General features: G+C 45.5%; 2 protein-coding genes and 1 long non-coding RNA gene across 5 annotated transcripts; 2 read left to right on the forward strand and 1 right to left on the reverse strand.

Moving 5' to 3' along the window:
• Nucleotides 1-23,169: 23,169 nt before the first annotated feature.
• Nucleotides 23,170-88,559, forward strand: GFRA4 (GDNF family receptor alpha 4). Of its 2 annotated transcripts, none has more exons than XM_084516813.1 (8): nucleotides 23,170-23,706; nucleotides 76,198-76,485; nucleotides 79,597-79,677; nucleotides 82,536-82,881; nucleotides 85,495-85,604; nucleotides 86,352-86,486; nucleotides 86,745-86,902; nucleotides 88,331-88,559. In XM_084516813.1, the coding sequence occupies exons 1-8, from the start codon at nucleotides 23,667-23,669 to the stop codon at nucleotides 88,475-88,477; spliced, it is 1,305 nt and encodes a 434-aa protein (XP_084372939.1). In that variant the 5' UTR covers nucleotides 23,170-23,666; the 3' UTR covers nucleotides 88,478-88,559. The 2 variants fall into 2 exon arrangements, with proteins under 2 accessions (XP_084372939.1, XP_084372940.1); XM_084516814.1 differs by having other exon boundaries at nucleotides 23,171-23,706; nucleotides 76,198-76,476.
• An 8,985-nt stretch (nucleotides 88,560-97,544) lies between these two features.
• On the reverse strand, nucleotides 97,545-241,589 carry ATRN (attractin). 2 transcript variants are annotated; one of them, XM_084517162.1, is made up of 29 exons: nucleotides 241,213-241,588; nucleotides 211,434-211,517; nucleotides 207,688-207,801; nucleotides 198,201-198,329; nucleotides 195,942-196,147; nucleotides 193,642-193,810; nucleotides 192,231-192,321; nucleotides 190,259-190,502; nucleotides 188,771-188,954; nucleotides 186,639-186,793; nucleotides 182,538-182,622; nucleotides 180,630-180,850; nucleotides 179,553-179,674; nucleotides 178,885-179,023; nucleotides 177,343-177,524; nucleotides 174,926-175,142; nucleotides 173,475-173,660; nucleotides 170,993-171,226; nucleotides 170,125-170,262; nucleotides 164,392-164,485; nucleotides 163,453-163,505; nucleotides 161,741-161,835; nucleotides 161,109-161,187; nucleotides 160,551-160,708; nucleotides 137,834-137,895; nucleotides 127,234-127,312; nucleotides 114,780-114,887; nucleotides 102,524-102,638; nucleotides 97,545-101,494 (listed from the first exon to the last, which is right to left on the reverse strand). In XM_084517162.1, the coding sequence occupies exons 1-29, from the start codon at nucleotides 241,530-241,532 to the stop codon at nucleotides 101,370-101,372; spliced, it is 4,188 nt and encodes a 1,395-aa protein (XP_084373288.1). In that variant the 5' UTR covers nucleotides 241,533-241,588; the 3' UTR covers nucleotides 97,545-101,369. The 2 variants fall into 2 exon arrangements, with proteins under 2 accessions (XP_084373288.1, XP_084373289.1); XM_084517163.1 differs by lacking the exons at nucleotides 97,545-101,494; nucleotides 102,524-102,638; nucleotides 114,780-114,887 and adding an exon at nucleotides 121,129-126,283 and having other exon boundaries at nucleotides 241,213-241,589.
• Nucleotides 241,590-250,936: 9,347 nt separating this feature from the next.
• On the forward strand, nucleotides 250,937-253,532 carry LOC311436412. The gene is made up of 3 exons (XR_014692826.1): nucleotides 250,937-250,993; nucleotides 251,115-251,264; nucleotides 253,286-253,532. It is a non-coding gene; the product is annotated as an uncharacterized lncRNA (long non-coding RNA).
• Nucleotides 253,533-275,278: the final 21,746 nt, after the last annotated feature.

The following is a 275,278-nucleotide window of genomic DNA, read 5'->3' on the forward strand; positions in this document are numbered from 1 at the left end:
CTGTGATTGAGATATAGGTCCCTGGGGATGGCAACAGTTGAAGTCTTTCCAATTAGCACGCTGGATCGAAGTCAAGAACTGTCAGGGTTTTAATTTACTAACCTGTGTCCCTCTCCCTATATATCCATGTGACAGCTTGTTCGTTTAAAGTTGATAGAGTGTGTGGTTGGCCTCTAACTGATCTCCCATCCATCTCCTTCCCCCCCTCTCAGTTTGCTTCCCCAACCTCAAGAACATTTTGTAAAGGAGAAATCTCCATGGCTTGTGGATGCCCAGGCATATTTATGCCAAATAGTTTATTCCTACTGAGAAACAACAGCTCAAGCCTCTCTCAGCCAATTTGATGTCCAGAGGTGGGAATGTTTGGATGGTGTCCATCACCATTGAGAGGAGACAATATTTTTCTGGATTCTTCATTGATCAATCTTTTATGGAGCTGGTTGGACACTAGCAGAACATAGGAGCACCATTGTTCCTTCTTGTGTAAAGTCAAAATATGGGTTAATAAAATGGCAGCCTGGTGGCTGTGTTCCCTGGCAGGACCTGACACTCTGGCCCAAATGACAAACTTCTTTGGAAGCATGTTCACCATCCATCTGCTTTGTTCAGAGGAGGCCCCCACCTGCCTCCATTAGCCATCATCTCACTCCGACATCGATACTGAATCACTGCTGGGATGACCATGAACACCCTTCCTTAATTTTTCCAGCAAGTGTTAAATGTCACCATCCTGAGCCTGGCACGAGCAGTAAATACGGCTCAAGGTTCAAGAATACACCCAAATGTGAGTCCCCAAATATGTTGCAGCTAGTCCCTTTGGGCTCCCTTTGTAACCAGTGGGGCAAAACAGGATACAAGCCATCTGGTGTATTTCAGAAATTTCCTTAGGAGGCGATGAGTCATTCCTAGAAGTACCCATTTTGCTCCCTTGATTACGGATGGAGGGTGGGCAGCTAATTCGGATGGAGATGTGTATACTGATTTAAAGTCTTAGGGATTTAAAGTCTAAAGACTTCAAATGATGTGAATCCAAATGACCATAATTACAGCGTAAATAGGAAGGAAAGACACTCCAGCATCATTATGATGCTTGTGAAATAAGGAGCAAGAATAAAAATACAGAGCCAAGACCACGTGTTCTGCTAAAAAACAGGCATCATAGGTTAGCTTGCCAGCTGGTGGAAACCCGCTACCTCTGCTAACTTCTGTAGTCCTTGGCTGATGAACCCGAGTACCAAAAAGTAGCTTGGAAGAGGCAGAACGAGAGCAACGTGAGGATTAGTCTGAAGATCAACCCAAGATCCCCTGGTTTCTCAGTGTTGGTGAGATTTCAAGGGCACAAAGACACCTGTGCTTCAGCGGAGACTGACAGGAAGCAAATCCCTTACGGTTCTTTGTCTTTGAATCTTTCCTATTCATCTGTATTACAATAAAAAACTACTGTAAACTGAGAGCTGGGAGGGGGAGCGGGGATCAGAAAGCAGTGAGAAAGATCAGTCTTGTTAGTTGTTGGAATGACAAGAATAATGGAAAGGAGGAGGAGAGGGCATGAGAGAACGCAAGAGCATTAGGCAGAAATTCTGTAAAGCTTATGCAACCTAAAATAAAATGTGATTTGCACGCAGTGCCGTTTAACCTTACGCTCCTGTGACTAATGAATTTTCAATGCTGGGGGATAGAGAAAAAACAAAACACCACCACAACAGCAGCAAAAAAAAAAGCTGCAGCAACCCACAATTAGCTGACAAGCAGCAGAAGAATGGTGTTTTCCCCTGTCTACTTTGCAAAGGTTTTTCAGCAATGTATCTTAGGGGGCATCAGTGGGAGACGGACAGGCTCAGCACAGGACTTCAATTCTCAGGCACTGCCTGACTGATAAAGATTTTAATTGGAGTGTTTATGTTTCCAGTCCTCCAGCAACACAGATCTGCTCTGATAATGTGCTTGAAGGGACCAGAGGTAACATTTGGAAGATAAATATGGCATCAGCTGTCCACTGGGTTACACAGACACGGCCCACTGAGGATTCATTATCCATTGTATTTTGAGGGGTTTTAATGAGTTTTCCAGGCATCCACCTCTGGTTTTATGGAACTTTGTCTCTTCGCTCTGCTGTTAGACACCAGACTAGATTATCACCTGATGTAAATCAAGGCCCTTTCCTTGGCTAAGTTACATTGGTTATCAGGAAGGATCCTGAGCAGCAGAGTGCCCGTGAAGACAGGATACTGTGCTAACATGTCCCTGAAGCACCCAGCCATGATAATTTGGGGAAGGGTGCAGGACCATGCAATGAATCTGGCCTTACAGAGGGGCAGAAGCATTGTTCCCTCCCTGGTAAGCATGAGTTCACAGGCTACGTCCCCCAGCATTTGTCTTCACTGTCTCCAGTGACTTGGTGAGCATGAGAAAGTTGTTCTGATAGAGATTTATTTATTTTAAGTGAATTTGGGACAAGTTCCAACGTGCCACATTGACAGCCTGGGAAAGCGTGGTCCTGCATTTACCCTCCAAAAAAGGAGAGAAAAGGGCCATACGGGCTTCCTATTTCTCTGCCCACCATCTTTAACGAGGAGCGACTAGTTTGGAAGATGCACCTCCAGGTAGAATAGTAACATCCCTCACTTAAAGCCAGTTTGCAGCTGATTCTTAGCAGCTTGCTGGGACACCTCGTCTCTGGACAGATCAATTCAGACGAGCAAGAAGCTCCTGTGGGTCTTTAACAGCTGGATTTTAACATCAAGTCCACATTCATCTAAAAGAGGAAGAGAAACAAAAGGAATATTTTCCCTTCAGAGGTGATAGGAGGTAGATGATTTTTTATTTATTTTTTTTTTCTGAGATTCCAGGTCTTTTCTGGTTGTTTCCCTACAGCTCACCAGAGCTGTTGGACTCATTTGAGCTTGGGAACATGGGGCCATGAAATATTTAGAGTTGGCTCTGGCTTTGTTTTCAGTCTTCCAAAGGCAGTCCAAAAGGCAAAATCAGACTTTGAAGACTTACATGCTCTTTGAATAAGCACTGAACAGAGCTTTTAATTGATCACCGTTCATATTTTAAACAAGGGTTGAGCAAAACTGGGACTATTGCGGGGTCAGAGCTACCAAAGATACACTTCCACGTGCCCTTGGAAATCCCAGCGTCATGGCCAAGATCTTCTCCTCCTGGAAAATTGTTCCTCTTAGCAATATACCTCATTCCCTTAGAGAGAACTGTGTTGGGACACAGCACATGTGCAAACTCATGGGGTGGATGCCATGTATCACAGAGCGATGTCTTTTTGTTCTCTTGGTGGCTGGACCTAATGAATGCATTGCCCTCTCTCTCCTCAATGCAATTATAGCAAGGTGTGTGTAAGGAGCAAGAAACCCAGGAAAATAATGGCCCGTTTGCAACAAGAGGAAGATTTACTTCCAGCCAGATCATTATCCAATTTTAACTGCAGCCTGTGAAAGTGCTGGCTGAAGAGGGATGTTAAGAAGAGCAATTTCACAAAGAAAAAAAAAAAAGAGGTTCTCCATTACTGCCTACCCCTGAGAGAGCCCTTGGGGGAACTCGCTGTCCCCTTTTTCACAGGCAAAGAGCCAGGGTGGACGGTGATGGCTCTACACTTGTGTTTGCTGCTGGTCTGATCCCATACACAAGCACTGCTGTGTACGGGTCAAACATACCTCTGATGATGGGGTGAGCAGAGGAGTCCTCCTGGGGTCATTGTCTTGGGCTTTCACTCCAGAAAGATTCTTCTGATGTTTCTCCCTTCTTTTTCCACTATTCCCCACAGGGAAAGGGAGTGAGCTCTTCTCTTCTCCCCCTTAGGTTGGGCTGTGGTCACCAAAACACCTCTGTCCTTGCTGTTGCTGGATGATGGGCAAACTCCAAAGAGAGTGGCAAAGAAAAGCCATTGACTGGCTTGGACTAAATGTTGAGTAGAGTTGGGTGAGTCATTTTTCACAAATAATTAAATGAATGAAAAATGGAGGGCCGGGGCACTGGATTATTTATGGAAGTAAATAAAATAATAAAATAAATTATTATGGATACGGGTTGAGTGTCGATGATGGCTTCCACTGAAAATAGAGTAACGGGGATGATGGAAGGGAAATGTCAAAATGTTTCATTTCAACCTGTCTTACATTTCGCATCAGAAACACCAGGGCAATTTCAAAGCAAAACTTTTCAACTTCTATTTGTCATTTCTGAGTAAAACTTCTTTCAGAATGGAACTGTTTATTTTTAATAACTTAGAAATTAAGGGAAAAAAATAATAATTAAATGGTCAAGGGAAATTGAAGAGGTTGATCCTAAAGGCCCCTTTTGTGGGCTTCTATTTTTTAAATTTCTTTGAAAATGATGAAGGAGAGATACTTAGGCTTGATTGACACCAATTGTTTTTTTATTGATTTTCCAGTAAAATCAGGGGTGTCAAAAAGAAGACTCCTGAGCTTTGAACTGTGCTGCATCTCTTGATAGTGTAGGCGGAGTACCTTCTCCTGCTTATAAATAGTCTGTTCTTATAGGCAGCAAGTGAAAATACAAAGATTTCAGGGGAAAAAAAAAAAGTGAGAAAAATAAAAGTGTTCTTAACTTCTCACCAGCTACCTGCATGTTGGCAGTCCTTACCTCTGCTGGGGTTTTAGCTGGAGGCACGTCAGTCCTTAGAGGCTGGGCAAGGCTGCAGATGATGCTGGGGCAATGAGCCTGCCATGGAAAAGGAAATTTTCCATGAGCTGGGGGCCTCGAGATCCCTTTAATGAGTGTGACAGTTTGCCATGGCCAGCTTGATCTCTTCCCATGGCAGAAGGAGCATCAGGACAAAAAAGCTCAGCTATATTAGCTCCCCGTGGAGAGCACCTCGTCCAACCCCATTCTCCTGTTATTTCTCTCCTGGGAATGGGGCAGTGAGCACAGAAAAAAAAAAAAAAACTTGTGCTAACGGTGCCCAATTCCTTCCAGGATTGCAGTTTAAATATGCTCACAACAGCATATTGATTTATCTATGCTTCCTACTGAGACCTGCAGGATGACCTGCGGTGTCTGGCCCAGAACGTGGTGGGCAGACGACATCCAAAAATTGCTACAGAAAAAGCAGCACAAATGTCTGAATTCTGGTCCCGTGTCAACTGCAAATATGGCTCATCTTCCCTACAGATTTTCTGAGATTTTCAGTGATTCCATGTTGTTCACCCCAGACTGCAGCAGCCAGATATATCCACAGCCGTTTTCTTAAAGTTCTGGGATTATTTTTGTCTATTTCTAGGTCTTTCCTTCTCTCTCCTCCGTGTCTTCCTCACAGCAACTTCTAAATACATTTATTAGTTTCAAACAATTTCAAAGCAGAAGGAGAGGTCTCAGAGCTAACAAAGTTTTGGAAAAGCAGCAGCAATGTGGGGGATGGAGACCCATAACCTCAGAAGGGATGGCTGAATCACAGGCTTATTATAGGATAACAAACAACAGAGAAGCCACAGCAGGCAAAAGCCATTAAATATATTCCAAAGGTAGAAAAAAATCAGTTGGCCATGGGAAAGAAACTGGGAAATGCCCATGGACAAAGATCCTGATATTCACAGTTGTCAGTATAGAGAAGGTTTTGCTCTGAAAGACGGGGATTTTGTTGCAGAGTGTTGTGGTTGACTGGAGAAAGTCGTTCGCACCTCATGACCTGGAGCTTCTGTACTTTCCTGCTTGTACAACTGAACAGTACCCAGCCAAGTTTTCGGTCATTTAGGACGTGTTTTGGGATCCTCCCCAAAGGACAATGTTGTATTTTGGGGCTTTTTTTGGCCCTGGACTTTGCCTTGTCCTTGCCCTGTACATGCCAGCACAGGACAGATTTCAGTGCTGACCTCCAGAGCCCCACACTTAGCATCTGGTCAGGACCCAGGGAGCCTGAGGATGTCTGTGCTGCCCTGCTGACACTGGCTGTGGGCTTTGGGGCAGCTCCAAAGCAGGATCTGGCATGCTGCTGTGAGGACAAAGGTGTAAATGCTTCTCCCATCACACAAAGAGGCAGCCGGTGGCTCTCAGCAGCAGTGGTGGTGGGAAAGTGGAAGGAGAAGATTTCCAGCCTCCCCAGCCCAAATCTCCTCTGTAAATCTCCCCTGAAGACTCAGCCACATGCTGGGGCCATTAGCACTGAAATTCAGAAAACCTGGGATTTCCTTTCCTGACACTTTTGTAGTCTCCTGAGAGAGGTCTCTGCTCTGTGTCCTGTCAATTCAGCCAGGAATCTATGCTCAGCACTCCGCCCTTTGCACTCACACCAGCTTTATGTATATAAAATGAAAAACAGAAAGAAAAAAAAAAAAAAAAAAAAAAGAATAAAAAACAGACAACAGAACAGAGCTTTTTCTGCAGCCCCAGAAAGAAGCACAGACAAAGAGTGATTTTCAGAGGCAGAAGCCCAACTAAGCAGCCCAAATTTCCTTGCACTGAAGCTGTGAGTTGCAAAGTTTCCCACCCTTGCTCTCAACCTGATTTCTGGGCAGCTGTGCCACAAATAAAGCTTGCAAACTAATCAAGCCATACTTTTTGCTGCTTCTAGAGAGCACTTTGGCAAAATTGCTCTTCTGAAATGTCTACTGGGAAAAAAAAATGAAAAAAGAAAGAAAAAAAGGTTACATACTTTTTTAAAAGGTGTACTTTATTTTACAACATGACAGAGATGACCAAAATGGACTGGGGAGGAAGGGTGTTGAAGCTAACCACAAGTGCATGTCGACTCCAGTGGTGCTGGTAGATATCCATTAATTTATGCCGGTGAGAAATGAGTCTTGGTGTTCTCATTACAGAGAGCACTGAACCTTGATTTACCTTCCCCCAGGAATGAAGGAAGGAAGCTGGAGGGTCAGGCAGAATAACATTAAGATAAATAGGAAAAGAGATGGATTCCTAGGAAAAAAAATAAGTAGGTTTATTATTTTCTAGATAAAAGGGAGTGAAGACAAAGACATCTTCCTGTATTCTCCAGCATGATTAAAAATATATATAAATAAATAAAAATAAAAGCAACAATAAAACAGAAATTTTAGTGCATCTGTCTTCTTAGACAGCAATATCAGTTGACCATGAGCTATGACTGCATGGGAAACCAGATATTTATTCCTGGAGCAAAGCTTGGGAAGTGCACATTGACACACAGCTCCAGGCTGGGCCCTCAGGAAATGCTACCCTATGATTTGTGGAAATCATAAACCATGGAAAGGAGAGGGTCTGATATTGACCCAGGGATTATGCATGTCAGATGGACAACCAAAGTTCATAGACCACACGACTTTGGGTAGGCTTTTTTTTATTGTAGATTGTGTCTGGAAACGTTGAACTGGTGCTGGGGTGAGGGAGCATAGAGGGATCGCCTGGCTTTGTCATCTTGACAGTGCAACTTGGCAAGGTTGGAAAACTGATGACAAAAATTTAGCAGAAGGAAGACCCCTGTCATGGGAAGCAGGGATATTGAAGAAAACCACAATTACTCGAAAGAACAGAGCTGGAGAATCAGCTCTCCAAAAAGGGGAGATGCATGAGGACCAAGGGAGACCCACATGCCTTCCCCTTTGAACTGCACAAGGATCTTCAGGAGCACAAGGGAGGAAAAACAACTCTTGCAGAGCTCCTGCTGACATCCTTCTCTGCTTCTGTTTGGCTTCCTGGAGTAGGTAGAAAATTATCATAGCTGATGAAACTCTGGGGCAGGAAGCTGCTCCTCTGTGCTCCTATCCTCCAGCCCAGGGGGGAGATGAACTACAAGGGGATATATTATAATTGTGATTGGAGGCAAAGAATATCCTCAAATGCTTCCCTGGAGGAAAGTCATAATAGCACCTAATTTTAAAAGCTGCGAGAGAAGAAGTGGGAGAATTCAGGCCTTTAAGATAATGCTTTCCCTCTATATTGTAGTGGTTATTGGAAACACTAATGGGAGAGCACAGGGTAAGATCTAGGATGTCATTATGCTTGAAAAAGAAGAAAAAAGAGAAAGAAAAAAAAAAAAACCACACACATACAAAACAACTTCCTGGTTAATGAAATGGAAGATTCCCATCCAATAAACTGGAAAGCACTCTCCGAAGCAGTAGCACCATGAGTCAGCCTCCAGGAGGTGTCACGCAGCGGAGGGGCTGAGCCCAGCTCGCAGGAGGGAAGCCAGCACAGGAGCAATTATCCAGGCACTGGCCCTGCAGAAAGCACGGAGTGCCAAAGGGAACGATCATGGCATGCGATGCTGTGAGCTACCTCAGTGTGAATAGAAATAGATATGACACCCATCAATCACTTGGTCCAGGATGAAGAAGTCCAGACAGTAAGGATTTTAGGAAAGCAGAGGTTGGCAGGATTTCTTCTAGAAAGTGATTCAATACGTGAAAACGTAGCATTTCATCCAGAGGTTAGCTGTCAAAATGATTCCAATTACACCATTTTTAAGAATGATTTGAGAGGAGTGAAACAATTGTATTTTATTTATTTGTGTGTGTGTGGTAAGTGTCTGCTTCCTTTGAAAATACTCACATTTCTCATCGAAGACTGAACTCAGGGAAGCTTTTTTGCCAAAACCTCAGAAAACACTAAGTTCAGTGAAAGGTTGATTATCTTTTTTTTTTTTGTCCTTGAAGAACAGAAGCTTTTTTACTTTGATTTTGTCTCTGTTTTCAGGAAAGAACAAAACATTTGCCAGCCAAATTCACCTTAAAAGTTGGTAAGGTCGAAGGCCTGGAATATCTCAGAAGGCTTGAAAGGGGTCTCAAAAGTTTCAGTTCAAACTTGCCTCTGGGCTGTACTTACATCATTTGACATAATGAATCAATGAATGATACTAACATCGAGACCCGAAAGACTCGTGAAAAAAAGGCTTTGAAACCATTGCCAGCTTCTGGCTCTGAATTCTCCAAATTGCGGAGACAGCTGCCAAGGGCAGATCCAAATTCCCCCTAATCCAAGACAAGATCTGAGCGCTTTGAAATGTAACTTGATTCGAAGCTCGGATGTGAATTCTGCTGGAAACACCTCCCTCCTACCCAGCAGTGCCTTCAAAGAGCATCAGAGGCACCAGAACATCCAATCGGAACAAATCCAGCAGAGCAGGAGTTTCTATTTTTCATTGCTGCTTAGCAAAAGGGAGGACAAGACGGATGAGGAGCAGCATCCACAAGCAGGTTGCCTGCTCCACGGCGATCTTTCTGGTTTGCTCTAGCAGCTCTCTGTTGCAGCCACCAGGACAGTCAGACTGCAATGGGTGAGCCCTTTTCTAACCCCAGGAAAATGGTCAGATTGGGAACCAGCAGTGTGTTTATCCATGGTGAGTGCCAAGAGATGAAGGGTGCCACCAAATCATGGCCAAAGCCTGCATCCCTGGAGTAGATAAGTCCAGCAGACTGTCCCTTTGCACACTTAAGGGCCTTTGAAACCACTCACCTGGAGATTTCCTTCCCCATAAAAATGCTCCTGAGCACAGGGAAGGGATAGGATTGCAACTGGATTAAATTTACAGCTGTCTGCAGGCAGCACTGGGCACATCCAAATGCAACACCATGGCCTCATCCCTGCACAACCCTCCTGATACTTTCCAGGGAGCTCAAAACCAACCCCCAGTAGCTGAGTGCACCAACAGCAAAACCTTTTCACAAGCAGATTTATGTCCAGCATTTCTGCAGGATGAGAACACAGCTGCAGTCCCACCAGTGGGCTGCTGGCTGCACGGAGGACCTGGTTGGATCCTTCCCCACCACCCCATGCCCAATTGCTCCTCCATCCTCAATAAATCCATCTCTTTGCTGACCTCCGAGTGCATTTCTAGCAATTGCCTGGCCCCGGGATGAGATGAAAGGAGAGCAGTCACAGGAGGGCCTTGGAGATTTGCACCTCCTTCGCCAGCATCCTGAGAGAGCGGTGCCTTCGCAGACACAACACTCCATTATTCACGCCTGAAAGATGGAAAATAGGGCACATTATGATATCAAAACCCAGCACCTAAAATCACTCGCTTTGTAGTCTGCAACCAAAAGCATATATCTGCCCATATCAGCACGGAGAAGTTTCTTTTCCCAGGGAAACCTCTCCATCCCACTGCTGCACTCGCAGTCAAAGGCAATCTCTATTTACACAGTGGCAACTGAAAGTAATCTGCTCTGCAGTTTTTTGGGAGGGGGGTGTCTATATATATTTATAAGGGTGCTGAAAATCAGCACCAGTGGAGCCTTGGCTTTGCATAGTCCTCCAGTGTCATGCCTGAGGGAAGTTTTGTGGTGGGACTTGTCTGGCAGGACAGGGACAAACAGCCCTGAGCATCAAATATACATACTGCTGACATCTTGTTATATGGATTCACAGTCCTTTGGAATTGAGTTTCAATTAGTCTGGAGCCCAGCTGTCGTTACAGACCATGGGGATGAGATTCAAGCCCTCAGCCTTCAGACGTTCAGAAGAGCTGCCCCCTAAAAGTTCCTGTTTTTCCCCCCGATGTCTCCAGCCATCAGCCTTCCAAGTATTTTCAGCTCCAGCATTGTGTTCCCTGTTTACCAGGGAAGACACACTGCCAAGCACGCCCCTGCGATGTCAGGACAAGACCGAGGAATGTCGGAAAAAGGAAGGGTCCTGGCGAAGAGGAGCCTTGCTGCCAGCTGGCTCATCATCTGCAGGCACTGCCAGACCTGCCTCTGTGCAAACATCCGCAGGTGCTGACAGCAGGGAAACGCAAAGGGAAGATCTCCGATGACTCCTAGGGGAACACGTGGGCTCAAAACAATGGGACAGTTGTACGGGACACGTGTTTGTCTTAATGCAAGAGTACGTTTCACGTAATGGCTTCCTGCCTTTGGGTAATTCTTAAGTCCCGTGCACCTCTCCCAGGCATTCCTGATTTTTTTTTAGAGTTGTGGAAACAGGCAGATTGTGACAGCTCCAAGGACATTAAATGCTGGTGGCAAAGCTAAGGGATGAATGGCCGAAAGCTTCATTCAGTGCTGTGAGCATTACCAAATCTACCCCCCTGGATGTGATACTGCTCCCCCTCCATCCTGGGCAGGAGAATGACACCAGTTATAAGGGGAAAGGAAAAAGGAAGAATATTAAAGGACAGAACCAAAATCTTGCCCCATATGCTATCTTTTACACCACCATTTCCCACTACAGGATCCCAACCATCCATTAAGGCAGCTTTTAGGACCAGTCCCTTTTTTGCCTGACAGGTAAAACCAGAAGCCCAAACTCCAGCAGTGGCACCAGCAGTAAAACAAACTCAGCCGGCAGGTCCACCTCCTGAACCTGGCAGCAGCATGAGGCCACCTTAGCAAAGTCATCACAGGACCATCCATCATCTGACGAAATTGCTGCTGCTCTAATTAAAGCGAGACCATAACGATTTGGATTTATTTATCAAATATTGGAAAGCAAATGCACTCACTTACTGCCAAAGTGATTAAAGGCTTCGTTGCTATTCATAAGCAGGAGTTTCACTTGGTAAGCATCGGTGATGGATGATGGAGGGTTGTTTCTCCTCAGGAGCAGAGGGGCCCCATCCTGGGTGGACTGGAGCAAGGAAGGGATTTTACTTTGTTATCCTTTTACTTTGGTAGTTCATTTGTAGAGCCAAGAGCTTGTGGGAAGGGATGCCCCTTCCCCACGTAGCCGTGATGTGAAACAGACCCTGAATATGCCTTTTCATGTGAAAAAAAAGGGATTCAGGGCTGTCTTGATTCACTACCTTTTCCTGTTAACATCTCCATTTTCTCAGTCCCTGCTACTGCTTCAGCAGCTTTTGCAGTGTGTGTCTCAGAATCAGAAACCTGAATGAGTTCTCAGGCAATCCCGATGCAAATTCACATGCATCAGAGTTTGGGGTGAGCAATGGTCTCCTTCCCAAACTTCCCCTCTGCTGACAAATCAGCTGCTTAGGTTCTGGTTTATGGAGGTTCTGGGTCAGAGAGGAAATCACAGAAGTAGGAATGAAAAATGTGGGTTATTTTTTCCTTTTTTACTGGGCAGGTTTTCACCAGGAAAAAATGACTGTGGGAAAAGTGTTCATGTTTCATCATCAAAACTGAAAGCATCCTTCACTCCTCAGTGGCAACCTCTGCTGGCTTTCAGCAAATCCGAGGTGTGGAGGGGGTTTGGTACTTTCAGCGATGTCCCTATTATTCCACCTTGTAATCGGAAACACCTCCCTGGCATCCTCCCCCGCTGCCACCCTCACCCAGACACTTTCTCCATCCCAGCCTTTATTTTCCTGCCATTTTTTGCAGTTGCCATTTTTTTTCCATGTCTGGAGGGAGTTTGGGGAGCTCTTTTCCAGAATTTTTTTCATGTTGGCAAATGTGCTATCCAGTTCCTTGTGGAGAAATCAGTGGAGCATTTCCATTTCACTGCTCGGGACTGGAAGTTACCGAGTGCAGATGCCCTTGAAGCTGTGTGCTTCCCCCTAATTTAATATAGAGCCTTTATGTGAAGTTAAGGACAAATACTTTGCCTTACAGAACCACTCCCTGTGACAGCCTCTCTAATTAGTTGTTATTAACAGTGATAACAGAGCTATCAGATTTAATAGGCAGCAGATTATGGCAATTATGGGGAACTCAGCGGCTATGGGAAACTGAAGGTCCAGCTCTGGGGACACAGGGGCAGATCTGCTCGGGGAGGACACGTGGGGCAGAGTGGCTGTGGGGAAGGGCAGCCCTGCAGCCAGGAGATCGGGGCTGCAGTGGCCAGTGGGATGTGGGGTGAGGGAGGTGGTATAAAACTGTAGGAAAATGGGCAAATTGGAAAGTATGGGTTTGGAAAAAAGAGAAAGAGGAAAAGGAAAAGGAAAAGGAAAAGGAAAAGGAAAAGACAAAAAAGAAAAAGATAATCTGCATTCTTTCAGACTTATATTTTTCTTCTTTCCTCTCTCTCTTCCTTACTTTGTGCACTCATTCCTTCCTGTCACGTTGCCCTCTCCTCACCCTTCCTTCCTTCCTTCCTTCCTTCCTTCCTTCCTTCCTTCCTTCCTTCCTTCCTTCCTTCCTTCCTTCCTTCCTTCCTTCCTTCCTTCCTTCTTTCTTCTCTCTCTCTCTCTTTTCTCCCTTTCTACCTTTTTCTCTATTTCACTCTCTTCCACTCTTTCTTCTTTTTTTTCCTTGTTTTCCTTTCTTTCTTACCTTTTTCTCTCACACCCTTGCTCTGCTTTCCACTCTATCTTTGCTCCTCTTGCTGTTCACTTCCTCCAGGAGTAAACAGTGGAAAAAAGATGAGAAAATTAGACAAAACACCAACATGTTGTTGCCTCTCCCTGTTCCTGCCCAAGCTGTGTCTGATGTGTGCGAGCTGTTTTTGCTTGCTCCCCTGGGTGGTCGTGGAGAGCAAGTCCACAGAGAGCCAATCTGAGGCTGAATCTCTTTGTAAATGTGGTGAAAAGGGGTCTGAGGTCCCAGGACCACCTGTCTGGAGGAGCAGCAGTGAATCCCAGAGGTCTCACAGTGATTTTGGCAGGTCCACCTGTCCGGTTAAGCGGAGACGTGGAACATGTGTGAGGACAACCCCGTGGAGCCGGAGAGGCTTTTCCCTCCGTGTGTGCATTCCCCTTCTGCCTGCTGAACTTTTCTTCATTAAATCAGCCCTTGAGAGCAGAAACAAATACACCACACTGACACAGCAGCCCATCACTCCTTGGGAATGCATTTACCAGAGGCAGCCCCGGCTGCTCTGTTTTCCCCATTACCATCGAGGCTGACAAAGACATCCCCCTCTGGTTTCTGTTCCACAAATCCCCGACCCCTCACACCTCCTCCTCATTCACCCCTCAAGCAAACAGCTTCCCTGGGAAGCTGATACACCACCAGAGCTGTGGTTGCAGTGATAGCCCCCCAGGGGCTGCCCCCTGCTCCTAAGGGCTGGTACCTGAGCACACACTAGGGGGGAAGGCAAGGGGCTGGGGGCATACACAACAGGATCACTCCACGCTTCTCCTTTGCACTTGTTTTCTTCATCCTGTTCTGGGAGTTTCTAGAGACCACCACTGAGATCAAAGCCTTTTTAGATGCATAGTTGGAAAACCAGGTAGAGCCTCCCCCAAAGAGCTACTGATTTGAGTGGGGAAAGGGATAAGGGAAGGGGGGCTGCAGATGCAAATCGCCTTGCCCTGGATCTGGGTTACAGCCAGGAGTGCATCTCCCATCTCTTCTGAATCGTCTCCCTTATCACATGGTTTCACCCGAGGCATATGTGAATTTTAATGGCAAACAGGAGCTGTCAGAAAGAGTTTTACAAGCTGTGCTATGGAGAAACCATATCCATCGCCCCGTATCCCTCGCGCACCTCCCGTGAGATGCTGGGTGGCTTGCAGGACTTGGGCTTGAATTAATGTTGTAATGCAGGGACTGCTGGGGCTGGAGCTGTGCGAGCCGACGTGTCAGACTGTGCTATAAAGAGTGCATCAGCTGCTAACACAGTCCCACGAAGGGTGACGGAGCTGTGCTGAGTAAGTGGCGTCCCCAGACCTGAGAAGGGATGGAAGGAGGGATGTGGAGAATTGCAGACCTCCCAGTGATTATTTCATACAGCAGTGTGCTGGGCTATGTCAGTACAGGATTCTGCTAAGATCTTATGTCTTCCACACAAATTTACGGGGTCCCTTCTCTGCTCCTCTCCCACCTGCACTCTACCTTCTTAATATGACCCCAGCTCATCTAACGCTTGCCCTCTTACCATGGATTGGTTAAACATGGCTCTGAGGAAAAGAAAAATCATTTTGGGATATCCGTAGTGGTGCAGAGTTGATATTCGTGAGGGATTTGGGTTCAAAGTGGCTCAAACAGAAGAGGTGCAAGTACTGATAAATGATTCTCTTCTTTTTCTTTTACTTTTTTTTTTTTTTTCTCTCACAAAGTAGGAAAAAATGGCACAGACTCAATTTCTATAATGCTCTGTTTTCATCTGCAAGAAGAAAATTTTCAAGCTTAGGTGCCAAAAGCAGGGAAATTAAATCTGTATTTAGACAGTTAAATAAGAGGCTCAATTTTCAAAGGTACCAATACCCCGCGTTTCTAATTGCCACCAGAAAAGACTGGAATCTTGCTTTTCTTTTCAAAAGGTATTTTCTGGCTCCAAGAAGAAAACTGCCCATCAGGGAATGAGGGGCAGAAGTCCACTGAAACCCAACACATATATTTTTTGCTTTTGGAGTTCAACTCCTGGCAGCGGACAACAACGAAAACAATAACAACAAAAAAGCCTATTTGGCAAAATATGGAAAATATCTACTTGCTGCCTGGAGCTCTGGAGTGGCTACGCTCACAGGAGCCCAGCTGAAGTACAGACCTTTTCTCTGGATGCTTTAGTGTACATCCACACAATGAGGAGTGCAAGTCTTTGCTCACTTTCAACACCAGACTGGCCCACCAGAGACCCCAATATTGGACATCTCGTGGAGAGGGGATCCCATACAGCCCTTGGTGCCCACTCCTCTTCATGTCTCTTAGATGGATTCAGCAGCAACAAAGCCATAGCCATCAGAGGTCCCATGTCCAGCTGTTCTTCCATTCCTCTGCACTGAAGGGCTGCACCTGAGCTCCTTAAGAAGTCAGTAATGTCATTTGGGTGTGAGCTTTGGGATTTAATTTTAATTGCACCAAATTATTGAGTTAACTCTGGCACTAAGATCTTCCCATCACTTGCCCCTAAATGCCATGACCCAAGAGGGCAACTCATTGGCACTGATGGAAGTTCAGACGATCTTAGATAACTTCATGCGTGGTGGAATGGCTATGCGGTGTCCAAAAGCAAAAGAACATACAACCCGAAATTCTGCAGGAAAACGGAGATTTGTCACGAACTGCTGAAAAGCAGCCTGGTGCTGGAATGAAGAATAACAGTGTCTGGAGAAGAGCTGTCATCTAGAGGTGAGTGAACTTCATCCCCTCGTCTTTGTGTGCAAACTTTGAGGCATGCTAGGAAAGCCGTGTGGGAAACACTTCCAGTGTCCTCCCTCTATGCCCGTGGATAAACAGAGGGCTTTGGTCCCCAAGGGCTGTCCGTTAGCTTTGACGCCATTTCACCAGCCCCATGATTTACTGAAGGAAAAACAAAAGTGGAAAATAAATGCACAAACTTTCCAAGAGGGACTCCAGCCACAAGGAAGAAGATTTATTTTATTTATTTATTTTTGCCCCAGGATATATTTTATGCTGTGTTTATGCTCATGCCAAATGGGAGAGGGGAGCCTCAACATACACAATATTGTACAAACACAGAATGAGAGAAATTCCTGTCTTGGAAAAGATGAATTGAGTGCAGCAAACCAACTTTCTAGGGTGAAAGTTATTCAGGCAGTCCTTACTTCTGGAAATGCAATCCAATGGGTGCTAGTATTAGTAGTTTTCATGGAATCGTAGTTTCTGGTACCTCTAAAACCTTCATGGGATGAACCAGCTAAAGACTCATTCAGCATGTAGAATATTAAAGGGATGAAGATGGCATTCAGGACATCTGGATTTGGTGGTTTTCCTCCAAAGATCCTCTTGTGTTACACAAGTCATAACAAGCATAACTCAGTTACAAAACATGGTCACCTTGATTATGCAGCAGGACACAGGCTGCCCTCCTTGTTATTAGAAAATTTTAGAAATGAACACAATATCGCCGTGTTATTAAGAAAAGGAGGAGAGAAGGGAAGCATTTCAGCAATAAAAATGTCAATCTCTGGTTTATTTAAAAAATACTAAAACAATGAGCTGAAAACTGGAAATCTAGAAAACTCCTGTGATAAATGTCAGTACTTTTAAATTAGGACAAAGGAATTAGAAAAATGGAGGCTTATGTTTAATTCACTTGAAAGCAAATTAAAGGGTTCAGCTTATGGATGAAAGAGAAAATTAGGTTATTTTTTCCCTGAGAGTTACCAAGGCTACTGCAGCCCAGAGAAAGCCACAGTTCAGCACACAGCTCCGCGAGCTGCTATTATTGACAGGGCTGTTTGCACGTCTTAAGTGGATTTAGGAGAAGTGGTTCCATCTCGGGAGTCGGGAGCTGGACCAGCCACTGTGTCGCATCCTGGCAGGGACTGCACTTGGTTGGGTCTGCCTAATCCAGGGATTTTTTCCCAAAATAGAGTCGATCCTCCCCCACGTTTTGCAGGACAGGTGATGGTTTGATGAATACGGAACCCCAGCAGCAGGCTGTTTGCTTTTTGAGATCTTTTTGAGATACTTTCTCAGGTGTTAGTCAAAGTCAGCTTCTGCATCTTGGCACGGTGCCTCCAGCATTTTCACCTGAGCTGAATGTGGGTTTCAGTCTGGTACCCAAAAATGTAGCCCCTCAGTCTGTGTTTGCATGTCCACTACTGTTTTGAACTGCCATGGCTCAACTGGGCATGATTCCCAACGGAGAATTACCTGAAATTGCCTTATTTATGGAACTCCTTGTTCTCAAGTTCGTAACTTCACATTTTATACCCTCTTATTGTGTTTCTGCTCATCCTCGAGGTCATCTCTGTGATATTCAGCTCCTCCCTACATTTCATAAATGTTTCTCAGCTTTGTTCCACCAACAGACTTTCTTAGCACTTCATTTCCACCTAGGGGGCCAAAATCATTACTGCGAACCTTAAGCAAATCAATCGCAAGACAGACCCAGGAGAAACTCTACTAATAGACCAGCTCCTGCTTCCAGCACTGCTCGATATCATTTCCCGTTAGCCACTTTCTTACCTGTCTCGTGGTTCCCTCATCAAACTCTGTCTTCTCCTACTGGACTAACAAGGTTACCCTATGGCACCCCATCAATCCCTCATTTAAAATAAAATAAAATATAAAAAAAAAAAAAAAAGAAAAAGAGAGAGAGATTTTTCACATACCCATTTTTTCCTATTAAAATTTATTTTGTTCAAGAAAATATCAACTTCACGTGTTATGTTCTCTCAGCTGTTCCCTGTATCTTTAGTGCCCCCTTCACTCCATGTTGTAATAAAGTCCAGTGAAGTTTTGAGAACAGACAAGAGCTCTGCCATCTTTTGGATTACCTCTCTCTTTCAGCTATAAGCCCTGCTTTTTGCTGCCCCCCAGCCCAGAAACTGCACCTTGACTCAAGAGTTTTCTTCTGAGTTATTGCCTCCAGATCAGAAGTTGTCCATGCCGGTCCTTGTAGACCTGGTGATGGAGAGTTATCTCCATCTAGGTGTTCTGATTTGAGAGCTTTGGGGATAGAGTTTCCCTCTAGTTCTCATTTCTAAATTTCCATATATTTCCATGACCCACTTTGCTTTTTGCGACCCTATTCAATGGTCCATCTTAACTGACAGCAAAGATGGAGTATTTACTTTTTCCCAAGATATCATACCTCCATTACAACAAAGCACATATCTGGAGGTCAACCATAATCTCACCTCTCATTTCACTGTGTAATGTCTGTCTGGGGTTTTCTCTCAAGGTATCCCATAATTGGATATACAAAGAATACAGAAGGAATGGGGTTATTATCACTCAGGATATCACTCAGATTCCCTTTTCCTTTGGCTCACCTCAACCTAATTGCAAAGTGTGGCAGATAAATCCTGCTCTATCTCACCCGGGGCTGGCTGCACTCCAGCGGTCATGGGAGAGGAGAACAATTTGCTGTGTTTATTGCTGGTGTAACTCTGCAAGGCAGCGTGGTGCCCCAACTGACTTGTCTGTGAGCTCAGGATCTCAGCAGAGGAGCTCAGCTCCAGATCCTTTCAGACTTCACAAAATGCACAAGGATTCCCAAAGTCTTTGCAGTTTTCTGTAAAGTAACACCTGTTTGGCAATGGGTTTAAACACCCTCCAGGAGCTAAGACACTCTGGGGTCTTTGGAAAAGCACTCCTAGAGCATTCTTCCTAGAAAGTTTTTAATATTTTTTATTATTGTTGTTGTTATTTGCTCCAAAATAGTAGGAAACAACTTTCCTACAGCCCAGTCAGCCCAGTTCAGTAGGTTTACATGGCAGTCACACAGAGGGTCAGTGATCAGAGTCCCAAACCAACTCAGGTGCAAGGAATAGAGAGGAGGTGGAGGAAGACTTCCAAAATTGACAAAACTCACACTTCAAATTCACAGCTCTTACACTCTCATGAACAGCTGAAAAGACAGAACCGAGACCTTCTCCTGCCCTCTTTGTCTTAAAACCAGCAGAGACAACACCTGACTAAAGAGGTGGCACAGACATTGCAGGCAGGTGCCTGAGCACAGCAGACAAGGATGAGCATAAGAGCAGCTTTGCCAGATCAGGAGAAGGTTAATTTATTTCTGACAGTGGCCAGGCTGAAGTCCTTCCATCTGCAAAGCTTATCCATGTCTTGGATCATATGGCATGCATGAAGTGAGTGAGAACAACCTTAGACCTAACTCTGTAGGTGGAAATGTCTTTTGAAGGATGTTATTCAAGAGAGATGTAGCAGCTTCAAAATCCTACGGGAAAATGTGCTATCAATTTCACTGAAAACTGCTACTGCTCCATGGCAAAGATGGGTTTCTCTTTTGGTCCTATGAATGACAATCACGTAAGGGTCCTACAGATGTACATGTAGGGTGGCAGCAGAGATCCTGCCCAGTAACACCCCACTGGTGTTATGGATGGATGGATGGATGGATGGATGGATGGATGGATGGATGGATGGATGGATGGATGGATGGATGGATGGATGTCCTGGGAAGGTCCTGGCTGTTTTCCAACATTAAATTGCATGTATCACTTAACATCTTTATCATCACTTCTCCATTCATGAAAAGGGATGGCCACTGTTCCTTTGCCTTTTTTTAATTTTTAAGTTTTAATTTTTTTTGTGTGTGTGTAGCTACATTTTGAATCTTCTATGGTGTGCAAAGCATGGGAGAGGCATCCACAGCAATCTTACTCCAGGAAGACAGACAAAAAGTTGCGTTCCAGCTTCCAGCGCAACCAGTTTCACTTCTCTAAGTGCACTTCTTTTAATCAACATACTCTGTGTGCCTCTCCTGCCCAGCAGTTTCTCCCTGGACCTACCCAAACAATTCTTCCTTTCATAGGCATCGCTACATCTGTTGTCCGGAGCTCTGGGGAGTGGCTCTTTGGGGCAGGTCTCACATGAGCAACAATGGCATTTTTGGACCTGACTTATCGACACCTTTATTCCTTTGTAAGGAAAGGTAAGAGGTAATTTTAGGAGGGGTGTGTATATGAGCATGGAAGGAGTGTTTTTAATTAACTCCCTTCATCTCAGCATCCACCCAGTGATTAGGAGGAAGCTCCGATCTGATAAATAAGGCAGCAAAGAACAATGATGCCTCTTTCTTCACGGGATCTGCAGCAATTCTCTTCTGGGTGGCTTTTCCCAGGGCGTGGGTCCCCCCTGCATGCATGTCGTTACAGACAAGGCAGGAAATGCCTCTTTGTTGGGATAAACAGTGGGGGCTGGCTGTGCATGGACTTTCCCCCCTTCCCAAAAAAAAATTCCGGTGCTTTTTTTTCTTTTTCTTTTTTTCCCAAATTTAAGAAGAAATGTTGCTTTCATCTCACTGATACCTTGGCAGTGTAGACAGGAGAGGCTGTAGCATGTCCTTAGCCTTAGAGGGGACACAAGGATGCCTTCACATCTCCCCTGGCTCCAGCTATGGGGACGGAGCAGGTTGCTGCCACCTCCCTGCCCTGGCTAGAAGGAAAGTTTCCTGGCAGCTCAGGCACAGCAAGGGGACACGATGTAGCACCAGGCAGAGTAAATCCCCACATCCCTGCTCTCAACACTGGGGTGGGTGGTGGGACACCAAACTGAGCCCGTCCCTTCTTTAATGGATGAGCTGATGGGGCTTGGGTCACCTCCTTCAGTCCAGCAGCATCACCCTACCTCATTCCTGAGCAAAGAGTGGGTGTTTTCCAAGGAAAACATTTTTTTTGTTTGTTAAAATAACACAAAAGCTCACATATGGTCCAGTATTATTATTTTTTTTTTTTTTCTGGGAAAATAGTTACTTCAAAAATGGCACGCTAAAAAAGAATCTGCAAAATAATTAAAAATAATAATAAGCAGAAAAATCCAATCATTTCCCCAGTTTACCAGTGAGATGTTTCAATTGCATCTCATTGCAATTTCATTTTGAAATTTGCTTAAGCATAATCATACTCTTAAAAAAAAAAAAAAAGTCAAAAAAAAACTAGCTCAAGAGTAATGCTTTTTCCTCCAAATGAGGTTTTATTAACACTTTATTTTTCCCCACAGAGCAACTCAGGAAATGCTCATTTTAGATGTGAAATACAGTTATTAAAGACATTCATTTAGTTACAGCTTTCCAATTCAGACAGAGGACTCAAAAGCTGGCTAATTGAGCAGCTCCAGGCTGGAACACGGCGGAGACTTTCCAAAGGGGAGGCAGACCAGGGAGCACCCCTTCCTCCTGATTTGCCAAGGGGGAAAAAAAGCAAAAAGTATTTTCTCAACTTCTTTATCCCTCATATATATAAGTCCTACAACTGTGGCTGTGTGAGTTATTTCCCTTCTCTGTTTTTCTCATGAAAAACAAAAAGGTGCAGTTCCTCTGGTTTTCCGTGAGAACTTGCTGGAGGATTAATGAGGTGAAGTCACGAGGAAAAGCGAGTTAAGAACCCTGAACAGCTCCAGCAAAAAAAACACCTTCCAAGAGCTTTTAAATACCTGTTTAGTCAAAATACCTGACCCAGCACTTGAGAAAAGCTCTCGCTGCAAATGTTCAAAAGCATTCCCTGAGTTTTCAGGGCGGAAAAAGTGCCCAGTCCTCCTCTTCATCCCCTGAGGAGCCTCTGTGTGAGAATGGGAGAGGAAAAAGGGAAGGGAAGGGAAGGGAAGGGAAGGGAAGGGAAGGGAAGGGAAGGGAAGGGAAGGGAAGGGAAGGGAAGGGAAGGGAAGGGAAGGGAAGGGAAGGGAAGGGAAGGGAAGGGAAGGGAAGGGAAGGGAAGGGAAGGGAAGGGAAGGGAAGGGAAGGGAAGGGAAGGGAAGGGAAGGGAAGGGAAGGGAAGGGAAGGGAAGGGAAGGGAAGGGAAGGGAAGGGAAACCCCTGCCAGGAAAGAAGAGAAGAGAAGAGAAGAGAAGAGAAGAGAAGAGAAGAGAAGAGAAGAGAAGAGAAGAGAAGAGAAGAGAAGAGAAGAGAAGAGAAGAGAAGAGAAGAGAAGAGAAGAGAAGAGAAGAGAAGAGAAGAGAAGAGAAGAGAAGAGAAGAGAAGAGAAGAGAAGAGAAGAGAAGAGAAGAGAAGAGAAGAGAAGAAAATAAATGAATAAAGGAAAAAGAAAAAAGAAAAATAGAAAAAAAAAAAAAGGAAAAAATAATAATAAAAAAAAAAAAGAAAAAAAAAAGAAAAAAGAATGAAGGACCTTTGAAAGGTCGTGGCTGTGTTCGGATGAAGAACAAGAAGAGGAGTGGCCGTGTTTACAGGGTGCTGAGCTGGGAGCGAGGCTCGGTACTCTGCTGGTCAGCTAATTACTGGGTGAACCTGAAGACATCACTTCACATTTTGTGTCGCAGCCTCTCCATGCATGAAATGGAGGTAGTGCGAAATGATGCTCACTCATCATCATAAAGATTAAGAGGTGGCTGGAGGAGCCAGGTTTTGCTGCTCGGCTTCCTAAAGGGGGGTCACCTGCGGGGACATGGGGCTGAAGGGTGTGGGGTGATGGGGGTGGGAGAAGGGCCAAGGGGCCATGGCAAAGGATCTCGTGCCAGGGCTGGATAATTTTTTGGGTATCGATGGGTCTGGATGGAGGGTTATGAGGGTGTGAGCACATAACCTGCACCCCCAGAGGTGGGGAGGAGATCCAGGTGGTCTTGTTGGAGGGGACGGACCCCAGGTGCTGTTGATTGCAGTGGGGGCAGGATTTGGCCCAGGACTTTCAGGGCTGTACCTCCAGCAGCAAGCAGCTCCAGGACACATCTCCCAAGGGGACAGAGCCGCTGCTGTCACCCCCAACAAGTGCCCGGGGGTGGGGCTGCAAAGAGATTAAGACTCGTGGAGTGCTGCGACCCCCAGGGAGGGATAAAACCCATGGGGACCGGGGGGTGCGGCAAATGCCCAAGGATGCGCAGGGGCTGTCCGGAGCCAAAAATCCACAAACTGGGGGGGAAACCCCCCCGGGGGGGACCCGGGGCGGGGGCCGGGCAGGCGGGGAGGAGGGAGGCCGGGCCTCCAAGCCCCTCCCCGCGGGGCCGCGGCCGCGGTAGAGGCGGGGGCGACGGCGGAGGCAGCCCGGGGAAGGCGGCGAGGGCTGCCCCGCCGCTCGGGCTGGAAGTTTGCTGCTAGAAGGGGAGGGAAAAAAAAAAAAAAAAGGAAAAAAAGGAAAAAAAATAATAATTACAATCACAGGGATAGGAAAAGAGTACTACTAATAAAAAATAATAATAACATAAAAATATATGATCGTAATAATAAAATAGGAGGGATAAGAAGAAGAAGAAGAGGAATAGCTCGAGGCTGCTGCCCCGGAGGGATGCGGGGGAGCGCGGCCGCCGGGAGCCCCCCGGCTGCGGGCAGGACCCGGGGCCGGCCGTGAGCGCTCGCCCCGGGAGGGCCGGGCCGGGGCCGCCTCCCGCCCTGCCCAGCCTCCGCGCATCCTCCGGCACCGCCTGCACGGGCCGAGGTGTGCCGTGCCGAGCCGTGCCGAGCCGTGCCGAGCCGTGCCGAGCTGTGCCGTGCCGTGCCGAGCCGTGCCGTGCCGTGTCGGTGTGATCTGAGCCGTGCCGAGCGGTAGGATGAGGGGCATCCTCTACTTCTGCACGCTGATCCTCCTGGGTGAGTAGGAAGCGCGGGGGGACAACTTTCTGATGGGGGGTGACTGGGGGGACACCGTGGTCGCCCCCCTCGGGCTGCCACTCGCCAGCTCCCCCCCGGTAGCATCACTCGGCTCTCTGTCGTGCCTGCTCGGGACCCAAGAGCTGGGACCTATCCTGCTGTCGCTCCGGATGGTCCTGCGTGCGCTGGTGGCTCCTGGACCCGGGGAACGAACGCACTTCGTGCCGGGGAAGAAGAGCTTGTGGGGGGCGGCATTGGGAGCTGGAGGATTTTGCACGGTGCCGGGCAATGGGGTGATGGAGAAACGGAAATGTCGAGGGGGTAGCAGCCCCAGCTGTGCTGGGTGTACTGGGTATGCTGGTTGCTCTGGGTGCTCTGTGTGAGTTGGGTGTACTGGGTGTACTGGGTGCGCTGGGTGCGCAGCGCCGAGCGCCCGGGCAGCCGCGGGTGCCCCTTTGCCGAGCCGTGTCCCCCCGAACTGCGATGCCCGCGGGGCTTTTTGCACCGGGAGCGGGCTCCCAGGACCCCAGCCGTGTCCCTCAGCCCCACGCGAGCTGTAAGGCGACCGCCGTCGCGGGTGGAAAACGCTGTCCCCCGTGGGATGCTGCTGGGGCCGCTGCGATGGGGACCGCGGATGCGCTCTGAGCATCCCGCTCCCATCCCGCTCAAATCCCACTCCTATCCCTCTCCCATCCTGGGGACAAAGCCTGGGGCTCCCCCCGGCCCCGGGACCGGTTAACCGGGCGTGAAGGGGCTGCAGCCCCCCAGCTGGTAGCCCCCCAGCAGCGGGCGGCCACGGCTGAGAGCCGCCTCGCTTTGGCTGCAACCCCGACAGCTCCCCTTTGGGTTTTTCTTTTTTTTCTTTTCCTCCCCCTTGCTCTTGTTTGAGGCGGCGAAGTCAGGGATCTGTGCTTAATTGAAGCAGGAGGCTGGGGGTAGGATGCTCAGGTCCTCCTCGGGTGGCCACTGGGGCAGGAGGAGGTCCTGAAGTGTAGGGAGGTGGCTGGGACATCCCGGCTCCGCACCGACCTCCTCCGCACCCCAGCACCGGCCCTGGTCCTGGGCAAGAGCCCCGGGAGGGATTTTATCTCAGTAGAGATGGCTTTGACAGAGCTCCAGGTAACTCCTCGTGCTCGCTCTCCCTGTCACTAGATGTCACCAGCAGCAACTCTCGCAAGTCCCGAAGGCAGAGGGGGATTGCGACCCCCCGAAGGGACCATTCTAGCCCTGGAGCTTTTCAGGAGCCCCAGGCTCCGGACAGGACCCAGGCTGGTTCAGCTCCTGCCTCGCAGCTTGGGCTGGAGCTGAGCCTGGGCTGGGGGAGGTCCCAGCCTCCTTGGGAGGCTCTCAGGGTATCTGGGTGGGAGGCCAGGTCTCTGCAGGATCCATTTTGCGAGTGGTTCGGATCGACTGAGTCAGTGATTGACTGCCTGATTGACTGCCTGGTGGGCTGATTGATTTTCTCTAGAGAAAGTGGACGGAGAGAAAAGAGCTCCTGCAAATGGCCAGCTCTCCATTGTCAGCAACGCAACTGGGATTAGTGGGGAGGATTTAAGGATACGCTCATCATCTCTCACCCCAGCCAGAGCAATGCCATCAGCTAGTAGTCGACTATCTGCTCTCAGGCTCTCCAGAAGGATCTCATCACCTCCAAACTGGCTTTAGAGCCTTGCAGGCTCAGCAGATGCCATCCAAAGCCCTCTGTTTGCTCTCCAGATGTTTCCTAGGTGTTTGGGTTATGGATGGACAAAAGCTGCTCATGTCCATGTGCAGGGATCTCCCATGGGGATCGGGTTGCTCGTGCTGGGCTGGTGCTGGCAGCCCCTGCAGCCAATACCAAAAAAACACGTGGGCTACAGCAGGGGAGCCTCGCTTTTGGTGTGTGTGTCCCCCATTTTGGGGATGACGCCGGGTGGAGGAGGCAGGGCTTGATGAAATTCAGGCTCTCCGAGGCTGTACAGGGCAGTGTCACCATCACCAGCCTGGCTGGAGAGCTCCTGCCGTCACTTCACACCCAGCTCCCTGCTGGAAGGGGCACGCAGGGGGAGCCAGACCAGGCAAAATTAAGTATTTGAACACATTTTTGTTTTTTCAGCCACTTTTCAGCCAGATCAGCTCCCTGATCTGTCTCACCTGCAGCCACAATGTACCAGTTCCAGCAGTAAGGGCAGTGTAAGACCACACAGCTAGGGACAGGGACTTGGCTTTGGGGACATTCATTGCTGCCTCGGTGTCCCCTGATATTTGTCTGTATCTGTGTTATTGGCTAGAAATCCCACCCACAGGACACTGGTCAGGTAAAGACAGAGGAAAATCAACACTCTGGATTAAAAAAGAATATAAAGAATATGAAATAATATAAATATAAAGAATATCATTAATTTTATGAGGATTCAGGACTATCCTTCTAACCAACCCCCAAAGCTTTGTCGATGTCTTGTGCAGCATTCAGAGAGCACATCAATCCCTGCAGAGACAAACTAATAATTAAAGGATGGCAATGAAAATATGTGCTGGAGACAAAGACAGAAACCTAGCAGTTTGCTGCAAAGTCCCCGTCAGACCATTTCAAACCCTTTCTGGAGCAGGGGGATGCAAGGCAGCATCCTGGAGCGGCATCTGGGCTGTCTTCTGCTGACAAGTGCTGAGTTTACCTGGCAAGTTTTACCACGCGTGGTAGTTAGCATCATTTCTGGCATATGTTTCCCACGGCCTCTTCACAGATGCAATCAAACATGAGGGATCAGCTGGCGGGTTTTCACCTGGTTCGGGAGCTCACTTCCCAGAGGGAGAGCAAAAAAAATCTCAAAAAAAAAAAATAAAAAAATGCATCTGTACGAGAGAGGGAAACGCTCCCTAAATTAGTGCCTTTGTCAGTTCTGACGGGAGCAATCCGTTATTTGCATCCATAAGAACGGGATATTTATGTCTCTTCGTACTGGCACGGAGAAGAAATAAAACTTCTCCCTCAACAGGCTGTCCCCCGACACCGTGCAAATTCCTCCGCGGGGATATTGCCACACCCAGAAAACATTATTTTCTTTTTTTTTCCAGGGCTCTGGAGCCTAAAAAAAATAATTACCCCTGGGTAAAAATTAGTACTAGTTAAGTCTAATAATTACTGTGAATTACTGAGAGCAGAGTTCATTTTGCTTTTGGAGAAAGAAATGTCTTCTCTGCTCTCCTGGCTGTTTTCACAGGCATCTATTGTGCCTGAAATTCATCATTTCTGCACAAGACTTGTTCATTTTTATAACTTTCTGCTTGGTCATTTTTAAACATGACTTTCAGTGTGGCTAAAGTTTGTCAAGTTTCTGTAAAAATAATACTTTGCTACCAAGATATTCATGATTTTTTTCCCCTCCAGTGGATTTCATTTTCCCTCTGCTTCTTTAAAGAAAAAAAGGACCCCCTTCTTCTCAGCCTAAAGGTGTAAGAGAACAAATTCAAAGGGAGTCCTACTGCTAAAAATTAAAAAATAATATAAAATAATAATAAAGAAGAATAGAAGGACACAATTTCATGTAAAAATAAAATAAAAAGTAATAAAACAAAGAAAAGCTTGTTCCCATCAATCTTCAGCTCAGTACAGTTCCATTTTTTAAAAATACATCTGTCAAAATCCCCTCTGGTAACAACTTCTGGCAGTGGACCTCCAGGCTGGATGGGCTGGTGGTGGGAGCCGCGTGATGGTGGGTACAGGAGCAGGACGTGTCCACCAGGACGTGTCCACCACCCTTCAGCTCTGCTGGCCATCACTCCTGTAAAGGCTCAAACATGGGACTTGTGGGGTTGGGTTCCTGGTGAAAGCATGCTTGGAAATCAGGGCTGGGAGGCTAGGTTTGAAAAGGTGGATGGTCCTGGAGATGGACCAGGAGAAAAACTGACTTTGGTGTGACTGTGGGTGAGTGTGCCCAGGTGTGCCCAGGAGGGGTTGTGGTGGTCAAGGTGATGGAGAGCAGGGTCCCAGGACATTTATATGGAGAGCACAGAAGATTTGCAGAAGATAAAGCCCCCTCTTGCCCTGGGTGAGGAGACTCCCTGGCCAGAGGGAAGAAAAATGGGAGTGCAGGAAGGAAAGGCAGCTTCTAAGGTCACATTGCACTGAAATCACCTGTGACTCCTCCAGGATTTCGGTCTAATAAGAAGCGATGCCACAGCTGGCACCTGCTGAGCTGAAGGGAGCTTGGCAGGTGTTGAGGCAGGCTGGTGTCTTCATGAATATTTCCAAGCACCTCCCTGCATCTTAGACAAGCTAAGCTGGTAGGAAGCTATCCCCCAGCTGCAGATCTGCCTCGAGGGGCCCAGCAGTGCCTCATTTTTCCCTGCTGCTGGGAATGGCACCCATGCAAGGCGAGGAATAGCCTCTGGGGTGTCCTGGACATCCCAAGCTTTTTCTGGTCCACTTGATGGGAGCTGGTGGGGTGGTAGCTGGGATTTAGCTGCCTACAGGAGATGGTTTGAGTGGGAGAATGATGCTTAGAGATGTAGACTGAAAAAAAAACTCTCTGGACCCCTGGCCCACCTCTTATAGGGAAAAAGTGTTTCCCTGTGTCCTGCTGGACTAGATATATATTCCCCAGCTCAGAATTGCCTTAAATGTATCCTGAAACCCTTGAGCCTTGTATCTTTTCCCCTCCCTCCATGCAAATCCCTGATGTCCCTCTGCAGGCAGCACCTCGGTGCGCATGCTCCTCTCCCTGTCCGAAGCCATCTGGGAAGCAGTTTGCCTGAAAGACGCGGTTAAAAAATAGTGGTGCTGTGGTTTTGATTTATTGGATCCAACTGGAAAAAGCTGCCTGTGATACCTGCCCTTGCTGAGTGCCTTGACAGGGTTATTAGCAGCGCTCCCCATGCTACCGCTGACATATGGGTTGGCAGGTCATTTTGACACAAGTGCGGGCAGCTGGTTTCAAGTTCATGGGTCCAGTTTATTGAGGAGAAAAGAACCAGTCAGGCTTTCTGGTGCTTCTTCCCAAAGCAGGATCAAATTGCTCATCTTTCATACGTGGCTGGGCCCAGCCATCTATTCTTGGTCCCCACGGGGGTGGCTGTCCGCTTCGGTTATGGGGTTTTAAGCAAGTCCAGATGCTAAAGGTCTGGGAGTTGACCAGAGAAACCATTGGGCTTTGCTTTCCTTTTCACTCTCCCTACTTCTTGTACAAAGAACAAAAGGCCAAGTGCATAACTCAAGTCAGGACTCAACATTAATGCTTCTGTCCAAGCTGCAGGACTTTAACCGTAAGTGGTCCGTGCTATTTGTTTGCAGGGCGCCTCACACATGCAAGCTTCATATATCTTCTCCCTTGGAGGATTTTAGCTGCTAATGGCTGGAAAACCCACCAGGAACTGGGGTGCTCATGGGAAGAGCTCAACTCCTCAGGTGGCTGCAGGGGGACTGGATTTGGGAGTCCAGGTCTGCGTGATTTGAGGTTTGGAGACTCATCTGAATAGGGTCCAGAACACGCTCATCTCCTGGGGGAACTCCAGGGTGCTTTCAGAGAGCATGAATTGAACACAATCTCTGCAAAATAATCAGGCTTTGCTTTGAGTTTTGCATCAAACGAGGCTGGCTGATGTCTGCGCAGCAGCCACCTGGGAAATCCCATCATCCTTGATTAAACACAGCAAAGGAAGCCCAGGGCAGCTACAGCCCCTGGGGAAAGGGAGCCTTCACTTGGATGATGGCTGTGAGTTTTTGGAGCAAACCTGGTGCCTGGGCCACCATTCGTACAGGGTTCATGTGGTCCTGTCCGTGAGAGTTTTACAGAAACACTCAAATCAATCTTAAAGGGGTTTGATTTTTTTTTTTTTTAATATTTTTTTTTTTCCTGTAGCAGCCTTTACTGAGTGCTTTGTTCTATTTATTTTTTTCTCTTCCTGCCCATACTGGACCCTCCAAAAATATCAGATTCACCATGATTGTACCTTGCCTTTCCTTCTGGCCATTGCTCACCAGTATCACCAGTAACTGGTGTCCAGGCCCCCCAGGTGCTGGATGGAGGCGATCCTTCAGCTTGCAACCAGCCTGCCCCCTCTTCCAGCCAAAGGGATTCAGAATTGCCTGGAGAGGGAACTCAGAGCTTCTCAGAGCTGCCTCTCCCCGTGACTTTGGGTAAACAGGTCTTAATAACAGGCTGGGTATTTCTTCTGAGATTTTAACTCCCGTGCATGTGAAGAAAAATGCATCTCCCCATGACAGCCTTCACAGCAAACTCTCAGGCGTTATTCAGCTGGCTCCGTTACCTGTAAGCTGGAAATAGGTAGCAGATGTCTCCTGCAGCACTGCATGTTTCTTCCTCCCTTGCTCCCCGAGTTTCCCTTTGATGTTCGTTCTGTACAGCAGAAGGCACCTTAAGAAGATGTCACAAAAGGCAGGAGGCGACATCAATCCACGCACGCTGAATCTTCTGTAATAAAGGCTGCAGGATAGGACGGGGTGTTTGCCGTCTCCTAATGGAGAGGAGAGCAAAGCAGCACGCTGAATTATTAGACAGGGCTTAGAATGAATCAAAGCCATTTGACCTGTTTGTGTAAAGCCCCAGACAAGGCTGAGTTTGCCTAAGTGTTTCCTCTGCACGGCAAGGAATTACGCTCCCCTTTGCAAGGGTTAGTTGATTTATGCCCTGGGTTTGACACACGAGTTATAGCAATTTCACAGCAGCTTCTTTTTTTCTTTTTTCTTTTTTTTTTTTTTTTTATTCTTTCCTTCTGATTGTTTTGTTTCTTCTTCCTTTAAGAGAGAACAACCCACTGAGGCTGCTGGAGAGCTGAACTGCATGCGTTAGTCTGTCCCAGCCACTTCTTCTTCTGGAGGGGGGCATGGGCAAAGTCTTAGGGTGGGAAGAAGTGCTTGGGGGCCATCGTGACCACAGCCCATAGGATACCCCTATGGTGATGTGAGGGAGTTGTTCTCCTCCTCCTGAGGAGCTGGGATGAGGAGGAAAGGGGAGGAAACAGAGCTGCATGGTAGGAATTGAACCAGGACCACTTCTGTCTGGTAAAGGGAGGGAGAAGAGCAGGTTCCCCTTTAGGAAGATGATGGGATCCCTTTGAGGCTTGTTGGGGTTTGTAGGCATTAAAAAATCTTACAGCCATGAACTGTGCTGTCCCAAGGAGCTCCTGAAAGGGGTTGGGTGCCCCAAAAACCTCATGTTTTCTCCAGTTCAGCATGCAAGCCTGTGCCTTTTGTGATGATTTCTCCAGTAATGGCAAGGAAAAAGTTATGGAAATGTCCTGAGCCTCACGTGAAGATCCTTCCCCAAGACCTGGTCTGTCCTTGGGGCCAACTTGCTGTTTTGGGGAAAAGAAAAAAAATTGGGAGAAAGATAAAGAATTCTATGATTCTATGAATTGTATTAATTTTGTGGCATGAGAGCTCTCCATGTGGACCAGGAGGTGTGGGGAGGGGAAAGAGGAGATGGTCCAGAGCTGGTTCTGCTCTGGAGGTGGGAAGCAGAGGAGAAAGGGCTCCTCAGGGGCTGGGCAGAGGTTGCAGATGTACCTTGAGAGGGAATCTGGGAGCTGAGAGGAAAAAGTTTAAGGTTGTAAAAGTCTGAACAAGTCTGGAGCTAGGAAAACTTTAGGAGTTGGACTCTCAGCCTGTGAGGGAGGCGATGTGAAGCGGCAGCTCCGTCAGCGCGGAGCGTGGCTATGTATGTGCTGGGTAAAGCAGCTCCTGAATTACCACCCCCACGGGAACCATGCAAGGAAATTTATCTCCCTCTCCTGATATTGCTTCATTCTTCCTCCCTGCAGACCCAGCAGGCCAGTCCTTAACGTGTGCTAGAAAGCCTGTTTGTAATTAAGTACCTGACTCAAGGGGGCCCAGGCCTCTTGTTGGGCTCCATATATACTATTGCATTACCAGAAATATGACTTATAATTGGAAATGGAGGAAAAATTATAGAGGAAAAAAAATTAAAAACCTAACCAACAAACATAAGGAAAACCAACCAAACCAAACCCCTCTAACAAACAGCAATATGGAATGCAGGGAGCTCTCCAAAATGTTCCTAATTTGCAGTCCCCCAGGATAAGGAATTAAGGCATCTGTTCCTGGGTGTCTCTCAGGTTGTGGAAAATGATGCGAACTCCCTGCATCTCAGCGTAAAACAGGGGATGTTTTTATGGTAGATGAATTACTGCGAGGCAGAGGCAGGTGACGGTGCAGTGTTTGACCCGGGATATTTGTGTGAAGCAGCTAACTACAAGCTGGGATCAAAATTGCTCATCGGTGCATCAGAAACAAGGCGACTTTCAGGAGCACCTGCTGCTCACACCAGCCACCGAGCTCTTATTTCGGTGCTCACGCAGGAACTGAATTGAAGTGCAGCCGCTGACTAATCTGCTCCGAAAATCTGCCTGCATCCCCTGCGTGGGGATCAGCAGTCCTGCTCCGTGCCGGGATTAGAGGCGCGAGCTTCTGAGGAGAAGGGGTTGGAGTCAGGGATGTGCCACGCAGACAGGGGAGAGGCCGTGGTGGGCAAAAACTAAAAGCCTCTGATGGAAGAGCAGGCTGGAAAACAGAAAAATACCGGGCTTTTGGTTCAGTTTGGCTCCCAAACAACACTGGCAAATAGGGGACAGTAAAAACTGCAATAAAAGATAGAGTGCAGAAAATAAAATGCTTGTTGAAGATAATTCCAGGGGACAAAAAACAAGGACTAGAATGAAATCTCAGGTTTTTCTGCTCTGTTTTACCAACTTTTATTAGAAAAAGAGAAACTGGTCTTCCTGGAGGGTCACTGGGCAGGAAGAAAACCTGTTTCTTACTCACTGGAGATGGTCCCAGCAGAATGCAGGTTTGGGTTTCATCCCACCTGCTTTTCACCTGAACTTTTCCTGGATTAATGTGGATTAATCTGCTGGGTCCAGAGGAACTTTTACCCTCTCTACACATCTGTATTGCCTCCAAGAATTACAAAGAGACTCAAGGTGACAATTTTAGCCCTTTCCCAGATTTGTTAGTTGTCTTTAGTTCAGTGAGATGCACTCCTTCTAAGCCACCAAGGTTTCTCCTCCCTAAGGAGCACCTGGTGATGGAGGGAACAGCCAAGGAGCCATGATTTCAGTGTAACCAACCAAAAAAAAAATAAGGAGAGCAATACTAAAACAATATTTAGTGCCTTGTTTTTCTATTTAATAACCCCATTTTTTTCTCTCAGTGAACACATTTGCCCACAGTTAAAAGAGAAGGAAAGAAATCCAATGGGAAATCCCCAGCTCTCTCGCAGACCTGACGGCTCCAGCCACAGCAGTGATTGGAAGCACCTGAAGTTGGTGACTCTGCCGAGGGTCCTGGAGGCCACCAATAAATCACACAGTGCCCAGAAGCCCTCGGAGACACTGGACTTGATTTTCAAGCCTATTAAAACACCAAATGTTCCCTGAAATGGTTTTGGCTGGGGCCAACTAGCCATCTCGTGGGCTTTGGTCAGGAGCCAGCACAAGCCAAGGACCATTAGCAGCAGGAGGCTTGCATGTGGCTGCTGTGCTTTGACAGGGAAGAGAGTTTAATAGCACAGACAAAGCAGCTCTGGGCCATTTGGACCAGCACCTTGATTTTGTTTAATTACCTAATGTAGACACAGCACGAGGCCACCCTTTCCCTCCCAGCCGCTGCCCTTTGCTCAGACCCATCCTGCAGATGCTGCTGGGCAAATGTGCCTCAGCTTAATCCCTTTCAGCCCCACACGTTCATCTTCCTTTCTGCTCTTTCCAGCTCAGAAGGCAGAACGCTGTCAGTGACACGAGATAACGTAAAATAAACGGTCGTGCTGCCTAATTTGATTGGGAGCAGATAAATCCCCGTTCCTAACGCAAGCAGGTGCATGCAGGCAGCACTGGCAAGGGGCCGGGGATGCGCACGCACTCGGTGAGCCCATCAGGAGTTTCTTGTGGGGTTTTTGCCCCAGCTGTATCAGCTCCCAAGTGTCCTCTCCAGCACCAAAGCTTTTTCTTGGCTTGCCGTTGCAGTTAGCGTGACCTCTCAGAAGATAAGACACATGAGAGAAGTCTGAAGAAGCTTGATTTATCCGGAGTTGAAAAGGGGAGAAAGACACGGGAGAGAACACGCTTGTGCTCTATAAATACCTTCAAGGTAACAGTGCAAGGGAAGGAAGAGGATTAGTCACACTTCTGTAGGGCAGGGAGGGGAGGAGGGAGAGCAACAGCGTGAAGCAAAGGAAAGAAAAGTTTTAAGCTGAGCATTAGGAGCAAAATGTCTAAGCTGTTTTCCTTTCTCACTTTTGCTGGAAAAGGAAATTGAAAGACCTCATTTTGGGTTAGGCTTGAAGCTTGATGCAACTGTTGTTTTTTTTTTTTTGGTTTTGTTTTGTTTTGCTTTGTTTTTTTGGAAAAGCCATGGGTTTTGGCCATGAGGATTAAACAATACATCCGTGTATAGGATCTCCACATCCTAAGTGCATCCATGAACAAGGGGTCATCCTCCAAGACAGTGACAGTGTCACCAGGTGCAGGGTCACCCTGTTGCCTGGCACACTTGGAAGTGTACTGAGGTTGGGCAGAGCTCCTTCATCCTCTTTTTCCCTGCACCCCACACACCCCACACTCATACTGAAGGTATCACGGAAGGATGGAGCTGCCCAGCCAAGGGACTTAGTGGTTGTTTGAGGGGAAATTTGGAAGGTGGCTCGGTGAGGGATGAGGCTGGGTCAGCCAAGAGCCTTGGCTAGCCCTGAGCTCTGTATCTTGTTAGCAGGTGATGAGGTAGTTCAGCTTCTCTCCAGCAAAACCGCCTTGGTCTCAGTGCCTCAGAGCTGGCCGCATCCTGCCCACCTCTCCCCAGCCCTCCCTGTCCCTCAGACCTGGCCCCATCCTCCCTGGAAATGGAGGTGGGGAAGGCAGGAGCTCAGGGGCAGCTCCCCGAGGGACCAGCTCCAAGTCTGGCCTGGACAATCATTCTTCTTGTCACCTTCTGTTATGCTGGGACTCAAAATTCAGCATTTTCCAAAAAATGAAAGTAGCTGCTGCCAAGACTTTTCCCTGTCTCCCCGAGCAAATGCCAAGCACTCTTTCTTCTCACAACAAATCAACTAGCCAAATATAGGAGTCCCTGGAGAAAACCCCTCAGGCTAGTAGGAACTAACGAGTTGATCCAGCTGAAGGTAAACAAGTTAATTATGCTGTTAGTCAGCCTGTAGTTTCCTAAGTAGAGCTCATAGACATGCCAGTCTGTCCACCCCGAATAACTTATGGGTCCCCCAGCAAGGTTAGATAGGTTCCATACAAGTCTCCAAAGATGCTCAGGTCCCACAGGTAGGTGTGAAAGTGGCTGTGGGAAAGGCAGAGATAGAGTAGAGTGCACGATACAGGTCTGCAGAGCTCAGAAATGGCCTCCAGGGATGGATGTGAGTGCTGGGTAAGACTGGTGGGAGCCCAAGGCCTCTTACCATAAAATTGATCCATGCAGCCTGCAAGCCTGGGTAGGAAAGGAAAAGTGAGAGCTTTACGGAGGTTCAGGACTGCTCCTGGGAGGTAAAAGCAGCTGAGCAATGCTGAAGGGGAAGGATGGACCTGTAGATGTTAACCATCACAAATGTAGACATTAAACATCACAAATGTAGACGTTAACCATCACAAAGTAGCTGTGGACATAATATGATGTGTTGTCTCTTGGGTGGTGCTCAGGACCTTGCTCCTGTGCCATTTCTATGTTCCAAGGAGGGCTGCATTTTCCAGAGAGATGGATGTTAGCATGGAAATGTGCAGGAGCTACCCCAGGATGGGTTTGCTCTCCACAGTGTCCCCTTGGACATGCCAAGGGTGCAGGGGGCAACCAGCAACTGGTGACGGTGCAGGGAGCAGGGAAAGCACAGGCTGATCTTCAGTGCAAAACCCACCAGAGCACAGAAAAGCCTCCCAAGGTGAAGGCCTCCTTGCTGGACAAAACGTGACATCAGGGAGCGCCCAGGTAGAGCGAGGCATTCTGGCAGCTCCAGGAGGCATTTGGGCACGTGCCGGGACTCTGCTGGCACCTCCCGCAGGCTGCTCGGCTCAGATGTGACCCCCCTGTTCTCCGTCATCTGACGTGGTGGGTGGCAAAGGTTAATGGCATGGCAAGTGTTGGTCGATAGCTGTCAGGCACAATAGTTATTGTGACAGCTTGAAGCAAGGAAGGGACAGGGATTAAGTGAATTGGCCGGTGCTGCCTCCCTTTCTGTGCATATGATTTGTGCGCACCCGTCCGAGCCTCACTTCTCGTGCCCATGGTCCCATGTCCTGCTGCCCTGCAAATTCGGGGCCTGATCCCCAGACACGGGGGATAAAATGCTTGCCCAAAGCGTTTTGTACAGAAATCACAAGGTAAAAGATCTAAGGGAAAAAAGGGTGAAAGAGAGGGAGGGGAAAAAAATATGTTCCTTCATGGTGCTTTTGTTTTCTAACAATGTTGACATTATGTGGAGTAACCGAGTATAAAATCTGCCTATCGTTTGGGAGCTGGTGTGCAGAAAAGATGCTATTATCTGAGCCTTTTATGCCTCTTTACCCTGTCTGGATCAGAGGAGATAAATGCGTAGATAGGAGCTCAGGCTCCTATCTTTATTTAAGCTGTCAGGTACCGCTACATTATTTTATGCTGATTGTTATAGAAAGCCTGCACAAAGAGATATATGTTTCTATATTCCCCCACATTTCCTATTTTAATCTATAATTTAATAATAAAAGAGATGTATTTCCCTATATTATTTTTATTTGTGGTGTCAGTGCTTCTCTTTCACTCTTATTTTTCAAATAAACATTCACAGACACAAAGCACTTAAAATATGCACATAATCAATCTTCTCTGTTCTCTTTTGGGCTCCCTTTTGACTATTACTGCAGTCATACTTTAATTTATGCATTAACGCAAAAGCATTTTTAGTACGAGACGGGTTCCCCATGGGGACGGCAGGCTCACAGTGAGCACATACGTGTGAATGCGTGACCCTGGTTACGTTCAGACATGCTCTCACACCACTCCCACGTCCTCCTGGCTCACACACCTGAAGTTTTGCACTTACAGGCATGAAATGGCTCCACTTTTGTAGATGTGAAATCGTCAGTTGGGCCAGAAAGTATCCCTAAGCCCTATTTTGCCATTGTCCGATCTGGTTATCTACCAGCTTGCTGGCATGGTTTTGGCTCCTCCTGACCATTCGGTGTCTCAGCACAGCTAGGAGGGTACAAAAACCCAGGACATGTGGGCAAAGGTGCCCTGTGCTGATGGGGAGCAAGGTTTACACTTGTGGGCACACACAAACCAGTGTGCTTTTTGACCCCAAAGCCAAAGACCTGGTACTGGCCGGCTTCTTTCACTGGTACCGATAAAACCCAGGGTGCCATCAGAAGCAATTTTGGACCCCAGTTTCCAAAGAAACTCTTCCCATCAGGAATTAACCATTTCTCAGCCATTTCTCTTAGTATGGGCACCCTGAGGCTCAATTACAAATGGACAAAATGCACAGGACACAGAGCTTTGCTTGGGTAAGTCCTTGTTTGATGTGTCCTGCTTCTTCACAAGCATTGATAGGGATTTTCTCTTCTGTTCTCCTGTCTGATCTGCTGTTGGTTTTACTTCTATGTCCCCCTTGCAGCCACATACCCACTAATCAATGCGTTTACACCTAGACAACCTGTTGACCTGGAGATCATTTGCACAGGTTGGCAGTGATAAGGGCAGGATGTTTTGGGATTAACCACCCCCAGACACTTGGGTTTCTATGTTCATCATGAGCCAGAGCAGCTTGTGAAAAAACAATGCAGGAGCTTCAAGAATATAAACCCAGTGCTTGAGAAAGGGTTTGTTGGAAAAACAAGTGATTGAGTCACCAAAGAATAAGGACAGGATTGGTGTCAAACACGGAAACTTTGGGGCCAGAAAGGACAATGGAAAGATATCATTTTTTTTGTAACTAACCAAAACTGCTCCATTTCACAAAGCATTTAGAGGAAATACAAATGCTTTCATGTTAGATGAGATTGTTTTCAGATGCTGGGGATGACCAGCACTAGGACTTGGACAATATCTTCCAGAATATTGAGATGTGTGTATCACATTAAGGCATTGACCTTCTCAGATGTTTCTAGGAGAGGTAGGTCCTAACAAGGAGGTACGTTCATGAACATCTATGTGTCTAGAGCCAGCTACCTACTGTATGACTGCCTACTCAGACCTTGGGTGAATTTGCTTCAGTGGAGCCTATAGCCATGATTTCCCTGTAGCTTGCTCTCTTTGAGGCTGCTGTAACCTTAGTTGGTAGAAACATCAAGGTGTCAAAGCCAAATGGTTCCAGGCAACTCTGTTGCCCATGGACAGTTGAAGCAAGTAAAGGGGCTTGTGTACTCTCTCTCTTGGTTTAAGAAAGGTGCTTGAAATCATTTCATCTTGTTTCCTTCCTCTGCAAAAACAAGTCTTTCAACTATCTGAAGCCACTTGGAGTCATTTGTCTTTTGGCAGAAAGTATCTCCTTTCTACCATAACTCTATTTTTTTTTTTTTAAGGCTTAAAAAAACATAATGGACTTTACTGACTTCAGCATTTCTAATGGGCAGAGAGCACAGCAGCGCTCGGGAATCTCTGATTGAGTGGAGGCTGTAGCTGGGCTAGGCTGTGTGACCAGCCGATATCTCCCAAGGTGTGCTAAAGTCCTGCTAAGGACCCTGGCCTTCAGGAGAGAAGGGCAGCTACAGCCCTTTGAGTAATTCCCAAGCAGCAACTTGGCAGCATTTCAGGTTTAAAATAGTGAGAGAATTAGGGGAAGTAGTTTCAATCTCAATTATTTTCCTCTTATGGCAGAAAAAAAAAGAATCCATGGAAAACTGGGACAGGTTCTTTCCAAGTGTGTTGAAATGATATCAGAAGTGGAAGGAGGAAATGAGGGAAGCCCAGCGTTGGCCCAGTACCTCCTATCCTGCACATCTGAACCCTGTGCCATCCAGCGTCCACCTCTGTTGAGAATCTTCTTGAGTACTGGCATAGCAGGAGTTATAAGAGCCACTGGCAACATTTTCACTCTATCTGGTCTAAAAACAGCCCCTAATTTCCAAGCTGTAGGAGTAACATCTTCTAGGAAAAAAAAGGAAACAAAAAAAAAAAAAGGAAAGTTGAACAGATATATAAGAGGTTCCTTCTACTCCCAAGTAAAAAGTCCTGAGATAGCCTGAAAGAAAAAAAAAAATAAAATTACAAGAAAAAGCAGTTGGGAGTCACTGAGTCTAACACAGATGTGCCTCTACCCTGCTGGAATTCTTTTTGCTTGGGTCAATATTTCCATGCTAAAACCTTATGTCGTGCTGCTGCTGTCAGGTCAACAGGGCTGCAAGATGTTTCTCAACCTCCTTCCCTCCTTGTGGCAGCAGTGGGAGGGTTGTTGGAGAAGTGCAGGAGCATGGATTCATGGAGGGACTGAGAGCACAAAGACTACCTGCTGATCCCCTCGCGTTGTGGCCAAAACAAGGAGCAGAGTTTCTCTGCATCACAGCAAAGCAAAGTTGGAAGCAAAGTCTGTTTTGTCCTCTCCCCACTCGTTCATAATTGGCACTTAGATTGGAAAGATTTACAAACCACCTTTTCCAGCACATTACCCACGTCCTACAAGAACCCTGTAGCGCAAGCTATAAACTCCTGATCCTCGCAGCCCCCCTGTGCGTGGTGCCTATTCCTGCACACGCTGCACATCTTCTGGGATATGAACTCAGCCACTTGCTCCAATGCCACGCACCCCTGCTCTGTGCCCTACAAGGATGCAGCCCCGCTGCAAAGTGAAGGACAGGCTCAGAAAGACTGAAGCATCTTCCCTGGGGACTTCGCACCAACTGTGCACACTGCTGAGATGGAAAATATAAGCACCCAGAGATGAAAATATAAGCAAAGTGGCTTCATGTCGGTCCTGAATTCAAAGCTCATGGGAAGGAATGACCCAGCTTGGTCTCACTGAATGCCCTTGTCCTCCTCCACCCTTATCCACCTCCCTTGGCAGTTCCTGAGATTATTTCTACCTGTGGCTGTGTTGCAGGCCCTGAAAAGCTGCCTGTCTCCCCACAGCCCGCTGAAGTGAACCTCAGAGATCTGGTCTAATCAGCAGGTTTGCAGGGAAAATAAGATTTATTTATTTTTTTCCTTCCTGGCTGACTTCCATCAGCAGCAGCTCCGGCTCTCCAAGGCACATCTCAATTAATTAATAGAGTCAAACTTTATTAGAGACAATCGTTGGCCAGAAATTACCCAGTCCTGGGTTCTCTGCTTTTCTCCTTGTTTCTCCCTGCTGCTTTCTTCCCTCCTGCCTGCCTCACCAGTGAAGCGTGTCCTGGCAAAGCCTGGCATGGGGAATGGGAGCTTCCTTAAGGAACGAAAGAAGAAAAGAAGGAAAGAAATGAGGAAGACAGCAGAGACAGGGGCTGGAGGGTGACTGGGCTCAGCAGAGAGCAATCATGTCCCAAACCAGGCTCATCCCCACCAAAACAGCAGCAGCAGAGGCTGCTTCACTTCTGCAGATAAATGAGAAGCATTCTCCAGGGCTGTCAGAGCAGTACTTTTCAACAGCCTCAAATTATTATTATTATTTTCTTTTAACATGAATGCAAATACGTCAGCCTTTCTAGGTGGCTTCATTAACTGCTCAGCACATCACTCAGAGCCTCGCAATTCTTGTCAAGTACCAACATCCCTGTCCCGTGCTCATTGCAGAGTCTGAATTCCTCTAATTCTATCTCATGATGGAAAACAGGTTCAGGGGAGGATTAAATACATATATATATATACCAGAGATAACAGCAATTTTGCTTCTTCCTTGCAGTCACTAAATAACAGGGCAGACACCTGCTGGAGTCACTGCAGCTTACACCCAGCGTAACTTATTGCTATATTGTGGTGATAGAGGCAAAAATTGAGTCCCATCCATGGTTTTATTAGGTTTGTGTGGAAAAGGCAAAGTGGAGCAATGTGTGAGAAGAAATTCTTATTTTGCTTCTTGACTGCACAAGGAGGAAACAAGAAAAGCATTGCAGGGTCATTATTAAAGCTGACTAAACTTAAAAAAGCAAACCTACAAACAGCAGAAAATCCTCATTACAAAAATATTTGTCTGCATATTTTTAGAAATGTATCAGACTGCTTCTTCAGACCTCAGTACATGCCATTCCATTTCCCAAGAATTTTACTAATCTTTTCCTAAAAAGCATCGTAATACAGGGGACACGCATCACTTTGCCTTGTCTCTAATGATCAGAGCCTTAGCCTGGGTGGAGTGAAGGCTCATTAATGTCTTCTGCACCATTTATTGAGTTGCCCAGTGTCTTGGTACCTTTGGTCTCCTTCAGCCTGGCCTCAGGATTCAGCATTTCTCCTTGAAAGCCTCAGCTCCAGACATCAGGTGCCTGTAGGAGCCTTTCACTTCTTTCCCCTGAGCAGCCAGCTGTCACACACGAGGAGAAATGCTAGAAAGCAGAAACCAGAAGTGGAGAAAGAGGCATCGACTGTCTTTCCGTCTCATTTGGGATGCAAAAAAAACCCCTCCCTTTTCCAGTTTCTTTCAAGGTATTTCCAGGATGACTTTGTTTCTCCAGCTGCATCTCCACAGCTGTATAAGAAGCTCCTTCTCCCCTTGGCCGCATGCCACAGAGAAGACCTCCTTCAAAGCCCTCAAAGATGGAAGAATTCAATATATTTCCTAAATACATGAAGCATGAAGAGGTGGCTTCTACGTCTCCTTTGAAGCTGGGGAGCTCAGCTGAGAGATTTTCCAGCATCCTGCAAGAAAGCACAGCTGAAGAGGCAGTCTTGAGGAAGGGAAAGCCACGAGCAGACACCCCTGGCCCTGCTTCGTTTTCAGAAAAGTCAGAGAAATGAAGTAAGGATGTGAGCAGAAGGCACAGCACTCAGACTGGCTCAAAGATGTTGAAAGAGGATCAAAACCATTGCTTCAGACATGGATGGGAAGAGCACGATGACTGATATGCAGGGAGAGGCAGTTTTAAGCATGTTTCAGCAGCTGCGTCTGTCTAAAAGGTCTGAGCCTTGATGTTCAGCTACTCAAAAAAAAGGAGATGCCAGCTGTCAAAAGTTGGGACTTTTCATTTTTAATGAAGGTTGGGTACTCCAAAGATTGCAGACTGATCTGGCAAAAGAAACGAAGGAGGTCCGAGACGCTGATTAAACCCAACTTGCTCTTTTGTTGCTAATAAATCCTCAACATCTTTAGAAAGCTCAAACCAAACTTTACATTCAGTGATGCAGTGATATTTTGCAGCTGAAGCAAATCTGGCTTTGCTGATGCATTATCAGCCTTCGCAGAGCCGTGCCTGCCTCTCAGAGGCTGCGAGCCCTCTGGACCCCTGAGGGATGGAGGTGCCAGCTCTGGTCACTCTGCTCACATCAAAGGTGCTGGTGCACAGAGGAGCTGTCGGGGTGTCTGAAAGCACAGGAGCCTTTGGAGAGGTTGAGAGCACATGTTTACAGACGAAATGTTTTTCATGAGCTGCTTGGGAGCAGACAAATGTGAAGAAGGGAACAGATTGCCAGCCTGGAAACAGCAATGCTAGGAGCCGTAAAACTGGCCGTATATGAAGAAGAAAAAAAAAAACCAACAAGTGGAAGTCACGGAGGAAGAAAGGACAGGCTCATGAGGGCTAAACTCTTTCCACTTGAACCAACACAACATCCCTTTGGTTGCAGTAGGGGAGCAAACCCCCACCAAGTCCCCCTGCTTGGATAAGGGACCTGCAACCAGACCCTGGTGGCTGTATGGGGGCTTACCTGGATGCAGATGGCACCGGGTGCTTCGCCTCCTCTCCAGCCTTGCAGAGCTGCTAATTGCTTTGTTAGGTAAATGGTGATACTGAGGTGGGAGGAGAGCTGGGATAGGACTCAGCGCAAAGCAGAGGTGTTACAGAAAGCCTTTAACTTTCCCCTGCCCACTTGCTACCAAACATAAATGTTGCTAAAAGATAACCCACAAGATTTAGGGTGGAGCAGCAATGCTTGCGCCATGGGTATCAGACCCTTCTGAAAGGAAACAAATGCTTTTTTTTTTTTTCCTTTTTAAAACATATATTTTTAAAGTTGTTAATTCTCAGGTATGCTTCTGATGTTACTAGCAAAGTAAAGACGAATTATTCTAAATCAATTAAACTGGCCGTGTAAAATTTCAGTGTAAAACTGAACAAGGTCATAAGTTTCCCTCTACAACCCATAGCTCCTCACCAAAGCCCCGAACAGCAGAGGAAACCTTGAACACTCCTGACTCACCTGGTACTCTGTGATGATAGGAACTGTATCTTTTAATGCAGGACCTGAGGCAGGAAGCCTCTCCCTTTGTGGTTTTTCTTTGCTTGTGTTCGGACCTTAGCGTGCAAATACATTATTCTCTGAGCCTGGAAGAATTTGCAATATTCCTCATATGGCCCCAAAATGCTTTGTTTGAGAAATGTTGTTTGAAATTGCTGCCATGCACAATTCCTTGCAAACTATTGCTTAAAGGAGGTTTTTATCTGCTCTGTAAGCAAAGATAGGGACTTCGGTTCGCAGAGGCAAGCCATGCAAAACCCAAGTGCTGTGTGTGCAACCCGAGCTGTAATAATGGTTATAGCTCTTCCAGGGCTGTAGCAGAAGCAGCTACTCGCTCTGGGAGGTTCGGGTTCAGCAGAGAAACAAACGAGTTGAAAGCAGGGATTTTAAGCTCAGCAGCAAAACCAAACTGAAAACCTGAGTCAAGGCAGCAGGCAGAAAATCATGGGTGGAGACGGGCATGGGCTGTGCAGAGGGACATCACGGAGACCCCATGCTTTCCACCCATTTCCTAGCATTTAGGAAAACCTCACCCCTCAGTGTAAAAAACAAAAACAAACAAACAAACAAAAAAAAAACACCAACAAACCCTCCACGTGCCTTTAATAGCCAGTAAATGCAGCAGAGAAGTCCCTGTTTTCAAGGTTATACCCAGGGGGCCTGTCAGAGTGTATTTAATGCAGATTTCCTCAGCCATCTTGAGACTAGAAACGTGATGGTTTTTGAAAGGAAAAGGAGCGTTCCTCTGCTCCAGAGAGAGGGAACCCTTTTTGATGCTGCTAGCCCCACTGCAGCAGGGACCAAGGCAGTGGTCAGCAGCTACCGGGACCCCAAGCTCGGTGGCAAGGGGTGGGACAGCAGAAGGACCCCGTCATGGAAGGTTTTTTTGTCCTTTGTATACAAACATGACCACTAGCAGCTCTTCTTGGGGCTGTCTGAGTTTGGGGTCAGGGTCTTTGGATTGTTTTCTTGTCCGTTTGAGTCCAGGTTTCACATCCCAGTGGGAAACAGAGACCACTCCAAGCAAAACTCACCTCGAATCCAAAAATATTATGCATTTTATAATATTTGTAATGTATTCCCTCCTATTTACCCTTCCACTTTCACTTTTTCCCCTAGAAGGTCTGATTTTGAGAAGAGAGGGAGAGATACTGAAAACTATACTCATGGAAATCATCCTGCAGCTCAACTCAGGGCTGTTGTTATATGGCCAGTCCAAATATCTCTCGAGTTTTTCCCCTTAAGCTCATCTTTCCACAACTTTGCAGATGAGATCCAGTAACCAAAGCCAAGCAGCTAAATCATCCAACTCTTTTTTCCCCCCCTTTTTCTCTTGTTTGCCCAGGACAAGTCTGTTGACATCACAAAGAATGTTTCCTTTTTCAGCTTTTCCATGTTTTTTTTTTTTTTTTTTCTTTATTTAAAATATTTTAAGGAGGTTTTTACAGTTACAGAACATTTGTTATGCCAAATGCCCATCAGTATTAAAAAGCTGGGGGAGCTTTTATCCTCCTGAACAACCCTTAGGAACAGCCCTGGGATAAGATGATGTTGAGTTTAATGTGCCCAACATGTTGGGTACCTGAAGCAGCAGTGGTGTAGATGAAGCTGAGCACACTTTCTGGTCATAGTCCTGTTTATATTAGTGTTTTTCCACATCATGCAATGACACATGTCCTGGTTGGGGACATTTGTCCCACAATTCTTTTTGTTTTCTTGCTTTTAGCCAGAGGCGAAGGGCACTGATAGAAGATAGCTCAGATTGCAGATACTTCTGCAGTACCTATAGGGAGGAAGGGTGAGGCTCTTGCAGCATTATTTTTGCAAGAATAACCCTGCACCTAAAAAAACTTTTTATTAAAGCCCAGGGAGAAGGTTTGCAGGCTGATAAGCCATCCCTTTGGGTGCAGGGTGGCATAGCTCTGTCAGAGGAGGAACACACTACCCGAAATCCTGCTGCCTGATTTGAATTGCAGTGTCAGACACCTGAAAGAAATCAAGGTGTAGATGGGGTTGCCCTCCTGTGTCTTTAATTGATGTTTATGCTCTTTGTTACTATTTGGAAGATCACTTTCTACATGCTTTTATGCCTTTTGGGTCTTCTGGAGTTGTACAAGATGGTCTTATACCCATGTAAGGTGGACAACCAGAGGAAAGACTCACAGCAGGGTATTGTGGATGTTTACATGGGTCTAAAGGGAAAATGAACAAGTTGCCCAAAAGAACTCCACTGAGAGCCATTGCCTCAGTAATTCTGGCTGAGGATGTCCACCAGCCAAAAGAGCTGAAGGCTGGAGGGGCATCAGAGGGCAGTGCCATGCCCTGGCCCCGTTTCCATAGGGCATGACCCCCCCAGGCATCATCTGCTGGTCACTGCTGCACACAGGCTGCTGGGTGGGGTGCACCTTTGAACGGCTGCTCCTATGTAAATCTGGGTCAGGGGAGGTTAAACGCCACTTTGTGGGGTCAGTGAGTGATTTAAGGATGTCAGAGCAAAGGTCAGCCCAGCAAGACCCTTCGCTGTGCTCCCAGCTCAGCATCAGCATCAGCTGGAAAACTTTGCAGGTCAGAGGTTGTGCCCAGACCCTTGCATTTAGTAATAGCCCCAGTGGATTGTGAAGCTTCATCCCCACCCAGGAGAGATGTCCACGATGCAGGGCTCCTGCTTTGCTGTTTGCATGCTGGGCACTTCCAGCCCAAGCTTTGGGGAGGGACAGAGCCGAGGCTGAAGTTGGGTTTGGTGACCTTGAGTAGCAAACCCCAAACCACAGCAGCTCTCCGGACTTGTACTCCCAGCACAGCCACCGCCCTGACTTTGTAAGCAATTAATTGCAAGCAGCAAAAATGCACCCACGGTGCAGGGGAGGGATGCTGGAGGAAGAGGAGCTCGGGGATGCTGGTGGGGTGAGGCTGGGCTCGAGCACAAGCACAGCCTTGTGCTGCAGCCCCACAGCGGCTTCCCAGCCCGGCAGGGAGGGAAAGCGGACGGACAACAGATGGAGAGACAAACCCAGCAGGAGAAGATGTTTTGAGAAGAGGGAGGAGGGGAAGAAGGCGAGGAAAAATGCAGACAAGGGGGAGGGTGTCAGCACATGAGAAGAAGACACAGTCTTTCAGGATTAGTCTTTAGGCGGACTGTGTTCATGCCCAGGGTGATTTCTGATGCTAATCAGGCAGGCGTGGGAAGAAGGAAGATATCAGCCTCTCTGCTAGGGTAAGAAGGGATGTGATATCTTTGCTAAGCGAGGAGAGAGAAGCAGCACAGCTACCTGAGGTCCTTGGCAGCACTCACAGCGTGGAGCCCCGAGACAACAGCTCGGGGCAGGAGGGATGGAGGGGCAATACTTAAAGAGCTCATTCATACGCCTGGAGTCAAAACACTTCTAAGTGGCTCTGATCAAAGTGAAGGGCGAGCTTTTCACCCATCCCTCCAGGGCAAAGCTAATGACCCGGCTCTGAATCCACCAGTTCCCTGCTGTCCTGATCCCCAGCCCAGCCCAGCTGCTTGGCCCCTGCCAAACTGGGCAGACTGGTCCTTGCTGTGCTGTCTCTGCTCTCTGCAAGGATGGAGGAGTCTGGCTCCGTGCCATGCTCAGGGTGGAGAGATGCCCCTGGAGCTCATAGCAGCACCAATTTTATTATTTTTTTCCCCAGTATGTATGTGCAGGGATGCTAGCAAGGGTGCTTGAATAGTTGTGACTGGGGTGGATGTAAAGGGTCTTTTATAAACTTCTCTAGGATTATTCGCTTAGAACTGATGTTGGTTTTGGTCCCAGAGAGGAGAAGATTGCTATTTTTCTCCCCCAAAAAGCCTTAATCAACTTGCCTCTGAAGCTTTTGAAATCCAACAGGGGGCAAGTGCATCAAAGCAAGCTACTCCTGGTTTCTTCTACAGAATTCAAAATGACAGAATCAAAGAATTAGAGAGCAGTTTGGGTTGGAAGGGAACTTAAAGACCATCCAGGTCCAATCCTGTGCCATGGGCAGGGACACCTCCCATCAGCCCAGGTTGCTCAAAGCCCCATGCAGCCTGATAATTCCAGGTCTTTCACAAGAGATTGAGATCCTACTCCCAGTACCTGATTTTCTCAGGACCCAAATGCTGTCTGTGTTCTCTGACTCAAACTGGGGAAATTGGAGCAACCTTGCAAGGCTCAAGCTTTGCAAAGCTGCCTTGTGGACTTGTTTTCTGTTTGACACCAAGCTTTCCTTTCCCTGAACATGTAACCCGTCTCAGGATGAGACCCTGGGCCTCAAACAGGCCAACTGAGAGAAAAGAGAATGAGGAGGGGTGAGAGGGAGAGGGAGATGATCTGGGAAGTCAAACCGAGCACAAACGAGATAAATAAAACTTCACTTTGTGCTTGTGCAAAGAGCAGCAGTGCAGGACCCACGCACACTTGGAGAGGGTGGAAGGGAGGGGCGGTTTCTGTCCTGGGATTAATTTAGTTCACAGAAATGTGAGCCCAAACAAGCCAGTTGATTTCCAGTGTCTTGGGGAAAGGGAAAAAAAAAAAAAAAAAAAAAAAAAAAAAGTGAAAAAGCACAGGAAAACAAATACACCACCCACTAAACAGAATTTAACTGAGATGTAAATAAACATAGGCATATCCAGACCAAACCCCAGACCCCCAGCTAATGTTTAGCTCGTTATCCCCATATTTATGAGGGATTTCTGCTAATTCACATCTGCTGAAGTTCCAGCTCCACACTTTCAAATGGCCAGCGTTCCTTTAAAAGATAATCGGCACCTCCAAAGGCTTTTCTTCCTCCCATCCACCTTCCCACCAGGATAAAAGATTCCCCCGCATAATAATTGGCCGAAATGGAAATTGCACACGTTTTTCCCTAAGGTATGCACAGCTGAGCATCTGTGGTCTCAGCTGGGAAGTTCGATTTTATTCAGCCATTCAGCCCAGGTGCTCAATAAAAAATGCAAGAGTGACAACAACAACGACAAAAAAAAATATAAAAAATAATCAAAGGGCAAAAGAAGGTAATACTGCTGCCAGCTAAACAGCTCCTTTTAATCTGGGCTCTGTCCTCCTCCTTTTGAGGGGGAACGGTGTCGTTATTAAAGTCAGATGAGAGGGAGAGATGGGATCCTAGGTGTGCGGGGCTGGAGTGGTTTGCGGAGATAAGATTTAATTTTCGGAGCCGGGAGCTGGAGCTTTGTTGTTGCAGGAGGGCGTGCGTGTGCTGGGGGAGGCTGTGGCGAGGGGGAGGCACGCTGAAACTTCCCCCGGCGATCAACCAGAGGCAGACCCAGCTGCTGAAAAAAAAAAAAAAGAGAATTGCTCCTGTGGTTTTTTTTGGATGGAAATTTCATTTGAAAGCTTCCTTTCTTTACTGGGAAGAGGTGGAGCTCCCGATGATGTAGTCCCTGCACCCTTTGTGGCTTGCCAAGGCATCCAAAGTGCACCGAACACCTGTGTGGGCACATGGAGCCTTCCCAGTCTCTCTACTGGTTATAATGGGGGCTGAGACAGCCGTGCTGCCTCTCAGATCTGCTCGGTGATGTTGAGCTCCATTCCTTCTTGCTTGTGGTTTCCTTCTCCTGGTCCTTGTGGCTGAAAATACCTTGTGCCAGTGCTGAAATGCTCAGTTTGGGAGGGGGCTGCAGACACAGAGCTTTGGAAGCCCAACTTCTCCAGACACAGCAGAGCAGATTGAATCCCTGGCCATAAATAAGCAGCTTGATTTGGAGGGATGCTGAACATGGACAATGTTTGGCAACTCTGGAAGGCAGACCATGAGTATGTCAGAAGTGGTTGCAGCCAGCTGCTTCCAGGATGCCAAACATTCTGGAGTTACAAGAGACCCTGTGCAGATCCTTCAGGATCCCCAACCTGTATTTTCCAACCTGTTCTGGGAAAATCTCCATTATCATTATAGATAATGTTCTGGCATTGCACAGAAATAGCTGAGGTTGGAAGGGGCCTTGGGAGATCTTCCAGTCCAACCCTCTGCTCAAGCAGAGCCACCTAGAGCTGGTTGCTCAGTACTGTGTCCTGCCAGGTTTTGCCTATCTCTAGGGATGGATGCATTAAAAAAAAAAAAGCATAGTGAATGGCGTCTCCTTTTTATTATTTTAAAGTGGCTTCAAAGTACAACACCTATCCTGATGCATGAAATCTCACTTCTTTTTGTCATTGAAATGGAGCAAAATTTCAGTGATAGCTTCAGCTTGATGAGAACTGGGTGTTTTCCCATCTACCCGCCCCCCCCCCAAAAAAAAAAAAAAAAAAAAAAGAGAAGGGAAGGGAAGAGAAAAAGGGTTAGAGAAAAAGAGGAGGATTTGTTTTATTATAAGACATTGTAAAACTGTGAATCATGATTGTTAAGGAAGAAAGACGAAGAGCATCAGCCAGACATGCTTTTTGCAAATTCCACCTGGATTTACCACTGAGCTTGCACTTGCTGTCAGTGCTTAAAGACTCAGCAGTTCAGGCATTCCCTCTGCAACCCACGCCAGATGCTGTCTAAGAAATGTGATGGTTGGGTTGTGCCCACCTGGGACCATCCAGAACCTTGTCAAAGAACCCAGCAGAGCCTGAAGTTGAAGCTACCTTGGTCTTGAAGACCTTCATGGCAGGGATCATCTCTCTTAGACAGAGAAACTGACATGGTGGGATTGATATCCTCCTGTGTTATGAAAATCATGATGCCACTGCTGGCAGACACTGAGTAACCACACGGAGGTGAAATAACTTGCCCACAGCTGTGCAGCCAATGTGTTTTGGAGGTGGAACAACCCTAAGGATCCCTGGCTGTGTTTGATGCTTATCAACAGGCTTTCTAATGAGAAACTCAACCTTAATCCACACTATCTTGGTGGGATTATATACATACATACATATATATATATATTTAATTGACTTCTACTCGATCAGAAAAGTATCTCTGAGAAAAATAAAAAAAATTAAAAAATAAAAAAAAGCATGCTTTCACAAAATGGTGGGGATGTGAGCTCCCAAAGCAGACATTGGTGTGAGACTGTGAGAACCCTCTGGACACGAGCGTGTAACATTCAGACATCCTCCTGCATTCATAAAATTGGGGTCAATAACACCATTACTGCTGCTAACTACAGCAGCCCCATTTCCCAGAACGTCAGCTATAATAAAATAGCTCCCCAAATGTCAGCCTGAGCATAAAGGATATTAGAAGCCTAATGGAGCACATTCATAGTTCTAATTGTGAGTAAAATATCAGCAAACGACTGAATACTTCAACAGGGTTGTTTAATAATTAGGCCAGGATGCAAGAGACAGGATTCAGCTTGCTGCTGAAAATGAGGAAGGGCTTGTGATGAGGGGAATAAAGAGAGCCTTTTGCAAAGGCAATTTGAGACGAAATATTGCTGGGAGAGTGCTGTAAAAAATGTCATGGGATATGGTCTCAGCATGCAGAGTCAACAGGAGGGCGAGCTTGCTGCACTGATTGCCCAGGGAGGAGACTGCCAGAACAAGATGTTGGTGAATAAGCTGAGTTTAAATAGAAACTTTGTCATGTTTGCTTTCATTTGGGTTTTTACATCAAAGACCTCGTTTATCCTCTCCTCCAAGCAAAAGGCTACATGAGGCAGAGCCGTCCTACCACCTGAGCGATGAGGAAATCCCAGCAGCTTTGAGCCAGTAACTTTAAAGCCCATCTTTGCAACTGAGCTTTGACTTTGACAGTCTCTGGGGATCCTCCCTGTCCTTTCATTACCATGCTTCCCTGGCTGTTGCCGTCCTTGCATGTAACAGTAATAAACTATTGGTGAGATGTTTGCAGTTCCACAGATATGGGGAGTTTTCCTGGTCCTACACAGGGATGGGGCACTCAGCCCATCTCCTCTCACTACCTTTGATGACTCCATCCAAGACAATGTCCATCAATGCCACTGTGATGTGGCATAGAGAGGAATGGCACAGTGGATATGCACAGGGTAAAGAGGGTTTTGTGAAGGTAAATAGAAAGATAAATTAAAAAAAAAAAAAAAAAAAGAGATAAATAAAAGGTAATAGAATTTAATGAATACCCATGACAGATGGACAGGAGATATTTGAGAAGATCCCAGTGGATTTTAGGGTATCAGTGTCCCTCCTCTACCCAGTGCAGTGCTGCTGGATTTTGGGACAGGCAAACAGGCAAGATGTTTTGCTCTTGCCTCCATCAGCTGTGCTCGTGACAATTTCTGTGGCACTTTCAGCAACGTCAGCAGAGTGCGATCACTGGCATCCTGGCCCTGCTCCAGCAGTAGTAATTATACCCTGCCTCCCCAAATTCCTCCTGTAGTCTCAATTAAAAACAATTTTCTTCTTCACTTCCTGCCCCAAACAGTTGCCTCAATTAGTTGTGCAGTGTTGATTAAACAAGCCAGTTCCTAAAGATGGTTGGAAAGGGTTTGGGAGTCCTTGGGGATCTGAGCACTGATGGAATGCACAATATTAATAGAAATCAATAGAATTAATGGGTTAATTCTGTGCTAATACATAGTGCTGGAGGAGAAGTTAGGCTAATGAAAATGCATGTATTCCCTAAACCATTCCATTTGCATCAGATGATTCATCCACTACTGCTTCTTTCAAACAACATTACGAGATTAAAAGCACATTTGCTAAGTGTACATGACCAAGTGGGGGAAAGGAGAACGAAGTTGCTTTCTGGAAGCTCTGCTGTACCCAGTTCTTTCAGTAAGGTGCTCTCTCTGCACCTGGCTCTTTGCAGGAACAGAGGGAAATTGGAGAGCTGTTATAAAGGGAGATACTTTCTATGATAAAGTCCAGGCTAAACCTTGTGCTACAGCTTTATTTTTCTTATTCTGGATAAACCCATAGAAAATTTACCCAAGGAAAAGCAAAGCTCCTGGGTTTTCTTTCCTCTGGTACTGGCTAGTGATTGGCAACACGTCTGAGAGCCCACCAGTAAAATGGGGCAGTAACTGCAAATATCTGGGGCCACAGGAAGAAATGCACATTTCTGACCTGCTTGGACATCCCTGGCTGTCGCTGGGCCCCAGCTCTTAGCAAAGACTAAGAGGAAATATTGGTGAAATGGGGTTCCTTTAGTCTGGAGGGGAGGTGCAGGGAGACAAGACTACAGCCTCAAGCAGCAGAGGTGATAATCCATCACTTGCAACCACTGATAAAGGGCAAGACATCATGGATTAAACATGAGGCAGGATCAGGAGTTAGGAAACACTTTCTGAGCCCAAGTACAGCTTTAAAAAGCTTTCAAAACCACCCAGACTCCAATCAACTGTTCAGCTTCCTCTGGTCCCTGCAAATCTGAAAGGAGTGCAAGAAATATCACTGGGTAGAGCCTGCAGCCACTGAAAGCTTGGGTTGCACGTTCTGCATTGTACGTGTTGTGTTGCATGGGATGTACAATGCACTTATGTTATTGCACACACAATCAAGGAGTATTTTGGCTGTGTCCCTGTGTGGTCGTCCTGATAAAAGAGCCCTTTGTAGGCTGCATCCAAAGGCCACCCGGGCAGCCGGCGACTCGGCAGCAGCACTTCAAAAGTGAGGCAACTGCTTGCTATGGGGCCATCCAGATGCTGGCCACGGGGCAGCCTCAGCCCTATAACGAAACCCGCTGAGCAGGCGGTTATTCTAACGGAGCAGAACAGGTTGCAAAACCTTTGAAGGTTGTTTCTCCTCTGTGGGAAATATTGACAAAACAAGAGGCGATAAAGACACTCCCGGCAGCCTGCTGAATTTTTGGCAAAAGGGAAAATGTTTTTGGCTGAAAATGAGGTGATTTGGATCCTGAACTGCATCTGTAGTGCATGCTGGGAGAGGAAATCCAGCTGTGAAACTCAGAGCAGAAGCGAGCCAGATTGCAGGACTCACCACGGCCATAGTTCAGAGACCACATTTGTCTTGGTCTGGGGACATTTGAGTTCTCAGTTTAAAGACAAAAGCACCTTTCTCTCTGTCTATGCAACTCTTTTTGCTCTGTGCAAGCTCAGAGCTTTGGGTGGGCAAACAGAAAGCCTGATCCCACGGCAGCATGGGACACAGCTCTTGGTGAGACATTTCTGAGCCTTTTTTACGTCTACATGCCTCCCCCTCCAGTCTGGAAAAGGAACCAGTTTAACTCATCTGGGTCAAAAGCTGTGCTGCATACACAACATCCCCTATCTCCAGTTTTCCCTAAATCACCATCTGAATGAGTCCGGCTACCTCCAGACTGCTTCCACTTTCAGTTAAAAGACATTTTGTATTGACCCTAAGCTATCCCAATCCAAGCTTAGGAATGAATGCAGTGGTCTGAGCTGCCATCAATATGAAGATAGATTAACTTGTTATTAACAATGACTGATTTTCCTAAAATCTTTGCAAATTGCGACAATTTTTCCCCTCAAATTATGCCTCACCTAAAGTAAAACATAGGAAAGAGGTTGTTTTATTTGAGGAAGGGAGGGCTTCATTACAAAATTTGAGGAACCCCTCTCTTTTTTTGGTCTAAAAGAGGTTTTTAGCCAATTCTGCTTTGCAGAGTGACTCCACAGCTACTGATTACAGGAATGATTACTAAAAAAATCCAATGTAGACTAAATCCCCCAAACTCACCGTTGTCTCTACAGCACAAGCGATGAGCTTTCTCCTGCTGACAGGGGATCTCTTATCCTCTCCGTGGGTAGCCAGGAGACAGTGCCTTTACCCAGCCAAGCACATACGATATCGATGAAGTATTTTCCTTAATTTACTAAAAGTGCCATTGATTCCCTGCTTGATCTATTGTTCGTCTGGACCTGAGCACCACCGTGTTTTTCACATAATGAGCTCCATATTCAGAAGCACTTACGCGAGGTGGGCACCTCATTTCCAGAAGTGTTTTATGATTGTAGGAGCGTGAGTCTCCCAGTCTGGGTATAAATTACAAGACCACGAGAAATGTCTCGTTGCTGTTCCCACTGGTGTGCCTTGGCCCTGGCCCAGCACTGCACCAAGGGCTCAGCACACACTGGTCTCTGCTTTGAGCTGTGCTTTGGTCTCTGTGGGAAGGAAACCTGGAAGCAAAGCCTGGAAGGACCCAGGGAGAGTTCAGGTCACAGAGTCATAGAACCGTAGCATTATTCAGGTTGGAAAAGACCTCAAAGATCATCTCATCCAACCTTTTACATAGTGTTAAAGTCCACCACTAAACCATGCTACTAAATTCTACATCTGCACATTTCTTGAAGACCTTCAGGGATGGAGACTCAACCACTTCCCTGGGCAGCCTATTCCAATGTCACACAACTCCTTCAGTAAAGAAATATTTCCTAATATCCAACCTCATATATTAGGAAGGTCAGGAATGCTTATCTCTGTGACTTTTTGCTCTTCTTCTTGATGAAATATGAGTTAGTTAGCAGAGCAGAAATGTTCCAGTCCACCTTCATTGTGGCTGACCCAAGTGGTGCAAAGTCACTCCTGCAGCGTGTGCACACCTGCATGGTTTTGGGGCTCCAGCAAGATGCAGCACAGACACGAGCTGTCCCTTCACCATCACCCACATGTGAGCAGGGCAGAACCAGACCAAGCTGCTGCCTCCTCCTCTCCCCAGACCAAATGTATGGTCCCACATTCCCCCCAATCGGTGTGGTGACACCAGAGAAGAGTCTGGCTCACAGTGTGTGAGTCCTGAGTGACTCAAAGCCCAGGGTAGGACAGACACACTTGCTGCATCATTTTTCTGCTGCTGAACACGATTCTCTCTGCTCTCAGAGCTGCCAAATATCCGCAGTACTCAGCAGGAGGTCACTGTGTGGTACTCCACTAGATGCAGCCCTTTGCAAGCAGGTGGCAGATGAAACCCTACCATCCTGATTTCCATTGTCGTATCATTTATTACTGATTTGCAGCACAAAGACATCACTGAATATTCAGAGCAGAGCCTCTGCGGTAACCTTGCTGACCACCAGCAGGGCTGAAGCCTCCAGTATAGGTGTTTGAGCCTCCAGAAGAGGAGCAGAGCAAATCCCCCAGCCCATGAAACTGGCCTTTAATCTTTTAACTGCCTTTAATGCATTTGCTGCACCATTGACTTCACTGCAGAATTCACACCAGCAAAAATAAGACCCAGGTCTGTTCCTTGTATACTCGAGGCATCAGCAATATTAACAAAAATCTAGAGTCACCAGACGGAGTTCTGTGGAATTACTGCGGCTTTAAAGTTGTGTAACTGTGATTAAAACCTTGTCCTTACATTAATTCCTATTTCACAGGCCTGTTTTGGACGTTTCACATTGTGGCTCCACTGGGGAAATTCCAGCTGCGTGTTCTAGATTCATGAGCTGTTTTATTTTGCCATCCCTTCAGTCTGTTGTCTCTGTGGCTACTCACTCAGAGGAGAGGAGAATTACAGAGGCTTTCCCCTGGGCTGGTGTAAATCAGCAGAGCTTCGGTGGAGTGCTCTGAGTCAGCCTCATCCTCTGTGCCTGCTCCTCGTCTCAGGAGATGAGGAATTTCTAGGCAGACAATGGCATTGTGAAGAACAAGCTGTGAATATACATGCAGCATGACTGTAGCACAATATTGCCTCAAAAAAGGTCACAAAAGTGACCTAGAGAGAGATTATTTTCCAGTGTTGGGGGTGGATGGAGAGGAACAGTGCCCAGTTCAGGACCTGGAGCCTGTGAACCACTAAGTTTGCAATGTTGCCTAAAATCCCAAGACTTTAGCTTGCAAAATCAAGATTTAAAGGCAATTCAATTATCTTAAAACAAGTAATCTCATAGAAAAACAGAGTTAGCCCAGAAATGTGCTCACAGTCACACTCTAAATTTGGAGCACTTACAGGAGATTAAAATTCCCTTCCTCAAAGAAACCATCAGGAAAGGGCTCTAGAGTTTTTGGCACTGTCTTTTGGGGTATCTTCTGAAATATTGTGATTAAGAAGCGTTTAGTTTCCTCTGGCCAGTGAGAAAGATGTATCCCATGTGCAGTATTACATTTGACTCTGTCTGGTACCCTGCATCAGCAATGAAAGGGTCATCCAGTTCAATGCCTGGGTTCCAGTCTTTAGCAGGACTTGTAGGAGGTACCGACACTTGAGGACAATGATTGCTGAGCCCAGGAGAACTAAAGAGGCCAGAGAGAAGCTCAACCCACCTCTGACCTGTTCCCACTAAGTCTGTCCCTCAAAAATGCCCCAGAGGAGCTGCAAGAAATCTGGAATTGGGTAATTCTGAAGTGAGCATTTCAGAGGGGATGTCTGTGGTCAGTAGGGACACAACGGCACCCTGAATAAAGTGGATCCAGCTCCAATTTGTAGTCAAAGCCAGGTAGAAATGATCAACACCCCTCAAGGATTTAGGAACTTCAATTTTATTTAATCCGACACTTCCAAATAGGCTGCTTCTTCGATGCTGGAGGCTCTCTGTACCCCAGTAACCATTAAATTAATGGCACTGGGACATGCTCCTGGGCACAGTCAGGCCATAGGAGCAAATCTCACCTTGACCAGGTAAATCAGCTGTGCACAGACACCTCTGTCCTGTGCCTGGACCTCGTTCTGGAGTGCTCAAGATTCACTCCAAATATCAGCAGGAATAAACATCCCATGGCTAGCACTTACCTAGCTGTAAACCTGGGATCCCAAAGCTCCCTGTGTAGAAGCCAGCATTTCCAAACCCACCTCCCAGCTGGGGAAAACGAAGCATGGAAAGGCTGAGGGTTTTCCAGCATCACTGCTAGGAACTAGATCAGGAGCCCTCATGCAAGGCTCACGTGTTGTGTACAAACCACACCACACCACCAGCATCTCTCCAAAGCTGCTACGTGTCCTCTCATGAGGCATGAAGCATACAACGTGGTGTTTGCTGCTCATCCCATGTGTGCTCTTTAGATGTAGAGGGTTTGGAGAGGGAGGAGGTTCAGCGATGCCTGGAGATGCCTGTGCCCCTCTCTAAGGTAATTTGGAAAGCTGTGACGTGTTTATTCTGGAGATACTGAGGGTGATGGTTGGTTAACAAAGGTATATTACACCTGCTAATATGCTGTGGGGAAGGAGAGGAAGAGTGGCTTGATCTTATTAGAGAAGGTTAAGGTAGAAAAGCCAAGCAGTCAAAAGGCAGGCGATGACAGATCCAAGACTGCCAGTGCAATTTAATTCTTTTCCCCTGGTGCATATCCATTCTGATACGGTCTTTAATTGCATGATTAAAAATATTGATACTGTTCTTGAACAAGATAACAATCTGTAGCATGGACGTACTGAGCAACTGAAGGCGCAGATCCTCAGCATAGGTACATAAGCAAGGCAGATGCAATGAGTTTTTTTCTTTATCTGAATGCAAGGACAAGCTTTTAGGATGGGAGGAAAACCACAATTCCTTGTCACAGAATGAGGATTGTTTTGGCAGAATGAGAAGGATTTAGGTCACGGTGGACAAGCAGTCCTGATAATTTGCTGAGAAGATGCTGTCTGCGGGTCTCAAGCCCTCCACGGACACAGAAATAAAAATGCTGTGCTGGAGAAGACCAGAACAGCTGGGGTGGACGGTAAAAAAGTGGGCACAGGCCCCCTCCATGTGCCTGGGATTTTGAACCACCGGGTCATCAGAGTAAAGAGCTGCAGAAATGATTTCCAATTCTGCAAAGACCATCCAGGGACAAGGGTTTGAAGGCCAAAAAAAAGGCTTGTTGCAGAAGGGAGGTAAATGACGAAGTAATTTTGTTATCAAATGTTTTTCAACAGAAGGAAAAACCTGAAATGTATCACTATTAAAAAAAAAAAAAAAAAAAAAAAAAAAAACAACTCTCAGGGAAAGCAATAACAAGAAGTGGGGAAAGAATCTGGGAAGCAAGGAGCCAAAAGAAGCACATTTTTGCATAAAGGGCAATTAACCATTGGAACGAACTACCCACAATAACAGATTTCTTTGTCTCTTGAGGTCTCCTATCAAGGGTGGGTGCTTCTTTGGAAAGGCTTCTTGAGCCAAAGAGAAATTACAGGCGCCATTACCACCACAAGCGGATGCAATCCTCTGGCCTGTGTTGTGGAGGAGGTCAGCTCGAACCTCCTGGCCTCTGAACTTGTGAATCATGCAGTCTTTTTGCGTTCTGCAAGGACTCTGCCTCGCTCACGCACACAGTGCTGAGGGATTTAATCAACTGCTTGCTGACAGCAGCAGAACGGCGATGCTCGCACATCCTGGCTGCAGTGCACGTCCTGGCAGGAGAGCCGCTGAGTGCTTCAGACCTTTCCCCTCTTCCAGCCCTTGGTGGGTTTTGCTCCAAAAGCCTGGCACTGACCCACTTCAAGGCCATGCTTATTAGTGCTGTTCTGCTCCACCACCACTTCCACCCTCTGCTCGTCCTACAACCTCCGACAATCCCAGTGCCTATCCTAATTTGCTGCCTCTCCTTGGGCTCGTTTGCTCCACAGCAGCTGCTGACAGCTCATTAAGAGACCACACACGCATGGGAGCTTGCACCCACGCTGACATCCTAAACTTGTCCATCAAAGGATCCTCCTCTGAGGTTGTACCCTGCTCTGGAGCTGGTCTGGAGACAGGCTCAAGCCTGTTCCCTTCTAGCTGTAATCTCTTTGGCATGGTTTATGTAGTTTTAAATGGGGGTAGTGACCTTCCTTTTCCAAGGACACTGCAGTCCCTACCTCTTTTGATGAATCCCAGCCTTACTCTTTATCAGGACCTTTCTGCTATTGAGCAGGGCACTGGGGGGAAAAAAGGTAGGAACCCAATTCTTCCTTGGGCACTGGGAACCTTGAGTTCATCCACAGCTGAAAAAACACTTTGAAGGTGAAAAGCTGTCACTGCAGCCCTCTGGCTTATTGCTTATCCCTGCACACAGCCAGGGATGCTGGCCCCTGACTGCAGTAGTGCTTGCGGAGTGGAGTATGACTCTATAAGGTGAAAAGCAGCAGAGGATCAGGGCTTGACTGGTTGTATTGTCCCTGGCTGGGTCCCAAGCAGCTCTGAACTGCTCCTCGCCACGTGATGGAGGAAGGGGGTCCTCACAGCCAGATGCTGGAACAAATTTGCATTGTCTTCAGTGGAGCAGCGCGGGGTTGAGAGCGGCCTCGATGTACCATGATGGAGAAAAAAAAAAAAAGGTTATTGAAATAACAAACACCATTCAAGGAGAGCTGTGATTAGCTGGACTCTATACAGACTGTTACGAGGAATGCTGGACTTTATTGCTTCTGGCTTTGTCAGCTGCCTCTGGTCTATCCAAACTTCATGACACTTAACGTCAGATTAAACATTAAACTTCTCTAAACTGGCCAACTGCAGCCAAATGAGACCAGGGGACAGAGACCAACCACACTGTTGCCTACCTTGATTAGAAGACAGAAAATGTGATTTCCCTTTAAAGATCCTGTCGATCTAAGGGTCTGAAATTCACTGATGTGCAGTAGAGTTTTTAATAGCCCACATGTTCCTGGTAAACCTTCATAATCAATTTCCCTTACGCTCATCCCTTCTATTATCCTTCATCATCATCTCCTCTCAGCTCTCTCCAGCAAGCAATTCTGAATTTCAGGCTTGTTCGCAACCTGGTGACCTTCCCCCCCGCCCACCCCAATACAAAACCTATGAATAATCATTGAAAGTGTGTTATAAATAATTGCATGTGTACCGCTGCCAACATGAGGCCAGTAATTACGTTTTATGATTCTGCTCATGTTTCTGGGTGGACTCTTGCTTTACAAGGGTAACAGAAGCCTTTGAGCAAGTTACTAGACCTTTTTACAGATCAAGTTGTCTTGGATTACAAGATCGTTTCTTACAGAAAAATTCTCCTTTGGTTATTTGAGTTGAGACTGAAAAACAGATTTCCAGGATAGCAATAGGGAGGGCATAAGGAGAAAGTTCAGCGTGAAGGTTCAAACCTTGCTTAATAACTTATTATTATTTAATTTCTTTCCATCCCCTGGGATCTCTAGGACAGAAGGAATGTAATTGCCACAAACACAGGTCTAACTCAGGTGAAGACATCGTGACATTAGGATGATGTTTCCTTCCATGGTGTTTCAGACGTGTTGCTTTCCAGGAGACCTGGTGTTTATAGTAGATGACACTGCTGGCACTTTGCTGCACTGTGAAAGCCTGTCCCACCTCAGGCAATCTCTGACTCTTGCTAGCTGGTTCCAGATGCTTTATTTAATTCCTGACACGAGCCAGAGGTCTCCTCTTTAATCAGCTTGCTACTTCCTCCACCAATGAAATTAATGATCCCAGGTTTGGCCACATCTGACACCTGGGACTTAGATTCTCATCGCCATCTCGCTTTGTTTCCGTGCATCTCCAGCAAACATCCTGCTCCTCTGTGACCAGGACTAATCTCCAAGTATTGTATGCCCCCAGCTTCATTTCAGAGTCTGCCTAGAGCTGAATGGTTGTCCCACCTAGAGCTCTGCTCAATTTCCAGTTGCTGCACCAGAAGTGTGTGGACTTCCCTTGGGACTGTATCACATTTGGAGTCCTATTCATGCCTCAGATACCCTAGAGCATCATCTCAGATGGCAAGAAGCACCCACGTGTGAGCTGCTTTAGTGATACAGGAATGCAGATATGTAGCTCAGATGGGAATGACTGAATGATTACAAGATGATTCCCATCTTCCTGTGATTTTACAGCCTTCCCGTGACAAAGAACTTATATTTGCCTTTTATTCTATATTGCATATTTTATTTTTTTTTTACCATGCTGCCCCCATGGTTCTTTTCTGCTCATTTCTGCTTGTTTCCTGTCTCGATTCAGCATCTGTAGGGAAAGTCAATCTGTCACCTCAGATTTGGAACAACCATGAGACATGGCCATTTTTTCTCTTCTCTTTCTATCTCACGTATTTTTTCCACTGTGTTTCCCTGTTCTGTGGCCTCCACGTTGGTTTTATGCCTTTTATTACTAACAGTTAGCTGGATGAAATATCTCTTTCACTCTCCCTTTTATGAGATGTATTTGAAAAGTCTTGCCAAAGCTGCTTAGATCTTGCAATGCTGCTTCTCACTGTTCTTTGCAGCAATCTGAATATTACACAAGGTACAAATACGAAGCCTGCATTGCTTCCAAAGGTAGATTTCTAACCCAGATTTGACAATTAAAATAGCACCTCTGGGCCTAAGTTGCAGTCAGCCCCTGATGTTCTGGGCAATGTAGATACACACAATAAGATACATCCCTGTGTGGAAAGTTGGATATTAATATACAGACTGGGTTTACTATCTGTCTGTATCAGTATAGACTACACCACAATGCTGTTTTGGGATGAGAAGGGTGGATTTAGGTTATTTCTGTATTACACACAGCATGTCCCAACTTCTGAATCCTTGCATTTACAGCCTCAATGTCCTTTTAATGAGGAGGTTTGCTGGATTCAGTATAGGTTTTCATGTCTTTGCTTTTTCTCTTCTCAAACACAACCTGCCTGTTCCCTTGGTCACTTCCCACCCTGTGTTTATTGCTTGTCTCCCCCCATCAGCCTTGTTGGCTCTGGGGGCAATCACACCTATGTGGGGTTCCCTAATATCTCTTTGTAGTTAATGAAGGCATAGAAGTGCCTCACTGCAGGCATTCAATTTAGGTTCCTAGAAGAACCTCTGCACCGATGCTATAAAATATATTGTCTACCTGTATACACACTTACATTTAAATGCACACACATATATATATATAAATGCATATATATAGTTACATACCTAATTTCTACCTTCTTTCATTGCTTTTAAATTCTCACTGTCTTATCTCTTCCACTGTCTTATCTCTTCCTTTCCTCCTCAGTCAGAAGCTTCGCCAGTTTTTTCAGCTTGGCTTCCTTCTCTCATCTCAGTTTCTGCCTTGTTCGGCCTCACTTATGCTTTGGGCTTGCAAACTCCAGCCTTCATGTTTAACATTTAGTGTCAGAAGCTAAAAAGCAGGCTAGGCGTAAGAAGAAAGGATGATAGATAGATGCAGTGACCTGGGCTGATACAGACATATACACAATTCTGTCTTTGAACCCAAGGTTGTCTGGAAAAGTGCCACTGGAGAACGTATTTTGGAACCCTGTGGTTTTGTAAAGTCAAGACAAGGATCTCTGTTCCTTGTTTTTAATCATCATTCATCTTCATAAAACTTCAGGGGGGTTTAGCTTTTGTTTGAATGAATTTTGTGACTTCCAGAGAAAACAGAGGCGGGGGAGTATAATTGAGAGCTTGTTTAGTGCCAAATTCATCTTAAAGCAGGGAATGCAAATCACATAGCAAGTGTTGAATTATATATGATTAAAACCGCTTCAGCCCTTGCAAAGAAAAATAAAAGAGAGCCTTTATATTCATCAGTTAATCATATACCAAAAAAAAAAATGGATAGAACAAAAAAGAACTTAATCACAGAAAAAGGGGTCACAGTTGCTGTTTGACATATGGCTGGGTTCTCTGTCATGACAGTGCAATGCAGAACACACTGTCACTTAAGTGTTTTAAAGACGCACATTAAGAAGAGAGTTCATTGATAAATGACCCTTTAAAAATGGGAGAGATTCACTTCCTAGCAATGAATGCTCAAGGTCTGTACAGTTGTCTTGGCTCATTTTGGATATTCCTGTGTTTTGCAAGCTAGGCAGGGCTGGAAGGTTTTTCAGTTCTTTGTTACGTGTAGTGGTGTAATAGGACGGAGAAGGGTTTTTTTAAAACACTGACAGCATGGTGCTAGTATTGTCCATTTCTGCGAACAGCTGTTAGTCTGGAATTAGGTCAAACTCAACAGCCTTGGTCTTTCCTGATCCAGAAAGTGCCAGAGATCATAAATTAATTAATTAATTAACTAATTAATTAATAAAAAGTAATGTTCTTTTTGCTTCTCTACAGTATGAAAGGTAACCTGAAAACAAGTCCTGGCCCCTGCTGAACCAGCAATGTTGACATGCTGTTAGTATTGTTTGATTCACTGGACATCATAGCTCCCTTGGAGAGCTCGCTGAACTTCATGTACTGAGTCCTCTGTCTTTGAAGGCATTGTGCTCATTTTGCAGCTGGCAGGGGTGTGCATGGGGATGCTGTGTGTTCTGCCATAAGGTCAAGCCTGCAGAGATTGTGTTGAGGCCAAGGAGGGTGCAGAGTGAACAACTGGGCTCTGCTTTCCCTTGGTAAGCAGTTTCCTCAGCTCTCTGGAAAGGATGCCAAAGGAGGACACAGACCTTCAGCAGGTGAAGAAGCTACTTTTCTGCTGCTTTGGTGGCAAAGTGTCAGTGTTTGGTGGTTTGGTTAGCTGCAGAGCCTCAGTAGCTGGCTCAAGCAGGCAAAAGCCATTCTCTTCATTACACAGATGGGCAGCAGAACATGGGCAGAATTAGATACATTTATTGGCTGAACAAGGCAGAAACACTTATGGATCTGAAAGTCAAATATAAATGGGACATCTTCTTACCATCTCTCCTGGGACCTGGATGTTCTCTGGTGCTGAGGTCTCCGCCATCCTCAGCAGAGCCCTGTGCTGAGCCAGTAGACACCTGCTTTGTCTGTGTTTAATTTCCAAGAAAATACAAAGGGCTAAATTTCCCAAGGAACTTTATCGCTGCTCTCAGGGCATGGCTAACTCCGCATTCAGTCTCAAACAGTGCTTGTCTTCCATGGGGTAGCGTAGCGGTTGCAGCTCTTCCCCCACGGGAGGGCTTTTGAGCTCATTCCCCTTGCTTCCCAAGAGAGTCCCTAACCACCAGCCTGAAAAATTATCCTCAGAGGAGGAAAAGCCACTTCCCTTTTCCACAACAGCCTTGCCAGGGTTTCTGCCTCTCATCTTTGGTTTTGCAGGCCTCTGTCTTGATTCCGTCAGTGACGGTGACTGCTGACTAACATCAGCTTAATGTGGAATTTATTCACTTGACATTCAGGCCTGACTCCAGAGTGGTTTCTTTGGTTTTGAGGTGGCTGTTCTCACATTACAAGCACACAGAAACCACAAGGCCTTCAGCAACCACAACTGGACAGGGCCGTAGGAACAAGAAGCAGGCAGGGACTGCAGCAAGGCCTGTGCACAGACTTCTGCTCCAGCAGGGGAGGGATGATGCAGGAGCCTTTTTTGACAGCTCCTTCTGTAAATAATGCCACTGCTGGGGATTAAACAGACCCTCCGTAATCTGTTCCACTTTTTAGCTTTCCACATAACATTTTTCTTAATATCTAACTAAATCTCCCTTGCTGCACATTTACTCTAAATTACGTCTCATCTTACATCCCACCGCAGTGGAGAGCTATCTATCACTGTCCGCTTCTGATCTGTCTTGTTTACATATTTGAGTGCTTGGATTTGTTTCTTCACAACTGTCTTCCTAAACTAAACAAACCCAGTTCTTGCAGACCTTCCTCACAGGTCAGGCCTGCAAAAACACTTGTAGTTTTCATGAAATTCCTCTGGGATCTTGTAAGGTTCCTTAACATGTGTTGTCTAGTCAAAAAGGTGGACCCAAACTCCAGCTGAAGCCCACTGGAGCTGAGAAGTGCAGGATAATTGCCTTGTGTGTTAAATATGCACCACTCATGTCCCGGAAACTTGTCTTTTCTGGTTAGCTTCCTGCTGCATTTTATTTTTCAGCCCACAACCACCTCCCACCCCATGGTCACGTCCCCCATAATGTTGGTGAGCCATCTGTTCCCTAGCTTGACTTCTCCCTCCTGTCCTCTTGTACTGGCATTGCCCAATGCCACTTCTCCTTCTGCTCAGTATAATCCTCCTGTTTTCAGACACTGCCTTCAATGGATCAAGATAATTTTGAATTCCATTCTTGTCCTGCACATTGCTTGTGACCCCCTTCTTGTCTTCTGTCAGCCACAAATTACATAAATCTATTCTCTATTCCTTCATCGGACTCATTATCAGAATATTGAACAGTACCAGCACAGAACAGACCCTCAAAGACCTTCTAGTCTGAAAACGTGCCATGCTACTCCTTTTTGAGTATTCATGAGCACCCACTTTGTCATGACTACACAGAGACCTTTCTCATGGGTACTGCATGTGGACCTCTGCCAAATGACTTGGAAAAATAAAATCATCACCCTTTGACCCACCTGGCTGGTCTCATCCACCTGGTCGGTCTATAATTCACCTTGTTCCTTCTCCTGCTTCCTAAAAAAGGGCATTTCTTTGTCCACTTCATCAGAGCCACATTCTTGATAAGGACTGTGAAGCCAAAGATATTACTTTTCTGCCACTTCTTGTAGCTGGTACGCACAGACTCTCTGACAGGCTCCAGAAACCCCTGGGAATGCGTAATTTTGTGTAAGCAGTTGTGTGGAATGAGGGTATTTAAAGCAGTATCTGAAGGGAACAACTCTTCTTCCATGGAGAGCGGGGTAGGATATGACAGGAAGCAGCTTGGATGTCATTTGGGAGGTGTCTCCCAAAAAGATCCTCAAAGTATTTTATCTCCTTGGAACTGCAGACCATCTCATCACCCACCTGCTTGGGCAGCAGCAGAAGTTTAGGGTCCTGCTCTTCATTTTCTCAGAGAAGGATAAGGCCGTGATGTGCACGTCAGATACACACCTGTCCCCAGTTTAGGCATGTGTATCTGTCCCCAAATGGATCAACAGCACAGATGTTCCTCTCCACACCTCCAGCCTCTTTCCATCAACCTCCCTTCCGAGAATTGATTACAATAAGAGACCAAGAGACACAGCAAGTTTTTAGTTGTTTTTTTTTTTTTTTTCATTTTTTTCTTCCTTTTTTTTTTTTCCTGTTTTAATTTTCATTTTATTTGCCATTGTAAATTCCTTTTCAGGTTCACATTTTAAAGAATGTGAAACAGTGGGTGGTATTAGGAGCAGGAAAGTGATACTCTGCAAATAATTGTAGACAAGGAAAAAAGAATTCTGGGGTGAAGGGAGTTAAGCTAAAGCCAAAGATTAATTAAACTAAAAAATAAAATCCAGCAGCAGTGCAGGTGGGTCAACAGGTAGGTGAGGTTATGACTTGTAAGTAAGTTGATTTAAAGAATTCACCTGGTTGAAAACAAAACAAAACAAAACAAAGAAAAAGAAAAAGAAAAAATATCAATATATCTTGAATGTCATTGGTGAACAAGGCATAGAAATCTGTGCTGTCAGATCCTAAGCACTCAGAGCTGCAGCCCGCAGAAATGCTTCTCTGTTCATGAGACAGAAATTAAAAGGTCTTGGGCTATCTACTAACTCTGGGTATCATTTTTAAAAATAGAAACTACTGCAATGTGCCTGCCCCCGGGAGCAGTAGGAAAGAAGGACAAACCCCTCAGACTGAGATTAGATCCCAATAAACTCAACAGGAATATTCAGAGAAAATATTTTCCTTTGTCTGCCAAGGGAGATGTTTCCAAGACAATGACTGGGGATCTATTTTCTTTTATGCTGTTAGCTGCCCCTCTTGGGTCCTTGCAAATTGCCCTGACAGAGAAGACTTTGAGAGTCTGCATTTTCAATGACCTTGATGGGAGATGTTGCTTGTACAGAGTTCCCTTTGGGTTTTAACTTGCTCCTGAGACTTTTGACAGGAAAGTGCAAGAATCATTTGAAGGAAATGAGGACATTGCAACACACATTGATGATACCCTGAAAGATGACAGGGAAGAACAGCAAAAGAAGAAGACAACAAAAGAAATGTTTCCTGACCCAGAAAAGGGTCATGAAATAGAACATGGCAAAAAAAAAATATAATTTAAAGTCGGAAATGTGAGATATCTGGGAGAAACTGTAAGTGAATTGTTATACTGACTCTGGCCAAAGCCAGACCAATGCAGAGATGCTGCTTTAATAGATAAGAAAGATTTTGTGGAGGTTGGTTCCTGGAATGAATTGAGGTGACAAGCTTTCTGGGCTCTTATGCAGAAGGACTCAAAATGAGACAAGTGTGCCAACTTGGACAGGGAGTTTTGAAAGAGTGAAGAAAGCAAGCACCTGAGTTTTGGCAAGCTGTGTCACCTGGAGGTGATCCACATGGCCAGTAAATCCTCTGGTGATGATTCGGGGCAGTGTGACAAAATCCTTGTGCACTTTGCAGACTGGTGGTAGTGGTTTTCAGAAACCCTCTTGAAACATTAATGCGTAGAGGGATGTGTTTGCTGCAGAGGCTGTTACAGAAATATATTCAGCTAGGGGAGACTCACCTGTCAGAAAGCAGAGGGCTGTTTAGCTTTCTGTCTTCCAGCTGCATCCGTGTGGTTTTCCTGCAAACCAGGAAAACGCCAGCTGAGAGCAGGCACACTCCTGAGAGCATTTGATGAGTCTGTACATGGAGACTGTCTGTAGAGCCACGTAACACACGCAAATCTGTTGGAAGAGATTTCTCTCATCTCAGACACAACAGGGAATACATTTCTGGGGGCCATGGCAAAAGACAAGACATTGCAGCAATTTATTAACAGTGTCACTGAAAGAAGGCTTGGGAATTACATATCAATTCAAATCATAGCTTTCTGTAATTTATACTGTGGTGAATGGATACAAAAATTAATAGTGCCAAAAATATTACAGAGTTATACGTATATATATGTATAGGAATTTTATAGAATCTCTGAGATCTCATAAAGCGTATTGCAGCGGCCACAAATGAACACAGAGATGAAGAAAATGACTGTGTATGAAACATGTCAGCAATTCCCTCCTCAAAGAGAAAAAAGAATGATGGTGAGTCAGATACGGTGGACCTGTTAGATTATCCAGGGTATTCTGAGACTGCATTATTATAGAAACATTGAAGAATAGAACATCCCGAGTTGGAATGGACCCATGAGGATTAATGAGCTCTGCTCCTGGCTCCACACAGAGCTACCCTGGGGAGCCTGTTACAGTGCCCAAATTGGAGAGATTTCTACTCAAGTACCTTGTAGGAAACAATAAACTTTTATTTGGCAGATATGGGCTTCTGGAAATGGTTATGTTCTACAAAGGTCCATACTTAATTGACTGGGTTTTGCAAGATTTAGAAGAGTTGGCAAACACCAGAAACCTTTAGTCAAATGATTTGAAGGAAGGTGGAGCTAGGGGAGTTTAAAAACTACATATCTATATATTTATATATGTATATAAGCCCCTTACAGGCTCTGGAGGAGATCTGTATCTAACCCTGCTGGACAGAAGACAGCCTTTAAGGCACTAGCTGAAATTTTGCTCAGAAAGCTGAGTATCAGCCTGCCTTACTTATTCAAATCTGGGCTGAGATGCTGATCTGTTCTTGAGGCACAGACAGAGAGGTAAATAGATGTCTCTGCTTGGGATTGTGCCACCCTCGCCACCTGCCTCCTGCACATGCTTGCAGAATACTCCATTCGTCCTTATCTTAGCTTTATTAGCTTTTTATTTATATTTATATATATATGTATTATTTTATTTTTTTTAAATCTAGAATGGGGACATTTTATTTCTTCTCTGTGTCAACCCCAGCAGCTGACTTGGTCATTGCGTTCTTGCTGGTGACATGAAGCAAATCTCCTGCTAAACCTCCTGCTTCCCATCTTAATTTGCTTCTTTTTGTCCCATTCTTAAAAACATCATCCTCCCCACATAAGGGGCTGGATTTCTATGTCTGGGGCTGCTATGGCCAGACCTGGCTTAGAAAAATACCTTGTCAGGACTGTTGCTTTCACCATTGCACTGGAGAGCTCTGACATGTCTCACACTCTTCTCAAGGATGTTGAAGAAGAAGAGAAAACATCATAGGGCTGGACAGGGCAGATGCAAGTCACCAGCATGTGGAGCATTACAGCGGTCTGCTCTCCTTTTTAGATCACTCTCACTTCATCTGAACACAGTACCAGTTGAAGTGATAATGACTTCTCTTTCAATGGCAGCTTTCATTGGAAGTATTTTGATATGCCAGTAAGATTTGCTTTAAAATGTCAGCAATAAAAACACATTCAAAGCAATACATTTAGTGCCTCAGCTCGACAGTCTGTATAGGTTCCCATCAGCCACATTTTTGACTCAATAAATGTTGGGCGTGAACAATACTCTGCATTTTCCACAACCCTCCCTCCACACACACGTGTGCATGCTCAAGTTCTTTTTTCCCTGCTTTCTACAGAGATCAGACTGAAGTTTTCCAAGAGATGCAGACAATCTGTGTGCTTCCAACTTCGCAGCCATGGCCAGTTAGGTTTCCTCACTGTACCTTCTCTCTCCAAGAAAATGCATAATGAATTCTTCTCTTTGGAACAGGATGCCCACAGTGTCCTCCTGGGATCAGATTAATAGGAAGAATAAAGATGATTCTGTCTCAAAGGTTCTTGATATTCTTCCTGAGTCATCTTCTTTGGGATGTGCTTTCAACAGCATACGGTCAAATACCAGGCTTGAAGTCACAGGAAGGCATGCGGTGAAAGGTCTTGTTCAGTTCCCCTTTGGGGGGAAAATGAACAAGAAATGAACTGAAAATGGAAAAATGAACTTTTCCAGTGCAGAAGGAGGTGTCTGGATGAGGACCATGCCAGGTCAGAAAAGGGGAAGGAGGCACAGGAGACAAGTTGGTTGAGCAGACCCAACCAGAGGTAGACCATCCTGGATCTAAATTTGCTTTGCTATGCCTTAGCAGAGAATCTTTGATTTTACCATATTTTAAAGCCAAATTTAGGTACAGCTTATGGTTTATGTGTACATAATTTAAGTACTTAGAGATCTCTGATCCCTGAGACCTCACAGGCTTTAATACAGTTGTTCTTACAGCTCCCTGCTCTTATCTTTAATGTATGGACAAGGACCTGATATCTCTGATGCTTGTTTATAGGCACATGTGTTAAGACCTATTGACCAAAAGCCTCACTAATTGACCTATCTCCTTCAGGTGGTGTAACTGGTTAACTTTGGGATAGGGGAAGCACTTCAATTACACCAGAAATGAGGGACTGAAGCCCCCTGAGCTATCACTGTCACAGTGTCCTCAAGTTTTGGCAAGCACTGAATGTGACACAATTCAAGATCACTGCCCTAACCTGTATCCTGTAGTACAATATGCTTTTCAGAGTATGCATTTCAGAATAAAGTGTACCCAATTTGAATTCTCATGGATGCTCAGAGCTTGTAAGCCTTTTTTTTTTTTTCTTTTTTTTCTTTCTTTCTTTTTTTTTTTTTTCTGGTGATATGGATGAATCTTATTCAGGGCAGGTACACAACTGTTTGCAAGCAGGTCATGCACGCAGCATGATGGTCTGATTTGCATCTTCATTTCATAAAATCGTTGTTTATAGCTGAGTCTGTGGTTAGTCTGGCTGAGTCAATTGAGCAGGATGGGGCTTTCCAGAGGCATCTTTGCAAAACAAAGGCTGAAGTCTTGTCAGAAAGGATGTGCTAGTGCAGGAGAATAATGATATCTAGGGAGACTTCACTACAAGTTATCATGAGAGTTTGCAGGAAGAATTTTTTTCTCCTTCAGGGTAATGGATGCGTGATGAAACTTCGCCAGACTACAGACATTCAGAGGGGTTTTCTTCCAGCCTTAAAGTTTGCAGACCCTATCCCACAACCTATGTCCCATCTCATGAACTATTTATTTATTTATTTATTTATTTATTTATTTTCCCAGGCAGGTTCTAGTCATTGACTCGGTGGGGGACAAATAGATTGCTTCACCTTCCCAGGCTTTAGCAAAGTCAGAGCGACACTTGCCTCCTGGTAAATGGCTAAGAGAGCTACGGATGCGAAGGGCTGTCAAAGACAAATGGGGGATTACTGAGTTCATCTCAGCAGGTATCTAAAACCCGACTCACTGTGCCCTCTTTGAGTAATTCATGCGTTCATTTAACACGTGTGGCCATCGCGTTTCACTCTCACTTTGCAGCCTAAATAAGTCCCCACAGGGCAGAGGATAGCCCACCAAAAACACGTGCTCATCCTCAGACTTGCAAAGATCTGTCATGCCATTGACAGGTGGAGTTACTTGCTTAATAAATCTCCTGCCACATCAGGGATCTTAACTAACAGGATGACTAAAGTTTCAGGCTGCTCTGAAGGTATCCAGGTGGCACGTGTTAGTCTACGACAAGCAGGAAGCCAGAATACAGGAATGTGGTTTCTTCTGGTTTTGATTCTGTGCAATGAGTAAATTATCTTGTACATGGAACAGCTATTAGAGAAGGAACCACTTAGTGAGTGTTGTTGTATTTATTTGTATTTCCCCAGTGCTTGTAAAGTCCTGCCTGAAGGCACTCTTCAGACAAGAAATTGCTTATAACCTTAAAGTAACGGGAGGAAGGTCAGAGATGTAGGTGCAAAGAGTCAGGCAAGCACATTTTTAATGCCTGCTGAAAATGTGCAGCATGTTATTGGCTCGAACTTTCTGGCATTGCTTTGACACCCTCCAACGTTACATTCCTGAAGTGTTCTCTGCAAATTCCCCCACCCCAGCACTGACCAGGAAGAACTGCTAGCAAAAGATCAGTTTGCACTGAGGGATTTCATTCTGTGTGTGTAATGTTTGTAAACCCGTCCAGTTCCACAGAGGGTTGACAGCAATGAATGGTGACATCTTCCCTGCATGAGCTGCTCTGATCTAATTCAGCAAAACAGCATCCCAAAGGGGTTTGCTGGGCACTACGAAATCTGTTTGACAGCTGTGCAAGGCATGGGGGATCTCCTGGCAGGGCTGCTCTCAGACGGGTCTGGAGGAAGGACCATCAGTATGGCAGAGGTGTTTAATGGGGGCAGTTCTGTTACAATTTGCATTCTTCTCTCTCAATCAGGCTCATGTCCAGCAACATGAGCCCTAGTAAGTCCATGCTGGAGCAGTGCAGACAGCTAATTCCTAGTGGTGTTGCCACTCTGGCATACCTCAAGCACTATTGAGTGTCCCAAGCCCATTGCAAAAGGGACCCCTGGAAAGAGGGACCTGTGAGCCACAGCTTCTTGCCCTCCTGGAGAAAATCTCAGGTATGCAGGTGGTGGCATATCCAAAAAATATGTGTGGAGGGAAGGCAGTCCACTGCAACATCTGCAGCTATTTTGATGGGAAATGGGAAATGACATCTGGGCTGTATACAGGGGTTTGGTCTTAGGTGATTCTGAGCGCTTGACTGTAAAGGCAGGGTATGAAAGCAGAGTCTAAACAAGTTTTAAGAGTGACCACCAGCATTAGCCACCTGGACACATTCATTCATCACTATTGGTTTATGAATATTTGGGAAATTCTATGAATATTTCTTCCAGACTCCTTTCCCCATCCTTTCTCACTCCAGGAAAACTGTGAGTAACAAATTATTTCTGACAGCCCCAGGTTGGTTATCAGGCAGTTACCTATTGTCAAGCACCAATATTTGTCCTGCAGATTTAATCTGACCCAGCCTGGTGCTTCCTAAAACCTAAATGGGCAATAAACCACTTCTGTTGCCTTGCTAGAGATTTTGGATGGTTGTCCTCCTCTAAGCAGCAAATATTATAAAAGAAAAAAAATAATAAAATCTGGAGTCAACAGCTTGTCTCTCTAATAGTGACTGACTTCCTAGCACTGTGCATGGATTCACACCAAAGACATACAAAAAAAGGGAGGTGTGCCAAAACCCCAGGTTGGACAGCACCATAAAACATGATGTGGTGCCTCCTAAAACATCTGCACCCCCTGTCCTGCTGCAGGAGGGGTTGGAAAGTTAGCATAGCAGGGTCTGGTGGCAGTGCTCTGTTACACAAAGCCTTTTGTGTGCCATTTCCAAGCTGGCACGCGGTGTCACCTTCACACTTCTGCACCCCAGACCCTGCTGCATTTGCATGGTGAAGGAAATAATCTCCTTGAAGGAGAGTCAGATCTCCTCGTCCAACCAAGTGCACTTTGAGAGACCTGCTGCAGGAGAAGCAGGGCTCTGTTAAGGCATTGGGAAGAGCCAGGTTTTTCTCTTACTGCTGCACATTAGGAGTGCCTTTATGTGAGTGTCACCGAGGTAAGCAAGAGCAGAAACAGATGTGGAGCAGCGCTGCAAACAGGATGTGAAAATAAACTCATTACCCCATCTGCCCACCGTAAACAGCGTGAAATTAGCGGCAAGCGAGGAATAAAAATTCAGACAAATGGGCTTTTAAAGAGAGCAGAGGGAGCTGGAAGTTGTGCTATTAGAAAAGCAGAGGCACAAAAAGCCCAAGCCACGCACAACCCGGCACATACACCCAGCCCCATCAACCAGGGGCAGATATGGAGAGAAATCCCATGGTGGATCATCATTAAGATGCTATTTCTGAAGGCAAAACCAGAAGGGCTGCTTTGCCTATGGGAGAGAAAACCTAATGTTGCTTTTGTCCCTGCCTGTTAGCAAGCGCTGTCTATTTTATGTCACCGAGATTTTTTTTTTTACCTTTTTTTTTTTTTTCTTTCCCTGAGAGGCGCTCTCTTAATGTTGCATAAAATTACTCTCTCAGGGGTAGTGCGAGGAGGAAAAACGCAGTGTTATGTTGTCTCAGTTGCAAAGACGTCGCTGACAATAAAAGCCCCTGAATGATTTGGTTTTTAAGTGACATGATTATGGAGCGGGTCATTCGTGACGCTCCAGTTAAAGTTGCTTCAAGCACCTCTGCTGTAAAGCCTGCACGGTGGTGTTTTATGCCCCAGGATTGGGCTGTAAATATTCACCCCCGGCCTTTGTTCTGCGAAGCAAGCCTCGGCTTGAGGATATATTTACTTAAAATTTTGCAGGAAATTTCTCAAATGGTCAATCTGCTTGATTTATTTAAAGTGGGATCCCAAAGTGTTTTACAGCTTTTACAGGCTGGCTGTGTTTATATCTATCCTGGGGAGGATCGTCTGCCACTCATGTAGCAGAGAGGTGGAAGGAAGGATATAATTCCTATTTTAAGTTACTTTTTTAGCAGCTGACATGACACTGACAAAGTCATCTCTTCTAGAATAAAACCTGCCATGCTTTATTGTAGGCCAGAGGAGATCCTTTGGAGTAAGTCAAGGCAAAATAAGTCAAGCGCTTTTTTTTTTTTTTTTTTTTTTTTTTTTTTTTTTTTTTTTTCCCTATAGATTCTGCTCAGAAAGGTTGTGCATGGAAAATTCAGCAGTGCCTGAAAGCAGAGACTATAGCTCCGGCTTGCTTTATAGATCTCAGAGAAATTGCAGACCAAATGATATTTCAAGGAAACTGGTTCCTTGTGTTCTGAGTTCTTCAAGATATGACAGCCCAAGGCAGAGTTTCCTATGTGTTGGAAATAATTTCTCTCTCCACATTTGGCAGATCCGAACAAGCCTTGAGTGCTAAACAAACCAGGTCTATGAATAAATCAGGGGAAGGGGAACTCAAATTTGAGGTGTTGTGAGATTTGTGATAACTGAAAGCTTGTCATTGGCCATGAGGCACCGTCAAATAGTCTGGAGTTTGACAAAAGTTTCTGCATTTGGGATGCCATTGGGCTGTTTCAGGAGAAACCTCCTGGTGGGTTCACCCAAAGTTTGTAATAAACATAATTGAAATATCTGAATTCCGGCTGCTACCTTCCACTCTAATCAGCCAGAGCAACAGAAACAGCAGCTTCTAAGGAAACACCCTGCCACTGCCAGGAAGGGGAATGAGTGCACCAGGCTCAAGTCCTGCATGAGGAGGGCAGCAGAGGCAGGGAGGGTGCCGAAATTCGGGGCCTGGGAGGCAGCAGGTGGAAGGAGGGAACAGAGATCCCATGGAGGAATCAATAGGAAATCAGAGGGAGTGGAGATTTCATAAAGCTCTCAGGGATGGAAACCTGGGGGCCACATTTCAGAGAGAGAATTTGTTGGTGTTGTCCAAGTTGGCACTCACCAGGAGCAGACCCTGGAGGGGTTCAACATGAGAAGGGCCCCCTGTTTTATCTATCCCATGAAGCTGTAATGTATTCCCATCCAAATTTGCAATGTTGGGGGTAAGGATTCCCTTTTGGGAACCATTTGAGAAATCCTCCTTCAAGGTCATAGCAACGCTTTCTGCTTTTATAGTGTAGCAGAATCCAAAGATCACATTTACAGGCATGAGGACTGAAACTCCCCTGCCATAAACTGGGTTCCAGTCTTCACCACTCCCCCAGGCCATGGTGCAGCCGTGCCTGACCCATGTTGACATGCTCCAGAGCACCACCAAGACTGGAAGGAATGCAATTCTCCTTGTCTCCTGTGCTGTCCCCACCATGGGTGCCACCGTGCCCCGCTGAGCACAGCTGAGCCTCTGGCCCCATCATTGCCAGGGTGCAGTGATGCTTACATGAGCCTTGGAGTGATCCTAGGCCAGGACCCATCCCAGCAGTCAGTCTGGATGTGGCCAGCCAGCTGGAGAGTGGAAGAGCATTTAATAGCATGGAAATGGTCTGCTGCAGGCCATGGGGACACAGCAGCACCGAGCCCTGCTGGGCACGTTTAATTTATTGGTGTGTGGTAGCACTGATGCCTTCCTCCTGTGCTTTTCTCTGTCCTCACAGCAGGGGGAACAGAGCAGCACTTTGTGTTTTCACAAGTAATTCTGAGGAGAATTCGCAGGAGGTTGGAAAAAGCCGAGATAAAACAGTGGGAGTCCTGGGGAGGTGGTGACAATGAACAAGGGACACGTGTGTGCTAAATCCATGTCAAAACACTCCACATGGGGCAGCTCATAGCTTCAAGAAGGTGTGGGCAGCGTTAAATCATGTGCAAGGAGGAGTGAGTGGGGTCTCCGGGAGGACTGGGCTTCCTTTATCTTTGGAGGATGGAGATGAAATTGAAAAGTGAGGAAGCAAAGGGCTCGGAGAGGTTTTTGTGCTCCAAGCAGGAAAGGACAAGCATCAGGAACCAGATGCATGTATACTCCTGCTTCCATGCTGACCCCATCTGGGGTCTCTGTCTCAAAGCAGGAAGACCCTGGGCCCAAGGATGAAGGTGACCTCTCCTTCTGGCTCCTCAACCAGAGGTGTGGGAGGCCACGTGCATCCCTCTGCTGCTGGTGGCCCAAAACTTTGGGAGAGAGGGCTGGGTTGGAGTGCTGAAGCTCAGGTTGAGCCAAGCCTCCTCAACATCCAGGTTCCCTTCTCCCAGTCCTCTGCTTTCACTCCTCTCTGATGCTGCTGGGCAATGCTGAAGCACACTTGGCCAGGTAAAATATTTACCCTCGTATGGGGCATCTCCTGAGTAAGGGTGGTGAGCATGGGCATTTACACCCCCAGCCGACCTGCTGGGGAGCCACCCACCTGCTTAAGGGCTACAGAAACAAGGTCATTGCTTGTAGAGTGGGTAGTGGAGAGGGTGATTTCAACCTCTTTAAGTGAAGATGAACATCCCCGGGGTTGCTCCATCACCCTCACGCCCTCCCTCTCCCTTTTTCTTGCAGAAGGTATGGCGGAAGCTGTCAGCTCGAGCAGGGACTGCCTCCAAGCAGGCGAGTCCTGCACCAACGACCCCATCTGCAGCTCCAAATTCAGGACCCTCCGGCAATGCATCGCAGGCAACGGAGCCAACAAGCTGGGCCCCGACGCCAAGAACCAGTGCCGGAGCACGGTGACAGCCCTGCTCTCCAGCCAGCTCTACGGCTGCAAGTGCAAGCGGGGCATGAAGAAGGAGAAGCACTGCTTGAGCGTCTACTGGAGCATCCACCACACGCTGATGGAAGGTCAGTTGGGTGGGTGCTCTTTTCTCATGGTCTTCTTAAAAAGAAACTGCTGCTGGGGCTTTCTGTAGAGGTCCCCAGAACCCAAGTCAAGGGTTGGACCGGATGATCTTTTGAGGTCCCTTCCAACCCCTTCAATTCTGTGATTCTGTGAAGTCAATACAAAAAAGGAAAAGGTCACCTATATCATATCCTGATCCCTCTCAAGAACTACTGACCCCCAGAGTAATGGCATTTTGAGGAAAGCAATCCCAAAAACCGGAGACACCTCCTTCCTTTTTTATAAGTTGTCTTCTTTTCCACAATGTCCCCGGTATATCTTGAGATATTTGCTGGGGAAATGCATGGCATGTTTTGCATGTAAATAGAAGAACTCTAGCCAAGACCTGAAGCTCCAGATTTTATTGAAACACTATACAAAGTCTGGGCACTGAGGAAAAAAACAGTGTGAATTTAAAACAAATCACTCTCTTGGAGGATCTCAAGTGCACCGGTGTCTTTGGGTTAGTGAAGATTTGGGGCTGGTGACATCAAGTTGGAATTTAAAGTGTTCCCAGAGCCAGTATTTAGCAAGTTTGGATTTTGACGTTTTTTAAGAGTCATCATAAAATTGCACCTCCGTGGCCATAACTCTTCGTTGTCAGGCTGGTGGGTATTTTATGCGCCATGAAAATTAAAACGGGGAATAAAACAGAACCTTCCAACCATAGGCTGCAAAATAGATTAATAAAACACTGCTGGCTGAAAGCTGAAAGGGAAGGTACAGGGGTGATAACACAGGCCAAAAGGCCAAGCAAAACAAAGAGGATGGAGACCATAAAGCACCGGCTTGCCAGAATGGGAACTGCTTGATCAAGTTCCCGGAAAGCTTTCAAGTAGCACAGCTTGCAGGGTGCAGAGCATGGTGCTTTGCACTGACAGGGGGAATAAGAGGCCCCAGCACCACCTAGGATCCAATCTTTCCCCTAATTGCTTGCCAAGTGAAGTTGTTTGCATTGAAGCCTGGGGAAGAGGGAGCAATCCAGCCCCTCCATTCATCTTAACAGGTTGAGTCACAGCCCTTTCCCCGCTGACCCTCCTGGGCTGAAGTTTTGGATGCAGTCCATCTCCCGCCTCCTCCTCCCCCTGATTTTCTCATAAAGCAGCTCCTGTCTCCTGGCCACGCTAGCAGACACAGCTGGGTCCCTCTCCATCACTCCAGCAGCTCCCAGGTGGCCTGGCTTCCATTGCCTTTTTATGATGGGAGCTTTGCAGATCTGTTCTGGAGGGGGCACAGCTTCAGTGAGTGAGCGTGGGCAGGGTATGGGACAACCCCACCATCAGTCTAAGAAAACTGTTTGGCTCCAACTCAAGGACATTGATTTTTTTATTATTATTATTTTACTTTTTTTTTTCCCAAAGGAGAGGAACTTGAGATGCTTGCCAAAGGGTGAATAGCACGAGGCAGAGCAGAGGGCTTGGTAGTGAGTGTGCTGGAGACTTGTGGCTGTGCAGGACAGTGGTGCCAGGAGGATTCCCACTGCCCTGGGACCACTGCTGGGAGAGCAAGGAGAGGATGGCAGGGAGCACGGGGGCCAGGTGTGGGTCTGAAGATGCTGGGTAGGAGCTGGATGGGGTCCTGCCACTGCCTTGGGACCTCTGTCCTGGGGAAGAACATGGGAAAGGTGATATTGGAGACAGCCAAGAGTCTGCCCGACTTCTCCTCTGCTGTCATGGCCTGAGCCCTGCATTTGTGCAAGCACCAAGCTCACTTGCAATGCAGATTCACACTCCCAAACCTTTGATTTCCTTGCCTTAATTTCCCGGGGGAAATATACCTCATAATAGTCACATGTTTCCGAGTCCTTACACATGTTTAATTGACTGAGAAAAGAAGCCAGTCCACGTGCTCCGTGTGGGGCTCTGTCTTTCAGTCATACATACCCAGGAGGCTGTAAAAAGCTTCCTAGAAGCCCTCTTATAAAATCAATTGTGGAAGTGTGTGCTCAGGGAATTTACAAAGCGTACTATTTACTCAGCTTCTCTTGAGTGCGCCTGTGTTTAGCCACCTTCCCATTTGGAGACACAATAACATGATGACAACCCGATAACAATTCTCTGATAAGGTGCTATATCATCAGGACATAAAACTGCTATGCTGGAACATACAAATGGGCCCCTCTCCAGTCAGTAACGATGCAAGATATTTCAATGAAGGTGTAAAGCTGCCTTGTAATGCACCTGTGGTAATTGCACGGGGCTGTGTACCCTGGGAGCCATTTCTTCCTGACCGCAGCTGGTGATCAGCATATGCCCAGAGCAAGAGGTTTGATAGTCCTTTTATCCCAGCCAGTACATCTGCTGCTGCTGTCCGTATCCATCTAAATGTCTAATAAAAGGAAAAAAAAAAAAAAAAAAAAAAAAAAAAAGATACTGAGCTGTTTGCTTCAATAATATTCTGTAGTATCTATCAGGGTGACGGGGCATTACAGACCATTGAGCAGATAAAAGGGAAGCACCGATTGAATAAAATTAGCTTCCCAGCAACTTAAAAATGGAGAGAGGAAGTTTCTGCGGGAGCTGTGGGTCATTAGCTCTGTGCCAAGTAAGAAAGGGCTGTTTGGGAGATGGGGAGAGGTGTTAGTAAGTATGTAGACGTGTGTTGCCAGATGCAGCCCCATGCATAGCCCTACCTGTGTCCTAGAAATAGGTGAGGACCTCTGACCCTGGGAGAACCATACAAAAAAAGTAAGAAAAAAATAAATAAAAAATAAATAATAAAAAAAAGAATGTTTTTGGAAACCCTGTGTGTGTAGGGAGATGGTGGTATGAACTCTGCCCATAAGCAAGAGCCTGTGCTACAGTCTGGTGTCCTCAGCAGCAATCCTGGAAGGGTGACCCAGGACTTGAGCTGTACAAGGTTGAAACTCAACAGTTCTCTGACGGGCTGATCTACCCCACAGTTGTGATATATTTTTAAAAGCCAGTTGCATCCTATTCTTCCTGTGACCTTGAGTATCCATTCACTTATGGCCTGGAGAGCACACAACTTCATCACCAAGCCAACTTATGCTGCAGCTGTTGAACCTTGTATGTCTCAGGGTCTTCTGCTGCCTTCTCACTGACTTCTCTTTCCCCCCTCAGGCATGAACGTACTGGAGAGTTCTCCTTACGAGCCGTTCATCAGGGGCTTTGATTACGTCCGGCTGGCCTCCATCACAGCAGGTAGGTGGGTGGGAAGATGTCCCTACAGTGCTCCAAAATAAGGGGAGCTGGTTGTGGGTCAGGTGCTAGGGATGAGGTCTTGATGAGATGAGACCTTGTGGTATCTCGTGGTCTCTTTATAAAGCATTGCATGGCTACGGTCTTGCAACCATTCTTTCAAGGAGTTGCCCATGAGTCCTGTGCTAAATTGTTGGTAGAAGAACATGTCCTCAGAAGAAGCACTTGCAATTTCTATCCTTTGGCTCTTTTATGCCCATACCGTGAAGGACTGGGGCTGAAGCTCTTCATGGGCATGATAGGAAGGTCTCTTGCAATGAGCCATCGTGAGTGGGCTGGCTCTCTACAGCAGGTGGATGACCTGTGCGGTGCAGAAGCCCTGGGAAACATTGGCTGGATGGATATCATTAGGTATTAGGTGTTTCCACATCAGTCACAGGGCCAGACTGTGTGCAGAAAGGTCAGCAGCCCAGCCTACTGGCTTGATCCCAATCCCAGCTTTTAACCCCATGCCCTGAGGGCAACCTCAGGACTCAGCCCCGTGTTCTGCTTTGTATCATGTAATTCCCTTAATAATGTCAGCAGAGCTGCCCCACACCTTTTAACCCCCTCGAGGGCACGAACCCTCAGCCCCTCAGTTAAAAGGTCAGTGCGGTAGCTATTAAGCCATCCATCACCAACATCACAGCTGCCAGCTCTGCTTGTGCACCACAGGCATGGGGAAGCTTTACAGGCAGTGATTTTTGTCACCAAACTACCCGCCTGGGAGCAGGTTGTGCGCTCCACGTGTGTCTCTGTTAGATGTGCCAGACCAGCAGCCGTGTTGCAGCTCTTTCTGACCACACACCTGATGCTGAGCTGGAGGACACAGCTGGAGCACAACCAGAAATCTCTGTATCTGATGGATGTCCGCAGTCCCCTTGACAGCATGGCACTTGTTAGGTGAAAATGTCCAGGACTGAATTAACCCATCAGCCCTTTACAATCCGAACAGCGAGGGAAGGGTGATGCTCCCTGGCCTCATGTCTTTTTATTGACTCCACTCGGCTGATCCAAGCGTGCAAAGTGAAGCATGCACAAAGCTGATTGCTGGGTCGTGACCTTTGTCATCAGAGTTTTTCCTTTTTTACTGGAGGTCCTACAGGGCTCTTCGGAGCGAAGCAAAGTCCAGGAATGGGGATTTTTATGCACGATTAACACATAGTCAGGTGTTTAAAGCAGTCTGAAACTGGTTGGGCAGCAAAGCCAATGGGCCTGGAGCAGCAGGGATATGCACCAAAGAACTCAGCATCCATAAGGCACATAAAGTTTTTGGTTTTAATCTTTCTTTCCTATTTATACTCATCACAGTCTATAACACACCTTATGACCTGCTGCCCTATGCCTGTCCAGTGCACAGAATTATAGGGTTAGCATAGCCAAAGGATCCTTTTTCAAATATACCCCCCAAATTCCCAAGAACTTGTTGAAACTTAAGACATTCATTCGCATGACCCCACACCAGATCAGAGTGACAGGTATTTTTAATCCAATTTTACAGAAACAATACGTATGGCCACCATTAGAAGTGTACAAACAGAATTATATCCCTCCTCTCTAATTGTAGTAGTGATTTGTAAAAGCACATCCTCCGTCGTTGCGTGGGAACAGGAGAAAAGCTACTGTGTTCCCTGTGATTCATTAGCTGAATGGGTAATGAAACCCTTCCAAGTAGCTGTTTCCTACACACTTGCTGACAGCTCCCCAGTGTAAACTGATGCTCTAGCGATCTTCAACTCTAGGCATTTTTAAAGAGCAGCACCTATGTGGTAGGAACACACTGAGCAAAAAAATTTCACCCATCATAAAATACCTGCAAAACTTGAAATTCATCTCTTAGCACACCATAAACAGCGGAGACAAAAAAGAAGGGAAAAATAAACAGCTAAGAGAAGGAGCATCTGATAACGCTTGTGAAAATGAAGGAGCGCAGCCAGTTTTGAAGTGCTCAGAGCTACTGTCAATGCTTTTAAAACTTGTCAGTGGTGACTGGCTGGTCTTAACTCCTGGCCAAAGACAGGGCTTGACTCTGCATTAGAAATTTTTCATTTTGGGGATTTTTCCTCTGGAAAAAAAAAAAAAATCATCTTCTCTGCTGGGGAAAAAAGTCCTCCTAGTGTGCTTCAGGTCATGGGCTTAATTCAGAGATGGAAAACGCTTTCAAATTCATTTTCTCTCTTGCACTTGGAGGACCCTCATCTTATCTCTCCTATCAGAAAGAGTCTAATGTCTTGACTGACTCTTAGCGATGCTGTGACATTTTCCCTGCTATCAAACAGAGCTCCATCCACCTTTGAAACAGCTTCAGAATCAGTATTAGACAAATGTTTTTTCCGTACTACCTATTCCTCAAATGATTTCCATCCCATGAAGACAGGGTTGAAGCTCAGGACATGGACATGTTGGGCAGGAATGATCTGGAAAATGTTGTTTTGGGGCTGTGAGACCCAAACAGCTCTCGTGTGGCTGGGCAGGTGCTGGGATGGGCTGCTGTCTCACCAGGCCTCAGGGTGGTCAATTTGTGGTGATAAAGTGCTATAAGATGCCGAAGGTAGAGAAAAGTTTTATTTTATTAAGTGTAGGAGTTAGGAGCAGTTTCTGAGGCGTGAGGTTTGTTGTGTGGCCATGGCACCTCTTAGGAAAGGTGAGAGGAGAAAGGGGATTTGGCCCTGCTGGGACACGGGGAGCAAATGTGGGCTGCATCCTGACCACCCTGAGGTGGCCATGAGCAGGAATGGGATGGGAGGAAGGTCTCCACGGGGCGCTGCAGCTTGAGGGGAGATGAGCAGTGAACTCCATCCCCATTTTCTGCTGCCCCCCAGGCTCTGAGAACGAGGTGACCCAGGTGAACCGCTGCCTGGACGCCGCCAAAGCCTGCAACGTGGATGAGATGTGCCAGCGGCTGCGCACCGAGTACGTCTCCTTCTGCATCCGCCGCCTGGCCCGGGCCGACACCTGCAACCGCTCCAAGTGCCACAAGGCCCTGCGCAAGTTTTTTGACCGTGTGCCGCCCGAGTACACCCACGAGCTCCTCTTCTGCCCCTGCGATGATACGGCCTGTGCCGAGCGCCGGCGGCAGACCATCGTTCCCGCCTGCTCCTACGAGTCCAAGGAGAAACCCAACTGCCTGGCGCCCCTGGACTCCTGCCGGGAGAACTACGTCTGCAGGTAGGTTCAGGTGGGTGAGGTGGAGAGCTGGTGGGCCAAGCTAGAGGATCGTGGTGGGCGCATCCATCTCGCCACAGCCCATCCATGTAGGCCACTGCCTGAGTGATTCCTTCCCGTGGTCCATCTCCTGGTCTCGTACCCTGATATGGAAGGCCTTGAGAAACAGATTTCATAGCTTTGTGTTGGAGCCTTTTTTGACCTCTCCTATCAGTTTTGGATTCGGTCCCAAAGACAGACCTGCTATGGGAATAGCTCCAGGGAGGTGCAAGCAAAGCAGGGATGCAGAGTGGGGTCCACTCAGCCTCATGCAGGCACGGACCTGCCCTAATGTGCACCTCACATATACCCCCCTTACATGATTTTCCTTCAGTTCCACTATATTTACCCCTCCATTCTCAAAAGGTCTTTGATATTCCAGAAGGTTAATCCACGTACAACTCTTGGGGTGTATGGCATCCATCCACAAGAGATGTAAGCTGTACCACTCCAAACGTGCAGTGATGCTCCCAGCCCAGTGTCCTCCGTGCAGCTGTGGCCATGAGCAGACACCTAGAGAAGAGCAAAAGAGCAAGGCCAGCATAGGACACGTCTCCCAGTCCCATCCCAACCTCTAATTATTCTGGGTTTTGGGATTTCCTGAGCTGAACTCCCAGCAGCCATCCACTGCCAGAACATCATCATTAAAGTACATTAAAACAAACCTTGTATTTTCAGAAGGGGAAGTGAGGGCAGCAAATGTCCTTTTGGAAAGGTGGACTAGCATTAATGCCTTCATCCCTCTGCACCCAAATATGCTGCTAATGGACAAAAACTGAGCAGCAGAGCTGAAGCTGACTCTGAAAGATGCAAAGCCCCTGAGCCACACCAGCTCTTACTTGGAGATTTCCCCCAGCTACCTAGGGAATCCCAAATTGTGGGGTACTGCCCTCTCCCTAACAAGGCAAGTGGACCCAGGGGGGAAGAGGAGGATCAAAGGGGAAAGTGTTGCTTCCCAGGAGGCTGGAAACCATTTCCTGCAAGCAGCACAGCTGTTAATTATCTGGTTCCTTGGTCTCTGAATATATAATATAAAACATCCTCTAGAGACGCGGCGGGAGCAAGGGGTTGATGTGTGACCCGGTCAAAGGCAGCAGTGCAGAAACCACAAGGAGAGGCAGGAACAACACATCATGGCACTTTAGAGGAGTAAACTACTCCGGGCTAATCCTGCCTGTGCTGCTAAGCCTTCTTGCAGCTTCTTATCATCCATAACCTCTCAAATTTCCCTGCTTGGAGGTGTGGGCTTTGCTAACGTGAATGATTCATTGGAACAGGCTGCCCAGGGAAGTGGTGGAGTCACCATCCCTGGAAGTCTTCAAAAGACGCTTAGATGTAGAGCTTAGGGATATGGTTTAGTGGAGGGCTGTTAGCGTTAGGTTGGAGGTTGGACTCGATGACCTTGAGGTCTCTTCCAACCTAGAAATTCTGTGATTCTGTGATTCTGTGATACAAAACTGCAATCCACATCTCCCCCCTCCAAATAATACAGCATAAATTTTTTAAGTGTTTTTGCCTGGCCGTGGCACAGGAGAGAGAGGTTGATGCTATATGAGGAACCTTAGGACATCTTACCTGGGCCCTGGCTGCCTGCCTCGTGGATCTGTATCTCCAGTAGTATGTCCTACCTGAAAGCCCCATGTGGATGTCTTAGGTATCCTGCAATGTCCAAATGCCACTAGATGTGCCAACAATGGAGCCACCCCTAAAGAACTGGGTGTCAAATACCTGGCTGGCAGCATGATTTACAGAGCTTATCCACCCAAGAAGTAGGGAAGCCACATACAAGGAGCACCTTGGCACATCTGAATGATGCACTTGCTTCCTTGCATGGCCTGGAGGGTCCCAACAAGACCAGGTTTGGGTCTCAAAGCCCCTTTCTTCTGAGCCATTTGTTGTTTTTACCCAGACCACACAAAACCCAAGGCACAACAGAGGTGAGAGGAGCATGGCATGCACCTCCTGCTCCACAGGCTCCAATGAGTCCAAACATCTCCTGCCTGTAGCAGAGGAGGTGGTTAGAGCATATCTGAGCCTTGGGGCATTGCCCTTAATCTGAAGATGTCCTCGGCTACATTTTGAACATAATCTTTGAAGAGAGAGAAATTGGGCCAGAGTGATTCTCTTTCTCAGCAATTCAGTCCAAAAATGAAGGCTTAGGTCTCTAGGGGAAGTTAGTACCCAGAAGTCAGGTAATGGCAGTAGGGAACGAATTCCCTCGCTGCCTACAACAGCTCTTCCTCGGAAAATCAGCTTCGTACATCAGAAAACAAACATTACTTCCAAGACTGCACCTTTCTTGCAGTCCCAGGGGAGGCCTGTAAAACATGACCTACAGCACCTATTCATTCTCCTCTCTGAGTGATTAAACCCACTTCTGGATTGCTGGAGGGGGCAGGAGAGAAGAAAACCTGTGATATTTATCCAAACCAGCTTAGCAACAACTGCAGCAGCAAAGGATCGTGTGAACACATCCCCTTCTGTGCAATCACATTCGACACCTCCAGTGCGCGATTATGTCCCATTTTGCCCCAAATAAGTGCTAATAAGTCCCGTTTTGTGCTCTCTCTCTGTCAGGTCACGCTACGCAGAGTTCCAGTTCAATTGCCAACCATCCCTGCAGGCTGCGAGTGGCTGCCGGCGGGACAGTTATGCTGCCTGCCTGCTGGCATACACCGGCATCATAGGTGAGCTGGGCTCCATAATTCATGTTTCATACTTTATCCTTCAGCTGCTCTCCCTCCCACCCTTGGGGGGAAGCATTGCCTGTACTCCAGCCCACTAAAAGCTGTGAGGTGGCCATCCGAGGCTGGGATCAACAAGAATTGTTGGTCTTTCTCTCTGCTGTGAGCATTGGGTAATTTTATGATAGCTGCAGCAGAGGCAGAAAAAAAACCTGCACCCTAACAGAAGTTCAGGATGATCGGTTAACCCCAGGCATCTGCTCTGGTGGGTGTTCCCTGATCCCACTGCTGGTGATGCCCTGGGAAATCACCGTCCCCTGCCATCTCACTGATTGCAGATGTCAAATTTGGTTTGCAGATGCTGCAGAGACCCAGCTGGCAGCTGTTAGCACGAGCACAGCCAGAGTCCAAAGAGAAGCACCAATGTGTTGGACTTGGTCCATCCCAAGGGATAAATTGACAGCTCTTTGGGTCAAGATTTCTTTGTGGTTTAATCCCTCCTTTGTTGTCTCTGACCATTCTGGAGGCTGTGACTTGTCTAGTGACGATGTGACACAGGTTCACATACAGTTTTTGAATGTTATTTGGAAACCTGAGCTCCCAGGAGTTGCCCCTTCCTTAGGCTGATAGCCCACTTTGATCGACTGAAGGCTTTGTTGGTAGAGGGGTGAAAAAAAGGCAAAAAAGGGAAATGTCCCGTCCCCTCCTGAAATACCAGTTTTGTGATAACACTTCTCACCCTTCCTGCAGGCAGCCCCATCACTCCCAACTACATTGACAACTCGACCTCCAGCATAGCCCCCTGGTGCACGTGCAATGCTAGTGGCAACCGGCAGGAAGAGTGTGAGAGCTTTCTGCGCCTCTTCACCGACAACATCTGTCTCCGTGAGTATCGCCAGGAATCCTCCAGCAGCATTGCCCACAGGCTGGTGAGGCTCCCTGTAAAGGTCTGGGGAGCAAGGACACGGAGGTGACCTAGTCCTTTGGAGGCTGTAGGTGCCCAAATCCTCCCTGGGGTTTCAGCAAAGGAGCTCTGAAGGTCCTCAGGGATGTCATTTGGGACAGGCAGCCAAAGGAAGCTGGAGAAAGGAGGTGTGTGCTTTCCCCTGCTGATGCTTTTCTCCATCTCTCTCTCACACAAAGAAAACGCCATCCTGGCCTTTGGCAATGGGACCTACCTGAACTCAGCCGTGGCCCCGTCCATCCCCCCCACCACACAGATGTACAAGCAGGAGCGAAACGCCAACAGAGCTGTGGCAACCCTCAGAGAGAACATCTTCGAGCACCTCCAGCCAACCAAGGTAGGAGAGCCTGGCCCCAAGGGGATGCCTGGCTCTGTCCATGCCTGCTCCATGGCTTCCAGCCCTCCTCATTTCAGCTCCCTCATCTGCTCGTGTCATTTCAGCTAGGTGCAGATACCCAGCCTTCCCTCCACCTTTAGGAGTCCCTCATCATCCTCTTCCTCATGCCCTGACATCTTCTTGCCTGAATCCATGGGCTATGCCATCCCATCCCATCCCATCCCATCCCATCCCATCCTATCCCTTGCTGTCCTCTGGCCTGTTGGTCACCATCTCCTTTCTTTCATGGGTTCTCTTGAGATACATGGGTTTTCTAGGAGTACTGGGAGCATCCCTGTGCTTTTCAGGAGTGTAAAAGGGATCCATGAGCACTGGTTCAGCCCCTTGCCCTGCTGGAGGGCAGCCACGTAGATTCAGACAAGCATTTCATCTGCTGGAGGTCACACGTTGAGGATTAACTGACCAGAGTTTGCTAAGCATTGGGAAACCTCAGCTGAAAGGTTCTAGTCAGCAGCAAATTGTTAGTATCAAATTAATATTAAATTGAAATTATTCTAAAACAAATAACAGGGTAATTTACTGATGATGACAGTAATAAGCATTAAATATTTTATTATTAAGTAAAAAGCAATGACCTTGACTTGCCACCCACCAGATTAATCTTCAGAATGAATTATTTTACTGTTGAATAATTAACAGTGACCCTGATTTACTGAACGTACAGGTAACAGAAGCTGCAGTTAACTAGACTCTGAGGACCGAGTGTGGGTTTTGTGCTGGGCTAGCTGATACCTCCAGGGAGCTTCCACATGCAGGTTTTCAAAGCTCTTTCCCTGTGTCTTTTGCTGAGAAAACACCCAAATCATCCCGCTCCACTCTGTTTCCACTGAGCAGTTATCAGCTCAGGAGGTGTAGACGTATCAGCTTCCCTTACTACTTTTTGGGGCCTTGATGGCCACGCATGGCACAGGGATAAATTCATCTGGCCAAAACCACAATGGTAACCAGGACTTGGAGATCTTGCTTCTGGCTGGTGGTCCCCACCCTGCACTGAGATTTTTATCCAAGCCATCACCTGCAAGTGATGCCTTCAACACCTAGGGGACATCTCCACCTGAAGAGGCCACCACATCAAACCACTGGCCAGCGGTGACTTCTTGGGCTGCATGGATCTCTGTTGCTCACAGTAGGTGTTCAGGTACCCGTTTTACAAAAGGACATCTCCAGCCTGGTGTCCAGACCTGTGGGTTCTCTGCCCATGACCCTGGTGCCACCACCACCTTCACCACCACACGTCTAGAGCCAGGCCGAGTCTCCTCCTGCACGTGAAAACCCACAGGAAGGCTTCAGGGCTTGGAGACCTGAAATCTAGACCGATGTGGGGAACAACCCAGCTCCTCACCCCGTGTTGTCTCCTTTCTCTTGCAGGTGGCCGGGGAGGAGCGGCTCCTGCGGGGCTCCACTCGCCTGTCCTCAGAGGCCTCCAGCCCAGCAGCTCCATCCCTCCGGGCAGAATCCCCATTGCACTCATGGCTTCTCCCATCTCTGGCCGTGCTGAGCCTCCTGGTGATGTGAGGCAGGGCGGGCACACGCCAGGCAGTGACTCTCTTTGTGTCGGTTTCTCTAAAAAAAAAAACAACCAGACAAGTAACTTTTTTTGGGACGGGGGGGTGGGCTGGGGAGGAGGGAGGGGATGGGAAGGAGAGGTGAGCGTGTAGGCCCTTCCTCCTCCTCGCCCGTCTGCCAATTTCTTTGGTTTTATACAATCAGCATTGTCGACAACCAGCTCATTCTTGGTCCTGGCCACCTTTCACCCCCACAGCTCGGTTGTTGTCTCTCCAGCTCCCTGCGGATTGGGGCCAGAGCCACAGACAATTCCCTTGGAAAAGCTGAAGGAGAGAGTTGAGTCAAGAAATGAGAGCTGCAGAGGAAAAGCTTTTGCCTGCCCTGGCCAAGAGGGGAAAGACTTTTTCTGGCTGAGCTGCCAGGAGGTTTCCTGGAGCCCTGCCTCACGGCGCGGGGCCCTTGGCAGGACAAGTCAACGATGTGTGGTTCAGACCATCTCCAGGGTTGGGTCTGGGACCCAAAGGGCAGCCCACCTGCTTCGGAGTGAAGAGACCAGAGCTGCTGGTGAGAAGGTGGTTGGATTTGTTCACCTGAAGCACCTCGGGGTGGTGCATGTGGCCACAAACCGAAGGGGCTCACAGGGACCTGCGTGCAGCAGGCATGTCCCGATGGTGTTCAGGAAGAGACACGCATGGTGTTTTGTTTATGGCTGCCTTTCTTCATGTCCCAACCCTAACATCTCTATTTACTGGTTCCGTGAAGCGTTTCGGGTAGGTATTTTTTTGTTATGGAAGTCAGGGGGCAATGTAAGCCCACTCTGAGCCGTCTCTGTGCAGGGTAAATTTGATCCCATGGGTAGGGCTCTATGGGGGTGCAACACAGCCTGTTCTCACGAGCTACCTGAGCATCACTTGGTCTGGCAAAGAGATTTCACTTGGGGACATCATTATCTTTGTAAGGAAGGGAGAGGATACAAGAGGTTTGCTAGCTACCACCATGGGGACAGAAATCCAGCCAGTCTCCAGAAAGGTCAAGGCATAAATCACATCACCAGTAGGATTGCTGCAGTTCCCCTCCTTGAAGAGCTGGTGGAGGAACTCGTTTGTGTCCAGGTTGGCTCGTGAAGGACAGTGTCCCCATCAAGTGCCAGCTGCTCAGCCACAAGGTGGTTGAAGCCAAGGCTGGTGCTTGACCCATGCAGAAGGAGGGATGGTGAGGACAAACCTCGCCCTGGTTGCTCAGGGCACAAGAAGGCAAATGTGTGGCTTTGGGATATGTGAGAACTCAAGGGTCTTCCCCTGAGGAGGAGAGCTGAGGTCTCCCTGTGCCCTTTGGGGAGCTCATCCCCTTGCTAGATCCAGCCAATGAAGAAGATGGGAAGGAAGGGTGGGAAGGTTTCCCAGGACAAATGCTCACCCGGGTTGATGGCCACGGGGAGGCACAGGAATAGCTCCAGGTTTTCCCCATGAGCTTTGCAGCAGCCCGTTCACTCCTTGGTTTATGTTTCCCCAAGGAACAACATTAGTTTTTTATCATACAGATGCATGGAAAAGCTTAGCAGCAGCTGGCGTGACAAAGCCCAGTGTTTTTTATTTCCATTCCCTGCAGAACACCTTCCCTTGCTTTAATACTTAGACTTTGCTGAGAAACTGCAAAGGTGAGAAACCTTTGGGTTTTGGTCCAATTTAAGCCCATTCTTGTTTCCAAACGGACATCTGTGGATGCACAGAAACCCTCCTGGCTGCATCCTGGCTGCAGGGCTGCACCTGGGAGGTCCTTGGGGTTGTAGCACCTGGGTGTCCTAGCCCAGGACCATTAAAAGGGTCCTGAAACATGCCAAAATCCAAGCTGTGCATGCCAGGCACTGGGCTGAGCCGAAATGTGCATAACCTCCCCTGCCAGGAGGCTCACCCAGTGCCAGGAATGCAGCCAGGGAGGTTGAGGCACAGCCCCCAAATCCCTGACCTCCCTTCGGAGCACCATAGCCAGGCTCTGAGCTGCTGCAGTCATTTTCCCCTTACCCAGGGCATCGGTGTCCCTTGCCAATGTGTCTCCCCCAAGGAGAGCAGCCTTTTGCAGCTCTCCTTGCCTCCCCCTCTGCTCTATGCTCAAGGTGGGTCTCCACCAGCCTTCAGTCTCCTTGCAGGGGCTGAGTATAGGGGTGGTCTTTGTCTCGTGGTCGCTGGCGGTGGTGTCGAAATGCCACTTTGCCCTTTCCTTCTCTGATAACCAACCAGCAGAAGCAGACTTTTCCTAGGTGGCCAGGAGAGCCGGCAAGCCAGCTTCAGCTCTCCTTTAGGGCTGGCAAGCTGTGAGAAGCAGGTGTGGAGAACCCTAATACAGGCTGCTAGGGACGGAGGAGACCTCCAGGGGTCACCTGCTCCATGACCACGTCCCACAGCAGGATCCTCTCTGTTTACACTTTTTGGCAGATTTATCTTAACCTGTTTCTAACCATTCCACTCTCAGAGGCGCTGGCATCTCCTCTGGATTTCTATCACTCTTTAAAGGCGTTTTAGGATGTGAGCTGTCCCCGAGCACTGCAGGCCAAAGAGACTCCCGGTTCCCATTTCGGGCTCTTCTCAGGTCCTCAGTTTTGGGAGGATGGCAGAAGTGCCCTCGGGCTGCAGAAGGTGACAGCCAACCCCCGTGGATCGGATCACGGAGGCTGAAAAAAACGGTAAAGGTCTGTAGGGATCCCTGCCAAATCCAGAGGGCGAGTTGGGTCTTCGTTATGGTCTTGGTGGAGGGGTCTGAAAAGCAGAGTTGGTGTTGCAGGTCTGAAATGGCCTCGCTGTCCTCATCCTTTGTCCTGTGCTGGGAATTTGGAAGCTGAATCCCCAAAACCATGGCTCAGGCCAGCTTTTGCCTCCTCCTGGGCTCTGGGGATGCTCCAAGACGAAGCGAGGCAGGAGCAGCGAGCCTCGCACAGCAGGGAAAGGCCAGCGGATGGGGTGGGTGGTAATGCCATGTAGAGATCAAAAAAAACAAATAAATCCAAAAACCTGCATGAATTTTCCTGACCATTTCACCCTTTTTGCCAATGTTTAACGTCCGCTCTCCCTCCCAGTGCATTCACAAACGAAACTTTGCAAAAAAAAGATGTTTTTTGAGGAGCCCTTTGGGAGGTAGGAGACCTGATTACATCCCCCCAACAGGAGGGCACAGACCATTTGTTTTCCCTTGTGAAGAGGGATTTTTTTGGAGAACTTTCAGCTCCGCTGAGCACCACGAAGCGAACCCCGGATCTTCATTTTTAAGCTTCTCGATGGACCACCGAAGCCACAGCAGCTGCCTGTAAAGGGAAAGGACTGAGTGAGCCCAGAGAGACAGGGAGACGACTTGCTGGGAATCGCTCCCTACCTGGGGACTTCCATAAGCACAAAGAAGAAAAACGGAGGGGAAAAACAAAAAATTGACCAGCCCAACCCTCTGTAGCCACTGAACTCTCTTTCCGTGGCATTTTTCGCAGTGGTTTGGCAGTTCCTTGCATCCTGAAGGCCTGTGAGATGTTTTGTGTGTACAAACACCAAAACAAGAGGGTGAGCAGGGAGGGAAAACGGTGCTGGAGCAATAACCCCGCGGGTGGCAGGGTGAGGTGCATGTGTGCACCGAGGGGAGGATGGGTGGTGTCTGCCTGTACGGCCGGGGTATAGCCTGTACTTATCTCTTCTGTACGAGTCAATATTCAAACATATCCATGAATAAAGCACACATGCATTTTCCTGACCCCCTGATCCTGTTTAAGGGGCCGTGCCCATGCTGGTGCATCCTCTGGTGCTGCACCGTAAGGGCAGCTGGAGGAAATGGGGGGATTTTTGGGGGGCTGGCAGAGCAGTGGGGCTCAGAGACTTTGTGCTTGGCTGAAAACCCAATTCTGATCCTCTGCATCCCAGCCAGGAGGGAGAAAGATGAGAAACCAGCTCTGCTGAGACACAACCCAACGGAGAGGCATCGGTGCCACCCAGGGAGGGGACACGGCCCCGTGCACATCCTGGGGCTGCTGGTGCTGAAGACACGGAGAGGACACGTGCAGGGCTCTGGGGAAATTTGGGGGAAGGTTTAGCTCAAAGCTGGTGCCAGCACAGGAGGAGGGGAGGTGGAGGAGAAGGGAGGGCAGCGGTTCACGTCGGCCGGGGAGACGTTTGTTCGTGCCGCCAGCATCTGTGAGCTATTTTTGGCATCTAAAAGAGAAAGAAAAAGAAAGAAAGGGATCACGTGGAAATTGATTAGAGGCAAATTGAATGTTTTCTTGCCAATTTTAGGTGAAAAAAAAATAATTCTACAAAACAAATGTATATAAAATTTACATAAAAATACCGAGTGAAATGCAAGTCAGATCCTAAACACAAAGTGAGATCAAGGTCAGAAATGTTGCACCTTACCCTCCCCAAAATCCCCTTTGCTTTTCTGCATGCATGAAGCTGTTGACAGTGCAGGGGGGAGCAAAGCCTGTGGGTTAGGGCTGGATTTGGGGCCCTCTTTCCTTCCCACCCTGATTTCCCCATGTCTTCCCCCCGCTGCAGCCTGTTTCCAGGCTTCCACCCCAGTTTTCACCCCCTCATCCCTCCCCAGCAGCCTTCCCCTTCCACTTTTCTCTCCCCCCACCCCAGTTTGGTCCATGGAGGTTTTGCAGACACACCGAAAATGTGCTGGGGAAGTTCCAGCCGGATGAACCTGAAATGTGCTGTGAAAACACTGCAGGTTTGATGGATTTTCCCCGCTGCTTGGCAGGCAGCCGCGTGCCCAAGGTCAGCACCAAAACCCCACGGGGGCCAGTGCTGAGCACCCAGCTCTGCTGGGACGTGGGGTTGGGGACCCTCCTGGGGCTGGGGGGGACCCGTGTGTGGCCTCAGCCTCTCTGGGTGCTGTGAGCCGGTGCTGGAGGAGTCCATGGGGTGCCCACAGTCGTGAGCTATGTCCATGTAGCTGGGGGTACGCACTGGTGCAGCTGGTGTTGGTGTGATTGGGGCTGAGGAGCACAGGACCAGGTGAAGTATCCCTCAAGCTGCCTCAAGCACACCAGTGAATCGCCCTGCATTGGGGCAGAGAAGAGATTTTGGAGCAGGAGCTCCACTGAAAGCTGGAGGGGGCTTTTCGTGATCCCCATCTCCATGTCGGGTATGTTTTGGGGGCACTGCCTGTGCCCAAAACCAAACCAAGCCCTGCTCCCTCCCACCAGGCACAACAGCCCAGGGACAGATGCTGAAGCAAGAGCAGGTGAAGTGCTTTTCCCTCACTTCCAGAAAAACAAACCCCAAATCCTATAACCTCTGGATCTCCATAGGGCAGAGAGGAGCCTGGGCATCCCTGGTGGTTCAGAGATACACACTGGTGGGACCCGGGGGGGTGCAGCCACCCCTTCCCCGTCACACTGCAGCTGCAGACAGCACAAATGAACCCCCCCGGCTGTTGTACAAGCACTGCCAGGGGAAGTTTAGGGCAGAAACAACAATTTCTGGTTCTCTGCCTCCATGCAATGTGCTGGTAGGGGTGGCTGCGCCTCGCCTTGGTTATTAAAATGTCACCTTTCCGTGCCAAGTGAGGAGACGGTGGATGTTAGCCAAAGGGAAGCACCGCAAAATTAGCTCTGACATGAAAAATGGGAAATGAAATTAAATGAAAAAGGGACAGATCGTGTGCCCCAAGATGGTTGGGACCATCGGATCTTGCTCTTTGGGTTGGGCACAGGTTTTATGTCCCCTAAGACATCCGCAGTCCAGATGCCCAAGCCTGAGCTTGTCACTGAGCCTCTGCAGTCCCCGAGGGGAAATCAGCCCTCCAAGGGCACCGAGGGCACCCATGGGTGCAGGCATGGCATGGGGAGGTGCCGCTGTCCCCCTCCAACCATCCCAGCAGTGCTGGGAGCCCATCGATGGTGACACAGGGTCCTGAAGCTCCACCACCACCCAGAGACCCATCAGCAGGTCCCGCTGGCCATCTTCTTAAAAGATGTCCCTCACCTTTTTTTATGCCTCTGAAAACATCTCGGTTATCATTTTTGTCACCTGATGCCCTGCTTCATTGCTTTCTTTGGATAAGAAACAAAACCAAACAATAATAATAATAATAATAATAAAACTGAAAAAAAATATACAAGGAGAAACACAAAAACCTCCATAAAGTGGTTTTGCCCAAATGTTGAACTGCGTTAGCTGCAGTGCTCTGGCTCATTTGTACACCTCCCCCTTTCCCATTCATGGGGAAAAATCAGATGTTTGTGCTTCCACCATGGCAAAAGATGCTTTTTGTACCAACCAGCAACATGCAGCCCACCCAAGAGCTGCCTGAACCCCGTCTCCTCCTTGGTTGAGGAGCGGTGACACCCAACCTCCAGCCCAGGCTTTTCTGCAGGGGGCTAAAATCGATCTCTTTTCACAAAAAGACTGAAAATTGCCTCCCCACTTTGAGCAGATGATTGATATTGAAGTGTTTGGGAGAGAAATGCTGCGGAGCAAATGCTTCCCCGACTCCTTCCCCCTGTGCTAAGGGCATGTGGCAGCGCAGAAAGCCAGCCCGGGGGCTTACGCAGCTCCACGCTGCCCCTTTCCCTCCCTGCCAACCTTTTCTTTGCTCCAAGGCAAGAAGAAAAATCAGAGCGGGGCTGAAACATCTCACACCACACCTTTGCCTTTTATCCTGCTGTCCGAAACGAGCTCAAACTGCCTTTAAAACCCCTACCCCCTGCCCGCTTCATTTCAGGTCTGGACGCAGCACGCTGTGCTTTCGGAGCGGCGCGCTCGGCTCGGAGGCAATTTCGGGGAATTGGGCTTAATGCCACGGGATGCAGGAGCACAACGGTGTTAGGAGACGGCGCCGAATGCAAACCTTCATGGCTCATAAATGCCGGGTTCGACTCCGCTTCGTCTCAGCGGTGCTTAATTTCGAAACCGAAGAGCAACATAAAAAGAAATGGAGGTCGCCTCGCTTCTGTGGGCATCCAGCATTCAACAAGGTTGCCAAATGGGCAGCAGATCCCCCTGGTGATCCAGTCCTGGGGATGCTAGAGTTTTTCTCTTCTCATTCAAAGGGGCAGCGTCCTGGGAGAATTAAGAGCAAGAAGGGGAAGGGGCTGAGATGTTTCCATTGGGTTTGTTTAAATCCTAAATGAGAAGCCCTGAGCCCTGGGATGTGAGGCTGCCCCTGACCCCAGGAGGTTAAGGAGCACGGCAGCCAGGACCCCAGTGCTGGGAGGCTGCAGAAAATAAATTCCCAGACCATCCTGGGGGACATGCAGGGAGGATGAGCCCCTTTTCCTTCACAATGAAGACATTGAAGGACGCTCCTCCTGTCCACCAGCCTCAGGAGACAGCGCAGGACCCAAGGGACCAGGCTCTCCCCCTGCCCGGAGAAGCAGGTGGGATGGTTTGGGGACATCACAAGGCACCGTGGGGACCTCCAGCTTCGGTGGAGGACATGTCCTCCCTCCCCTCCTCCCAAATTTTGTGCCTGGCACAGCCAACACAGCCTGCTTGAGAGACACGAACACCTCAAGCTCCACCACGTGCAACTCATCCCCAAAAAGTAACCTTGAGTTATCCCCCCAGACCCGTCTTAAAAAAAAAGAAACCAAAAAGGAGTTTTTAACCAGATCGTCTACTTTTTATTTCAGAGGAAAGATTTGCATTATTTACTTTTATTTATATACATGTACTTCACATTTGTATTTAAAATGCACAGACCTCCCGATAATTTTCTCGTTCCTGCTTTAAATTAGCTGTTATTTTACAATACAAAAAATTATACCAAAAACTGCAGTCCTAAATGTGTGTATGTATAACACCCACAGTCCCCAGCAATGAAATAGTTTACAATACTTGCTCATATTTACATATGAATGCAATAAATGCTAAATTATACATATTAACAAACTAAGCTCAAGTCCGAACACAGATAAGAATTGTAAATAATTACAGAACGACAAAAAAAAAATAAAATAATCCAGAATACAATTAATTCAAGGATCCTAGTGTAAAGGACATTTATTGTGCACAAATTTCAGAGTAATATAAAACCTGTCGTTATGTTCTTTTTGCTTTCCGTTTTTTCTTTTTTTTTAGAAAAAAAAAATAAATTGGACTGACTTATGTTCAGCTCCTCCACAATGATTTTTCTTCCTTCTTCTGGTGAGGTTTGTGGAGCCGATGAGAGGTGTGGAGGGATGGAGGGAACGCCTGGAGAGCTGCGGTCCCTGGAAGACGCACGAACGCCGTCCACGTGTAGTGTTGGAGCGATACAAACCCAACCAAACCTGCCCCGGAGCACAAGATGAAATAAAAAAAACCAGCACGCAGCACCCCCAGCATGGGCTACTCATCTCGTTCAAGCAGCTATCAATGGAAAAAAACATGAATTTGACCAAAATTGCCAAGAGTGTGTCTGAAAATGAGGAGCACACGCCTGCACCTCCCTTCCCTTTGCTCCCCCTGCCCTCACTGCTAAGCTTGGGGGGCTCCGAAATCCCCAAAGGCTCAATCCCTTCCCCACCTGTCCCTGTGGCATTCCAGGAGATGGCAAGGGAAAATAAAAGTCCACAGGTTATATTATTGATTGGATTGCTTTAAAAGTTGCTCCCGGCACGCAGGGCCCAGTCTTTGCTTTCTCGCAAGCTCAGTGCTGACAAATCCGCATTTTGGGGAAAAAGGAGGGTTTTTAAAGGGGCATGGCCAAGGGCATGAGGGGTGGCTCTGTCCCCAGCTTGGGTTTTGGTGGAAAAGCAAAAGCAGCCGCTGGCACGGCGGTGGTTATGGATGGAGATGGGCTGAGTGCCGCGGCGCTGGGCCTCGGCCTGGTTTTGGGCAGGCCTCGAGCTTTATTTTGGCCTCCCGGGTGAGCCAAAAAACTTCACCAAAAGCTCATTTTGGTTAATTGAGGGCCAGCAAGCCAAGCTGCCATTTTAAAACCATACCATAAACCGTGATGACGTGGTTTGGTAAGGGTTTACCACCAAGAAAACGATGTTTTGTGGCAATATTTAGTGTACAAACCAGCTCTATCTACCAACAAGGGCTTTGTGGAGCCTGTCGTGCTTTTACAGCACCATACCATCAAATTTGGGGACATTATACGCTACAACTGTGTTGATCACAGGCATAACCCCATCACATACAGGTTTATTTTGGCATTTTCAATACAGCACATTTTAAACCCCATGAGAGTGGCAACAACTCAGAAGCTGTGTCCTACAAATCTTGTATCCAACATCTTGACCCCTATCATGGAAAGGGTCTCCTATCACTCATCCTACAACAGTCCAGAGAAAATTTGGGGCTAAAAAATGGGCAATGGCGAAGCAAAAATGTTAATTTTTTTTTTTGGAGATCCAGTGGCACCATTGCTTTCTAGAATAAGAGGGCCGCAACGTTTCTTCTTGATTTTTGTAAAGGCTACTCTCAAAAAATAAAAGCGTTCTGAGGGCTGAGACCTTGAATGCTGAATTTCAGCCAGTTACAAACGCTTGAAAATAGTGATTTTGAATGGAAATCACTGGCACAATCTTAATAGGAGAGGCTTAAACTGCTGACTTAATCCTCCAGGTAACGACTACTTTAAGTACATTTATTACCTGTCTTCAAGCGTTGGTTCTTTCCCTTTCAAACAGAAGAGCCTTGTTTTACTTTGCTTACACATTTAAGTGAAACACATTTGAATACATAAAGTCAAGTTATGCCTCCCTGCTTTACACCGCAAGATATCAGGACGATAATTTGATGTTTCTTTAAAGCTCTGGAAAGTTATCTAATGCTCATCATATGAAGAAGTTATTAAGACAAAACTCATACATCATTTAAAATGCATCAAAAATACATTCAATATTTTTTTTTCTGGTTTATATACACTTTAAATCTTTCGACGTTCTGCACACTACTGTATAGTTTATGTACAAGTGCAAAATTGGTGTGTTATTTTTCATTTATTTACAGATTCTCCCATGAAATCAGGTTGCTCTTTTTCCCCCCTCACCTCCAAGGGAAACAACCCCACAAATCCTTCACTTCTGATATTGGCCCGGTGATAAACCACCAGCAGTCCTTCCCCCCCATCCGTTCCCATCCTCGTCTCTATTTTACCTTCAAGCTGGGATGAAACTGTTTGCAGCAGAGATATGTATGAGAGTTCTCTTTTTCCCTCATCAGTATGGAGATAAGATGCAGAGCAGAGCTACATCCAAAAGGAGCCGTTTTGTTTGATTTATATAAATAAATCTTGTTCCTCTATTTACATTTTTTTTTTTTTTGGTTCTGCTAATCATCAAAGTTTGATCATTTTTGCTCGTTTTCTGAATACCTGACACCTCGCTTCTGGGCATGTTCCTCCTTTTGAGACCAGACCACCCAGCTCTCTCTGGGGGAAAATCATCCCTGTCCTTTTGGTAACGTGCAAATACATCACCCTCCCAGGCCTGTTGTTCAGAAAGCCGTTTCCTTCCAGGAAAGAAGCAGCTTTTAGCACTGCTGAAGTGCTGTCCCGAATACAGAGACTTAAGCACGAGAGTTTTCTTAATTTGGGTTGGCAGATCTCCACCCCAAAAGGGACAGAGAAGCAGGAGAAGATGTTTCTGAGCATGAGGCTGCGCATCACAACTGAAAGCACAAGCAGTTAGAGCAGGGGAGGAATTGTAGTCCAGTATTATTTCTCTGGTACAGTCTACTCCAGGTTAGCCCTATACACATAGAAAGTCACAAAATATGTGCAGGAGATGAATCTGTCTGAGGTAATCTGTGCATCAGCTACAACTTAATTGCCTAAAACCCTTCATTCTGAAAGACATCGCTCATCCCTTTCCCCCCACCTCAATTTCTTTTCCCCAGAGGGAGTTTACACTTCTGGTACAGAAGCAGATTGGGGAATATACATACAAACATATATATACAAATATATGTATCTATGCATTTCTCCACCTTATTTTTTCTGCAGTTCTGTTGGATTTGGTAAATGACACACCAGCTCAGCATCAAAATCCACCGAGATTGCTCGATCAGCAGGCTGTCCCCCGTCACCACCGCCCGGACACACACAGCAGCTCACATCTTTATTGCAATGCTGCGCTCCAAAAAGGTTCTTCGAAACACGTACTAACAAAAAGGAACAAGTGGCTGATATGTGATGGATGGATTACCAAAACGTGCACAAAAAAAGATGCAGTTACTCGGGTGGCGTTTGGGGAAAAGGGTGCTACCAGACCAGAAGGTTGGACCACAGCTCCCTTCAGTCCCCCTGGTTTGTTGCTTCTCCCTTGTATAAATACCAGATGTCCTCCTAAGAAACCAGCAATCCAATTGGAACCACACATACAGTGATTAAGTTATGATTTTGTGCCTCGTTTGGCACATCACCATCATATCTCCTCCACCACCACTTGGCGTGGTCCCGGCACTGCACCACATGCACCCGTCGTGATCCACTGGATCCACCACCAGCAGAGACGTCGTGCAGCAGCACGCACAGACAGGTACAGCCCCACCTCGAACCTCCAAACACAATCCCAACTAATTCGCTTTAAAAAAGGGCCAGATGGTTTGACACATCCTCCAAAAGCCAAGCCTTTTTTTCTAGCTCTTTCCAAATCCCTTCCTTACACCAACAAGCCACCGTCTTCAGCATCTAAGACCTGATCCGAACACTCAACCCACACGGGGAACATCATTTAATCATGGAAAATCCAAACCTGTGGCCAAATGAAGCTGCTCTGCCTAAGTTTTTTTTTTCCTCGTCCTCAAATGACCTCGCACCCGGAGTGTTGCTTTTTACACCCAGTAAGGAGATGGGACAAGTCTTGCTGCCAAGGAGCAGCGCCTCCGTGCACCGGCACAGCTCGGCTCTTGTCCAGAAAAATGGCCTGAGGGAAAGGGGAGGGAAAGAGGCCAAATGGGCAAAGAAACACAGAAGAAATGTAACGTATCTGACCTAGAACACAAGCTGCTTCTATTAAATGCGCCGATGAAGCCAGGAGTTTTCTTCTGAGATACTGAAACTCTGCTTTCCCTCCAGATATTTCCATCTGGCTGAGTAGTTGGTGGGTCAGGAAAATGCTATTTTCCCCTGACTGCACGTGATATATTATAAAGATCACAGATTGCCTTGAGTGACATTCTCTCTCTCTCTGTATATATATATTTAAAAGGAACATAATTATGTTAAAAAGAAATGCGTGTAGTAGTCTCCTCACTCCCTAGATCTGTTCAAGTCTAGGCACTTGTGTGTGGTGTACTCCAAGTAGGTTAAGACTATGTAAACACTGAGTCCTTCAAACAGCAACACTCAGCTCCTCCAGGTATTGCACGTGGTCTGAGCAACACACGACATCACCCTTTAAACCACCCTAGCTCTTGCCTTCCTGACGTTGTGGACCATAATTACTACAAAAAAATTGTATCTGGAAGAGAGTTCCACTTAAATAACGCGGGAATAAACACATATATATATCAAATGAAAAGGATGAAGATGCCTTGAAGACTAATTGTAGTGTTTATGTGTTGAGAGCTGACACCTGTAAACACTGCATCTTTTTTTTTTTTTTTTTGTACAGTTTGATAAATACATGAACTACAAAGCACTTTCCATGTATAAACCTGAGTGTCATTCATTGTACTACTGTTCTATTTACACTGACCATGAACGGTGGGGAACGGATGTTTCTGGACCTGCAATAAAATTATTTTACTTTAAACTCGAAGAGAACAAAGGCGCAATCTGAAGCCACGTGTCAGTAAAAACTTAAGTGGAGCAGTTGTCAAAGAAAGCCGACTATCACGTAGATGAGAGAAAAGGCTGGGTTCAAGGAAGCTGTGTTTTTCTGAGTGCTTCTAGTCTCTTGTGACACAACTTGAAAATCTTCCTCCTCCTAGGTGTTACTTCTCCGTTTTGTGTAAAACCCCATACAGTTTCTGATGTCCATGCATCAAATACAGGTTCCTGGCTGTGCAGGGGGCTGCTGTTTCCGATTTCGTATTGCACCCGATTTCTCTTTGTAGGCAATTGGCATCTGTTGTGAAATGTCCACCAGTGCGCTGGCCACAGCGAGACCTGAGGCAACAGAACAAAACAGTCACAGAAACAAATTCTTTCACCACAGCTGAGAAAAACCCTCCGAGCCACGAGATGAATATTATTTTTTGAATTGTTCTTAAGAAAAAAGCAAACTAGAAAAGCATTCTGGCTGAGAGATTAAACTCTAGAGGCTACTCTGAAGTAAGCTTTTAAATACTGCATGTTTTATTGAAAGCAACTGCAGTAGAAGAAGCTGGAAATAAGATGCGTGGGTATTAATGGATAAGACACACAAGATATTAAAGGGAGGAGTCTTTCTCTGCACCCTTAAGTGTGCTAGGATAAATGCTCAAAGCACCTGTGCACGGAGGTTTCACTGCACTTCCCGGACATTCCTCTTCTCTGCAACCTCCTCCCACCATATCCACGGATAAACCACTAGCTCACAGCCAAACCATCCCGTCCCAAAGCCAAGAAGCAACATTTTAAGATTCTCTGGTTAAAAATTTGAGATTACCGTGCTCTTCGGGCACTGGAGAAACCCCAGTTAAATCACCAGCTGCCCAGCAGACTAAGTCTCAGCTCTGTGCAGTGAGGTTTAACTGAGGAGGGGCTTGGACCAAGGAGACCTTAAGCTGGATGGAGAAAACCTCACTGTCTGAAGATGCTAAAAGCAGGACATGGATGATTTGCAAGGACCTGATGTCCCTCTACGGATGGAGCAGGGAATGAAGTCAACAAGCTAGGAGATGAGTTATTTTCGTAAGTATCTCCCGCAAACAGGTCTGTAACAGTTTGCACTTTTTTTTTCCAGCTGTAAATTAAAGTGTAATCCAAATATCGAGTGTTCATCCACCAACTGACCCGAGGAATTGAATCAAACCTGAGGTAGGAAGCTAGCAGGGGCCAAGCCAGCCACCTTCAAATCACTTGAGCACATCCACACCAGCTGCAGTGCGGACACAGCAATTACAAGTCTGAAACCCCAAGGTGAACGAATCGCTGAGGCTGGGGAAGGAGCCCCGAAGTTAATACCAAGCCAGCCGAGACAAGGATGTTCCTCACCTGACTGTCCTGGTGGTGGTATACCCCCAAGTCCTCGAGGCAACCTCACGAACACGGAGAGAACGGCGGCTTTGTTGCCAAAGCAGGGCTCCAGCGCTATGGGTTTCGGCACAGTCTGCGGGGAGGGAAGGAAGAGGAGAAGCTGATGTTACACGGTGTGTTGCACCCTCCCTCTTCCCCCAGCATCATCTTTTTTTTTCGGATCGCACAAGCTCCGGGGCACGAACCGTATTTCTGCGCTTGGCCAGCTTCCAGCGCGCAGCTAGCAAAGCTAAACCCAACGTTGCTAACAATCAAAGCCCTCGTCGTCATAAAAAACACATTTACTTAATAAAATCCAGCTATTAAGAAGTCAAGCGCTGCGCCAGGCTTGTATTTCTCCCTAAATTCAATAACCAAGGAGCAGTTTATGGCAAACAATGGGATTAAGCTCCGAACCCATCAGCAGCACTATCACAAAGAGCAGCACGCCGGGACTCGAGGGTTCAGCATCCATTTCCAGAGCTCAGCTCCGGGTCACACCACCACGGCCCTGCCTGCATCGACACGGAGAACACCACCGAGTCCCCAAACACTGCCTCCTGTTTGCTTTACGCTGTCCTCACAGTCTTGCCTTTCTGGACTGCAAAGCTCCTGCCTCTGGATCTGGTTTCAGTGAGCAGCTGCACCAGGAGTGGCTACCTATTCCTAAACCCTATTTGAACACGACCCTTTTTGAACAAAAAAAGGGTCGTGTTGCAAACACGAGCATGAAAATAATTTGCAGATAAAACGTGAATCGATGAGCATGACGATACAGCGGGCGGGCAGCCCTCTCCCACGCCAGAGCAGCAGCGTTGTGGATGCTCCCACTACACGCTCTGCTCTCTGGTATTAGAGAGACAAAATGCAACAGCACAGCCCAGAAACTAAAATATGGTTTTACCTAAGTCAGGCCCTGATCCCACCCACATTTCTGTGAGATCGGGATGTCCCAGCAGTCAGCTGAGAGTGCAAGTTTGAGCCTGGAAGCGCAGGATCAAGAGACTGCTTCCTTTTGTTTCCCAGGGAAAAAAAGCTGAGAATCACTATTTTACCTGATACACTCAGTGAGAGCTGATTTGTTTTTTAGTATGGACAAGCTAAACTCTAGCCTGGTATTAATGAAATAATTATTGCTTTTTTCATTAGGCATTAGGTTGTACTACTGTACTTTAAATGCTCAACAGAAACTCGATACGATCCGAGACACTGAAAAAAGGGAACAGGAGTCAAACGATGCAATTAAATTACTGCTGTGCTATAAAAAAAAAGAAGGAAAAAAAAAAAAGATGACAGCAAGCGAAATGAAACGTAAAACTGTTTTCATATCTCGTATTTACTGTAATGATTGCAACAACGATTAGTTGGTCCATGCAAGGTAGACAAATACCTGTGCTACAGACCAAGAAGGTAAGCTGCAGCCTGCCTTGTTTAGGACTGCAGATTTCCACATCTCCTCCCCACCCCCAGCAAAGGGATCCAGCTCCACAAAATGCCTTCCCCGTGAAGCATCCAAGCATATCCTTGTGCTATATCCCACGGGCGACTCAATTACCAGGGGTAATGGAGAGAGCACAGGGAAGGCAACTGCGGAAACGCAGCGCAGAGGCTTCTGGTGGGGGAGCAGGCACTGAGCACAAAGTTTATTTTCATCCAGAGGGATCGTGCACCTTCCTTTCCGTGCTGTGCCAACGTGGAGTTGTAGGGCTGGGGCGATACAGCGAGTCCTCGTGCTCAGGGTGAGCTGCAGAGACCGAGGGAGTAAGCCAGCAGCGAAGCGCTGGTGGGAGGAAAAGTACGACGGAAGAACTGAAGAAGCCAAGAAGAGATCATCTGCTCTAATCTCTTTTTAATGTATTTGCTTTTAAGTCCTGCTGGATTAATCAGGACGCGTCTGCAGCTCTGCTGCTTCCCCTGCTCGAATCGTGGAGCGCGGCTCTGCTTCAAACACGCTCGTGCTCATCATCCTCCAGCCAACGCGGGCAAACGGGGGCTTCGAGAGCCTCTTGGGCTCTCTGCATGCAGCCCCTCGCTATCACGGTGCAATGCTCTGCTTCAGAAGCAGTCACTCCTGCCTCTGCCATCACCTCTGGAGACCTTTCTGAGGACTTGCTGCTCCTGGTCCCTGCTGCTCGGACACCAGAGACTTTCCTCTACCCTAAATTCCTTCCCACCTGCATCGATCCACCAGCTCACGTCCTCCACACGCTCCCTGTGCCTTCCCCTGCTGTACATCTCGGCTCTCGTTGGGCTCACCTGACTGAGGGATGCTCTGAATCTCTTCTCTGAACACAAATATTCCCTTCTCCAGCTCTCCCAACAGCCCCTCTCCGCTCCCTCCTCTGCTCTTTGGACCACGGGTGACCTGAGAGGCATTTCAGGCCCCTGCAATGGCATCAAAGCATCCCGAGCCTCCTGAACATGCTAAACAGGTAAGAAAGGGAATATAAAGTTTATTATGCAGCTCTTAGTCACAGAGCTGAAGGGGCTTGGAGGGTAATTTAGCTCGTCTCAGCCCCAAGCAGGATCCTTTCTCCTCCTCTGCCCTTTCCAACTAATGAACCCGCAGCGTGCAGCAGAAACTTTCATTACGAGTCCCCACGGGCATGATCTTTCTTTTTTTCCATGGGATTTTTAGTTTTATTTCATTCCTCAAGGTCACAGGCCTCCCTCCTATCTGTTCCCCCGGTCCCAGCCTGAACCATGAAGAGCTCCCACACGTCACTGGTGCTGGAAGAGCCCAGCCCGGGTGGCTGGTGCTGTCCCCAAGCAAGTGACAGCAGACCCCAGCCACGCAGAAACCTAAATAAAATCCAGTTATTTGCCTCTGACCCTCATCCTGCCACGTATTTTTAATCTATCTGCAGTACCAGGGATAGCTGGGGGCAGAGGTAAAGGAATTGTTTAGTATTTCACCGCCTGCAGGGCCCTGTTTCTATTTATCATGCAAAGCGAGGACGTACACTTTATAGAATGATGCATCCAGAATCTGTCAGGCAGTCGCGAGCTAATTTGAAAGGAATACGCCAAGAACAAGATTATCTTGTTGCAGCTAATCCCGGTCTTAAATCTACAAGGAAAAAACACTCTCGTGTCCGTCAAACCCAACCGTTTCCCCGAGACAAGCTGCAGTTAGGAACTGCAAAAGCAGCACGAGAAATGAAGCCCCATGGATTTGTTTTTGACAGCAGCAGTTGGGGCACCTGCTTTTTGAACCGTGACTCAAGGCGCATCTCATCCCTGCGTGCCCAGCCCAAAGACGAAGCTCAGCCTGATGAAATGAGTCAGGCGCCGAGCGAGGGGGATGGAGAATTCGATGCGAGGTCAGCCAGGAGTGAAGGGCATCCCGTGCCCTCTGCGAGATGCATGACAACCCAGAGCTGGAGCCTGGGGACTGTATTCTGCAGGCACAGAGGAGAACGTGTGGATAATTCAACCAGCAACTTCGTGGTTATCTTGCTTGAAGATGTAACCCACAGCTGGCCTTGCCACGAGCTTGCTCGTGTTTTTACACGACCTATGCACATGTCACCATGGTGCAGAGCAGCTAGGGAAGGGCTGGCTGCCTTCCTCGAGCTGTATTTTTGTGGGGAGACCCAAGATCTCCCATCTCCTTCTCCTCCTCAGCCTGTCTCCCTCCTGCCTGGCTGCTGAGCGCTCTCGTTGAAGACCGAAGCTGCTTTTCCACAAGGAGGTTTGGAGTGGGTTTGGGAACCAGAGATCAGGTCATTGTAAATGCTCCTGCTTCAGTCTGACAGGTGGCTTTTAATGGCCCACTTAAAAAAAAAAAAAGCAGATCTCCGAAGTTTGTAACACCTTTTATCAGATGGTTAAAACCAGCCTCTGCCAGAGACTTTCATCTAGAGTGTTTTGATAAACCCATTGTTGAATTATATAAAGCAATTCCTTTTTATTGAAGGCTTAATGGCACAATAAAGCACACATTATTCAAATCTATGCAAATCAGGTGCATCCCTCAGACACTTGGCACACGCTGAGTGCTTCGCGCAGCGCCTGAACAGCAGCGTCCTGCCCGGGAGGGGGCACAGAGGGGAGAGGCGAGCCCAGCTGCTGAGAATGTGGCCGGAGAGGCAGCTAAGGGGGTAAAAAGATCTCACCTTGGCTGGGCCGGGTCGATTTGGACAGCCAAATTGCCATCTGACAGCCCGGCAGAAAGCAGCCGTGCCCTCAGCTCGAGCACAACGAGCTTGCTGCCAGCTCCTGGGCTCAGCAGCACCAAGAAACGTGCAGCCAGGAGACTTCTGGTCATGATGGGGGACAGTGAAGGGACGTAGTGCTGACCTGGTGTTGATCTGTGCTAGGAGCAGTCTCCTGGTTTATCTTCCCCTAAAGCTACCTCCTGTCCTTAAAGCAGCACTGTGGTTGCACGACCCCTTTGTGCAGCTGGCAGCCTGAGCCTTTCTCCTGCAGTGGACTTGGACTACTCTTCCACGCCAGCAGAGCTACAATCAACAAAAACAGTGAACAAAAACTAGGAAGTGGGATACAGAAAGCATCAAACAAAGACCAAAAAAGCAGCAAAGAGCTCTCAGCTCGATGCAGGGATTGAAACACCCTTTAAGAGGCAGCAAGGTGTGCTGCAGCAGCCATTTCTTAACCAGAAAGCTCTATGCCAAGTTTTGCACTGGGCAGTGCCTGCAAACAGAGACTACTCTATTTTGGACCAAAACTCAAAGTTAATGGTATTTTACTAAGCAGTGACACGACCCCATTATTTCTGGGGGCAGCAATTTTCCCTGGATGACTTTACCGGCCAAAGGCACCACTAAAAAACCCAAATGATTTCAGTTGTTTACGAGTTTTGATGTATACTTAATATGCGCAGAGCTTAAACAATTACAGAAGTTAAAAGCTGTAAGAGAGCCATTAGGTCATCTAATTAGGCTGCCTTCTCCCTATGCTGTATGTCCCTACACCAACAGTGCTTTTTCCAGGCCTTTTGTCGGGGCTATTTCTAAGTGACCCAGGTGTGAAGCGCGCCGCCAGCTCCCTTGGGAGACAATTTCACAGCCAAACGCTTTTCACAATCAAGTTCCATTGTACAACGTTCCACCTAAAAAAAACCCACCTCTTTTATTTTTATTATTATTTCGTGTCATTATTTCTATTTATGCTGCTTATATTTGACAAATTCTAAAGGTTAATAATATGTCACACAAAACTAATGGCTAGAACAATAAATAGGCTGTGCAATTTAAAAAAAAAAAACACGGCGTCAAATTTCTTTAGGTTCTGTAATACACTGCCAGCATATTGTTTCTCAAAATGTATAAAAATACTGTGGGGACGTTTTTTTCCTTAACAAGAAAACATATTTCCGCAGTTTGATCAAATCACTCTTACATGGTTTTCAATTTCCAGCGAGGAAATTAAAATAAAGCAAAAGTCTTACGGTGGGGGAAGAGGAGAGGACCATTATTGAAACAGTTTAACTTTATTATTTGATTTCGCTTCTTCAGATGATTTCACTCTGTAGAAAAAGGGTCAAATTCCATTTGCAAGTTTTTAAATTGTGCCATTAAAAGCCGCCTGAACATTTGTAAAAGAAGTTACAAGCAATTTTTGATAAAAAATAGAGTATTAAGTTTTAAAAATCATATTCTGGGGGTAATATGTATGTCTTCCAAGATAGAGACGAATGAACTTCCAGCAACAATTTGCAGCAAATGAGTCTAGATTAAAAATTTATATTTACTTTGTCCCTGATATCTACCTTGGAAGTGACACGGGGGCTGGGGAAGGAATCGCTCACCGCTCTGCCACGCCACTGGGCTCCTGTGTGCGAGGAACTAAATAAAAGTCATATTCGAGCCTTTGAGATGAATGCTAACAGCCTGAAATTGAAAACATCCACCCAAGCATCCTGTGCTCCCGATACCTGGGAGCACAGACGTGGCAGCCCAGCAAAATAGGGCCCGGAGGTCATCCCCATTGCCTTGAACAACTGTTTTCTATTTTAAAGTGCACGCTGTCGAACTGGCAAAGGCTCCGAGTGAGGGAAAGGATTTCGATAGGCAAGTTTGTATTTCAAAAGCAGTCACCCTGAAATGACAAAACCCTGGTGTCAGAGCTGTGAGCATTTCCCTGCACGTTTCAGACCGCTTGCTGTTCTTTTCCAGCTCCCTGCTGACGCCCCAGGGAGGGGATGGGATGGACGAGGCCACGGGGATCAAATCTGGGCAAAACACACGGCAAATAGCGGGTATTTATTTTGGTTTTGTACGGGTGAAGAGGCAGGATTCTTCTGCTTGTTCTTTTCGACCACCGGGCTGGTTTTTGCACGTGAAAAAGTGCAATAAGAGAAGGAAGGAGGACAGGCGGATGAAGACTGCAAACACAAGACACACAAAACCACTGCTTGGCATAAAGGAATGCAAACAGGTCCCCTATAACGTTTTTGGGAAGCTGCTGCTATTATCAGAAGAGACAGTTGCCGGCACTAGAGGGAAAAAAGGAGATTTAAAAGCCTTCTGTAGGGAGCTTTGCACTGTTTCCCTCCAGCAAACTCCTCCTTATCAGCGAAAATCAGGGTCTGTTCTGCCACAAACTTTGCAGCCTTCAAATCTAAATCCAGTAAAATCTCAGCTCAATTATCAGCCGAATATTCCCTCGATACCAGGCGGGCTTAGCAGCTGTTTGTGCTGATCTCCTGATAGGCCCCTTCCAAATATTTACCGCGCGCATGGAAACGGTGAAAGTTTTCCCCAAGTACCTCATTTTGTACCAGAAACCAAAGCGAGGCTCCCAGCACTAGTTAACTGGAAATAATTCATTAGGTGAAGGTTTTATCGGGTGTTTTTGTGGTCACTTTCTCGGGACAGATCCCAGGCAGGCTCCATCTGATGTCGGTGCAGCCAATCCTTCTTGCTCACCTCCCTGCTCACTGCTGGTGACTCCGAGCCTCTTGTTCCAAGGGGATCCTACACTTTGCTCTGAATTAGCAGGCACAGGCAGGATTAATGCCAAATACAAAGCACAAGCTGGGATCTCACAACTTGCTTTGTGTCCCTTGTCACCCTGATGCAACAGGAGGGCTCCCACAATCCGCACACGGACCGTGCGTAATGAGTGGAAGTGCTTTTGGGGCTTTTTTTCTGTCCTTTTTGTCCTTTTGTAAAGACAAGGAGACAGCTACACGCTGACACGCTCTGAATGGCTTAGCCTTAATGCAGGGAAAAGCTCCCAGAGCCAGCAAATGTGAGAAACCCCGGAAATAATACGTTAGAAGTTAAATTGCATTTCCAAAGGCAAAGCTCACAAGCCTGAACAGCCCGTGTTAGCCAGGTCAGGTGAAACACCACCAAACTTTCTGGCCTCGAAGGCTGTGTGCCGACAACCTCCAGCACACATCAGTTTAGGATCATCCAGTTTTTATTTTCACCCCTCGATTTCATCCCCTCCCTCCAACCATTATCCTTTTGGGACTCTTCAGTGAACACCTCTCCCTTTCACCTTTGGAAAATCCGAACCTGCTCTGTCTCTACCTTGACACAACTGAATTGCACGGTCGTTTTTGGTTAGTATTGCTCCTACCTCCCAGCCCACGTGCATTTGCCAAGCCTGCCACCCTTCCACATCTGCCCGCTTGCCCAAGGACTCCCCAACTCATCAGGGTGACCTGGCAAAGCAGGAGGCTCCGTGCTCACCATGCTCATGTTAACCCAGCTCATTTTATAAGTGAAATGGGGTGGGAGGCTGGTCTGTCAGCAAATTTGATGAACAAATAAAGCGTCAAAAACATGGGAAGTGAGGTGGAAAGGAGCAACAACCAGAGGATAACAGCCCTAAAACCCACCAGTTCCTGAGCCTTTAGTTGTTCTTCACCAAGCTTCTCTCATTGCATGAAGCAGAGCTACAAGTAAAAACGAAGTTGCCGTGTAGCAGCGATGGAGCTGGATGATGCTTTATCCACATCTAATATTTTATTCTTTTATTTTTACCACTCCTCACTGGGTTGGCACCAGGGCTATCGCGCTCGCCACAGGACTCTTCACTGCTCCTCATTACAGGTGGTTACAACCTCACTGCAGTGTGAAATGAATGTAACAAGGGCACAGCTCGGATGTGAAATACAAGTAGGCTGAGGATATAAATCTGTGGTATCCCTTGCCTGCTCCTAAATCAGCCCACCACTACGTCTCTGTACTTCTTGAACAGATGGGACCTTCTGGCAGTCTTTAAACCACTTAACAACACTCTTCTGTAACAAAACAAACTAATTACTGGAGAAAGATGCTATTTTCCATCAAATTTCTGCTATTTTTATGGAGTCAGCCAGAGCTGATGTCTGATTAAGGACTTGCAGTGAAGCTATTTTGCCTTCAGAAGCCCAGCACAGCAGAATTAAATGCACACCCGTGCGAAGGTACAGAGCATGCTAAATGAACTTCAGCAGGGTTTTGCTCACCGACACCTCTCTCCATTTAGGTACCTACAAATGCGGACAGCCTGTCGATCGCGGATGCAAAGATAATCATCTCTAAGCACTGCCTTTGCACGTCGCATCCCTAAACACAGCACAGCAAGGCTGCTCAGCTCCACCAGGCAAATGCTTTGTTTTATGAGAGTGTTTTTCAAAGCCTCTGAAAGCTTCCGAGACAATTCTGTCTGACTTAAGGATAAACTTCCCTAATGAAACAATTTTCTTGTTGATCTTGCAGGTGTTTTGCTCAAGCTAAGCATTTGCTTGCTACGCTGTTATGTGCTTTTATTGGGAATCTACAAGTCTTAGCTTTATTCCGTTACCAACTTAAAAATACCTGGGAATCACTGTAAAAAATAAAAACTTCCCAAATTCTCACGGAAAACAGTCTTCTACAAATCACTGCACAGAGCTAGGAGATTTGGCCTTAGATACCCAGGGATGTTAAATACTCATAGAAGAAATTACGATAGGCAGCACCTCAGAATGCAGGAAAAGCTGCAGAGAAAAGCCAATGGATTTTGTAATAACTAAGCAAATTTAGTGGTAGATTTGTGATCCGCTGGGTTTTTGTTGAGCGGGAAATAAACCAAAGCAGCTAGTTCCGTGTTGCCTAGCTGCAGACTATATTATGAATAGTTTCCCTGCAGGTAAATCATTTTCTATTACTTCTAAGTACCCCAGGAAAAATACTAATTGAAAACACAGTTCTAATACTGTCCAGCTGGAAAACATTAGCTTAGGATGGAACTAGCTTGACACTGGCTGCCAATTGGCTATGTACAATGGAAAAGGAAATTAATCTCTTGCAGACAAGACATCCCATTTTCCAATTCTACTTTGTAACCCTCAAATAAACTCATTATTAACCAAAGGCTTTGATTCACACGGGGAAAGGAAAACATCAATGCGTGCCTGATAACGCCAGCCTGGATTTCTTGTGTAAAACGAAAGCTCTCCAAGTTTGACACAGCGAGTGGCAGAGCACCCGGAGAACGGCTTATGGTCCAACAACTTAACAGCATTTCTTCTCACTCCTTCCTTGGCTAATAATTAAAGAACAGATAAAATGAAAAGAAAAATGCGGTTCCACATTTCTATAACAACCCAGCTCATCTTCCTGCAGCTCCCTCCTGCTAAAAGTTTTTCTCACATGCAGGCAGAAAAGGGATGAGAGAAAAAAAACGAAGTTGACCTCGGAGATATCGAGATTGCTTTTTCACTTCTAATAAAATTCACTTACATGCAGCATCCAGCAGGTTAGGCAGTCTCAGAGGGGCTGTTCCCCATGCTGCTCACAACCTACAGGTCTCCTGCACCTCCTCTCCTCTCAGCTTCAACTTTGCTGAAACACTCCAGACTTTTATACATGCTTTCATCCCCTACGTAACTTCTGCAAGCTATCAGTAAAAAAAATATATATAAATAAATACATAAAATTAGTTTCTCTCCTTGTCATGGAAAAGCATCCTCATTCTGCACGTAGGTCTTCCAGCAGATGGAGTTACCTGCTGGCACAATAGCCCATGTCCTCTCTTTGGCTTCTGGTTGCTGCAGACACTTTGTGCCATTTGCCTGAATTAGACTGCTTCATTTTTGTCTGCAATGGATTAAGAAGCATTTGCACGCCTTGCTGAATTATCAGCACAGAGGGTAATTAGCAGTTGGTAACAATTTCTGGGTCTGAAAAGGGACATATGTCCATCTGTCCACAGTCTTACTTATTATGCTTAAAATTGGCTTCTCCATCCCTTCTTGAGTAACCCAAGGAGGTCAGACAAGTGGGATATGGACGATGACGGCAGACATGGGAATGCAAGGAAATAGAGCTGCTAGTGCCAGAAAGACGAAATCCTGTCTGCCGATGCACTTCAAAGGAGGTTTTTGCATTCCTCTAATCAAAGGAGAAACTGAGAAGAAAATAAAAAGCAGAGAGGTACCGAGCAGCAAGGGAACAAAAAGCTCATATGAAAAAGAAACGAGCACTGCCAGCTGAACAAGAAGAAAAATAACACACATCAGAACAGCAGAGATCCAAAGTTTAGCATCTTCTCTGCGGTTCTTTGAGCGCAGACGAACTTGTCAGAGATCAAAAAGTTTAGGACAGCTTTGTTCTGGCCTGGTCCTATAGGGGAGGTGTTTTTAGTTAGCTTATTTCTACAAAATTAGTGTGAATAATGGTAAGAGGGGAGGGGAAATGCCCAGACAGACTGCAGCCCAAAACCACCAGCACCACAAACATGCACACAATTATGCCTCCATCCCAATGGAAACATCCATACACATCCTATGGCTTCTTCAATGAAGCAGTGAATAAAAGGCTGTAACATGTTGGGCACAGCCCAATTTTACACGCCTGTCTTTCGAAGTCTTGGTGAGCTGTTAGAGGCCAATGATTCCCAATCCCTATCAACCTCGTAACAAAATTAGAAGTTACAGAAACAAATAAAAACTGAATGATTAGGAGTAAAATGAACATCAACGAGGAGCATGGTCACCCTGGGCCTCCAAGGAGTCCCAGGCACAGGTCAGCTTAGTTGCTTGGTCAGTCCATTACCCCAAATTACTGAGTGCCTTTGCAAATTTTACTTTGTTTTCTCCATCTGTGGAAGTTCTTATCTGCAAAACAGGGACACTAAACCCTTAGTTTTAGAGAGGTAGCGATGATTAGTTCATGAAGTACTCAAATACGGAGCAGTCACAGCAATCATTCAAAGCCTGGAACAGGTTTGGATGAAATACAGTAAATAACCAGGACAAATAATGAAACTATGACAGTATATTGAGAATCTTTCCCTTCTGCTCTTCCATTCAAGAATCAGATGGAAAGAAGTACTGCAGCTTGCCATGAAAGACTGTATTCACATTTATGTAAAGAAGAGCTAAGGCTGTAGGGGCGACCTTAATTGTGACATTTCCTGATGCTAATGCCAAGATTTAAATATGAATTTCCACCAAACAGAGGTTCTGGGGTCAGATTGTTTTTGGGTCCTTTACAATATTCAAAATGCACACATTTTTGATAGAAAAGGATAACTTGCTTTCTTGCCACAGTAGCAGAAAGTGAGAAACTTTGTGCCTGGACTAATGAAGAAGACTTCAAAGAACTGAAGTGTGAATAAAATACCACAGCTACTTCAGACAGAGGAAAAAAATATCAATGTTCTCAAGTTCTTAACTTTTCCTTTTTGAGTACAAGTCTGCTAGTGAAAGCACGACATTAAAAAAGATCTTTTAATTTATTAGTCTCCTTTTAAACACGTGTTTCCTAAAAATACAACGTGCTGTGACTAAGAACATGCCAGGCAGGTTTTAGACAATGATTTCTGCACACTCCTATTTATGTATCACAAGATGTATTTGAAAATATATTTATAGCCAGAAATATGTTGATACTATTACAGTACACAGACATGATTATATTCCTGTTTGATTTGAGAGATCGCAGAAAAATGCTTTCTATTTGCAGTACCTATAGCTATTTCTAGCCAAATGTTCTGCCGTGTAAAACTGCATTCTTCTCTATTACAAGGCATAAAAACCAACAAAGCAAACACAAAATCTCATACCCTACAAACAGCATAGCTCTCAGCTAAACCAGCCCAAAAGTTGTAAACATAGACCTGAAGGTATCAAATCAAATGAAAACGAGATCTGCTGGCCCTCAGAGACTTATAGTTTCTCATAGATACCTAGCAAATAGAGATTTTTGGATTATTGCATTAACCACAGTTTAAAACAAGTACCCACGATGAATTATGGTGAGGACCACCCTAAAGCACCAGCTCTCACCTTTATGCTTCCCCCAATGAGATCTGGCGGTTCTTCATCTGTTTCTAAGGCAACGTTGATGGAGGCGAAGGGGCGACTTGCCATCTGTTGCATCTCACGGAGTAGTTGCTAATTTGATAAACAGAAAAATAATATTATTATTTGATTGTTCCAACACAAAGACGAAAAACCACGCATCGGAGAGGTTCTGCCCAACGCAAAGGGATATCAGTGAACACGGGAAAATAACCTCCTGGTGTTTTAACAGCATGAAGGGTACAGGTAATTGTAAATATTCACGTTACTACAGTTTAACAAGTCATTGCAAGTAGAGCTGTACAGCACCGTCTTAGCCTGACTTGCTTGCGAAGGAAAACCCATCCACTTAAGTTACCGTAAAGCAGCTAATTCCTTTTCAAGCTGTGATCCCCTAGCTGTTTGTCATCACCTGTCCGGGGCAGAGGAGGACTCCGTAAGATTTGAGGGAACCATTTTAAAATTAAACTAGCAGCAGTCCGTAACACCTGTAAGAAAGAATCTGACTTTTTTTTTTTTTCCTAACAGCACTGGCAAAATGTTGTCAGGTGGCTACTGAATAATTATTTCTGTTTGTTTCCTTTCTAAACACAGTAAACGTATCAAATGACAAATACGTCCTTGCTGCTATATGTTTTATTCCAACAGAAAACGTTTTCCTGAGCAAATCCCTGCAAGCCTCCACGACACGAGGCATCTTTTATTGTGCTCTTAAGCAGTTTTAAGCACTATGATGCAGCTCCCTTTTTTGAAGGCAAAATAATGTTTCCTATAGGACTAGAAACAGCATTTCAGCTGGAGCCGAGCTGTGGACACACACACTCCTGCTTGGTTTCGGCTGCTAATCCCTGACACCAGCAGCGAGCTGCACCACCAGTAACTGGAGGCAGAAGCCATGACCCTAATTCCCAGAAGCAGTGGGTGTAATGTGTCTCAGCGCCCCTTTTTAATAAGGGGAGAGATGTGTACCTTGCATAGCGTGTAAAAACCAGCAGTCTCACCCTTAAGCACAGCAAAGTGCCTAACCCCACCTGTTGTTTGCAGCATTATGCAATTAGCATTACCACAGAGCTGCAGCAGCACTAGTTATACTCTATCTGTATGGTGGATTGAGGCTCTCCCAAATGCCTTCTATGCTACCACCATCCTTATTCCCCCTTTAAGCTTGGCTGATTTGATGCTTCGAGCCCTAACCCATCATTTATAGCACTAAAGAAACCACCACCAAAGGCACCGTGCCCCCGGTGACCCAGGGATGCTGCACTGCACGCAGCAGAAGAGGACACCGGTCTCTGGAAGACCAAGAGAAGCAAAGCCCATCAGAACAGATTGTAGATACTGTCACAACCAAAAAGAAAAAAAAACAAAAAACAAAAAACAAGAAATTCACACAAATGGAGCTGCACTAAGTATTTGCAAGCAAACTTGTGCGGACCTCACACTTGGGTAAAAGAAGTCGAGGAGTTTTCGAATATTTAAAGCACACCAGCAGATTGCAGACTAAAGCAAGTGTGAAACAGATTGCTGGGTTGTTGTTCCTGCAATTGTCCCCTTCAGCTATCATAAAGCGCTTTGTTTAATAGCTATAAAACCAAAGAACAAGCTGTCCTGATGAAGATGTCCAGGAGACTTACAAACTGCAAGCTATTAGCTCTTTTGAAGGAAGTTCAGTTTACTAAGGCAAATGTGCAATTTGGCAACATGACTCCTATTGAAGTCGACAGTAGCGTCAAGAAATAAAACCCCGGGCAGGGCTGCGAAAGCTGAGCTGCCTCCGAGTGAGCAATGGGAGAAGCAGTGCTGACAGCAATATTCCTGCTTGCATTTGCTGAACTGGAGAAGGAAAGTCATCCGTTTCAGGGCTGTCCCAAAGCCAGCTGCTGCTCAGCACAACGGTGGCCAAACCTGGTAAAACCAAAGGTCCAGACAGTCACCAAACCAGCAAAAGCCTCGAGGAGAATATCCTTTCCCTAACACTGTTTTCTTGTGCATCACAAGCCATGTTACAAAACCAATTCCCTGAAAATTAAGAACAAATTTGAGAAATAATTGCTCTGGAACCAGAATGTCACTCCTTCCCCCAAGGCATACGCTGTGCGTGTTTAACCTATGCACGAATATATCCTTCAATATTTGTTTGGTGTATCAAAATTTTAATTAAAATGTGTTGTTATGTTGCGAAGGAGAAATTGTGGCACTTCCCCAGTCAAGGTGTGGAGTATGTCATTAGAAATCAGCAGCAGGTAATGTCAAGATACCCCCTAACCTGGCGCACCACCATTCCTGATGATTTGCTTTCTGAGTTTTAGAATAATTAACCTGAATACTCTTCCAGCAAAGCGTTGGTTTCTAGATCACACAATTAATAGGACAACCTGGGAATATTTTTAATCACCTTGGTCTGAAGAGGATCTTAACGGCGAAACGTTTGACAGGCTTATAATAAAAACACATTAAAAAGCGTGTCCGGGAACACACCGCGGACATATAATACTGAAGGAAGCACGAACTTCAAATGAGAACCTCTACAACTTTCATCTGCGTGGATTTTTTTCATGGAAAGAAGAGCTTCATCCCAGTAGTCCTTTATGTTCATACCCATGGAGTTAATCCACGACGAAGTGGGTGACTGACGGGAGCACTGCACCCGAGGACGCAGGAAAACCATTCCCTCTGCGCAGCGGCACGGCCGCTCATGCAAAAGAAAAACAGCCACCCGGGTTACCAGGTTAATTGACTAATATAACCTGTGCTGTGTTTTCTGACAGGAAAAGCCTGAACATTTTATTTACAGTAATAAAGCAGTCCCTGGTTTCTGTATAACCGTCCTGCTACCATCAATCTCAGCAACTGCCCCCTGCGGAGCCTCTTTTATGAGCACAGGGCTCTGGTACCTTTCAGGATCGGGCTCCGGTATTGTCAGGCTGAAAGGATGCCAGGTTTTCCAGAAGAGAGGCACGGGTTTTGGATTTTATTTGCTCCTTATAAAGAATGGGTTTTAAAAGCTATCCGAACCAGCCATCTATAACTTGTAACGAAGGTGGGTTTTTACATGAGTTTCATCTCAATTTTCAACCGAGATGAGAAAGGAAAAAAATGGAAGCTCCAGAATGAAAACCCCATGGGTGTGCAAAGAGAACAACAGGCACAGATGAGCTCTTGGTTTAAGGGAGAGTAAAGGAGAAGCAAGCAGGATCTCATGGGAAAGGAAGCGAAGTATTTCCAGCAGGCAGGACGGATTCAGGACACAGGACAAAATGCTGCAGAGGTATCAGCGGAACATCTGGCACCATTACTCCAGCCTGTGGTTGAAGGAGGTGGCTTTAAAATTGGGATCCAGGAAAGAGCAATAGTCTTCTTCACAGTTTTTTTCTTTTCCCCAAAATTTGTAGATCTAATCCTTCAAGTATTTCTGAAACTTCTGAAATTTCTGAAAATTTTCAGTCCCACCATGGAAAACATCAAGCTCCACTTGGTTATGAACGAGCACAATCAGCAGCCATATCCTCCAGGCTGTCCACAGCCAACTTCAAAAGCCAGGGCACCCTGAAATACGTGGTGTGTTTTGAGCTGTTATCCTACCTGTATCGCAAAGATAAAATGGTCCAGTGGGCTGAAACCCAGAGACCTCACAACCAGCAGTAAGTCTTAAGAAAGTAACAGCTCCAGCATCATGGAGAGAGGAAACAGATGAAGAAGATAAGGAAAGAAACTGATTCATACTCTTGTTGTTTAAGACATATAGAAGAAAAAGGGTAATTGGGGCAGAAAAAAAACATTTGGGATTTTCCTGTGTCATGCTGAGAAGTGCAGCTCTGCCATGCAGGATGCTGAAGGTGCCATTCTCCAACATGGATTTAGCAGCTCTGGTCTTCCCCTCCTGATCACAGCTAAAGAGAGGGTGACAGAAGCAGACCAAGGCTGTCTCCTCCTTCCCAATCAATCTTTTAAAATGCATCAGTTCTGCAAAGGTACTCGATTGAGTCAGTCCCCTTACCCGTTCCCTCCAAGGCTCTGCACCATATGCACAACGCAATCTAATCAAACACCAAGAGGTCTCGCTGCGTACGCTGAGGATACGTAAGCAAAGGGTAACAAATTTCTCCCAGCGAGGCTTATTAACTCTGACCTCGTAACTCACCAACCCAAGTCGTGGTGATTCTGTTGAGGTCAGAGGACAGACTGTGCTCCCTTCCTTCCAAAGCATACTGGGCAGACTGGCTGGACTGGCAGACAGGCATTTGTGCTTACAGACATCCAAAACATGCAGGAACTGGGGCTTCATTTGAATTCAGAACGTGGCTTGTCCCATTTGTCCCAAATTAACTATCTATTTGCAGACACTGCTGCATGACTAACCTAGAAAACCTTGTCTTGAGAATCTGTCCCAGAGCTCTCCTGTAATGACATCTCCCAAAATTACAGCTCGTGGGCTCCTACAGCCCATATTAAAAGGGGATCTCCCCCTCCTGGGGTTCCCAAGGGCCTGTGGAGAAGGTGTCAATCCTGGTGGCAACAGCAGCAGGACAGAGCTGCACTTCTATGCAGTTGGTACCAACTTGTGCTCATGCATTATTTTGAGGTAATGCTTATTTAAAATACATTATTTTGTGTGCATCCCGTCGTGGGAACCTTTGCTTTATGTTACAGTTCCTTGGTAACCTTGGGGGAAAGGGGAGAAATCACTGGAGCTACCTACAAAATAAAAAGGGGCATCAGGAAAGCCACAAAAGATGTAAGAAATAAATATTCTGCGAAGAGGACTACATTGTTTCAAAAGTAAGTGATTTACAGCGTTTAGCTACAATTACATTAACTACCATGTAAGTCAACAAACAAACAATTTTCTTTGACACTTCCATCATCACTGAAAATTAAGTTTTTAAGCCCCTAGAGCAGTGCACATATTAATGTTAGCTAATTAGTTTTGTAACTGACTTTGCAGGCTATGTTGAAAGAGAGAGGAGGAGAGAATTAATGTTCAAATGCTTCTCAACAGGCATTTCCACACTTCAAAACTCTAACAAACCAGAAAGCAAAGCTGCTGGGAAGTTGCCTCATGCTGAAATAACAGAACATATTTAATCCAGGGCTGATTAAGATAAGTAAGTTATTTATCATAATCATGCCCAGTAGGAGGGCACAGAAAAGCTGACCTTTAATAAGAATAAGATATCATTTCTTCTGAAAAGACCAAAAAGCACGTAGTCCGTGCAGACTGGGATATACACCAACACCAGATAATTACACAATAGCAGAGCACACCTTTGATTGACTAGAGCTCTTCCAGCATAATTACACGACACTGCTTCTCTCCCCGAGTTTCCCAAATCGCTAAATTAGATACCTGTACCACTGATTCCTATCATCAGAGACAGACCTTGGAGTCTGAAATGACAACAGCTTCGATATACATACAATTGTTTTGTGGTTTTTTTTTGTTTGTTTTTTAATGATGCTGAGCCCTCCGGTAGCTAGGCTATCACACCACCATCCCAAATCCTGTCCACCAGCTCTTTTTAGGGCATGCGAAAAACAACTCCAGCTTCTTTTTTAATTCTCTAGCAGCAACACCTAAGAAGCCTACGGGAGAAGTGTTGGGCTGGGTGCTTGTCACCGTGACACGGTGGCATCTAATGCAGACAAATTAAAGCTCCAAATCCATCCAGAATTGGCCATCTGCAAGTTCAGCCAGACACAAGGCTCAGGCACAGAAGTGACAACAGCACGTTTAAACAAAACCAGACCATCAAATTCCCCCTAAGCCGGAATCTCTTGTCCACATTAATATTTAGGGCTGGTTTTCCTCTTCAGGGCATCTCTTCTCTCTGCTGTAATTTCCTTCAGTCGGCGGCCAAAGACGCGCAGATCGCTGCAGAGAGCACTCAGTATTTTGGAAAAAGCCTACAGGCTCCACGAGTTGGTCCCCATTCATAGATTTTAAATTCGGGGGTAGCGGAAAGAGCTACGATTATTTCATCTGACCTCCTGGGTAGCACGAGCCGCCGAATGTCACCACGTGGTTTCCACAACCGCATCATTTGGATTGACCCAGAAAAGCTCCTTCCAACAGCACTCATAGCCTGATTTCAGACAAAACAAACGGCTGGCGTTGCTACTCTTGCCACTAAAACCAGCAGAAAAACAAAGCAGCTTTCAACTTTTTGAGCCCCAGTTGCAGAAACTGTGCGTTGTGCCTTCGGCTGATATTTTAGTAGAGCCTCGTCCCGTTGTGATTCTTCCATGATTCTTTTTCACAGACACTCGCATCATCAAATCTCAATATGTTTTCCCTTGGACAGAATGAGTAATTTCTGACACTTTAGTCTCTCACTTATCTTTCAGATAACAAATGAATCTTGCAGTGTTTTTCCAAACCATCTGCAACACCCAGGCTATCGCTGAAACCAGAGTGGACACGCTACACTAACAACCAGCTCCAGAAAATAGCAATATGATCTTAGTTTATTACTTTACTTATAAATGCAGGAACTGGGAATTTACACGCAGCTGTTAAATCACCACCGCCACCACCATTTCAGCCTATTTTCCAGGATACTGATAATCTGGGAAGCAAATCTCCTGCAACTGTTGAAAAAGAGATATTGCACACAGAGTTTCCATTTGACGCCGTAATAAGACATCCGAGCGTGCTGACCACACAATCTAGACCTCCGCAGAAGTTATCTGCTTGTCGTGATTCCTCACTCCTCCAATCTGTGTTTCATCTACAGCCCCCACCGCCGAGTTCATGCGTTATTCCGAGCTGACAGACACTGAGCAGCACTGTCGGTGCTATCGAACAAGACGGTCCACAAGTCAAACGGCTGCCGGGAGCTCGATGAACACAGCAGCAAAGTTCATCACCAGCACATTTTGTTTCTCACATGCCCTACAAAGTGCCTGTGATGGCCCACTGCCCAACGCAGGCATATTTATAGCCTGACCTTTTTATGTTCCAGCACGGGGCTGATATCAGGGAGCCTAGGCAGTGATGAAGATCCTGATTTCCAGTTACAGTTTGAAAATATTCCAATCCTGAATCCTTTTCTTTGACAAAGGATACCCTAAATCACACTCTACAAGACAAGACACGAGATGAATGAAATGCTAACAGATGAGAGCTGGAAGCAGACTGCAACAGAGGCAGGACAATAAATAACACACAGCGCACATCCTCTGGAAAGTCTTAGCTGTGAAAACGCATACAGAAATCAGTCTGCCTAAATGGCATTCAGTGTTCACAGATGTTACAGCAGAGGATGCTAGTGAAAACAGAAGCACTGCTACATTTTAAAGACACTTGGGGTGCAAAAAGTTTCAGGAATGAGGTCAGGAAAAAGGATAATCCCTGCAGTAAATCAATATACAAACCCATCCTGAATAAGTCGGGTAGTGCACACAGAATAAAAACATTCAGCCCTGGATAGTCCTGGCAAGAAACGAGGCAAAATGTAGAGTATTTTATGTACGTTAAGGATAGAATTGAGCTCTAGGCAGCTAAATTTAGTTGTCTCTGTGTGTGCTTGGTGTTGATGCTCCCACCACATCCCAGGGGGACGTGGAGAACTGCAGAGCTGACCCTCACGCAGACAGCTGTGCTGGGTTGGCCAAGTTGCTCTCCACGCTCCTTTCGCTGGAAATGTTAACAGGAGCTATTTCTTGCCCAAAGTGGAGGAGCAGTAAACAGCCCGAGGGTGAAGAGAATAAGATTTGGCTGCTAAGATGAAACAATAGGCAGAAAATTCAAGAGAGCAGATGGGCATGTTCAATTTCTAATGCTGCACTCGTACTTTGTGCATTATTCTCTGTGAACACCTTGATACATTTAACATATAATTTTCCAGAGACAAAATAGAAAGGTATCCTATCCCTATTTCCTAATGTCATTCACTTCATCCTAAGCCTGCTATAAAATCTGCCTTTTTATTTCCATTCTCCGTCTTTAAGATGTCTGAAGATATTTAAACTTGGTGCTCACTGGAGCACAATTTACTATCCCATCTCCTCCCTGCCTGATAAGACACAATTTGTTCCCATTTTAACTTCAGGTCAGGTTTTATACTCTCCAAGACCTGAACTTTTGCTCAGTGCTCCAAACTCATTTTTCCCAGAACTATGCATTTGCTACGCTATGTTTGCCCACCCAAAAGACCTTTTAGCCGTGAGGTTGAGGAACATCAGCACTGACATGTGCAAGCAGCTGGTCAAAGAGGATTAGCTGCTGAAAGAAAAAAAAAAAAGAAAAAGAAGTAAGGATGATCTTATATATTTCATAAGATCCTGTAGCAGATTCTGGATTTGTAGCACATCGCTTTCTCAGGAGGGAATAGCACAAATGTAGTTGCAACCAAATGATGCTGATATAAATTTTCCCTGCCCTGTTCCACTAACCTCATAGACAGCTGTATGACTTCTCCCAGCATATTTGCCAAGCAATACTGCAGGACTAATTTTGGCCACTGTATCTTTCAAAATACTCTTTTTTTTTTTTTTCCCTATATATGTCTTGGATTAAGCTTCAGTTATCTACTTTTCACCCAGCACTATGATAAGAAGTTGGGCATGAGCGATGTTTATATTGGAAGCAGAAGTGATTGATAGTTGGGAATTACCTTCAGATTTCATTATATTCTACTTCCTTTAGGGTTAAGATTAGAGAAGCCGCACAAAATTACTATGGCACAAGCCATGGGAGACGGGCATACATAACTTGACCACTTCTAAAAATATAGTCAAAATTGGAGAACTATTTCCTGCCAGGGCTGCAGTGCACCACGCAGCACATACAGAACAATTGAGCAATCAGAAGCAGCCAGCACGGATTTATGAAGGGCAGGTGCTGCCTGAGTAGCCCGATCTCCTTCTATGACAAGATGACCAGCTGAATAGAAGAGAGGAAGGCTAAGGATGTTGTCCTTGTGGGTTTTAATAAAGCATTTGATGCCGTTTCCCACTGCATTGTCCTGCATGGGGCTTGGACAGATGTGCTGTTTGTTGGGTGAAGCACTGGCCAGGCTCAAAGAGTCACAGAAATTGGGGTTCAGTCCAGCTGGGGGCTGGTCACCAGCAGCTTTTCCCAGGGCTCATTTTTTGGGAACAGTTTTGTTTCACGTTTCTATCAATGATCTGGATGAGAGAACCGAGTGCACCCTTACCGAGTTATCAGAAGATATGAAGCTGGCCAGGAGCGTAGATCTGCTTGAGAGTTGGAAGGATCTGCAGAGGGTTCTGGAAAGGATTCATAGGTGGGCTGAGTCCAAGTGCATGACATTTAGCTTGGGTCCTAACCACCCCGTGCAGCAGCACAGGGTTAGGAAGAGTGGCTGGAAAGTTACCTGGGAGAAAAGGACCTGGGGGTGCTGGATGAGAGTTGGCTAGTGCTTGTCCCCCTCCCCTTGTACATGGCACTCCTGAGACCACACCTGGAGTACCACGGTTCAGTTTTGGGCCCCGCTGTACAAGAAGGACGTTGAGTTGCTCAAGTGTGTGGAGAGAAAAGCAATGAAGCTTGTGAAGGGACTAAAAACATGACATATGAGGCTCAGCTGGAAGAATTGGGGCTGTTTAGTCTGGGGAAGAGAAAATTCAGAAGAGACCTCATCACATCACTCTCTACAACAACCTGGAAGGAGGTTGCAGCAAGGAGGGCGTTGGTCTCTTTTCTCAGGTGACAAGTAATTGGGCACAAGGGAACTCCAGGGGAGGTTTGGATGGGACATTACGAGGAATTTCTTCACGGGGAGGGTGATCGAGCACTGGAAGGGGCTGCCCAGGGAAGTGGTGGAGTGCCCGGTCGATCAAGAGATGGGTGGATGTGGCACTTTCAGTACTTACAGGGGTTTATAAAAAAGATGAAGAGCAACTTTTTACACAGGCAGAGAGTGATAGGACATGGGGGGATGATTTTAAATTTAAAAAGCTCAGATTTAGGTTAGACATTAGGAAGAAATTCTTTGCTATGAGGACGGTGAGGCCCTGCCCCAAGGAGTTGTGGCTGCAACATCCCTGGCAGTGCCCAAGGCCAGGCTGGATGGGGCTGGGGGCAGCGGTCCCTGCCCATGGCAGGGTGTTGGAACTGGATGGCCTTTAAGGTCCCTTCCAACCCAATCCAATGATTGTATGAAAATTTGTTTTCCCCATGCCAGTCTGCAAACTCTGTAACCCAAGGCTCTTGTCAGGGTAAAGAGAACAAGGAAAGCAGGCGCTTCCAAATGAAGGAGAAATGGCAAACCTAAAAATCACGTGCTTCAAGACCATCCTTAAACAGAGTGGCAAACTTGTGTACACTTAAAACTTGCAGTGTAGCTAACTGCTGTTAATTGTTATTTTAACTACTAGTGTTTAAAGGGAGTCTTGATGGGATTTACTGAGAGTCTGTGTTAAAAGAACACTGTGAGACATAAAATCATCTTAGATACTACCGAAAAGTCAAAGATCTTTTGAGCAGACTTTCATTTCTGGAGGCAGTCTTTATTATTTTCTTTAATCGACGACATGGTAAAAATTTAAAAGAGTTTCCCCAAGTTTACAACTACTTCCAGCAACAGAGGAACGCAGTAAGGGAGACCTATGAACTGCAAGATAAGATTGATTGGATGTAAAGAAGGAGCAAGACGGACAGTGGTGCCAGACAGGAATCTGCCAGGAAAAGAACGTACTGATGAGCTGCCTCTCAAATAGCCACACATGTAAACTGAGTTTAAATAAACTAGAACATGCCAGTACCCTGCTAGCACTCCAGGTTTTTTTCTTAAAAGATGTATCAGACTTGAAGTACATGTAATTTATAGAGAAATTTTTCATTTAGGCCACTGCTAAAAATATCTTAACCGAGCTCAAAAGCACAGTATTTATTTCTCCATCTATTTTTCTCATGCATTCCTTGATAACATTTAACCTCAGGAGCCAGCAGGAAACATTATGCTGACTCCATCTTACTTTCTTGCCAAGAGTGAGAAAGAAAATAATAGGCATGGTGGTCAAAATTTATCTATCTACAGAGAACACAAAAAGCCTCGAAGACTTAGATGATTTCCAAGATGAAGGGTTATCTGTTTGAAAACACTGGTTAGATTATGCAGTTTAGTTCACTAGTAAGAGCAAAATTATCTGAAGCAGAAAGAGCAAGAAGGGGAGAAGAGATATCAGCCATCATCCTGCTTTCTTACAAGAAATCAGAACCCCAGATTGAGTTATTTTATGCTATTCCCACTATTGCACTGGAAGTACAACCAGATACAGATTCTTGAAGATATGCAAGAAACGGGCACTTGCACAGGACTTCATTTCTGTAGAAATTAATCCTCTGAATCTTCTTGATCAACTACTACGTACGAATCAGATGCCCTTGAATAAAAGAGTTGCGCAGATGGGTGCTTGCAGCTGCCATGAGCTTCATCCCAGCAGATCGGCTGGGAGGAAAAGTTATGGGAATGGGAAGATTTCACTTCTTGCATTTGGATATTGGGATATGTTGTGTTTCTCCCCTAGGGAAAGATAACTCATCTTAGGTGATAAGGTACAGAAAATCACATTTGGAAATCGCACATGGACTCACTTGAATAAAGTCTAGCTGCTCTTATTTTGCATACAAGAAAACAGCACAAGGCAAAGCTAAAAATAATCCCAGCCACGCTCAGCCCAGCCTAACCTTGGCTTTATTTGCACATGATACAGGGCTCTGCCTTACATGGTTTTAGTGCCTGGCACAGCGTGAAAACCCCGGGAATGTGCTACGGTCATCTGCCTTGCAGCACACAGGGCTTGCTTCTCTACAAACACGGCTCGCTCTACTATTCATTTCTGAATTTGTGATTAAAAAATGAGAAAGAAGGACACATTCTTTACATTACTGAGCCACAACTTGTTGGCTGTCGTATCTTGATCACCCTGAGTGCTCAGGGTGTGATGTGCAATGATGGCTGAGAAGGAGAAATGGTGGTGAAAAAAAAAATCACCAAATGCACCAGCCACAATCAAGGAAGAACAATACTGGGGGGGTTATAACATTAATTTTGTATATGCTGCAAACACAAGAAAGTTAGGAAGCTGGTCCACAGCTAGGTGAAAAGAAGAATGCGTGAACTAATACGGTTAGCACTGCAACAGATATTTCTTTTTTGAAAACAGATCTAAATAAAGAGTCTCCTAATTTGCCATGGTTTTGTATTTATACTGTCTAGAACCTGAGTTCTGGGAACAGAGGGTATTCACCCCTATTTTTTGTGCTTCACAGAAATTGCACATTCAGGAAATAGAATCATTTGTCACCGAAACTGTAATAGAAAGTACACTATTATCAATGCCTAAACAGAAGCATTTACAGATTAGTGGAGCTTATCCTTAACTGAAGGTTAATACTATGCATATACGAAAAAATACAAGAGAACTCTAAAAAAGCCATTTAAGAGATAGCATTCAAATTTGTCATTTTAACCTCTCTTCTTCGTGATGCCCAGCAACTTTGTTTAATCTTCCAAACCACAGCTGCCACCAGGAGCAAAGACAGGAAGCAACTGTAAAGGAGAGAAGAAAATAAATATCTTATTGTCCTTGTTCATAACATAACGGCAGCTGCAAAACTAGCAAATCAAAAAACTAGACTAGAAGTTCACATAATACTTAGAGGTACTTTGATGAAAGATAATACAGCAGTGCAAAATGCTTTGCACAGTTCAGTGCTCATGACACCTGGTGAGGAACGATGTACATCTATTTTTAGAGAAACATTGATCCAAAGTTACCTATTTGACCTCCTTATATGACATCCACCAATTCTCACTAGGGAATCGGAACAGCAAGGCAGGAAGATTTAATCGTTTTGGAAGAGCCAGTATTTACTATCTTTGGCAATATTTAAAGCGAGAGGATAACCCAACAAAAGAAAAGCCTTGAAAGAGGCAGAGAAAATTGATTTTTTTTTTCCATTTCAAAATTGCAAAAATAAGATAAGGTGTATAGTAGTTGGATTCTTTTTAACTGGCTCTTGCAGAACTATAGGCATTTCTTGATTTCTCCAAATCTATATTGCTTTGCTTAAATCTAAAGAGGAACAAAAGGATGAATAGGTTTATCAACTTCTAGGGAAAATGCAAAAAAGCAGATTTAACAAAAAGCAGTTATCATAATAATAAAAACCTACTATTGACAATTATGATCTTATCGGACTGCATACTTAACAAGCAACTTCAAGGCACACAGGCTTAGATTAAAATTTATCCTTTTGTATGACTGTACCCCAGCAAAAAGCCTCTCTTCTCAAGTACCCTGCTGATGGGGAAGAGAAAAAGTCTCCAGAAGTCTCTTCCTCATGCTCTTTATGTATATTTGAGAGTGTGCTTATAGGAAGATTAACCAGAACAGATGATTTATTTCCCCAAGTGCACCATTTATGCCAGCTGCAGTGCTCTGAGTGTCCGAAGGGGGATGACCGGGAACCACCGTGTGTCTCGGAGAGGTTCAGCTCTCATCATTCTGGGGCTCCCAGTGGAGACCACAGATACAGAAGAATGTCTGCTACAGCCAAAAGACCACTCAATGCTCCCTGCCTTCAACAAAAAACAAAGCTCTGCCTCCAAGCATCCATCCCGTTCGCAGATCCCCAAGCCTCCTATTTCCAAACGACACCGCGGCTTCCAGCGTGTTCCCCCTTACCCATGTACTGCAACCCCAGTGCCCTCCTCTGGATGTGCCCTTGATTGAAAGACCACAACCGATGACGACTGATGGTATTTCATCCCTCCATTTCCATTTTCACCCCTTCTTTTCCTAAGTGTTTGCCTTAGATGAGCTACAAGGGACCACGCGCCTCATCCTTCGCGCAACCAGGAGTCCCCCTCTCCGACGGCCAATTCCTTAGCAGAGAGCAGTGCAGAGGCTTGGCAGAGTTATTAATCACTAAAAAAGGACAGACAGCAAGAGCTGTTCCCTGAGATGAGAAAGGAGGGCCCGTTCCTGATTACATATCATTATCCATAGGCTATATATTATGAAAACTGCGTGTGATCAGGCACCGAGCGCTCACGGGGCAGCCGGTAGGCGCTGTGATTTTATTTTTCAGGTTTGGATATATACAGAGGTACGTCTTCCTCTCATATACTATGTGAAATTAAAAAATTGGCACTCGTGCGACTTTCAGCATTAAAATGTCTGCACAGCTTTTAAAGACTCCTGCGGTGCCTATTTCTTCATAAATTTAAGCAGGATCACGGAGAGATTAGTTTGGCCTTTTTCATTTCGAGACGCATATTCCAAATCACTTCCCTCACACTTTATCTAAATATTAAAATCTGACATTTGTTCACTGTAAAAGCATGGTCATTTTTCTGCAAATACAAACAGTTTAGACAAGCACTTTCAATGATTATTTTATTTTCCCTTTTGAGAGGCACTGGATTACTGTCGAGCTTTGTAGTAAAGAACAATGTGCCATCCACTAAAGCACACACATTAAATCTTTAATTGCTATTTCGGTAAGGAAGCAAACATGCATTACTGATGATTAAGGATGTCATACCTTCAGCTTTCCTTTTCTTTCCTCAAGCTCCCTACTGCTGCATTAAATGCAAGAGCAGACTGTCTGAGCCACCAGGAAATAGTATTTCTCTCCTGGACAAGGTCACACTTAGATGAGATGGATTTCCACTCATACCACACTTCAACAGGCAGAAGTGAATGATGGACTAACAAAATTTTTGAGTACCCACATTTGTCTTGGGACTCCCGTTAGCTCCCCGCAGCATGAACGCTACCTCACTGACTCAATGGCTTCGGTAAGCTTTTCTCTTCTTATAAACTCCCTTTTCCACAGAGGGACTAACTCTTTCTAAGGTGAAATGTTTGCTTTATCTCTGAGGCCCAAAGCCAGTGCTCCCCGCAGAACGAAAATCCCAACTGCATCCAAGCCAAGCTAGCACAGCTAGGACCACAAGCTAAACCTTTTGTCTTTTGTCTGTTTTGTTTGCAGAAAAAAAATCAGCATCGGCGTGCAAGGGAAGGGGGGAGATAAAACAAAATCTTCAAGGCAGGAGGGAGAAGTGTCCTGGCTGCATGTTTAATCTGACCACAAAAACGTCAATATTCAAGCACCTGCAGGAGCCCCACGACAGGCTGCCAACACCACACCGAAGGGCAACACATCGTGACTCGAGCAACGATTTCATCTCAGGATAAAACGTTTTAGATGCAGCTTACAGACAACAGCTACTGCCATGGTGTATCCCGTTTTACCTCCTTGCTACCTCTTTACTCGAGGAAATGAGATGGAAGTCCAAAGGGCAGAGGGACAGAGCCAGATGCTTTGCCAGTGTGCTATAAAGACCCATTTCAGCCAGACTTACCCTCAGGAGGAGTTTCTGAGGAGGCTGAGCATACAAATAAACCTGGGCTGTTGTGTGCCACGCACAGGCAGCACAGTGAATGAGACCTCCACCGTTCTGTGGGTGGCTGTTACAAGACGTATGGGCTCCATTCCCTTCCATCTATCAGGCTGGGAACAGGCACACCAAACTGAAGATACACTTCAAAACCTACTGAGCTCCTAGGAGGACGGCTCTTCTTTAGGAGAAATGTGACCTCAACAAGCTGTAAACACACCTCTCTCTCCATATTAATTTATTCCCTTGGAGAAAAAAGCCAGGGAGTGGAGAATTAAGAGGATTGTCTTTATCCTCATATACAATTCCCTTTAGGAAATGTGTATTTCATGCGATTGTACATGCCAGAGTCTTTCACTGGTTTGCCACTTGCCTTGCTTCTGGCATCCCAGCCAAGACTTTCTGAAGAAAGCAGAGAGAGGAATTAACAATTAACGACCAATAAATACTCCTCCTAAAATGCTCACCACAGTGGCCTGTATTTCAGAGGAACTGCACCATGCATCTTTGTACTGTCACAAGGAGGCAGCAAATACCCACAAAAGCCATAAAAGCACTGTGGAAATATATTTCCCCCCTTGCACAACCTCCCCTTGGCAACACTCGGGAAGAAATAAAGCGCAGCCCCTGCTCGCCCCGCTGCACTACATCATCTGCTGGAAGGACCCCAGGGGCAGAGGCAAGTCAAGATCTATCTGCTGCCTTTTCTCAGCCTAACCCATCCTGAAAGACGTTAAAAAGAGCCATCCTCTTGTCAGTAGCTTGAAACCAGCTTTTTTTCCAGACCTTCTCTCTGAAGGCAACTGTGTAAATATGGAAGGAGTGGACGGAAACAGCTGGGTGGAACGAGAGCTGTGTTGGAAAATGATTTGGAGTGGAAGCCTACAGTTGGCAGTCCCAGCCCAACGCCGTGCTGTGCCCTCCTTTCTCTTGGACAGCCTCAATGCTCTCTCTACCAGCTATGAATATAGATCTGTTTAAAAATGGCTTTAAAATAAACCTTGCTGCAGGACTTGCTTTACCTTCTTCTGTTTCTTTCTTCTCCAAAAATAACTGCCTACCAAGAGCCTCCTTCATCCCTGCAATTCACTGCTCATTCAAGTCTTCTCCCTACATCTCCTCCCATCTCAAACAACGCTTTTGTATCGTTTCTCCTCATCCGTGGCTCTGAAAAAAAAAGGTAAAGGGGACAGAAATGTTCTTGGGCTCGTTACATCCCAGTGCAGCCTGTAGGCACCCCTGTAAATGCCAGGTAAGAGGCCAAGCAGCATATTCAGCAACCTAAAAAGATGACACCAAAAAAATCCAATCTTAAACCAGATTGGAAGGAAAAGGAGCCATCTAGAGACAGCTAAGACTCATGTAGATTTATTTTTTTTTAATCCCAGGGCAATTTGAAACTCAGATGGGCTGAAATTTGAAATCATATGGGTTGGATTCAGCCAAATTCAACTTTCATTGGCCTACAGAGCTATAAATATCCCTTACGCAGCACTTATGCTGCAATCTAGGGAGAAATTACATTAGCATCTTATGGATAATTTTCAATGTGATAAATAGCTTATTAATTTAATAAATAATTAAGAATTACTTAAGTATAATAAATGAGTGATGGTTGTAAGTAATCTCCCGTCAGTTGGCCTCAACAAATGCATTCATCGTTCGCTGATAAGCCTCCCACACTCTTTATGCCACAGGTTATTTCCACCCTGATACAAAAATGTGAACTTAACCACCCTGTCTGGTTTTATACCTCATTCTTAAGCTCCTTTCCATAGCAGACAGGATACTCCCTCCACTCCAGGTACCCGTAAAAGTCTCCAAACAAGCACGCTTGTATTTTTAAAGGGCTGGAAAAACTTCATCAGCACTATGCTCTGATGCGTTCTCACTAAGAGAGAAGAAAATCCATCTGGCATATTAGGGCCCAATTATTAAACTCTCCTACAATGTTTATCAACATCAGAGCTGCTAGTAAAAATGGCAGTTTTAAATGCCAAAATATACAGCAGCTCGAATACTAATATGCTTTAACACATGTAGGTCATTTAATAATTTCAGAAAGCACTGCAGTGATTACTAGAAACACATCCCAAATTATTTTGATAAATTGGAAGCTATTTAAGTGCTATCCAAAAGAAACTTTTAATGTGCTGGAGAGTTGTAGGACACATTTTCGACTACTCAACGCATTAAAGCTCCGAATAATTGGAGCAAACACAAAATGCTGAAGGGATTGACCATATAATGATGCGAGGCAAGACCAGCCTGGCTGAATGCCTCTTATTACTGCACGCACAGGGTTTGCGCCGACGGCCTCTGCCAAGGAGCTATCTGCAGCCAGCAGCAAACCAACAGACCCGATCTAGGGACTAATGACATTATCTTTCTGCTGAAGACAGCAGCAAGGTTTAACAAGCCACAGCCCGCCTTATTTATTTGCGGCAGGTGATATTTTTTCTTTCATGTCTATTTTTTTTTTAAATCTACTTACTCTCTAGCACAACCAACCCGACATCCTATAAAAACCATGGTGGCTAACACTGTCGTGGGATCAGTTTAACTACAGTTTTGAGGTCTTCTTGGAAAGCAAGTATCAATATATTCCTGATTTTTTTATTTATTTTTTTTTAATTGAGCTTTTTAGGGCTCAGATTTGCAAGTCCTTCCATGCTTTTTTCACTAAGGGCATACTCTTAATTAAAGGGAAAAAGTCATCGTGTAAGTCTAAAAGCTGGAGTTTCGAGTAAACACACCAAATATCCCGAGGGCCATGATGAAATTGGAGTGGAAAATAATGTTTTCTTGACCCTTATTTTGAAGTTTTTCTCTTTGTACTAATTTCAGGTATGAGAACAACCTACTCTGAAGGCAGGGATGTCCAAGCAGGTTGTAGCTATAAGTGGGACCAGGGCTGAAGCATGGCATTGGCCCTATAGACTCCTTCCAGTCTTGGTTCCCCTGTTCTATATTTGACTGACCTGGTCATCTTCTTCGCTCAACTCATGGGAAGTGGTCAAATGAATGACTGCTGAGAGCTACGTGCCTCACTCTGAAGTAGACACCGATGTCTGGGAACTGTTCTTTGGTGTCTGTCACCTGCGTTGACCAGAATAAGAGCTTGGACACAACACACAGAAACCTAAATTAAGTTCTAAAACTATAAGCTAAGCCCCACTGCGTCAACAGGTTTAAAACCCAGAGTGCTTATGTCTATCTCGTTAGAAATAATTTTCAGATATTCCCAATCTCTTCCTTTTCCTGACATGAAATAAAAGGTGACTCAGACTGTATTTTAGGCACTTATTTAGAAATACCCTTTCTGGTGAAGAAATAAACTATTTAATAAGCAAAAAGAGTAAATAAAATATCTGCAGCGTGACTCCAGGTTTGAGTTATTGCAACAGGCCATTCCTGCTTATTAAAAACATTGGGCAAATGTTTACAGCTGGAAAAAATGATATACAGCACCTTAACCCACCTGCGTGACTGTCATATGGAGACAAATACTGCTCCCTCTGAAGTTTTTCTGACCAAGAAAACTTCAAAGTCCAATTATTCACACCAAAGTTAAATTATACAATTTGATATTCAGACATCGGTACAGGCCACAAGTGTTCACGTCATGCTGTGACACCGTGAAAACACAGAACTTGGAACTTCTTTTTCCCATTTGTGAAAGAGATCCTTATCTCTAACTTGTTGTAAGACTACAAAAGGGCTGGAGGGAGGCAGCAGTGAGCACCCCAAGGAGGATGTTCCAAGCATAAATATGAAAGGAACAGAAAGAAAGACAAGAAACAGGGTGAACTGTGCACGAGGACACAGAGCAGAAACACAGTACAGAACATTGATCACAAATCAATGTAACAAAGCCCAGTGTGCGATCTTATGGAAGGGGAAGGGGATTACAATTCACAAAACCCCACAGAAAATCAATTATACCCTCTCGTGCTCTCACAACCAAAACTAGCAGATGCACGTGGCCAGCTGATCTGGCCAACATCACTTTTGTCCCTCACAGAGGACAGGGGATGCTGGCTGTCAGGTCCTTGCTGTGTCTCCTGGCGTCTTTCCTGGAGACAGCAAGCCTGGTTTGTAGGTCTTTTACACCACGTAGGGCTCAACAGCATCTTTGGCAGGGCTGTTTGGCCTTGAAGTTTTGCTTACTTCGCTCATCAGGCCTTTTAGGCAAGTTGGTGAATGCCTCCGTCTCCTTGCTTTGAGTTTCTTAAGGCTGCTACACTAATAATACTCCTGGTTTTGGAGCACAGGGTCTCCTCCTGACAAGCTGTCCGTGATGCTCAGGGGTTATATGAGTGATCCTCAGCTGCTTTACAACGAAATCTGTCACCAGTCAGAATCGAAGCCGTGCTTTCTGCTCCTGTCTGCTGTTTCTTCTGGTGCTTACACATGCTCTCCATCCTGATTTCATTCAAATCAATCTTAAATATTTATCTGATAAGTCCCTACAGAGCCAACAAAGCAGAGAAGCACAGACAAAATTCAGATGCACTTTTTTAAAAATAGAAAAGCAGAAAGGACGAAAAAAGATCACTGGTCAGCTATAGGACTTTAGAAAGCCACTGATATTTTCATGATTTTTGTACACAGAAGTACACTGGTGAAATATACACTGGTGAAAAATCCATATTATAGATTGGTGTGATGGCATACAGGGATTTTTGGAAGTTGAAGAAGCACTGGTACTAACACAAACATTTACTAGAGACCGTCAAAATAGCTCAGACTTTCTGTCGAAATAAAGCAGCACGAATTTTATAATAAAGAGCTGTATTATGGAAAGCAGGGGGAAGGAAACAGAGAAAAACACCGTTTGCTTGCAATTCATTTAGATTTACAAAGGTCAACCACGGTTATAATATCATTTCTCCTACAGCTCCAATTATAATGCAATATTAATGACCCTGCAACTTCGCTGTTCTACCCAACCTTTATCCATTGACATTTCCTTCGCTTAAAATAAGAAATTATTGTGTTGCAAAATAAAATAATGGCAATATTCAACCATAGAGCTGAACACTGACTCCACAAGGAGCCCCAGGAGTGTACCAGCACCTCTAAATGTGATGCACACCCCCCTCTGACCCAAAGCAGCACAGCTCTTAAACGGAAATCGAATCCAGCGGTCGTTTTGTCCTGCTCCACACTGACTTTTAAATGATGCCATTTAAAAGCATTGCCAGGTTCCTGGCTGCTCTGTAACTTTGTGAGCCACACAGAGAGTCAGGGTTCTGCAAGAGCCTGTGATGCTCCATAAATTAAGCAGCACGGGAGATATGCAATGCAGCTTGCACTCCAGTGCCTACTGGAAGGACTTGCTTGGCCTAAATCATCACAAATGTCAGCAAACAGAGAATCTAAAACTCCCATTTCCTTGCATGGCTCCCCATGCACCTCAAGGCACAGCTGTTCCTTTTGGTAGCACAGCAGAAGAGCATGTTTAGGATGGGGTTTCAACAAAGCACCTAGGGTGGCTTCTGTGGGATGGAAAATGTGCCACATCATCACCAGCACAGGAGAATTTACTCAAATGTTACTTGCAGAATGGCAAAATGAGGCAATACTCTTAAACATGACAACAAAGCCATTCTAAGCATTCATTTACAGAACCAAGTCTGGTTTTGTGTCCATGGCATCCAGAGAAGCAGACTGTATCCCAGTTTCCACATCAGAGGTGATCTGTATCTCAGAGGTGCTTTTACCAATGGCCTTGGAGCTTTGCAAAAAGCATTTTCATTGCCTCTACTCAGCGTGTGAATTTTCAGCCACCTCTATCTCATTAGCATCACAGGGGGCTATCAGATATTACTTATTTATACTTCAACTTGGATTCAACTGTGATTATGAAATGTACCCTGGAGCATTAAAAATACAAGAGTTTCAATCATTTTACCTGTCCAAACAGCAGAGATGAATCATGCTGTTCTACTACACTGGTTATTCAGCAAGGTAGAGTGAATGTAAAATGAAATATATGGGGAGGAACTTAGCAGTAGTTACAATTGAAGAATCAAAGGCTTTCTAATGTATTATAAATGTGTGGCTGGAAAACACCAGTAAACTGTCTTCTCCCTAATACACACATTCTTACTCCTCTGGGATGTGAAGATGTTAGCTAAGTAACGCTGCAACGTTACTTCTCAAGGAGATCCAGGTGACAGCAGTGAAAGAGGGAAGGAAAATCACTGCAGTTTACCTAACTTCTGTATTTTCATCTGTATGTGCTCACCGAGATATTTAACACGTGTATCTTCTACTTCAAACCGTGGTTCTCTTCTAATAATAGAATCAGAGGAATTGTTCACAGTGAAGAGCTTCAAACTCTCATAAGCAGGTGGGACCTGGGTCTATAAAGAACTAATGACTAGTTTGTAAAGCACGGATCAATCATGTGCCATTAAAAAGGAACTGAACAACCAGCTACTTAGCTATTAGCTCTCCTTGTAAGTAATTACGCTGCCACAAAGATTTTTAGGAGAGACCTTGACTGCAATGGATTCAGCAGAACAAGCCCTTAAGCCTGATCCAGGGGTAAACATTTATTGCATATCAATGCAAGCGAGGTGGCAGCTCCAACCCTGTGTTTACCTGGGATTGTATTAAAGCACACTCCACGCTGTAAAAACCGCATGCTAAAAGACAACATTTAATACAAACTACTCGTCTGAAGGACCCATCTGGAGCTCCTTGCTTTAATTAAATTTAGCATGGAATCTAAAGCAAGATATTATTCACATCACTCACTTCAAAATGGGCATAATAGTGCCTAGTTTAAAACAGTTTGTAAGATCTAGACATGTCTATCTCTCCCGCGGGAGTCCTCCTTATTGATCAATTATTGTTTTTATACTTGTGGAGCAATAATTGCTTTATATTTCTGGAGTAGTAACAGTTCCTAAAATAGAGGCTAACACATCGGATCATGAAGCCCTAAAGAGATGGCTTGCTGTGCTTCAGGGGACGTTTAACCTCTTTGTTAGGGATATGGTGTTTTGGAGGATGGAAAAGGAAACAAGGACTAAAATTTCTTCTGCGGGTTTCACTCCTACAGAATCATCAATTTACTTCACACTGAGAAATGAACTTTACCAAGCAGTTCATGAGTGACAGAAGGGTGTTTGGCTTCGACTGTGTTAAAATCATGTCAAGTTAAATACGAGCAAACTTCTCTGAGTTCAGTTTGAAATCAAAAGGTGCTACCTATAGAGCCTGAAATTAGCCCACGTCTAACTTTTTGCAAAATTGCTTCTTTAATTTATATGTTGTGCCTGACGATGTGTGAATATCTACAATTCCTCTAAATCACTTTGGATTCGTATGATGTAGGGACTTAAAAGGTGTCCTTACACCATTTTGAGAATAACTTCTGCAATTCAGAAAGCCTCCCACCTTCCTCTAACCTCCCTTTCTTTACAAGCACGAGACAAGATGCATCCGTAAAGGCGGGCAGACAATTTTCTGAATATAATTCCTAATTAAATGCTTTAAACATAGCAGAAATTTCCATTTTCTAGGCTGTCATATAAGCAGGACGCTTAATTAAAAAAAAGAAAAACAACAAAAACCACTATACTGAAAAACAGAAAACAAAGATCTTTCCTAAAAAAGAAACATTTAGGTGTCTTAAATGAAAAGTACCTGAAAAACGTCACAAAGAACTGTACCAGGTCCATAAAGTTGCTGTGTTGTGAGAATGCAATCTGCAAAAGAAAAGCAAATGCTTTCTGTTAGTTACTGAAAAGCAAACATATTTAACATGCATTCTTGCTGGGATAAAAAATTACAATGAAATATGTTCTTTACTTAGGTTAATTAACATTTTGAACACTGTTTAGAACAAGTGCTGAAATATTCTGAGGGAAAAGAAAGCAAATTACTACTTCACATTATTTTAAATCATATATACCCCCCCCAAAAATAAAATTACCACCTAAACAAGTAACATTTCTCTCCTCAACAACATTCAAGGAATAGCCTTCAGTGCACGTAAACCACCTTGGAGAAAACACCAGTCCAAAAAAATCACAACATGGAAGTTTTAAAGAGCTAAAGTAGAACGTTTGTAATTACTGTATCCACAGAAATCCAAGGCACAGCATTATAAAGTTCAAAACTCACGCGCCTATATCCAAACAATATTCTTACACCAAAATCTCCTCGAATAAATAACTTACACCCAGAGCAGCAAAAAGGCATGAAATACAGAAGATAATAGATACTGTAAAAACAGCTATGGCATTCATCTTAACTCACTTCCCTGCAATCCACTCAAACTGCAAAGAGAAGTGAAAAACAACTGAGTATTTTGGACAAAAAACAGAGGGAAGAAGCGAACAGGAAATTGGGAGGTGGTTAGAGGCAAAAGGAAAGATTAGGGAGCCTGGTTAAAAATAACAAAGCAGAGGGGAGGCAAGCCAACAGAAAGGCAACTTCTGCAATATTAGGAATCAGAAGGTCTTTCCAGGTACCTCCTATTTCCTCTGCCTATCAATCTCAGCACCACAACAGGAAATTAACTCTTTCATGAAGTATCTGAATTTATTCCAAACCCAAACTGAAAGCTGCATTTCAGGTACAAAAGCTTTTAATGGATAGCAAATTCACTTAAGGCATCTTTTTTTTTCTTCTTAATAAACTGCATGATATGGCATTATTAGCATAAACCTCTCCTCCCAGCAATAGCCACCTTCCAAAAATCATGAATATATGCAAAACGAGTTACTCCTTGGAGTATTCCTATTGCTCAATAACACCTTCTATTATCATATTTACTTCAAATACCCATTGTGTCTTGGTACAGAAGCTGGCCAAAATCATTTTCTCATAAATATACTGAAATACTCTTAAGTTGAAAGCTCCTTTGCAGTGCATAACTTCTGTCCTGCTGGAAAGCGAACTTAAAACCTGCAGACCAGATGCCTGCGATCTCAATACTACTGCCTACAAAAGGCAAGAAAACAGTTTGTTGCTATTTTTTCTTTTTTATAAAGTGCTTCCCAATACTTTCCGATTAGAAAAAGGAAGGTGAGCGTGATTTCACTCTTTATGCTAACAGCTGAGGATGGCAACCGAGGTGGTTTTGTGTTTGCATAACTATTCTGGCATTTCTTCAAGGCAAAGATATTTCTTACTAAAATACCACATCCCAAAATACAAACACGTAATATTTCCAGCATATAGAAACAGGGGCTGAGAATAACTATGATGTTGACAGACAGGCAATGAAGCATTTCCAAAGAAAGACCATTTTATGTATCAACAGCTTATATTTAAACAGCTTGTCTTAGAAAAAGGAAAAAGTACAAAGGAATCATTAATGAGCGTGCTCTCTGATGATGACCACTAGGACCGGTTTCTGCAATGGAAACCAAAGCTTGCTCCAAAACCAGAAGAAGAAACAAGTATATGCTTATTTTAAAACAGGACAGATTCCACAGAAGACTAAAAAACTTAAGTGTAATTCAAACTACATCGTGCTACTTAACAAGGTTGGGAACTCAACTCTATGCTGTTACCAGAAAAGGGTTCCTCATTTTATGGTAACATAGGAAGCAAACAGAGAAGGAAAACCTGGATTTGTTTCACCGAGAAGCACTGTAAATGCTTTATCCATGGTGTTTCTTTTGCCTACCTGTTGGAGCTCTTCTTTTGCAAAGACCATCTGAGGATCTGTACACCACGCACAGATGTAAAGAATGCCTAGGTTGGTTTCTGCAATTTACTTCTCACAAGCTGAAAACACTTTATGCTATTAAACCTGACCAATCTGTGTCACGGGCAATTTAGTATCATAATTGTTAATGGTTTGCTTACTTAAAGCTTAATTTCCCCTAATATAATCTGTTCCTAGGACTTAATTAATTCAGTTACATAGAAAGTTTGGTTAGAAACAGTCATTATAAGTAAACTATTCATTCTGAATATAGGGAAAATACGGCACAAATTTCTTAGCGGTATGGATTTTTAATTAAGTTTAGACAACAGCAGAAGATTCATTTGTCCATTTTCAAAAACTCATTTTGTACCAAAGGAAGAAGCAGAGTAAGTGCAGGAAAGCACGGCAGTTCACAAAGGAGGTCTGGAGAGCCTCCCCCAGGCACACAGCAGAACTTCAGCTCTGCCACCAAGTCAGGATCGCCACCTCCATCACAGACGTGGCCTTCAAAGACCCTTCTTCAAAATAATACGGTATCCTTAAATAGCGAAGATCAATTTAGTCCAGAAATCTATTGATTATGTTAATTCCAGAGAATATTATGAAGCTTATATGATCTGGAAAGGTACCTGAAAAGGCACACCAGCTTTAAAATCATTATCGTGATTTTTCTAATGCCACAGCACCATCAAAAAAATGTGGCTACTTTCCACACAAACACAAACAGCCAGCTATATGGACTGACAAATCTGCAAATCACAAGCTTTAGTTTCTTTATCATTTGATTAACGCTGAATATGAAGCCAAGAAGGATTTTTGCCTATTTCTGCTACCCAACGTCATCTAAAAACTGTGGCACTTTGGAAATTAGTACATACCTATTTCTAAGGAGTTACAGCAAAGTGCTTGGCCAGAACACATTCTGTGTAAAGGAAAAGCAATTTGAACCCAATTGGAGTTTCAGTAACAGCTGGTATCTCAAGCTCATGCTTCTGGAGTGAAACCACAGCCTGGGACTGATAGAGTTTGACAAACAAATTGGGATGATTGCATACCAGGAATTGGTTTGCATTAGTAACACAGTTAGTGCTCCCCATGAAAAGAAACTTCAGAAAAGTTTGAAGAGAATCCTTTTATACTTTTTTTTTTTTTTTTTTTTAAAAAAAAAAGGGGGGTGTGGAGGATCTAGCTAACTCTTAGTCCACTTTTTATTTTGGAACAAGTTCACTTTAACCCTGCAAGTCCAACCATATATAACACAATTTAAGCCTCCTTTCTTTGATTCACAAATACTTTGAACTCATGAAGAAGTACTTGGATTTCATATACCACTAAGAAAAATTATTACCAACCTAATGAGAACCTGTTAAAAAATTTGTTTTATTATAGCAAGAAATACATTTGAGTACTCCTCTCACTTACCTGTAGTGAAAAGAATTACAGATAAATCATCACAAAATAACTCCTTCCACTTTTGCAATAAAATATTGTTTATTTTAAACAAATAAAAGCAGAATCATCAGCTATGATGGAGGCAAGGCAAATCTGCCCCCAAGATGCAAATAATTTCTTATATTATACATGACTTGTCCAGACAAGGAGTACCAGTCCAAAGAACTACTAATGTACTGAAAAACATTTCCAGTATGACATTCTCATAGCATAATTCGGATCATTTGGGGTATCTGAGTGCTTGAGAGAACATGAATAAACACAAAAAACAGAACTTCTGCAACTCCTCTTTTCCTGGCTAACAATTCGGGATTATTTACGTGACGTATTTTTGCCTTTTTCCACTTCTGCATGAAGTGAGTAGACTCACAACAGTGCTGTCTTTCTTTTCAACCCTACTTCATATTAGGGATGAGAAAAAGTAAAGCTGGAGAGGATGTTTTGAACAGGACACCCTCCCAGGAAAGCATTTGTAAAGGAGGGGAAAAAATAAAGCCTAATTAACTTATGAAACCAGAGAAGTACAGCAGAGAAGGCACGGTGTGAAGCTGTCTACCGGAGTTTGGTGCTCGTTGTGAATTCAAAAGGTTTTTTAAAGGATCCCTACTGCTAGATCCATTAACCTAACCTAGTAGGTGGGAGAACACTACAGCACTCGCGTTGTCAAAGCCTATAGGATCACACAGAACTGAAAACCATGGAAATCCAGAGATTTCAGGCTGCTTTGCTTTCTACTCAAACATAGCCGCAGCGCCGAAGTTAAGAAACAAAAAAAGCAGTAGAGAAGGCTGAAAAGGCTGGGAAATCCAAGGGTTTCCAAAGAGATAAAACCAACAGCCAAACAAGCTGTATATGACATTTATGTACCTCTTCCTCTATTTCTTCCTCAGCACCTCCACACGCTTTTTTATTTTATTTTTATTGTTAGAGGCAAGGATTCAATCTGACCTTGGAGAATACAGTCAACGGTAAGAGGAAGCTGTGGCCTGAATGCTGAGTGCCTGCACTACTGTCAGAGGACCAGCTGAAAACCAAATGGTGGTAGTTTTTTGTTTAAGTATGCTTGAGTGATGCCAAAGTCATCCAAACACTCATTTTTCCCTTTATGATAACGATGGGGGAGAAAGAGGGCTCTTTTGCTCAAGAGAAGCATTGCTATGGGTTGCAGTTCTCTTTAAAAATACAAATACAGCGTGTCCTAGGGAACACGTGGCAAAAAAAAAACAGTGTTCTTGGTACTTTCTGCTGGACAGAAGCAATGAGCCAACTCCAACAGTTGGTGGTGAGGTTTTGAGAAAAACCAAGCCAATCTAACAGCCCAGCTCCACCACCTAAATGGTGGTCCTGGCTCTGCCGCATGCTACTGCCATCTCACATGCTCTGTCAACACCTTTAATGAGCCAAAAGACATCTCACCTGGCCTCCAACTGCTCCAGAAGGGCACAGGACCTCTTAGAGGTCCTATCTGCCATCCTCTTGGCACTACCTGCCCGTGTTTAGGCACTGAATATCACAACACGCTGCTGGACTGAATGCAGCTGCTCTCATGGTAAGGTACACAGAAATTGGATCAAATGTAGAGCAACAAAAAGAAAGTGGCTACTGATTAACGAAATCTGCTTTCGGTATCAAGAAGCACAGAGAGACTGGAAGAAACTAGGTCGGCATGTTCCAGTGTTAAAAGCTTAGATAATTCAATGAAAACAAACGGAGAACTTCACTAATGGAAGAACTCAAACCTGGGAGTCAGGCTTACACGAACCACTTGGCCCCTCTCTGGCAAAACTCTTCCCCAGGGAAAGATTGCCCACAATGAAAGCACACTCGAGCGTAAGAAAAGTGGCACCACAAGCTTGTGAGAGTCATAGAATAACCTGAGCTGGAAAGGACCCAAAAGCATCATTGAGTCCAGCTTCTGGCTTCACACAGGACCACCCAAAATTCAGACCGTGTGTCTGAGAGCATTGCCCAAACACTTCATGAACTCCATCAGGCTCGGTGTTGTGACCACTGCCCTGGGGATCTTGTCCCAGTGCCCAACCACCTCTGGGTGCAGACCCTTTCCCTGACACCCATCCTGACCCTCCCCAGTCCCAGCTCCATGCCGTCCCCTCGGGTCCTGTCGTTGTCCCCAGAGAGCAGAGCTCAGCACCTGCCCCTCCACTCCCCTGTGAGGGAGCTGCAGGCCGCCATGAGGCCTCCCCTCGGCCTGCTCTGCTCTGGGCTGAACAAACCAAGGGATCTCAGCCATTCCTCACACATCTTCTCCTTTAGACCCCTTTCACCATCATTGTAGGCCTCCTTTGGACACTCTCCAAGCACAACCTCTTGTGGTGTTTGGATTCACCTAACAGGGAGCAGAGATGCTCACCTGAAAGCCGACAAATTTGATTAAGGGATAAGCATCCACAGCTGATCTGATAGCTAAAAATCCAGGACAGGCGGATCACAGAAAGCAGAGAGGCCCCAGACTTAAGTCCAAATTGATCTGTTCCTGCTTGCATTAAAGGCATTACCCGTTGCTCGTCAGAAGCTTGAAAAACAATCTGCAACCAAGCACACTCAGATTGCTGCTTTGATATCTCGTAGTAGAAAAACTTCTGGCAAATGTGGTGCAGCTGAAGAGGTTCATATGCTCAGATTTATATTCTACAACAAATAAAAATAAAATTTCCACTAAAATTTGATTTTCACACCTTCTACTGTGAACCACGTTGCCCCTGTGTGGAAAGCCAATGAAAGAGATAAATGACTTATTCTTCACATGCTGCAATACTAACTAAGCCATTGAGCTTTATGGCACAAACATTTGATATTGTGCAAATATAAAAACTAGCTCACTTCTGAACTTACACCACGATGAAAATCGATTTATATTCCAATACTGTGCCGCCTTACTGCAGTAGTCACAAATTGTCACTTTTCAGCTAATTGGCTGCAGTCAGCAGTTGGCTCAGAAATGCCAATTATATACGCTTTGTCTTCCCATGCGAGCTCTCAGATTGCTGTGCAGAGCAAACACGGGCAGAGCTGCCTCTAAATTAAAAATAGCGCTTTAAGATTTAGTCCCCCATTTCTCTGCATCAGAAAAATTACCGCACAAATCTGACAAACGGGAAGTATTTGTTCAATAAGCAGCCAGGTGTTGAATAGTGATGCACATCTAAATTTAAAGTGCACTAGTAAACAATGTTCTGGGAAGTCCCGTAATTGGAACAGCAATCTCGGTTCAGGCCCTGCACACATACTCATTACAGTAACACACTACCAAATGCCACAAGGAACCTGGGGCTGGGCCAGAAAAAAAAACTCAGCCTGAGTGTTGCGTAAATACCTTAAAACTAAAGATCATTCGTTCCCATAGCCTTCTGCCACATCCACTCTGCACCCTGTCCATACACTGAGGGCAGCAATGGTCACGCAAGGGAAGAGCGGTACCATAACTCAAGGCTATTGTAGCAATTGTGCCGGACAGAATGAATAAAATGAAATAAAAGGGTCCCAGCTCTCGGTTCCAGAGCTATGGCAATAAAAGGGAGTACCTGAAGTAACAGCAAAGGTAAGGCTGTGCTGGTGGTGAACCTCACAGGTAGTGAAGGCACCAGCGGTGGTGGCAGGCCACAGGAAAGCAGAGGTGAGAACTCACAGCTTTGTAACCTCTCTCTGGTCACCAGATTTTGGAGGTGGCTGCTGGATGCTCCTTCCCAGGAGTTTTTGCTCTGTGCCTGCTCTGAAAGGCATGTGAACAACATGTTTGTAGTCGGCATCAGTGGACCGAGAGCTGATTGTGAAAAATGACGACAGATTTTTGTCACCACAGGTTAAGAGGTACGGTCACAGCTCTCCTCTTAACCAGGAATTAAAGTAGCCTCTGAAGAGGGCTAGAGGAGAAATTCACACCTATAATTCTGGCCAAAAATGCCAACTCCTGCATTTTGCATTGCAGCAATGAGGCCGTGTTCACAGGTGACTCCGTAGGTGCAGTAGCCAAGAGCAAAGCGAAGCTGAAAACTCAGGTAGAAACCTCTGAAATTGCTTCAGCACAATTCCCCTGTAGCTTTGTCAAGTTGAAGAGAACACTCAGTGAGTGGGCAGCATTCAAGATGAGAAGTAGATGCAACAAGTTCAGATGGTAAAGCTGTAAGTGAAAACTCAGTAAGGTGAATTTCCATGGGAAGACGACCTCCGAGGTGCTTTTCAATTCCCTCAAGCTTCAGGCATGATCCCTCCCCAAAGCAGAGAGAACAACAAACGAATAATTATACCTTACTTGGGTTTTTGCAAACAATTGAACTGAATCTGTTGATTTTTTTTTTTTTTTAATATAACAACTCACTCTGAAAGCAAAAGTTAAAAAAAAAAAAAAAAAGGAAATTTTGTGCAAACAACTAAATTCAGGCAAATTAACATTACCTGAAGACAACGACTACAAACATCAAACACTTCTAGCAGTAAACAGCACCACAGAGTTCAGTTATAAAAAAAAAAGCTAAATAACTCCTTGAAACTATTTTAAAGGTTTAGAAACAGAATCGAACAGTCACAAATCTCCCAGCCTTGCGTATTGCCTGCAGACAAAATCTTTACTTACCGGTGGCCTCTCAAAATCTATGTCTTATTAAGCTGTCCAGCTGAATACTTTTGAAAGCAAATTCTCTGCTTGGAATTCAAAAGGCAGAGAGCAGAAATTAAAAAAAAAAAAAAAAAAAAGTATAGAAAAACAATGTTGTCACATTGCTTCTGCCCCAAACAGCTCACTTCCAAAGTGCTTCTTTTAGTCCAATATGGGATTTCGGATTGCTTACGAACTCTTGTCCATCTACATCTAACCTGGAAGCCTGATCTATAGGTTAGGTGAAAGCCACCTTGAAGCCACCTTCAAGATTTTTATTCTTGAAGCAACCCTGTATGTTGCTAGTTTTAGTTCTGCAACCTCTAAGCAACAGTAACTTCTCAACCAAAGCATAAGAAGTAGGCTTCATGCCTTTTCTACTTCAAAAGTTTAACAAGAAGGAAAAACAAAACACCCTTTGCTAAAAGGTCTTGCTTATTAAATGCAGGACAGGTATTCACTCCTTTAAGAATTCATCTGAGAAAAACAATGCAATAAAATCCCTCATTTCAGAAAAAAAAAAAATGCACGTTTTCCACTGCTTGGTTTAAAAGAAACAAATTCAGAAGTACAGGAGACTTCTTGAAAACCTATATAAAACACCAAGCCTTGTTCTGGACCTCAGACGTGTTTATGCTGCAAAGCTGTTTTGAGTTATCTCAAACTTGGCAGCAGGAACACTGCACTGAAGGTTTAGCTGGAGCGTCTGACAGCTGGAACGGGCACCCCAAGACCAGTCCCAAAGCTCAAGCGATGCTCAGCTCACTCACAAACCTCCAGGCAGTTTGCTCATGCCACAGCAAGAAAAGAAGTTATAAACTCCAGTTGAGAGTAACGTTTTGGTTACAGGGTGGGCTTTCTTGCCACTACGTGAGTTTTTTAAGGGGAAAATGCTGATGTGCTCCCTGTTTGCAGTGGATTTGGATTTACACACTATTGCAACAATCATTCTGGAGACGAGGAAGCTTTGAGTTGCTTTGAAAAACGTTCTTAAAAATTAAAGTTGCTGAAGCCAGACACAGAAAGTGAGCCACCGGCTTTAAAATGCTCCACCCTTCCCAGTTGCAAGTCCTCGAGTTCCTCCCCGCAGTCCCGAACGCTGCTGTTTGGATGCGTTTGTGAAGGATCCTGTTGGCTGGCGTTGTGCCGAGTGGAGCTCTGCCACCATCTGCGTGCAGGATAAGTTACATTCTTGAGCATACCAACTATTTATGGAGAGTTTCAACATGGAAAAAATTAAAACTTTAGCACATAACAGCTCAAAACACTCTCCCAGACGCTAAAGGCCCAGCAAAAAGATGAAATTTATGGTATACAACACCTGAGTGCCAAAAACTTAAATGGAATAAAAGTTGGCTTTGTGAAGAGCTTGCAATATATGCAGGCAAGCGGGAATCAAGAATAAAGAGAAGAATAAAGCAGCTAAATAGATATTGGCACTTCTTTTCTTTTCTCTTTATTTTTTTTTTTTAAGCTACAAAAACAGCTGACAGATGGAAATGGGCAAAAACTTGTGTCTTGCATCATCTCTGACCAGACAAAACACTGGAAATGTGTGCGAGACAGAGCTCAGTGCTACAGTGGGATTAGTGGAGAAAGACCTCTCTCCCTCCCCGAGGGGGACATGATTTCTAAGGGTCATACAGGATAAATCATTTAAAATATTTTTATTAATATTAAAATATTAATCTGTATCAGAAAAAGTTTGCAATATACCAACCTCTGAAGTCTCTGCAAAAATCCTGAGGATTTTATATAAGTAAAAGCAATAAATATATACATATATAAATATACACACCTTTTAGTGATGACATTTCTTGCATTATTAGCAATGCCAAATTGTTGTGCTTCTTCAAATTCTGTGCCACATTACTACACAAAGTGGCAGTAATAAAAAAAACAAACACCCTTACTTTCTCATAAATAGAGAGGAAAACCACCGGGTACTTTGGAAAGAAACCTTGCACTGCAGAGCTCACGTAACTGCTGATCAAAGGATGGCTTCACTGGGTGGTATCAATAACCATGTCTTGAAAAGAGGGATGAAGTCAGAATTCATAGGCTGGCCTGGTTTACTCATCATGTTTTTATTTTTTTAAGAGCCTCCGCTGTGATTTTGTGTTAAAGAAATCTTAACATGAAAAAACAGCACTGTTGGGTAGGGAAAAATGTGCAACATAGATGTAAGCACTTATATTAACATAAAGAAAGAAGCTACTATCCATCACTAAAGGCTTTCTCAAACACACATTTCAGTATTTTATCATGAAGAATATCCCAGTTAAAAGAAAAAAGGAAAAAAAAAAAAAAAACTACTATACTGACAAATCAATAATGCTTCATGCCCCATGGTCAAAATATTCATTTAATTTAATGTCACTTTGGGTCAAGGTATAGGAACCAGGCTGGTTCTAATCTTGTATGCAAAACAAACTGTTTTAAGAAATAATTATGCATGACACTAATCATTAAGGAAAAAACCACCTGATCTGGGGGGAAGGGAGAGAAAAGGGGGGTTGAATCTTCCCAGAAATTTGCTCCTAATGGCTTTATTATCCTGGGATGTCAGGGATCCTCACCCTGACCCTATATTGCCTGCCAGCACTACTGTGAGGGGGATTTGTCAATATGGTAAAAACATCTCCATAAGGCAGGAAACCGAACTTAAGGAAAAAAAAGTTGCAGCAGCACTGCAGAAACAGCTGGCTTTTAACAAAAGCAGCCTCGCAGAGCCATCTGAGATTCGTTATTCGAGTGCTGGTGGCTCTGCCTTCATGGCAGTGAGCTAAACAAGCCAAAAGCTTTCTGGCTTTGTCATCCCGTGTTAGTACAGGATGTATTTTTCCCCAGTGGTTTAGCGAGGCTGTATCTATTGTTACCGTTCGAGTATTCTGGCTTCTTCTGTTTTATTGGTAGTGCACTTCTCTCCTCTTCATTAACTCTGCTTACCATTCTTTGACTCTTTAAATAAGCTTTTGTATTAGGAAATATATCTAGCTCTTTTGGTAGCTGTAAAAGCTTCCCAGCAACGGCCCACATCGCTCATTTTCTGGAACATATCTGAACCTGAGTTTTACATTTACATTCAGTGGTGGCATATTGTGTTTTCAAGAAGAGCTGTTCAGAAGTACAGCAACTGCAAGCAGCCAGCACATCACCACTCCGGGCCTCACACAAAAATTAATTGCCTGTCTAATGCAGACTTTCCTTCCATTCAAAATTAATTGTACATTTTTTTGATATTACGCTTTCCAGCCTGGCAACTTGAAAGAAAAAAAAAAAATAAAAGATCAGCTTCCTTTAAAGTAAGAGAATCCCTACACATCTTAGTTTCACATCTGAACGAAAACTCGACTTAAAAAATTCTCTCAGTATTAGTAAAGTCTGAACCTCAGTCTATGCATCTCCGCTCTCCTATAACTTGATTTATTTCTGTAGCTAAAGTTTTAGAAAAGCCACATGACCAGAATTCCAGTGTTTCATGAACATATTATGAGCTCAAAGCTGAAGAGCTACTTCTTCAACACTCAGATCATCTAAATGAGATTGAGACAAAAGAAAAAAAAAAAAAAGGGAAAAAAAAAAAAACACATTAATTATCTAGGTTGGAAGAGACCTCCAAGATTGGCTGGCCTGCACTGAAACATCACTCTTCCTAGCTTCAAAGGAAGACAAAAATAAATAAAAATATGGTTCAGACTGAAACAGCCTTGAAACCCTCTTTCCTTTCAGGTACTGCTTCTTTCTTTCCAGTGCATGGTGATCAAGTGTCATGTTTCCAACCAAAGCAGATGCCAGCACAGCGTTAACACTACAGACCATGACGTGACTGTAGAGAAAAGCATACTCACAGAGCATCCCAAGTACAGCTCGACTTGTAGATATAAACCCCATGATTTCAATACTTGTACTGTTTTATGGGATTTCAGTTGTTTTATCCAGCACTTGGGGAAAATCTATTCTGTGCAGTTTTCAAGATCATTCAAGTCACCACCTCCAGCAGAAAGCACTGAAGTTGCAACACATCCTAGAAAGGGTTAACTGGCGTTGAGAGAAACCTTCTGTTTTAAGGATTTAAGAAGCTGGTAACAAAAATGCTACTTAATAGGAAAGGGAACAATTTCTAAAAGGAGAAAAATGTCATCGGTCGATGCCAAAAATAAGAAGGCAGGAGCAGATAAAAAGGAAGCAGCTGTTTCATGTTTTAAAGTATCATTTAACTGTTCTGTTTCAAATCCTTCCATCCCCAGCAGAAGATGTCAGTTTGCCTGTTCTGAAAATCAGCATGTAATTGCATGTCTCCAAAAGTAATTACATTCAACAGCAAATTTCATCAGATTAACAAATTGATTTACGTTTCATTGTTCGGTTTAAAGCAAGCCTCTCACCACGGCGAGCGAGATGCAGTGAAAAGGGGCTCAAAAGCACCTGCAGTTACGTCTAAATAAAGGCAAGGGACATCGCTGGCAAACAACTTCGGCATTCCAGTGCTTTCAGAAGCGAAAGAAAAAGACCATTTTTTGGAACAGAAGGGTCCCAGAGAGCTAAGGATGATTATATCTCATCACCTACAACTACTCCTAATTAAAGGTGCACGAGGCACAGTGAGAACCCGGCAGGAAAGCCACCAGTATCAGCAGCCTCAGTGTGGTTTCAAGCCTACCTAATTATTTTATCAAAGCAATCACTACCTATCTATATGTATTTTATTCCCTTTGGCCAACAACAAAGCCTCTTTTGCTTTCCCTTTACCCCTACTGAGAGCTTTCATTGGATTCACCTGTAGCTTTTGATTACAGAACAACATTAATTTAAAGAAAAGCTGGGAACATCCAGGAGCCGTGGCCAGTCCTCAAGGATATTTGTGCCCTGTATCAAATGCTTCATGTTTCCTCCAGAGATGCATCAGAGTATTAGCATCAGTTACAGACCCTGCTTTTTAACCGTGGTGTGCTTGCTTCGCTCTGTCTTACTCCATGTGCTATCAAAGCCTTTTAGTTAGACTGCAAACCTCAAAGAGGTAACCCCAGAGAGCATCGCCGCTTGCAATATGCATGTCACCTTCAAGGGGTGGGAAGCCTGAAATAAAAAGAAGGTGGAAGCCTGGGATCCAGCGCTCCTCCAGCTCTGTTGGTAAGTGGAAGGCTACCGTGCTCCTCACCTGGAAGGAGCTGAGCACACCCCGAAGCTTTCCTTGGCTGGGTGTCATCCATCACTCAGCTCTGCGAGATAACCAAGCACTTCCCAACACGCATTACACACGGAATGGCAAGTAAAATTAAGGCTTAATTGAAACTGGTGTTATGCTTCATGCTAATGGCGACCACCTGCTTTATGGGTAAGGCCGCCAATAAAAATAGCAGGATGGGGAATCGAGTATCAGAAGAAGAAATTTAATCTAAATCGGCTTTAATGAAGGAGGTTTCCTTTGAAAAATGAGAACTTGGAAGATTTCAGTATTCAACTGCTGCTGGACATAAGAATGGCGCAACATTAAACTAATGATGATAAAGATCAGAGAAAGAGCTTTGCCTGAGGATTGTGAAGTCTTTTTCAGAATGTAATTCCTGGCACTTTATAAAATACTGGCTACTATTTCCCACTTAAATAGCCACGTTCAGAGTAAGGGAAAATCAGCCTGCTTTACCCAGCCAGAAAGCCCTTCCTTATGAGAACCTTAGACTAGTTTATAATTCATCTCTGCTCTGAAATACAGCTGACAACAGCAGCATATGGCTCCACATGAACTTTGCCTACATAATAACACAGGAAATATCTACTGGCTTAAGAAAAAGACACATTTACACATAATTGCCAGCTCTGCAAAGCCAAATAGACGTGAAAGCAATCTGCTTGCTTACATTCCTACATGCATTTTCAGCGTATGATTGTAAACCAGTGGGAGCTGTTTTACAGGTCAAAGGAGGTGAAAATAAAACTATCCCAGAGCAAACTGTTCAGCGGCAGGGAGAAGCAGAGAAGAAACCTTTTGATGCACAGGATTAAACAAAGCCTTGCTCGTTCCCTAAGATTAACATGAAGAGGTTGTAGAAGCATATCAAAATGAGTAGCCACTGGTCTGATATATTAAGAAAGTGGCGCTTCTGAAGGCTTCATGAGGGTGGAATTGTACTTCCCCACCTCTTGGAAATCTTCCTCAATCGCAGCTCTAACTGGAGCACGGATGTGCATCTTGCTTCAGAAGCCGGAGGCAGTCACCCTGGTAAAGCGCACGGCAGCACAGAGTTAGCAAAAGCACCATAAGGCAGCGAGAGGAGAGCACCAAAGGAAGGGAGCCCATTAAAGAGCGTGTCATCCACGAGTCTGCATGGAAGAGCTCACATTTCCTTTGGTGGGACACGGCACGCTGCGTGGTTTCTGCACGCATCTGTGTCACCCGCAGACGTGCGAGCCTGTACGTACAGGTTAGCGGCAAGCATCCGGCGTGGCACCGAAAGAAAGCACCGCAAATAAAAGGCTGATTTAATTACAGCGCATTTCAGACCGTCCTCAATTTCCAGCTCTGCCATTTGTAACAATTTCTGCGCTTGAACTTTTGGCAGCTCCTTGTAAAGCAGCTATCAATTTAACAGAGATGAATCGCTTCCACCTTTGGGTTCACCATTCACGATTTCGGCAGATGAACTATGCGGCAGCTCGACACTTTGAGTGGGTTCACAAATATTTTCCCATCACTGTAAACAGCATATTTGAAATATCTAGAATAATTACGACAACACATTATGTGACTGAATTAAGCTATCCACACTCCATTAACTTTCTGCGTAGAAGGGAATAAAGCTTTAGGAGAGACCATATAGACCCGCAGCTCAGAAATAAATCCACTGGAGGAACCCTGAAAGAAGCTTCAACAGCCCATGCAGGAGTTTGAAAATTAAAGAAATGCAGGCAGCAGAGGCAATTTGAGCTATTTTTCTATTACAGCCTCTATTAAATCAGGCCAGAAAGCAGCAGTTTCAGTGACTTGAAAGTTTCCCACCCATTCTCAAATACTCAAGAGTCCTGAAACAGCGTGAGGTGTCTTAATTCTGTTGCAGCGCTTCACCAAGCATCCCGTGCAGCGATGCCACGCAGCCATGGTGGCACTTTTCTGAAGCCCAACAGGATGACGAACTGCCAAACAAACAATATACAGCAAATATCCAGCGAGATTTTGCAAACAGCATATTTTGTATGCAAAAGGCTGCAAAATTCCTTCACCTCTTTTTGTCCCTTGAAGCATTTGGCTTATAATTAACGTTTAAGCGCATTCAAATTAAAATACTTCAACCAACACAAGAGAAAGAGAGGAGGCAATTGCCAGTTAATGATACAATTACAAACTGTTTTTTTCCTTAATCAGCTCCTGAGCATCCTACATGCACTCAGCAGGCAGAGATCAATGCAAAAAGCTTTATAGAGAGGGATAGGAATTCTGGGAGAGTACAATCTAAAATCAAACGGGACAGAATCTTCATGAAAACAATAGTTTGGGTACGAAATAAGACAAGGACACAAGTTTATATTTAGTGAGTGGAAGAAAACACCAGCAAGACTAAGCTGTAAGGGGACAAAGAGCTCACAGCCATTAGGAGGGGTGGAAGTTGGCTGGATTAGCAACTCCCATTTTGACCCACGGTGCGTTCCCGAGAGGGACGCACTTACTGGGATCTGTTCCACGGAAATATCTGCTGGTTTAAACATTGGTAAAACCTCCTTGCACTAACACAACTCTCAGAGTTTCAAATTCTCACCATTACCTGCTTGTCAGATCCAGAAGTTCAGTTTCAAATCTCAGTGAGCTATTTTCATCTGAATTTAAAACCCGTGAAAGTTACTCCAAAAGTTACTGCACTGAATTTCCTTGTTCCTTACTGCAATACTCTACAGCTTTTTTTTTATTTTTTATTTTTTATTTTTTTTTAACTCTATGGCATTCTTTCTAGCCTAAGATACATTTTGAATCAATAATAAAGCAGTTGCAACGCATTAAGAAAATACATCAAATAGGCGGGGAGGGAAAATCCTACTGTGTTTACATGACTAGCTGAGAGAAAAACCCCACTACCGTCCTTTTAGAAGAGGTGCACTGCTCAGTTCAGCGCATGATAAGGCACATTTGAGGCAGTGCTTTCCAAGCAAAAGAAAGGGAAGGTGAGCAGCTGGGATTTGCACAGCACTTCTAAAGTCACCCGCGGCTGTGCCAGACCAAGTGCATTAGCAGAGAGGAGCTGCAAAGCGATGAGAACGGAAATATTGAGGCGTTTTTTGACGGTGCCTTACCTGGGTTTTCAAGAGAGCTTGGCAAACTAAGATTTTAAGGGAACTCCGCGACGTAGCTTTCATAACCGGAAACCGTTCAGACAAGGTATTAGGGAGCGGATTGCTGTTTTGAAGGCTCCCTACATTTTGCAGCCGTGCTTCTTTTACAGAATAATCATTTCAAGTCATTAAAGCAGGCAGGGAAAGGCATCCTAAACCAATATACTTAACAAAAAAAAAATCCAAACCGAAGTGGTTTTGAAGAGAGGTGGAGCAAGAAGGGAAAAAAAAAAAAAAAAAGCCAGAATTCAGCACTGGCAAGGACACAGCTATCTCTGACACAAAAGAGCATTTATACTCCGAGTCCATATTCAGCAAGGCAACAAGAGAGGGAAAGAGAGACAGACCTCAATCAATGGCTTCAGAATAAAGAAAATTATATTCAAAAATAATAACGTGGATTGTAGCTTAGCTGCTCTGCAATAAAGACTATCAATTTCTCAAGTTTTCTTTTGTAACATTTCTAGTATAAGTAAAATCACTGCTTCTAGTGTATCTAAATGGAAAACAAGTCAGGATAAGGGAGCATACAGCACATAAATCAACTATTTATTATACTATTCAAACACAGAAAAAAAATATGTATACACGCACTGGCTGGATATACTTTTCTGCACAGGAACAGACCAAACAAAATGTGTATGCTGCAATATTTTCAAGTATTTCCCATCAGCAGTCTGGCAGTAGCAGAGTTTCGCCAACTTCATCACACTTCTTATATTGAAAACACTCTAATTCTGAAAGCTAAATTGAAACATGTTCTGTAGCTGCAAAAAAGCTTAAGAATGCAACTGCGATGAGCAAAACTGTAGGAGGCAGTCTCCGAGATAAGAAAAACAGTTTGTGTCCTGGCCATACTGCAACATGTAGTTTTAATTAACAAGTCTGCTTGCCCTGAAGGACTAAATCCAAGCTGCAAAGGAAATATTTACAAAAGAGCTAAGAGAAGCAGTATGGGAAAGGCCTGAATAAAAACCCTTCCCGAGAAGAAAGGAACAGAGGATGAGTGCAGAAGGAGCAGCCAGGAAAGCAGAGTGGTCACGAAGCGAGCAGTCACCCCGTGGCTCTACCTTAAATCTTGCAGTGCACCCCAATCAAGGATCAATTGCTAGGAAGCCTTTGTCCCAAAAATCCATACCTTGAGTTATCTTCTATTTCATCTGATTGAAGATAAACTTCTGCAGAGAGCCCAGACTTTACAAAAAAAAAAAAAGAAAAAGATAAAGCAAATAGGAAAGAGGTGTAGAAAGGACAGGTAGGAACATAGATTGCAATTAAGGGCAATGGAGGGCAGCTCAATCCACCAGGGAAGATTGCACAAGACCTGAAAGGACCCCACGAGTCCTGGAGACAAATCATATTATTTATTTATTTTTAATTGCATTTTCTCTTTTCCCTAGTTTTTGTTTTCTTTTTTCTCTGTGGAACCGTAACTTTTTATAACATCACCTCCTACTCATCAACTGGTCTGAAAAAATTACCGGGATGCTGAGGAGGGAGAAGAAACCTGCAAGTAAAGCAGCACCCCGGGGCGGCGCGAGAAGCGTAGTGTCAAACTATGGTGTCTTAGCAGCCAGCGAGAAAACGCTTTCATGCGGCACCAAACCTGAGAGCACAGTTACACCAGATGGAAAACGGGCCAAAAGCTCAGCATCACACCAGCCAGAAGCAAATCTATACGGCTACAGGCTCTTTGTGATGGAGATGAGACAACTCTCATGAGTAGACGTAGCAAACAACCAAGACCTTGCTGTTTGTCAAATTTAGGATGTGAAATGCAGACAAGCATCACAAACTTTGTTAAATAATGCAGGAGAAAACTGGTTTCATGCACAGCCAGACAAGCAAGACTGTGAGTAAGGAGGGAAGGATGCCATGGAGAGCCATGATGGGATCTCCACCCAAAGGAGGTGCAGGGAAGGACAACAGAGGCTGAAGGCAGTGATGATGGTCGGCTATTGCTAACATAAGAAAGAGCTGAGATTTTCCACACCACCAGGTATGCAGAGAAAGAAGTCAGAAAAATGTCAGTTTAGGGGAAAAAATGTCTTAGATATGAACTGAAGTGCGTATGTTGGTAGTAATTGTAAGGAAAATACTCCGGGCTGGGCTGTTACTGGCAGGGTTCTGCACAAAAAGAGCCTCTCATACAATAAGAGCTGGTGCTATTTTAGCCTTTGTTTTGGCAAGTAACAAGGACATTAAGAAGATATAAAAATTACCACGGATTGAGTGCACACTAGCACATTCAGATTAAATTAAGGATAAAACAAGGAAGGTGTTGTAACGGAATCAAAGTTCACTCTTTTTAACAGCAAGAAATTAAATAAGACAGTAAAATTAAGTGGACCAAGGAGATAAGGAATGGGAAAGCAGCCATCTAAGTATCTCTCTCAGGTTAAAGATGCAAAACTATTTGAAAGCTAACTCAAAACTAACCTCTAAAAGGACATTAGGAACAATTAAAGAATCTACATATTACGGAGAGGATGGGATTCATTAGCAATGTCTTAGAAGCCAGCAAGTGGTACGGAGATAAAATAAGAACTGCTGAATGTCAAGCTGTGCCAGAGCTCAGCAAACGATAAACAAAATAGCGAGAGATGTTTCAGCCCTGCAAGTAAAGGAGACCATAAAGGGAAAGTGAAGAGGATATGCTGTAAGGGTAGGCGAGAGATTAAAACCCTTCAGCTATATCCTTTAAACTAAATTAGAGCTTTCATTAAGGACAAGGACACCGAACGTAGGTGCAAGGCAAAGAGCCCAGTGGGAACGAGGTTATAAAAAGAGACTCAAGCAAGGTGGATACAAAACGCAAATGTTTTGGTATGTTCAAAGTCGCTGAAAGCAAACGGCATTCATCCCAGCACTCCCAAAGAAATGGCACATGAAATAACGCCTCTGGTAGCAGCAAGGCTGTTAAAGCAATCTACCCAGCCGAGCATGGCACCACGGAAAATGTAAAACTCGTATTTAGAGGAGGAGGGAGAATCTACATATTCGCGTTCCCAAGACCTAAATAGTACACAAAGTTTCAGAATGTGTTTTCAATGCAAGAACTGAAGAAGTAAACAAAAAAATTGAATTCATCAAGAGAGTTGACAATGGTAAGTGTGCTGTGTCAACCCTCTGTTTTCTGTTTCTAAAAAAAAAAATAAATTAGTTTTGTAGACCTAAAAAGTGCAGCTGAGCTAATCCAGATTTCATTATGGCTTTCAATGCAAGGCTATGTTGGAAGAGTTCCTGGGTAAAATACAGATGGTGAGGGTTATCTCAAGAGTCACCAAGGTTAACAGGGACAGAAGTTAGTTGTTCAAGGATGGTGTCTGGACAGGCTTTGACCTTTCAAAGAAACACAGAATAGTTTGGCTTGGAAGGGACCTCAGAGCCTCCCCAGCCCCATCCAGCCTGGCCTGGGGCACTGCCCTGGATGGGGCAGCCACAGCTCCTCAGGGCAGCCTGTCCTCGTAGCAAAGAAAGATATCCTCATTAACGACACAGACCCCAAAAAAAGAGTGCTAATCATACGCTCTGCTGACAAAGTTGAAGGGGATTAACAGTAAAAATATAGGAAAGAATAACACCGAAGGAAAAACTAGATGATCTTTAGGGCTGGCAATATTATCCAGTAACAGCAGCGGGATAACATTTTACGATGCTATTAGGGGCTGAGAAGAATGTTAGCTCTCAAGGCTGGGAGCTCATCAGTTGGCAAGCAAGGGTGTAAAAGAGCGGGGTATATTAGTCCATATTAAAATGAATAAGGGACTATTAATCACTGCAGCCACGAGAACGAGCAAAGCAAAATAGTGCCATAAAAGAACCTAGAAAGGTCCATAAAGGAGCCAGAAACACGGCTGTACAAGGAAACAGTGAGGCCTATCTATATACCCTTAAACAAGGCTGACCAAAAGTGTACAAGTGAGATGATCCACAGAAGCACAGAAGAGAAACAAATGAGGCAACTGAGCACTTGGATAACCTGTTTGAATGTGGGTTCCTCTTACTTAAGCCAACAAATCTGAAGGCTGAGAGAAGAGATGAGTTGTCTGAACACCTCCAGGGAAAGCAGCAGACCTCGCTGTCAAACAAGGAGACAAAGGGGACGTTCAGGCTTAGTGACCATGCCGGCGTTGGAAAAGCATGCAGAAATTCACTGTAAGTACAAGTAGGATGGACATTAGACTAAGCACAGGAAAGGTTAAGGGACAGGAATCAGTACGGTCCTTAAACACCTGCCAAGTTCTAACACCCAGCTTTGAACATGAAATAGCAAAGTAAATAATTCAGGGGAAGGTAGGTCCAGCACTGACTGTGGAAGGCCAACAGTCAGCACTGATATCAGTCAACGCACAACCTGTAAGTTATAAAATAAATTATGTATTTCTTCCTGACAGCTCTGATTACCAATTTGATGGAAGAGATGCCTGAAAATTTAAATAAATCATCGTGCAAGTGCCTGACTTTGTACACGGGACTTCACTTGCTCTACTGAGAGCTGCACTAATTGGAAAACCATGTGCCTGCCTCAGTGCTTGCTGCTTGTGTAGCCAATGACACAAACTTGAAGTTCTTGCAAATCCCTTCATGTCTAAAACTTAGGACTTGACAATGAACTAAGACTTTACAACTGGTAAAGCAGAAACCAGAGAATGATTACCAATAATGTAAGTGGTATTCCAAGAAACAAAATCTACCAACAATACAAAGTCTCCTAAGCGTTTAAAACCACTCTTTACCAGAAGGTAAAGGAGACATTCCACAAGTATTCCTAATGTTTTCAGAAAAGTTCAGGAAACACCTTGAAAAACATAGCCTACGGGCAATTTTCCAGGTAGACCTCATTTCTTTGCTCAATATGATAATAATGTGTATTATCTTTGTTGGAAGTGACCCCAACAGTGAGCTTCTGCACCACAAATGACTGAAATATCAAGTAAATCCTTGTGAAGTTGCCAGCTTTCATTTGGTAATTGGTTAGATTGGTTGAATAAGGGCGGAGATTGATTGATGCCTTTTTTTTTTGTGTAAAGAGACTTGGTCAAATGTGGGAATTCAAATTCATCAAATATATAGAGCCTCATTTGAGAGCTCTGTTCCAGACCCAGTAGTAGCTTTACCCTTCAAAGAGACCCTGTATCACTCTGAGTACACCGTGCGTTGATACTTGGATTAGCCCAGAGCAAGAAGGTGCCCAAGGCTGCTCTGAATTATTAGCTACAGCAGCAGTTGCAGAGTCTCTGTGATTGCAGCCTGTGATCTATGAGCATTTTCATGATCCACCAAGCTTCATCCACTGCTTCTGCAGCATTAGCATTATCATCAGACAGTCTGACACCGGAGGCAACGTGTGTGTTAACTGACTGCACCGAATTAAGGGAAAGAATGAACTCGATCTTATTCTGCAGGTACCACAGGTCTTTGGCAGCACAAGGAGAAAGAGGGATGGCACTCCAGCTGTGCCTTTAAAGAACAAGATGTTAAAAAGAGACACTGAGAACATTTGGGTATTCTCATTCTGGACTTGTTTTTTGGCTGAGTCTTTGCTCCTTTCTTCAGCGTCAAGATGTGCACCTTTAAAGCCAAAGCCCTGATGAGAACATAGCCCAGTTAATAGGCGAGCATCCCACTTGACTTCATAGCACATTTCCAGATCCACTGGGTTGAGTAACCCTTTCTCTGCTGCAGGATTACACTGAGAGCTGGTTTCGTTTTGTGAGAAACGATCTGCAGCCGATAACACAGGCTCAGGCAAGGATCTCAGTGAAGGAGCTCTTTTATTCATGATAGCAATGGTGGACATCCTGCAAGCAGGAGCCCACAGCAAAAGTATGTATCATAAGCTTATATTCCCTATTATCTGACGCTTAATTCCTCCCATTTTCTCATTGTCTGAGTACTACAGGTTCACAAACTACTCGATAGTACTTACGACTATAGCGTATAGGTACAATTTTATTTGACCAACATTTAACTTCTCCTTTTCCTTTTGGTTTTCCCTCCTCTCTTGTGACTAGAGGGCCTGTGGTTTTTTGGTTTTACTCATTTTGCAACTGCTTGCCTCGTTTTTCTTAGCCATCCTCCTTATTTTGGAACAGTAGGACCTTCCACTGTCCCATTATCAGCTTAATATTCCCCGCACTGTTATGCCTGCACAATTACTTTTGAATATGCAAGATTAGTGACATTTTCCACTGCAAAAACACAACTTGAATTCTCACAGTTTGGAGAACAAACAGATCGCTGAAATTGCCACATTGCTCAAGAGAAAAAACATACTTTTAAAGAATTTTATGCTTGGTAACAAATCCTACCTGTATTTTTATCGGCCAGGTGAAATTGCTGACGTAAACAAAGAAAGTGATGTTCGGATTGTTGCGGAAATCAAATTTCTCATTGGAGAAACTGTCCTTGTATTCTTTTATATTAGTTCTTGAAACAACTGGAATTTCCTCCCCAGCCTGCGTGCCAGCTGTTTTCAAATGTTAAGAAGTAACAAGAAAAGATGTTTCAATGCATATTTTAAGCGACAAATAAAAAGAGCTAATCATCCAGAATAATAATGCTATAAAATTAACCATTCATCTGAACATGACAACGTTAAGCCGCACCACGCTATCAAAATCACTGTATGCCAAAATATCATGTTCCTAAAAATTAAATTGGCTCTTCCACTGTTTCCAAAATACACCATTAAGATGGAAAAACGCAGTTCTTTTTAACATTTTCCTTCTGCCCCCAAGCCTAACATTAAAGGGCACTACGTAGCAAGTTCATAGGTAATGACAGACGTTTCCTCAATTAAATCTGCGTTTGTCAAAAACTGATAACTGAAGCAAGGTACCAAGCAACTTAGATCATGTTAATTTTACCTGCAAAACTTGTTGACCAAGTAATATTGAGGTTGAAATTTTTAGATGCATTGATAAACATGTCCAGGTCTCTGTTTTGCTAGGGGGAAAAAAAAGAATAAAAAATAATTTTTATGATAAGCAATTTTACTGTACTGTTTTCTAGCAAACCTTCACTGGCAAAAAATCTTGGAATTTGTTATTTACGTGAAGCAAATACATCAAGCATCATCACATTAAGCAAATGACAGCCTAGAAAACTATTTCCATTTTCTGAAAGCAGTATTCTCCTCCCCAAGGAAAGCATAATAAAGAACAAAACAAGTCATGTGCATAAAACAAGAAGAACAGATACACGAGGTATGTGTTGAACAGCAATCAAAACTAGAATTGCTCAGCAGTTGTTTAAACAACTGTAAAAAAATCAACTATGAAATAGTTGTTGGTTCCTATGAAATTTTACCATGAATATTTGAAATTTTGCCAAGCAAAGCTCAAAAATTTCTTGTTGCTTTGCAGAACTGGACACGCATGCTATGTTAAAAGACCACCTCTGGAGACTCACCATACTGTAAAACTCATCCTGTCCATGGCCAGGAAGAGACAAACATGTACCCAAAGGGTGATGTTTAAAGAGAAAGTAGAGAATTTACCTCTTCAGGTGTTGCTACAAAGTTGATTGCTGTGTAATAGCGATCATCCTCTTGAGAAAGGCTGAAGGTGAACTGATAGTCAATGAGAAGAGTATCTGAAAGGAATGAATAGAGAGAGTGACCCCAGGTCTTGGAGCAGAACAAACTTCTGCAAAGCGAGGCATACCATTACAGTACAGCACTCCTTGAGCACAACTAGGAGTCGCCACGCTGCTATGAATGAGTTCAACCTATGCACAATCCCACACAAAAGGGACACGCTCACCCTTTTGAAGTTAAGCCTAGAGGGCTCAACTGGAAGGAGCTTACCTTTTCCAGACAAGAGCCTCCAGTCCTAATCTGAATGACTGTTCATACACATAAGTTGAAAAAAACATGCCAAGACATTTCCTTTTTCCATACTGCAGTACCTCCACATTCTTATGGAATATTACTAAAATAAAATAGTCTGTATAATCCCCACTTAGAAGGGGATTAAATTCCATACCTGTTAAGGTTCTGTACAAGGAGGATGTCTACAGAGCAGCTGCTTGGTCACAATCCAGCTGCCATCCTGCTCTCCATCACATCATGCCCTGGCATGGCAGGACCACTGTTTGGTCTGCCAGTGTGTCCTGCTGCTCATGTCTGATTAGGTTTTGGGTATCACCTCTGGTAACTGACAGTGCACAACCAGCTTTGGGGATATGTCAGTATCCTTCCATTTCAGTATCCTTTTCTTAAAGCACAGTGTTCTGACCTGTACACAGTCCCAAAGCCATGCAGAGATATTCCAAGCAATAATAAATACGAAGCTATACAGCAGGTATTATTTTTCTCTTAATGCCCTCCCTTGTTGGGTTGACACGAGCCACACAAGCCTCTGATGTATACCCACAACTTTTATGAAGCACTACGAGAGAAATTTCCAAAGAAGAAAATCGAATGAGACTGAAATTGTATAGCACAAGGTTGTTCTTGCGAGAGTTGTAAATTTCTTTTCCCCCTTTTTGTCCACTTTACCAGCAGTGCTATTAGCACCAATGAGGTGGGTCATCCTTGCAAATAGATTATCATGAGATGTCATCGGTGTCCTTGCTTCGCTACGCAAGCAGACTTGAAATTTGTTAAATAAAGCACATTGCCAGTTTCTGCGTTTCACAAAAATACTATCGGAGACTTGTACCTTTATGTAATTTAAGATTATATCTGTCCATGCTTGCCAATGTGCTGATTGCTAGTATTTGCAAATAGAAGCTGGAGAGTTTCCATTAAGTACTCTGAATCTTGGCAATGTGTCTTTTGAGTTGCATGGCAATCCAACTGTTCATTTCAGAGGAAACATGGCGATTTTGAAGCCTTACCCATTCTAACGTCGAATGAAATTCAAAAAATAGCTAGCAAAAATTCTAAAAACATGCCTTGATTTTTACTTACTTAGGTATATATTGCAAAGTGTTTTCCAGAAAACCAGATTTCATTTCAAGGTCATGGGGAAAAAAAATCCAAAACTTTATTCTGAAAGTTCCAATTGCGACAAAGACAAGAAGAGTATCAAGAAGAGCTGGTTTTCTTTAAACAAAACCTTAGTCAAAGTTGAAGTTCTCAAGAAGTATTTTCTAGTCCTATCCTTAATCCCTTGCATTTTAAACTGATTTGAGGCAACTGAATTTTAAATGTATTTCCAACATCATACATTTGTTATCTACAAACAAAATCCCAGCTATACTCACAGTAACATGTTCCTTTAAGCGGATTTCCCTGATATCTGTTTTCAACTTCACACCTAAAGAAAATAAATATTTTTAATTAATTTTTTCAGATCTGTTTATTCCCAGCCACTAAAAATCAAAAACCACCACCTGTTCCAATACAGTACTCAACTAAAAATAAAAAATGCAGGTCTGAGCTGTACTGAGTTTCTTAAGAAATTACGTAAATCTCCAAGATCCCTGCAAAACAAACTATAATGCCATTAAAATAAAATACAAAATTATGGAAATTAACTTTTGCATCCACTTAGAGGGTATTTAACAGTTCTTCACAGTGGATGGAATTGGATTGCAACAGTCAAAACCTAAAGTTTCCATTTACATTTATGTCCATTTTAGGATCTAGTCCTATAAATGTTTACTTATGTGAGTAACGCTTCAAAAATAAACCTGGCAATGAAATTATTTGAAATGAAAGTATTTCCACTAACATGACATTAAAAGCATTTCTGTTATGTTACAGAGAAACCTCCAGCAAATTTGCTGCTCTGAAATAGCTCTATTAAAATGTTTGAATGTCGAAGTCTTATTTCAGATATATTTATATTCCCCTAGAACAGAGGCTGAAAACCTACCAGTTAAAAAGTAACTAGGATAAAGTGAGGGCTTAAAACAAAATGGGGTGCTTAGTTTGGGGGGCAGGGGCATTATTTTTCACCCCATCCATCCTGCATGACAGTTGAAACGTTCTCAAAATAGAAACCTTTGGGAAATCATTTTGTTCATGTTCTCCCCCCAGGGGAAGCACGGCTGGCTGCACAGTCAATGAAGTTAGTCAACTGTCAGCAGGCAGAGATGAGCAGAGACATCATAAATACAGTCATTAAAAAAATGTAAGGGGTTCCACGCCAGTATGTGCGTGGCCTTTCGATTTCAGCTAACAAAGTGAAAGGGACTCACAGTTGACACTCGTCTCCTTTGATTCCCTTGGTGGTGCAGAAACATTTCCCCGTGTTTGTGTTGCAGACAGACGCGTGGCCGTTGCACTTGCAAGCTGTTGAGCAGAGGGGGGGAAAAAAAAGGAAGCAATGTTGAACGAAGCAAGAGAAACAGATTGGAAAGCAATTAAGTCCTTCAGATGCCAAACTGCGATACATCAGCAATTAAAGTGTACATGGAAACTCTACTGGTCCTCTGGTTGCTTTGTGATACTAAAGGCTGCTAAAAATAGAACCGTGTGTCAGCACAGAGGGAGTGCAGGTTGCAGGACTGATGTTTTGTATGAAATCACGATCCAACTGGGCTTTTTTTTTTAGAGTCAAAAATCTACCTTCCTCTCGTGTTGCTAGATAGCACTAGGGATATCGTAACTGGTAAGGAAAAGGTAATATTTGGAATAGTTTGGGGCTTGCTAGCACATTTCACTCAAACTCAAAACTCTTGAGAGAAAACTGTGATCGCTATTTTTTGTAAGTAAAGCAAAGCTCCTGGTGCCTTTAGGGCTGTTTCTAGAAATAAACAGGCCTTTGAGAGAGTACTGTCATCAAAGGAAGAGCATCTGCAGTGTAAAACCTTTGGTGCTGAGAACACGATGTCCATGCTGAACGCACTTTGTGTGTGCCCCAGCACACTTTAGAAATACTTTTAGCCTGGTCTCACAAGCTGGATGCCCCCTGGTCGTGGATAAAGTAAATCAGACATCAGCAGGCTCATGGCATGCCCAGAACAGACCAGCTCCACGTACTCTGCAACTGCTTGAGATATGACCCCAAGTGTGGCAATGGGGGCGTTCGGGAGATTTGCTTCAAGAGAGTGCTCCCGATTCAAATTAAAATGCTAATGCTGCCACGCTTCGAGACCTTTACGCATGAGGAAGTAGTGGAGGCACATAAAAAAACAAAACAAGACAAAGTTGTCTTTGAGGTAATCTTGACTCTAATTAGAATAATGGCTGGAAGAACTTCCAGGCGGTAGGTGCCTTTCAGCAGCTGTTCCGTCAATGATCTGGAAGACGCGTTCATCTGGAGCTGGGCATGGAGGAGCACGCGACGTGAAAAGGGAAAGAATCACAGAATCACAGAATTGTAGGGGTTGGAAAGGACCTCAGGAGACCATCACGTCCAACCCCCCTGCCAAAGCAGTTCCCTAGAGCAGGCTGCCCAGGTAGGTGTCCAGACAGGCCTTGAATATCTCCAGAGAAGGAGACCCCACAACCTCCCTGGGCAGCCTGTCCCAGTGCTCCGTCACCCTCACCATGAAGAAGTTCTTTCACGTGTTGGTGCAGAACTGCCTGGGCTCCATCTTGTGGCCACTGCCCCTCGTCCTGTCTCCACAAACCACTGAGAAGAGGTTGGCCAAACCCCTCTGTCTCCCTCATACGATACTTGTAAGCATTGATAAGATCCCCTCTCAGTCTTCTCTTCTCCAGGCTGAACAGCCCCAGGTCTCTCAGACTTTCCTCACAGGAAGATGCTCCAGGCCCCGTGTCATCTTTGTGGCCCTCTGCTGGCCTCTTTCCAGGAGATCCCTGTCCTTGTTGTACCAGGGAGCCCAGAACATTCAGAGTCTGTGAAGAGGAGATCCCTCAGTGCTCGCTGGAAAGAGAATGCTTAAAGGCTGGTGTCTCCTCATTCAGAAACAGGGAGATGAGTCATAATATCCTAGGATAGTTTGGGTTGGAAGGGACCCTAAAACCCACCTAATTCCAGCCCCTGCCCCCAGCCCCATCCAGCCTGGCCTTGGGCACTGCTAGGAATGGGGCAGCCACAGCTCCTTGGGGCAGCCTGGACAGGGCCTCACTGCCCTCATAGCAAAAAAATTCTTCCTAATATCTAATCCTAACCTACCTTTTCTTGATTTTGAACCATTTCAAGGTATGTGCCAGAATATTCCCCATCCTGAATATTCCGGCCCACCTTGGACCTTATTTTATGAATCCTTTTGATGCCTTCTTTGTGTCGGCATGCAACGGGAGCTCTGTTATATCAGAGATGCTTAATTGTGCTTCTCAGATGTGGATGAGTGGTTTCCTAGCAGCAACACGGAACAAAGTATGAAGAAGCATAAAGGGCTATTGTGGAAACAAGTAGATGGAACGGAGATTTGACAAAATAATTGTATTCTGTAAACCAAACACACTTCTCATTAGCGGCACTAAAAAACTAATCCTTAATACTATTGAGCATGCCTTGTACTTCCTTCTGCTTTGAAACACGTAAGCAGAAATTTGTTTGAATGTTCAACATGCATGCACACAATGATAAAGAGAAATTTCACGTTCCATGTTGTTTAGATGCAGATCACTGTATCTAGAGCACTAATGCTTGGACCTTCCTCGCTCTGCTCTTCAGCCACGTGTTTATTGAGAAGATTTAGCACTCAAACATCTCTATTTAAAGCAACGACCTTATTTACCCATTTTCCTATGAGCCCCATTACTGGAGATCATTTGCTGAAGGAGTGGAACATGCAGAGGGAATGTTCTCATGGCTATGGGGTTTGGAAAGAAATTATTAACAAATGCTAAAAACCCTCAGTGGAGTCTAAAAGCTTCCCCCCAGAATCTGATGCTAGAGCAGAAAGCCACGATAACTGAAAAATGGCTTTTTGACTGGGACTCATGGAAAGAACCTCAACGATGAAGCAGAATCAGCCCGCAGCGAGTCTCCTTCCACCTCCTTCACAAACCAGGGGTCACGGATTTGTAGAGACAACAAAGAGGATCACCTCTCCTCCTCCTGTGTTTGTGCTGGGCCAGCACCCTGAGGGCAGCACCCACCTGCCTGGCACCACGCTTCCATGCCGAGTGCTTCAAGCTGTCCTCCAGGCAGCCCTGGGGGACAAGACAGCCCCGTGCCACCAGCAAACGACCCACGGGGGCGTTGAGCAGCGCTGCCGCAGCAGCGATCTGATTCCAGGCAGAGCAGCGCCTTCCCTTCTCTTGCAAATAACTCCCTTATCTACCACTAGCATATTTTCGCGGGGAACTTTAATCAGAAAATTCAAAAAAAAAATAAATAAAAATCCTGAATGCGGAGAAAGCACCTTGCAGCTATTTTTACATTTGATGTGCTGCATTTCCTGCCCTTCCTGATTAACACCGCTCCGCGTCGGGCACTTCCTAAAAGCGGCTGCTGAGCAGCAATTTACCTGCCATTTAGTTGTTATCTGCCTGGCTCCACAAACACCAATGCCTGTGATGATACGCAAACAATTCTTCCAGAGGTGACTGCAGTTTGTTCAAAACTCTTAAATACAAGCGAGACAGCAAAGTTCAGCTGCCCTGGTGGCACAGAGCAGCAGGAAAAGGCATTTTATTGCATGCAGTCTGTCCTTCCTTCTCCTCCCGGGCTTGCCAAGTGCATTAGCATGCCTTCAAGCTCTGCTCAGCTTTGCCTGTTTGAAAGGTGCTGCTGTCCCTGTAACTGTCACTAAACCTCCTAACATCTCATCTGAACTGGAAATACCAAAACACCCACGTTTCGCCAGTATGGGATATTTATTTTGAGGATATTTACGATCCCCGTGTTGCTGGGGCCACTGGGTTGGTGCTGCAGATCTGCACAAGTGTGCAAAAGCACAGATGCTTGTACATCAGGGTGCAGTGTACCAAGAGCTGTCTGCAGCACAGATATGACCATGGGCTTTCAAACACAGCAGCACACAACACTGCACATACACGTCCAAGAAGAGTGGGATCAGCACATCACTGATGGGAAAGGAAGGAGACACCATGGCTTTGAGGAGAGAAAAAGCAGTTTGCTTTGCTGCCCATCAGCTGATCCTCATCTGAAGCATTTCCCTCTGGAATCCTCTTCACGAAGCATAGAAATTACCCATCTCCAGCAGTCACTCCGGCTGCATCAGATAGGATGATCTCCTCTCGCTTTCCCTTTTCCGATCCATGTCGGTCTTTCTGCCCGCCTTCCTGCCTCCCTCGGTCTTCAGCCATCCCAGTAAATAGCATTAAATCACAGCAAATTAAAAACCTGGGCCCAAAGCACTTGAGAGCAAAGCACTTTTGACATGAGCTACTGGTTTCATCAGATAGAGAATGAATGCTGTTCCACAGTCTCTCAACACATTTTCTAATTTCTTTTTCAGGCACCCGGATGACTTTAGTCTATCATTCGTTATCTCAACAACAAACTATTTTTGGACAATCCTCATATGAAAGAGTCCAAAGTAACTTACTCTTGAATTTCCACACGCATAGAAAAGCAACAAATATGAAAAGGCACATTGTGATCCAACGATTAAACCTGAATGCTCGGAGTAGGATTTGATATTTTCTCCTGCCAACTCCGTCTCAATGTATTCATTCCCGCACTTCAAATTATCTTCATGCAAAATGAGTTTAAGAATATCAGCAGTATTTAATCTTGCAGATAATGTTCTGAAATAAAGTGTCAAAGATGCACCTTTTCCTTTGTAGCTGTGTCATTGTGCTGTCATAAATTCATACCCCAGGTACGCCAACACCCTTTCCTCTACACAGGGCACCCCTGCCCCTCTGCTACTCATCCAGAGCACAGCCAGGAAAGCAATCCTGAATCAGTGCACTGAGGGGTTCTTCCTCATAGCCTCAAACATCACCCACTTGTTCTTGCTTTAGCAAGCAGGACACACGTGCTCCAGCTGCTGACTCCCACCTTGATCTTGCGGTAAACATATTAGATGAATTTCCAAATATTTTCTTCCTGGATCACCTCCATGCTTGGAAGGAGCAACTCCAAGCCTTCAATCTCCTGTTATTATTGACCTTCATTATTCTTCCAGGATGCATACAAACCACCAGCACTCATGTCACAGAAGCACTGTTACTGCTCTCACACCACACAATGTTATTTCTGGTCTACCTTTCCCATCGTTGTGTCTAATTGCAATCACTCCACCTAACTACATGTATATTCCACTAAAGCTCTTTAGAGCAAGAACCATTTTCCCTTACGTCTGCTTATCACCTATCACAGCTGGATGCTGGTTTAAAACTGGTGTCTCCGTGCGACAATGCTACAAAATTTGCAGCAATTCTGAACAATATTGCAATGTTCAAGGACAAAACTCCAAATCTGACATGTTTATTTCTCCATATTACCAAAGAGAACTTCATGGGTCCTTCAGGAAATAATTCTTTCTGTTTTGTTGACTGGATGTTACACAATTGAAAAAGTACTTTGTGTCAAAGAGACCCAAAGCTCTTTGCAAACTTAAAATTCAATTTTACAAGGGATCACCTAATCCTCAACTGAAACCCAGCCAACCCCTCCGTGAAATATGGCAATCCTTTTATGAAGCAGACATCTATGGTAATAAATGCACAAGACATTAACCAAATGTAATAGAATGCAGAATTTAGATAAGCAGAAATTTGTCCAAGACGTTGGGATTAACACTGTTCCTTTTCAAAACAGGACTGTCAAACACTAAAGCCAACCCATTTCTCAGCGTGGTCATTTGAAGTTTACAAAAGAGGGTAAAAATCATCTTAATCTTGCGCAGCGCAAGTCAAAGAATTTCATCAAGCAATTTCTGTATCTTTGATTTGAAGAAGCAAGGATTGTGCCTTGCTCGCAGGAAAGAAAAAATGTATTATCAGGCTATAATTTCGGTGAAGATAGTAGAGGAACGAGTGAAGAGCAGAAAACCAAACATTAAAGACTCCCGCAGGGGAAGACTTAAGGCGTCACTTACGCTGACACGTTCCTCCGTTAGTAGGATCGCCATAGTAGCCAGAGATGCAAGTTTCACAGTGCTTGCCAGTCGTCAGATTTTCACACTTCTCACAGATGCTTTCATTTACACACTTACTGTGCCCGTTACACTGGCAGGCTGAAGAAAACAGAGAAGGATGAGTATTTGTGCTCAAGTACAGCATGTCACATAGCACCTCAGAAGTCTGTGCTCCAGAGAGGCTGACTGAAACCACTTCGTACAACTTCCAAAGATGCTCTTGCAGTCTTGCTACAGATACGTGAAATCAAAGAGAAGTGTGCACAGAAAACTTGAAATTTAAAGCAACACACAGTAAACTAAGCTCCAAACAACTACGTGAATATTGGACAGACTGGTCTGGAAACAGCAGGTGGGATAGATAGATATACAAGGAGGAATGGGGAAGAGAGGTTTTAGCAGCATTTGAGTAATTTTAATTCTATACATTTAGTGTCAAACATTTTATTTCAGCGTCTCCCTAAGCATTACTAACAGTTATCCAACTTTCAGGGAAAGAACAACCTTTTCTTTTTAAGAACCCCAAAAGCAAGTAAGTAAATAAAAGTTAAAAATCTCAATTAAGGTTTGAAGAAATAAAAAAATTGCACTAGAATAATGCATGGATTAGGGAAAAACCTAGCTAAATCTTCACAAAGCAAATCTCTAGAGCTTACTTTACCTTACAACTCCTTGCATCTCCAAATGTGTTATTTCTTATGTGTCTTCCAAGCTCTTTTTCTCCCCCCACGTGGGAACACAAACATCACTGCCACCTTATGAAGCCGCTCACCTCGCATTTAACTTTTGCTACCAGTTTTGTTTGACCAGTTAAAACTTACACACTCACCCGGACACTGAATAAAGGACCAATTGTACTTGTTCTCCGCAGGACACATGCTGATATTAAGGACAGGCTCCAAGCTGTGTTTCCCTGTGGCAGACGGGGTTGGCATCTTGACGGGCCCTCGATAGGAGCCTTCAATGCATTTGCCCTTGCCGGTGTTGCTGGGGTCGGTACACCACCCACAGCCCGGCTGCTCCAAACAGTGAGCGCACGTGCAGTAGCCTGAACAGTTCTCAGCTGTAAAAACAAACATCAAATTGTGTCATAAATCGCTGTCTTAAAACACAGCAGAACGATTCACGTATCTTCTGTGACCTCAAGTATTTCTCTCCCCAAAGCCTGTGAATATTTTTTCAGGTACTCACAGCAAGAAGTGTATCTGTTCATTTCTATCAGCATATTTATTCTAGAATCTAAGATAACTACAAAGATTGAACCAATCAGCGACTTATGAAACAATGCAATACATACATAAGGTTTTTCTAACCAGTACAACCCACTAAAACCAGAGCTGAACGTTCCCACCTACAAAACATCTCTGCTTGATCCACAATGGGCCGGACTATAAAGGAGCTATCCGGAAGCAAAGACTAAAAAAAAGTTGGTTTACTTGTTTTGAATATCTTTTTACCATGCATTTTAAATCATGCGCTACAATTTCAAGTCTTTAGCCAAACCAGAAAGCACAGAGTAGAAATAGAGAACACAATTTAGGGTGCTCAGAGGGCCACGTGCAAATCTGCAATCAACTGAATCGGGGAAAATGCACTGCTGCCATTTCCCTGCTCCTTTCTCAAGTGGGATTGTATTTCAGGGATGACAAATTTTGTATGTATGCAGAAGTTTTTCTACTCCTTTCCAATTATCTTAAAAGATATGTAATGTCCAAGGGTCCCAGGGTGTGGGCGCAGGCAGGGCTCCCCCATCCCTATCAGGGGCCCCCCAGCAGATTCTGTGTTCCAAGGAGCAGAATTTCTATCTTGTTTGACAATATTTGCTTTTAAAAATAAACAAGCAAAAAAAACCACAGTAGTAGAAAAACATTTTTTCCCGTTATTTCAGCCTACTCTCCTCCAACTTTTGACCTCTGGCAGCATGGGAAGTTTACGCTCTCATCTTCAGGAGTCACTTGAAACTAATTTTCTCCATCTCTTGTTTTGCAACACTCTAACCAGGCTTATTCTCAGCAGCTTCCAAAAGTTCATGGAGCAACTACAGCAGCTCAGAGTGCCCAGCACCCCTCCTGTGAAGCACACACACTCTGCTGCCCCGAGAACCCCGGCTGTCCTGCCTCCTCTGCCCACACATGGCTCCTGAAGAATTCAACATAAATTAATTAAACAAAAATGTCCAGCCACGTTTTAAATTTCTAGGCTATTTTCCTCCCGGTGTGAAAACAGAAAGCAATAAATCTTTTACAATTTCCTCACCTCTATCTAAAAAGAGAAAAAAAAACCAGCACATTTATTGAAAATAAAAAATCCCTACTGTGGGATATTCATTGACAAAACTTCAGAGTAAAACACTCGTGTAAACCATAATTTGGATTTGATGAGCTGATATTAAATTAACATGGCTCAACATACGAATAAAAGAGATACAGAAGATATGCAAGAATAAGCTAATCATACGAAATTATGTAGCAGCTTTAATTTGAAGGCTAGGGATTCAAATAATGAAGCAAGTTCATCTCCCTCTGAAAAGAAAAAGTTGAGATTTCATCGTCTCGGTTGAAACTCTAGACTATCTGCCATTTAGCTGAACTGACAGTCCCTGTAATCAGGACCCAATTCTCTTTAACTCTTCACATGACACAGAGGATACTGCAAGACGGAGCTGCACACTCCAAGCTCTTGGGGTCATGGAGTTGTTAGTTTTGAAGAATCCTCTGAATACAACCGTGCAGGATAATGGATCTGCAGGACTCTGCCAGCAAACATCTACAAACACAAGACTTCTGCACACCTGCTAAGATCACAGAATCACAGAACTGTAGGGGTTAGAAGGGACCTCAAGAGACCATTGGGTCCAACCCCCCTGCCAAAGCAGTTCCCTAAAGCAGGTTGCCCAGGTAGGCGTCCAGACAGGCCTTGAATATCTCCAGAGAAGGAGACCCCACAACCTCCCTGGGCAGCCTGTCCCAGCGCTCCGTCACCCTCACCGTGAAGCAGTTCTTTCCCACGTTGGTGCAGAACTGCCTGGGCTCCATCTTGTGGCCATTGCCCCTCGTCCTGTCCCCACAAACCACTGAGAAGAGGTTGGCCAAATCCCTCTGTCTCCCTCATACAATACTTGTAAACATTGATGAGATCCCCTTCAGTCTTCTCTTCTCCAGGCTGAACAGCCCCAGGTCTCTCTCTCAGCCTTTCCTCACAGGGAAGATGCTCCAGGCCCCGTACCATCTTTGTGGCCCTCCGCTGGCCTCTTTCCAATAGATCCCTGCCTTTTTTGTACCGGGAAAGAAGATGCAGAAGCAATTACTCACGCGGACAGCTGCTCATGGTGTACCACTCCATGCACTGCCCGTAGGGGAAGGAGGCCACGTAGGCGTTGGAGTCCACGCACTGCTTCATGTTGCTGCACCACATGCACTCGGAGCTGCCGCTCGTGCACTCCCCGCACATGGTGCGCAGGGCACAGGGCGTGCGGCACTGCTTGGCGCTGTGGTTAGCTGCGGGCAGGAGGGTGAGAGTCAGCTTTTGCCAAGAAAGAAACAGGTAACGAGCCCCTAGGAAGGTTATTCAGACTGAAATGTAGTGCAGTATCATGGGTTTGAAACATTTTATTTGTAAATATGGGAAATGCACTAAGCCCTGTAACATCATTTCTCTTATTATGCTTTTAAGGTGGACAGAAAACACATTAAATGGTATTATAAATGTGAACTTTATATTTCTGTAGGTTTGTTGATATGGTCCTTCACCATTTTCTCATCTAAAGTGCTGGGAATCGTTGAATTATGAAACTTTGAGAAGACTTCCAGGGATGGAGACTCCACCATCTCCCTGGGCAGCCCATTCCAGTGTTTGATGGGAGAAACTCCACTTTTTAAATTAACACACTGGGATGTGTTTTAAGTTATTTGATCAGTTACACACATAAAATGAGTACCGAAAGCAAAACCAAGCCAGGAATTTATGGTGTGAGCCAGTGCTTTATCATCGGTTTTAAGTGACTGTTCTCAGGCCATAAAAACTAGTCAAAGCTTAAAACAATATAAAATACGCTAAGATAAAGACAAAATATTGAGTTAGGACTCCACACTCATGATCTGCACCCTGCACTTCCAGAAAGAACAATTTAAAGTGGTGCAGCTCACTTACAAATGTTACGTAATCAGCCAACTTTCTTAAAATTTAAAAAATCATTAATTGGTGTTCAGAAATAATCAACTATCATGTAGAGTTAACAGACCAAGCCATTTTTATAAAGATATGTGGTTCCAACAAAGCTAGAAGACTTTTCCCAAAAGCAAATAGTTTCTTTTTCAAAGTTCTCATATCTCCAAAGTGTCTTGCCCAATTAATTTCAAACTTTGATAAAATCCTCCTCTGGCTATGGAGCATGGCAGGGGAGGAAGGGGAATTCAATTGGAAAGTAGCTTTTATTTATTTATTTTTAAACAGTAGATTGCTCCATACCATAATTAACCTAAATGTCACATTCAGGTATGCGGTGTAGAGAAAAATAATTAAACTCTAGTGTACTTTAAGCATTTTAGAGTTAACACGGTAAGTGTGGAGCTATTTATAAAATGTCCAATTTTGTTTGAAATACCTACACGAGACATTTTTTCAGAACCACTTTTCTTTGGCAAAGTCACGAAGCAGCCAGCTGTAAACATAACGGATGGGATCCTGTTTACTCTTTAGGAAATATAAACACCTATCAGTCAACCTGCCCACCACGAGACAGAGTAGCTGGAGCTATTGTTACCTGCCCTTTCGCAGACGCTGCCGTTGACTTCGTTGATACACGTTGCTGCCTTCAGTCCGTGCTGCAAAGGCTCAGCTAAATAACCACAAAATCCAGCGTCGCTCGGTTCATCAGGGAGCCACTGGAGCAGGGTGTTTGTGAAGGGAGACATGTCCTCCCAGCACCAATACGACACGTTGATTTTCCTCAGTCCAACCCACGGAGTCAACGTTTTGGACTAGAAATAAAGCAGAATGGTAGATTTAATACACAGCTTTATTAGCTTTGGTATTAAAAGAAAATAAGCATCACCATATAATGCTCTTAAGTAACTTTGACAGGTTTGGTGTTGCAAAAACATATTACAGTAATATGTTGCTCTGTAGCATTTAATTCAGATGGCACTGAGATGGAGAAATTCTTCTGAAAACACCGTTTTTTTTTTATTTTTTAAACTACATTTCTACTTATCTCTACCAGGAGAGGCACAGGTCAAACATTCACACCAGCTAACTAAGAAATTAACTGCAAGTCGCTCTTTATATGTTTATGACTCTTATAAATGGCTAGATACTTCAAAAAATGCTGGATCTACTTTGACAGGAGGAAGAAATCTAGCAGTTGCCTACATAATTCAACTAATACACTATACTTTTTCTACAGCTTGCTAGGAGAGCTCTGCTGTTTGTTTGTGTGTATATACGGGGGTGGAGGAGGAAAGAAGAGAGAGAGAGCAGGTCAAATCCAAATGAGTGCTGCTCCACTGGCAAAAACAAAAACAAAAAAACACCTCGGTGCAAAAAAAAACTCTAACACAACTATTTCCACTGGCAATTTATTTTTTGGCACAGGTTTATTTTGGGGAGAGGCATTTTAACTGTATAGGTACAATATGTTATTTTCCTGTTCCCAATCTTTTCTCCAGCAAAGCGCTTCGGTGGCACAGCTGTCCCAGGAAGGCTTCAGACCCTGCATCTTCCCTCGCTGCCATATAACAGCCACCTACTTCCAAGGGATTTTATGCACTCTTAAGGCTTAGAACCACAGCTCCTAACAGCAAGAGTTACAGCACCACGTACCAACATGTTTTCCTCTTTTTACAGAGCTTATTTCAAAAAGAAGGAACTGTGAGGCACAGCATCCCCCAGCACGGCACCGTGGGGCCCAAGATCAAACACCAGACATGGGCTGGCCTTTCAGCAAAGGCATTTCCCCCCCTTGCAAACACTTAATACTATCAGCTAAAATGGGCTAATAGTTTGCTTCGATTTCTAGGGCTCACATTTAAAGGATATTGTAGAGGAAAAAAAAAAATGTACATGAATTTGTTTGTTGTTTCCTCTAGAGTGAAGGTTGAAGCACCGTTATGGAAAGGTTGACACGTGTCTTTAGGAATTTACACTACACTTAACTGTTCCTGGAGCTGTTAAGAGCCACATACTTTTGCAATATTTGGCTTTCTGTCTTAACAAAAGGTTTAACAAACCACCCTGAGTGAGTTGTCCCTTACCTTTTATTGGCTAAAATGAAGCCCCTCCAAAACCCTGTAATTGTCGAAGCACCACTTTAAAATCACAAAGGGGATCAAGGCAGAAAACGCTCTTGTTTTGAAAGGGCAATATTTCTCTTCAATACTTAAGCATGTTCTTCTCTGAAAAGTACCAATCCTAACTGCCTCCAGACTCATTTTTCCCCAAATACAACTTTTCCTGACTGCCAGCCCTGAGACCCCAGAGGAGGCACTCTGACACGCTGTCAAGCCATAGCAGCTTTGCAGCTCAAAGCAGGCTTTCAGCGAAGCCACACGGCATCCTTCTTTGCTAGGGCTTTAGCACCACCTACACAACCTGCCCTGAATGCCTCTGCTCTTCCGCAAGTGACTGGAAAAAAAAAATATTTATTTTACTGCTGCATGAGGAGGGACAGATTCCAATACACTTCTCGCTCAGACAGGAAAGCACCTGCCACTAAATCAAACATAAATAACTCCGAATAAGCCAAGCAGGTCTGCAGAGTAAGAAGCTGACATTTTAAACAGTGCTTTCCTGAACGGAATAAATAACTTTAAATGCTTTACTTTAAACACCTCTGGTGTCCCCAAAGGGACCTTTATTTATAAAATGTTGTGTACATGTCACAGGAGAACCGCTCACACTCCTGTTGCAGTCATGTATCCCACAAGAGAAATGTGCACGTGATTTCATTACGGAAAGCACTACCTCTGAGGCAGCGTGTATGTTTGTATTTATCTTTCCCATTTACATTCTCTACAATTTCTCTTCAGAAACACCCATAGGGTATGTTGAATTTCAAAAGAAAAATCAGTCCTTTTCAGTTAAGAGGCATGTCTGCTCTGCACAGAGCATACAATACCACAGCAAGGTCTCTTCCACAGTCAGAGCTTAATTACTCAGAGGACATAAAAGAGAAGCACTCACCGAAGACTGCATCTTCTGCAGCTCCTTTAGAACAAATTCTACCTTTTTCTGGGTCGTGAGAGAAGCCAGCGAAGCACCATTGGACCTGCAGGAGAGCTTGGCATGATCGTAGTTCTCCTTCGCGTTCGTAATTTTCAAGCAGGAATTGCTAACCAAATGCCAGTTTGTTCCACAGATATTTTCTGGGGGGGGGGAAAAAAACAAAAAGGAAGTAAAACCAAGGTGCAAGTGGCCTTTTCAACATTAGAAGTGGTGAAAGAGCTCTTCCACCAAAGCCTACAGCCCCATTCAAAACCAGCACGACTCATTGGCATGCTCAAAGCCATCTATGTACAAATCCCACAGAGAAGAAAGCTCCTTAGGGGAGCTGAAGTGTGACATTAGCACTTGGTTATCTGCAGTAGGTAGTCAAAGCACTTACTTCAACATCAAACAGTAAAATCATTTCAGAAGAAAAACAAATCCTGCTGTTGGTTAAAGCCATTTGTTCACTCACAGTTGTAAGGATACCTTTCAGCAGAAGAGGGTGGTTGTGCTAATTCTGTCCTCAGCACCAAACTTCCAACATCAATCCCCATTTAATCTTGCCCACTACAGAAAAAATCCTTAAGCTCCGTGGTACTTTCCCCCCACACTCATACCTACACTTATGAGAAGCACAATGGACATTTTCCACGTGAATTTCTGTAGAGCTGATGTCTAGCTCCAAAGTCTTGCTTTAGATTTATCTAACAGATTGAAAAGCTCTCGAGTGTGTTTCTTTCAGATGGGCTTTTTACCCCTTCTTCTTCTCTACGAGAAATTAAACACACCAAGCTCTTCACCTGTCTCATTAGGAGATGTTTTTCTTGCTCTCATGGCTCTCCTCTGAAGCCTCTTCATTTAGTCACTCTCCCAGACTAGCAGAAACCAGACCTGGACATGTCCAGACCCAACAGATTTAGGAGGCAAAGTCTCTCCATGCCCATTTAAAGGCCCTGTCCATGTTGCTTTTCTCCCTTCTCTACATTTTATTAACTGTCAGTGTCAATCACTGAAGATGCTGCATTTCTTTCCCAGTCACCAGGCAAGAAGAAGTTATTGTGGAGGGGACTAATAATCAACTCCCGTGAGCTCCCACTGGAAACTTGCTAATAAGAGAATTTTCCTTGGGCACTTAAGTGTTATTTGCCTAATGCGTCCACTATGTGCCATTCTGGTTTTGCACAATCCTAGTTTCTAAAATTAAATGGCATGCATTATTAAACCCAATACCTTACAGAAGCCTATTATATCAACAGTACTGCTTTCATCAAATGAAAAGAGAGAGATGAAATACGGGCTAATAATTATACAAATGATCATGCTTCTCTTCAGACAATTGGGGCTGAAAAATATTCCATCACACTTTCTAAATTTACTTGAAATAGAGTTTCATACTAGATTTGGTATGATTAAACAACATTATTTATTCCAGTTTAGCCCTAAAAGATCACAGATTTGTTTAAAAAACCACAGTTGGGTGAACTTGGAGTTTCTTACACAAACCCAAGCACCACCTACCTGGTAAAGCGATGCACTCCTGATTCCTAGGTTCCCACTGGCAGTTCTGATCCATGGCACAGCTTTTACAACTTGTCCTTTTACTGCAGTAATAGGCAGGGTTATCCTTAGGACAATTCTCATAAGCAGTAATAGGAACCTAGAAGAAACAGCGCAGGTGAAGGTTTTTCCCATCCACACAGTGTCGGTCTGTAACTCTCAAAGACTAGCACACTAAACTTGACATTTCAGACCTAGAGGACAAGCTGTACGTTCAAAAGCTGTGACACTAGACAGCCCGTAGCATGCATTTAGGATATTCCCCCCAGGCTGGCATGGGACATCTTCCTCACTAGAGCTTTTATTAAAGGGTTAAGGTTTTTTTTTTTTTCTAGGGAGGGCTCTAAGAGCTAACCCAAGTGGCTACGTGCCTTGGTGAACCTTCCATCACACTGATGGTGAAACCCACCTCTTCCCCTGCCCTTAGTCACACTCCTCACTTAAGGAGCAGCGAGGCCCACAAAAAACCCTCAGACCAATTTGAAAATACAACTCTTAGCTGTTCAGAGCTACACATGCACTGGAAATAAAGAAACATCAGGATTCATAATACTGACGGATGAAAACATCTGGCTATTTGCTATTTCAAAGGCTACACGTAAACTACAAAAGTAGTAGAGAGAGTTTACCTGTTCCTCTGTGCAGTTGTTATGCATTGAGATACACTGGTCAGTGCACCATTGACAGTTGTTTGTATTTGCTGTACAGCTATAGCAGTCTGTAATCTGATCACATTTTTCATTGTCTACAACTATTAAAGAAAAAAACCTGCATGACCAAAAACAGGCATTTCCTGACAGAGCTCTAAGAACTTGATTACATACAGCAAAAGACACAACCAAACAGTAGCACCTGGAGATTTTCCGTTAGCAACTTATTAGCAAATCGGATACTTTCATTCGACTGACCGGACAGCAAACCGCCTTCATTTGCACCATCCATCATTTTTAGAGCCCAAGGATCAATAAAAGACAACAGCAAGAAAATGCACCAAGACATTGAAGCGCCTCAACGAAGATGGGGCACGCGAGTTCAGTCCATGCACATGCAAACGATGCCAGAGGACATTTCACAAGGACAACGAGTATCTCCCACCGCAGGCCCATTTTGCTGAAAGCCTGGCCTTCAATTACGTGGAGCATTTTCATGCAAAGCTTGAACTTTCCACTTCATCTTTCCAATTGCTTATCGCCTGTGTTTTGTGAAAATTTATTGTACATTGAGAGCCCATCAAAGCAATGTCCCTTTACATCAATTTCTTTTAAATAATTAAAGGCTACAATCTATTACGGAATCAAGGTTCATATAATTCAATTCAGAGCAATGAAAGCATTGGGATAAAATTGTTGAAAAGTTGTTAAAAAGTTATCATATGGGAGAACACAAGAATCAGACCTTAAAACAAATGTTCTTTCTGTATGCCCTCACCCAGGCAAGACTGTAGAAGGCGAAATAAAGCAACTTTCCTTAAACCCTCCTCCTGCTGTCTCCCTCGAAGAGGGAGGTATGAAAAGATATGGAGTGAGAGATGCCAACATGCCCATGGTAGAGGTCAGTCTCCCAAGGGCATGAACAGAAACAAACCCACAGCCCCCCACCTTGAGCTCGTTCCCGTAACAGCACATAACTACCGCAAGACAGAATTTGGAAAGGGAAATATCCCTCTGTGCTTTTGGAAAGGGAAACGGGAAGAGGGCGACGCATACCTGGCCGGGAAGGACAATCCTCAAAGACTTTTTGCTGCTGCTGTACCGTTGCCATTTCCCAGGGGACGCAGCCCGGGACGGTGGCAGCCCACACGCAGCGGATGCCAGGGCCCGCTCGCAAGCAGGCAGTTTCGTTGTCGAAGGCTTCGCATCTCTCCGGGGTGTATTTCAGGATGTCGCTCAGGAGGAGGCTGTTGAAGCCTCCGAATATATACATGGTGCTAGAGGAAATGTGAGGAAAGAAATCAAAATTTGTGCCTGTTTTTATAGGCCGTGCGCTGCCGCGGCTCGGTTTTATTCAGGGTGTGGGCAAGGTGCTTTGTTATTTTCCAGCGTGCATAAATCCAAATGAATGGATCTTGCTTAAGGAAGGCACTAAAGAAAAGGTCAATCAAGTTGCACTGTTACAGAGAAGCCAGAGAATCTCAATACATGGCTTTTGAGGCAGAGTCAAACCCATCCAAGATTCGGGCAAAAACCTGGGTGACACCTGATTAACACGATACATAAAATACTGCAGTAGGGCAGGATCCTCCTGTAGAAAGGAAAGGAGGCTAACATGGGGGAGACAGCATCACACCATTAAAGCAGCATTCAGGAAGCGTGACAAAACAATTCAATGTTGTCACATCTTGCTACGCTGCTGCGACAAAACCACAGTTATTCTCCTGGCTGTTAGCAACCGAGCAGAGAACCATTGTGTCAACTAAAGAAAAAAAAATAAACAAAATAATGCTTTGAGGGTAGAAAAAAGGTGGTTTTGTTGTTGTTTTTGTTTTTAAACCTTCTCTAGCATCACGACCGCTTTAGGCATAACATCAAATTTCATTAGTTACACAAAAATATACCACCTCAAAAAAACTGGGCATCAATGTTTGTAAATGTATATTATTTAACAAGACAGTGTAGAAGAGTTGATGCAGAAAATTTGATGCAACTGAATGAAAGTTTGGGATGAATAATGAGTATTTTTAAACACTATTTTCATCCCATTTCAGAAAAGAGTGCAGAGGCTTAACCATTCTTCATGGGAGCAAATGGACAACTGGTATTCCATGTACGCTGAAACAGGTAGTAAGATTTTTCAGAGACATCTAGAAGTATGTGTTCCTTTTAAAGTTGATAGAAGCTTTCCACCTAGCTTATGCTGTCCTTTAAATAATATTCCTGATTTAGAAGAAATATCCTCAAAGGGTGAAGGAACTAGAATGAAAGACTGCTAAGAAATACCTGTCCCTGAAGACCCCCTCAAACTCAGTTCCACAGACTCAAATACAGCAGCAGCCACTCACCTGAGAGCATGGATATTGTCACAGTGATATAATGCTTAACACTAAAAATCTCACTTGTGGTTTCACCTGATTTCCATATATCATGTGACTGGCAGGTAAGAGCCACAGAATCACAGAATATCCAAATTGGAAAAAACCTACAAGGATCATTGAGTCCAACCCGTGGGTCCCTACACGATACGCTCTGTAAACTAAATTGCAGCCAAGTCTAGAAACCACAAGGGAAAGTAGGATTTCAGAGACAAAAGTTGCCAGTGGGGCTAAATATGGGCAGAAAGAAATAGAAATATGGAAAACAGAGATTTTTTCAAAAGATTTTTTGAAGATCTAGTTGAGTTGAGACAGTTCAGTCAAAGTGCAGAAGAAGGGCTGATAGGGACAGGCACGTACTGAAGACAGGACAAGAGTGAAGATCTGAAAAATTCAGATGTGCAATGGAAACTCAACCCTCTGGTCTTGGCATTCCTAAACACACACACACACACAAACTCTGTATATAGTGTACATATATATCTCAACACACGCACGTACGTGTATGTGCAGCAATATACACAGGTGTGTAAGTGTAGTGAGGTACCAAAAACACCAATGCACTGCAGCTTGGTTGCGTCCTTACCTGTTGTACAGCAGGGCAGAATGGCCGAACCTGTTCACATCGTGATGGAGACCCGGGCGAGGGAGAACAGACCACTTATTGCAAGCTAGGATTAAGGAAAGATTATTTGAGAAAAGTACCCCCGGCATCATTAATGACTCGACTTAGGTAGCACTTTTCTTCCTGAAAGATCCCAGAGTGCTTTAATCTACAGCGAGATGATTCTACCCACCAGCAAAACACAAATCTCTCAAGTGAAAACAGTGCTTTCATAAACTGCTCTGGGTTATCTCCTTTTGCAAGACTGACGACTTTGTCTTCACCCCAGCTGCCATGGTATGACAAAAGGGGAAAGGAAGGATGCAGTGGCTCTGTGCCATCATCTAGGCTAATCATAAAAAATCAAAGTTCTCGAACCAGGAAAGCTTCACGGCCTCATGTAGAAGAGATTATTAGCTCCTTGGCAATCACGTGTAATTAAATGGCGGTGGCTTGAGTTGTTTTTTTTCATTTACTACTGGAATTTTTCACTGCATAACAAGTTCAGTTTTTATCTGTTTATACGTGAATTATTTGCAATTTTGCCCCAAACCAGTATCACTGAGAACAGAGACTTATCTTTTTCATTTTTTTTCATTGCAATTATACTCCTAGAGGGTAGCTATCCATGTTTTTAAAAATATTTTTCAGTCATCATAGCTTAAGGATTTTTGGTTGTTTTTCTCTTTTAATATAATGTGAGATTATTCCATCTTTTTCTATTAGCATAACATTTATAAGTTCTGCTTCATTTTTTACTTGGTTTCTCAGGTAATTTCTTCCTTTAGGCAGCGTGAAAAAAAAAAAAAAAACAAGCTAAGAAACATATAACCCACTGAGCAATCAAAGGAACAAAAGCAGGAAAAGTCAGTCCAATTCCTACCACTTCAACTTTGCAAGGTGAATGGGATCACCTTGGGGGCTAACATCCCAGAGGCAGCTGTCTGTAATTTATGCAATTAAGGCAGAAAAGTCAATCTGCTGTGAAGATCTACAAAGCCCCACAATACTTGCAGATTTTTAATACAAGATAATACTGTTGTTGCATGGACTGTGCCTCTAAAAAATCAACTCCACAGACCCCAACCAGTATCTAAACAAACCAAGAGAGCAGGGAAAAACAACTTTATTCTTTCTTTATGAAATTTAATTGAAGGATTGTTCGGTAAGAAAGCTGACCCTAAACTATGCACCTGTAGAAACTTTTATTCAAGAGTGATGACAAATAAATGACGTAAGATCCCGCTGCTTGGGTTTAATACTTGGGTAAATTATGATTTTGAAGTTTATTTTTAAATGTCACTCGGTCTATTTTTGAAGAATTTAACCTAGCCCAGCATCACTCGTGAGACAAGCACGCATGGTTCCAATTTTTACCAGGAGACTTCAGCAAAATTGGACAGCAATTTGCAATTTTTTATCCAGCTAGTTGTGAATTATGCGAGGCCAAGAAACATATTTTTCTAGATTAATAGAAGGCCTGGAATGTTTTGCTTTCTAAGCTTCTTTCCCATCTTTACCAGAAGATCAAGTACTGGAAAAAATTACTGAGTCTGAAACTACAAAGAATTCTCTCCTTCCTGACTTATGAGTTAAGCCAAGCCTAAAACTGACAATGCAAAGGATTTTATTAAATATATTACTCAAATGGAACACATATGCTCTGAAAATGTATGAAAACATCTGAAAACATCCAGCCTCTTTCTGCGCTTGGCAACACAACTGAATTTTTGAAGGGATAAATAGAAAAAAAAAATAATTTCTCTCCTGTGGGGAAGAGAGACGATAACATGAGCATAGACTATACAAATATCTTGCACTATATTAAAAAATAATAAAATTAAAAGCTTATTTAGAAACGCAAGAGAATGGTTACTTAAACTACAGTAACTGGATTTTGAGACAGGCTGCCACGGAGATTTCTGTTCTTGTTTTAGGTACATCCCATGTGTGAGATTTGTCTCCCCAGAGACAGAACTGCCCCAGGGTAGGAAACTCTTTTATAAAGGCCAGGGAGACTCATTTGGGGAGCATGAGGTGCTAACTGCAGTGCCCAGGACATGGGAAAAATGCTGTGAGCCTTCTCTAGCCAAGTGCTCGCCCAGCCTGGGAGTCAAGGCAATCCAAAAGCTTGTCCTGAGAAGCAGTGGGAAATGCTCGTGTGTACAGGCAGCTAGACCGATATCCCCAAACCTCTCAAACCAGGCACAAGCTGGATAGCTTGGATGGAATAAGCTCCAACCTGGTCAAGCGCAAGGTAAAAGGATAAGAATCTTTAGTGTGTTATTTTCAGGTCTACCTGATCTGCGAAGCCCTGAGAATCTCAGCGCACATCTCAGCAATGTCTGTCTGCATCCCACAAAAACAACTCTACGTCCTCACGACACCCAGTGCACATGGGCTGACTGCTCAGAAGTTTGGGGAGGGCAAGTGAAAAAAATCAACGAGGTAAATAAAAGAAGTCACTACAGAAACAAGTTTTAATAGTGACAGCTAAAGAGATGACCTATCTTTGAGACCTTGATTTTAGACTGAATTTTAATTCTGATTTTCTTCGGTCTCCCTACCAGCACCCTCACGTGTTCCTGGCTGTGCTCCTGGTCCAGTTCCCACTGTGTTATTCACTGAGACGAGGCAGAGCAAGCAAGGAAAGCTGCCCTGCCATAAAGGGAATAAAAAAAGTGATTTTTTTTTTTTTTTTAGAAGAGTTGTTCTTTCCACTTTCTAGCCTGAGACTCTCCCTAAGGAATGAGAGGGCACAGGAGCACCACAGGGCCCCCATCCCTGCCATGCAAAGTTCATTCAATGCAAGCTCCAATTCTTGGTTTAATTTGGTAAGAACTATGCTAGCAGACTACAGAGCCTATTTCCTGTAAAATGAACTGCCTGTTAACTACACCAAACCAAAATGAACACTACAACTGATGCATTTTTTCAAATTAATGTCTTTTCTGTTTTACATCTAATGAACAGTTCAATGAATCAGGGACGACAGTAAAATGTGTTAAGAAAGATCCATTATTATTGCTATACAACCCTAAAAAAATTACTCTCTCTTGTGCCTGTCAAAATACCCCTAATTTAAACGTTTTTCAAGTAAAAATTCAAAACAAACCTATCCAGGAGCACCCAGCAGATTCTACAGGGATGTGGTGTGAAATCAAAGGAAGCAGGGGAACAATCCCTGTAGCAGACAGCAAAATGCCACGAGGATGCCCAACCTTGCTAGCCCAAGTAATCCACTCACTGGCACATTCCCTTCACAAAGCAGGAGTGCCACCCCAGCAGCCAGTTTACGTGAGTATTTCAGGGAATCAATCCTGAGATCCCACATTTCAAGGAGTAAGAGCAGAAGGTAGAATGTGATATGAGCACAGAATGGTGTTTTTTCTCCAGTGTGAATTATCTGGATGTGCAAGCACCTTCTTTCAGATAATTTCATTTCTTCTTTTCTTAATGGCTGTCTCTCTCTCTCTCTCTCTCTCTCTCAAATAAATGCTGCCCTCTTCTGGCTCTTCAACCTCACCTAAACTTAATCCTTCAAAATAAAACCTGCCTGTTCAGCTTTATGATTAAATAGTACTTACGGGGACATTTATGCTTATAAAGCATACACAAACTAACTGACATTACAAACAGCACAGCAAAGCTGAGCCAGCCTTCAGTTAAAACAGGAGCATGCAGTGGACAAGCTGAGCTTCAGCAGGTCTTGTCACTATCCTAACAGCCTGCATTTCTCCTAACTCACGGATTAAAACCCGCTCAGAATCTCACTACAGCTTTTTGGCTGAGACGTTAGAACAACGTGCATTCTGTTCAAGCAAATTTTTAACGCCCAAGGTTGTGTACAAACCGTTGACCACGAAACTGCTGCTCTATTTGCCTCGAAATCACTGCAGCAGCTCATTTGCTTGGTAATACGTACTAAGCTAAATGTGCTTCTCCTGATTACACATTCTTCTGCAGTATGCTTAGTAGCATTTGGTATGATATACCCAGCATGTAAATTAGTCTTCTTGAAGACAGCTCTTTGTGAATCTCTAAGATATTTTTTTTATTATTATTATTTTTGCAAGAACTTACCAATATCATATGCCATAAAATCTGAAGAAAAGCACTTAGCGCCGTGGCTCATGGAAGTGTCGTTGTGCGTGTTTCCTCCAAACACCAGCATGGTTCCACTCATTATCACAGCAGTGTGCAAATAGCGAAAGAATCTGCTGTCTTTAAGAATTGTCCTTCAGAAACAAAAATACATATATTAAGGAAACTGATCAGGACCTGGCAAAGGCAAATCAATCCCTAAATCCAAGCTGAGGAATGATTTGGGCACGTGGTGAAGGAACGTGGAGGTCCTATTTAATTAGTTTTCCTAATGAGATACTTAACAACTTTCTCACCAGACTGTTCAATTCCTCCTGTAATTTCGCTCTCACATCCCAATCTGCTTTCTAATTTATAGGAGAAATACATCTATGAAGGCATCTCGCCAAAGCTATGGATCCTAATCATCAATTCTTTCCCTAGGGATTATCAAGTTTTCACACTAACAGGGCTCAGTCAATTAAACCTGCTGATATGGACGCTGTCTGGGGAGACTCCAGCCCAGGCAGTATTAAATTTATAGGAACCTAAATCATTCTTCTAAATTGGGTATCATCTCTTGTTCAAAACTAACGAAACTATTTCAAGGAAATCCATGCAGCTGCCAACAGCGGAGCCCTGCAGCTTAACACCTGGAGAACTCGATGCCTCACCCATGATTTAACCACAGCTGGCATTAATCTTATTAGCCACTGACCTCACCTTTAATCAGCATGATTAACAGCACTGACCACAAGCGGTCACCCTTTGTAGAGTTTCCCTGCTGTTCTGAGAGGATGTGACTGCAGGAAAACCCTGATGTGACCACGTCTGTGCTGCAGGCAGCGGTGTCACGACTTGCAGGCTGTGCTGGTGACACTTCTGCAGTCCAGAAGCATCCCGAAGGCAGCAGGTACCAAAGCTGAGACTTTCACAGCAAAATAGCCAGGAAACGGGGCCAGGGACACATTCTCAGGGCATGAGCTGCAGTGTTGCAGCACACGGGGCTTTCTGAGCAGGGCCACAAGTGTCAGACTGTAAAACTGGCAGTCAAAACACTGGAGGGAAATGGGGAGAAACAAACTTGCCAGAATAAGGATTAGGAGGCTGCTTTTTTGCCCTTCCATGAAATCTTTGGAATCAAAGAAGGAGTCAATAACACCAAAAACCTACAATAAAGATGACCAGACAGCAGGTGTCCTGCTGCAAGGTGACTGCTCGCCTGCTCTGCCTGTCCTCTGGAGGCTGACAAGCTAAATGCCATGAAAGGAATTTGGTGCTGGAATCCTTTGGAAGAAAATTGTCACACTTGTGACATTTGCTGCCTGTCCAGCCAGGTTTGCCAGGCTGAACGAGAGGATCAAATGAACCAAGAAAGGAAGTGAGGCTGTTACCACGTGTACTACTGAGCAGCAAAGAAGATTTTTAGAAATTTGTCACTAGTCGCTTTATTCATCAGTAAAAGCTCACCAACTGTTGTTGCAGACATACAAGCTATTTTAAACTCTAAGAAAAAAAACAACAATATGGTGAGTCAAAATTACACATGTTCATTCAAAAGACCAGCCTCCTATCTGAATGGAGCCTTTAAAAAAGCTTCAGTAAAAAAACACAAAATTGAGGAAAACGTATTTCACGTCCATAGCTCAAAGTTGTGAAGTTTTGCTATAGCTCTCTAATGAAACTCACCTCTGGGCAAAAACCACTCACAGAAGATTTCAACTTAAGAAACAAATGTTTCAAACAGTCACACAGTCAGAAGAAAATGGGGTTATAATTGAAATTCTTTTGTGGTCTTAACTGCAGAATGAATTACCACTCACTTGACTGCAGTAACTGTGCTCGTATGCAGAATCTGTACTGCTGGCAAGAAAATCCCATCAAGTATTTCTCTTTTCAGCTTTAATACAACAATAGATTAAAACGGATTTCTTGGCTCGTTTGCAGCCTTGATTATGTGTGATTATGTGATTCTCGAGTCATAAAAGACATAAAAATAACACATAAAGGAGCACGCTATCTATCCTGAATGCAAGTAACTCTGTACTACTGCACCTTTATCAGGTAGCCCAGCCTCTTGCCCGCAACATAAAAAAGGCAAGGGATGGTATAGAGGAACAAGAAATACTTACCACATACGGGTATGAACTTCGTATTTGTACAAGTCATCTGCTAGCCTGTATTTGTTGGCACTGAACGCCTTGTAACCTCCGTGGATATAAATGGATTCTGTCTTCGGATCATAAACGCTACTGTGACCATACCCTCCTTGCACCAAAGCTCCACTTGTCTGTAAGATGCTCCACGTATTCGTGGCTGAGAAATGAAAAACCGGAGAGACAAACCACGGTTAATTTATCTCCATTAATAACTTATCAAGACATCTGATGGTGAAACAAATTGGGTTTCCCTTGACTCAGCTCTAGACGCTATCACTTGACATCCAGAAGTGTTCTCCTTCAGGTAGCAAGTTTGTTGTCAAGAATTATTGTCAGGTATTTTTAATTAGGCCAGAAACATCTCTTTTGCAGTGGTTTATTAAATTTTGCAGACAAGCTAAGTAAACGAAAGATAAAAATGACAGAAATAATACACTGCATTTTGGCAACATGAAAATGAAAATGACAGCATTGTGGCTTGCTTTGGAGTAGTACCCAAGAGCGCTTTTATTTTACATATTTAAGCACTAAAGCCAAGTTACATATGACTGTGAAGAACACTACAGTTAAAAAATAATGTATGATTAACGGTCCTATTCTGTCATTCAAAAATAATATTTGAAGCACTGCAGACTTAATATGATGGCAACTGAAACAAAAAACACCAAATTTTGCACCAAATCTCCGTAGCTAGTGCAGAATTTAGGAACCCTAAATAGGGTTCCTAACTCCAGGCCAAATCCAAAACAAAAAAGGAAAAGGAACAGGTCAAAAGTGGTTATACAGCCACTACTTCTGACAATAATGAACACACTCACATTGTAAACTTCCTCTGCTTAACTATGTTCTCTAGGGGTCCAGTGGAGCAAGGGATATGCCTCCAGAGAGCCACTTCAACACAGCTGCTTTAGGGAGCAGTTCATTTCATCTGGAGAGCTTCCTACATTTCTCCACTGCTAAAACTAGAAATCTCAAGATCCTAAAAGAGTTTGGACTATCCCCAGAGATATGAAGTAAATGGGAGTCCAGAAAGTTTTTCCCTGTTCCCCTAAGCATTCGGTAATGACTGCTATGGGAGATAGGTGTATCTGGTTAAGTGGATACTTGCTTTCAATTGCTACAACCATTCTTGCAGTCATAGGATATAAAAATAATTTTGAAAATGTTTGCTTTGCAAGAAAGAGAGGAAAACAAATTCAAATGTCCCACAGTTATCCTGCTTCGTCTCTCAGTTACAGCTTTTTTGCTTTTGGGACCGAATAATCTGTATAAAGCTGGAGGCACGTGGCTGGTTGCTCACTATTTGACCTACACAAATGCTGGAATTTAGACCGAACCTCTCTTAAAAATAAATAAATGGAGAAGAACACAGGCACCTTAGTTTTGCTGTCTGAGTATGGATCGCTGAAATGATTTTCAAATGTTAAAATGGACCCAAAAGGTAGGTAGGGCGCCACTCACCCAGGTTGTATTCCTGGACGTTGCTGATATACCCATAGAGAGGGCAGTGCCCAAAGATGACGAGCATGACCACGCTGTCATCTTTCAAGGTGATGATGTGTGCCGAGTGGCCAACAACAGCATACTGCTCCTTGGCTTTCGGTGTCGCTTGAGTCCACGTCTGCCTGGGAATGTTGAACACCCACAGCTGGCTGGTCACGTTGCCCGTGGCATCTATTTTTCCACCATACATGTATATATCATCCTAAAAGAAGTTAGGTTTAAAATGAGGAGTGGCATTTAGGAAACAGCTAATAGGTAAATAACGAGGTTACCATGTTTTAACTTCCCCCAGCCTAGGTTTGTCTCCTTACTCAAGGAAGGACAGCTCACATCTCCTTCACTGGTCACATTTGATATGAAAGCAGCAATGACTGCCAGTCTTTGTACCCAAGTCCATGCTACCAGAATGCCTTCAGCACACAGAACTCACCCAAGATGAGGGAATGGAGGGGGCAGGATTGTGCACGGGGCAGGATTGACCTTCAGATGACAGACACTGAAATTGAGGTGTCTGTATGCTACCAGGGTCTAAGAATCCACTGTAAAAACAGTGAAGCCTGGAGAATAATTCCCCTGTTTGAAAGCAGGGAAGGCATGCCTTTGGGTGAGCTGACTTGCTCTCCAGATTTCACTGCCTGTACTGAGTACATCTGTTTTCACTATAAATGGAGCTCAGAGGCTCCCCAAAGGCACCCAAAGGTAGGCACCTGATGTTGAGTGTTTTAATAATGCAAGCTGAACCCATCCCATGGCTTGCAAATGCAAAATGCAAAAGATAGCTGGCAAGAAAGGCAGTTAAGATGGAAAATCTTGTGTCTGCACACTGAAAGCTTTGTCTCCCAAATAAATGTATTGACAAAAAAAATAGGACCTTTTGGAAAGAAGGGTGAGAGGATACAGGATGATTAATAAAATCCTGCCTAATTAAGAGCTAAGCTCCAAAACTCCATCTAGTTTTATTCGTGTGTTTCTCCCATGGATTTCTGAGTCATTCCAGGATGCCTGATGTGTGTAGTGAAGCCCTGCCTTCTTGCTGACAAGACGGTAACCTTGGAAAGGGAAATTCTCTATTAGGGTTGGCTTTTCCTGGGAAACTGCTGAGAACCCCCACCTGTCACTGACTATGAAGCTACTAACAAGTGCCCAACTTGTGAAGTTACTCACAGAATGTGTATTGATCCCTTGCAGCTAGGGATTTCCATCTTTATGAGTTTTGTCGAGTGATCTATTTGTTAACTGGGCTGTGTGGAGTTTTTCAAGTGTTTTTAGTTATGCTTAATATAAGCTTCCACTGTGATGAGCTAATTAACAATCCAAGACCAAAGATCGGTAAATAATTAGCTTGCTTCCTTCTTAAAGAGACCATGAAGCCAAAGACTTTGCTATTCTGCTCTCACGTGGCCTGCACCCACAGCAATGCAGGCAAGTGAGAAATGATTTAAGAAAAGTCAAATCCTCTTCTTTCAGATGCTGGAAGAACAGATTCATAGGTCTGTCGCAGAAGTAGATCAGCTCCAAAAATCCCTAATTCCCAACTGGACCCACAGGAGCTCGCTCATAATAATTACATGGGCTACACAAAAAGCAACTGGGGAACCAGAGGAACTCCAGCAAACTCCAGTCATCAGGCATGTCTTACGAGCACAGGCAGTGAGAAGGAAATAATTAACTCACTGACCTCAATCAGCCTTAAAAAAATCTGAGAAAAGAGGGAAAGGAGGAACATGCAAGCAAATGCACTACAGAAATTCTATGATACCAGTCAAGGGTTCCCTGGAGTACAAGTACACAGACTGGGATATCCATGCACAAGCCTTTGAAGAAGAAAAGCTTCCCCCAAAGCGTGATTGATTTGTGGAAAGGGGTTAGCAGAGTAGGGGAGAAAAGGGAAAAATACAGCTATGTGATGAATGTGCAGCACTGAACTTACCTTATGTATCGCCAGCGAATGACCGTACCTCATCTCTACTGAGTTCACAGTGCTGTTCAGGGGAAGCCACTCTTCAGAAATAAGATCATAGCTGTATAATAAAAATTGAAATGATTTTCAGAGAAGGTGCGATCAAGTTGAGAAACTTAGTGCTAGCTCTTTCCAGAATTCGTTGGAAATTATTTAACAAGCGTCCCACCAAGATGTCAGAGCACACAAAGCATGCATGCAGACTAAAAAAAGATCCAGTCAAGCCTGCTCTGTTACTCAACATCCACGTATTGATTTGCTTTACCCTGAGTTTTCTTCCTCAAGAAGAGCCAAGAGCTAATGCATTTGCTCTTAAGCTATGACAACTTACACCAAAAGATGCACTGAAAATGGTAGGAAAAGGTTGCTCTAAGCTCAGGTAAGTTCCAATAACTTGATAAAAAAACTGCCCGTGTTTAAAAGATATTTTTAATTATGTCTTTGTCATTCAAACATATTTTTTTTCTGTAAACTTGAAATTAGATAAACCCTCTGCCCTGAAAATGGCCTCTGGCTTCTTAGATAAAAGAATGAACTATGTTTGCCAGGCTTAGAGCTGTATAAGATAAAATCAGCTCTGAGAAAGCATTTAATGAAGGCACAGGGTATCTGTTGAAAAATCAGGCATGACTTTGAAAGAGTAAATTGTGGATGTAATCAGCAACTGTTCTACAAGTATGTGTACATTTGTAGCTCCTCTTCAACTTCCACTAACTAAATGCACAGCTTTCACACAGGTCACTGAAAGTGAGGTATGCAGGTAACCCTGGAAAAAAAATCCTGTACTCGCTTTTGCTTAGGTATGCCAAAATTTTGTCAAGCTCCAGAGGAAGCCTGAAGTGTTTTTATGGGGGATTTCAAGGAGGACACAAAATTTTTACTTGATAACTTAGTAAATGCTAAATCTCCTAAACAGGTTCCATAAATGTCATCATCCCAAAATGCCACTCCCAGTTGGGATCCCATTCCACATCCACGGTAATCGGTATGACTCCATCGAGGTGTCAAACACTCTGGAGACACACAGACACAATATAACGAAGGGCTAATAACACAGAAGCAGAACTACCCTCTGTGAATACAAGGCTAGATATAATTTACAAGCTAGCCTAGAAACATATAGTAAATAGTTGAATGCTGTCATAAGCAGGTTAACCAAAAACTCACTGACTATAAGGAACCTTACATTTTTCTTTTCCAAAATTAGCACCCCTTATCAGCATTTTCCCACATCTCAAATGTGAGTCAAAGTTTTTTATTATTGCTGTTTCCCCTTGGAAATGGAGCACAGGGGAAAGCGCAGCACGTCAGGTAGCATTTTCTAAAAATAATTCACAGGTCTGTGTTGTTCTTAAAGTATGTTATCCAGGCTTATACTCACGCTAAAACCTTCTGAGAGTCAGAATGATTGAAGACATAGCCTCCAACAATCCACATTTTATTGTCGTGGATTACAGCTTTGTGAGATGCTCTAGGAAGTTTTGGAAGAGAATATTCCTCCCGGGTCCAAAACGACTGGTTTGCGGGAACAGGAATTGAACAGCCAGGACCTGGGAAAAACAGTTTTAGAAGTTAAACCTTCTGGCAAAAGTCTGCATTTCAACTAGAAGTCAGTATCCTGCACCACAGGTGATGAAGATTGTGCATGGCCAAGTAGTTGATGGAAGCTCTGCTCGCCATTTCCTTGCCCACGGTAGCCATCAGGGATGGATCTGGTGTGCAAGGACCTCACGGGACAGACCTCCCAACCATAACCACATCCTTCAAGCCTAAAAAAAGGTTTCAGACAAAAAAAAAAAATAAAGCAGTTCCAGACCAGATGAACCCATGTTCCAGTAAAGCAGACAAGCCTCTCTGCTCTCTACCCCTCTGATTAGAGAGGTGTTGTGCAGACCCTTTCCCACTCTACACTACAAAGGCTTCTTCCAGCATTATTCTTCCTGCCCCAGGCTCTCACTCAGAAGCCCCAGGACAACCTGCAGAAGCTTCAGGAGAACTGCTCAGCAGCACGCTGTAGAAAAACAAAGCTCATACAGTGCTGCTTGCTATCTTTCTCTTTTTGTTCCCAATGCTGCTTTTGTAAACTGTTCGTTTCATGTTTTATCCATATTTTTCTGCTCTTAAACTAACTTTGCTGCCAGGCTTTCCTTCACAGCTCCCCATGGAGCTCCTGCCCATCAGGTGGCAGTAGGAGCTACAGGAAAGGGGCAGGCAGAGAAGCCACGCAAGGCAGAAGACCCACAAGACTTTGTCTGTGTTTCAGATCCCCATCAACCAAAAAAAACCAGCACAGGCCCACCACATAATAGCTAGCCTGGATCTTCCAGCTCCCTGAGGATGAACAAAGTCTCACTGGGCTGTGTGTTGTGGCTCCTGCAGCAGAGCAGAAGCAGCAAACCACACGGCCTCAGTAAAATAAAGAGCTGGATGGAAGCTCTCCCTTCTCAGTGACACCCATCCACACACACGGTGCTGCTACAGGACACGTTGAAGAGGCTCAGGCCTTGGGAAGGGAAGAGGTTTATCAGGACAGCCTTTAGGTAATCATAGAAACAAATCCCTGTGTAGCAGAGCTACGATCTTGACTGCAAGAGGCACTACCTGCTTGGTCTTGTTGCGTACCAGCAATAATCTCCAGTTCAGGGAAGCAGTCTGGAATATGGCCTTGAAAAACTCCCAGTTTCTAAGGTTAGCAAACATTTTTAGATGTAAAAAACTTCAGAACAGGAAAGAGGAGGACAGCAGCTTGCATCTCATTCTATTGTGGTCTGTTTTGGGGCTTTTATTTGTTGTTGTTGGTTTCCATTGTTTGGCTCTTTGTTTTATCTACATACTAACCTGATACTTAAGTGAAAGATGAGGAGAAAGAACAGCAGGGTAGGAATCCAGCAAATATAAATCCACCTTTCCTGTGGATTCATGCACAACCAGACTCCAGAAAAGCACCACGAGGCTCTGCCCCATACAAGGGGATGTGGCCTTCCAGCTGATTACAAGTATATTACCCTGAAGTATGTTACCTGTGGCTACTTTTGTCTGAGAAGCAGGCGTGTTAACCTCAGCACTGCTGCCTCCTCTCTAGGACACTTATTTTGCCAGCCTGGGTTCTTTCTGCAGTGCCTAACACACTGGAAGTTTTTGCAGCATAGCTAAGCAGTGGCAGAAGTTGTTGTCCGTGCTGTCACTGGTGGTATTTCACAGGAGACTATTTCTACTGCATCACTCTATCTTTGCAAAGAAAATATGTATGTTTGGTCCAAACTGCTGCTAAGACTGATGTGGCTGACAAGCACACCTGGACCTGAGAATAAAGCACTGTATGCATTCAAACGGGTTAACTACTGCCATCATATCACGCTCAACTTAGCTTTAGGTACAAAGGAGCAAGGTTTGAAGGTTGTGTGTTATTGTTTTTTTGTTTTAGTTTTTATCTGATGCTGGCACACAACAGATCGGTGCTGCTTTGTACAGTAGCACAGTTGCTTTAATAAAAATTTGTTCCCAGTGACATGAAAACTGGATGATACCTGTTGATATGAAAAGCTGGATGGAAGTTTAACTCTGTTCCTAGTTAAAGTACTAATACTTGTCGGGCAAAATGGTCTCAAATGCTTCCAAGAACCACCTACAGAAAAGGCATCCTTTTAACAAGAGCTTCTCCTTATTAATCAAGAGACTTACCTTGCCAGCCTGCGGAGCACAAACACGTCTTAGTATCATTGAAGTCACAGTACCCTCTCTCAGGTGCCCCACAATCGTCTGCGCAGTAGGGAATATCACAGGCTTCTCCTTTCCAGTACTTGGCACATTCACATTCAAGAGCATTGCTGCTGTTATTCAGCTTGCACTCTCCTCGGCCGGAGCAATTATTGGGACACATATTGAAACTGCAAACATCAGAGAAAGAAGGTTCGCCAGTAATGAAACAGGCTCCCAAGCTGCATCTCTTATTAAGGAACACAAGAGTGATGCTGAAGAGAAGTTAATACAGCAGTTCAGCTGTTTGTTAGTATACCAACCAACACGAACAGCTCATCTAGAATCTGACGTGATGAACCTGCATGCATTAGTTCTGTACCTGCCATCTACAGAGCGCCCTCACTTCATGAGTTAAACGCGCAACAGCTCAGAAAAATTATCAATAAAATTTTTAGCCATTTATAATGCAAATGAATTGTCTCAAAATCGCCAATATTAAGTGAAAAATGTAATCAGCACACAAGGCTTTTGTGATGTCTGTGCAATTTACACTTAAACTACTCACAACTGCATGCTATTCCGGGATCTGCTCTCCAAAAAAACACTTGAGATGAATCCCAAGCCAAGGACAGGTTACTTTTGAATCATTTCTGATTTTATAACATTTGCAACATGAAGCAAGACTAGATGCATCCTTGTTGAAGATCTAAATTCTAAGACCTTATTCTTTTCCATTCTTTTTTTTTTTTTTTTTTCCTCCAGTCTATTAACCAGCATAATTCAAAGGCTGAGATTACGAGCCAATATTCCCACTGTCATGCGACAGGTGGAGTCACTGGCTCCAAGACCACGATTCCACAGGTATTTCTCAAGTAGCTATCTCCAGTAGGAACTATATAAAGACTGATAAACTGGAAAAAAAAATAATATAAGGACATCTTTTTATCTCCTCTCCTCAAAAAAATGAGGAGGAAACCTATTGACCAGAACACGCAGAAGAAAAAGAAACACACAGAACTGTACTTGAAGATTGCTTGAAATGATCAAAAAAGAGATGAGTTAAAGGAAAGACATGAGTTAAAGTTACATTAAAAAGTAACAGAGGAACTTTTAAGGGCAGCTTATTCTTGAATTTCTCAACTGTGTCACAATAGTGCAATACTGACAGCTGGCTGTAGATGGTGTCATGGTTTATGATATCAACCATCCTTTCAAAATGCCACTGCTTCAGCTGCTGTGTTTCCAGCAACTTTGCAGAAGCTCCTCATCTTCTGGATGCCCCACATTTTTCAAACAATCGACTGTGTAATTTAAGGGATTAAAAAGGAGAAAAGCACCAAGACTGCTTTCAAAACTAAGCACATCATTCTAATGAAACCTTTAAATTTTGCAAGAAGTCAATTGTGATCAAGGACTTTGCAGCTGATTTTCCTGAAGACAGGGGTGAAACTTCTTCCAGTTTCACCCAGTTAAAATCTCCTACTGCAGCACATAACTGATTTGTATCTGTATGAGCTTAAAATTCAAAGCCCACAATCCCCACCAGAATCACAAATTTCTATCTTATATTAAAGATAGAAATCTTATATTTCTATTTCCTCACTGAGATCATTTACTCAATAACTTAAGCTTTTTAAAAGCAGCCAATTTACACTAAAATTATTTATAAAAATACGTGGACAAAATATATGTCTGTGAACAGAAAACACTCACCTGTAATACTTCAAATACGAAACAAAAAACCACACCACCACTACTCCAGAATAAGAAGCCAGACTAAGCAATTCAATCCAAGGACTGAATAAAAAGGAGCATCCAAAAGAAAATTGCTTGAGGACCCTCAACAGATACAGTCCAGTGTCCCAAGTGAAACACATACAATTATGCAAAAGCTTTTTTGTGCAGAAGTATCTCTGCAGAATGCATAAAGGCACACAATCTTTCGGTTCTGACTCAGTAAGATCACATAAATCTGGTAACATCAAATAAATAACGTGATGTCTTTTTGAGCAAGCATTTGCTCATGCTTACAATTGACAACTGATGTTAATGTTGAGCACATTATCATCATTAGCCACTCTAAGAGTCCAGTAGACGATCTAAATTCAAGTATCTACTCATAATTACACACTTCAATGGCAATTGCTTATTTCAAGACAAGACTGAGGAAGGAGGAAACCTTTTACTCAACCTGTACCATTTATGTAATCTCCAAAATCACTCTGGAGTGGTACTACTTACTTATACGTGATGTTAAAGCCAGTCAAATTATAGGCAGCATCACTGAAGAAATGCAGAAGAGCATATCCAGAAGTAGCTACAACTTCAGGTACGGTTTCATTGCTATCTTTCTCAGGAACAATAAGACCACTGAAAAAGGAAAAAAAAAAAAAGGAAATTAAATAAAAGGGAGCAAGGCAACAATAGTAAAGACAGTATGCACATCAAATAATTGAAAGTGAAGGTATTTATTTGCATTTATTTGAAGTATAATGAATTTGCGTATATTAATCCTCGTTTTTGCAGAACAGCGTTATCAGACTGGTTTTCTTCAGCAGAACTTCTCAAATTTTCAGAAGAAAAATGTCTCACCATTGTGAGTATTCACACTCAAAACTGCCACAAACTCGCAGGCCTAAGAACTCACGAGACCCTGTCGGAAAGATAAAACCACATCCCACAGGGACCAGTTTATGAAGCCCCCCTACACGTGATCTGCAAAACAGTGGCCGTGTTACTGGCTAAGGAGTCCTGAGAAACCTTAGGACACTGAAAACAGCATTACCACTGCCCTTGGTGTGCACGATTTTGGTCCAAAAGAAGGAATGATTGAAGAAAGGAATGCAAATAGAAAACCTTGAAGTAACCAGCTTGGCTCTTCTGAAAGGTAAATGCACATTAAATGCTCTTAGCCTGAGTAACCCTAAAGCTGTCTGGAATCACACTTTTCCTATTCTTACAAAAAACTAATTCCCTTTGTATTATTCTCCCACAATTTAAACAGGTCCCGTTCCCGAAACAAGGTGACATGCTTCAAGACAGAAATTAACGTGTCACAAAAGCATAAAAGCTGCTGTAGCAGGCAAAATTACAGGTGTGTCTAACCCAGTATCTTCCTCTGACCGTGACGAAGGATGAAAATGCTTGGGAAAGACTGTAACAAATGAAGCAAGTACAGAGCATCCTAGCCACGTAGTTATCCAGCTTCCAGAAAGCCACAGCTCAGGGACTTTCTGACCCGGAGAATGCACCCACGCCAGCACATTTAAATAAACCATTCATCTGTGCTTGGAATTGCTTTCTCAACCATTTATACCCTTTTCACCTGGAACATCTGCAGCAGGGAGGTCAACAATTCAGCTCTGCAATGGGAGAGAGAGAGAGGACTTCCTATGCTCGCTTTACATCTGCTGCCTGATCGCCCACCAGCACCCCTTGGGCTCTTCCACTATGAAAAAAAAAACAACCACCCTTTCCTCACCATCTTCTTGCCACCCACTATTTTTAAAAGCTCTGTCCGACCCATCACATCCACGTTTGTTGGGTTTTCTAACCCAAAGGGCTGTCACTCTCCTTATTCCCACCTCATTCATTGCTTCCCACCACCCATCGCCTCCACCTGCCTGCCAGGCTGTGCTGCTCCTCCAGCTTCTTAAGGGGTAGCGAGCAAAGGTGAGGACAGAGGACAAGACAATTTACCTCGGGTGCCAAGTGACAGGACACAAGGAAATGTCTCGAATTTTACCAGGAAGGTTCAGATGGAATAGCAGGAAGAATTCCTTCACGGAGAAAACAATTAAGAGCTGCCCAGGGATGAGGTGGGGTCTCCATCCCCGGAGGCATTCAAGAGATGTGTGGACGTGGCACTGAGGGACGTGGATCAGTGATGGGACTCCAAAGGTCAGGCTGATGGTTGGCCTGGGGAGATCTTGAAGCTCCTTTCCAGCCTAGAGGATTCTGTGATTCTACTCGAGAATGGGCACGGCACAGATTGATACAATGGTTTGCCAAAATACTTGAATAAACTGAAAAGGGGAATGAACGTCTCTTGAAAAAAAATGAACTACAAGCTATTTGCCTATTGCAAAAGACGGTCAGTATCTGAAAGGGAATGTTTACTCTGCTTTTGACAGAAGCCTGACAACAACAAAACAAAGCCAGTTCCTCCCTCAGACAAAAGCCATGAGAACAGCCCCGAACCTGAAGTCTATTGAATGCCTTTAAGCCTTTATCTAAGCAAAGCGCATTGACTACCACCACCTATTAATAGCCAGCTCTTATTTTTCTGACACAGAACCCTCTTCCCCAGCAGCCTGAGTCCTGTTTCGAACAAAAGGCCAAGCTGACGCCTTAAAAGCAGAGCCCAAAAGGCTGGGCACAGCCCGGCAGGCCAGGCTGCAGGCAGGCAGCACACATGGCAGCAGGGAAAAGCAGAATTTTTCTCATTAAAAGCTCTTCTTTATCCTCTTTTTGGCCATGTTCAGAACAGAGAGCTTCCTAGGATGGGGTAAATGCATCTCTACACCTATGGAAGATGCTCAGAGCTATGGGCAGCAACCCATGCACATCACCCGTAAAGCACTATTTGTGGCCACAATTTTTCTGTCCCCATGATATGATACAATGATAGAGAGAGAATAACAGACACCCCATGATCTTTATCAGCTTTTATTATAAACAGGGGGTGCTTGCACCACGAACAACAGATGAACATTACCTATGAGAGGGTAAATGTACAAGTTGTCCAACGGCCCTTCGGCCACGACTCAGAGGCTGCTGACAAGAAGGCATGCTTCATTTCACCAACATGCCATAAAAACACAGGAACCTCACCTCGTGTTTTGGCTAACCAGCTCCAGCACACTTGCAGATATGTAGCTCAATAAATATTTCCGTGTGCGAAGGCCAATTATTTTTTCCCTTTCAGATCCCAAGGATATGGGATTAAAAGGCAAAACACACTGCCTTTTTTTTCTCCGTGCGTAAGAGGTGCCTGTTTTGTTCTGAAATTTGAGACTTCTGATCTGAAGATCATCTCTCCCCAAAGACCACCTCCCGAAACATCAAAGAACAAAAAGCCTAATAAACTTCTCTTTGCTGTTTGGTTCATATATAGCTTTCCTTTGTAATGCAAACCGTCGGACAGTACGCCTCCACCGCAGGAAAACAGACATCTGAGTGTAAGTCAGGGTAAGGCAAACTACAGCTCGGGGACCAAAGGAGAAAATTCCTTTGTTCTGTTTTATTCTTCTTTGGTCTTATTCTTGCAGCACGTATCAATGATATTACTGGGCAATTCGGCTGGACGGCCTGCAGCAGGGAGAAAAACGGCAGCAAACACAAGGCAAAGGACAGAACAGACAGCAGCGATGAAAAAGGACAAAATCCCCCCAAATAACCGTCCCTGATAAAATGACCAACACAGGAGTGGTGTTCGTTTTCTCTTAGAAATCTCTGTTTTGGGATTTGCTTGGGCAGAAGGCAGGTACCTCCACAGGGTTAGCTCTCCCTCTTCCTTACTGTATTTTTCTGCTTTCCTGAGGACAAACAACGTGAGGGACCTTCCCTGGGTGCCAGTGACATTTACCGAGACACAGACATGGCCAGGCTTGGATAAGAAAAGCAATTTTAGCATCACAGAAAGTTTCATAGAAGCTATTGAGTAGTGGAGAAAGATTCCTAACAAACACAATGACTTGTGCGACTCCTGCGTAAACACCCTAAGGGGATGATATCCCACCTGTACAAGTTTTAAAAGTCCTAATGAAATTTAAGTGCTAGATTAAAGTAATTTCATTCAGAGAAAGCAGTGAACAGAACAGAACAATAACCATCAGGTACTCGAGCACAAAGGTCAAACTTCGAAAAGTGTGCATAAATCAGTGCGCACAGCATCATTTTAAAGAAACCAGCGCACAGAATATTGGCATTATCTGCCACAGAAAGTCCTCCAGGCAGACTCTGAATGATAATGGATTACAGACAACTTCCTCTAAATGACAATCCAGAATCTCTCATACTCGGCCAAGATTAGCCTATTGCACAATGCACCATCCCTCTCTCGTTTTAAAAGCTTTCCAACCATTTCACAATCACCACTACTCCAAAGCAAACAAATACTCCTACTCAGCTAAATTGCCCAATGACCCGGCTTCTGAGAAGTTGAAAGGCAAGCCCGTTTTGCCCTGAAATACTCCTATTTTGTGCACTGGACTTGTAGAGCCAGCGGCAGTCAAAACAACCGCTAGGACACTCAACTTCACTATCACCTGCACTGCGCCTTGCTCTCTTCCCACTGCACCACGTAGCAATGAGGATTAGTTAAAAAAACGACATCTCCTCTATTACTTTTCCATCATTTGCTACGCAAGCATCACAAGGAGCATGTGTTCATCCTTTTCTCTTGAAACACAACCTGCCAGCACAGCAGAGATGAAAAGCGTACGGAGCTCTGCGGAAGCCTCAACAGAAACCAGTCGAAAAGATGGAGCTGTGAAAGGAGAGGGGGGAAATGCAAAATCCAGATCACACAGAAGCAAAAGGATAAAGGTGACACCAAAACATTGGTGATATATTGGCTTTCCCATCTACTGACATGCAGTGCAAAATCATTCTTTTTCTCTTCAGTGTTGAGTACTGGGAGTCAACTGGGTGCAAGTGTGCAAAACCACACCTGATTACAAAACACTCTGTGCATGTCAGCCACGCTCACAAGAGCAAAAACAACAATAAACAACCCCAAAATAGAAGTTACAAAAGATGAAAAATAAATCAATGCCAAAAAGAAAAGCGGGGGAGGGATAAGGAAGCATCTCAAATTTCTTGTCATAAAGGAAAAGCTAACATTCTTGTGCAACAAGATGACTCCCAAAAGCAGACTTTTTTTTAGGAAACGAGGCAATTGCAGTAATACTTAGAAAAAATCTGATTACTGAGATCTGGCAACACCGTATTTTTTTTTTCTTGAAACCATCTTCTCCTGTTGCAATATGCAAAAACGCAGAAGCTGCAGCAGCAGCACAGGGCATGCCCTGCTCACAGGGCCCACCAGAGCATTAGGGCTTGTCCTAAGAAATTCAATTCTTATGTGTTGCATTTCATCTCTGAAACAGCAGAATAAGTTGTAAACGTATTAAAGTTTGTCTCAGGAGCCTGTCAATAAGTTTTAGCGATGACGCCACGTGGTGAGTGTGACTGTAAAAGCCAAATTTCAAAAGAACATGAGCTGAAAAGCCTCAAAAGCAAAAACATTTTTTTTTTGCCATAATAATGATGTAGTTTTAAAGTTTAAAAAAATGATTTTAATATCTAAACATCATCTTTCTCTCCAGGATATTCGCCAAGGTGCTAATGCTTTTCCCTTTAAAAATAAAAATCAAAGAAGTCCGTTATCATTTAATACCTGTGAAGCTCAGTACAGGATATTTGAATTAATGGAGGGAAAAAAAAAAAACAGTATCTATCACAGTTTAAGAGAAAAGAAAGAAGAAACAGAGGATGAGGAAACTTTCTGTTCTAAACTCCTCACGTATCTCAGTTTAACTTACTGGATTTATCTTCTCAAAACCTTGAAAGAGAAACTCTTTGTCCACCTTGTCAAACTGATTTGATGTTTTCTGAGGGGCTTACAGGTTTAGTGAACAGAAGCAGTTCTGATACAGCGCATTTACATTTCTCTAAGAAATCTGACTTCCCACCACAAAGATATTTTGATTGATTAATTCTCACACGTTCAAAGCATCAGCTGGCTCACTGGCAAGCTCGCGGAGTCGATGTAAACAGGAGAACATCATTTGGAGGTAAATTTCTAGCCAAATCCCAAATACCTTTCCTCTTCAACTTGTATCAGGTTTTTTTCAGTCAATACCCTGAAAGGTGTTGTGGATCCAAAGAAGGCAAGTAGAGCAGAATACTAAATACTTGGAGGTATTGCTAAATGGTGAAGGGAAGGGATTGTCCTGCTCTGCTCCGCACTGGTGCGGCCTCACCTCAAGCAGAGCGTGCAGTCTGGGCACCACAATATAAGAAGGACATGAAGCTGTTAGAGAGCATCCAAACGAGGGCCACAAAGATGATGAAGGGTCTGGAGAGGAAGATGTGTGAGGAGCAGCTGAGGTCACTTGTTTTGTTCAGCCTGGAGGAGATTTTGAAGCTCAGAGATCAACAAAATGCCAGCATTAAGCAGTCCCTTTGTCACACCAAGCATTGACACCCACACTCTGCCTATCCACACAGCCCACAAGCACTGCTTCTTCCTAAGTTGGTTAGGCCTCTGGATACTCCCTAACACAAATAATACTGACTCAAAGTGTTTTGCACCTTTCTCAGCATCAATAATCCTCATTCACAACCCCCCTGCCGTGATGAGGTGATCATTAGCTCTAATCAATGGAACCAAGCTGACCGCAAGGTGTAAGCAGGGCTTGCAGCTTAGTTCAGGAAGGGCACTGAGGATAAAGCAGAAGAAAAGCACGAGTATTTACATGTGCCTGTGGCAAAGAAATCGGGGTTTGAGGGAATAAAAGGAAAACACACTGCAAATAGGAACGGGAGAAAGAGGGAGGGCAGAGGAGATACGATGTGCCTGCACAGGGAAGGACACGAGGTTCAGAACAAGAAGTTTCTGTCTAACTTGATGAGGAAAGTGGAGCCAAGAGCTCTCATGAGACCACACTGATTCCAGTTGGAGGCTCCCAGTAGGAAACACAAACTGGAGCAAGTCCAGCTGATGGCCAGGGGCCGAGCACACGACCTGTAAGGAGAGGCAGGAGGGGAGAGATTTGCTTGGCCTAAGGCCAGGAGGCTGAAGATGGGGTGAAGCCACCTAAGGGGAGATGAGCAGAGGAGGCAGCACCAGACGAGGTTCACAGCAAAAGGACATGAGGCAACAGAGAAGTTGACAGGAAATTCTGATTAGATATTAGGAAAAGATTATTTTTTCCCATGAGGGTAAGCACTGGAGCACTGGCTCAGAGAAGGGACATCTGTCCCTAAGAGCTGCCCACAACTTCACTGGACAAGAACTGGAGGAAGGGCCCGATCCAGCTCCCAAGCCGGCCTTGCTTTGGGTTGGGGAGATCAGAGACTTCCAAGGGGCCCCTCCAACCCAAATCACCCCATGTTTTGCACCCAGTCCCAAATCCGGGCTAAGTGCCACATTCACAGGAATTAGCCAGAGGAAGATGAGCTCTTCCCATTTTCCTGAGGGCTTTCAAGCCAGCTCAGCAAACAACCATGGGGTGGCCACCGCCACCACGACCCGCCATGTGGTGCCGAGCGGCCTGTGAGGGGCTTCGGAGCCACCTCACGAAGCACGGAGCCACGGCCTTACAAAATAATATCATTTTTTGAGGAGGAAAAACACCCCACGCTGACCAGCACGAACTGAAGACGTGCCCAAGAACAGCTCCAGTAAATGTTTAACACGGAGTTAAAAACGACGACGAAGTTTACAGGCGATGAGTGTATTTTATCCGCTTCGGATCTCTTTGCGCTGCACAGATGAGCACACTGGATTTTTATTACCTCCGCGTTCCTTCGCTGCATTTTTAAAGTAACATAGTTATACAGTCTCATGTTGCCTATGAACACAAATATAAACGAGCAAAAATATTTTTAACTCTGCTCAATAAAAGAAAAAATGAATGTATAGGACTGGATCTCCCTGGGACACAGAGTACAAGGAGTTTAGCGAACATTTTATGCAGATTCTCAGACTATGTAAACGTTTGCATTAGACAAATTACTTTTTTTTCCAGTTAAAACTGATAAAATTAATTTAAATTTTTCTGTAGTCTGATGCTGAGGATCTCCAGGGTAAATAGCATATTTTAACAAAGATATGTAAAAATCGGAAGGTCAGGAAAACAAGAGAAGAGCAGTGAAGGAAGTGAGGGCTCAAGCTACTGCTGTACAAAGCCAGGGAGGTAAAAAGGCTCTGGAGAAGCCACGGAGGAATTTACAGTGTTTATCAACAAACTCAGAAAGTTTACAGTACCCAAAGGTACAAAGCTCAATCTTGCAAATCCTCCGGCATGGTGCAAAACATAGTGACGAGAGAAATATGGCTCTGGTTAATATTAAAATTTAACATCAGACAAGAAAGTGATAAAATATGAACATTTCTCTCGAGAAACTCCAGTGCATTTATTTTTGGATCAAATGAAGGTATTTTTCAACAGATGCCTTTTTCGCACTTCATCAAAATTAGAAGCATCTGCTATTTCTTGATCTTGGTTTACTGAACAACACAGCACAGTACTAATGAAGATGAAACTCAAATGTCATCTAAAGAAGCAATTAAAAAAATAATTGATTTTTTTTCCTACCTCAAAAATGTTATTGTATTAAGCTCACGTTTGCTTGTCCTCAGGCACAGACTTCCTAGTGATTTACAGATGATTTTAAAGTCTGAACCATTATTGTTAATGCTATGAACTATTTATAACCTCAATTCAAAAAGCCTCTTAATTTTTGAAAAATACACAAGAAACTGCAGGCACAAATCATGATCATTTCACCTTTTCAACGGAGTATTAAAAATTACCTCGATTAGAGAAAAACGACAATGAGTCAAGATGACATCTTTCCCCTTTATGCATATCAATTCAGCCCATGATACAAGAAAAGTACTTCCAGGTTTTTGAGAAGAGAGACGGTTTCCTCTTCTTCAAATGGGGTTAGACTATCATAACAATTCATTTTGACATTAGAGATTGGGGGTTTAGAGAACACATTCTTTCACTACAAAACCATTTCAAATCTGTATGTTCACTTTAAGACCAGCAAAAGAAAACAATTTATATTTTCTTGTTCCATTTTTTGCTCCTGTGCTGATCTTTTCTCATAGAGATTATGAGGACTTGAAAATAAACATGTAGCATTTTCGGAAATTCATTTCAAAAATAAAAGAAACACAGCAGAAGGTTAATTCTGGAGATAGTGGATGAGCCACTTGGAACAAAAAGAGTCCAAAGGGAACCATTAGTTTTTCCATTCACAGCTTGGGATTATTTTTCTAATTTCAGCTAAAAGAATAGAAAACATAAGGTGGTGCCTGTCGCTGAAAGACCGAAGCACATAAATGCACAAGTTATATTTAGATCTCTTCGTGAAATGTCGACTGTTAACCAGCATCGACAAATTAGTCTCTCACCACAGACAGATGAGCCAAATACCAGTCATCCATCAGATGAACAGACATTTTTACATGTTTTTACAAGGTTATCTGACCCATCACTGTTGTTTCTGAACATGCTCCAAAGGGTTTTAAAGTTTTGAATGTAGGGTATGTAAGGCTACACACAGTTCTTTACAAACTATATGGCTGTGACGTTGATTACTTAGCTCCCACAGACTACAAGCTAAACCTATATCATAGTCAAGCTTGATAAATGAGGCAGTTTTCTACTTCAGAAAGAGCCTGTATACCAAATTAGCTCAAGTTCAGCAAGACGACAATAAATGTGTCTAAAATGATTTGGAAATGAAAAAAATAGTACAGTGAGCAGATCACGTTACGACACTGTAGCATGTAAAAGCAAAAACAACTCCGTAATTGTTTATGCTGCTGCTGACTGCACAAAAGGACACTGTATGTGCTGTATTGGCAGTATTATATATTTAGGTTACTGGAACATGTTTATACTGCTAAAAGCCACATTCGATTCAGGCTCCACGTTAAAGAAATATCACTGCACACAGTCAGCTTCTTACCAAATGAACTTACCTAAAAGCTGCCAGTAAAGGAGCATAAATTGAGTCTCCATCATACACATACAAGTGGTCCCAACTGCACTCCGTGGCAAAGTGATTGAATCGAAGCCTGAGGATTGTGTTTGGCCTGCAAAAAAATGATAATAAATTAAAAAAAAATTAATTAGCCACTCGACGCACATGGCAAAATCCCTCCAAACTCCTTTGGTGTGAAGCTCCCCTCTACAGAAGACTAAAACTGAGTTGCTTAGCGTAAATACAGATGCATCAAACATGCTGTGGCTTTCATTTTTGGTGTGCACGCTCCCCTGGTATGAAGGAACAGCTTCTTTATGAGCAGAAAAACAACTGTGTCCTTAAATATTCCCCCACCACCAACAGCAGAAATTGAAGGGCATGCACAACCAGCCCTCTGTTCTTTACCAGTACTGAACTCCCCTAATGATAGGGCACTGCAGGGGGAAGCAAGGAAAATCCAACTGTACAACACATGTAAAGAATCACAGCCACCATCAGGGAATTAACAAGCCCTCTTTTGCTTGTTCAAGGGATTTCTGCAGATTGACATGATTATGATGGCCTCAGACTATTTATTTGCCTGGAAACTGGCAGAAATCCTTCTTCTACTACTTTATCACCCTATTACATCTGCGGTAAGGCATGATGGCCCTATTGAAAGAAGCCCATCTAAACTGGAGATCAGAAATATGTTACAGGGGATGCTGACTAAAGACGTTCTCAGTCTTGGTCAAGAAAATGCAGGGGAGGCTTGTCTTCTACAGGACAGGAGGTCCTGGGGCTTTAGCTTGTGCCAAAAGGGAGGTCTTGAATAATTACTTGGGCTGCTGGCATGCACCAGCCACTGCCCCTCACCCTTTACAAATGCTTGACAGGTTCCTCGGTTCTCTTCTGAAGAATCATCAGAAGCAACATCCAGACCAGCTGAGAAGAAACAAGCTGGAAGTCCCAAAATGCAACCTGTCAATGCAAGAGTCAAAAAGCATCTGCTCTGCTGACTTAGTCAAGAGAAAACCATCACGAGGCCTGATCCTCCAAGACGTATCAGCAGGAAAGATGTTCTGTTCACTTGATGGGGAGATGGAAGCAGCAGTTCAGGTGCCAAAACTCAGCATTTCTTTTATTCCACAGGTAAAAGAGGCCCAAAAAGCCATAACCACATAATGAACCACAGATACTGTTAGTTTCATGGCTCACATACAAAGATTTATCTCAAGATAATCCCTCTAGATCCGCAGCAGTTATCTAATTCAGCGCTCAGCTCAAGGTGAGTGAAAACACCACCAGCTTTGTGCTTGGACCCTGAGATAAAAAGGAAGCAGATCTATAGCTGTGCTTCTTTCTCCTACCCACGGTGGTGGCTGTTGAAAGGATTGATGCAGGTGATTAGGATTTCTTCAACAGAACTGCCTTTGGGTTCAGATGAAATCGTCGTTCGCCCTAATCAAATAAATTAATAAAATGTCAGCCTGTCATAGAGTCCTTCCTTCCCACAGAAGGGGAATTCTTTAGGGAGTTATTCTGCCAAAGAATAATTTCTGGTAGGCACGCTGATCTTCTCCAGGCCTTTGCAAAAAGAGCGGCAGGTGTAAATCAAGGATAATGTCTCACTTAAAGAAAAGGTACAAAGAGCACTTCATTATTTTAAAACAGAGCAGACTATGAAATCGTAGGGGGTTTGCTTCTATTCTAATGGCCTGACAGCTGCAGAGCAGAAAGGAATCCTTCATCAATAAAAGCTTTAGACCAAGAACAAAAAGAAAGAACATCCATGCCACGGCTAACAACTCATTAACAGACAGCGCTCATTTGCGGAGCTGCAAGGCACGGGGCTACAGGCTCTGCTCCTCTGCCTTGTCTCGTGCTTCTGGGGAATAAAGGACAGCACAACCCCGGCACGAGGACACAGCACACGCACCAGCCGAGAGTCAGGTAAGGTGTGAAAAGGAAATATTTACAGGAATACGTGGCTTTTAATCTGAATTTATCTAGTACCTTCAGCTGCACGCTTTGGTTGTACCTTCACGTGCTAACCTCAAAAGCCCTCTACGTACCCGTGTGCTAGCACCGAGCTGAAGGCACTTAGCAGAATTTAACAGCTTTGCAGAAGCTGTTTTCCAAGCCCTGATCTCTCTGGGAATTTCACATTTGGCAGAGAGCTTCAACTATTTTCACAAGGGCGCATATTTCAGCTGGCTTAATCAGCGTGATCACCTCCTTTCTGCTTAGCACCGTGCTCTGACAGCAGGGTACAAACAATCAGAAGCAGGAAAAGGACATCTGCTTGAATGCCTGGCTACAAAAGGAGAAGGAACAATTCCGTACACCTCTTTACAGCACCTAAGATATCACTTCAAGCCTCACAAAGTGATGACTCTCCAAGAAGCCTCTCCAGACTTGCAAACAAAGGCTGAAGGAGCTGTCACGGTGACATTATCACGGACCCATGAGCAGCATTTCCCTTCTGATAAAAACATAAGGCAAATTATCCTCTAATGAGGAAAAAAAAAAAAGCTACAAGGGTTAAGCTGATTATAGGAATTGCTGGGGCTGTTTTGTCTGTAACAACATCCTTTCAAAAGGTTTTTAAGTTGTAATTGTGAACTGGCGGCAGTTGCATTTTTACTACCTGCCAACATGAAGGTGTTGCCACTTGCAGCACCTAACTTTGATCTTCACCACATCAAAATATCGGGCTCCTCATCCAGTTAATAGCCAGTGGTAGGCCTCCGGTTCCAGCGTTGTGGACAGCTCTCTGGAATAGCTTAGCCTTTGCCTTTGAGTATCTTGGGAGCTTAGGTATTTAAGTTACTCATCCAAAATAAATGTCTGGAGTAGACAAAGTGAATACCATTCCGCCCCCACCCACCAGGCCTCCTAAACCAAGAGAAGGCTAAAGAAAAACATACCCTGCTACTTGAACAAGGTCTAAACCTCCAGGAGGCTGAGAGACCTCAGCCTACAAGGTGTGGAATGCGAATGAAATCATTTGTGCTGTCACGTAACTTGTTCCCATCCACAAACCTCTCTGCTTAAAGATTCAGGGAACGTGACTTACCAAGCAGCTGTTAGCATCGAGCATCAGAACCAACCAAACCAAGTTTTAAAGACTATACAAAAGGATTTTGGAGTTCTTGCATCAGCCTAGCACTATGAAAAATGTATTTCAACAAGTCAGGTGCTCAGAACCGCTGCACCATCCATCGGATGGCAGTCACAGGAGGCACACTGAACGGGCTGCTCCAAAAACCTCTGCCAGAGGTCACTGTAAGCAATACACAGTCAAATACAGGAACAGCAGGGAGATGAAGAGGTCTGAAAGACTCCTCCCATTTCAGAGGACCTCTGTAAAACGGATCGATGGTTCTCCTGGTGTTTTCACAGCCTGGAGAGGAAGTCAGCATCTCAAATGCAGCATTACAGAAACTGACTGTTCATGAACAAGTTTTAACAGTTTGCTTTTTTTCATAATGTCAAAAGTTAACATAGACTGAATCCCAATCATCTGAACGGCCCACTATAACAAGAGTTCAATTTTTTCATTCTTTACTTACACAGATGCATTTATTCTGATTTTCCACGCAGTTTCAATAAGCAGCATATTTTATACAGCAAGCCGCAAATTCAGGAGGTAGTTTGCACAAAGTCAGCAAAATAAACTTATTTCACAAGAATAACTAACAAAAAAAGACCTCAGTGCATATAAACCTCACCAAAAGCCAAGATGTTTACTACACTCACCTTCCTTCAATGAGCCAGGTGCATTTGGTTTTGTATTTGTAGTTCCCAGGCCCATCCGTTACATACCCTGAAGGTCCGGTGAGTCTGTAAATAAAAAATGATCAACACAAGCATTAGGCTCCAATGTTTTAACACAAATAAAGGATATCCTGAATTTAGGGAGAGCCACGATTAGATTTTCACTTACTCAATAGGCATTAAAAACAAACCAACAACGCCACGTGAAAGTGTCAGGATTCTCAAGTCCCTGTACACGCTTCCTGATGCCCGTCCTTGCAGAAGGAGTAAAGGGTGATGGTTTTTCTATCAGACTGATGGTATTTCAGATTAACACTCCGTTAAAGAGACCTACCACAAGGCCTAACACACAGACACAAAAGCCCAGGGATGTAAAAGCAGAAAGTACGGTCAGACTCATTCATCCCAGTACACACACTGAACACCAGCACTTAAAACCATTAAATGTTCAAGATGCCACTGAAAGACTGAAGGGAACCGAGCCAGTGGAGTAAGTAACTTTTATTTACATCTGCAAAATGTCACAGCACAACTCCTGGGCAACTGCATTCATCTGTACTGCTCACAGCCACTCCAAACAGGCAGCCACAAACCCACAGAAGGGCATCTGGATGAAAAGCTTCCACGTTGGAAGTGTGCTTAACCCTTTGTTGCAGCACAAAGGAAACTGATATTCTTGCTTTTAGTCCTGCTCAAAGCACGACAGCCACGCAAACACATAGAGCAAGGCAAGCTGGAGGCAGGTCTGCTGGCTGCAGCTGTGCCTTATCTCTTCTGCGGATTTTACCCTGGGTAGGTTTTCCCCAGGGACCATGGCCAGGAGTCTGTGGCAGCAGATCTGGTACAGCGCTTGGGTTCCCAAAAATCAGGCACTGAGATTCTGCATCGTCTGTCTTCGTGCGGAGCCTGGCAGGAACACACGCGGGCTGAAGACAAATCCAAGAGCCAGAGCATTCGGATGCACCCTCCCATCTCACGTCAAAAATTCAAGATCAGTTTCAGCTGAGGTACAGCAAAAAGCATTGAAAACAAAAATTATTAGGGCAGGATGAAGTGAAACAGAAGCAGCAGCTGAAGACACCCAGGCACCCCGCTGTGGCAGAGCTGAGGGATGATTCCTGCCCAGGTAGGTTAGAAACTCCATCACCCACCCGTGCCTGGAGCTAATCAAAGCCTCCTGGAAAACTGCAATTGTCCTACTTAAAACAGTTGTAGTAAAACAGAAGCAGTCTGCAAAATCAAATTCAGCAAAAAGAGAGAAGGAACCAATCCCAGGAGTTCCCCAAAACAGTATCTTGAAACCCTTTACTCGGTCTTTTTCTGGAGATCCATTAATATTATCTAATCTTTTTCAAATATCTTGACTGAGTCAAAAATGGTTTTCCAGAATCTTTTCTGTACAGCATTTAGAGTTTACACACGGTTCATTTCTGATCCAAATTTAATAAATAAAAGAACAACAAAGCACACAACAACCAACATAGGTTTTTCAGAACCAGGTTCCTCTTCCTCCACATTAACTTCTTATAACGCTTTTCAACCTCAGAAATGTAGTTCAAGATTTTTAAGGACTGTTTCTGAGGTTCTGCAGATTTACATTTAGGCAAGTGAAGGAAAAGAAAACAGTTTTCAGGAGCACTTTTCATGGTGATGTGCACACACACAAGTTTACACACATGCTCACACATTTTTAAAGGTTCAGTATCTTTGAAAATTCAAGGGCCTTATCTACTGATACAGAATTTGCACAACTAGATGCAAATTCCTAAGTGTAGAAACTAATAACTGGTCCTTTTGTCTAACAACAACAACAAAAAATCATCTTTTTGGAAATAACATCTCCGGAAAAGCTAGGAATCAAATTATACCAGTACTTCAATGCTGACAGCACTTCGCATGCCACCAAGAGCAAACAGACTTTGGGAACCTGAGCAAGTCTTGCAAGCTAAAAACAATCTTATGCAATCTGCCAAGCTCTCAGAAAGCCTCTGCTCAGAAAACTCTTTGAACAATTTTCTCTGGAAACAATTACTAAATCCTTCACTGCCGAAACACTATCAAGAGCGATGCAAAAAAAAAAGAAAGAAAAAATCCCTTAAATCCCGGCCGTGTCAGATCTCGGGGAAAAACCTGAGAATTTCAACACACAACTTACGGTCATATTTCAGCAAAGCGAAACCAAAACCCAAAGTTTAGTTTATAAAAAAATAACCAGTCGTATTTCATAGAATCATAGAAATAGGATCAGAGAGGCTGGAAAATCCCTCCGAGATCATCTGGTCCAACCGTCCCCCTGCCACCACTGTCACCACTGAACCACGTCCCCAAGCACCACGTCCAACCTTGCCTTGAACACTCCCAGGGACGGTGACACCACCACCTCCCTGGGCACCCTGCTGGTTTTCCCTGATATAATGTTAATTAAACGCTTATCTGTAAGTTACTCAGACTCCTTACTAAGCTTTAAAAACTGCTGCTGTTACAGACAAATAAAGGATATTAAAAAAAATAAATAGTCCAAGCTTCTGAAAGCTTCGTGCTCAGTACCTGTGGGCACTGGTACCCAGGGCACTTCCTAGACAATGCTTTTTGTTTGTTTGTTTGTTTCTACAAGAAAAGGCTCAGGAAGGGAATACGTGAGGAATTTGAGGAGGAAAAACTCCTCAGGAGCAAAGAACTTGAAACAAGAAAAATCCTCACCCCAGGTAATGTACAACCAGGGGACTGTCTTTTCCCTACTAAACTCCAGAAATGTGAAGTCCCGAGGATATTGTGCTGTGTTCTCCCAGTGCTCAACTCTTTAACTTTATTGTGCAGATTTCTAATTTTATCACCCAAATGCATAATCAACGCCACAAAATTTGGAAAGGTGTCAGCTCCCATTTTATCTCACTAATTAATTCCATGCCCTCGATGGGCTCTCCCTACACATACCTGTGCTACTCAGGGGTTACGTCCACGCAGCTGCCCCCTCTGAACACAAAAAAGGAAGGTCCTTGGGGCGTTGGGTGATGCACATGCAGGTGAAAGCCATATACACAGCACAGACAGCACCTCAGCACCTACAAACTACAATATTGCCTTGAAAACCACCTGGTGGAAAAGCTAGTTCAAGTTTCTGGTCACAAAACTCAGACTTGAACACATCTCTTTCTGCTCGTGTGCACACAGACGCGGCTCAAGGCTTGCTCCAAACACTGCTAGGCACCAACAGCGCGACTTACAACCCATGGAAATTTCTCACTGATTTTCACCCAGGCATACCAGATAAACCCCAGTGGTTTTAATGACATGAGGAACACGAGAAGCGTGTATTTCTTAAATACCAATTAGCATACACTGACAAAGCTCCTTCTGAGAACATGAACTGCACAAGCAGGCAGACTCCAAGCTGTTATCTAATTATCATCTAACAAACCAAAGCTACCATCCAAGTACAAACCACAGACACAAAACAGCTCAGACCTTTGGAGTAAATCATCTTGAGGCACTTACTTCCGAAACACCACAACACCAAAGGTACACTGAATATTGAATATATTCAGAGTAGTACAGAAGGGGAGCTGCAACTTGCCTTTCCTTCACCACTCACCAGGGCAGGCGAGGGGGCTGCTTGGGCTTGTAGGGCACATTCATCCTTTACCTTAATCCTCAACCTCTGATGGATCAGCAAAGGATCTCAGAACAGTTTGTGTTGCTTTCAGTGGGACTGCAGAGATCCTAAAGTGCATGGCCACAGCCAGCACTTTAGGATGCTCACTAGACTTTTGGCACAGCCTTGCTGTTAAAAAAAAACAACACAGGAAACACCCAAGCCCGCAATGGCTCACCCTAATTTTGAAGTTGCTAAAACTAGAGACTGATGCAAACGAGGAGTTTTCCTCCTCTCTCCCTTTTCTTTCCCGAGTGCCTCAAGAAAGCCCCAATTAAAAGCCATTGTTTCGGGTAAATCTGAAGTTGCATCCAATAAAGAAAGGGCTGTTACGGCCTATTACCAGAACAATGGCATTCTCTCCTAAATTAATTACCGACTTAGCTTTGTTCATTTCTCAAAATAAAATTAAAAAAAATAATAATAAAAAGCATAGATTTTAAGGGTTATATCCTTCTATGGTTTGCTATAAAGAAATGCCCTAATTTATAGGCATGGAATAGCTGCATACAGAATGATAGAAACAGACACACAGATTTTCTTTTATCTGTTTCATGAATTTCTAGCACAACATCCACTCTCTGCCAGCTAGGTGCCACAGCTCAAATGAAATAATTCCTACATGCCAGCTCTTATGCAGGACACTACTACAAAATTAATTTTGATAAGGATTTATAAACACTCCACAGGGAGGATTTATAAACCCTCCACAGCTTGCTACGACCACAGCCGATCTGAACACTCAATTTTTGGAAACCAAGAGCTCAGCATTGCCACAACAACATCATTTATTGCCACTCCGTGTGCCACAGAGAGGCACACAACCATGAAATGCCTAGAAAATCTGGTGGCTTTGCAAGCAAAAAGCATTTTTAACCAATCTCATAGCAACTAATCGCTGCTCCAGCGCTTGCAAAACCATCCCCAGCATTGCCTTGATCAGGGTTTTCCTCCCAGAATTGGGTATTTCAAGGGTGCTCCGGGCTTTCCTGCCAATCTCACCGTGGCAAAGAGGTCAGAGAAGTCTGACAATCACTCTCCACTCAATAGCTTCTGTTTTCATCCCTCTTTCAGCTAAATTGATGCTGAAGAGCTGCCTTGCTTCAAAAAAAAATCAGCGAGTGGCACTGCTAATTTGATGTGGGAAACATGGTTTCTTCAAAGGAGAGCTTAGCTTCGCCCTTCTCTGGGAGATATGTAAATATATGAAGAGTGATTTCCTGGCTGCCGATCAGAGATAAGGGCAGAGCCTGCAAAGCTCAGCAATGCCTGAGAGGACGGTCAGAGAAATTACAGCAGGTAAAAATGTATCCCCACAACCAGCGATGCTCCTAACCACATTTAATCCCTTTGTTCCTGGAATATCCACCTTGATCTAACAAAATGCTGTGCTCCCAACAAGGCAGAGCCAATGCTGAGAGCCTCAGAGAGAGCAGAAGGCACAAATGCTCCAAGAACCTTAAAAATCACCAAGTCACCAAGCTGGAAACCAAATACTTTCTCTTTTTTCCTCTTCTCCAAAGGCTACAAACAGTATCGGCACTAGGGTCCTGTTCCTGATGCTGTCCCAGGTGCTGCTCTTCTGCTGTCACCGGAGACAAATGCCACCAAAGTCAGCTGTTTTGGGGCTGGCCAGTGCTTTGCACTTCAGCTCCTCTTTCTGGAAGAAGTTGCTTTCTCTCTTACCCTACAAACACTGAAGTGACAATAAGTAAACGAATTATATCCACGAAGAAACCGCATGACAAAACACCAAATTACCCAACCACAACATTCAAGGCAACAGAAACAATGAAGGAAAAGCTGATTTCCCTCCCCGATGCCAATCCCGCACACATTGGAAGCACTGAAAATCACACCAGATCCCAAAGGACCTCAACATTTCTTCCATCTGACAGCCACCAGCCACAGACTGCCTTGTCATCGCACTTGAAGAACATCATCACACATGAAGAACTGTAGCTCCACCTGATGTTCCTGCCCCCGAACTGGTCCCGCAATTACATTCATATGGAAATCATCCCCAGTTTAGATTCCTATCTCCATTTCCTCCCTTTTATTCCTCTCCTTGTATCTGTTTTTCCAGCCCCTTGACCCAAGCGCCCAGGCCGCAGGTAGGCCGGAGCCTCGGGCACCTCGCCTGCTGCAAATTCTTCCTCCTATTCCAACTCACTGTGAGGGGGAACACCAAACGATGGTATTATTATTACTCTGGGACCCTCTTCTTTAAACAAGGAGTACTTTGGAGGTGCACATTTCTGTGGCTTTGCTCTACTGTCAACCCTCACAAAACGCCGATCTCTGCCTCCACGCCTCAGCCGGAACCGTTCTGAATCCATCATTCCCATCTTGGCTGCCGGTGACAGTTTCCAAAAGTGTTTCCAAAACACTTCTCCCGGTGCCTGTATTCCAGCCAGAAACAATTCCACAACAAAAAAACCCTCAGATATCTCCCCCTGAAGGCCACCTTGACCTGAGGCAGCCGCCTTGCAGATGGCGCGCCCTGTGGCAGCCGTCTGTGAGGCTCATCTACCAGTTGCACTATGCTTTCCCCATCTGTTCACAAATCCGTTTATTGGATCTTGGCCTCGTTCTTTGGAAGGAAGAGAATTCAGCTGCAGGCGTATGATGCTCAGAACAACTCAAGGCTCATCCCCTGCTGGTGGTCCTGCACCTCACCCCATGCTAATGGCCATAGTATTGCCAAAATCCGAACACCCTGGGAGTCCGAAGGAAGAGGAAAGCCCGTTATTGCAATTAGCACAGAGATCATCAAAAGCTAATGAAGCTCCAGAGCCAGGCAGGTCCTGTTGAGGTCTACCACTGGATGATCAAAAAAAATTAACTGCATTAAGTGATCCAGCCTAATATAGAAGACATACAGCATCATCTATGCTCAAGCATGGCACAGCTAGCAAAAAATAATGGTTCCGAATATACCCAGAAGCATGGAAAAAATCAAAACTATTTTTTCCTAAATCTGTTTTCAAGTCCCAGCTTGCATTTACCAAATTTTAGTTCCAATCATCAAGTGTTTGTCTACTTTTCTACAGTGGGGCAAGGGCAAAATGTGTTACCGAAATTCATCATCCCGTAGTGCTGCACTATTTTTTAAGTTTCTACCTAGAATTTAAGAGACACCGCTAGTCCTACACAATATTTTCTGCATTTCAACTTCTCCTTGTCAATATTTTCTGCATTTATCAATAAGTTCATACCTACAAGATACCTAACTTGTGTTAGGGTAAAAAAAAATCAGTGTAATTTTAAGAGCAATGAGTCTATACACACATTTGGTCTACAAAGAATTTAAAACCAATTTAACACATACAAATTTTTCAAGAGCTTGCTAGCTCAAAGGCTTCCGAACACAAAATATTTTACAGATGAGCTATTTTAGGCTGTTTCAGGACACGGTTTGCTCTTCTGGTTCTGCCGATCTGAACTCATTTTCCTAGCAGTTAACATCTTTTCGCTCATTATTCTGCCCTCCCTAAGTTAATTGTCATTCACACTTGGTTGCAAATAGCACCCAAGGTTTGTTGGATGATTTTTCAGCACTTTCCCAAAATTAGAAACGTTCAATTAATCAAAAACGTATCTTAAGTACACGTATAAGCATCTCGATTGCAGTATATCACACCTGTGTACATTGTAAATAAGCCATCATAATTATAATTTTTCAACCACACGCGCTCAGAAGTGATAGACACATCAATCTTCTCCCAGAGCTGAAGAGCTCTTGGCTTCAGTATGTTTTCAAGTCACCAGTCCTATACTTAAAACCCAGGAAAAAGCATTCGCTGGCAGCACATGCAAATGAAAAGGGGCCGAGCTGCTGACTTCACCCTCCAGTCAGCTGCAAAATGAAATAAACTCGGTTTAAGGCCACCCCCGTGGAGCAGAGGACCCGCATCATTCGGCGGTTTGCTAAGACAAGGTCAAAATCCCAAGTCTAAGGAAAATCAAGCCAAAATCCTCCTCAACCACGACACCTGAAGTCAGCTGAAGCATGCCCAAAATCCTGGCCCCCCTCCAGTGATGCTGCTTTCTAGGGCAGGTGCTGAATGCAGAAACCGGGGGTAGCATTCACAAAAAAGCTCCAGCCTCAGATCAGTCAGTTTTGCAGCAAAAAAAAAAAAAAAGGGAAAAGGAAAATATTGAGATAGCCTATAAATAAATATCACAACCCGACCCACTTTCCTAATAGGGGTAGAAATAATTCCTTTTATTTCCTGCCTGACGTTTCGAAAATTTCTGAGCTACGAAGGAGCAGCATTACCTGCCGGGAAATGTTCTCAGGAAAAAAAAAAAAAAGAAAAAAATCAATAGAAAGCAGCTTGGGGTGATGGTTCACATCCATTCGGTTCTGTCTGAAAAAAAAGGATTTTGATGCCAATCTGCAGGTGTGGTTCATTAAAGGAATAAAATAAACGTCCCAAGACCCAGATAGGGCTCTGTGAACTTACACAGTGACAATCGCTAACAAATTTTAAAGCACTTTCCTGGCTGAAACAGCACGGAGGAGGTTATGCAAAGAGCAGGAGATCGATATTGGAAGAGGAAGCCAGCGGAACACGTGTTTTGGGCTGCCTGGGTTTGTTTCCATCGATTTGCTGCTGCAACAGCTTTCAGTGACTATTCACAGGAGCTCCTGCAGCCAGCAACGTGCAGCAAGTCGCAGCTTTTGCTTCTGCTCCCGCACACCGGCGTCGTTCCACTGCAGCATCTGGCAACTTACGCATCCAAAAGCGAGAGCAGAACATTCATCCGAGTTTACTAGTGAAATTATACCTTTATAAAAATGCTAATAAGGCAAAACATTCTCTGGGATGCCACTAGGAGGAATAAGACAACATTCATAGGAGCCCACGTAAGCACTCAGCGTTAAACTTGAGAGAGACCCAAGTGCAGCCCCCTAGAAGTGTGGATGTCTATATCATGAGGATATGCTGTCTGCCCCCAAAATGTCCTTCTACTCACATTTATTACCTTAAAGTATAAAAAGTGTTAAAGTAATATTTGGTTTTAAGAAAGGGATGGAGAAGGAATTAAGCAGAGCAGATGGAGAAATGCCCATAGTACCCAACCTTTTTGTACCATACAATCTTCTCAAGTCCAATTAAAAGATTCCCTTTTGTACTCATTTCACTGAATTCTGCTCCCAAACGCCCTGTGCAGCCGCATAACCTCTCTCCTGATGGTCCCCCCAGCACATTTACCCAAGAGATGATGAGGGATTGATGGGCTGGGGGCTGCAATAGGCAGCTCATGCGGCTGAAAGGGGGCTGAAAGCAGTCACTGCTGGCTCTCGACCACAGAGCCCACTTCTGCCCCTCCATCAAATACTTTTTGGCAGCTGCAGAAGTGACCAGAGGTGAGCAGCCACCTCCTTAACATGCAAATCTTATGGATAATCTTGGATATACCCTGTATATCTTATGACTGGCAATATCCAGGAGAAAAAAAAAGAGAGGAACAAAAGCCATCCCTTCTTATTTCTGGATTTGTATGGATTTGGCTTGCCCGGCCACACGTGGTAGAGAACTGTAATCATCCTCCCCGCACATTTCGTGCATCAGTCCTTCCCCCCTCCCCTCCCATTTTCCACTTCAAGCCAGCTGCTCTCCCATCCCGTGGTCTGTTTTGCTGAATTCCTGACGACAGCAAAAAGGATGAGTGTAACCCCGAGCAGAAAAGTGAGCGGTATTTTCCCCCCCGTGACTCAGTTTTAATGAAAGCAATTCCGTACAAAGTCGGGAAAAAAAACAACTAAATATCGAACACTTCAAGTATCTTGTCAAGGCAGATGCACGCACTTAGCTTCTCAATAAGTTCCCCATTGTTAGGTAGAACAAAACGCAGAAAATAAATAAAAAATATAATAAAATACATAATAAAAGCCCAAGCTCTGAGCAGTATGAAGCATCATGTTCTTGCTCCTCTTGTATTCAGTGGCAGCACTGTGCTGAACTCATCCACATGCTGCACCCCCAGGCAGAAGCACCCTGGATGCCAACGTGGAAAATCTAACATCAGGATGGCAAAAAAAGGGGGAAAAGAAGCATATTGAACCATAAAGCTACTCAAGAAGTAATTCATTATCAATATGCAACCCTTGCACACCCCTGTGTTAACAGCAAGCTGTATTTTCAGCAGCAACCCTGATGTTTAAGGTCTGCTCAGCACCACTGTGCATCCCTTGGGTGACAAAATCCACAAGTGCAAATGCTTCTCTTCTGTCAGATAAACTGGTGATGTTTTTATTAAAAACTGGTGAAATTCCTCTGAAAGAATCAACAAGTTTGATCAACTCCATGAACTCACTGCAAATCCCTCATTTAATTGTAAGGAAATGCAGTTGGGGACATGATGCTGTTCACGCCCATGAGATGGGAATTCCCCTCTTTTAGTTTATACCCAACCAGATCCAGCATCCTGGCTTAGTGGAAGGAGAGAAAAGGTCGTGGTTGGCGTAGATTTGATGGAATTAAGTCAATCCCTTAAATCAAGACTTGTTCTGCTGGCACAGAGCAGTCAAACCACTACGCAGCTCGCTCCACCAGCAAGCCTCAATTTTTCCACGAGCTCCTTGCGGGAATGAAGTAAGCCCACGCTGCTCAATCCAGCACAACGTTTTGTTAAAGAGGCCAAGAAAATCAAGTGAACAACACCCAGTAACCCAACAGATCTCAGCTCCTGCAGGTGAGGATGTAAAGGGATTTTCAAACATCATTCCTCAACCTCCCCATGCCCACCCGGCAAGTGCCAGTGACTTAGCAGCAGCAGCCCGTCCAAGTTGGCTCTTCTCAGCAAATTCCTACAGCTAGGACCAGAGGGAATGGCCTCAAAGATGCTCCAGGAGAGGCTCAGGTTGGAAATGAGGAGACATTTCTCCTCAGAAAGAGCACTCAGGTGTGGGGATGGGGTGACAGGGAGGTGGTGGAGTCCCCGTCCCTGGGGGTGTTCAAGGCAAGGTTGGACGTGGTGCTTGGGGACATGGTTCAATGGGTTCTAGGTTATTAAAACACTCAGCCTTGCTTCCTCAACTGGAAAATAGTAAATAGCAAGAAGAACTATACAGAAATGAAACAAATCCCCTTTAAAAAAAAAAAAAAAAAAAAAGATGTTTTACATGATCTTTAACCAATTAAAGACTAAGAAACTGCTTTCTATTTGGAGCGAAGCTTGAAGAGTTGAAGACGAGGCACTGATTTGCACATAATGCCGAATTCATGGTCTGTGCCAATGCAGCCTTAGCAACAGACCGGCAAAAATATCTTCATATCCAAGATCTGCCAGCGTTTCTTTACGCGACAAACACCTCTCAAGTGTTTGTCTATGAAACAGCTCAGGGGAGCAGGGCAGGTCACAGCCGCCAGCCCCCTGATTTCGCAGCAGGAGAGGCGGGCACGCACACAGAAGTCTGTTTTCTTTCTTGAAAAGTCAGCATCTTAGCACGCAGGTCTCTTGATAACCTCCACAGATGTTTTTTTTCCCCTTAAAATAAATAAATAAAAAAGGTAAAGCCAACCCAACAGGTGGGCTAGGCAATGAACTCTGGGGTCAACCCACAAAGCAAAGCAATTGGGGGCATCCTTGGGGAGCATCTGAAGAGCCCAAAGCCATTCAGCAAAGGACCGGCCGCCCCCAGGGCTACAAAAATCATTGTTTCCGTCTCCGATCTGCCATATGCACCTCTCCCAACACCTCTGAAATGACTTCAGGAGGAGTTATTCTTGGGCGGCAGCGGGAAAAAATGAAATTCCATCTGCTCCCAACAGATTTCTGGCAACAAAAACAAAAACAGGGGCTGAACGCTGCTTATGCAAAGTTTTGAAATAACCTCTCTCTCTTCACAACCGAACTGAGAGTTGACACACAGGCCATATCTCAACTAACCTTTTCTGGGAAAAAAAAATAATTAAAAAATCCTATTTTGTTATTTAGGATTTAGCCATCATGAATTCTTTCCTCATTCCGGTAACATCTACAGGAAAAGCACATTGACACTAACTAGGAATTCTGCACAAGATCTTCCATTCATTTTTTTTTTCGTTAAGAAAACCAGAAAAGGAATGATTTTGCCTTATCCCAGTTTCCCAGTTAGCTTCCTGCAGTTCCATTTAGTTACCTCTCTGCACAGCCAAGATGTCCTAAAACACAACTTGAAAGAGCAACACCGACCACGTACCGACCACCTACTCTAAGCACCCTTAAGCCCTGCAAGAAAAAAGCTCACTCCTGCCTTTGAAATGCTGAAAACGAGACCCAAAACTTCCAATTTGTCCCACGGACACTCCACTTCTGCGGAGTCCTCTGGAGCAGGAACGTGTAACCCACTTCACATCGAGTGCTTGGCTCCAACACTGCCCCATTGTCCACCCGCTGCTGTCCTGGGAGGACTCGGGAGGTGCTGGCATGACTCCAGAGCAGGCTCCAGCATCCCACGCGTGGGTCAAGTCCAGCAATAGCCAACCTGGGTGCTGACAAGGCCGTTTTCCCCCAAATTGTGCTTTTCTTCGTGGCCCTAAGCTGTTCTGCCCTGCTGTCGGGCAGATTAATGGTCACTGCCGCAGCACCGAGCACAATCTCGGTGGAAGAAGTAGTCATTTATGCTGGTTAATGCAATAAATAGTGCTAATACCAAATTGCAAGTTATTAAGAGGAGGGAAATTGAAGGGGAACGGCTTCCAGACCTAACAACAAGCGTATCGATGCATCATAAGGTCAGGAACTTCCCCTCATTTGCTGCACTTTCAATTAATCTGCCAGAGGTAATTTATAGAACGAGGGCTAAGAAGCGAAGCAGTCGCGGTAATAAATTCCTCGCTGACACCCAGCACAAAGATACCACTCGCTGGAAGGAAACGTTTTCAGGAACCAGTTGGTTCTTACACCAAAATCACCTCTCCAAAACATAAATAAAGATTCGGGTGGCTGTTTTAATTTAAAGGCAGGATATCTTGAGTTGGAAGGGACCCACGAGGATCTGAGTCCAGCTCCCGGACCTGCTACCTGCAGCCACTCCTGATGGGATGGAGAAGTTTCACAGCGGCCTCTACAACCTTCTTGCAACTATGACCTGCAGGAGACTCACTCACAGAGGTCTCAAAGTGAGGAACAGCAATAAAAAAAAAGGCTGCACGGTGTTTCCTCTGAAACCTTTACACCTGCATGTCCGATTTCCGAGCATCGGGGTTACCGGGAGCTCTCCTGGGTGGGGTTCCCACAGCACAGGTCACGTTTGAGCCCTTTTGTACTCAAACACGGAGCTGCAATCTCTTCCTGGAGGACAAAAGGCAAACGTGATCCACAGGCAGGCAGGACCCACAGGCCCCACAAAACCCCAATGGGACGAGGACAGGGACCCAATTTGTTTTTCCCCTTCAGCCCGCCCGCACAAACAGATGCGCTCTCGCCCCCAAGAGCTCCGCGGGGCTATTTTGAGAATTTTGCATCTCGTTATTTAATTTATTTATTAGAGCCCGATTTGGGGAGACAAAACTTGCTCCAAGCATTCGGGTTTTTATTTAGATTAAGCCAGGCTGTTCAGACTGGCTCGGAGTCAAATTGTTCCCGCTAATTACAGTCCCTATTTTAGAGAAAGTGGGAACGCTCAGATTCTCCAGCTGCACAGCTCTTTGCTCGGGGTGTGGGGGGGTGTTTCTCCTCTCAAGTTGAACGAGCAGAGTTTGAAAGCATCTGACAGTTCTCAACCTAGGAGATGGCATTCCCCGGGAAACCAGTCCATTTACCTTTTAGCCGAAAAATTAAAGCCCGTTAACCACTCATCGTTAGTTAAATATTACAGGTGAGAAGGCAGCAGCTGCCCTAGGGCCAGCATGCCCTGGCTCTGCCACATTCAAATTGGGGTTAAGGGGCAGTAACACCCCAAAAGCTGTAAGGATCAGCAGCATTTAAACACCATCAGCTACATAACAAAACTCAATGATATTTTTTTCCCCCCTCCATCCTAAACAACTATCCAGAAGGGCAGGTAGTCAAAAGATGGTTTTTTCCTCCCTCCTAAATAACTGTCCACGAGGGCAGATAGTCAAAAGACAGAAAAAAAGACTGATAAATAATGAATGCCCAGCATTTTAAGAGCTGGGCCATTCATTTAAAGGCTTAACCCAAACCTCCACTTTCTGCTGCGGATGACCAACGATTTTAACACACACTCCAAGTGTTTCATGAAGAGCAAACACCCAAAATCCTTGAAAGCAGACAGGGCTCTTCAGCCAAAGCCAATCATTAAACTCGCCCACCCGATGCAGGACGGGAGCTTTCACAACAGGAGCAAACCGGGCGCTTCCACGGGGCTCGTGCCAAATTTGCAAGTTAAACGCAGCGCAGATTCGCTGCGGCTTCGGAACCCTACTGAATTTGGGGACTATTTGCATGGGCAGCTTTATCACCTCGATAAGGTGGAGGACTTCATCCTGTTAATGTTGGCTGGCACGAGAATCAATAAGGAATTCACGCACGGCGAGCGGGCAGGAACAAGTCGCAGCCGATCGATTTATTACGGGTTCGGCTTCGGAGCTGCCTCTCGCCTTCCATCGCTCCATAACGAACTGGAAAGCAGGCGTTTTCCCAGGGCTCTTCACCCTGGCTGCTCTGGAGAAGGAATTATTTCTACATGAGCAGCGCTGCGAGTCGTCAACAAGCAGACACCGCTCTGCCAAGCGAGCCCCGAAACTCCAAAGCCTTGTCCAGCCGATAATTTGCTGCGTGGCGTTGAGGAGCTTGCTTAATTCAGTCGTGTTTCCCCTCTGACCAAGCACAGAGGGGCTGTCAGGATGAGGTTTTATAAATAAAAGTCTCCGGGCAGTGAAGCAATACGTTAAAGTTACGGTAGTAGCCACGTTTCGCACTAAGATTTTCAGAATTGTATTAAAAACGGTCACTTTTTGACCCAAAGAGGAAGGTTGCAAGAAAAAAGTGAAATAACTTATGGAAATAAATCTAAGGAAAAAAAAAAAGAGTGCATTAGGGACTTAGCACTTCCGTGCCCCTACAGAAATTTCACCCAAATATTTACTATTTAATCTATTTAACAGTATATTTACTATTTATATTTCATCTATTTAATAGTTAATTTACCATTTAATCTATTTAATCGTTGCTTCACTGTCCCTCCCCAGCAGCATCACCTCCTGCATGAGATTTTATTCGACTGTTCCAAGGCACTAAAAGCTAAACTGGCTGAAATGAACATCTCAATCCTTTAAGCACTTCTTGATCATATAAACAGTGACCACGAGTGCTGTTGGGTCTGTCACACTGGAAGTGGAAGATGCGCTTTTCAGCAGAAAGCTCCAAAGAAATCCTTGGATTTCAATAAAACAAACCCCACAAACATTAATACATCGTAAGCAAGGAAAAAATGGACTTCCTGCAAATGATTTTACATCCAGACCAGCTCTTAAGCCCCTCAAAAGGTCAGGTTTCCCTCCAAGTGGGATTTTTGGGTAGAAACACTAAACTTCAAACCCTGACGCAGAGCAAAGCCTGGTGAGAGCACCCAGCCTGCTCCGCTGGCAGCTCTCCATGCCAACCAGCGCTGAGTGACAGCAGAACCACATTATTTTGCTTTAATTATTTCCATTTGAGGTTGCTGCTCTGTACTAAGAGGGCTAGAGGACTTTATATAACCTTTTCACGCTGTTAAATCCTAACATGGAAATATTTCATTTGGGAAAAGACTGAGACAGTAACGATTAGGAAACAAAATATCCCCTTCCCCATCTACACTGCTAGACTGGGAGCTGAAAAGCAAGACGTAAATAAAAAAAAAGCCACCACAATCTTGGCTTCTAATACAATTTAATAGGTTTTCAAGGGGAAGATGGCACGACAAAAGGTCCTGCAGTTGCTGTATTCCAGTTTGCAATGCTTCCTACTCGAGGCAGGTTTCCGCAGGCTGTACAGCGAGCAGGATCAGAGCGCCTGGGGCCACAGTGAATCAGCCAGCTCTCCGCATCAAACGTGGGGATTGCTTCACGTCAAAAAATACCATTTATTCCGTTTTTCCAAATCACAAGACGAGCATTGCACGCTTGGCCAAGGGAACCTTTGGTAACTGCAGCGATCGTTTGAGGCTCGCACTGCTGACGCGCTGTAACGCTAGGGGAGAAATAACTGCGGGCAAGAGCATTTGCTGATCAATAACCATGAACAACTTCAGTGCAAGCCTCAGCCAGGCTCCCTAAGCGTTAAACCTCAGCCAGACATCCTAGAAATAAGAGCTGAACGCTCCTCTTGGGTAACAAGGGGTTAGAAACCCACCGCCTGGTTAGAGGAGGCGACCCAGGAGATGCTTTTAGCAGTGCTTTAAATGATATTATTGTTTTCCCTCTTTTACCTCGCCGCCTCTTTATTTCATTTGGCCTTGTGAGAAGCTTCACGCTGACAAATAACCGTTTAAAGACCAGTTACTGTAAGTCAGCACGAGTAACACAGCACCGCAGAGTGCTTTCACCCCGCTTCTGTCCCTTTGCTCATCCTTTTGCTTTCCCAGCGTGACGCAGGGATCTCCGCATCAGGATTCCCCGTGACACCACCAGCTGATGCAATCAGCACCCAGGTCAGCAGAAAAAACATTGAATCGGGTTCCAGCTCTGCCTTACCAACAAATTCCCTCTCCCAAACGCTGCCCGTGATCCCTGTCACCTGGGAGGGCGCCTGGTTGCCCTGATGGCAGCACAAGTGGCACAACGGGAGGGATGCTCGGCTGTCAGCTCCCACACTGAAGGGGAAAAGCTCCCTGCACACCACGTAGCAACACTCCAGCTTCAGGACTGCTCCGGATGACACCGATTCAGACAGGTTTCCCACGTCCAGGCAGCATTGAGCAACCTGCTGCAGATGCTTAAAAACCACCCCCACACACCCCACAGCCCTCAGGCCGAGACACTGTTTTGTTTAAAACAGCACGATGTAAAACAGCAACCCCACCTGGCACCTTCTGTCCATCCTCAGTCGTTCCTTCCCTTAACACAAGCCCTAAAACCCATTTGCTCTCAAGGTCAGATTGTCAGGTCTGTATGCAGACAGCTCACCCTTCTCACCTTTATTCTTAAAAAGGGACATTCCACATCCCTATATTGCACAGTCCAAAGACTCAGCTGATGTTACTTTCTACGACCAGCTCTTCACGCCGACTGTTGTTTAAAACTGCTCTTAAAAGATTACGGGAATCCTCACCCGAGAGAAAAATTTGATGCTACTTAGAGAAAGAAAAGGTTTTAAAAGTGAATTAAGGACAGAGAGAATACAGCAGCCCTTCCCAAAACCTCACCGAGCCATTAAGACAGAAGAGCAGCAATGAAAAAGCCAGAAAATTCGCTTTGAACCAGTGAACGTGAATCCCGCGGCTACAAATAATCAGGACAACTTACAACGGGGACTATTTTAGGGGAAACACAATCCAAATGTTATGACTAGGACTCCTACGCACTCCCTCAGTACAAATAAGTAAGACGATCTGGGTACGTACGTACGAGGTTCTCATCTCCAACGCCGATGATGAGCTTTGCAGTTTAACAACCCGTTTGGGGAAGGGCTCCGCAATCCCCAAAAGAGTGGTGTGGGAAACAGCTCCCAATTACCGGCTGCAGATTGACAGCTAAAACACTGATTTGCTTCAGGAGGCTGTCAGCAGCCCGGCCTCAGCCTGCAAGGGCTGCGAAGTGCTTGCTGTACTGAATCAATTAGGCATCAAAGCAGTTAACCAGTTCATAAATCAATCCTGTAATTCCAGCCCACGTTAATTCGCTCCGAAAGGGAAACGTGCTGCACCCTCCTCGTGTGAGGCTTCTTCGAAAAAACAGGGAAGAAACCAAGGTACAGACCCTGATTGTAAAGGATCAGAGATTTCCTTTCTCTGTTTTCAGACCTGCTGCAGTTTGCTGTCGATACCACTGGAAAGCCAAGACAGCTGGGAAGTCCAAACAGTCCAAGGGTGGTAATCCTCAAAAGGCAGCTCACAGCAAAATTTTAGGATGAAATGATAATTAATAAACTTAACATTATCTATATCAAAACTCCTTTGGGCAAACGATCTCCCCAATAGTTTTCTGAACCCGTTTTCTTTCCTCCCTAAATCTATTCCTTAAACAGGATATTATACACTAAGGAATAAGAGTTGGGACCCGCACAACTCTTTATTTTAAACCCACACCTAGGTAACTGCACAGCTTTACTACACTGCAACTGTTTTATGCAGAAGACACACAAATATAACTGCTAAAAGGAAAAAAAAAAAATGTAGAAAATTACCACTCCTAATTGTCAGCATACGCAGAGACAAAACTAATTAGGGCTGAGATTTTCCAGATTTTGTTTCTAAAGACTTTTTCTACATATTCAAGAGCTAATAATAAAAACGTCTGACCAAGAGTAAAAGCTTATAAAAAGCTTTTCTTCCCTACAGAGCAATTTCTACTCGAAGTCATTTCTTTTTCTCAGAAAGGAGACTCTGGGTCTAAGTGCCAGAAGGTCACCGGATAGAGAGATACATCCTGATGGACAGAAACAGATATTTTAACCCCATTAAAATCATACTTTTTTTTTTTATTATTATTTAACTGGACATTTAAGTAAAAGCAGCTCATGCCAAGCCACAATCCTGACCTGCTGCAAACCCTTAGTCCATCAAGGGTCCAGACTGCCAAAGGGGTTTCAGCGCTCTGGGTGTTTACACGTGCAAATCAGGAGAATTTAAGAATTCTCCACAATATTTGCTGGCCTCAAAACGAGCAGCATTTCCTCTTCAGATGTGACAATGATACCATGGAAAGCGTTCTGTCAGTGCTGGAGGAAATACACTGCTATGAAAGCGGCCTTCATCCAGCTACCCTTAATTTTCCGTGAGAATTCGTTGCTTTTGGCCAAGCCATTCATGAAACTGTTAGGCTACAAGGCACTACAGGAATTAGCAATTCAAGCGTTGGAGTCCCATGGGGCAGAGGGATGCAACCAGCCTGTCCTCGGCAGCCTTCAGATCCTACAAGACAGCTTTGATGCCCAAAGAGAAGCCCCAGCTCTGAAACATCCATACAGATTTCTGATGCCCGTGACTCCATCACAGCTTTAAAGCAAGAAGTAGTGTAGGAACATTACAGGGTTGACAGAAATCGATGGACACGCACGCAGTCGTCTCCTACAGTATTTCTTCTTCCATCCACAAAAAAGAAAAAAAAAACACAAAATTCCTTTCTGAAGGCTGACTTCAGCTGTTCTCTACACAAAATAAGAGAATCACAGAATGGTTTGGGTTTAAAGGGACCTAAAAGACCACCTAATCCCAACCCCATGCCATGAGCAGGGATGCCTCTCACCAGCCCAGGTTGCTCAAAGCCCCATCAAACCTGGCCTCAAGCACTTCCAGGGACGGGGCAGCCACAGCTCTGGGCAAACAGAAAACAGGAAAACACTGCTCTCTTTTCCAGGAAACACTCCAGATCTGGGGTCTGTGCAGATTTGAGGAGGGGGATGCTCACCCCATATTACCTTTACCACGCTGCAGTAGGTCTGCAAAGCAACAGGGCCGAGCACCGTTCCCTCCTCCCCACACATCGTGCGAGCAGCAGCTCTCAAATCCTTTTTCCAGGGATCACAGAAACACTGCTCCTTCCTAGAAGAAAACTATTTAGATCACAGCAGCCCTGCACGTCCCGAGTCCCAAGACACAGCCAATGTTTTTTACCCCACAATGATGCAATGAGATGCGTGAAGTTGCATCAACCTACAAAAAAGAAGGGAAAACCTCCCTGGGCCTCCCCTGGGAGCTGCAGAGAGTAAGCCACTCTACCTTCGTGCCTGCACTCATTTCTCACCGTGATGTCTCAGTCTTAAGCACCTCGAGATGCTGAAAGCTTGGTTTCGGGAGGCTGCGAGTGAGAAAAAGGATGTTGTCTTTAACACAATCTCTTCACGCCCTCGTACACACCCAGCTCGCATGGAAACAAGTGAACCGCAGGCACAAAAGATGTTCTGATGCCTTGACCAGCTCTGATCAAATAAAGGGAGAAGCCACCACGTGAAAATTGGGGTAAATCCCACATGACAGATTCCTGTTGGCACTGAATAGGGAAATTAAGATCCTAATTGAACTTCCTCACTTTTTACATAAAATATCCCTTCTCACAAGCCTCAGTGAAGTTGATTACGGCGTATTTATAGCAACATTAACCACATTTCTTTTGTAGGACAGTACAGACAAAGAAGTTGGATACCAGTTGCCATGCAAAACAACCACAACGTCCTTTGAAACCTCCACATCACTGCATGAATAACGCCACCATCAGAACATTTTTAAACATCTCTCTTTAATAACCTGTCCTTGTTGCATAGATAAGGAGGGTAAACCAAGAAATCAGATGATGAGCCGTGTTCCTGCCCGATTCCTTGAAGTAGGAAGTATTGCACCCTACTATTGGTGATGCTGCACCCTGAAGGTCTTCAAGGCTAAAGGCAGATCGAGTGATACGGCAGCACTTGGGAGTTTTGGCAAAGCCAAGGAGGAAACAAAAAGCCAACGCTGGCTGTGATAGCATCCTTTACTTTGAGACAAGGCTTCCATGCCTTACAGCAATATAAATACCCAGTGTTTGCTTAAAAACAAACCATCAGGAGACATGGACCAGGGAGAACAGCTGCCTGCGCCGCTGGCTGAGGGGCTGGGGAACAGAAACCAGCCCGGGCTTCACCTCGAAGAAGTTTTGAAGAAATGGCCCGATTTTGAAGAACAACTGCTGTGCCAACTCCAACTGTTTCTCTGTTCACTGCCTTTGCCTTTTCAGGACGGGAGTCCCTTCGCCCTTTTTCCACTGTAGGAGAAGGAAAAGTTACGGGCTACCAAGTCCCTACAGCTTCACGAACCAACCACACGATCCCAATTCCCACCAAATCGCCCCCACTTTACACCCCAAACCCAGACCTGTATGCAAGCTGTGAGCTCTGCCGTTTGCAGCAGGGATTTATGCACAAATTGGCACATGCGCCTGCTGCCCCAGAAATCTTCGACAGCTCAGGTTGCTGGGAATAGCAGCAAACAACGTCAGGCCAGGAATTTGGGGACTGCTGCGTTATGCACAGGTTGGAGTTTCAGGCTCCTGGTATAAATCCAGACAAAACAAGCGAAAAAATTATCAGCATATCCTCTAAAAAACAAATTCCCAGCAGCATTAGAATGGATAGTTTAGAAAAAATGTGCAGAGGCAAGAAGTCAAGTTTTGGTTTTGACTTTGAACTACTCCAACACCTCCTCCGAATGATTCATCCTCCAATAGTTGAACGAGGGCATGTTTAAACACCCGCTACGGTTCCCAAAACGAAAAACACCAAATTTAAAGAATCTCCCCAACCTGTGCTTGCGAGAAGCAGACGCCGACTGACCCACATTTAAACGGCTCCCGGTGATGAGGCTGAGTGCCATAAATCAAGCAGTTAACAAAAGCACCAACTCTGTCAGGCTGCAGCTATAAATAAATAAACGCATCTGGAAGCACAGAGCCCATCTCGCACCAGGAATTCAGCACCAAATTTTTCACGTAATACACAAGCAACCGGCCACAATTATTCCCGTTCCCAATCTCAGTTTGAAAAAAAAAATATATATAAAAGCCACAGAGCCTTGAGTGACCTCACAAGGAGTTTTTTCCCAACGTGTTATTTGCAGCGTGGTACTTCTCCTCCAGCTGAACAAGCAGCTTGTGATGCCTGCCTGCAGTCCTGCCAGGGCAGAACATTTTTTCTAAGAACCTCGATGGCAAGGATCACAGGAGGTTTGCCCCGAGCCTCCTCCTGCTGCCCCGCAGTCAGCATTTCACCCCGTGCTCCTTGGCAGCTCCGGTCTTGCAGTGGCTGCGGAGTTTTTTCTTGGAATCACCGCCGCCGATGACGCAGAAGAGCAAAGTTTGGTGCAAACACAGATAGCAGAGAACCTCAGCACAGAGGTTGCTGGAAAAATTCACGTGACGGCCTGCGGTCTGCATTAATGGGGTCTCGGGAATTAATCATTAAGCAGGCAGGTGCCTAACTTGGGCAGGACCAGCACCACACGCGGCTACAGCAAGGGTTTTCACAAAGCCGTCCTGGGCAGCTTATTTTGGAGGAAGACAAACACGCTCTCGATGGTGGCAAACAAGGAAATCCAAAACGCGCACGCAGGGTGAGCCTCGGTCATAGATTTTCTGCCGATAAGGGCTGAAAATATCTGGCAGCAGCCCCACAATACCCACGCTTCGAGCGCTACAAAGCTGTGAAAAGAAGGATGTAACGCCACACGTGCAAGGATGCTGAAAATAAACCCACACTCACCCAGCCACGCGTTACACCAGCAGTAACTCACCAAAGCAAGAGGCCCTGGAAGTGTCTTTTATTTTTTTTTTGTTCGTGGCAATACTAATGAGTGAAAAGCAGCAGGGAGAAAGGCGACCACAGCTTCAAAAAGCACCGTAATTGAAGCCTCAATTTTTCTCTCGCTTGACAACGAAATAAGGTTAAATCCAACCTACATTTTCAGAACGGAACAATGCTCCTCACCTTCTGCATTCGGGTTCATAAATGGGTTTACAGAAATGCTAATTCATCCGCGCCAAGCTTTTATACCCTAAGCAGACAAGCACCACTTCGGAGACGGATATTAAATTTTCATGCAATACAAACACTGACTAATAAGAAACTCTTCAAAAGGGTGTTTTCCTACCTTAGCCTCGCTTATTATCTGTCCTTCCAGGCTACAGAAGCTAGCAAATAAAAACTAAGGCTTCTGAGAAACAGGAGAGACAAAGAGAACAACAAATAAGAGAAAAAGTGGGATTTTCACAGCCGCATTCACACATCCTCAGGTCTCCGAACAAAGCCCGTCTGCCCTGGGCAGTGCTAAAAGACAAAAAGGATTCTTTTTAATCCTTAGTAGTGTGCATAATGCCCTCCCTACCCACCTGAAGCAACAACCTCTACATGGGTTTTTGTGACACCTGTGAAGCACGTCCAAGATGAGGAGCATGGTGTAAGGCAGCGCTGTTTGTTCCACAGCTACGAGCTCAGCAGGCTTGGCAGGAGAAGGGGGAAAAATAAAAGTTTTAGACAGTGGAAAACCCCAGCTAGCACAATCACCCTTGCAATCACCCTTGGATTCTGCTTCTGCATTTTCAGAGAACTGAAAACTCTGACTGGGGACTCTGCGGGAAGCAGATTTACCCAAGGAAACCACAACTGGTACCTGAAACTTCAAGCAGCCCCCACTTCATCCTAGAAGTATTTCAAGCCACCTGATCTGGCCATCAGCTGCCCTTCCTTATCAGGAACATCGCTCAGCTGATCAGCGTAACACTGAAATCTGTTCCACATAACAAAGGCCATTATCAGCCCGAAATACCGAGTCCGTTTCCTTTAAAACATTATTCTAAAAATCCGCCATTCTGCTGTGCTAAATTTAGCTCATCGGATTTTAACTTCCAGACTGCTCAGTGTGCAGGTCAGGTCTCTTGCCATCCTTCACGATTTCACCAGGAAGGATCCCTCCCATTGTCAGAATCCCAAAGATTTAAGGCTCTAGAAGCCAAAATCATGCCCCGAATCCCATCCACTGAAACCCTTGCAGCAACCTGCATCTCCATTTGCCCAGAAAGATGTAAAATAAATATTTATTTTAAGCAAAGGGAGGGGAGGACGTTTGTGGCGGTCTCGTGTCCAAAGGAACTCCACGTGGATCTGCCACAAACAAAGGAACAAAAGCAGGAAACCCAAACCATTTGTAATTCCTGGTTCAGTATTTCATGACTTCATGACTGTTTGATTCAAAGCTATGCTGAAAGGTAAATTATCATCTTCATTCTGTGCTGCGCTATTGCTTATCAAATCTTCCAGCCCTGCTTTCAATGCACTGCAGAGGTTTTGCAGGCAGACCTCGGCTATACAAGAACAAAGTACTGTAAGAAGATTCTTGCAGTCCATCTTAGGGTGAGCTCCAGTTTGTATTGGTTTCCTCCTCTTCTAAAACCCCTTTACTTATAAAATCACACAATTCTGAACCCCATCTTCTGTATTTTTTTTACTATATTTTTTCCACTACATTTTAGAAGATGTGATTTAAGAGCTCCTAAAGAACTCCTTGCAGAGAAAACATTGAGCACAGAAAAAAAAAGCGAAGCTCTACGAGATCAAGAAGCTAATTCCAAGCGCCGTGCTTGGAACTTCAAATTGGAAAAAAAAATTCTTCCAGCAAACTGTTTAAGAAAAGAGCACCCAAGGGTATCGTTAATTAATGCGGTAATCCAGCAGGTTGGTCAGCAGCAGCATTATCTCAGGATAGAGAGGATTTTCAGCATGGATCATCACAGACACTTACGTTACGCGCTGGAAGTTCGTGGTTTGAAATTTGATTGCTCACCCAAGCTTCAGAGGAACAAGCCGGGAAACTGAGATCCGCCACCTGCCTTCCAAGCATTATTTAACTTCACGAGGGCGCACAATAAGAGCACCTCCCGGTTCTTTTGAAGACTTATAATAAAATGCCATTTCTGTGGAGACTCAGTCATTTGGTGAAATTTCAATAAAATCGCTTCTGTTGCCTGTAAATGGAGTAAGATGGTAACAAACACCCAGCTCAACGCGAGTTTATTTTGGATCCATGGTGAAAGAAGCAACAGAGCCTGCGAAATAATGGAAAAACCTACACCAACATCAGACAATTTCAGCTGACCTGATGCAGGTGGCTGTTCCGGGGTCTTCCAAGTGAGAAACAGGATAGAAATGTCTTTTGTGTGGACCACTGAAGACAAGGAGGTGCTGGTGCTCAGGTCCAAGGCGTGCTCCTGGACTTGGCAGGCACAGCACGGTTCCCCCTACCTGCTCCATCACCCCCAGAGGTCCCAAAGCTCAGCCACCCTCCAGCAAGCAGACAGCCACTGGTCCTGCTCCTCGCACCCGCAGGCTGAGGCCGCGAGCTGCTCGGCGATTCCAGCACCTAAATGCTCAAAGGGGAAGGTGCTCGGTGGGCACGAGGCAGAGGTGACAAAGATCCAGCCCCCTCTGCACTGTTTTACTGTCCTGCATTGCCTGCTGTCCTCTCCTCGCTGTAGAGCACGCTGTGAAGTAGAAGTGAGCTTACTGCAAGCATTAAACAACTGAGGCCAGGCAAATAAACCTGCTGGCCACAAAGCAAGACGTGCAGAACCTCCTAGGTATGTCGAAAACACTGAATTGTTTCAGAGATGAACCTTTTTTCTTCGCACTCTAGTAAAATAGCAGCCTTTCCATCCACAGATTAACAACAAAACGGCAAGAATGAGGATGAAACATCAACCAAGAGTTTCTCTCTCCACGGACAGACCACATAAGCCCCTAGACAGATAGATATATATACACACAGACATATTCACACACCTCCGAGCAAATTTTCAAAATCCCAACTTGTAAATAATGCCTCCGAGATCTAAATTAAACCACTTAAGTAGGCTTTTTTCTTCCCCCAATGTTTTCCTGGAAGCTCATCCTGCTTAGACATTTCCAGCTCGCATAGCCCACTCTCTTACCACCAGGGCACGTCGTTTCGCACAGCACCATGGAAGAGAAAAGAATTTTAAACGCACGATAATGCCCTAATGAAAAGAGAGCAGTGGAGCTGGGATCAGGCACAAACACAACACCCAAATCTAATTTAAGCACTTAAACTGATTCAATTCAAATTGCCAACAACCTCTAATATATTAAGTAGCTTTCTGACTTTCATGAAGCTCTGAACTGCATCAGGTAGCTCCTTAAAGACAGCGAATTTGTGCAGTAGCTGTTGACCAAATTCCCATTTATTTAAGAACGGGACCCGTGACAGTCCTTTGCTAGCTAGCAGCTCTCGCAGGTTATGATCTACCCAAATCATCTAGGGAGAAAATTCCTTTTACTGCAATATCCTTTGGCCAAGGAGAGCGAGTAACCACAGAGTCCTTAATAACATTCAATCAGCAGCCCCGAACTGCCTCCATTAAATTAATAAAGTGGTAGTTCAAAAGATACACCCTAATCTTTATTTTTTTTCCCCCCACTGCCACGTTCCATTGCTAAGCACCGCTTCGCGTTTTCCATCTCCCACCTCAAAAAAAAAAACAAAAAAAGGATTACCATGAAAGGAGAGAAGCAGCACCCTTACACACAAAACCCTGGTTTTCTGGAAACATTTGGTGTCTAATTATATACAACACAGAGTCTGTTCGCTTTTGCTGCTAGGATCGCACACCAAATCGCCCAGCAGCGCGCCTACCGACACCGCTAGCATCCAGCCACCTTCCCAGAAGGCAGCACCTTGAGAGTTCATCTAATCCTCTCCAATTTTTGGCCAAGAAACCTGCGTAAAACAGTGGTCACCTCGTAACCTGTGCCCTACCTCCCTCTGCAGCCAGCCGAAACGATTCCCTTGAAGGCACCGAGTGCTGAGCGAAGCCCCTGGTGCTGCAGCTCCCTCGAGCAGGAGCCTGGCACCAGGCAGCAGGGCAGCAGCAGAGGACAGGAGCACGCCAGGCGTGCCCTACATTTTCTGCTGCAGCTCTGTGGAAAGCCACGCTTTCGGGCTCTGCCTCGAAAGGATTCAGGTGGCTGGCTCCTCGCCTCGAAAAATAGGCCGCCCGGAACGGCTTGCACCTCGCTCCTCTGCCTGCCCACCCTTCAGCCGCGCAAAAATGGGCATTTTCTTCATTTTCCTAGAAGTACAAATTACCACCAAGACCACGTGCAGGTGCATTTATGCGTGGCTTCCTTTTTGAGCCAGAACAGCAGGCGTCCTGAGGAAAAACACACAAACACCTCCACGTGAGACCAGCGCTGCACCGCATAGCGTCTCCCCTCCTGCGTTTTGGGTGAAACAAGAAGGAAAATGGTGCATGTTTCTTACCACCGTAGAAGTACAAAGACTTGCCTGATGTCAGGTATGAGCAGCCTGTAACACGGGGCACAGCATCACAACAACTCCAGTGCACACCATAAACCAGCCAGTCCCACGAACGCAGTCACCATCAACACCCAGATAAAGAGCAGGGCGATTAACGTGCCCACTTTAATTACATTTCACCGTCAGGTAGATAAGCATGTGGGATATACCACGCTTGGAAATAAATTTTCACCTGCCCTCACGCTTCCCATCCATCCCTACGGGTGGAAAACCAACCCTTTCGGAGCCAAGCTCTGGAGAAACACACCAAAAAAGCTGCGGTGCCATTGCTGATGGGACACTAAGTCCGAGGCAGGGGAGAGCTGTGACCGCAGAGCTCTGAACGTTGCTCAAGAACACTCGCTGGCACTTTTCTTAGAGCTCAAAGTCTAAAAAGATGGCTAGAAACTTCAGCTCACCGGTAAACAAACAAACAGCGGAACAAAACAGCAGGAGAGAAAAATATCCGGTATATTTTCAGTCAAAATTTTACGCTGGAATTGGGGTTGAAAGAGGAATAAGCAGCTTTATTGAGGAAGACGAGCAGTTAGCAGTGAAAATAAACCAATTTGTTTGTACTCAGCAGCCCCACTTGTGCTACCCAAAAAAGCCTCTGCCTCTATTCACATCTGCTCCCCGTAAACGTCCAAACATCCTCAAGTGCTCAAGGAAGGTAACAGCAAGCGGCTATTCCAAAGTGCACCCTTCTCAACCAGAAGAAAACACTTATCTAGAATAAAATACTAGGAGAAAATTAACCAGAAGAAAATACTTCTCCTGGCACTGGCTAAAACCCTTGAAAAGGAAGCTCTCAACTTCCAGAGCCTGCCTGGCCAGGCACGGATCCCTTCCAAAACCTCTTCCCAATTAGCTGCAAACAGATACAGACAAAACTCCAAATAAAAAACCAGCAGAATCAACTTGGAAATCCCACAAAGTCTCCCTCCTCTCATCCACACGGCTCCCCTTCCCCCGAGCATCACCAGAGGGGTGCCTGGTGCTTTCCACGAGGAGCTGTCTCGGAAGCAAGCTCTGCCCAGGACAATCAGCCTTTTTTTTTTTTTTTTTTTTTTTTATTTTTTTATTTTTTTTATTTCCTTTTTTTTTTTTCTCCCCCCGAAGCACCAGCCCTGCTGAGAAGTCACCTAACACACGCGGCCACGCGCTGCTTCTCTCTGCCACAGCTGCCAAAACCGAAGCAGGTAACCATCTCACAGACACTTCACCATCTTTACGGACAATTTGGCTGGAAATAAAAGCTTCTGGAGCAGACAGGGCGCATTTCCAACATGCTTCCAGACAGATCTCCCACTCCTTGCCCTGTGGGACAGACGCCAGCCACGCAGCCCCCCTCAGAGCCCCGTCAGCACACACCTCCTCTCGGTCCCGCAGGCGGCCCAGCAGCTCCCAGCCACCACCCCCGGCCCTCCCCAGGCACCAGCACCACTCCCACCAGCCCCAAAAGCTGCTCGTGCACCCCTCCTCTCCCTCTCCAAGCCAGATCCTGCCCCCCAGCTGCACCCCACAGCTTCCCCTACCTCTGCCCCTACCCAGGAACCAGCCCCACACTCTTACTTCTTCCACCTGCCTCTGACCACAGCCATCTCCATACAAATCCCAAACCCTCTACACACACAGCCCCCACACCTTCCCCAACCCCTTCTCACTTTCCAGAGCTCCTACAACCCCATTACTCCCTCCCTGCGTGCTACCATCACCCAGTTTTCCCTCCTAACACGCTCAGCCCTACACCCAGATGCGCCCCTACCCGCAGCCCTACACCCACAGCCCCCTGCCCCTACACAACCCCAGCCCTTCAGCCTCACCGCTGATGATAAAGGTCCCCCTGCAGGCCCCCAGCACCCCAAATCCTCCTCCCTTACTCCTGCCCCCCCTGCAGGATCAGCACCCCGTCCTCTCACCCCACTGCTCCCACACCCCACACCCCCTGGATCCATCCCCACCCCCCTGAGACCCCATTGCTGGGCAGAGCCAGCGGGGGGGCACCCAACCCCTGCTGCCCCCAGGCCTTACACCCAAATCCCAAGTGGCCCTGGCCCCCTTCCTTCTCCTCCTCTCCCCAGCCCTGCCACACCCCAGTAGCCAGGGGCCACCCCATAGACCCCCACCAGGGTCATCCCATAGCGGACCACCCCATAGATGCTGCTCACTGGGGGGTTACCCCATAAGGGGCCACCCCACCAATCACCCCCCCCACAGGGCCCACCCCATAGGGGGCTGCCCCACAGCCCCCACTGGGGTCATCCCATAGGGGACCACCCCCAGTGCTCATCCCTTAAGGGGTCCCCCGATAGACACCACCCCAGGACCATCTCATCGGGGGCCACCCCACAGACCTCACCCGGGGGGCTACCCCATAGGAGACCACCCCACAGACAACAGCTCCCCTAGTGGGGACCACCCCTTAGGGGGCCGCCCCACAAACACTTCCCGGGGTCATCCCACCAGGGACCACCCCACAAACGACCCCCCTAATGGGGACCACCCCTTAGGGGGCCACCCCACAGACCCCCCTCGGGGCTCTTCCCTTAGGGGGCCACCCCACAGACCCCCCTCGGGGCTCTTCCCTTAGGGGGCCGCCCCACAGACCCCCCTCGGGGCTCTTCCCTTAGGGGGCCGCCCCACAGACCCCCCTCGGGGCTCTTCCCTTAGGGGGCCGCCCCACAGACCCCCCCTCGGGGCTCTTCCCTTAGGGGGCCGCCCCACAAACGACCCCCTCCCCAATAGGGACTACCCCATAGGGGGCTGCCCCACGGACCCCCTCGGGGCTCATCCCTTAGGGGGGGCCCCCAACAGACCCCCCTCAGGGCTCATCCCTTATGGGGCCGCCCTGGACCACGGTGGTCCACGAGGACCACTCCAGAAGGGACCACCCCACAGCCGACCCCCAAACGGGGACCACCCCATAAAGGGGCCGCCCCACACTCCCCCTAGATCCACCCCATAGAGGGGCCACCCTATAATCCCCCTCACCCCACCACACCCCCATTACCCTACCAAACCCCCCAAACTCCCCCCCAACACCCCCCAATCCCCCCCACAACCCCACCAGAGCCCCCAGCCTCGCTCCCCTCCCTCTCCCTCAGCTCCCCCCGGACCCCCTCAAGGCCACAGGTTCCCCCCCCCCACCCCCCAAAATTCCCGGTGCTGACCTGAAGCGGCCCCCGCAGTGCTGGCACTGGTCTCCCACCCAGCCGGGCTGACACTCGCACTGCCCGCTGGCCGGCTGGCAGCGCCCACCGTTGGCGCAAGGTTTGTCGCATTCCTTCCCTAAAGCCGCCGCCAAAACCGCCGCTTCTTCAGAAGCTCCGGCGGCACCGGCTGCACCGAAAAAGGGCCCGGCCGGTCCTAAAAGAACCCAAACCAAAAAAAAAGGAGGTAACAACCTCCACCCGACCCGGGAAACCGGGTGACGAAACGCTGAAAGCTCCCGAGCCATCTGCCGAACGCCGGCCGGGACGACGCGGCCCATCCGCCGCGGGGGCCTCCCGGGACGGTGGCCGCTGAGGGGGCTTCCGCCGCCGCCGCCGCCGCTACGGTGGCCGGGAGGGGGCGGGAGGAGGGAGGGGAGGGTGGGGAAGGGATGGGGGGGGGAGGCGGTGCCGCCGTTGCCACCGCCCGGCCGCCGCCGGTGACGTCACTCGTTGGCGCGGGGAGCGTGAGGGGGAGCCTCCCCCCCCCCCTCCGCCATCTTGTGCCCCCCACCACCACCACCTCAGCACCCCGCCATGTTGTTGCCCCGCGGTTGGTGCTTGGAATGGTGGAGTGAGGGGGGTGTGAGGGGTGGGGAAGCCCTCACGGATCGACCCCGGTGTGGCCCGCTGAACTGTGGCCCCAAGCACCACGTCCCCAAGCACCACATCCCCAAGCACCTTCCCTCGAACACCCCCAGGGATGGGGACGCCACCACCTCCCTGTCACCCCGTCCCCAACCCTGACCACTCTTTCTGACAGAAATGTCACAGAATCACAGAATCACAGAATTTCTAGGTTGGAAGAGACCTCAAGATCATCGAGTCCAACCTCTGACCTAACGCCAACAGTCCCCACTAAACCATATCCCTAAGCTCTATGTCTAAACTTCTTTTAAAGACTTCCAGGGATGGTGACTCCACCACTTCCCTGGGCAGCCTGTTCCAGTGCCTCACAACCCTTTCAGTGAAGAAGTTCTTCCTAACATCCAACCTAAAACTCCCCTGGCACAACTTAAGCCCATTCCCCCTCGTCCTGTCACCAGGCACATGGGAGACCAGAACAACCCCCACCTCGCTACAGCCTCCTTTGAGGTACCTGTAGAGAGCGATAAGGTCGCCCCTGAGCCTCCTGTCTCCTCATTTCCCACCCAACCCTCCCCTAACACAACTTGAGGCCATTCCCTCGTATCCTCCCACCATTACCAGAGCTCCCCACAGCTCCCTTCAGGCAGTAGCAGAGAGCGATGAGCTCTACCCTGAGCCTTCTCCAGCCCAAACCCCCCCAGTTCCCTCAGCCGCCCCTCACAGGACTGGTGTCCCAGACCCTTCCCCAGCCTCATATCCCTGCTCTGGCCACGCTCCAGCACCTTAGTGTCCTTCTTGGACTGAGGGGCCCAAACCTGAACCCAACACTCAAGGTGTGGCTTCACCTGAGCAGAATACAAGGAGACAGAGAGGTTTCCACCATGGGCTCAGAGGCCTCAAGGTTGAAATCAGATCAAAAAATAAATAAAAACAAACGGTTTTCATTTATTTTTGGTTGGTTGGTTGGCTTTTAAACAAACACTTGTGCTGCATGTGGTACAGGGTGTCCCGGCTGTGGTGAGGGGAGCAGGGTGCCACCAGCCAGGCTTTGGGATCCCCTCCTGGACACGGGGCTGGTGCAGGAGCACCCAAGGGAGCTGTGCCTTGTGCTCGGGTTGTGCCCTGAGCTCATCCAAGTGGCAGCTCGATTTGTGCCGACATCCACCATTGTTTGGGCTGGCATGAGCACAAGGAGCAGGCTGCTGTCCAGGGGCACTAAACCGAGCTTGGAAGTGTGGGGTGTTTGTCATTGCACGGCAGTGAGGGCTTCATGGTTAAAATTGGGCAGATTCATCCATTTTACCTAATTGTGTAAGCTAGGAAATGCAGTCTTCAGAAAGGGATACCTTCCTACCCTGCAAAACAAGCTAATGCTTTGCAAGGATTTCTAAGCCTTAATTCCTAACAGCGAAGAAGTAACGCAGTTGTATCTCTAGCCTTCTCCTGAGCTCCTGGGCAAAACAGCAGGAGGTCTTCTGAACACACCAGCAAGGATGGCATATGCAGCAGGAAGGGTGGAGCAGAAATGTGGGTGCTGTTTGAAGTTATCGTACCTTTCGTTTTCAGCTGGGTGAAGGAGTGAGAAAGTTGAAGATGTTGGCGTTCTTGGGTAAACGTTGCCCTTTGTGTATCTCCATTAATCTCTCTGTATTTGGAGTTACTTGGTTAGTTAATACCTTGTTTCAAATGTAGAAAGATGTCAACAGTTGAGAAGTATTTTGTTGTTGTTGTTTAATGAAAGGCAAAAAATGCATATTATTCACATTTTTCCCTTGAAAGGAGGCAACCAGGATTTAGGTATACTAATGCAATGATAAACAATGACCGAGATAGAAATAGCCTGACTCACCGTATTTATTGGTTCATTTTTATTTATAAATAAAAACAGCAGTTACCTGAGCTGAAGGAGGTCTGGGTAATAAACAGATAGGTTTGAGTGCATAGGAAAGAAAGCTGTCTGAAGACCAATATATGTACGTCTCCTTTCAGTCACACATCTCTCCAACAAAAATCGTTTTTCTCATAGTTTGCCTTTTCTGTTTGAGGCCCAGGAAGGAGAATGAAATCATGGCTTCAGTTTAAAAATGCTGGGCTGCTCTGGTAGCCAAAGGAGGAAGAAAAAAATGTCAGAGATGAGAAAGAGATTACAAAACCTTCTGGACCATACAGAGATGGTATTTCTATCTGCATGTGTTTTCCTGGGCCCCAGACAACTGCCAGAATGCCCAGGGAGGATTCGGATACCATCCAGTGGCCTGCCACTGTCCAAGGCATTGCCACCAAAAGCCAGTCTGGCTCCAAGGCTCACCCAGCTTGGGATGCAGCCAGCACATGATACTGCTCTCTGGATTGTCCTCTGTTGCTGCCAGCATGACTTGCTCCCACCAGCTCAAGTCAAAGGGTTCCCACCTGTGGAATTTCTCTGGGACAGCTTCTTTATCGTGTGTATCGCTTAGATATCACCTGCTCTTGCCTGGGGTTGGCATCTGCTGTCAAATATCACCTCCACCCTCTGCCCGTGTCTGTTTGTATTCACCTGCAGAGCTGTCAGAGGGAACAATACCTGTGTTTTCACAATTCCTGCTTGCCTCTTTCTTGCCAAACACAGGTATTTGTTGCACAAGAGAATGAAAGTAAAAAGGTTGATTGACATAGTGAGAATAAACTTGGAGAAACTGCTTGCATCCTCCAGTTAAATCAAAGTTGGAGAAGGGCTTGTGTGCTCAACAACTTTTTTTTTTCTTTTTCCACCTAAATTTGTTGGTCCAACACAGGACATCATCTCTCCGTATACCTTGTCCTACCCTTTTTTGTATAGTAAGTAGTTCTTTAAAATTGGTAATCAAGGGAAAACTTTTCTACAAAAAACTTGAAATAATCAAATCTGTGCAGGAGTGGGTTAGTTTTAATCAAGCAAACTTCATCTGTCTTAAAGGAAGGGTTAAGAAATATCAGCTCGGCTGCATAAGATCATCCAGCGAAGGAGAGTGGGGAGAGAATCACATTGTGGCAAGGTGATAGTCCAGCTCATGCAGCATTCATCAGCTGCCAGTGGCCAATCTCAAATGCTTCAGAGAAGACTAACATCCGTGAGTGTTGCACAATAGAAGAAATCCTTTCCTGACCTTGCGAGGGATCACACTGTGCCCTGTTGCTATCTGGAATAAAACATTAACCATGGGAGAACATTATTGTTAAATTAAGCTCAGTCTCACCAATTTTAACGCGCAAAGAATGCTCGTAAATTCTTTCTCGTTTATTTGTTTGGTTTTGTTTCTGCTATCAAGCAACTTTCCAACATGCGAATATGGTTTGGAAGGGGAGGAGTTAGGATAGCTCAGAAGGCAGGCAAGGCTATTTTTGTTTTGGAAAGCTGAAATGCTTCATAATAGACATACTAGAATGATAAAACGCCCTTTCCTGGCAACAGGCACAGCAGGACAATGGTGTTTTTGCAAACCACACATAGTAAGAGTATTGCATTGAGGGATGGAAGAGTCCTGGGGGAAAAAAAAAGAAAAAAAAAATGTCATCAGAACAGCACACGACTACATGCAGCACTTGAAAACAACAGCTAATTAATAAGCGAGCGTTTCCTCGGACGTGGATTTTAGACGAGCCTGCAGTGAGCAAGCATCATCGGCACTGAATTATCCTTGGAGCTGCCCTCGCCTCTTTTTCACTCTTGCTGCCAGAATTTTATGACCCTGTATGTTGTCGCTGTGCTGAAGTTAAACCCATATTTACTCAGCACATATTTGCTCAGTATATAAGTCGAGTCGCTCCCCTGCTCGCATGCCCAATGACAGGATAGCCGGAGACGCTAATTAATGAATTGGCCTCCGAGGTGAAATTACGTCCTCGTTAGGAAGACTCCCATAGATATTAATAAGGTCAGACCATCATTGCTGACGGCTGAGTCAGGGCTGAGCTGGGTATCGTGGAAGTGTAAACAGCGGAGCTGCCCTGCCAGGCTGCTGGCTCGCTCTGGTTATCTCTGCCACTCAAATGGGCCGAGTCACCTTAATTCCTGGGGTCAAAAGCCACACGGAGCCTAACGCCGTGATATAAATGCGTCTTGCCTCCTGGTGAGATGAGCTTGTTGCACAGGAGCCCTGCTGAGAAGCTGACCTCCAGAAATAACGCCCTTCCCAAGGGCCTGGAACCAGCTATTTCCAATTAGCTCACAACCCAGCATCACCAGTTTTTCTGTTCCTCACCCAACCCGATGTTCCCACCCGTTGCAACCTCTGCCCATGTTCCCGAATCCTCATCATCTTGCAGCCCTCTCCCTGCTCTTGGTGCCCTTCCAGACACCCTGCTGGGACCCAGATGACACAGGGCTCCAGCAGTGTCCTTGCTGCCCATCCGAAACGTCCTCCTTGGTCTGCAAAGAACAGGAGGAAGGAAAAGGATTTCCTGCCATCCATCACCGAGGCCATCCCATGCACCCCACCAGAAATTCCTCACCCTCCCAGGCTGAAGAAAATGGCAAGAAAGAAATTCCTGCTGGGGCAAAAAGTGTCTCGTGCCTAGCACTAAAGCCCTTCTCCTCAAATGCAACTTCAGGCCGAATAGCAGAGACGACTCGAAACAAAAACTGATTTTCCCCAAGGCTTCTCCTCCCTTGGTACTTCATCTCTGCAGCTCAGGTAAAGTCAGAGCCCGAGCAGCATCAGGCCCAAAGCAAGATATATTTATTCACTGGAAGCACTCCGCTGCTGTCTGGGGAGGTGTGTGGGCCAGTCGTGCACTCAACAGCTGCCACGTGATTTTCCTTCAAAACACTGTCTGGGTCATTTGAAGGGCTTGTTTGATCTTTTTTTTTTTTTTTTCTCCTCTCCAGAATTCAGACTCCCGGCAAACAACTCACGCTTGTTTTCTTTGGGTTTCTCTGATAATGTCTCAGACCTCACGCTGGCACCGCTCCTCCTTCCCGCATGCAAATCAGGAGCTTTCCCAGCTGCTACAGGCGTACCCATGGCAGGAGCGAGCACAGAAACCCAGGATTTTCTACCCACCCACCTGGAAATCCCGTGGTGAGCATGGCTGACAGCATGCATCCACTTATTACAGCACATGCAGGCACCCCGGAGATGGCTAGAGGTCTCGTTTGACCTCTCTTTTTCCTTCATTTAGATGTGAACATAATGACCAAAGGTCCTTAGACAATGTAATTAATAAGGAATTAAATATAGCAAATGGAGTGCTGCGGGGGACAAAGGTCTGATAGGCACAGTGGTGGCGAGGAGCTGAAAAATACCTGCATGTGCACAGTTGCTTCAGATCTTTTATCTTTTAGGGTAAGGGGAAACTGGTAATAAAACTTCATTGCGACTGCAGAAATTGGGACAGAAAATGAAAGACTCTTACAAAGCTGCTGTGGGAATTGTGGCCAGGAAGGCCATAACTACCTCCCACGGACCTCGGTTCCGCTCCCCTGCCTTTGTGCACAGCCCTGCGAGAGCTTCAGTGATCACAAAAAAAAGTGAGGACCTTGGTTTTATGTCTCATTCAAAAGAAGCAGTATTTCATACTGTACAATTCTGCAGCACCGCACGGCCTCTGGATCGATCCCTGGACGGCAGGAAGCACGGTGGTGGCCGAGTTTCTTTCGGTATATCTGCCCCGCCTCTGGTTTTCATGGAGGTTTTCTATTCAAACACTAGTCAAGGCTGCTTTCTTTATGAGACCAAAGTTTAGAAAGCTTTACCGGGAGTGGCCCAGGTGGCATTTGGCTGCCTTGAGCTGGCTCTCGGATCAAAAGTGCTCCAGTTTCCAAGCTGTGTCTTGAAAGAGCTTTATGGGAAGGTTTGACCCATATCTCTCCCCCCGTGTTAGCTGGAAGATGTGCAGGTCTGAGGACCAGCATCTGATCGCCTCAGATTGGGTGAAAACAGTGTGTGTTTGGGAAAAAGTGGATGTGCACGGGCCTAGGACAAAGGTTGGGCCAGGCCTTGGCAAGTGTGGATCCCAGCCCAGAACCATGACCTCTGTGAAGCCACTCCTCTGAAATCCTGGCATATTCGGATGACCTTGAATTTCAAAGTGAAAATGAGGGTATTGTGTGAAGAGTTAAAGTTGGAATAAAATTAAAACTAAATTAAATTCGAAAGAAAGTAACTTGCACTTTTTGGGAACAGAAGAATCACCTCAGGATGCCACCGTGGCAGCGGTGTTTGGAAGACTTAACGCAGAAGGGTGGATTGACCAACTGCACTTTCAAACTCTGCTGTGTATAAAAAGAAAGGCTTTGTCTGCAGGCAGCCCTTCTGCCTGCCGTAGTCATCCCATACAGCCGGCTCTTTGCAAGGAGTGCGTTGAATACACCAGCCCTTTTTTTTTTTTTTTTTGCAAGAACAGCGCAAAATCCCGAGTGTGGTAAGTGACTGAAAGACCATTGAGCAACAATAGCGAGTCAGACGCAGTCTGGGGAAAGCTGAGATGCTGTGAAAACAGCTCTGTCTGCCCTCCTTGCAAAAGGGAGCCCAGCGAGAGAGGATGGAGAGGATCGGGGCAGGCATTCAGAAGCCCCCGGGACAATGCTGAGGGAAGAGGATGAAAAGAGAGGGGCTGTGGCGATTATGCGGGGCATTCTGGGCAGGAACAAAGGGAGGCAAGGCGGTTTTGTGCGATGGAAATAAACAAACTAAAAAAAAAAAAAACACAAAACCCTGCCCTGCCCAGCAGTGCTGCCTGAGGGGCAGGGGGAGGCTCCGGGCTGGGCCCGCAGCCTCTGGGCCTGGCCCTGGGCTCCGCTGAGCAGAGCCTGGCTCTGGCATCTCCACACCTCCCTGTGGGGCTTGGAGGGCATGGACAGATCCCAAACCCTCCTCAGATGGGATCCCAAACCCTCCTCGTCCCCAAACCAAGTAGCCCCAGCTCTCTCGGCCTCTCCTCACAGCAGAGGTGCCCCAGGCCCTGCTCAAGGGCCCGATGTTGGTTTCTTGTCACTATGTCCAGGTGTCTTTGGCACTGAGGAGCCTAAAACTGGGCACAGGGCTCCAGGTGTGGCCTCAGCAGCTGTGACGTGCAGCCCAGCTGCCTCTGACTCATGCTCCGGCCATGGGAACACCTTCCTTCCCTAATCAGCCCCCGGCACCACCTGGGGACAGGGGTGTCCCCGCACTGCCAGCCCCCAGGGGACTGTAGGGAGGTCAGGTTCCAGGTCCCAATTCTCCCTTTTCCTCCCTCCAGCTCGCCATGGGGCTGACCCTGACTCTTGGGAAGGACACCTGGGCGTTCTTCACCCTTTGGGAGAAGGTGCTCATCTCATTTTCTCAGCTGCTTGAGGTCTTCACCCTCTTTTCCCCAAGGAATCACCAGTGGAAGGAGGCACCAGCCCTCCACAAGCTCCCCCTCGATGTGGCTCTGCAGAAAAACACCCTGCGGAAAGGCAGCCGGTGCAAGCCCTCTCCCCAGCCAGCTCCTCAATCTTCCTGAAAAAAACACCCCAAGCTCTTCTCCATCCATGGCACACTTGTCTCAAAGCCTTCATATCTTTTTTTTTTATAATACCAACAGATTAGGGGTAATGCTCCTGAATTTGCTCTCTGCCATCCTGCAGCTTCTAGCTCCCGTCTTTGCCCAGGCGGCTGCCGAGCAGCAGCAGTTTCACACCAGGCTGACCCCCAGCTCCGGCTGAGCTGCTTCCTTCTCATCATCCAAGCAAAAAGGAACCAGATCTGACCGGGGCTAGGCTGCTGCTTTCCCTGGGTGAAATTATGCTGGTTTAAACCAGCTTAATTATGGGCTGGGGGCGGTGTTTGCAGAAGGGACGTAAGCCCTGTCGTTCAACCACCTTGGGCTCATTTGGATGCAAAAGTGCTCTGGGATTTGGAGCTTAGTGTGTACACACATTTTATTAATTTACACTTTACCCCAACTTTTACAGGCGTGATTAAGAGCATAAATGAGCCGGCTGACTTCCGTGGGAGTGCCTGGACGTGTGGTTGAACTTCTGCCCGCAGCTTGACAAGAGTGAAACTTCCACATGGGCTTGCCCGTGCCCTGGTGAAACAGCACACAAGGAACTTGGGTCCAGATTGCATCAACTCCTCCTGCTTCCTCCTATCGTGGCAGGCCAAACCAGTACGCAGCTACTGATTTTAAACCCAGGTTTGGAACCAGTTCTCCAAACGCCTCTCGCACCCCGGTGCAAAGATAGTTGTGCAAAGCATAATTGGTGTAATAAAGCCCGGGATAATAACAGCATGGGAGCAGGTGTTTCATTAGAAGCGGCATGAACATCACCGGAGAGTAGGAAATGACTAAAAGTTACAGGGGAGGAAGCACAATTATGTGCAGAGCACACAGGGTGTACGGGGATGTGTTTGTTTTACGCGTGGAGCAAACAGAAATGGGGAATTGCAGAAAAATTGAGGTTGGAAGGCATCGCCTGGTCCAACCCTGCCCCCTTCCTCCCAGCAGCTCAGAGCACCTTGGAGCAACGTTCAGGGCTTGAAAATAAATGGCCAGTCACCACCTCTGACCACTAAACCAAGATTAATAGTTTCATGCCACTTAACTCCAGCACAGCCGTGGATGCCTAAATATTACAGGGCTTAACTAAGGATTAAACCAATTTTATGAGTGAAAGAAACTTGGAAGGAAGAACACTCGCTCCTCACTTGTTTCAGGCAGCCTAACTCCCTCATGGGTTTGGGGAGGCATGGGCAGGAGGAATAAATTGGGGACAGACCCATGACAGTTTTCACTGAGGGGGGTTGGTCCTTGCAAAATTTGGGGTGAAAGGGTAGAGGAGTTGAGTGAGAAAAGAAAGGGAAGGTGAGAAGAATAGGGAATGGATGCGACCCCGGTGCTCTGTTCTGTGTGGGATTTATGGGCTCCAGTTCGTGGAGTTGGAGGCAAGGAGGGACTGTGGGATCATCGAGGCTGGCCCCGTGCCTCCATCCCGATGCCCCTGCCCTGTGCGTGGCGCTCCCACCCCCCCTGCAGCCCCCAAGGGTCTCGCATCCGTGTGCCTTAGATCTGCTGGAAAAGCTCAGCGTCATGGCACAGTTTGGGGGGATTTCCACTGTGACTGGAGCCCTGTGCAGCTGTGCAAGGAAGCAGAACATTTGGCTCAAGAATATTGCTCTATAGTCCCTTGGGTTTCTTGGGAGGAAACAGTGCTTCATTACGATCCAAAAAGGTCGAGGGGGTGGGTTTTTTTTCTTTTCTTTCAGTTTAACGTTGTTAAAATGCTTAATATTATTAAATCTGTTGTGATTTTTACAAGAAATATATTTCTGCTTTTCTTCTGCTCCTTTCAGCAGCGCTATTGTAAGCGGCCAGTCTTAAGCAAAGGCAACAGAGGAGGAAAAGTGGAGGGGGCAGAGGAATGGGAAAATCCCAGCCCCGTTCAGCACGTCGAAGAACCGCTTTCCCCTGACGTACATCTGGGTGTTTGAGGCCTTTGGGAAGTGAGGAGTCTCCTAATAAAATAGAAAAAGGTATTTTGGAAGGAGTGGAACTGCCTCGTGCCACAGCTCTGGGCTGGTTGGTGACAGCCTCTGCCCTGTGAGCACACGCGGGCGGCTGCTGCTGCCGCGGTGCTCGAGAATGTGACTGGGAAACAGCGGGCTCTCCAGCAACAAGATGCTCCCAAGAGGGGTCTTTAGAACAGTGTTGTGTGTTTTAGAAACAAGGTTGGCTGGAAGCTTTATCCAGGGATCTGTGAGTCAGCTTATGCTTGGTGCTGGGAGATAAATATGCTATTTAGGTGCGTGCAATAATACCCAACTCAAAGGAACAGCTTAGAGCCTCAGACAATCGATACGACCAGCACGTTTGCTAACTGCATGCAGAGATCAGCGTTAAGAAGCTGTTGTGGTTAAGCCCTGAACAGTCAGGGAGAGCCAAGAAAATGCATTCCTTGGCTGAACTGTGTTCCAGCAATGAGTAGGCGGCGACGGCCTTTGCAAAGTCATGAACGCTGTCCTTGCTCCAGCCCAGAAGTGCGTGCTGCATCTGCTCCAGGTTATTTGATATTTTTTTCGATACTGCTGCCTCTGTCTCAGAGGCTGGGACTCATCTCCGCCGGCATGAGACGTCGGCAGCACAGATGCCTCCATCTGAGGTTTTCTCTGTGGTCGATAGGGAACCGTGGACTTTCCAGCGTGGGGTTTTCCCGAGCTGCTTTACACAGAGGTCTGTCTACACTGCACCCCGTGGGGCTGGAGGGGCTGTTTGGATAATAAGCAGAGCTCCACGTGGCAGATAGCTGCTGGTGCCCGCGTGGATCCCACTTGTTCCTACATGAGGACGAGCTGTTACAGCTGCCCCATGGCACAGCCCGAGCTCCAGAGCTCCTGATTCGGATACCTCTGGCTGCTCGTGGTTATTACTCTTTGCAGTCCTCAGAGCTGTTCCTTCAAATTCCTTTTTGCCTGGATTTTGGCTCAGAAGCAGCTCACCAGATGCTTTATCAGTGCCATGTCTCACTCCTAAATTTGCTCACTCCTGAGCAACCCCAAGGTGCAATTATACAATTGTATGGATTTAAGGGGCCTTGGGAGGTCTCTAGCCCATCCCCTGTCCCATAACAAGCCTGTCGCACTGTTACACACCTGGGATCTGCTCAGTCAGTGGTTGCTGAGAGCTGGCACTTCCCACACTTTGAGCTGGAGTCAAGTCCGTAGTGGTGATGGTTTCATGGGCACCTTTCTCTGGTGTCCCTGCTGGAGCAGGAGGCAGGACCAGATGACCTCCAGAGGTCCCCTCCAAGCTCAGCCAGTCTGGGAGTCTGGGATTCTGTCCTACAAAAGCCAAAGGTGGCTCCTGAGAGCTTGTACGTGCCTGTGTGGGGCTGGGGAAGAGGGCTGGACTGCTGCTCCTAGGAAGAAGGTTTGGGAAAGCCCAGAGCAGCCCCACCAGCAGGCAGGGGTGGTCTCTCAGGCCAGGAGTGTTGATTTTCAGCATGTTCCAGACCCACAAACACGCCTATTATAATCCACCACATGCCAATATGCTCGTGACTGGTCCTTGAGCTGACCCGAAGCCCCCTACAGAAGGGCTCCCAACGAGAAGAAGCCAGCCTGACTTGGTTCAGATTGTCCCATATAACTGTCACTGATGGCCACGTGTTTCCTTTAAAATGCTATCGAATCGCAGCTCGTAATGAGAATGTGCACACTGCATCCTTCCATGAGTCGTGCGGAAGATCGATGTGTTTCTAGTGGCAATGTGTTGGCAAACACAGCGTTGAATTTTTCCATTATCAAGCATAATCCAGCTGGTGGCCAAAACGCTCCCGTGCTCCCTTCTGCAGGGACACAAAATCTGCAGATTTTGCAGTGGAATTTCTATTTACATCCAGCTTTCCATACAGGCGCTTCTAAAGGTCCACTCAGCTTCGTTGTCAATCCCTAGTGGATTACTCGCTAAGTCCCAATTATTTTCCTGTGTCAATTAACTAATGCATTATGTAATTATTTAACCACAGGCGAGGACCAGAGGTTTGGTGCCGGAGATGCTAAAGCAGCACCAAGCACAGCAAAGCCTTTCTTCTGCAGCAAGCTGGTAGCCAAGTGGCAAGCAGGACTCAGCAGAAGGAGGAGGTGAGCAGGAGGAAGAGCATAAAATTCAAAATCTACAAATTTCGGACTGTGGTTTATAATCTTCAGCAAGGGGTGGCCTTCCAGGCAATAGTGGGGAGAGAGTTGAGGAAAAAAAAAAAAAAAAAAAAAAAAAACAGACCAAAATGCCAAACACTGCGGGTTGCAAGAGGATGCAGCTAAACGGGGAAAGGAATTAAAGCTGAAAAGAAGGAGCTGTTGTTTGGTAGGGGCTCAGACGGCGAGGCAGGGGATGAACGGAGTCACGAGGGCGATGTGTTTGGGGGATGAGCTGGAGGACAGCCCCAGCAGTGGTGTTTTGCAGAAGAGTCCCCACGTGCTGGCGGAGAGGGGCCATAAATAACCCAGCCCCTCCGGCCAGCGTGCGTCCCCTCGGCTTGCACGGAAATCTCGTGTAAAGTGGCTCCTTCTCATAATTATTTTTATTACCTTTTTTGCTCTCTCTTTGCTCAGGGATGAGAGGTCTACCTCTGGGGCAAATGTAGCAAAAAAAAAAAAAATAAATTAAAATTAAGAAAAAAAGAAAGAAATGATTCACCTCTAGGCAAATCTCAAGCTAAGGGATGAGGAACAGGAGGGGGAAATAACCAAGCTGGTGACACTGGGAGCTGGGGGTGGGAGTGGGGGGTTAAGAGCAGGGATTATTACACAGGAGTAATTTTAACGATGCACAACAAGCACCCTGCTAGAATTAAGTGCTGAAAACTAACAACCTACCATGAAGAGATGGCATTCTGGGCTCCACAGTGCTCGTACAGCAGTCTCAATAATGGTGTCAAACCAGGATGTTCACTGGGGGATTAATGAGGAGTTAGAGCATGAAAGCTCCCCACCAGAAGGTAATCTCCAGGAAATGTCTGCGAGCTCGATTGTTATTACTTAAATAAACAGCGAATGGCATTGTTGAATATAAAAATGTTTACATTGTCTTATAAAAATGTCAGACGAGAGGTGAAGGGGAAGTGTTTTACAGCACATATCCAGATGGCAACCTTTTTTCCCACATCCTTTGCCTTAGTTTTAGCACCCCAAGCTCCTTAATTTGCACAGGGATACCATGCCATGATCAGTGAGTGCCTGGTGTCTGCCCGGGAGAGTGGCTATTTCTGCAAGAGCTGTTCCGTGACAGCCACTAATACATCGTTCCCATTTCTCTATGCTCTGTCTCCTCGTGTGAAAACACCTTCTTCTTCTGCTTGAGCCCACCAAGCATGAATATCTCCTGGCTGGTGGTTGGAGAAGTTTCAGGAGCTGCTGGAGGACACAGGTTGGGACTGCTGAGTTGTCCCAGCCTGGTATCTTCAAGGTAGAGGCTTGAAGATTAAAAAGCCTGAGGGAAGGGAGCTCATCTTGTGTTGGGGTGAGCATCTCTGGTGATTAAATGCTCCGCTGCCTGTTTTTAGAGGATTTACCTTGTGTGAGATGATGCTGTACAAGTCACCTGCCTGCCTGATGGATGACAAAGGGGCATGAAAGTGCTCTCCCGTGTCAGTGAACTCTCTCCATAGCCACGGAGATAATGAACTTGTTTTAACCTCTGCTCCCCAGGGCTCGGTTCTGTTACGTGAGCCTGATATCCTCCGTGCCTCTCCAGGCATCCTGCTATGCCTGAAAAACCTCTCAGCAGTGCCTGGGGTCTTCTCCAACAGGTCTGCAAGGCAGCTCTGGAGAAGAGTGATGCTTTCTAACACCTGACCCTTGAGATCCTCAGCCCAGGACTTGTGGACTTGCCTCCTTATGCCAGGCCATAAGACTCCTTCTCTCTGTGCCTTGCACGCAGCCCTCCCCAGCTGACCCCAGTTCAAGCCATTTCTCCCTGTATCAGCTGCAGGAGGGGATTTCCATGCAGCACTCAAATCAAGTGCACTGTAGCATCACGTTTTTGGGAACAAAGCTTTCCGTGGCAGGAGATGCCCTTGAGAAGTCCTCGGTTCCCACCAACTCCCACCAGCAGCCTCCTGGAGAAGCCGTTTTTTCCCCAAAAGCCACATGGGAAGAGGAGGGGTTATATGGGGGACCAGGTGGAAATTCGGTGTCATTCTGGCATAGCCAGAAGGAAAAAAAGAAGAAGGGAGTAGGAAGGAGAAGCTTATTGAATTCATGCTCTTTGCTTTCCAGCGTGCAGCTGCTTAGCTCCTGACCTCTCTGCCCCTCTCATAGCGCTCACCCTGCTCTGGTCTCAGCTGTACCCAGGCATCAAACATGCAGCCATGGCCAGGGCAGCAGGCAGGGAACTTCAGGGCTTTATGTCTGGTTTTGGAGCCCTGCTACTTTCTCTGGTCCCCAGCTGGATCTATTTTTGGTGCCGTGGCTCCTGCACACCTCTGAGCACTGCTGATTGCCTGCTCGGGCTGTCGGAGGCAGAAGCACAGTGTGTCTGCCTCCAGCAGCTGAATTGGCCCGAGCTTTACAAAGCTAATCAGCCATGAAAATGCCCCTCCTTGCCATCCTGGAAGAATTGACTTTAATGATGAGAGACATTCTTTTTCCAGCCTGGTCAAAAGGGTAGGAGGCCTTCTGGGGAGATTTCAGCTGTCCTGAGCATCCCACAGCCAGAGAGCTCAGGCCTCCGAGCTTTCCCTTAACCCTCTCCTACCCTGGAGTCAGGAATTGCTGGAGTTTAACTGCTGGGTTAACACAAGACCTGTGCACCTGGGGGCTGAGGTTGTCCCGTGTTGTAAAGCCCCCTGGCAGCAAGGTGGCCAGAGGGGAGCAGTGGCATGAAGGCAAATGGCTGTGATTTACCCTGGAGAGGGATATTTCTTGCTTGAGGACAGCTTTATGTTATTAGTAATATTAATAATGATATTAATTGGCTTTGCAGCAGCATCCAAGGCTATGACCGTGGAGGCCTTTGCGGGAGGTAAGGGGCTGCCACCTGGGGTTGGTAAGGCAAGCTGCACTTTTTGGGATTTTGGGGGTTGCTGTGGTCAGCTGTGACCTCCCAGCTTGGTTTGGAGGTGGCTCAAAGTGTAGGACCAGCAATCACATCCTCCTGATCTCTTCCTGCTGACTATCCATCTTATAGATAGCAGGAACCCTGACCGAAGTACTCATATCTCAAGAGAGCAGGGAGGAAAGGACTGACATGTCTGCAAGCGGTGCTGGGGCATAAATCCTTGTGCTGCTCCTCCTTTTCCCTCTGCGCTCCTCAGGTACAGCAATTAACGCAGTGATGGGAGAAAAACGATGAATTCAGCACCACCCGAAGACAAATCTTTCCAATTCCTCTGCAAGTTCTGCCTGCCGGCCTGGCTCAAGCTAGCAGGGTCAGGAATTTATGGCACAGCCGAGCTTGGAGGGACTGCACGGAGGGATTGCTTCTCCGTGCTGGAGATCAGTCACCCGCTGCTGTGGGTCAGGAGGGAATATTCCTGATACAGATGAGTTTGTGTTACATACAGACGAGTCCCTGAAGGACTCAGCAGCAGAACAAGACTCTGTCCAAGCAGTTCATCCCACATCTAGTGTGGCATTTAACAGGAAGGGAGGGGTTCGATTTCCACCACCAAATCTTTCCGATATTGACTGGAAAGGAGACAATTACTCACAACGACAGCTTTGTAATCTAGGGAGGCCACTAAACTCATCACAAAGCTAACAGGCACTGCATGGAAATGATGCTTGGCCGCTGCCCGGCCATTGTGGATTCGGGTCCGTCCCCAGCCCCGATGATTTCTTGCAGTGATTTATTCAAGCCCATGTCGGGTTGCTCGAGAGTTAGGTCTGTACACCAAATCTGTTGCTCCCGTGCCTCATTTTTTATGGCAGGGCCATCCATCCTGCAGCGACGCCGTCTCTTTATCCTGGCACAACGTTGCCTGGAGCATGTCGCCACTTGATTTTTCATTCGCGGGTCATCTGGCTTTGTTTATCGTTCGCTGGGAGGGAAGCATGTGTTCAGCCGTTTGGGTTAATTAATAGATGATGTCGCTCCTCAGGGAGCGAGACAGGGGAACGCATGTCGGGAGGAGATGCATGGGTCAGAGGAGTGCGCAGCAACATGTGCTCATAAATTTTGCATCCCTGCATCTCTCCGCCTGCAGCGCGGTGTTCTCGGCTCTCCAGGGCTTTAGGCAGTTCAACCAAGGAGACAAAAGCCTGCGTTTATCTCAAATTCCCCGTGTGAGCTCGTGTGCTGGCAGAAAATCAGTGCTAGAGAGTGGGAGGTAGCTGCACGTCCTCCTGCTCTAACCAGCAGCCTTTCTGTGTCTGGGCACAGCATCTTTCATCTGTTGGTGTCGGGGGAATATCTGCCACCTCCGTGCTTCTCTTCGCTCCAGACGTTGTGGTGCTTTCCCCTGAAATACCAGCGATGGACCACAGAGCAATGGAAAACACCAAAGAGACCCTCAGGGAAAGCCCGGTGCCACCAGGCAGGAAACGAGAGCCTTTTCTAGAGAGCTTTTGGGGAAGCAGTTAGCAAAACAAGTGCTTCGCTAGCTGTAGGGAGCTTAAAGAAGGCTGCTCAGAGCAGGACCGACATCAAAGTTAGATCAGGGTTAGGGCTTTGAGCATGACTGACTGCACCAGCTCCTGCTCCTGTGTTTAAACACCCTCATGGTGCAATTTTTTTTTTCCTTATAGCCAGCTGGGTTTCCTTTTCCTGCACCTTGCAGCTTCTTCCTTTCCTGGGCACTTCTAGGATGACCTTCATCTGTCATCCTCCCCAACACCAAGACAATGGACAGCTTTCCTAGGGGGTTGACCAGAAGACCTCCAGAGGTCCTTTCTAGTTCCATGATCCCTCTAAAGTTTATTTATATCTGGCCAGTTCTAGGGATCTGTTAATTATCACTGTCGTTGTGAGCCTATCTTCAATCCAGAGAGGTGAAAGCAAGGAATTGATGCATCAGCATATCCCTGACACCATGTCAGGGTGCAAAAACCGTCCCCATGCCCTTCAGCTCCCCCATGGAGCCATCCATCCTTCATACTTCTGCCCCAATACAGCACTGACAAATCACTCCTCCACCTTCCACCACCTTCTTGGTGGACATTTCACTGTGAAAGGACACATCCCTGGGTGATTTGAGCTCTGGAAGCTGAGCCACTGCTCCAGCTACCTGCTTTCATAAAGGCTCTTAGTAAATGCTAACAACCAGCCTCAAAGCAGGATTGGAGTTCCCATCCCATGCAGGCTGTGGTTGGAGAGGAATTTGTAGCTGTGCAGGCTTTGTCTCAGCTCTCCACGCTTTTAAGGTGGCCTGACTGAGAAATTGAGGGTTTTTAAGTCCAGTCTAGGACTGAATGTCATAGAATCATAGAATCACAGAATCACAGAATCACAGAATGGTTTGGGTTGGAAAGGATCTTAAAGATTGTCTCATTCCAACCCCCCTGCCATGGACAGGGACCCCTCCCACTAGATCAGTATGGGATCAAGGCTCAAAGCCCCGTACAGCCTGTCTTTGAACAGTTCCAGGGATGGGGCATCCACAGCTCCTCTGGGCAGCCTGTTCCAGGGCCTCACCACCCACATAGTAAAGAATTTCTTCCTTGTATCCAACCTAAATCTACCCTTTTTTCGTTTAAAACCATTACTCCTTGTCCTATCACTACACTGCCTGACAGAGTCCTTCCCCAGGATCCTCCTGCCCCACCCCAGAAGCATCTTTGGGCTTTTTAAGATTTTAAAAATAATAATAATAATCAGAATTTGCTAGCAGGGCTCTGGCTGGCTCACTGAATTGGTTGGGAAGAGCATTGCCAGGTGAAGCCAACTGCTCATGGAAGCTTTTGGGCTCCACGAGCAATAAAAAATCCTCACGAGGACTCAGCCAGCAAGGGCTTTAGCAAAGGGAGAGAGCTCGTTTCCCCGAGGGGTATCACTGCTGGCAGCGAGGCCCGTGTGCGCCTCAGCAACCCGATGTGACTTGAAGACGCAGAAGAAGGAGATCTGCTGGGAAAGAAGAAGCTATTTTCGTTTGGAGGTCACAAAAACAGCATTTGTGACCACAGCCGCCTTGCAAACAGAGGCCCCTTATTGTTTGCAGAGACACCCTTGGCAACCTTTCTTAGCAGCCTGGATAGGAACCAAGAAGGGCTTTGTGAAGCCTTATAAAGGGGCATTATGAGCCGGGGGGCCCCACGGGCAGCGGGATGTGCTGGGGAGCTTCTCTCTGAGGGATGCAGGATTCACCAGGAGATGTTTTATCCTGGAGCCAGCCCTGCCCCTATCTCCCATGTGCTGGGGATGGGTCTGTTGCTCCTACCTCTTTGCTCAAGACTTCCTCCTGGTCAGCAGAGAGGATCTTTGTGACGGCTGAGCAATTTATGAGGTGATTTGACCTGCAATTTGGCTGGAACCCACCACAGCACAACCGTGTGAGTGCTGAAATGGGGGTGAAGGTTTCTGGGCTGCTCCGCTGCAGAGGATCTGGTGGTCGGATGGCCCAGCCCAAGAAAATCCCAACTTTCCTGTGAGAATGGCAAAACAAACAAAAACAGCTGGTGAAATCCAGTCTTTGTTTCTTAATTTTCACAGAATTGTAGGGGTTGGAAGGGACCTCAAGAGATCATTGGGTCCAACCCCCAAATGGCGTACTAACGCTTATACCCCAACCCCAGGTTACGTCTAGAAAGGATTTTTGTTCCCTTTGGTCACTCAATGCCAGGAGTAAGGACTAATAGCCAGGAATTGCTGTTCTTCAGGGAAGGACATCTCCAGGAGGGCATCCCAGGAGGGATGCTGTAAAGATCAGGCCTGTTTTCCTGTCATTATCTTGGGGTGTCTCACTGAGCCAGGATCAGCATGAAGGAAGTGATGTTGTGGCAGCTCCCAAATCCTGTTTACGTGCTTGTCCCAGAAGGACACGTCTCGTTAGCAGTGGTGTGAGCAAACAAACCTTTCAGGAGGAAGGGCTTGGTTTATGTGGCAGCCACAGCCAGCACTGCTGCTTCTGCAGGTGGACTTGGGGCAGAGATACTCCAGGTCAGCAACCAGGCATAAAAATTCAGCTGAGGTACTCTCTAACGGGTATTTTTGAGGGACAGAACAGCAGCAGGGAGCCTTCCAGCTGTGCTGGCCCACAAACCTTACAGAGTGAGGCCACAAACCCTGGTTCTGTTCCTCCTGCTCCCCTGGTGTCATGGCAAGGCCCAGCCTGATGCCAGCCCTCCTGGTACACAACGAGAAGGCCGTGACCATAGGGGGGACCCTCTCTGGTGGCACAAAAGAGCTGTGTGTCTGTCTTTTGGCTCAAATGTGCAGGCTAAGGAATCCATGACCTGCCAGGTGCCTGCCACACCATGACGGGGCCCGCATTTGGGTCCCCCGATGCACGTGGTGGTCAGGGGTGTGAGGCCTTGGAGAAGAGGAGCACATTGGTGGCTCTCTGCTCGTATCGGGGGGGCTCCTTGAGAAGATGGGGAGGTGGCACGAGCCCTTCTGCAAGACCCTTGTGGAAGGACAGACACCCAGGGCCTCTTCACCCTCAGATCCCCGCTCTGCATGGCCTGGCAGGGTGAGATGCCCATGGACTCCATCCCTGGTGCCCTGGATGTGGGCTCCATCTCCTGGCTGCTCTGCAAACCCACCACCCTCCTCCCCAGCCCTGCTGCTCTGCAGGGATCTCACCAGCAAGGACATCGCCACCTGGGCAATGCTGTCTCTACCCAGACTATTTACAAATTCAAAGCAATTTATTTTTTTCTGGCAGGAGAAACCCCTTCAGAATTAAATTTGGGATAGTAACTGGTGAAAAGCCCAGTTTCACTGGGGAAGTCACCAGCCTGCCCCAGGGACTGACCCTGCTGCTCTGCAGGATGCTTTCCACCCCAACCTACAATCAAAGGGAGCGGTTTTAGGGTCCCCTACAGTCCACGTGGAAGCACTTGAATTTAAACCACTTCTGCCTTGCCATAACAAGGCTGTTTGGTATCTTGACGTGGACCTCTCGTAGTCTGTCCTGATGAAGCCATTTGGCTGAGTGTGAGGCACTGAAGCATTCACCAAGGCAATACATGGAAAGAGCTTAAGCTGATACTGCCAGATGCTCACCCAGAAATGAGAAAATCAGGGCATCAGAGCATTTCTCTCTCATTACTCACAAAAAAAAGACACCTATGTCTGCAGAGAGATGGAGCAGAGCATCCCTCAGCTCCGACCCCCCTGGGTGCTTCACAAGAGCGTGCCTGGTTTTGCTTCAAATGAAACATTCTTGTCCAGCCTAGACATACAGGAGATTTTGATTTTAAGGAGTTATGATAAGAAATTAAAAACAAGAGCACGATTTTCTGTCTGGTGCTTGGAAAGCACGCAAGCACTGCCAACAAGAAATCAGTGATGCAGGGGTCGCATAGATGAGAGAGCTGGGAGTAACGTGATTAATAGAAGGCTGGCAAGGAAGATGCCTTTTCTAACAGCCAGGAGCAACTCTCCAAGAAAAGGATGAGAGTCCCAGCATGGGGAAATTGCAGTTTTCAGTAGGCACAACTCCAGAAAGCCTCCTGCTGAGGACGGTCCCTGCAACCCACACCGGCAGGCAAAGCGGCCGCCGGAGCTCATCCGCCGCTTGCCGTCTGCAATTTCCCCAATTTTCACACATTCTCCAGACTTGTAAGACTGGCTCGGAAAGTGATGTGAAGTTGCGAGATTAATTGCTTTGAAAGCACAAAAGGAACAGAAAATGCCTGAAGGCACTGGGACAGATAATATGTTGTATTCATAAAGGTTTAAATAATTTATTACCAGCAGCTGTATAAAGTTATTCTGTCCCCTTCCACTACTTCTCTTCAAGGACGACTGGAGGCAGCTCGATTCCTGCTCAAGGAGTGCAAATCAAAGGATTCCTTGATTCCTTCTAGGTGGAGTCATATTTTATTAACCAAAGAAACCTGTTTGCTGCTGCGAAATTAAAATCTCTTCTACCAAGTTCAGGGCTCATGAAGAATTCCAGATTAATACCCCAGAAATTGAAGACTGCATTTGCCTTGGCTCTTGCAGGGCAAAGCAAGCCTGCTCAGGGGAAGGAGTTAAGCACGCCTTTAAAATTAAGCATGTGCCTAAGTGACCTCCTGAATCTGAGCCCGAAAGAGCAGGGATGCTGCAGGACTCACCTGTGCTACAGAGGCTCCCGTCCTCTGAGAAGGAGGGATGTCTGTCTATGGTTATCCCTTTGGACATCGGTGCCTTGCAGGCAATTCCTGCAACAGGGAATTTGGTGTCTTCCACAAAATCCTGTTCACATACAGCCCTAAATCTGATGATCAGCCACAGAAGACAATATCAGCATTCCTTAAAGGATGGAGGCATGGAAGGGAAGATTATTAGGTTGAAAAGGTGGGGAGAAAAATAGAAGCGCCCTACGAGTGAGCTTAGAGCAGTTTCTGTTTGCATTTTGTGTTTTATCGTGTTTAGAGGCATTTCTTTCAGAAATATTATCCTGGGCATGAAGCAGAGAGCTGGATGTTGCTGTGGATGGTGTGAAGGAATGAAGTCAGCCGGAACGTGCCTGGGCCAAGGGCTTGTCCTTGCTTAATGGTTTTAATTTGAGCTCTGGTGATTTGCTCCTGTTTGACATCCGTGACTGCACTAAGGAGCGATGAGCACAGAGCAGAGATGGCCAGGGAAACGGGACCTTTTGTCCTTCTCTTTTTAAAAGAAAATGAATGAAATTAAAACTGATGAGAAGCAGGAAGAGGGATGAAGGCCGAGGGATGAAGGCCAAGGGCTCAGGCATGGATGATGAGTGCACTGGGAGAAGACCAAGCTGAGCACCACTCCTGGGACCTGTCTCTGCATTCACTTTCAGGACATGCCACCAAGTTTTGCCCAGGTTGATCAAAGTTGAGGGGTGGGAGGTCCCTTGACCTGGTGGGACCATGGATCAAGTGAGATTATGGATGCCTGGCACAAAATCAGCACAAGGGAGGGTTCAACAGCACAGCCCGTTGTTGTGGGGTGATGTGAAGGCCAACGCTTCCCATGGGTTCAAAAATTGGCTGGCCAACTCCACTAAACCCTACTAAACTCCACTAAAATTTAGGAGCTGGAGTCAATGATCCTTGTGGGTCCCTTCCAACTCGGGTGTGGATGTTCACAGGATCTTCCATTCTTAAACCTGGGAGCTCAAAGTGCATATCGGGTCAGCCAAATCCCGTGTCCCGATTTTTCTGGGGGGGGTCCAGTTACACAAACACAATGATCCCTTTCAGCCTCAAAATCTGTGCCTAAAACTAACAAGAACCATCCTTTTAACTGTCAAAGATCTGGCCCACGGAGAATAATAACTGCTTTACACTGAGACTGCTTCAGCTCAGAGAAGCCAGAAATTATATGAATAATTTATGAAACCAGACAGGACACAGAGGGAAAAAAATGATATATATATATATATATATATATATTTTTCTGATTCTGCTTGACAGAGGAAGAGGCGAAGAGCAAGGCTTCCCTAAATTAAGGGAGGCTGAAGTCTCTGAAGCTGGGCTTGGGTCAGCGTGACTTACCATGACCACGTTACAAGTGACTCAAGAGCTCAGCTGGCTGAGGGGAAATCCAGACGGATTAAATCAACAGAAGAATGAAAAAAAAATCAATAGCATTCCTTTCACGGGCAGAAACCTGCAGGAAACACAATCCTTAGATATTGTACCCATGTATCAACCTGGTTTTGCATAGACTTGTCCAAGCTGATGCTCTTCATGTTGAGGGACAGACTGAAAGGTCACCCCTTCCTTCACCACCTGACCTTCACACCCGGGAAAAAATATCTTTCTTGGTGCTACACAGTGAGATTTAGGGAAAAAAAAAAAGAAAAAGGGAGAGGGAAATTACCATCAAGAGTCAACTGGTGCAGCTGAGCTAACTCTGGAGGTGTCTCCACTGTGTCCCACAGGGGAGGATGGGCTTGGCTGTTAGGCTGAGCTCTGAAACTGCTCACTGTGCCAGTGAGCTGCCTCATTTCCATGGAAATAACGTGTTCATCACAATTTTTTCTGCTGTTGCTGCTTGTGGGCTCCTCGTGAGACGCTTCCCTGACCTCTCCAGGCCTCTTCTTTCTTTTGCTGCAATTACTATCCTCATTCATATCCTCGTGGTCTTGTAGGGCAGCATAAAGACCTTGGCATTAAATATTTCATTACCAGGCAGTGCAAGATATTAACAGGGACAGCTAATAGTAAATGTTCTCTTTGTGATGGAAAATGAACTAATCTATGACACACTGTCTTGCTTGTTTCCACGAGGGAAGGGAAAAGTCAGGGCGACAGCCCTCCAGCCTGCATTCAAATGCCCGGTACAAATAAAACTTAAATCCAGAGAGAAGGGCTTGCTCAAAGACTTTGTGTGTTATAGAAATGTCTGCATAAATAAAGATAGGCCACTGTGTCTACACAACAATGGGGATTTCTGATTACATCTTAACAAATCGCATTTAAGCCTAGGCTGGCTGAAAAGGCATGGAGAACTAGATTCAGCATTGTCTAGGAAGAGGACACAAAATTTCTAGTCTCTTCTCTTCCCTTTCCCTTCATGCTACTTGCCTGCCTTGCAGTCATTTAATTAATTTGATTAATTAGTCCAATTCTGCACCGTGTCTAAACCTTTCATTAAAGAAGAGGTGGCTCCTGCTTAGTCTTTCTCTAAGCCTCCTTTTTTTTTTTTTTTAATTGAGGTCTGAAAACTCTCTTAGCACTCACTATGCTGGTATAGGAACCATGGTGGAAGCCCTCCTGGACCAAGGAGGGGAAGGGATGGAGTAGGGACAGGGGGTTGGAATGGGGTCCTGTGGCCTCTCTGCTGCTGTGGCCCTGACCCCAGCAGCAAGGATGCTCCAGGAGCAGTAAGGATGCTCCAGGAGCAGTGAGGATGCTCCACGGGCAAGGAGGATTGTCCAAGAGCATTGAGGATGCTCCACAGGCAGTGAGGATGCTCCACCAGCACCATCTCCAGATGCAGCTGAGGAGCCACATGGTGCTAACAGTATTTGGAGTGGCTTTGCCTCCACATAGCAGCTTTATTGGCTTAAAAGCAATACAGACATTGAGTCAGGGACAGATCCTGCTGCTAGCATCCCACCCAGGCTGTCAAATTCCCCCAAAGAGGGGAAGGGAGCGAGCTTCATCTTTGCTAGGGGTGAGCATCTCGGATGGACCAGGGACATTTTTATATAAAATGCAACCAAACCCAAGATGTTCCTGGTTAAACCTCTGGATAAAAATAATCCTCTGGTCCCAAGCACTGAAAGGGAGCGGAGAACAGCTGGGCAGAACGGATGTGCCTTGAATTTCTCTCTTCTGATCTGCTCCCTCTCCGCTTTGGAGACACGGAGAGGTCAAAGCTGCAATCGCAGGGAACCTTTATTCTGTGCTAATTGAGAGCCACCACGTCGTTAGATCGAAGACACAAGCCTCTTTCTTCCCTTCTCCTCTTTTATGTCCCAGACCAGTTTTTCTGTCTCCGGGACTGGTGAAGTGCTAATTGCTCCAGAGGCACCAAGCAGTCTGCTCCTGGGAAAGCTCCTCGGCTTCAGCTCCAGAGGGCTCAGGTGCATCTATATGTTAATATATTCACAGCCCAGGAGACAAAACAGCTGGGAAGGGACTGAAGGGGAAAGAGGAATTTCATTTTCATTGATTTGGGAAGGCAAAACACTTAGCACAGTAAGACAAAGGGGGTGTTTGTTGCTTTTTGGTGTTTTTTTTTTTTTCTTCTTTTTGAGTTAGCAACACTGAAAACTGGAGATAAAATATGCAATTACTGGGTTCAAATTCCATTTCAATCCCTTTTTTTTTCTCACCTAGAGAATGTCTGATGGCTGACATGCAGATAGGGATGGTTGCTGTGGTTTTCACCCAAATATGTCACCCGCCTCTGCAGCTCTTTGCTTCTTTGTTTGTCACTTCCAATATTTCTTCCTTCTCTTTCAGGGCCAAAGCTTTCAGGACTCCTTCTTCACTGCCTGTCACTGCTCTCAGATCATCCCTCCTCCCATCTGGGTTGACGTGAACACTGCTGTGATATCCAGGGGCTCTCCTCTGCGCTAAACCGAGTCCGGACAGAGTCCTGTCCGTGGCTGAAACCTCCTGGCTGCATCAGTGCAGAGGCAGAGAGGCTGGAAACGCTCGTGTCTGCTCACTGCCCGTGCTGCACAACATGTCGGGTGGCTGATAAGCAGCACCCGTAATGGGAAAGAATTGAATTTTCACTCGCAGTGGCTGCAATCGCCTCTGTAAGCAAATTCGACAGGCAGCTTTCAAACCAGCCACCCTTCCTTGGGTGAGCAAGACGAGGAGGCTGCAAAAATGCTCATTTACCTTCTTTTAGCCTAGAAAACAGATTCAGACCTCTTGTGTTTTCCTTCCCTGACTCCTTTTCAGTTCACAACCCCGTTGTTTTGGCCTCTTTGTAGACCACACATGTCAGAAAGGCCTTGTCTCTGGTGGCCAGGGGGCACAAAGCTGAAACATAAGAGATGAAGGTGAAGAGATGAAGGTGCCTGCTCACATCTGTCCTTATTTTCTTCTTGAGGAGCATCTCTGCAAGTACGGTCTGTAATTTTCTGTATCAAGGATGCCACCAAGATTCTCTGTCATCCAAAGGCCCTTTGCCATCCGTTTTCCTCCCCACTGCGGCCTTCTCTGCTTCTCTCCCCTCCCGTTCACAACCCCACGGATTGCCATCCGCCTTCCCATCTGCTTCTTTTCCCCACCAACTTTGTACACTTCTGTATTCACTGATCAAAGGGGCTTTTGTGGGTTAATTTATTTCTTATTCACGGGGACTCTCTCCCATGCTTTTGGTACACCAACCAAGTATGTTGGGCCCTGTTCCCCTCCCTTCCCACCAGTGGTGACTCAGGCCGTCTGCGTGGCAGGGTCCTTTTCCATCCTGATGCTGCCTCTGTGTGTGTGTGAGCATCCACACAATTAATTTGCAGAACTGCAATGCAGGTAGGATTGAAATTGTTCAAAAAAAAAAAAAAATCAAGACTGTAGAATTGGTTTTTTCTTTCCAGCTCTTTCTAATAGGAAAGAAATAAAGAGGGGCTGCTGCAACAACAGCCCTAAGAGTATGCCCATGGGGAGAAGCCTTGCTGGTTGCTCTTTAACCCATTTGGGGATAACAATTTTTTTTGCACTGTCACAGATGTCTGCTGAGCCCATACAGGTCCATCATGTTGGGGACATGGTGGGATGCATTGCTTCTGGATAAAGCTGAGGACTCCGCAGTCTCATGGCACTGAGAGCTCCCTGCATCGTTTCCAAAGGCTGGAGATCAGAAACCCAATTTTCCAGCCCCCTTCCCAGCCCATTGTTACATCTCAGATGAAATAAATGCAGGGTCTTGTTCCTCCTCAGCAAAATGCCCATGGTGTTTTGCTCCAGCCCGATGTGTAAATCGGCTGTAATCACCAGTGGGTTATATGGGGGGGGGGGACACGATTCCCACATGAAGAGATGCCACGCTTCCAAATCAGGTTCTCTGAATCAGAGAAAACATTGCAACCTCTCCTGGAGAGCATCACTGAAAATCCCCCGAACCTTCTGGTCAATCAAAATGTTCTTCTTCTATTTTGACTCTTTTTTCTTTTTTCAGTCCATAAGATGCCGAAATAAAAAGCCCTTCTGAGATGAAAAATGAAAAGGCTTCACACTTGAATGTTAAAATGTTCTGGTTTGCTACCTTTAAAACAATTGTGTGGGTTTTTTATACTTTTTTTTTAAAGCTGGGATTTAATTAAATATTCAGTCTCGGGAAGCTTACCTCTTTGATTTGCCTCTGCAAGTTTTTCAAGCTCCTCTCTTAAGAACTGCTAACTGCAGAAAATGTGGAGCTGAAGGATTTTCTTTGTGTTACGCACATATAGGCTGCGTTTTTATTCCTCAAAATTAAGGGCAAATCCACTGCAGGCAGAGGGACTGCACAACCCCTCGCACAGCCCCATCTTTCCTCCAAAGCCAGCAGGTCCAGGGGATGTTTGGGTGGGAAATGAGGAGACATTTCTGCTCAAAAAGAGCAGTCAGGGACGTGGGGCTGGGCACCCTGCTAGGGGGACCACATCCCGGGCTGTTTGGTGCTTGTAGGAGATGGAGGAGTCATGAAATTCGGGCTGCTGCTGCTGGAGCTGAGCATTTCTCTGCGCACAGCCGGCAGGTGACTCACTTCGAATTGCCCAATTTGCCCTTTTCACAGCGAAACATCTCCTGGATGATTTAAATATAAGGCAAATGGTTTGGGGCCTCAGAAACAGCCTTTGGGGCAGGGGAGGATTTGGTGCCATGCTGACAGATGCTAAAGATCACTTTCCGGTAATATTTACGGAGGGAATGAAGCAATTAAAATAACCAATCTGCGGCCATTATCTCTCACTGGACACTGTCCCAGCAGCAAAAATCCCTTATTCCATGTGAAAAACCCCTTGGAAGAGGCTGTCTGCTTGGGCCTCTGAGGCACTGCCGAACTGGAGCCTCTGGTTGCCCTCATGGTGCAGTGGGAACAAAATGCTCTTTTGAATCCTGGCTCTCTAGGGTTTTGAAACCTGAATCTGTTGTCCATGCATGCTCAGAGGGTGTGGGCATCCCCACGCAGTGCTAGAGGCAAGGAGCTGCCTGGATCCCTCGCAGAATCACAGAAGAGCTGAGGTTGGAAGGGGCCTCTGGAGGCCCAAAACCACCGCTCAGGCCAGGCCACCTAGAGCAGGGTGCCCAGAACCATGTCCAGGCTTCATTTCTTGTCAGATGGAGAAGCGATGGAGAATCTCTCCCTGTCTTGAGCTGTTCCTAACCCTAATTCATGTTACTGACACGTGGTGGTCTACGAGTCAGGCAAATTGTGTGGCCGTCGGCCTACACCACGACCGTAGGCAGCAGTACCCAGGTTGAAGTGTTGAAGGGGAGAAAATGAGATTGCAAAGGTGCTCCCAACCTGCTCACATGGGCAATGAGACACGAGATAAATCTCGGATGGGTTGGAAACCAAAGGAGAGACCCCAGTGACAACAGGGGGGCTACATCCCACTTCACGGAGGGGCTGAGCAATAGCACAGGGAGAGCTCCGGTTAGCTGCATCAGAAATCTGCAGGAAGAAAACAGATTGGAAGTCGGCTGTCACGGTGAATTTGCCTTATGTTGCACTTATCACACTGTTGACACTATATAAATAATAACGTTTTATGATTTATTTATGAACATGCCTGGAGGTGACCTCCAGCTGTAGACTTGCGAAGCCGTAATAATCAGACAGCTATTTAGATATCGATCTCTCGGAGAAAAAAAGAAATCTGTGGAGCTGGCACCAGAGGAAATTAAAAAGACCGGCTGATTTTCTTGGAGACACTACTGCATGGAGAAGAAGGCCGGGGATCTTCCATCATGACAGTCATGGGAAAATCAGTTTTGGGAAAGCATCTTGGGGCTGGGGAGGTGGTCAGGGATCTCCGGGTGTTACAGATTAAAGGAAGAAGATGCTGGTCTCTGTGGACAAAATACACGCAGTAAGGGATAAATTATCATAGACTGGAAATTTCCAGCCAAGTGGTGCCTAAGAACCAAGGCCTAAGGGCATGGGAGAAGTGCTCACAGCTTGTGTGCACCCTTCTGCCTCCCTCCCTTGGAGCAACGGGAACCCCAAGATCTTCTGGCACCAGACCTCCCATCACTTTCCTCCAGCACCCTCAGAGAAGGCAAATGCAGTAGGTCTCCACTATAAAAAATAAAAAAGAATGGAGATTCAGATCTGGGGACCCGAAGAGAAATCCACCTCATTTTGCTTGGAATTAAGTGAAGACCCCACACACCTACGCAGAAGTCTCGAGGCTCCCAATTTGTTTCAGTTTCCCTGTCAGCGTGGTTGCAAATCACGCTAAGCTGGGAAGCTGCCAATGTTTGTTTTCCTGTAGAGCCACGAAACTGTCCTTGTGGGAAACCCTGGGACCTCCTGGAGATAAGACAGGAGCCACGAGGGCTGTAGGACTCACCCCTGTCCTTCCTGCCCGTGCCCTCCTCACCCAAATCCACCTTGCAAAAAAATCTGCCCCTGGACAACAGCCAGGGATGGCATCTGTTGGGCCACCAGCCAGTGCCTCCTCCAGGCAGACCAGTCTCCCCAGTTCTCCCAGTTCCTCACGCTGATGAGCTGACAGCTCAGGTCTCCTCTCTGCTGCTCCCACAGAGGTGGGGAAGCAAGGCTTCCTGCAGATTATTTATAGGGCACGTCGTTATTTGTGTGCCACTTCTCTTGCTGCTGTCAGCGGCCTCACGGCATTTCGACATCACCAGTTAAGGGGTGGCTCCGTGATGGATCTTCCTGTGCATGTCCCTAGCAAGACGGCAGCTTTGTTTGGCCCGTGTGAGTGTAAAACAAAACAAAATGGAAAAAAAAAAAAAAAAGAGTTTCATTTCAGAGCTCCTTCACTGGCTTCCTGCATTGTTTTCTTTTTATAATCACAACCAGCGTTTATCCCAGAGTGTGAAATCTCCAGCTCCCCTGATCTCAGTGAGTTATTCTCCATCGAACTCATCTGTCCACGAGAAAATCTCAGCACACATAAATCAAAACAGATTTCACTCTGCCGTCAGTCCCTCTGTACCCAGCAGGTACTGGGGTTTTATTTCCCTTTATGTTTTATGCCCTGTTATTAATGGGAGAATAAAAAAAAATGCACTTTAGCTTTTGCAGATGCCAGCTAGTGAAGAGGCATAAAAACAGAAAATGAAAGATTAAGCATGCTTATTTATGTAAAGTTATTTTCTGTCTGGGGGTTATTTACCAAAACAATAACTCTCTAAAACTATCACCCTAAAAGATACACAGAAGTTTATTTAATCACTAACTTAAACTTCCAGATGTTTTGCTGATGCATGCTTAAAATCTCCGCGAGTAACCCATGTTTTATTTTACTTCTAACCAGAGAGGACAGGATTTCTAGTCCTCAGTGGTATCAGCAGGGCTATTATTTAGGACAATTTATTATTTAATGCTGCTTTAAAATTGCTCTTGTTCCTGCAAAATACACAGAATGACACGATCCGAAATGCAACATAAAAGGCCACAAATTACCCTGACCGGAGGGTGGATTTGTCTGCGTTTTGTGAGAGCGAGGGGAATGACAAATAGCTGGGCCTCGGTAAATCTGCCCAGAACTGCACTCAATCTGCTTGGCCGCACTGAACGAGAGGCCCCAAACCCAGCAAAGCTGCAGGGAGGGCTCCCAGGGATAGGAAGGAGCAAAGGGAAGAAAAGGTGCCGGGGGAAAAGTTTTCCTTTAAGTTGGTAAGAAATAGAAGAGGGGGTGTTGTATGCAAGACCTTTATGAGCACTTGTGAGCCTGAAAAAGCCATTTTTTCCTCTCCGCTTCCCTCCCTCGTCCTCTCTTTGGGTTTATTTTTTGCACTGAGGTGCAAAAGGTCCTGGCTGTGCCGCTGCTGTCCCAGTTTACCAGGGCTTGTGGCTTCATGTGAACTACAAAACAGGTCTCCAAAGCCACTGGAGCACCTCACAGAGCCGTAGGCGAGGCGAGGTGCATGGTTCGGGGTGGTGGGCTCCGTCCCCAGAGGGTCCAGGGCTGAGTCCTACCAACCAATCCATCTTTTTCCCCCTCTCCAATGCTCTAAAAACTTCTCCAGCCTTTGAGGGAAATTCAATTTATTTCATTTCTTCTCTGGTCCTGCAGGACATTCGGTAGAGGCGGCTCCTCCAAAAATCCCTCGCTGCCCGTTCTCCATCCCCTCTTAGATTGGAGCATCAGGGAGTGCCCCTAGAAAGCACTGGAAGGGGAAAAACTCCATCTGGGGCCCCTTCCTCCAAAATTATTAGCCCCTGTAAAGCAACCATGTAGAATACCCTGTATTTTTCACAGGTGACATTACGTAGCCCTTCCCAAGGAGGACTTGTGTGTATGGCTTTGTGTTCGTACCCATGCTTCCAGGACCAAGTGATCTCGTTATCTCCCTAGCTAATTAAGAGGCTGACTGTGGCAGCTTGCATCCAGCCACTGCACGCTCAGCACTACTTTTACGGATCGATTTTTCCCTCTTTGCTTCTGGGGTTGGTGAGCACAGCAGAGCTTCGAGCGGGTCAAACTCACGCTCCACATCCCCAGAGAGGCTAATGAAATTCGACCACGGGATATAGGCTGCCCAACATTAAGTATGGGGCATTGCAGCTCCTCCTGGTAAAGGGCTGAGCAAACAAGGAGAGAAAAAGCTTAGAAAGAAAGGAAAAGCCCTACCCAGGCAGCACATTTCAGGTTCCCACTGCACACAGCCGGTGAATTCAGCCTGGTGTGCAGCTGGGTGTCGGCAGCGACCCCAAACTCTCCGTGTGAGGGTAAGAATCAAGCACAGAGCTCTGTGAGTGAGGTGCCTACATGGCACCAAAGTCCTGGTGTGTTTTGTGGTGGCTTTTTAAGGGCCTGAAGTGAGCCGGGTGCTTCCTGCTGGCTCTGCTCACATCAGAGGAGGTCGGGAGTTTTGTTGTAATGAAACCAAAGCACGCCGCCTCCTATCATCAAGAATTTGGCACATGATGTTGACATAGATGCTGTTATCTACCTATTTCTATAAAAAACAGATACCAACGACAGCATTAGTTCTCTGAAGACGGGGTGATGGGGAGAGCTGCAGAGATGTGCCTGCAGTAGGAACTTCATCTCTGTGCAGCAGGGAGTGATGAAGTTGCCTTAACCTTACAACTCCCCTATTTCCTTCGATTCAAACAGACCAAGGAAAGCTCATCTAGCAGTGGAGGGGGGCACGTGGCCGTGATTTGCCACCTGTCAAGCATGCTGAGACTCTTGGATGGCTGATACTAGCGTGGCAACCATGATAGTTGATGGCTCTGTGCAGTTATTGGACCTCAGAAATGTGGATAAACCATTTCTTATCTGCACGGCTGGCCCCCTTCACATGCACTCCCATCTCTCCCGGGATTGCTTCTCAGATTGCAAAGCTCTCAGCAGCTTCCAAGTGAGCCATTGTAAGGTATTAAATCTGGCAGTGCAACTCTTTTTTCTTCCTCCTCTAGAGACAGGCATCTAGTTCAGGTGAGAGCAGAATCCCTAAAAGACCGGGATTTATTTTGTTCAGTGCCGGGCTCCTGGGAGCCAAGGACTTTGCAGTCATTTGCAATTAGCTGCGGAGGGAAACGCTGGCTTTCTTCCCGTGGGAGCATAGTGATCCTAACAGGACCGGGCATCACTTTGTGTAGCACGTGCAGCCTCTGACCCTATTTGGGATCGTGATTTATAGGATCGTGCACGTCCCCTGATTTACAGAGCAGCTGTCTGGGAGCTCCTCACAGACAGTTCAGGGCTGGTTTTTTTCCTCCCCTCGCATTTACACAGGATTTACTAGGCTGGGGGGAGCTGCCTCTAACAGAAAGGGAGACAGAGCCTTAAAATCATATTCAGACATAATTTGTACATGGATGGATGGATGGATGGATGGGTCAAGAGCATTAAACACATGCGTGTGATATAAAGAAGTGTAATTATAACTTGCTGGAGTAAAGTGTACAATTCACTCACTGCCTCCCCTGGATTTTGTGGTTATCCCAAACTCCTGCCTTTAAGATAAACGCTCCTAAAATGTCAAACGGTGTCTGCATGTGGATATAATTAAAATCCAAGCATGAAAACACAATTATTTGAAACTTGTTTCTTCCAGCTTCCCAGCCTTCTGAGGCCAGGCTGCGGAGAGCCTAGTGAGATCTGATTTAAAATGCTTATTCACTGTATCATGAGCTCTTGGCAGGTTATTATTAATTTTAATGACTTTTGTTTTCCTAGAGGAAGCTTGCCTTGGTTTTGGCAGCTATGAGCCCTGCTCACAGCAGCCTGGGTGTAGTTGGGGTAGAGATCCCGGCAGCAGAGGAAAAAGGGAAATGCACGGGCAGGTTACAAAGGCCGAGTAGAAAATCTGTCTGAGCCCGCAGGAGGAAAAATTATGGGGAATCCTTTCTCTGCCGGTCCAGCAGAGACCAGACCTTTCTTCAGGGTCCTGGTGTCTCCAGCAGATGACACAAGGCAAGGCTGAGGTTTCTGCACAAGCCTCCTGCCAAATTTCAAAGGGTGTGAGGGGTTTGGCAGGCACAGAATCACCAAATTGTAGGGGTTGGAAGGGACCTCCAGAGACCATCAGGTCCAACCCCCCTGCCAAAGTGGTTCCCTAGAGCAGGCTGCCCAGGTAGGTGTCTAGATGGGCCTTAAATATCTCCAGAGGAGACCCCACAACCTCCCTGGGCAGCCTGTCCCAGCGCTCCGTCACCCTCACCGTGAAGAAGTTCTTTCCCATGTTGGTGTGGAACTGCCTGGGCTCCATCTTGTGGCCGTTGCCCCTCGTCTTGTCCCCACAAACCACTGAAAAGACATTGGCCAAACCCTTCTGTCTCCCACACTTCAGATATTGATAAGCACTGATAAGATCCCTCTCAGTCTTCTCTTCTCCAGGCTGAACAGCCCCAGGCCTCTCAGCCTTTCCTCACAGGGAAGATGCTCCAGGCCCCGTACCATCTTTGTGGCCCTCTGCTGGCCTCTTTCCAGGAGAAAAAGTCAGGAATTAGAGGTGATTGAGGATTACACGAGAGGCAAGGTAGCCCAGAAAGGTGTCTCATTAGCCACCAGGACAAGGCCAGAAACACAAGTCAGCGTGAGGACGTGGCCTGTGGCAGCGTGAGGTGGGATTGCCTGACCTCATGTTGTGCTGAGGCCAGTTTAGGTTTCTGCCTGCTCCCACACAGGATTCAGCTTTCTGAAGGCAGCTGTGGGCTAAGATCTACCCCCAAAATCAGGCTGAGGACCCCGGACAAGCACTTTGCAGCCCCCTGTGCAGGTGCTGTGCTCCCTGACAGAGCTGCGGGAAGAGCAGTTAGCACAGATGGGAGGAGATGATTTAGGTGTTCCTGCTCCAGCAGGGGG

This window comes from Aythya ferina (assembly GCF_964211825.1).
Source record: "Aythya ferina genome assembly, chromosome: 4".
NCBI classification, from domain to species: domain Eukaryota; kingdom Metazoa; phylum Chordata; class Aves; order Anseriformes; family Anatidae; genus Aythya; species Aythya ferina.

Coding starts and splice junctions, on each gene's coding strand:
- GFRA4 (XM_084516813.1), top strand. CDS start 23,667: ATGAGGGGCATCCTCTACTTCTGCACGCTGATCCTCCTGG. Junction 85,605..86,351: donor GGCATACACCGGCATCATAG/GTGAGCTGGGCT, acceptor CCCTTCCTGCAG/GCAGCCCCATCACTCCCAAC. Junction 86,487..86,744: donor CACCGACAACATCTGTCTCC/GTGAGTATCGCC, acceptor TCTCACACAAAG/AAAACGCCATCCTGGCCTTT.
- ATRN (XM_084517162.1), bottom strand. CDS start 241,532: ATGGGCCGCGTCGTCCCGGCCGGCGTTCGGCAGATGGCTCGGGAGCTT. Junction 170,263..170,992: donor GTCCTTTATTCAGTGTCCGG/GTGAGTGTGTAA, acceptor TGTTTTCTTCAG/CCTGCCAGTGTAACGGGCAC. Junction 163,506..164,391: donor AAAGGAGACGAGTGTCAACT/GTGAGTCCCTTT, acceptor TATTTTCTTTAG/GTGTGAAGTTGAAAACAGAT.